Source organism: Carex rostrata, chromosome 15 (assembly GCF_964058835.1).
Source record: "Carex rostrata chromosome 15, lpCarRost1.2, whole genome shotgun sequence".
Classification (NCBI taxonomy): domain Eukaryota; kingdom Viridiplantae; phylum Streptophyta; class Magnoliopsida; order Poales; family Cyperaceae; genus Carex; species Carex rostrata.
This window is the reverse complement of record NC_135932.1, coordinates 7,914,443-8,182,137: the sequence shown is the minus strand read 5'-3', so window position 1 is coordinate 8,182,137 and position 267,695 is coordinate 7,914,443. Positions and strand designations below refer to the sequence as shown.

Below are 267,695 nucleotides of genomic sequence, written 5' to 3'. Positions count from 1 at the left end.
AAAAAACATTTACAATTCAGGAAACTAAATTTACTCAAATTGGGTCCCATTTTTCTAGTAATTAAAACTGAAAAAGGGGATAGTGCTAGAATAAATAAAAATTTGAGGTTTACTCGAAATATTTGCTTCCTAGGTTTGTTCATGTATTAATTGCTAGGGAGTAGGGACTAGCGAGCATAGAATTTAGCGAGTAGTGACACACCGGATAAAACTTACTTTGTTACAGGTCATGAACGATTGATTTAATTTATCGTTTTCTAATGATCACAAAGGCAATGGACAATATCTAAGTCATGAATTTTATGTTGGCCCATGATTTAATTTGATTACAGGTCATGCATATCGCATTATCGCTCCAACAATTTTATCTTAGCACTATGATTTAATTTTGGAATTTTTCAAAAAATGATTTAATTTTGGAAGCCAATAACAGTACCCGCGCTATAGTACCCGCACTGTACCTGCAGTGAGAACCATTAAAAATTAAATGTGTAAAAACAACTTTTTGTGGGATTGTAAAAACTCTACAATTCGATTTTTTTTCCTAAAATATTAATACCTATGTACGGAAGTATTTATACCTAAGTATGGAAGTATTTATAACTATGAGGTGAACAATTATTTATTGTGCGAGTACTGTAGTGCGAAAATAATAATACCCGCAGTACTATACCCGCACTGTATCCGCGGGGGACCACCGAAAATTAAATGCATAAAGATAACTTCCTGTAGGGACTGCAAAATCTCCACAATTTTAATTTTTTTTCTAAATTTTTAATACCTACGCAATTTTTTTTTTCAAATGAGATCGATGATGACGTACCTTCAAACTCGTCGTCATGCAAATATTAAATATTTATACCTCGCCGTAGAAGTATTTATACATATACTTGCAATTATTTTTTACATATGATACTGAAAGTATTAATATCTAAGTATTGAAAGTATTTATACGTATGAGATCAACTATTTTTGTTAGAGGAAGGTTAATGAAGGAATGATTGACTAACTCGAAAAGGGATAATCATAACAAGTTACGCATCAAAGTATTAATATCTTATTTTCTAAATATTTATAACTACGAAGGTATAAATATCTAAGTATTTTTTATATATAACACTGAAAATATTAATATCTAAGCATTGAAAGTATTTATATCTAAGCATTGTAAAAGGGAAACTATATAATTAGTGGGGACCATAAAGAAATGGTGCTGCTATGATTTTAGAATAATAATTAGTTGAGACTATATAATATCTTTTTAAAATAATAATTAGTGGACACAATATAAATAGTGGGGACCATAATAAATTATTCCTCTCTGTGCGGGTGCTATAGCACGGGTACTCAAGTAATTATTTTTTAATTTTTCCGTCAATTTTTGGATTGGAATTGGAAAACGATAGCACACAGAGAGAAAGAACAAACCTGATCGAAGATCGAGTGGAGTCAGAGACTGAAGAAAGTCTCTCTTCAAGCGGAGATTCTGATTTTGGAGAAGAAAAGGGAAAGACGGAAAAATTTAAAATATCGTGCGTGCTCATCTGATTTCCGCGGAGCGGACGATGACCATAAATTAGGGAATCATAATGCCCTGAAATTATCTATTACCGTATCTATTCCCATGTTAATTTTGCCAAACATAGTAATCACATTCTAGGGAATTGTGATGACAGGAAATCACCTTCTAAAAGCATGAACCAAACGCCCCCTAAATGGAAGAGGAAGTTGGATATAATCCTTCCAAAAATGTTACACAACAATAACGGTGTAACACATTAAATTTCTTCATCAATAATAGGAGAAGTATAACTTCTCTCGGGAGCAATAAAAAATAAAGTTTGACACAGACCACAAAGTTTCATATATGTGAGATGTTAACCGACCTCAATCTTATATGAGGAGGAGGAGGGATCGGATGACACCGTACATTTTCAAAGTTTAAGTAGTCGATCCAAACCGTTCAACTTGATGGATATGTTAAAATGTGCTTGCAGATCAAATTTTATATTTTTCTGAATTTTTTTACTATTTTATTAAGATGTGTACAAAAATTCAACGGTCTGAATATAGCGATTTTGTTAAATACTTAATAAATAGTAAAAAAAATTCAAAAAAATATAAAATTTGATCTGCAAGCACATTTTAACATATCCATCAAGTTGAACGGTTTGAATCGACTGTTTGGACTTTGAAAACTTTGGAAATGCACAATGTTATTCGATGTCACCAAAAAAGGGTGTCATCCGATCCATCCTCATCTTATATTTACATATTAATTGAAGAGAAATTTGAAATGATAACTCCGAACTATTGAACTTGAACTATATTGTCACAATCTCAATCAAGTGATGCATGGATAAACAATATTGTTTAAGATCAAGAGGATGAAAAAATCAATACATCAATTTTCTTTTAAATGATCCTATGGCAGCTCCTGCCAGGGTTTCAAAAAAAAAAAAAAATCCTTTATTATGTTGATCTTGTACAAAATTAACTAGAAATATACAATTTTCAACAAGCATGCATCACTTGTTAAGTTAAACAATTGTCAATGCTTTAAATTATATGTTTCTACTTCACAGACTTGAACTATCAAGCAAAAATAAACTGACAACAAATTGAGAACAAATTTGCTGTACATACTTTTATTGCATTTGTACATATACTGAGTATCAAACAGTAAACTATAAATTTACAACAAATTGATATCGGGGAAGCATAGGGAAGAAAATGAAAGCATAGGTTAAATGCAGCACCGCAATGTATGGAATGAATAATTAACTTTATACCAGATTCATCCCTGTACAACAAACACAATTCAGTGCACAAAGGATGCGTCAGCTCTCTACCTTGCACTGCCAACTACCATCCTCCCTATACAACACCACATCATTCCAAGTCAAGCAGCAAACGTAGCAACTTAAATTTATAAGAAAACAAAACTTATATATACCTCTTGTTACCGATGCATATTTGGAGGTGGTGGTGGGTACCCAATCGGCATAGAATAAGGAGGAACATGCCCGGGAGGTGGTGGAAACATGACAGGTGTGCCAACAGCCGGAGCCGGCGTAATCAGCTGTCCTGGCACAGGATGGCCCAATTGGCCCACATGGCCTGGAGGTGGTTGCATTTGACCATAGACAGCAACTCCAGGCACAGGCACTGGAGCTGGTAGTTTCATTTGCGGGGCATTGTTGTTGCCTTTAGGGGAAGGCACGTCGCCTCCACCCCCACCAGCACCTACGCTGGTGATGTCATGGATGCTCGACCGGCGCCGGTCCCGGTTCATGGAATTCAAGCGTATGAAGTACTTCTGTGCATGGCTAGCAACCTGAGTAGGCGTTCGGGAAATGACGAAATTGCGGGAGATGCTGCGCCAGTCACCTTTTCCAAATTTCTCAAGCCCGAGAAGGAATAACCTGAATAATAAATACTTAAAATGAAATAACCAAGATGGGTATTGAGGTAACAGTCTTATGTAATATTTTGTATAAGATTCTAGAGGTAGAGAAGATTGTTTCAGGCTTCAACACATGACTAAACTTGTTGCTAGAGCCCATTTAAGCATTGTACAGTTGAAGTTATGTGCATAGTTTATTTGGTATGTCACTTCATCTGAAAATTAATGCTATATTGTGCCAATTAATCTGAAAACATACAACAATTTGAAAAAAATATTGGTGAACTAAAGAAGCCGAATCGTCAATGAAATCGAAATCCAGAAACTCTGGTCTCATATTTCAAATTGGAAGAGAAAATTGAAATGGAAGTAGACAATTTGAATTTAGAAAACACCGACCTGTGTTCTTCTTCAGTCCAAGGAATACCTTTCCTCCTCTCTTGCTCAGACCTCGACAAAGCCTTTGCACTGGCACGATCGAACCCTAAACCTAATCCACCACTTCTCTCCCTCTCCTCCTCCTCCCCCACCCCATACCGTGGCAGTTCCACTTTCCCCTCCTCAATGGATTTCACATCCTCTACCAGTAGCTCGTAATGTCTCTTAATCTCCTCCACCGTCCTCGCGGGAACCCTAGCGGCGATCCCCTCCCAACGCCGCAGCCCCTCCACCAACTCAACCGTCGCAAGCGCCGTCTCGAAAGCCTTGTCTTCTTCCCTTGTCCAAGGCTTCTCAATCGCCGGCGAAGTGGGCCCCACGTCGCCGCCCATCGGCCAAGCAGTCGAGACCAGACGCGGATAAATAATCTTATCTCGACATGTGTCTGTTAATTAAGCGCGAGTTTTGGGTAAAATTTCAGATGCACCCCTCCTTTTCCTAGTTTTACTTTTTAAACCAGATGGCAGATGGGTAAAGATTTTAACAGCGATGTTTTATCTTCATGCAGTGGAAAAATGCCAAAAACCATATGTTGTTCATTTTTGGTTCTATGGTATGTGCGCTGCATGAAGTCAAAACTACTCTGTTAAAATCTTTATCCCTCCTTTTAAATACTTCTTATGAAAATATAAAGAAGACAAAACTTATGTGTTATTTAAAAAAAAAAAATCAAGACAATAATTATGCTCTGTAGTATAAAATAAGAAACATCAGGAACATGCCTATTATATGCATTAATGTACCATATCTATCTTCATAGAGAAGTAAGCTATTGGTTTTGGAGCTATGTAATAGCTTTAAGGTAACATAACCTTGCTTAGAAGAAAACAACTGCTTTTTCTTTTGAGCATTTAATAGTCTTGAAGAAAACTTAACTGAGAAAGACGAAATTTACATTGTCGTCTTTCTCGTAATACGTGTAGATATCGCCGGCTTTCTCGTAACACGGCTACACGTGTTACAAATTCCAGAGGAGGAATGTGCTAAGAAAAGTAAAAAAAAAAAAAAGTAATAAAGATATCTGAATATTCTTGTTGTGTGCTATCAACTAAAATCTTCTTTTTGTTATAAAATAAATGAACAAAATAGAGAGGAAAATCAACTAAAATCTTCTTTTTGTTATAAACAAGCATAAGATGAATAAACAAAATAGAGAGGAAAAGATGACAATCTCTTTATTCATATATTTCTCATATGTGTGTACAATATAAGATTACAAAGCCTCTATTTATAGGCTACAAATTGTAAATGAAAGCCATACAAATAATAAATAGATAAATGAATTCCAATAGTAATGGGCATCAATATGCATGGAGTAGTGGGAAAATAAATTGAGGATTAATATGGGAGTTACAAAATGAATGACATCCACACATTTAATATATATTCATAACACTCCCCCTTGGATGTCAATTATATAAGAATATGCCTCATTAAAACCTTACTAGGAAAAATCCTATGGGATAAAAACCTAGTGAAGGAAAAATAGTACAATATTCTTCTAAATACGCAACTACAGCCTTACCAGGAAAAACCCAGTGGGAAAAATCATGGTTAAGGAAAATATAGTGCATATTAACTCCCCCTCATGACAGCATCAATCAAGATCTTTAAGTCGGCGAACTCCAATATTACGAACTAACTTTTTGAATATTGCAGTAGGGAGTGCCTTAGTGAATAAATCTGCTGGATTTTTCACTTGAACGGATTTGGTAAACATTAATAACATTATTCTTTTGGATATATGTCTGACAAATGTGTTAAATCATAGATCTTAATCAAACACATACTTGACTTGCTTTTGTGTATTGCTAAATTTTCTCATAGGTAGCGAAATATATGTTTAATTATATGTTAATATCTTTGCGTGAGAGAAGAACTATATCTTGTTAATAAATTTACTATAAATGATATATCATGTATTGAATGCTCATCAAGATAAGTGCTCATATTGCACTAAGATATGGTACTTCAGGACCAAATAGTTTTTCATCATTTTCTCGAGATCTAAATGATCTTTATTCACATCTAATGATCTTACAACCATCGGATTGCTTAATGAATGTTATTTATCCGTATAAAATTATTTCAGCACTCTTGCAATATAATTTTCTTGATGCATAAAAATATCATTTTTAAATGTTCAATTTGCAATCCAATGCAGAACTTTGTTCTTCCAAGATCTTTCATCTCAAATTCTTCATTTAAATAATTTATTCTTTTGGAAGCTCTTCAGGAGTTCCAATGATAGTATAAACTGCAGTTATAATAAAATCATTTCTATATCTTTTCATGAAAATACATGGACAGGTCGTATCATTCTTATATCCATGTTTCAATAAATATTCACTTAAACGATTATAGCATATGCGTCCATATTGCTTTAATCGATATACAAATTTATTCAATTTAACTTAATAATGTTCTCGAGAACCTAAATTACATGCTTCGGGCATCTTAAATCTTTCAGAGATTTTCATATAAATATCATTATCAAGCGAGCCATTTAAATAGGCTGTAACAATATCCATTAGGTGCAAATTAAGTCCTTCATGGACTGCCAGACTAATTATATATCAAAAGTTGTTGCATCCACCACATACGAGTATATCTCAAAATTTCACCTTTCTCATTTTATTTTCTCATAAATATTCATTTATATCCTACTGGTTTTATACCTTGAGGTACAAGGACTACAGGTCCAAAAACTTCTCATTTTTCAAGAGAGTTTACCTCTACCTCAATTGCACATTTCTATTTTGGCCAATGATTTCTTTTGTCGACATTCTTTAATAGACTTCTAGTCATGATCCTCAATATTTATTATGTTTAGTGCTATATTATATACAAAAATATTATTGATATCAATTTCATCTCGGTTCCATCTTATTTCATTCATGATATAATTTATCGAGATCTCTTTATTTTCATGAATTTCAGATACCTGAGTTTCTGCTGGAACTCCAATATTACTTATAATTTTATTCTCTTCTGGAGTTTTATCTGAAATTATCATATCCTCGACTTGACCATTTTCATTCTTTGCTCCTTTTCTTTTTCGAGGATTTTTATATTTTTAATCTTTGGAACCGATTGCTTTTCCATGCTTCATGCGTGTTATAATTAGTCTGTCCAACATGGACACCGACTTTAATCGGAGCATTAGCAGCTGGTACATGTGATTTGGTCACGTTCTTTGAATTTGTGAATGTGTCTGGCAATTGATTCACTAACATTTGTAAATGAATTATCTTTTGAACATTTAGTTCACATTCTTTAGTACGAGGATCAAAATAAGACAATAATAATTCATACTAATATAATTTTTTTCCAGCTGATAGTTTTCTCCCCCTAAGGTTGAGAATTTTTATTCATCAAATTCACAACTGGCAAAATTATCCATGAATAAATCTCCCATCAATGGTTCTAGATACTCTATTATATATGGAGATTCAAAATCAATATAAATTCCCAACTTTATTTGATATCCCATTTTAGTGCGTTGTGGTGGAGCAATTAGAACATATACAGCACATTAAAAAAATTATTATATGGGAAATATTAGGTATGTGACCAAAAACTAATTATAAGGGGAAGCTTGATAATAGCTAGTTGGCATGATGCGAATTAGTTTTGTTGCATGTAAAATATTATATCGTCTTTTTTATATACGAACATCTACAAGATGTTCAACATTAATTCCGACATTGTATACACGTACTTTCATATTAGATAATCATAAAATTATGATCTTTAATCAAATCAATTGAGCAAGTAATTTCGCAAACGTCAGGTTGCGATTTGATAATAAACATACATGTGATCATCTTGTTGATGCATCAATTAAAACCATAACATATTCAAATGGTTCACATGTTGAAAATAATGTTCCATAAATATCATATTGTATACGTTCTAAAAATAAAATCAACACAAAAAAAATTCATCAGATTAAAGAATCTTCTAGTTCTTTGATGAATGTTCACATTAATTTGCTATTATTTTTCGCATCACTATTGATCCGGAATGGCCCAACCGATCATGCCAAACTATAAATATATTATTATATGTAAACTACTGGTTTACAACATGTGCTTCAATTGTACTAATATATGTGTTGTACAAATCGGAGGATATGCAATTTTTTTTTCTCTTCAACATTTTTTTTTTCATTAGTTTGTCTCAATATGATATCCATTTCGGCGGATATTCTTAAAGCTTAACAAATTGTTTTGAGACTTAGAAAAATATAATGCATCGTTAATATAAATTTATATCCTCCGCATAACAACAATATTGACAATATTGCTCTTCCGGAGCCTTCAATCAAATTATTATTATTATTTTATTAACAACAGTTGTAATTAACAAAAATAAGAAATACCACCATAACAATGATAACAAGAAATGCAAATAAATAAAAATGACCATAAATATAATTTCATAATAACAAAAACATATTTTTTTTATTAATTTATTTACTATTATTATCATTAATAAAAAAAATTCGTAAAAGAATTTTGATCTAATGATTTAATGACCCTTTTAAATATTATCGTGTCTCCAAGCTTGTTTTTATTATATTCTACAACTTTCATATCATGAATTAATTTATACTTGATATAGGAACAAATTAACTTGTTAAAAGTAAATATTCACATGAGACCGAGAAAGTTTGGTCAAGGCAATAACTAATACTTAACTTTTATCTTGGCACGTACTTGGCTTATACCGAATAATCTTAACATGATAGTTCTAAGTTTCATTTAATGACCTCTTAGGTTAGATTGTTAAATTCTAATGCTTTACTATCATATATGTTTCTTGCTAAAGAATGAACTTAATTCAGTGAGTAATATTATTTTGAGTATATAAGATCGAGATCATGACATTAGCAAATAAAAAAATTCTCGATTTATATATATATATATATATATAGTTATGCTTATAAAGCAATATGATGTTTCAGCGTACTACATGTACGTTGACGTACAACTGGTACGTGACCAATGATAATATGATTTTTTTTTTAATATTATTCTTTCCATTTTTCTTTTTCTCATTATTTTCTTCATTATCTTTCCACTTCCGGTGGAAATGTGTATTATAAGAATAATCATTATGATATTTAACTTATATCTGGTCCATGTTCACGAGTTTGTCCAAAATTATTATTATTATTATATATTGCTACATTCACTTCGAGGAATGAAACACAATTAAGAGAATATTTTGTTTAACAACTCGTTATTTTGTTCAACCATCAAGTGATAATGAATCAATTCGGAATGTTTCTTGAATATTCTTCAGGAAGATTACATCATTAAAAAAAAATACACATCATATAAATCTTATTGAAATCTTCTTCAAGAAGATATATTGAAATCATCTCATATTAATTTTTGTGACTCACATAAATCTTTTTCAAGAAGACCTTAATATATTTTAAAATCTTCTTCAAGAAGATTAAATAAAAATATGAACATCATTCAAATTTGTGCTTTATATAAATTTCCTTGGAATTTTCTTCAGAAAAATTTCTTAAAATCTTCTTGAACAAATTATATTTCTTGAAATCTTCTTCAGGAAGATTATTATTCAAAAATAAAATTAACATGAACAAAATTTTGATATCATATAAAATTTCTTGAAATCTTCTTCAAGAAGAAATTCTTAATATCTTTTGAAATCTTCTTCGAGAAGATTAAATTATTGAAAATAAAATATCGCACAAAAAATATGAATCAGATCTAAATTTCACAATATTTATGATCAACGAATGGCTTCCGGCCTTTTGATAAATTGAAAACTTATGATTAACATATTGATTTTTAATATGATGAGATAAATTCTCAACTTTTACATCAAATTTAACATATTGGTCTTCGGGCCATTTGAAATTTATATGTAACACAATAGAATCATAAACTAATATAAAACAACAAATTGGTCTTCGGGCCATTTGATAAAGAAGTCAAAACAAAATTTTGATTTCTCAAGTAAATATGTATAGATCATCCTATTTCATTTACTAATTACTAATAAGATGTATCATTTAAATAAATGATATAAAAATAAATAAATAAATATTAAAGTTACCTTGAACCTTCAATTAGTAGAGCTCTCGTACTGATAACGTGTTATAAAATAAATATAAACAAGCATAAGATGAATAAACAAAATAGAAAGGAAAAGATGACAATCTCTTTATTAATATATTTCTCATATGTGTGTATAATACAAGACTACAAAGCCTCTATTTATAGGCTACAAATTGTAAATGAAAGCCATACAAATAATAAATAGAGAAATGAATTCCAATAGTAATGGGCATCAATATGCATGGAGTAGTGGGAAAATAAATTGAGGATTAATATGAGAGTTACAAAATGAATGACATCCACACATTTAATATATATTCATAACACTTTTAACTATTTATTTCTATTTTTTTAAGAATTATCCCCTGAAGACATGGCAAGAATTTTCACTTTTCATAATAATAGCAATATTCATTTGCCTATAAAAAATAAATGCAAATAACTCTAAGGGGATTCATGCATAGTGACATCCGCCTTTTGCTTTGTTTAGTGCTATTGTGTGAAACTTTTCCAACTTGGAAATACATTTTAGGTCCTGTTCGGATGCATCTAAATTATAGGAATTTGGTGGGTATCGGATTGAGTTCCTCAATTTTTTTCCTACTCTGTTCGGATGATCCAATAACTTCCCAATTGAACTCATATTTTTACCCAATTAGTTTTCATTTCAGTGCATTTTTTCTGTTTGGATGATCCAATAACTTCCCAATTGAACTCATATTTTTACCCAATTGGTTTTCATTTCAGTGCATTTTTTGAGGTTCAAAAACCCGATCCCCAATTGAATTTGCATTGTCCCAACCTTCTCTCTCCAGCTGGAGCATATTGGAGATTGTGCAAATTTATTCTCTCTCCTGCATGTGGCAGTGGCACTCTACTCTATTTATTTTTCAACTCTAAGGCACATTCTTCATCTATATATAAAGGATCCAACCAACATCATATTTTCTAATTTTCTAATGTGGGACTAATCAAAAGTTTAGATCTGGACCTTCTTTTTTATTTTTATTTTTTTTATAAATTGGGCATGTGTACTAGTTGACCTTGGCTATATAGAAATAATTAAATGCAATCAAGAAGTGAGTTATATAAATAAAGAGTTGTAATTTATTTAAACAACACATGTGGGACTAATTTATTAGACTGATCCGAACAACAATCTTTTTATTTATTTTTTATTTTTTACAAATCACAGCAACTTTTTAATATATAAGATTTATTAACAATTATGGATGAAATATTGGAGTAACCATATTGTGGTTTGTAGACATTTGGAATTGAACAAACTCAAGTTCTATAATTATGGATGAATCATTGATAGGCGAAAATATATTAATGTTTGGCTAAGGTTTTAGTGTGAAACAATATCAAATTCCAAGTATTTATCTTTGTTTACTGCTATTTTAATTCATTTTCACTTAATAACGTTTTAAGGATCATGTTACTGGAAAAAAAAAACATGTTTTTATGCAGAAATATTAAGAAAACAAGCCAAATTGTATGCTGGCAGTCCTCGGGACCTTTATGGCGGGACGCCAGCCATCAAGAACTTAGCCGCATAATGAATCATATATGTCAGGCTGTTGCAAAAATATGCAGCAGGACTATTGTTTTTGTATTTATATTTATTCTTTTATAATAAATTTGGTCATAGCATTTTAAAATGATCAAATAACTTTCTAAAAGTATAAATATGTGAAAAAAATAAGAATCATGCTGGAAATGCAGATACAATTGATTTTATTGGTGATATGAAATATAAAATACAAGCATTTAACTGAAAAGATACAAGTGGTTTTTTTTATTGGTCCTACCACCTGACAAATGTGATTTGAATATATAATTTACTTTTAACTTGCTCCAATTATAATTTTTATTGGTATAAAACGTGTCATTCCTTAATTTAAAAAATATTATTTCAAGAAGAAAAAAAACTGCTGATCAAATGTTCTTAACAAATTACGAAGGAGATAGAAACAACTCCATATTGCAAATCAAAATATCTAAAATACATATAGTATGATCATAAAATAATTATTTCGAATTTCAAATTTCAAACTTTAAATTATTTATCAATATTTATACATGAGTAGAACTAGAGTGTTCTTAAGTTTATTAACACTCCTTTTAAACTCAACTCTAAAACATATTAGATTGTCTACAAACAACGAATCTAAATTATTAAAAACTCATCTACCTTATGAGTGATACGTCTACATGTAAAATTTTAAAATTTTAAATTAATTTAGTATAAAGTCAAGCTGTCAAAATTAGAAGATTTATAAATTAATCTTACAACTTGACTCTATATAAAATGTGTTCGAAATTAAATTTACAAATTTACATATAGATGCATCACTCGTAAGATGGATTTTAACCGTTCAAATTTGTTATTTGAAGTCAATTTGATAGATTCAGTATTGAGTTCACAAAAAATTTTGATGAGCTAGAGAACACAAGTTCTACTCTTTATACATAATAAGAACATCTATCTAATTTTATGCCAATTATAAGTGTGGACGTTTATCATCTAATGTACCGCAACAAAAAATCTAGATCAAAGCAATTTATCTTAAATACTTATGCATATTTAGTTTAGTCATGTCTTTGCTGAATATTTCAGCATTGTTCATCTTGTAAATGATTAAAATATTTCTAAAAAAATATTAATAAAGCCAAAAATATGTAGTAAGATTTTTATTGCTATATTTCCACTATTTTTTTTATAATAAATATGATTATAACATTTTTAATGGTCAGATAGATTAATTTTGATCCACTAAACACATGGAGACATAATATGTCTCTTGTTTCTGCTCTATAATCATTATAAACTTAATATGGTGAGCTCTGAAAAAAGAAAATATGAGAAACAAATTATGTCATTAATTGAGTCCTCAAGTTTAAAAAATTCATCATCCAAGCCATTGAATCAAAATTGCCAAAAAAAAAAAAAAAACCCCTCAAAATTTCAGTTGAAATTTCTTATCCTAGGATTTTTTTTTATTTCAAACAAAAACGACCCGTTATTCTAATTTAATAAACAATAATTATCAATATAATAAAACTGAGTACCAATATTAAAAAAATTTCGAAGTCAATAGAAAATATTAAAATATACATATATATTCAAATAGTATTAGAATGATTAGCCATACTAAAAAATAACATAAATTAAAAATATATTTTTTTCCCATAAAAGTATTTTATATGATTTATTTCAATATATTAAACCTTAAAAAAGTGGTGTACTGAAATACAGTCTCGGTAATCCAAGAGTTGACCGAATTCATAGCTTGATGCATCTATTTTTTTGCGTGTGGCTTTTGGTGTAACCATGTAGTAGGGGCATAATGATTAATGACAAATGAATTGTTCGGATTTGATTCGGTGAAGTCAAAACTTTGTGATTCAGGAATAATTTGAATATAATTCGGAAATGATTCAAAATTATCTAGATCAGAGATCTCAATTCTGCAAAAGAGCAAAAAAAATACCAAAAAAAAAAATATTATGCGAAAAATTCGCAAATAATTTGTAAAATTCGGAGAAAATCAGTAAAATTCGTGAATTATTCGGATTTAATTTAGTCAAAGTTCGGTCAACCAAATAATTCAACGTTTGGCTCAATATCACCAAAAAAAAAAAAAAATTCAGTTTAATTCGCGAATCTATGATAAGGGGTGTACCGAACTCACGAGTCGTCGTATCCCTGCATGATTAGCAAAGTTCTGTGAAATAAATGCTCGTGTTTTCCGATTATTTGTTTTTGTTGTGCTTACCGCTCGTTCTAAGCTTGGAGATCTAATCGATCAAAAGATTTATCTAGTTCTCTTAATATATTATGAATGCAGGTCCACTGTCAGTGAAGAAATATTTTTAGTATGTTATTAATCATGTTTAACTTAGACCTTTATAAATTAAACCCATACTAATAAAAAATAACTTGGGCAGATATAACTTGAAATAACCAGTTTAAATTTCTTTAATTTTAAATCCAAGCATGATAGATGGATGCAGAAAAATACGGAAATTCATATGCAATTTGATTATTTATAACATTCTTGACCGAAATTGTTTTAGCTACTACCTTCAACTTTTAAAATTCTGATTTTATCATGGCTTTTAAAAAAAATAAAACTTGATGCATGTGCAGATATAGTCTGCGCATCATTTTTTTATATATTTTTTTCTCATTTTGTTCTCTTTTTGCACATAATAACAGAATTTTGGTGCGCAAACACACTCCAAAAATAATGCACTCAATATGCACACGTGTCAAGATATGAATTTCCAAACAAGCGGTGATATGATCAGAATTTTGAAAGTTTAGAGTGGTAATTGAAAAAATTTCGTCAATTGTCACATTTTTGACAACTGAGTGTTATAAAGAGTGATTTTTAAGTGAAATCTCAATATTTCTTTTCCTTTTTGCAATTCATCAATGAGACAAAACTCTTAACATAAACAATGCGAATGAAGTGAGAATTAACCTTTGATTTTAGTGACAGAGATACATGATCTTTATGTGAGAGGTCGTGAGTCTGAAATTCAAATGGATAAAATATTTTATTGTAATAACAAGAGTATTAAATAGTTTGGTGGTTTGACCTCCAACGTTTACTCTAAAAAATATTTGTGAATGAATTATCATTTGTTTATGATAAATCCTACGCATATATGTGAGATTTTTTTTTTTTTTTTATGCGTATTATGTCAAATTTATTTTATAGCACTCTCAATTGTCAACATTTTAAGCTTGTAGACATGCTGATCATAATCACTTGTTAATTTGTTGATTATTTGATTCAGAAGAGGTAATTTATCTTAGACTAAAATTTTGAACTGATTCATGAATTGTCCTTGCATAATCATTATACTTTTTCAGCAACCTTGCTCAAGACTCTTTTACTCTATAATTATTCCGAACAATTTCTCCTTGCCAATTTTCTCAAGACAGTAATTTCATTTTTCTCAAAATCAACTACAAATATTTTAAAGAAACGTTAGATTCTATTGAGTCAACGTAAAAGTTGATGAATATTTTATTGGAAGTTAAAACGTAAAAGTTTTGTTTTGTGACCTTTTGTCTTAATTCTTAAATGGAGAATCCGTGAAGAAATGGGTGGATATACTTTGTGACGCAAGCAAGGCATGGGGGTATAATTAAGCGACTCTAAAGCATATTGAATAGCGCGCCAATCGAAGTATTTGACCGATCATTATCCGTATTCTATCCTCTCAGGTACTGTAGAGGATTAACCTCATTTTACGGTTTAAGATTAAAACTCAACTGGTTTGAGATTCGGGCTACCGCAGGGATAGTATTATTATGCTTTAAGATTCGTGCCAAGTTAAAAAGAACGGTCTAGATCTAGTAGTTGTAAAAGATTCCGTTATCAAGTAATGGAGAGGATGTGAATTCTCATATCCTTCGCCGTCGCTGTTCGGTAGCTTGAGAAAAACGACTTCTCTTCGTGCAAATTATATCTGTATAAATAAATCTACGATAGTTTACTAAAAGCTCTCCGGCAGGTTTCGATTGGCGCAGAATGTCACTTGTACTGATCCAGCAAGATAGCGGTAAGGAATTGTAAAAATGAAGGTAGATATGACTGTATTATGAGACTGTTTTAAAATCGGGTCCAATAAGTAACTGCCACGTATACATCAGATTAGCACTCCGCGTCATTCTTTTTATCCCGTAAAAGCAACAAATACCGGTCCCGCGAAACAGACTCTCCTGCTTCCAATATTTCCTCTCTCTCTCTCTCTCTCTCTCTCGAGCAAGCATTTGATCAAACGGATGGACGACAGTCGACGAAACCCTAGCTCCGACGATGAGGTGGCTCTCCGCCGGATACAACGACTTTCTCTCCACCTCTATAGTCCCTCCGCGCCACTCTCCGGCGAACTTTCCCTCCTTCCTTGTCGTGCTAAGCGCAATCTCTTGGCATCCGTGGAGTCTCTGTCAGAATACATGCGCGGGCCCCACAGGGAGATACAGTCGCGCATTTTCGAGTTCTTCCAGTCCAGGCCTGACCTACAGACTCCAGTTGAGATATCCATGGCAGAGCATCGCCAACTTTGCATGAGGCAAATGACGGCTCTTGTGCGCGATGCTGGTATCCGACCATTTAGGTACGTTATTCCCAACTGGTTTTATACACAATTGATTAATTTTTTGAAAATATGGCAAATATTAATGACTTTCGTGCAAAAATAGATACTTGGTTGAGAATCCATCAGCCTATTTTGCTGTTGCTGAGGCAGTCGGTGGGGTTGATATCTCACTTGGGATCAAAATGGGTGTGCAATTCAGGTAACTTCTCTTCCGGATAGAATGGTCGGTTCGGTTTCAACAGAGCAGAAAGTAGAACCGGTACTAAAGAAAACCAAAACAATGAACTGAAATTTTGCTTTAACTTAATTAGTATGATAAACTATGTTATAAAGAATAATTTGGCAATTTAAGCTGCCATTGTTAATTCATGCTGAACTTCCTTTCCTAGTCAAACAAGAAATTACTAACCTTATGGTTTTTCTGTTTATTCGGATTCAATTATCGAAACCAAACTAAAAGCTGTAATGAAAATAACCAATATTTTCAATAGAACAAAAGCAGACAAACAAAAATCTAACCCGTATAAAAATGAAATTGATTCAGTTAAAACCAAAACCATCAATCCAACTGAAACTGCTGCTTCTAGAATGCCTTCTTTGTGTTTCGTTTAACCACATTCTATTTAGAAATCCTCTGGACTTTTTTATCTGGTCGGAAAAATTGCCTTAAATATGATTTTAATAATGTGCAATTAGCTTTAGCTCTTATAACAAAAGATTTTGGGAATTTTTTTATTAATTATGATAGATCCAATGTGGTCTAGGTATGACGTCTCAAAATGAAATGTGTCTATTCTGTTTTAAGAGTTCTAGAATGGGCCCTGTGTATGGCAAGGCATATAAATTATTGGAAAATTTATTAGCAGATTGATTGAATTGTTTGATATCCATGTTGGAAATTGTTTTTCTAAATAAAGGCACCACGAAGTTGGTATTCTTTATATATAGTTATTAATAATCTGATCATTTGGGCTCTTTCCTTTTAAATTATTCATCTTGTTGACCATAGTTTACCTACCTCACATAAGTATCTTCTGTCACAATCTCCAAACATTAAGGCAGTATGAGTTTACAAGATAAACAAAAAGGAAATTCACAATACATCTAAGCAACAAAATATAAATCAACTAAGCATAGGTTTAGAAAAACTTTGATACTTTCTGAAGCCACTAGTATTTTTTTAGTCATGTAAATATTACCACATATAATCATATAAATAATGATATTTTCACAATGTTTTCTTAATAGTCTTTGGGGAGGCTCAGTTATCAACCTCGGAACTAAAAAGCACAGAGACAAGTATTTTGATGGGATTGATAATTTAGATTATCCTGGCTGTTTTGCTATGACTGAACTGCATCATGGTGAGCTTCTATCCTAAAAAATGCTTTACCAAAGATATAACAAAATCAAACCAAATAGTGCAGTACCTTGCAGTGGTAAGTCCATATTTTAGTCAGTCTAGAACTGGGCTAAAAACCAATGCCTATTTATGTAGTGAATATATTTGGTGAGGTAATCAATGGAAAAGGTCTGGTTGGCTCGAGTCATGTGATCAAATACCCTAAAAGGCTAGAACCCTAGATGCTCTCTCTCTCTCTCTTTTGAGATTTTGGTTGTTATGTACCATAGAAAGGCTTTTTCCCTTTTCTTTTTTGGTTCTAGGCAGTCACATGGTTGTGTTTTGCTTACTAGAGCCGTAGTCAGGGTTTACTCCACTAACATCGACTTGCATCTACATATGTGCTTATAATCATTATTCATTCAAACAGGATCTAACGTTCAAGCCCTACAAACCACTGCAACCTTTGACCCAATCACAGACGAGTTCGTAATAAATACCCCGAATGACGGCGCCATTAAATGGTGGATTGGCAATGCTGCTGTTCATGGTAAATTTGCGAGTGTGTTTGCTCGACTGATCCTTCCTCTCCAAGGAAAGGGAGGCAAATCAGCAGACATGGGCATCCATGCATTCATCGTGCCGATACGAGATCTTGAGACTCATGCACTTCTACCTGGAGTTGAGATCCATGATTGTGGCCACAAAGTTGGTCTTAATGGGGTTGACAATGGTGCATTACGGTTTTCTCAGGTGAGGGTGCCACGTGACAACCTTCTTAATAGATTTGGTGATGTGTCAAGAGATGGCAAGTACACAAGTAGTCTACCTACAGTAAACAAAAGATTTGCCGCAACACTGGGTGAACTGGTGGGTGGGCGAGTTGGGCTTGCATATTCCTCTGTTGGTGTGTTGAAAATTGCAGTTACCATAACCGTCAGGTACTGCACTCAACGTTTATTCTGGCCTCAACTTTGTATTTATTTGTTTTCATTTATGAATGCAAGCCAACATGGTTAGATCAACTGATTTATTAATTAAGAGCTTGGGGATATGGGTGGGAGGAACCAGGGAATGTGGGGGGGGGGGGGGGGGGGGGGGAGGCATTCCACTAGTGACTTCTTGCTGCTATACAATGTTAATGACAGTTTGCAATTAGATCTTGTGCTCATAGATAAGTTGACTATTTAATACTTGGCATCTTTTTGCACATGCCTTGCACATAAATGTTAGTTAAGGATAGAAAATCAACAAATTAAGTTGGATTTCAACCCTGGAACAATCGTGGCACCCACATGTTTGAGAGAAATAACTGTGTTTTCTACTATATCTAGATACTCTCTGCTTCGTCAGCAATTCGGGCCTCCAAGAAAACCTGAAGTTAGTGTGCTGGACTACCAATCCCAACAGCACCGTCTCATGCCCATGCTTGCATCCACCTATGCTTTCCACTTTGCTACGCAATATCTTGTTGACAAGTACTGTGAGATGAAGAAAACGAACGATGATCAGGTGGTTGGTGACGTGCATGCACTCTCTGCCGGGCTGAAGTCGTATGTGACCTCATATACTGCAAGGTCAATCAGCACGTGCCGTGAGTCATGTGGTGGCCATGGCTATGCTGCAGTTAATCGGTTTGGAATTTTGAGAAATGACCATGATATCTTCCAGACCTTTGAAGGAGACAACACGGTTCTTTTGCAACAGGTAAAGTATGATTAATTTTACTGGATTTTCATGCAATGTCCAAATCAGAATTCTGGCCCTTCACGTAACTAGTACAGTCTAGACAAACTTGGTAGAGTAGCAATATCTTCAGAAATGTGTGGACCGCTTACCACGGAATTTTCACGCAACTGGTACAGTCTGGACAAACTGGATTTTCATCTTAACATGCAATATCTTTTTCATTCCAGTAATCTGAAGGGTGTCATCTGGACATATACCCAGAAATGCTGTTAGAGTAACAAATGTGATAAAGTTCCGGGTGTTCATTTATTACAGTATACCCTTTGGCAAAATAGAGGTTTAATTTATTTTTTGATTTTCTTCACCCATTTGTATTTGTAGGTTGCGGGAGACCTGTTGAAGCGGTACCAGGAGAAGTTCAAGGGAGGCACGCTGACAGTGACATGGAACTATTTAAGAGAATCCATGTCTTCTTATTTGTCACAACCAAATCCAGTAACGGCTCGGTGGGAAGGGGAAGATCACTTGAGAGATCCAAAGTTCCAGCTTGATGCCTTCAGAGTAAGCCAGCCTTATCTCTCCGATTACTATTGCGGACAAGTCCCTACCTAACACCAGTCTTAGTCTCAAAATACCCCATATACCCTTTTCCTAGATGAAATACCCTTTGTTTTCCCTTAACAGAGAACAACCTACTTCGCCCCTGGAATACTAAAAAGATGCCCAATTTACCTTCTTCTTTTTTTTAATCTTTCTCACCCCATTAAATGGTGACTTAGGAATGATAAGGATATTCAATTTTTTTTACTTCCTATTCTGCAGGGTTATATGGAATATTTTTAAATTCACACAATACTTGGGATAATTCTTCCATCAAAATTGTGTTATGCTTTAATTTTGTTTTACATGTGGCTGAATTTTAGAGAGCTTACAAAAATTGACTCCTTTTTCCAGCATCGAACATCTCGGCTGCTTCAAAGTGTGGCTGCCAGGCTTCAAAAGCACACCAAGACGCTGGGAAGCTTTGGTGCCTGGAATAGATGCTTGAATCATCTGCTTACACTAGCTGAGTCGCATATTGAATCTGTTGTTCTTGCCAAATTCATTGATGCAGTTCAAAAGTATGTTTTTCATTTATTTTTGTACTTAATTGTTAGCTTCTCTAGTCTGTTTCCTTTTATTGGCTGTAGCATAATGGTTTTCAGTGTTACAGCAAGATTTTTATGGTACCAATTCAGTGACTTTTGGTGTTTTTTTTTGGACTTTTTTGGTTTGTGTTTATTCAAGAACAATGTGAGTTGGATCTGATGTCTTTAATGGGTGGTTAAATGATCTTGTCACACACTCTTTAAGTGATTTCACATAAATAAAAAAGGTTGGCTTGAATAACTTAAAATCTTTGTTTTGAGCTAACATTTTTATCATGGTCATTTGCAGTTGTCCTGATGCCAACACTCGTGAGGTGCTGAAGTTAGTGTGCGATCTTTATGCTCTTGATCGGATATGGAAGGATATTGGAACATACCGAAACGTAGACTATGTTGCACCAAACAAAGCCAAGGCAAGCTTTAGTGATCATTCTTTTATTATTCAGTATAATTCATACCATTTAGCTTGTAGAGGAAGTTATTTATTCTTTCGGGGAATTGAAGCATTAGATAGAATAGAATTTGATGTAGGATCTCTTAAACATAACAAGCGCCAAAATCATTTTATGAGTTAGGCTGGGGTGCTATGGATAGCATAGTGGCCTCCCGTGCTACGGCTCAATATTCAAGTTTTCAAAATCCAAACGGTCGATCCGAACCGTTCATCTTATTCTCCATATTAATATCTGCTTGGAGACCAAATTTTATAATTTTCTCAATTTTTTTACTATTTATTAAGCCACTTTGAAAATCGCTAATCCAACGGTTTTACTGTTTTGTGCAGCCACCGTTGGATCAACAATTTTGTAAAATACTTAATAAATAGTAAAAAATTTTAGAAAAATGTAAAATTTGGTCTCCAAGCAGATATTAATATGGAGAATAAGATGAACGGTTCGGATCGACCGTTTGAATTTTGAAAACTCGAATATTGAGCCGTAGCATAGAGGCCTCTATGCTATCCATAGCACCCCAGCCTAACTCTCATTTTATTGTAGCAAGCATTGACCGAATTTGCTAATCAACATTTTCAGGCTATTCATAAGCTGACAGATTATCTCAGTTTCCAAGTAAGAGGAGTTGCTAGAGAGTTGGTCGATGCGTTTGACCTTCCTGATTTGGTAATTCGAGCTCCAATTGGCATGGCATCCGAGGCATACGAACAGTACACCCAAAATGTTGGTTTCTAACGAGTGTTTGTACAATACAATAAGCACAACTGCTTGAGAAATAAGTGTAAAATAACAAATTTTTATGCTTTACAGAGTTCCATGAGAAAATATGGAAAGGAATAATTATTAAACAGCTGATCGATTTGTTACACACGACCTGTGCATTGATATCAAAAGTTGTAAAATCCATAAATCATTGTGTACAACTGGTGAAAAATCATTATAATGAAAAAGATGGTATGTTGACATTCCATCTTTTCATCTTGTACAAATTTACATATTTTTCGATATGAACTCGTTGCTAAAAAAATGAACAAGATCTATTGTTTCGAACGAGTGTGCACTGAAATACCAGACATTTCATCAACTATTGTATAGAACCAAGAACTACATCTTGTCTGAAAATAGATTCTAGACTTCAAATTTAAATGTTTTTCTTAGATATAAAAATAAAGGACTTGAAAAACAATTAAAAGGCCAATCAATAGACATACTAAATTGCTTGTATATCACTGGACTGGGAGACGATGTATACAAAGTTGAAAATGAAAGAAGGAATCAAATTCTGTTTGGAGATCGAGAACAAAAAAAAAAAAAAAAAAAAAAAAAAACAGTTAAGATATTTTTCTATCTATCTCTAAAGGTGTGTGATGAGGAGAAGACATTTCCAATTTGATATTGGTTGTGTAATGTGCAATAATGGGATACTTGAAACATCAAAACACCTATACTGTCCGCTAAGTTAGGTGTTAAACTGATGGTCCAAGGTATCAATAATCAAGAAATCTGGTTCAAATCGAGGCAAATAGTACGAGAAAGAAGGGGTTTAAAGGAGAGGCCACATGGAAGTCCTGGGTCATATGCATTGGCACTTGGCAGACTCAAATGGGGTCAGGTGTTGACAAGTGTTTATACCTGAATTTGATGTTTTTGTTTTTAACTCGTAGATACTACTTCTGAATGGATATGATGTTTACTTATAGGAAAAAAATTGCGTGGAAATAAAACTTAGTTGAGATTGATTCGCGTAAAAAAAATAAAGAAAGAAAAGAGAGATGTTGATTCGTCTCCAGGTGTTACAATAATAGAATACATTTATTCTCAACTAAATAGAACAAAACTCAACTTAAATTTACAAAGACACCCTTGAACCAACTACAAAAACTTTTCTTTTGATGGCATTACATAAACAAAAAAATTCTTTCAATATAAGAAATTAAGAATGCATTTTTTTTTTCGTATACATACGAATATATGATCGAATATAAAAGTCTAGTAACATAGAATATTAATTTTCTAAATTTGCATGTCTCTTCTAGTCTTATTAGTTCTCAAAATTTGCAAATTAATGTTCCCATCTTCTAAATATTAGAGAATAAAAAAAATGAGAACTGTCCGAGAACTCAGTATCAATTTTTCTGCTTGTCGTTTTCTCACGTAATCATTACAGAGGAAGTTTGCGTTTCTTATTATTTAAGTAATAACCTTTTTTTTCTCAAAAAAGAAAAAAAGGTAAAGGTATGAGTGAGTCTATGGTAATATGCATATCACGATTTGGCACTGTGCTACGGCTCTATATTCGAGTTTTCAAATTCTAACGGTCGATCCGAACCGTTCATCTTGTTCTCCATATTAATATGTATTTGGAGACCAAATTTTATATTTTTTGAAATTTTTTTACTATTTTTTTAGATTTATTGAAAATCACTGTTTTTGGATGGTCCAGAATTTTCAGATCAAGTGATTTTCTAAATATCTAAAAAAATAGTAAAAAAATTTCAAAAAATGTAAAATTTAGTCTCCAAACACATATTAATATGGAGTACAAGATGAACGGTTCGGATCGACCGTTAGGATTTAAAAACTTGAATATAGAGCCGTAGCACGGTAACAACCCGTGATATGCATATTACCATAGACTCACTCTAAAGGTATTAACTTTTCGACATTTCAGAATTCAGATCCATACCTCCGTGTCAAAATCTCAAGTTACACGTGTCCTGAAAAAAAAAAAGTTACACGCGTCCTGAACGGGAGGTGAGCAGAACGGATCTCAAGTTACACGTGTCCTGAAAAACTAAAAGTTACACGCGTCCTGAATTGGAGGAGAGCGAAACGGTCGAACGGAGCGAGTTAAAAGGGCTGATTGTTTGATTCTGTCGCACTCTTCTTTCTCCCGTCTCTGTTGTACGCTCTTTTTTTTCTCTGAGAGAAAGATTGATTCGATCATCTCTTTTTTTTTTTTTTTTTTTTTTTTTTTTCTTTTAGCATTTCTTTGATGCTATTAAGTAACTTTTTTACTTTTGTTGCATGTTGTGTACTGTTTTTCATTGCTTTTTCATTTTTGAGTATTTATTTAGTTTTAATGATAAAACTAAAATCGTGAGAGTTTATCACAATTGAAGCTTGACTAGTACCGAAACTTGTCTCAAAAACTGATTACAAACTATGGCATTCTTTCTGCAAAAGAGGAGTTATTCGTGGGGTAGAAAAATAAAAATATAAACTTTTAAATATAAAAAAATGACGGTTTTCATTGTAGACCTATATTTTTTTTTTCATTTTTTTAAACAATCAGCACATGAAATTGGTAGCTCTAAGTTGCTATTTAATGCTTGTATTTCCTCCTATTTATAGTCTTTTATTGTACTTTGCAAGAGTTTTGTTGCCCCTCTTATTTACTCTTGCTTGTCAATGTCTATCTTTCAGGTGTTAAAGAGCTCAAATCAAAATATCAAGAAACAAGCTGGAATAAGGACATGGTACTGATTAAAAAAATGTATGTCTTCTTTTAAATTAGTTTACTAGATTTTGATACACCATAATATATAATTTTTGCTTGCTACTATTTAATCTAAGGAAGTGCATCGAGTCTAATTTAAGCTTAAGCCGTTACTGTAGGATGAGAAAAAAACACTTCCAAGCAAACTAATGGATAATAAGAAACAATTGATATATTTGATACGGTACACTAGTTACATTGCATGCAGTGATGCAGATGTTGAGTACTGGAGTTGCCAATTTATTCGAGATATCCAATTTCACAAACACGAGTTTTAGAGAAAAAAAGAGAAAAGAAAGAAATATTCTATGAGTGCTAGTTCACTACATGCAAGTACTTAGAATTCCAAAGGGCGTCTTAAAGCGTTTTTTCTTTCCGCTTTTTTCTTCACTATGTACAGGTACTCCCGAGGGTTAAGAAAAAAAAACTTTAAGATGCCCTTTGAAATTCGGAGTACCTGCATGTAATGAAGTGACACTCATAGAATATTTCTTTCTTTCAGCTTTTTTCTCTGAAACTTGGGTTTGTGAAAATGGATATCCAGAATAAATTGGCAACTCCATTACCGAACATCTGCATTACTTCATGCAATGTAACTAGTGTAACATATCAAATATATCAATTGTTTCTTATTATTTATTGGTTTGCTTGCAAGTGTCTTTTTCTCATCCTACAAATTAAAACTACTTGGGCTTAAATTATGTTTGATGTACTTTTTCAAATCAAATAGTATCAAGCAAAAATTATATATTACAGTGTATCAAAATATAGTAAACTAATTTAAAAGAAGACATGCATTTTTTTTATCAGTACCATGTCCTTATTCCAGCTTGTTCCTTGATATTTTGATTTGAGCTCTTTAACACCTGAAATATAGACATTGACTAGTAAGAGTAAATAAGAGGGGCAACAAAACCCTTGCACAGTGCAATAAAAAATTATAAATAGGAGGAAATACAAGCATTAAATAACAACTTAGAGTTGCCAATTTCGTATGTTGATTGTTTGAAAAATTGAAAAAAAAAATAGGTCTACAATGAAAACCGCTATTTTCCGCTATTTACAAGTTTATATTTTTAGTTTTGTCCCACGGATAACTCCTCTTTTGCAGAAATAATGCCATAGTTTGCAATCAATTTTTGAGACAAGCTTCGGTGCTAGTCAAGTTTCAATTGTAATAAACTCTCACAGTTTTAGTTTTCTCATTGAAACCAAATAAATACTCAAAAATAAAAAACCAATGAAAAACAGTAGTGAGGAACAGTAGCACCCCCACTCCCTTACCTCAGCCCTTAATTTGTGGCTTAGTGCCAGCCCCTTCAGGCGGCTTAATTAGAATTATGTTGCTGCTTTATGTGGAGTTTTATTTTGTGGTTATGCGTTTATCGATATTTTAGTTTATCTTTTGCTGCTGTTATTAGGTGCTGAACAATTTATGGATGTAAGTTAACTTTTTTTTTGAATGAAAAGGGCTTCGACCTCTTAATTATAAATCATACAAGGATAATGGGGTGTTACTGTAGTGAGGAACAGGAGCACCCCCACTCCCTACCCTTTGATTCTTATCCTATGGTTTATATTGATTTCTTTGATGTCATCTTACGTCACAGCAGATATTTCCCAATCTCCTTGTATCTCAACTTCCATCCAGCCTTCGATTTACTACCTTCGCTCTCTTCCTCATTTCTTCGCCGCGTGTCTCTCAGCTCAACGCCACGTGCCCCTTCCATTTGAGTACTACCTCCCTCCGTCACCGCCATGTCCACCTCTTTCATTTGCGTCATCCAACACATCGGACTCCCTTCTCCCACCCACCTCCATCTGGTCCCCTTTTCTCTATTCGGTTCTTCTCCCGACTTCCTTCTCCGTCGGCGATCTCGTACCTGACAACTCTGCCCGCGGTCGTTCTCTCTGCCTCATCGGTCTTCCTCTTCGTCAATCAGTAAGTTCTTCTCCACTATACCACTGTACAGGCCCCAATGGTTTCGGTAATTGGAGACATTCTTGGTAATGATTTCAATTTTCAACCCTTCCAGCTCCACGCTTCACAAATTTCAGCAACGTCTCCTTGTATTAGGTACATGTGGACATAATTTCCTAATTTTTCCCCAAAGGAAGTGATTTTCTCCCCACAGTAACCTTCATACCTAGAGATTGCGAAAAATAGTCATTTTGTTATTCTAATTTTTACTTGATCAGCCAAATAATCACACCACTTAAATAACAGAAGAAATAAATAGGTGCACAGTCAAATATTTTAGTACTGGTACGATGGAATGATCAGTCCTTCTTTTGATGACAAAATTGAAATGTGCAAAATTCTACTCAGACGGAGATAATTTCACCTCCACTTTTAGGGTCCCGTTTCCTATTGAGATTGAACCTCAGTGTTGGGTTTAAAAATCAAAATCCTAACAAATCACTTGGTAATGATTCCATAAGATATTGTACCAGTACCCTACTACTGGTACAATAATATAACTTCCTTGAGCAAGTATTTGCTGAACTGAGTTCATATTCACACTTAATTACTTTCTTAAGATGATAGTTTGTATAATTATTTGTTTATATTTTGGAACAGAAATTTAATCTACACTGCAAGTGCTTCTTGACTGATAAATGGCTTAGAACCACTCATGAATTTAATACAGTCGTAAAGGTTTTATTTTGTTTGTGGATGAATTTCATTTATTTAAAGTAAATTATGATTTCATTCCATAGAAGCCCCTTTGTGGTCCACTCATGGAATCGTACACAAAACCAGAAGGAAGCCTATTTTTTGGTGTCAGTAAAAGTTATCACCAAGGCATTAGCATCCATAAAGGTACACTACATAAGAGAAGTCATCAGTAATTTTATCTTTTCATGAGAAAAGATAAATTGGTTCGAATTAGATATATGTAACCAAAATTTGGCGCTGCTTACCATTGTTAGTAAATGTCATTTCCTTTAAAAAAATAATCAATTTAAGCATGCATATGTCGTTGAATATTTTAGTGGATTTTAGGGAAGTTCAGTTCAGTAGAAATAATTTTTGTTTGATGTGGCAGGGAGGGAAATATTTGAAAACCTTTCCAATTTCTGTATTATATTTTCTAGGAAATTAATTGGTGATTTTGAGAGTTGGAGGAAGGTAATGGATTTGGATTGCAAGAGCATTAATGCTGCTATAAGAAACATTCATAGAGTTTGAGGAATTGTGTGCATATTTTGTTTGTAGGATTTATTTTCTCAGGAGCTGGAAGTATGTTCTGGAGAGTCCGGTAACAGGTGCAACGTCTCTACAGAGTCCGGGAACAAGCACTTCCTTTCACCCAGTTTCACCTCTTGTCTCTACTCCTCACCCAGCTTCATCTCTTTGCTTCGCTTAACCCCCATTTCGCAAATCCAATTACAGGATTTGATCTCTCCTCCACTGCTCCACCGCTGCCTCCAAGCTTGCCTTCACTCACCTTCTCCACATCTGGTACTCTCTCTCTATTTTTTCGAGCCAATTTTTAACTTCCAACTTATAGTTTGTATGAAAATTTAGATTATAGTATTATTATCTCTTACTCTTGATAGGTATGAATCAGATGAGGAGCTCTTGGATCGGCAAAGAACCCAGACCCAAACCGAAGTCTGACCTGAACCCGATATTACCCCTAACTTTCCATCTTTAATATACAATTGTTGGCTGATTAAATACTGTCACAATAATTCCAGGCATTCACCCATATACTACAAGAGAAGAATAACCGAGGATTCTGTTCTTCTCCCCGGGATTGCTTTTTCTCAGGTACATATATTGAGATTCTTTATATTGTATTTTGGAAAAAATCATTTTCAGATTAGGGATGAAGTTTCTGTATCACTGATAAGTTGTCATGTCTGATTATTCATTTTACAGATAGAAAATGATGAAGATGTATACTGGAAACCTAATTCAAGAATCAGATGAGCAGGTTGCAGCTAGAGGAATCTCATTCTTGAAATGGTATTGGTTTCATTTTTCACAATTTCATTTCTTTTACTTTGAACCTGTCATAAGTGAACTAACTTATGTTCTCTTCTATATTTCCATTGAATTTTACCTGTTTATCATTTTTTTTTATCATATATTTTATTTTTACTTTTACTTTTCATTTTAATTTTTTGTTAAATTTTCAAATAATGTTAAAAGCGTTTATGCTCAATGCTTTAGTTCTATTTGTTACAACAATGTTTGATGTATCTATGTACAATTAATTTGCATGAATATGCAAATCATGAAAGTATTCCTAATTCAGAAGCACAAGAAGCTTTTTACTGCAATCCCTATTGTGCACCTGGAGTCTCATATATAAGAAATGCTAATTTTTGCAGGTAGAGGCTATGGAGCATGAAGGAACAAAAGAGAGCAATAGTAACCCTTAGTGGATTCCAGTTACGAACATCACCCCTGTTTGGCAACAACACTCACCTCTCCATCAGAACTCATGAAGTATCTCCGCCGTAAGTGCACTACTCAAACAAATCATATGTCATTATGCATAAAAATATAGTAATGATTGTATGTGTACTGCTACATGGGCGTTTTACCCGGCATGGCCTACAATTAATAATAATATTGTTACTCATGGCATTAGATCATGCCCTCATGATATCTACAAAGTCCAATAGCTCCTCATCTTCACTTTTCTTGAACAGGCCTTCTATAAGAATACTGTGCAACACAATGTTATACTCATATTCCTTCCAAATTACATCACACTCAAAATATATATTAAAGTTCTTAGGCATTTTATAGTTCTTAAATATATATTGAAGTTCTAAAATGTATATCAGATCATGTAGAATGGTTTCTGGTACAAATTTCCATTTATTTGAATCAAAATTGCATTTATTTGATTTTCAGAAATTATTTTCAGCTTTTTCCCGAAACTGTGCTGAGTGTCATTTTGTAAATTCAATATCTTTCTGTAGGTTTATTGGATGAGGTTGAAACCAATTGGGAAAGATGCTCTACTAATATTTCTCTGAGCCACAAAAAATTCAAATTCTAACTCTCAACTGACATTTCTATGAAGACCTATTTTCCTCCTTACAGGATTTGTGAGATTTTTGGGTCCGTATTACATGCTGTTAATTACAAAAAGGAGACAAGTCGGTAAAATATGTTGCCATACTGTGTATGCAGTTCGAAGAGTGAAATAATTACACTGCCAAACCCGATAGTGCGATCCAATATGGCTTATTCTAAGAATGAGGACAAGTCTTTTTTCATTTTTCCATGTTTCAAAAGAAATGTCAGTGTACATTTTTTTTGTGCTTGTAGCAATAGTCTCATATATCAATTGCAAAGTCAATCATTTATTGGCTTTTTGTATAGAGAGGACTTATAGTAAAACTTAACTATCTCATAAACAATCCGAATGTTGATTATGTCGTCATTAGAGTCATTAAAATTAAAAAATTAATTGACCTTACATGTGAATTGAAATAAAATTTGTAAAGCTAAGTCCTATGTAACTCTATATTATTGACATTAGAAAAATAGATCATAAATTCAATAATACACCGCTGGGGACCTTCCCAAAAAAAGAACGTAACATATTTAATAACTCAAAACAACAGTTGCGGCAAAGCCGCAACCAGAGGTTACTAGTTTTATCTTAAAAAAAAAAACCCGAAAGGTTAATACCTTTTCTTTTTTCTTTTTTGAGAAAAAAAGGTTACTGTAATGATTACGCGAGAAAACGACAAGCAGAAAAATTAATACTGAGCTCATGGACAATTCTTATTTTCTTATTCTCTAATATTTAGAAGATTTAAACACGAATTTGGAAATTTTGAGAACTAAGAAGACTAGAAGAGACATGCAAATTTAGAAAAATAATATTCTATGTTACTAGACTTTTATATTCGATCATATATTCGTATGTATACAAAAAAAAATGCATTCTTAAATTCTTATAGTGAAAGAATGTTTTTGTTTATGTAATGCTGGTAATATGCTATCAAAAGAAATGTTTTTGTTTCTTATAGTGCAAGAACTTTTAGATATGATATTTAGCACTTATTATTTAATAAATTTTAAACCATCTGCATTACTGTAAGTATAGTTGTGTTTATTAAATTTGAATGTATATATTACCTGTACATGTAAAAAGCTAAAGAAATAAGACAAATTAATATGCTCAAACTATAATATTAACATGCATGAGCAAACGATTTTGGTGTGCTAATTAACTACAAGATAATATATAAGATCAAGCTCGATCGGACCTAACGGAAAAATTTGTTGCAACTTGCATGGCAAAATGTGCACCATTAATTTTTATCCTCTAATTAATTAAGCTTCACAAAGAGAGGAAAAAAAAGGAGAAACAAGGAGACACACTACATACTAGTGTTTTAAAAATCAGTGTATTCGACCGAATATTCGTATTCGGTTGGAATCCAAATAGAAAATGAGTATTCAGTCCAATATATGGTTTTGAATATTTGGCCGCATATTCGAATATTCGGTCACATATTCGGCCGAATTGAGATCAATATATAAATATTTCAGTGGACTTGGCTACGGTGCTATGGGTAGCTAAGAGACCTCCCATGCTACGGCTCAATATTCGACTTTTCAAAATTCTAACGGTCGATCCGAACCATTCATCTTGTTCTCCATATTAATATGTGTTTGGAGACCAAATTTTACATTTTTTGGAAATTTTTTACTATTTTTTTAGATTTATTGAAAATCGCTGTTTTTCAGACAAATCTGGACCATAAAAAACAGCGATATTCAATAAATATAAAAAAATAGTAAAAAATTTCCAAAAAATGTAAAATTTGGTCTCCAAACACATATTAATATGGAGAATAAGATAAACGGTTCGGATCGACCATTAGGATTTTGAAAAGTCGAATATTGAGCCGTAGCACGGGAGGCCTCTTAGCTACCCATAGCATATTAGCCAAATCCTATTTCAGTATTTCATTTAGTATGAGATGAGGATCGATATTTTAACATTTTATTACTAGTTTAACATGTACAGCCAATCATAAATACTCTCTTTGTATACAAATTAATATGAATTTTCATTTTAAAATCCGCATATATAAATCCGTATATGTGGTATGCGGTGGCTTTTCGAATACCGTATAAAAACCGATTATTAAAATGCTGCTACAGACCCAGTAACGAATTAAGGGATTTACTTAACCTCCAACAATCACAAAATTAGAATGCATGAACAATATAGAACTATAACATAAAATAAGTAACTTTACCTGATTACAAAAATATGTCACTATCTGCGAGTAAGTGAGTATTGAGAAAAATACACTAACATAAATTGTTATTTTCAAACGTATGAGTGTTACTGACAGAAGTACCTGCGAAGATACAGTTGACAAAAAATATTTTTATTCTCGTAGATAATTACATATTTTTGTAGTAAATTTATTTATTCTTGTCTATTGGACATTACTTTTCTGTTGGTAAAATAAGTACGTTGGTCTATATATATATGGTGGGTAAACAAATCATATAAAGCTAGCCCGACATTTTTATTAATATCCAACATAAAATGAAAAATATCAAATGTACTCAAACTTTCTGGGTAGTTTTAAAAATGCCCAAATCGGAATAAATTTAACAATTTGCAGCCATTGTTTCGGATTGATCACAGGTTTCCTCTCAGCATTTAAATAATGTTTATGTGGTGTATATATCAAACAATACAGAAATCTTACTTTTAGCATGTCACCATTTCTCATCGTTGACCCTGATTAATGTTTAAAAAATTCACATTTGCACTAAAAATTTTAGTGTATGCCAAATTAGTTAGCATTCAATTATCATCGTAAAAATATAAAAAATAAAAATAGTACGTTAATCCAGCGGCGTTACAAAAAAAACGCCGGTAAATAGCGTACGTAGGTGCGTAGATTGGCGAAGGAAACGCCGGCTTTGCTCTCTACGTCATGATTTTTGTATTTATTAAAAAAAAAAAAAATTTCAAAAAATATAAAATTTGGTCTCCATATTAAAATAATATTGAATTATTCAGATCAACTATTTGAACTTTAAACATAGATAAGATAAGGATGTGAGAGACGATGCATTTTAATACTACTCATATTAAGAACATCAACTATTGTATACATAATTTTTAACAACACTTTGCTAATTTCAATCTTTTATTTTATTACTCTAAAATATTTATTATCTTTATATTTATAATGCTTGTTAGTAGGACTGGCAAAAAAGCTCGTGGCTCGTGACCCGCTTGGTATTCACCCGTGACTCGATCGGTAACAGCTCGTTCGTTAGTTGATCGAGTTAAAATTAGCTCGCTCGCTACATACTCGAGCAAGAATTAATGAGTTTGAGTTTGGCCCTCGGTAGTTAACAAGCTATTTAATATAAATAGTTTAATAGTTTTATCGGATCCGTTCACTTCAGATTGGGGATATTATGGTCTATGAATGTTATAGCCAGTGTTATGGTAATTGCACTTTGGACTGTGTTTAAGTTGATTGGTAATTTTGTATGGAATATGTGTGAATTAATTATAAGCAATTAAGTTAATTTGTATGAATTTGTTTGATTTAGTATGCATGAATTTATTATGTGAACATATTTGTATGAATTTAGAATTTTGATATATTTGTATGTATGAATTTACCTGTAAACTTAATTTATAGTAGTTGATTTGCTTAATTACAATTGAATTAAGAGTATTTCTCAGTAATTAGTCATACAAATATTATTTTATTTTAGCCATAATTGATAAGATGTGTTATGAAAATTTAAGATATAGCAGGAAAATAAATATACAAATTTATAAATCTGCCAAGCTAGTAACGAGCTAGGTCGGCTCGCTCAGACAAGTCACGAGTCGGTCTTGAGCAATAGTTTTAGCTCAAGACCTAAAATCCATACTCGCTCGCTCAACTTGATACACCAACAAACCGAGTACGAGTGTGGCCTAGCTCGCTCTTTAACAGCTCGTTGCCACCCCTACTTGTTAGTAATATCCTTGAATTATAAGTTTTATTTTTATTACTACTACCAGTGAAAATATAAAATAAGGGTCATAATAATATCAATAAACATTTATTTTTTGCTTGTTATAATAAAATAAATAATTACTTTTTAATTTTTATGATCTTTAGGGGAAGCTTGGTTTGCGTTTTCGGAAGGTGATTTCCTGTCATCCTAGTTATATTTTTTTTATTCCCACGTTTGGTTAAAGTAGGAAGGGAATAGAAATGATAATCCTTTTATTCCTTCTATTTCCTGAAATTGGAGCAAACCAAACAACCCCTTAGTAATCCTTATTATATCCGAAAATACGGATAAGGATAAGATTTTTCTTTTATTAGTTTATCGGATATGGATAAAAATAATAATTTTTTTCTTTATCTTATCTGTTATTGTATAATATAATTTATAAAAATAAAATTATATATATAGATATATATTTTATATAAAGATGATACATGATACAATAAAGTTTTGTATTTTATTAAATTTTCATAATACAAATTAGTTGTATTCATTATTATTATTTTTTGTTTTGAAAAATATTTTATCGAAAACACAAATCAAGATGTCTTTTTTTGAAAACCTTCACAGAAGCTGGGAAGTCGTGAGGGAAATCAAACTCTTGACCTTTAGTTACAACAACTCTAGAATTTTTTCCTAGCCAATTGTGCTACCTCCTCTTTCATTGAACACAAATCAAGATGTCAATGACACTTTTTTATCTATCTACCTGATCCGTACTGTATTCGAAAATACGAATAAGAGTAAAGATTTTTTTTCCATTATCATTACAAGTACGGCTATGAAAATGTCTCCACCCGATCCGTACTGTAACCCCGTTGACACCGAGTCCGGATCCCCTAAAGTAACTCAATCTTTGGATTTTGGATCGAGACTGTCCGATTCAAATCTATCGTTCAAGATTGCTTCACGATTCGAATTCATCTCTTGAGATGTGCATGCTCCACTTGGAATAGATTATCACAGATTCGAATCGGACGGTCCTAATCCAAAACCCAAAGATTGGGTTACTTCACTGGATCAGCGGAGCGCTCAATGTGGCACTAGTATTGATGAAAGTGTGAAACTGGCTGCATTCTAAAACCAATGATGGTAAATTTAAGCTCCGTATTCTTACAATAATAGAATACATTTATTCTCAACTAAATAGAACAAAACTCAACTTAAATTTACAAAGACACCCTTGAACCAACTACAGAAACATCACTCGGCCCAACCATCCTATATGCTACCCGCGCCACCTCGTGCGAGTTCTTCACTTCTTCGAATGCCTTCAACGAAACCTCGGCAAACTTACTCAACCTATCAAAAAAGCCCCTCAAAACACTCTGAAATCTCTCCATTCTTTTAACCCTGCCATCATCACCATTCCCTAAAGAATCTTCATTTCTTTGTTCAAATGCATCTCTTAGCACAGAGCCGACACCTATAACAGATTCTAGCAACTCGTCCAAAGGAAGAGACTTGAGCCCAGCTAGCCAGTCCTTGCATAGAACAAAGATGGGAGGAGAGAGAGCCTGGGGAGGCGGGAAGATTGCCTTCCTCCTCCCTCGGCGCCTCTCTGGTGGTTGCAAGACGCACTTCTGGAGCCATGAATCGAGGGATTGTATGTATGATTTTTGAGAGGTTATCCAGTTTGAAAAGGTGGAGGCAAAAGAGTCGAGTTCATCTAGTAGGTGTGTGAGAACATGGTTTAGGGTCTCGGCTTGTGACTGTGTTGTAGAGCGCCTTACATGGTAAGCTAGAGAGATTGTGATGAATTGTGCGTGGTGGCATTCGAGCATTGCTTTCCACATCCTTATCATCCTGTAAGAAAATCAATCAAATTGAGCAAAAAGGTCGTTAAAAAAAAAAAGTGTATTATGAAAGATCACAACAAGCCTGTCAGACTTGAGAGAGCAAGATAATAATCTCACAATGAAGCCTCTAGGAAATTGATATGCAACCAACAAAAATGGCTACCCATAAATGTCATTGAGCTTTACTTGTTTCATGCGGTGCGTGCGGTACTTATTTCATTACCTATTTATTTGTAGATGCACGATGCTGTCTTTATTTATTTATTTATTTAACAACCTTTCTATTTGTACGTAGATGCACTTCAGTCCCAGCTCTCTATGATTTTTCCCAATGATAGGTTTCAACATTCAATGTTCTGATTACTATCCCAATGTCTTGCCATCTAGACCCTCGCCATTTGGTGCATTTTTTCTGAAATAACCCTATTTATTTTAAAAGTAGAACTGGGAAGCACTCCGTAGTGTAACTTGAATAGATAATTTACCCATGAATGAGCTCAACTAGCTGTGGCTGGAGCTCCTCATCCCTCATCTTCTCAATTCTCTTTGAAATAGAATCAACAGCTTGGATTGCAACAGATAGCCGTGAGTGCAGATCCTTGATAGCTGCTCTGGTTTTGTCGATCGCCTGTGCTTTCATGTCCCGCGCGAACTGGTGCCTCAGAATGACACATTTCTGATCATATGCCCTCCTTATACATTCACTTGCCTATATATATGTTCATGAATTTTTAATACGAAGTAAGATGTCAAATCATGAATACCAGTCTGTGCTATTCTTAAACAGATGCTGGAGGCTAACCCTTAACCTTTTTATTACTCCTTAAGTTGATACATTTACCATTAGGCATGCCAATACAATATGTAATTCATGGTGGTACCATTGAGTGGTTTGATATGAATAAACTCCGTACCTTGATCTCATCATATAATTTTCTCTCCCACGCATAGAGTCGATCTAGAGTTGATGAATGGCTGCCAGAAATCATAGAATACTGGTCAACAAAATCACGGCCAATCTCGCCACTGTCATCTTTTGGCACACAAGCCAGATGTTCTTTGGATGAAGAAGAAATGGAAGAGACTGAACGATTCCATGTGATAACTTTGGATGCATGCTTGGTAAAATCTATTTATCAAAAGATAAAATGGAAGCTTTATGAATTCTCTGGGGTAAATTAATTCCATTTAGCAAACATACTAAGAGATTCCTCCATATATTTCGAAGCCCTTCAGATTTTGCCTTAGCATCCAGTATGTAACTACTGAAAATCTTTAGTAGTTTCAACAAAATTAAGATAACCCAAAAACATTTTTCCTCAAAATTAGTGTTTCGGGGATAAAAAAAAAAAAAAAGACAGACAAAAATATTACAGAAATTAACCTGAACTCTCTTACCCTGGTTCAAGAGGGCCTCTCTCTTGCAACAAAATTGATTAAAAGTCATTATGAGCCTAGAAGTAGATGGTGTCCCTGTTGCAAACAATGAAACAAAGTAAATAAATCAAACTCGATATCAAGGCATTTATAGTCGGTGTGGCACCAACATCTAGTCTTGACATGACATATATAGTGTTAAATTCTGAGAGCTACCTGAAAACACCACAGAGGACACACTGAGCCTGACCTTGTCAGTCTCAAGCATTCTTGCCACCTCGTCACCTGCCTCAGCTGCTCTGATGAATCGTTGCTCTATTTCTTTAATGCTTGGCACAAATTCCTTTGCCCGATGTGTGATAAATTCACTCTCATCCTCTCTCTCCACCTCCTCTCCTAAATCCCCCTTTACCTCCTCAGTAAGTGGTAAAACCTCCTTGTCCTTTACTGGCTTCGAGCCTTTTACCCGGTTCATATTAGAGTCAAAATAGTCCCATGAAGGATCTGAATCCGCCAGATCAGCTATTGATTTACTCAGTGTAACCGGTTCTGCAGTACCCGTAAGCACCGAATCAGCACTTTCAGTAGCTGTCATGTGAGATACACTGGATTGAACTAGAGGTGATAAGGGGCTCTCGCCATGAACAGGAGAGGCAATGGAAGAGTGAGATGGCGACTTGTCAGGTTCTGAGACAGAGAAAGCCAGGTCTGATAAGAGCTCTGACTCAGTAAATTGTCTAATGGCAGGTGCAATACTGTGCAGGGATTGCAAGTAGGAAAGGTGAGCAGCTGAAAGAGTGAACATTGCATCAATTGCCTCTCTGATGTATTGGGTTCTCTCCTTGCACAGAAGCAATGCTTCATCGTTCCTTGGTTTTGATCCAGAAGAACCCATCAATGGTTTTTGGGTTACAGACTCTAGTTGTCTTGCTACTGCTACAATTTGTTTCCCAATAAACAACTATTTCTTTCCCAAACAAGCGCCAACAATGGCAGGAAAAGTTTGGTCAAAGGAAATGGGAAGAAGACTGAAAGAAGCCTCTTTACTCTTCAATTTACTCGAGAACTCGCCACTTTAGGGAACAAACTATGAGTCAGAAATTTTTAAGAATACCTTTCTCGATTGAAGATGAAAAGCAAGTCCGGCTTGCAATTAGCGCAGATGCAAGATCAGAGAAGTCTCAAAAGGAGAGGTTAGTGTTTCCATCACTACAATCACCTTTTTCTCGCCACTTTAGAGAAAGGCTACCATCTGTTTGTGGAAATGCCTCAGTAAAATGTTCCCCCTTGTCTTTTTTTCTTTTCTTTTCCTATATCTCTTTTCTGGTTGTTTCACTGTGACAAGAGGTGTTAACACTTTACCTTGTCTCTACAATCTTAGCCGATAACAAAAAGTTTCGAAAAAATAAAAAGGAACAATCAAGGAGGAAAGAAGAACGGGAGATAAAAGGGGAAGAGAGAGGGAGGATGATGCAGAGAGCAATCAGCTGACACGAGCAGGGAGAGAGAGAAAGGAATTCAGATCCAGTGAAGTAACTCAATCTTGGGTTTTAAATCGGGACCGTCCGATTCGAATCTGTAATAATCTATCCGAAGTGAAGGCACACATCTCGAGAGATGAATTCGAATCGCGAAGTAATCATGAACGACAGATTTGAATCGGACGGTCCTAATTCAAAATCCAAAGGTTGTGTTACTGTAGGGAATCCCGGCCCGAGCGAAAGTGTGAGAGACGCCTCGAAATGTGTGCATGTACAAAAGCGAATATGGCGAAAACTAAAAAAGAATAATAAAACATGGAGGTTGCCAGATTGGAGAGAGACGGAGAGATTTGAAATTTTTTTTGTTTATAGAAATTATAAGATTGAGATGTACGAAAAGTCGAAAATAGAACCAGTGTCCCGTTTTCAATAAATTTTGAAAGATTTGATTTATTAATTGAGTATGAATGTATGATTCAAAATATATAGATCTAATTTAATGGTCCAGATACAATTATTATGTTTTTTGAGATTATATGTGAATCAGAATTTGATTCTCCTTTAATTGCACGGTCCAAATTCAAACTAAAATAAAAGAAATCTAAATTAGTAAATCTGATTTATAATATTTGAATCAGATTCAATAAATCAGTCATTTCTATATTTGTTGAAAACGAGTCACTCTTCTTATTTCCGTACGTTTAATTTTAATAATTTTTACGGATAAAAAAGTTCCAAGAGATTTACACCACAGTGCTCCTGTTGTAATTTGTGTGCCTACAGTGCTTCACGCTAGATGCATCCAGAGCCGTCCGATTTATACGGATAGAAGAGATCAATGAGAGAGCACTGACCTGAAGACACGCAAAACCGTCCGATCCACGGCTCCCACTTAATGCGGTGCGGCTGATTTTAGATCATGTTTTCTGAGTCGTAGGACATTGCTAAATTTTGAAAAAAATATCCTTCCAGATACCATAAATATTATTCTCACTTTACGATTTAAAATTAACTTTCAGCCGCTTTGAGATTCGAACTAGCGCAGTGACAGTATTATTGGACTTTGAGATCCACTAATTCTAAAAGATTCCCTATTACGGCACGGGAGAGGATCTGATTTATTATTGGCCTGGCCGCATGGGTCCAGATAGTGGATTAACAATACCCGGGTCGGGTATACCCGACCATACCCGCCCGTTTTCGCCGCCCGGGTATGGGTCGGGTACTCGAGTACGCGAGTACGGGCATAAACCGGACCGGACCCGTTTTTTTGGACCAATACCCGACCATACCCTACCCGAGTTTACCCATATCCGACTATACCCGTACCCGATACCCGAGTACTGTTCATCCGAATTCAAAATTCGAAAATTCTGTTTTTCCCTCCCAGAAAAAAAACAGAAAAAACCAACAAAAAACCAGAAAAAAAAAAACAGCAAAAAAAAAAACAGAAAAAAAAACCAACAAAAAAACAGAAACAAAAAAACCAGAAAAAAAAACAACAAAAAAAAAAAAAAAAAAACCCGTACCCGTACCCGCCCTACCCGTCAAGGATACACGGGTACGGGTATAGGACGGGTAGGGTATGATTTTTGAAAAATATACCCGACCATACCCGTACCCGTCCTACCCGTACCCGAGACGTACCCGTATCCGTCCCGGGTATACCCGGGGTACCCGTACCCGCCCGCCCATTAAACCTCTAGGTCCAGACGTCTAGTTACTGAAGCTTGGCATAGACATCATTTGGTTTCTTGGTTGTTTATAATTTTATATTAACTAAAGCAATCCCCAAAATTATTTACCACTCTAAATAACTACAATTAGCCCAATAATTATGTCAATTATTTCGTCATGATATCTCGATCGACTGACTACTATCATGCGCCCATCTTCCTATGTCCCTTTTTTTTGTTTTTAATCTCAAAGAGATAATTCTATATATTTTTTTAACAAGCTTGGCCATTATGACATCAGTATTATATGACACTAACTTTAAAATTAATTGAATAGACTTCAAACCAGTAATTTAAACTGTTCAAACCGATTTACTTTATAAGTTATGCGTTTACATGCAAAAAATTTAGATTTTTGAGTTATTTTAGTATCAAATCAAGTGAGAAAAAATATTGAAAAAATGAACGTATTAAAATTAAAATTAAAAAAATTCACATATTTGACTGCTTGACTTGATCTGAATAAATTCAAAAAATTATAAATTTGGCATGTAAACGCACAACTAGTGAAGTAAATCGGTTTAAACGGTTTGGATTCACTGTTTGAAGTCGATTCCATTGATTTTGAAGTTGGTGTTATATAGGATGAAATGACACTGATGTTCTACTAGCCAAACTCTTTTTTTAACTTCATTTCAACAATACTTAATTTTTTAGTTTTTATATTTAGTGGTAGTAATAACAATAATTATGTATATAATGTATATAAATATTTTTTCTATAGATTGTACATAAGTTCGGATTATATAGAAATACAGGTTTTATTGAATAAAATATATTACAAAATATTTATCTCTATTATTCAAAAGATAATTGTTTTTTAAAGAAGGTAAAGTATTTTGAGGTATATATAAGAAGTGGAGATATAGGAGTGTAGTTTTACATTTTTATGTTTTAAACATTTAGAAAAAAAAAAAAAAAACTATGCTTGAAAATGTAATGTCAAAGATTTTAGACGGTCAAATCTAAATGGGAAAAGAAATATAATGCTTGAAATAGGGGTGCAAACGTGTCGGATATTATCCGATCGTATTTGAATCTGTATTAAAAAATTAGATACGGATATCTATCCGAATATCCGTGCGGATACGAATACATATATGATTTTTAATTTTAATTATCTATATTTTAATAATAGATATATACTATATAATTTAATATATATTATAAACAAAAAAGTGATGCTATTCAATATTATAAAAAGTAGATATTTGTATCCATATCCACTTAATATTCAATTCGTATCCGTCTAATATCCGATCCGTATCTTAAAAATAAAAATAAATATGGATACAATTTTACCACTGTCCGATCCGTTTGCACTTTGCACCCTTAGCTTGAAATCCGCCCACTTTGATAGTGGTTTTTGGTGAATTTAATTGGGGTCCACTTTTTGATGAATAACCTTGAACATTTTTTCCTTTGTGTAATCATTTTGAAATTGCAATGATTTGCTTTCAAGGGAGATCTGGAGAATAAATGCATTGTCTGTAAATTTTCAAACAAAAAACAAAAAAATGTGCTATCTGTATATAGAATATGTGACATACCATGAAGTGACGTGACAAACACGCTGTGATTTACTTACGTGACGTAACGTGATTAACTCTTCTTTTTTCACGTGACGTGATCAAAATAGTGACGAACAGTCACGTCATGCGAATGGTCACATCACGTGTAAGTCATGCCGTGGCCATACGTGACGTGACGTAAATTAGTTACATCAAACTTTTTTTTTATATTTTAATTTAAATTGTTGAAAACATAGAAAAAAATATAAAAATATAAAAAATATGAAAAATTCTAAAATAAGTAAATAATGTTGCAATTTTTTTTAGAAAAGATCGTTGAACATTTGACATTGCTTTAAAAATTCAAATTATAAATATTAATTATACTACACTAGAGAAAATAAAAATCAGTACTACATGAGTACCCGTATTGCTGAACTTACACTAAAAGAGATACATGGATATTCTATGCGTACCAAAAAAGTTAGATACTCTATGTTTTATACTGTGACATGACGTGACATGTAATTTTTCGCTCAAATACAGACACGTCACGCAACACGCGAGTTATGTCATGTAATCGACACACGTAACATGACGTAACGTAACGTGACATGACTGATCATGCCATGACTAATTTCCTTCTCTACGTGTGTGTAATACTGACATGTGAAAAAGTTTTAACATCACAAAAGAGGTGCTTTGAGATTAGGAAATAAAAATTACAGCTCTTTGTATACTGAATTTTTTTCTATCAATTGATAGGATGAGTATTTATATTAACAGGGAGAGCGAGGAATTCGGCGTTCTGTAAATTTTCGATTTTAGGATTATTAATTGACATTCATTTTGTCCTTTAAGAAATATTTTTTTCGATTTTAAATCAACCAAGTGCTGATGCAACACACAAATTGAGGATCCAAATTTTACAACACAAACAACAGCAGAAGGAAAAATATATAAATACATGCTGCATATGATAGGTACATGCAGGGGCGGATCCATGATTTTAGTCCGGGGGACAAAAAAAAATCAAATCAGATTTAAACCCATTAAGTAATTAAGTACTCGATTAAAAAAAATGATTTAACTTATACTTTCCAATATCCTTAACTTGTAATTTCTGATTCTTTAACTTATAATTCTAAATAACAATCACAATTTAAGAAATTTATTTTTATTTTAACCCTAAATTTAATCCGAACTACAAATTAAACATCCAGAGAGAGACAAGAAAAAAAATTCAGAAAGGAACAGTGTTGTTCGGAATGCTCTGATTACTACTAAAACTCAAAATCCACAAAGACAACTATGCCCCCAGAACTACATAGGTCCGGCCCTGCGTACATGAATTATGACAAAACAAACAGAAAGAAAATTTAAAAATCAACCGAAGCATTGTTCTCTCATACATGATACATCTACCGACAAACAATTGCTGTTAATGCAATTAAAAGAAATTAAATCCTGGCTAATTGAGCAGAAATCCTAACACTTGTAATTCTGATTGATTTCTACATTTGACTTTAAATTAGTTGACAAAAAGTATGTTATTGAAAATATGGAGGGAACAAAACAATCTTTGTATAATCAAATGACAACTTCATCTGCACTCACTAATTTCAATATAGTTTTAATCATTTTATTAAATTACTATTTCTTGATATCTGTTGAATATGTCTTGCATCTTGGCACTTAATTATTATTTTGTTAACGAGATGAGAAGTTGAAAGAAAGCAAAATTTCTCTGTTAAAAGAATTTTCATTGATAATTAAAAAGGTCCCAATCCAATCCTGTCTCCAGCTTAAACCCAAGCGAACCAATTTTCAAATGGAAGGTTGCCTTAATTGGGCCTAAATATCAATAGATTTTGAAACCAATCAATGGGCCTAAGAGGGCCCAACTCGGGTAATCCTAGGGAAAGCTCCCCTCCGGAACTACATCGGCAAGGAAGGACGCGCCACTTTAGTCCCACAATCTCTTTACAATCTGTTGTCGCCCCCACCCGTCTCCTACAAATAAGCAGCTACTCCGTCTGTTACAAGGCATGCAGCTGCGTGGTGAGCACAGAGCGAACTATTCTTTCGCCTTTTACTAAAGAATACCGTGTGCACGCCACATTCAAGCAGCATACATTAATTTTTAGAGGGTGCCTCTCTTTGAGTTGGTGGCCCCAACAAGTCTAAATTTAAACTTTAAGTTTCTGTTTGCCCTCTTATTATGTTTTGGTCTTTGGATTCTCGAATCTTAATTTTAATCTATATTTTCAATTTTTTGAAATCGTAATTGTTTTATATTATAAATCAATCACTTCTAATCTTTATTAACTAGCATTTGAAATTTTTTGTTATCTTTTCAGTAAACCTGTTTTGAAAAATGGTTGACCTCCACACTTTGGAATGGTTTGAAAATCGTGTAATATTTGAGATTTTATGAAAATGAAGTGCTTATGGGTTTTTACTACGAATGCAGCATTTTCTTTGTTCCAGCAGAAATTAAGAGTTTATCGCTAGTTTAAACAGGAACTTTCTAAGAAACAAGTTGATTCTCATATTTATCTCAGTGAAGCCCGTAAACCTCTTTTCTCAAATTTGCACAGTGTCAGCAAAACCCTATGAGGTGTACTATTTTCTCAAATTAGCTCCTAGCCAAGCGACTGGAATTCAATGCATGTATTGCACTGTATCTGAATTCCTATTTCCTTAGCACTAGGTATAGCTCAGTAAAATCAGCTCCCAGTCTAGCGATTAAAATTCAATGCCTAGTTAGATATGAGGGGTCTATTTTGAAATTCATGCCAGATTAAAACTACATTTAAACTAGTTGACAAAAAGTATGTTATTGAAAATGTGGAGGCTAATTTCAATATAGTTTTAGTCATTTTATTAAATTATTAGTTTTCTATATCCGTTCAATATATCTTTGCATCTTTTCACTTAATTTATCTTGTTAACGAGATGAAAAGTTGAAAGAAAGCAAAATTTATGCGTTTGAAGAATTTTCATTGATAATTAAAAAGGGTAAAATCCAATACTGTCACCAACTTAAACCCAAGCTAAACAATTTTCAAATGGAAGGTTGCCTCAATTAGGCCTAAACATCAATAGAATTTCAAACCAATCAATGGGCCTAAGGAGGCCCAACTCGTGCTCCGGAACTTGACTTTCCATCAGCAAGGGAGGACGCGCTTCTTTAGTCCCACAATCTCTTTACAATCTATTGTCGCCCCCTCCCGGCTCCTACAAATAAGCTGCTACTCCTGCTGTCATAAGGCATGCAGCTGCGTGGTGAGCACAGAGCGAACTATTCTTTCGCCTTTTACTAAAGAATACCGTGTGCACGCCACATTTAAGCAGCATACATTAATTTTTAGAGGGTGCCTAGCTGGCCCCAACAAGTCTAATTTGAACTTTTATTAATTTCTGTTTATCCTCTTATATATTGTCCATTATTTTAAAGTCCATTATTTTAAAGAATAATTATATGAAATCTCTCGCTTCCATTCACCCATCAATTTCCCTCTCTTAAATTCTCCATACACATTATACACGTTTTAGTTTTAGAGGTGTGTGTTTTTTTTTTTTTTAATGTCGTTCACATTTCTCACTATTTATGAGAAATTTTGTAAATCTAAAACTATGAACGTATTCTATACAATTTTATCTTTTAAATGAGATCCATGATGTATGCTTTCGGACTCATCGTCACACAAGTATTTATACCTCATCGTGCAAGTATTTATACCTATACTTGTAAGTATTTATCTTCCCCAATCGTATTTAACTTCCATAAACTAAGTTAACTAATTAGTTTAATTAAATTTATTCAAAACACTGTGGTCTTCCAAATTTAATTAAATTCATAGGTATAAATATTTGAAACATAATAAATTAATACTTGCATGTCTAACTTGATATGATTATATGGAGAGACCACTCAAACTATATGGGAAGAAGAATTATACACGTTTTTAGAGGTGTTTTTTTTCAATGTCGTCCACATTTTTCACGATATATGAGGAATGTTGTGAATCTAAAATCACGAACGTATTCTACGCAATTTTATCTTTCAAATGAGACACATGATGACATACTTTCAGGCTCATCGTCACACAAGTATTTATACCTCATTTTGTAAGTATTTATACTTATACTTATAAGTATTTATCTTCCCCAATCGTGGACCCCGCATCTCCGCATCAACTTTTCCCAATCATCTCTGTGTCAACATTTCTCTAAAAAAATAGTTAACCACATAGATATAAATATTTCAGTGCATATGTATAAATACTTGTAATACTTGATATTAATACTTTTAAATGTCAACAGTGTTATATATGTAAAATACTAGGTATAAATACTTATATGACGAGATATAAATACTTATGTGACGACGAGTTCGAAAGTATATCATCATAGATTTCATTTGAAAGATAAAATTGCGTAGAAGACGTTCGTGGTTTTAGATTCGCAAAATTTCTTATAGATCGTGAAAAATATGGACGAGATTGAACAAATAAAATTAGAAAGATAATGAGGGATGAGAGTGGGGGAACAATTATCAGGCCCTATTTTAAAAGCGTAATTTTTCTATCAATCACTTCTAATTTTATTAACTAGCATCTGAAAAAAATTTATCAATTACGTCTAAAAAATGGATCCGACTCTCTCCTAAACCCTAAACCCTGCTATTTAATCTAAACCCTGTTATTCAAAATCTAGCCATTGACTTTTTCATGCACGAATCTCAATACAAATGAATGATTAGGTTTAAATAGCAGGGTCCTGCTCTCCTCTTCTATTTGAAGTCCAACGGAGTTCAGCGCCTAAAAAATGATTGACTTTCAAATGGTTTGAAAATCGTGTAATTTTATGAAAAAAATGTTGTGCTTCGGATTTTCTACGAATGCAGCATTCTTTTGTTCAGGCAGAAATTAAAGTTTATCGTTAGTTTAAATAGAACTTTATAAGATACAATCAAAGTTGATTCTCAGATTTGTCTCAGTGAAGCCTGTAAAACTCTTTTCTCAAATTTTTTTTTTTTGAGGAAAACACTTTCATCAAATTTATACTGTCGGCAAAACCCTATCAGGTATACTATTTTCTGTATCTGTATCCTTTCAGGTGCGCGCACACAGTAAAATTAGTTCCCAGCCAAGCGATTAGAATTCAATGCAGGTATTACACTCGATCTGAATTCCTATTTCCTCAGCACTAGTAACTCAGTAAAATTAGCTCCCAGCAGAGTGACTGCGCCTATTTAGATATGAGGGGTCTGTTTTGAAATTCATCCAGATTAAAACTGACAACTCAATTCTCATTATACTCAGTAATAGAGATTATGCAAATAGAAAAACAAGGAAAAGTCACTACTTAAACATAATCAATTTGTAAATTGAGCTTTCAAACCCCAAGTCCCAACCTACTAGGAACCTACAACCCTCCTCAACCTTGTTACATTTAAATCCTTCAGCTTCACATTCTGCAATGTCTCATGATTTGTTGTGCAAAAATGAACATCAATAAATAAAGGCCACTCCTAGCAAAAACAAAAAATAACCATATGTTTAGCTTAGGTTGCTAATGGTATCGGTAAAACTAACATTTCTATAAAAAACATGTGTGGCCAGTCTTACGAACGGGTACAGATTGGTTTCAACTAAAGTATCACTCCAGGAGATTAAACTCTCCAAGGGAATGATAGACCAATTGTGTTAATCAGAAATTAGGTGTTATTAAAGACATCAGTATGTAACTGAGAATTGAGTGTGCACTTGGACCTATGGGATTTTATAGCTCACCTGTTTCCTAAAGGGGAAGGCTTTAATACAAAACTATGAAACATTTCTAGTTACATTTTTGAGGTGATTTTACACATTTTGCTTTGTTATCAGGACCTGTTAAATTTAATAACGTCCACCAGCTCATTCCACATAACAATAATTGCTGGAGGTTTTGGCAAGTTAACGAAAACTAAAAAAATTACAAAGGAAAAATGCTACCCAGTAATGGGCACTAGAAACCTTCCACGACATTACAGAAAAAAAAAAGGGGAAGAAACAAACATTAAGTAAAGCACTGATAAGAAAATAATACAACGGTATAATACATATTTGGCTTAATCAGAGTCAGAATCTTGAGCAGCTGAGGTTCGAATTCTCCTGTTTTTGAAGTCATCAGCATCCTCCTCTCCATCGCTACCATCTCCCTTCTTCTTTTCATCAATTATCCCTAAAAATTACAAAAAGAAAAAACTTTATTCATAAAATTTGGGAACATTAAACAACTTTCACAAATTCAAACAGCTTATCTAAAGGACCCAATATATTAAATAGAAAAATTAACCTTTCTTTTTAAGAATATTCTCTAGGGCTCTGGTGGAGAAATCATCCTTGCTACCAAGATCCTGAAACCCAACAAGTCTATCGCAAGCAATTCCCTTTCTGTAGAAAATAATTTGAAAAATTAATTGAAGAAAAACCTTTAGAAAAGAAGATCGACAACAGAAACTATGGAAAAAGGTATTGGAAAAACAAGTTACACTCACTTAAAGAGGATGACACAAGGCAATGTTTTAACAGCCAGCTTTGTGACAAAGAAAGATGCATTCTACGTGACAAAAAATAAAATTTAGCAAAACATATTTCAGGGGAAAAGAAAAAGGAAATAAAGTTATAAAGATTTAAACTGACTTCAGCATCAAGCTTGATGAACTTAGTCCCAAGGTACAAAGGAGCAAGTGCCTTCAAGTGCTTATCCATTATTCTGACATCAAATCAAATAGAAAATATCAAAGAATTTTGCTAAAGAGGCATCAATAAATTGCAGGAAACCCCTCCTTAAAGAAAATGTGTAAAAGTATAATCTCTGGAAAAATAATCTAAACTCATTTACCAGTATTATAAGTCACTGTATGGTATTGATGTATAGCAACCTAACTCCAATAAACAATGGAACAATAGAACTCTACTCTGATAGATGGGTCATGCCGGAGTACTTACTTGCATCGGTAGAATTCGCGGTGGTAAAAATGGCAAATGACTTTTTCACTTCCAGTAACCTCCCCAAGGAAATCACCTTCAGTGACTTCCCTGTATTCACCATGACCTTGCCTCTTGAGAACCTCTCTTTTCTCCACCTCTTTCTGGAGATTAACCAAAATAAATATTAATGAAATACACCATATTTCACTTTGATATATACCAACAAATGGTATTAATACTATTAAGCCTTGTTTATATTCCATTGCTTAATTAGTACTACCAACAAATGGTATTAGTACTGAGTGCAAAAAAACATTACAATTCAAGCCTCAACTAATGATATTAGTACTATTAAAATATTTCACTTTGATATATACCAACAAATGATATTAGTACTATTAACCCTCGTTTAAATTCCATTGCTTAATTAGTACTACCAACAAATGGTATTAGTACTGAGTGCAAAAAAAACCATTACAATTCAAGCCTGAACTAAGCCTCATTTAAATTCCATTGCTTAATTAAGCTTCAAGTTTTTGAGACTTGTCTTGTTTTGTAATCAAGCTGTAATTTTGTGGGGTAGGATCAGGGTTCATTTTGGAGCTCTTTTTGGCTACACTATAAGACCTTGCTTTTTATTTTGTTTCCTTTCTTTAATTTTTAAATTTTCAGTTCTTAGGATGTAAAACTCTTGTTTCCAAAAATATATGGAAACAGGTGATGAAATCACATCATGTTAGACTCAATCCAAAAGAACACCAAACAATGTCATTAGGGTTTCAATTATGAAACTAAGTACAATGTTTTTGAGAAAGGCTACACCTTAGTAAACTACCTTGAGAGCTGCAACTCTCTCCGCATGCAATTTCTCTAGCTCTGGATCCTGCATGATAATGAAATTGAACTCATAAACTATGTTTTTAAAGTAGGGAGAAAAAGGTTAAAAAAAAACATTTAATTTACATCCAACAATTCGTCGAGATCGACATCCTCGTTTGTAGTTGCCTGAGCCTTCCCATTAGCTAGCACTTCCTATAAAGAACTCCATTGTTAATATTTTTATGTAAGAAATTACGCAAGAGAAGATCCTAGAAAGAAAGAAGGGGAATACTTTCTTACTCCATCTACGACCAAATCGATCAAGGTGATACGAACTTTCTTAGAATCGTATCACTGATAAGTACACTCATAATTAGAAAGAAAACAATTTAAATCGAACAAAAAAAAGGCACCTTTTGGTAGTCTCTGGCAGCCGCCGCCATGGCATTTCCTAGCGCTAGGCCAGAGAAGGTCTGTTTAAATGCGTCCGGATCCATCTCTCGTCTCTCTCTCTCTCTGCCTCTCTCTGTGGTTTTTTGAGTCAGAAGTGGGAGGAAGAGGAACTGAGATCTCGCCGGGAGGAGGGCAGTCCCAAATTGGAGAAGAGCCTTTGTATTTTGGAGTTCGAATCCTCTGAGATATCTCATATTTTGCGTGACTGACGTGTCCGGTGTCTATTCGGCGATAGCGCGGGGGCCAGTATTATTTGTGCTTTGAGATTCGTGCAGAACATTTTTAACAGTTAAGATTTTCCTAAAAGCACGCAAAATATGAGATATCTCAGAGGATGAGAATTCTGTATGTTGTGTCTGGACTCTGGAGGAATTCAGATCCTTCCCGGTACCGTAATAGAGAATCTTTTACAATTACTGGATCTGGACCGTTATTTTTAACTTGGCACGAATCTCAAAGCCCAATAATATTGTGCTAGCCCGAATTCCAAAGCGGCTGGGAGTTAATCTCAAACCGTTAAGTAAAGAGAATCTTGTCCGTATTTGGAGTTGTTCCCGGTTTCGATCCGGTTCCAGATCAGAAGACCCGAACCCGTTAAAGTTAGATTGGATTTAGTTTTGAGAAACATAACCTTATATTCGATCCGAATTTTACCTGGATCCAACAATATAGTAAATAAGATATGATTTCAATTTACCTATCCAATTCACATTTAAACCTAATTAGTATTCTTACAAATAATGGATGCAATTCTAATATTATTTCTTATGAATTAATTAATGTTAATCATAAAAGAGGAGGGATCGGATGACACCATTTTTTGGTAACATCGGATGATATCGTGTATTTTTAAAGTTTTCAAAGTCCAAACAGTCGATCCAAATCATTCAACATAATGAATATGTTAAAATGTGATTGTAGATCAAATTTTACATTTTTTGGGATTTTTTTTACTATTTATTAAGTATTTAACAAAATCGCTATATTCAGACCGTTGAATTTTTGTATCCATCTTAATAAATAGTAAAAAAATTCAGAAAAATGTAAAATTTGATCTGCAAGCACATTTTAACATATCCATCAAGTTGAACGTCTTGGATCGACTGTTTGGACTTTGAAAATGCACAGTGTCATCCGATATCACCAAAAAACGGTGTCATCCGATCTCTCCTCATCATAAAATATGAAAATAATAAATGTATGAAAGAATAATACAATATCGAAATATGGATCACAAGTAACGGAATTTTATAATTTTTAATTTAGAATAATGCTTAATTTATATTATAACAAAACATTTTGTGCGGAATATTTGAGAAAGAATATAAGAATTAAAAAAAATTAAAATAAGAAATTATAATATTCATTATACATATACGTACTTTTAATCCGGTTTTGTATATCAAATCCTAATTTTAACACTCTATAATTACTTTTGTGTGAAATAAATAAATTTTAAAGTAAAAAAAAAAAAACGCAATCAGAAAAAACTCTTATATATATTAATCGGGTAGCTTGACCTCCAATTCTAATTAGATTGTTGCGTTAGTTTTTTATACTTTCTAATATTACTCCTTGTCACATAATTAAAAGTGATTATGGAGTGCTGAAATTAAGAGGATCAAAAGTAAATGTATCAAGAATAGTGTAATTTTAGAATAACATATCTACATGGATACTGAAAATAGTTTATTCTAATTGCATGTTTGCATCTTTCTTTGTACTTTCAAAAACTTCTTTTAGGCCCTGTTCGGCGGTAAGAGAGGAAAGGGAAAGGAAAAAGGGTATGGATAACTTTTGAACTAAATTTTACTGTTCATGTGGGAAAAAAAAAATTCAGTCTGAGTGAATTTTTTTTTTCCCACGTGAACAGTAACTTCGCTGCAGCAGCCGAACAGGGCCTTAATGTAAGTTATGGATTTTTTTTTTTCTTCTGTAGTCAGGATTTTTTTGCTCGACTTGTGTACCAGTAATTCAATTTGTAACTTATTAGTTAACCATTTTTTTTTTTCTAATTTGGTTATTGTCGGCATGACACCATGTTATGATTTAAATTATATAAATTAATTTATTTAACTATTTTATGTTACACATTGATCTGCTCCTGATTGAAAGTAGCGAGGACTACAAATTGGGCATGACACCATGTTATGATTTAAATTACATAAATTAATTTAGTTATGATTCAAACATGTTTCATTCTGGTACTTTATGGTAATCCATATATAGTTTAATGGCCTGTATGGAAATTTAAGATCCTGATTTTGACAGTTAAACCTCCAGTTCACATCTGTTACTTTATGGTAATCTGTGTATAGTTTAAAAAGTAGGAGTTTGATTGCAAAAATTTAAATCTAATTCCACTTTTTCCAATTGCATAATTCCACTTAATTTTTTTCTTGTTCGGTGAAAATAGAACCTCTCTTCCGCTCTATTTTTCCCTTTCATATCGTGTGGAGTATTATTTATTTATTTTCTTGATCCTTGAGGTTTTAAAAAAGACAACAACATGTTTAATGCAATCCTACTTTTGATGTACATATTTTTATTGCATTGTCATTCTAACATAATGCTTGATTGGTGGAGTTTGCATCGTCTGCATTAACTCAAAAGAGCATTTTTGAGTTAACACATCTCAGCCGTCTGATTTTAAACGGAGTCAATCTGACCACAACATATAATTCAGGAGGCCTTTTAATATTAGTGTGGATCTAGTCTGCACGGATCTTAAAGCAAATTGGACGGTCTATTAACTCAAAAGATTCTTTTTTGAGTTAATGCAGAGGATACAAATTATGATTGATGCTCCACATGGACTTACAGTGGTCCTTGAATAATTTCACCACGCCAACAAACTTTTTAACATTTTCAACAAAATCCCCACACAAATACAACAAAAATAGAAATGAAATTTTCATTTTGGGAGGTGGGACAATGCTTTTGAAAAATCTACTTGGCATGAGCTTAGAATTTTTTTTTTTTTAATAAAGGAAAGGGTAAAGTGTGAATCCTAGGCAGATATTACATCAAAAGAAAAAGGAAGAACCAGATAAAACACAAGCACACTCAACTTGGCCCTTTTTTTCTAAAAAAAATAAAAATTGCTACATCAAGCTTCGTCAGAGAAACAAGTAATTGTTATTTTATTTGGATGCACCTTCCCTCTGTGAGCTTTCTTCTCTTCTCTTCTATTAGTATTCCTCTGAGTTTGATCTCCTTTCTTGATTCTCTCCTTGCACTGTTCTTGTTGGAGATGCACTTGGGCATAGCTGAATCCCATGGACATCATTTTAAATCTCTAATTTATGTTCTGTAGCTATGCGAGGGTCGCTTGGTTATATAATAATAGAACATCTTTTGCATCTATACCCATACAAAAACTATATTTTAAAAGTTATTGGAAATGTGTTATATATCCAAGTAGCAAAAGATTAGGATGACTAGCTTTCTTATTTAGTGGAAGAAAAAGGCAGCACGTCCCTGTTAGTAGGATAATGGGAAATATTTTAACTACATAGTTAGAAAAAAAGAACCGAATCACCTGTTTTCTTGTGAGTAGGAAATTTTTGTCTCTAAAGTCACTGACATGTGGGTCTAGAGTAAGTTTTGATATTTAAATATTGAATATAGTTTTGCCTCAAAATCCATTCCGGACTCACGTATCAATGACTTTAAGATAGAAATTTCCTGCCCACAGAGAAGTAGAAGATTCAATTCCTAGAAAAAAGGAGGAAAATTAGGGACAAAATCTCATTAAGACAGTTGTGAATTTGATTCATGAGTTCTCGTTACTTGATCAAACAATCCCCAATTCAGTTATCTCAACTACACCAAATAATCTTTCAAATTGGTCAAGACTTTTCAGTTTATGGCCTTTTTTTTATATGGCAGTAGTTGTTTCATTTGAATTTGCTTAATTAATAGATTCATAATTTTATTTTGATCATTATGGATTGGTACCAAGATCAAGTCCTAGGCAAGTAGGCCTAATTTTAACAACATTTTTGTTTTAGTAAAGTTTGAAGATCAATTCACCTAAGTATTTAATATCCACAAGAGATTTCCATTCATATTTTGAACCAATGAAGCAACGACCTCCACACGAAGAGCTTTCTTTTTGTCACTAAACTAAAGACCGATTAAATATGACCAAAGACGGGTGGTTCTCTAATTTTAACCGTTGATGCTATGATAATGAATGGCTCTTCTAAAAAATAAAAAATTCGATCTTCAAATACATATTCATATAAAAATTATTTTAAACGGTTTGAATCGACTGTTAGAATTTTGAAATAAAAAATAAAAAATTGTGATATGCATAATACTATAGACTCACTCCAAAGAAAATGTAAAACTAAATTTTCCAAGAGAGCAAAACTTGCAAAGACTTAATACACTATGACATGCTAAAATCTCTACACACATTGTGGCTATGAATCCTTAAAACTATATGTGATCGTGATATGCATAATACTATGAATCTTTAGGCAAACAAAGGATATGATTGAGAACTTATTTCATATAACAACTATATGTGATCTTATCTAATCTCTGGTAGGACCCTCAAAAAGCCACCATTAAAGGCGCACTTTACCCCCAATTCCATGTATCTTTTGGCAACAGAGGATAGGTTCCACAAGAGTGTGAAATTCCCTTTCTAGACTACTATTCATTCACCTTTTGACATTTCAAAAAGAACACTTTAAGTTGTTTGGTAAGACGTAACTCTCATGTATCAAGTACAACCACAACACCAGCATACTGTTGTACTCAATTATTCACAACAATCATTGGTCTTAATTCTTAAATAATACGCATCAATAAACCTCCTTTGTTTAAAATTTAAACTTCTATTCAAGATAACAGCTACTTGACCATTATTGAAGCAATTAGCCTTATTTAAGCAAAATTTGACATCGGACTGGTATATGCATGCATGACAACTACCACCTACACCTAGGAAAACAATTAGTGCTAAACCAAATTATAAATCAAATGAGCTATCAAATTGAGACAAATAAGTAAAGAAATCAATAATAAATTTTCTTTTGTCTTGAAAGTGAGGTTGAATGATTCCGGTGAAATATACAACATATCTTGTAGGAATGAAACTCTATCACCTACAAGTCCAACATGACTGGATGATGTCTACCAGTGAAACTCCAAGGCATGGTTAAACAGTAGGATTTGTTCCTTTCTTATCTCTGGGTTAAAGAAGACCAAGTGACTTCAATTGCTGGACATGCTCGGGTGGAAGAAACGGGGGACACCAATCTCTGCCATCACCATCTACATCCTCAACTACGTACTCCTATAACACATGTCAAAATGTCATTGGTCAGGATTTACTTGAAAAGTTTGAGCTTCAGTAGCCGCACCGAAGCTCAATTGAGACTAAATTACAAAATTTTGGGTTCAAGTTACTTAATGGTATGAAATGTGAAATGCTCCCCTTGCCTTCTACCGTGATAGGCAGGGGTTATTTATATTATTATTCCTTATGTCAAATATAGCACAATATAATTTACAAACAGAGAAATAGCAAAATAAATATTACAGGGATAAATAGCTCTCCAAATATGACCACACAAATCTAGCTAATATTAATATTCACAGCTGTGCAATCGTGAAATATTTTGTGACAGAATGTTGGCTTATTTTGCTGGAATGTTATCATGTCCCCTCAAGCGTAGCAGCACTGGACGGACGCAAAGCTTGTCTTGTAGGAACTGAAGTCGCGAAGCAGATAAGCCTTTTGTAAAAACATCAGCAACCTGATCTGTTGTGGAGATAAATCGAACATCAAGCTCCTTATTAATAAGCCAAGATTCTGGGTAGTTGAAGAGGACTATAAAATACAAATTCATCGGGTTACAGAGAAAAAAAAGAAAAAAAGATTTCACTTAAAATCAAATGGGTTAATTCTGAGCAAAACAGCATAAGTCTGGTAACAGGCAGCATCTCAGGTACATTTTACAATTCAATCTTGACACAATTGCTTATACCATAGGATTTGGACAAATATGAAAAGCCAGTTACAAATTCACTACAAGCCTCATCACAAGAACATGAATAGCCACACATGCATTTTTCAAGGACTTACTTTAGTTAGCATTCTTTTGGCAAGAATATGATAGTGGCGCTGCCATATCCTCTGACCAACCATAGTAGCAACTAGCACGCTATAGAAAATGCCAATTACAGTGAACAGCCCCAGGACGATCAATCCCATGATAAATAGCAAAGGCAAGCCAGCCTCACCGGCCCCACCCAAGCAACCGCCACATTCCCCAGCAGTTGTTGCACAGGCCTCACAGCATGTGGTGCAATCGGTCCACATGCACAACGTGCCCGGTAGATGGCAGTCTGTACACATGCTGGGAGTGAATGTACAATCACGTGGCAAAAGAATTACACAAGGGTTAACTCATGGTCTACAAGACACGTGCACAGTGGTCCTCAACCAAAACAGTTTGGGTGAGACCTTCACAATAACTAATGCTTATGGACCTAGTGAGGATGCTTTAAAATCTGAATTTTTGATTGAGCTAGGAAAGGTGGCCGAACTTGTTAACACCAAATGGATTTTACTGGGGGACTTCAACTTAGTCCGATGGATGGTTGATAGGTCTGGGGGAACTCGAGCAAATAACCTCATGGACCTTTTCAATGAGTTAATAAGTGGCCTTCAGCTGATAGATGTACCTCTCAAGAACTGCTCTTATACTTGGTGTACCAAGAGACCCAAACCTATCAACCATCCATAATGCTATCTGTACATAATGCTATTTCTTCCCACTTCCTGATCTAGTATAGATGTGCGAGTGTCTGCGGCCATTGGGCTTCTGGTTTGTTTTCAATTTGCCAGATCCACTTGACCAGCAGCGTCTTATTCTATTGGTTCAGATCTAAGATTCCCATGCCCCCATTTACTTTCAGGGCACAAGTCCTTTCCAAGTTGAGTAGACAATTTATCCCTCTGCATTCCTACGCCCCCTTCCACAGGAAGCTTCTTCGCATCGTTATCAATCTCTTTTATTATTCCTTTCGGCATTCGCAGTGCTTGCATGTAATGCAAGGGGATCACTGATAATACTGCCTTCACTAAGGTGATCCTTCCTCCAAGGGTGAGAAGCCTAGTCGTCCACCCCTCAATTCGATTTTTGATTGTCTGGAGCATCGGCTCAAACATGATTTTTGTCGGTTTCTTTATTGTCAAAGGCAGGCCTAGGTATTTCATCGGTAATTTTGACGATGTTGCTCCCAGAATGGTTGATATCGTTGTTGTTAGATTTTCAGGAACCGCAATCGGAATGAAGGAACTCTTTGCCCTATTGATCCGTAATCCCGTGAGTTCTTCATAAATTGTTAATATTCTTGCGATTACCTTGAGCGTTATTGGGTGTGCTCTGCAATGATTATCGTGTCATCTATGAACTAAATGGCCTTTGTTTGCCAAAAAATCGATGTAGCCATCTCCTGAACTGAATTTCCTAGGAATCTGCCTAGAGAGTCTGCCAACAGAATAAATAGCATTGGAGAGAGCGGATCGCCCTGCCTCAGTCCTCTCTTGTGAACAAAGAAGGGTGTTTGATGACCATTTACCTTTATTGACAAGGTAGAGGATTGTAGAGACCCATCTCGGTGGGAACCCCCTTTCAATCAAGAGGTTGATGACAAAGCACCAGTCCACCTTATTGAAAGCTTTTTCAAAATCCACCTTGTACAGTACCGACGGGAGTCTTTTTTTCGAGAAAAAAGTTTGAACTTTTCTTGTAACCAAGAAGGATTTCATCATTGATCGTCCCTTGACAAGAGCTGTCTAATTGTTAGCAACCAAGCTGGAGATGTGGGGTTGCAATCTGTTAGCCAAAATCTTTGTTAAGATTTTGACCACCGTATTTATTACACTTATCGATCTATAGTCGGTCAGTTGTGTCGGTGCTTCTTTTTTTGGGATTAGTGTGATCATTGCTTTGTTCAAGCAATTAATACTCCCTTCTCCTTGGAAGTATTTGATCACCAGTGGTATGAGGTCCTGTTTGATGATTGACCAGAAAGTTTTATAAAACTCAATGGGCAGACCATCCGGTCCGCTCGCTTTGTCAACCGGCATATCATTTATGGCCTGTAGGATTTCCTGCTCTGATATGATCACGTTCATTTGAGCCAGTTGTTCTTGTAAGGCTGGTCCAACCTTGCCTCTTAGGTCAAATGGTCTAATCGGTTGCCCCTTGCTACCAAGCATTTTATTCAAGATTTGTCCTGAGAAGTACTTTGAGTGACACTTTTCTTCTTTTTAAACCTCTTATTTGCTCTACAATTTTCAGAAATAACAAACTAATAATTTCACAGAACAATTATTTTTCTTGGGTAACTGAAAAGTTTAATTTTCTGGAACTGTTTCCAAAGAGCTTACCTCGTTAACAACATTTTTTTTATGATTCAAGAACAAAATAAAACATCAAATAACAAGTATTATATATATGATATATGAATGATTTACTATGCATAAAAATAAAAATAAAGTTTCAAGTGATAATAACTAGCGCATTGTACATAACAATGATCAATTTAATTACAGATGGTCCCATATTTATGTAATATATATATATATATATATCTAATCATAGTAGGAATTATCGGTATCGGTATCGGGATCGGTCCCGGCCGATACCGATATGAGATCGGTGTATCGGCCGGTATCGGCCAATATGGATCGGAGTATCAGACTTTTTTGCCAGTAGCTTGTTTTACACTGAAAAAATAGAAAAAAATTGATAAAAAATAATTTGTCAATAATTTATGTGTAGATAAATGATTACAATCAAATAATCCACTAATACAATATAATACAAGCATTAATACTATAAACACACTCTTTCACTGCCAGAAACTATGTCGTGCTGGCTGGATCACTTCATCATTGTCTATATTATGATAAAAATGGGGATATTGTTGTCTGGAACAAAAAAAAGAAGACATTGTAGACCCAAATGAAGGATTGTTAACATCTTTAATCACGGGTTCATATTTCTCTATTTCAACATAGTTGATACTTGATACTCTATTTAATCAATGAATGTGACGAGTTTTCAGCATGTGCATAGTTTATACTCTATTTAATCAATCACAGGTTCAAGTTTTTAGACGAATAATGTCCAGAATCGGATCAAAATAACAGAAATTGGACGAAAAACAGAAAATCCATCAGTATCGGATTGGTGTCGGCCGATACCGATACGTATCGGTATCGGCCGATAATTCCTACTATGGTCTCAATAGGGGTCTTGGTAAATTGTATCCAATTTTGACATGGACGTCTAGATCCAAAGTCAACTTTTGAGTTACTTTAGAGAAAATTGTTACTCATAAAATTTTGAATGGACGTCTAGATTCTTTCACTCATTTGCTTCGGCTAGAGCAAAAAGAAACATTGTCACGGTTCTAATTGTAGAGTAAAAAGAAATGAGTTGGACTGAAATGAACCGAGCTGGACTAAGCTAGACAATATAAAATGTACACAAATTCATACAAATTCACAAATTGATATATAGCCAAACTAGCTCGCGAGCAAGCTAGACTTCCACTTGAACTTGCTAATTCTGGACCGAGCTAGTGACGAGCTGGCTCGTTAACAGCTCGATCTAGTAACAAGTGAGCTATTAGTAAACTTGTCAAGTGCAAGTCACGATTGAGCCACGAGCTCCAAGTTTTTTTTTGCCACCCCTAGCAATATATGCAATGCAATATTGTTATATTTCTCTCCTGAATTATTGTACAGCTACAAGTACGTATTAGCTAATTATATCAAGTACAATTTCAGCATATTAAGTACCCGACTGAAGAGTAAGTAGTCCATGGCGAATTGGCAACAAAACAATTCTAATATGCATGCAAACTTGAACATGTTCTTGAAATTCATTATTAAACATAAGTAATTTTTACACTTCGCGTACGAATCTAGCATATTAGATTGCATTCAGACACTGGTTTATATATATATATATCACCGTGATACATCTATACAATGCAACCAACAGAAAAGAACAGGAGAAAACGCTTCTTTAAAATTGTCATGGCTAGATATTTAGGATCCCGTATTATGAACTTTGGGTTGACGTTGAATTATTCTCAAAATGCTCCATGTCAAAGAAATTGAATGAATTTGCCAAATACAGAAGCGAACCCAGCATGTAACAGAAGAGATTTGCTAAGATGGAGGAGCAGTTAACAGTATTGTAAGAAGGTAATTATTTTCTTTGATTGTATTGAGGAAAAAAAAAATCTTGATTCGAGGGAATTCCGGTTTAGACAAAAGGTCAGACAATGGGCCTATGACCTTGCGATCGACTCGGAAACTAAGTGGAAGCAAAGGGCAAAATGGAATTGGCTTAAAAATGGAGACAACAACACTAGATTCTTTCACTCATTTGCTTCGGCTAGAGCAACAAGAAACACTGTCACGGTTCTAACTGTGGAGGGGGTTGAGATAACAAATGAACTTGAAATCAGGAGGGATTTCTTATTAGTTCATATTCAATGTTAAATGGATCGTTGCTTTTCTGAGGAAAAAAGCAACAACATTCACTTCCAATTTTTTCAATTTTCCAAATGTAAACAGAATCCTGATAACATTCTGTTCATGAAATTGATAACTGGGTTGAGCGTATATGATCACAAACTTGTTTGTAAATTAATTACATTTTCTGTAATCTACGATTCTAAGTTACAAACGGAATGCTTGATGCCACAACAGAAGCACAGACAGAACAAATATACACATCAAACAAAAAATCAGTGAGCATAATTAATGTCAGTACCAATAGATGACAGGTAACTGGAAATTCATGACAAATTAGTTCAGGTAAATGATTCCATACTTTTATCTCAAGTCATATTATTATCTGATAGGTTCTTTTCAAGAACAATAATTATCCTAAAAACAGTATGCATGGTATTGATTTGAAATTAACCACTGCATTGTACCAGATCAGAACCAGCTAATGTCATCGAATTACTGTTTAAGTTGACAATTACTTCATCTAAGAGTCGTTCATTATAAATTAATGTGTCCGTAAACAGTGCATGGTCTATGTGATCTTCGCTGAGTGTAACAGACAGTGTTGCTTGTATTATGGCAGATTAATTATATTACTGATGGATTGTGACTATATTTATACTAGCAGTGCCAAATTGAAAAAAAAATGGAGAAACAATTTCCATTTGAAGTCTATGGATTCCAGTGTTTTAAAAATCGATCTATTTGGCCGAATATTCATATTCGGTTGGAATCTGAATAGAAAATGAGTATTCGGTCCAATATACGATTTTGAATATTCGACCGCATATTCGAATATTCAGTCGCATATTTGAATATTATGACGCATATTCAGCCAGATTGAGATCAATATATGAATATTTCAGTATTTCATTTAGTATGAGATAAGGATTAATATTTTAACATTTCATTACCAGTTTAATATATAAATTAATATGAATTTTCATTTTAAAATCCGAATAAAAATCCATATATGCAACCGCATACTGTATATGCGGTATGCAGTGGCTTTCTGAATACCACATAAGAACTGATTTTTAAAACACTGATGGATTCTAAGATTTTGTGGCAGTGCTATTGACATATACTCCTAGAGCCGTGAGACGATAACTGTTGGAGCGTCCGTGGAAACCAGTAAAACCTCTCGGATCCTTGTAGATGAAGGGAGAACCAGTTTTTGTGCCGAAAGAACACATCTTGCCATTGTTTGTGCTGAGTTCCAGACATGTAATGCCATTTTTGTCGAAGTATCCATCTATTCGAGTAATCAGAGTTTCGGGTGAAAAATGAACCTGCAAAAAAAAAAAAAGTGTATATAATTTTTTTTATTGGAATCTACTGGCACCACACAAAATGTTGCTATAGACATGTCAGACCTTTAAATTCGGTGCAAATTAATACGTCAAATTTATAGTTATGATAAGATTGAAGGATTTCCTCAACAAAAAAGATAAGTATTATTTTCTTTATTTTTTTCCTCAGAGTTAATAGAGCAATTTGCCTCAAGGGCTGCAAATTGCAAAATCTAATAGGAAGTTGTGAGACATAGTGTCAGATATTTTATGTACAATATCCCCCCCCCCCCCCCCAAAAAAAATAGACCCCCCCCCCAACAATAAAAAAAAAAAAAAACGAACTTAAGTAGATAAGAATAAAAGTTAAACGAACATTAGATATTTGACAAAAATATATAAAATTAATAGTTACCGCTTCAAAAATGTAGGAGTTATACGGTCCATGTTGCGGTGCTCTAAAAATGTTGTTACTGAAATCTTTATAAACAATTTGGATTGAATGGATATAATCGCTCGAGTAACTAACAAAGATACTCTCTATTCTTTGATGACAATAATCGTCCCAGCATGTACCGTCAGTACTTCCACAAGGACCGAGCGGTATGTGTATTTCTCTTCCCTATATTTTCATGCAAAATGTTTCTTATTAATAGTTAATTCTTGATAATAAAAAAAGGTGTACTTGCTAAATTGTAAGTGGGTGTGCAATACTATGTTAAGGACTTAAGGTTAGTGATTAGTCATACAATCGGGATATATCCTTTTCCTAAATTACATATTGCCAATTAAAGTTATTCATACAATTGTAGAACAAAACTAATGAATTCCAAAAAGATGATCAATACGTACCAGTGTTACATTCATTCACACGTTATCTGTTAAGCTTGAGATTGTTCAGGTAAGCACACTTGTATATATATTTATCAGCTTTAAGCAACTGATTAATTAAGGGTGGTGATTAATTAGGTGACTCTTTGATTCTGCCGGAACTCTTAATTACACAATTAATGGCATATATATTTGCGTTGATCTCCTAGCAAAAATGGAAAAGATCAAGCTGGGGAATGTAATGCAATCAAACCTTCCAAGTTACTCCCAAATGGTGTCCCTTTTTTGTAAAACGAGCAACAAAATCTGCGATAACTTACCTTTAGATACCAAGAAAAAGCTTCAGAAGCTGTGACCATTGGTGCACGATCTACGGATTTCACCGGGTACAGATGTTAGACTCTAACACAAATCGGTGGAGTGCTTTTCTTCCTTTCCGTGAGTGGAAGAATGAATGATACGGGAGAGATATAAAGAGGAGAAGAGATCGAATGAGAATAAATGATAGAGTGAGAGAGAAGAGAAAAGCTTTTCTTCCTTGGAGAGAAAATGAGAATAATGATTCCTTTTTGAGTTAATGCAGAGGATACGAATTCAAGCTCTCCAAGGAAGAAAAACTTTTCTCTTCTCTCTCTCTATCATTTATTCTCATTCGATCTCTGGTTGGCGACAACAAAGACACAATTCCCTGCATGGCTGAGCCAAATCATTCCGCACTCTTCGATCATAACAGGTTATGAAGCATCCACACATACCAAGCAGTGCAAAAAACAACAAGGCCCCTACAACATAATAAGATTCTTTTTAGACACTATAAACAACATTAAAATCATCAAGAAACATTCTTTATTGATATAACCAAAGTACAGCCCCATAACGAATTGCATATTGCCAAGTTAGCAATCCAAGGTTAAGTCCATCTGGACCCTTAAATGCTAGGCATCAGAAAGTGACCAAATTAAACGTCATGTGTAATAGATCTGTAGATAGGAAAAGCTGCTTGAGACCAAACATCACGTGTAGTAGTAGAAAGTGAGAAATGCAACAAAAAGAATCCCATATTTTGTAAGATAATATTATATATAGATTATATTTTTCTTATAGTGCGTGAAATGTTGTTTTACTAACTACTGTTAGCAGCTAATAAATTAATGGGAAATTTATCTGGGATTAACATTCTTTTTAGCTCCTTATTTATGTATTTTATTTAATTTGTTGTTTTGGATATAAATTGTTTCCTTAATATATGTACGTGTGTTAAGAGAGAGGGTGGCAAAACTGGACAATTAATATATTACATAAACACTAGAGGTATTTTTTCGACATTGCTCCCATAAAAATAAATATCGCTCCCAGAGGTGTATATCTAGTAATCCATAAATATCGTACGATAACTTTTATTTTGATATATACAAATAATTTAGTACTTGTAATCCGTGAATCAAACCAAAGTTTGTCATTCATATAGTTTAACAAAATATGATTGACTGAAACAAAACAAAAAAATTATAATTTTCCTGCCCAATCTACCCTTGTAAATGGAAAGTTATATTTTTCATTTTCTGATATACTTTCACTTGCTTTTAGTAACTTCCAGGCTGACAACACCATGTTACCAATAAAAAAAAGAATCTTGGCTTACTCACGCGATAAAGTGTGGCAATAAACCTGTGCCTGCAAGGTGTTTGATGTGTGGATGCCAAGGCCTTGTTTCTAATTCAACAAGGTGTTGTCAAAAGTCTATTTCCACGAATAAGTAGAGCAACTGTTGAGATTTATGATCCAAATTTTCAACCCGTCACTGGTGAGACTGCATGTGAAAGCCATCCTCTCATTGCTCTTCAAGTTCAAGTAATCAACCTCTGCTTAATTTTACAAAAATGAACTTAACATCCATCGTTCATTTGTACAACCTATGCTAATTCGATATTTATATATTTACAGAAAACAAGACATGTAGCCACCCGCTTAAATAAGTAACTCCTTTTTCCTTTCTCCTTGAAACCGAAAAGTCACTTTCCTCTAAATTAAGTAACTTAAAGTTTGAATTTGGATCTGGACCGTCTCAATAGGGGACTTGGTAAATTTTATCCAATTTTGACATGGACGTCTAGATCCAAAGTCAACTTTTGAGTTACTTTAGAGAAAATTGTTACTTTTTTTCTCTTTTGAAATGTCCACCAGTGTAAGAGGATATTAGTACAGTGGAATGAACTAGTCACAGAGTTCTTTAATAAAATAAGAGCATTATATATAACATGACATTAATCTATTGCGAGTATAATACAACCTATTGTTATGATACACGTACCAAGGATGCATGTACCGCATCGAACATGCACGTACAGCATTTTTTTGTTTTTGTTTTGATAAACTTGATAGGAGCTATGAAGGGTATTACATCCAGCAATCAAAATCAAACAGCTGTCAAAAACTACAAATTTTGTAGCTATCTCATGTAAAGTACATCAATGTCGCGACAGCAGATCAGGAAGTTCACTACAATGGCTTTTACTCACAGGGCCGGTCCTGAAGATTTTGGGGCCTGGGACGGGATAAAAATTTGAGTCGTTTATATAGGGGTGTAAATAAATCAGATATTATCCGATTTCGTTCGAATCTGAATCCGAAAAATTACTTAAATTATTTGATCTGTATTCGTATCCGAGACTATCGGTATTTGTATCCATATTCGAAAAGTTATAATGGATAATGATATTGTTTAATAATTAACTATCTGTATCCACATCCGTATTTGTATCCGAAAAGTTACAACGGATAAGGATACAGTTTAATAATTAACTATCTGTAACTATATGTATTTGACAGTTTACACCTCTACTCCACAAGAAATGATTTGTTAAATACCAATGATTTATTACTTATATTTTAGTTGCATGGTATTGATATGTGTTCGTTAATGTAGCTGGTTCAAGACTCTCTTTGTTTTTTTTTTGTCCTATATGCTTAGAAAAATACATTATTGATCTTGAATTGATATATTATGATTAACAATATAACATTATGAAATGAATAGTGACTAATATTTTGGTAATATGATATATGTTTTGTATCCAACAAATTTATTATGAAAAATATTAGATCTAATTAATCAATGAAAAAAAAACTGTATTTAGATATTATACTTTACTAGAATATATATTAGTAATTTTTTTTAATTATCCGAATTATATTCATATCTATCCGATATCTGATCCGTATTCGTATACATTTAATATCCGATCCGTATTCGATGGTTCAGAAAATTTTACTGTTTTTTTACGGTTCACAGAAAAACAGAAATTTTGAAAAATGCTTAATAAATAGTAAAAAATTCCAAAAAATGTAAAATTTGGTCTCCAAGCACATTTCAATATGGAGATCGCATCTAACGGTTCGGATCGGTCGTTTGGATTTTCAAAATAAAAATACGGCGTGGAGTACAAACGTGTTTTACTCCATGGAGTAGCGTAGCCCATCCCATATATATAATTTTATTAATGTGCCAATATATCATTCTTATTTATAGAAATGTTTAAAACTTTTATATATACAAAGTTTGATTTTTAATATATACAAATATTTTTTTTTGTAATATATACATACTAAACTTTTTTTTTGGGCCCTTTGAATCGTGGGACCCGGGGCCATCGCCCTGGGTGCCCTGCCCCAGGACCGGACATGTTTACTCATCATCGCATGAAAATGTCACATCTGTCACAGTGCCCTCCCTCAGTGGTGAAGCTAGGAATTTTGTTAGGGTAGGCAAGCATAACAAAAATAGTTGCAAAAAAAAAAAAAAAAAACATAATATAAGAAAATAGGGTACTGACAATAATGAAATACCAAATTTATCAAAATTACCGTATAAATATGAATATTAAAGGAAATAATGTGGGAAAAAATAAAAGGGAAGGAGAAGTACTGTTCGCAATCAGTGGCGAAGCTAGGAATTTTGTTAGGGGTAGGCAAGCATAACATAAATAGTTGAAAAAAAAATAATTAACATAATATAAGAAAATAGGGTACCGACAATAATGAAATACCAAATTCATCAAAATTACCCTATAAATACGAATATTAAAGGAAATAATGTGGGAAGAAATAAAAGGGAAGGAGAAGTACTGTTTGCAATGGCTGATTCAAGCTAACTCTCGCCTTCAAAGGAATTATCCAGAGAGAGCAACACACACGATAGAGAAGAGAGGATTTCCTGAAATGTACAAAAGGTTCTATAAGAGTTCTTTTATATATATACACATAATATCGCCTGTGAGCAATGCATTGATGTATAACATTGTAAAATTTAGATCTTTATTTACCAGATAAGTAGGTGAAGAATTCAACACACCTAGATTAGTCGGTTCTGTATAAATTAACCTGCGATAACCCAATACAAAGTTGAGATCAAAACAAAAGGAGAAAAAATCATGTGAAAATCTTTCACACATATATATAGAATTGTAACCCTTTAATTAGTCTGTTACTGGTACATCAAAATCTAATAGTTATAATTTATGGGAAAATTTAATACTGTACTCTTGCAATTATTCAAAAAATTCCTACGTGCCAGCAAAATCTGAAAACATGATCAATCAAAGATACTAAACATGATCAAATGACAGAAATATAGTTGTAACCTTGTCAAAGATAAGATACTAAACATGATCAACCAAATCTGAAAACTTCCCAAAATAGTACATGCTTTCCAAAAAAAATTAAAAACAGTGCGTGAAGCAGCATCATTAGAGCTTGATTGATTCATTAACAACAGAGGGCAATTCCAATAAGCATACCAGTAGAGGCGGAATTAGAGGCGGCTAGGGTTACTGGTGGCAGAGATGGGATGCGGGGCTGGCAGGCGGCGTTGCACGACTATTCTCTCTTCGTGCAAGCGCAGGCGGAGCCACGGAGGGTTGAGTGTTTTCTTTTCCTTCGCGCAGGGGCTCTCAGCAGCGCAGCGGAGCGGAGGTCTGAGCCTTGCTTTTTTATCTGAACTCTGAGAGTCTGAGTCTGGGTTATTGGATTTGGGTTTTGGGCTCAAGCCCATTTAATAAGCCCGGTTAAAAAAAAAAAAAAAAAATTTCAGGGGCAAGTGCCTACCCCTGTAGAGAGTCAGCTTCGCCCCTGCCACAGACACCGAGTCCCTTCCTGCACTATTTTCTCTGCTAGCTATAGAGAAGTCTGGAAAAGAAAAAATTAAATGAGTCAGAATTTATATATGGAATCGTTTATATTTAGTTACTAACTTTGATTAATGACTAATGCAAAAAAAGACCCTGAGAAGAGCTAGAAAGGTCGTTGTTGTCTTCTATGCCTAACAGTTCACTTAACTTTCAATAATTTTTGTTACTGATTATTAATTGCGGTATTTTGTTCTTTATTATTATTTTTATATTTTTGGCATTATTACAGAAAAGGTAAGCTCCAAGCACAGGTAAAAGCAGCTGAGGAAGCAAGGAAGGGTGTCCTGAAATATAAGGTGCTATTAATTGCACTTAACAACACTATTTACCTGTGGAATGCTGCAAATGGGTCTCTGAATTGGTGACAAATGATGACAACACTGGCCCTGTTACCAGTGTCGTTACCAGTATCAGCTGGGCTCCAGATGGGCAACACATAGCTGTTGGTCTCAACTAATCTGATGTAGAGCTGTGGGATTCTACCTCCAATAAGATGGTTAGTATGATTAATTTTATTACACCTAAACCATTATTTTATGTCAATAATACCAAAACAATTTCTAGCATCTTTTGCTCCTCTCAATGTGTTTCATACTAATTATTTGAACACATTCTCATCTACAGCTTAGGACTTTAAGAGGGATCCATTAGTCTTGGGTCGGGTCCCTTACACAGAACAACAACATTCTCACAACTGGTGGCATGGATGGAGCAATTGTGAACAATGACGCCAGCACTCGGGCTTATTTAGCACATTTCCTTTTGTTTTTCTACCTTTTTTTTTAATATTTGTATACTTTGTTCTGAGTGATTTTTGGCCATAAAAAAGGTACGGTTAAATATGGTGTGGCTACTTTCATTGGCATGGTGGGTTTGATTGTTGCTGTTACGATTCTTTTTGTCCTTTGGATAAGGTATATATGTTTAGTTTATAACATTATATGGTCCTGATAGCAAATCTTTATTTTCTATCCTTAATCATAAATCTTCTCAGGTATTTTACGGGAATATAATTAAATAATTCTGATGGCACAACTCAATTTGTGAAGGGGCAAACAAGCGTTAAACAGTCATTCATTGGGGCCAATAAAATACCGAACCCATCGTTTTGTTATTTTGAAAATTATTTTTACAGGTAAGAAGACTGTCAGCATGTGAAACGATGGGTTCGGTGAATACCTTCTGTAGTGACAAGACTGGCACACTCACTTTAAATCAGTTACTAATGATTATAATTTTTACCTAGTAAATGAGCCCAAGGGCAAACCTGTATTTGTATGAACTCAATTGATTCCTTAATATTAGATGACAGTTATGGAGGCCTATGTTGGGGAACCAGGTTGGATGATGTCAGCAATTGTATCAAGCCTTCTCATGGAGGGCATCTCACAAAACACTACTGGTAATGTGTTCGATATACTTGGATGTTCGGTGCTATGCACCATTTTGTATGAACTATTTTGTTTCGTAATGAAAGAGGTGGAAATTCACTTTTTCAAAAAAAATAAAATAAAATAACAACAATTGTAAAATATGGTTGGGAAGGCATATATTACTTGGGGGAATTTCACGTATACGCCTCAAAAACTTCAAAATTACGTATTTTCCTCTCTAAACTCCAAAAACTCACATATTTATCAATTTCATTGTCTTTTATATTACAACTCATTCTAAATTTATAAAATACATATTTTACCCTTCATTAAAAAGTATAAAACGCCCCATCTGACTCAAATTTGAATCTGAAGGGTTCCTCTGCCGTTCGATCCGCACGCATCGCAATAAGATTATTGCGTGCCCGCTTCAAGATTCGTGCTAATCTAGTCCACACGAATCTCAAAGCAATTTTGATCCGTGTGCTTCACATTAAGATCTGTGCACATTGCTTCAATTTCCGTGTTTGTTCGCTTCAATATTCGTGTTGATCTAGCATGCACGGATCTCAAAGTAATTCAGACGGTAAAGGAACATTTTAGATTCAAATTGGAGTCAGATGAGTGTTTTATGCTTTTAATAAAAGGGTAAAACATGCATTTTATAAATTTAGAATGTGTTTAAATAGAAAAAGACAATGAAATGGGTAAATATGTGAGTTTTTGAAGTTTAGATGGGAAAATATGTAATTCCAAAATTTAGAGGGGGGAATACGTAATTTTAAAGTTTTTGAGGGGTATACGTGAAATTCCCCCATTACTTAATTGGTCATAAGTTTTTGCCTCTGACTGTAATGGTCTGAGGTTTTGTTTTGGACAAAAGTTTGAGAAATTGTGCAAATTATAAAATAAAATGTATAATTTAGTAATATAAGCAAGAAACGATAAGATTGTATAGAAATTGTGTTTTTCAGAGTTTATACATCATATCCTTCTCTCTCCTAATCATAGACATTTATAAATAAGAAGCTCTGTCTGTGAGCTTATAATTTGCCAAAAGAAAATGAAGGAAAAAAATTCTCTCACGACTTCACAGCTTCTGCGAAGGTTTTCAAAAAGAAAATGAATGACAAAAATCGAATTGGCTGAAAGAGCCTGAAAATGACAAAAATGACCACCGTTCTCTAATGATAAGAGAATTCAGTTCCTCTGGTACCGTAAAAGAGAATATTTTAGAATTAGTATATTCGGACCATTGTTTTAACTTTGCACGAATCTCAGAGCACAAATAATACTGGTCCTCACTCCCCCGGCTATCCCGAATAAGCACCATTCTTGAGTTAATATGCTGTAAAGTAGTGGGCCAATCTTACCAATACCCGAAGGATATGCATTCATGATAAGAAAGAAAATTTCATACGAGATTTTTTACAAAAATTAGAGTGTAACGGATGGAAAAAAATTTTGTTACAAAATTTTTTAGAAAAAATGACACAAATGCCTAACCCCATATCATATATATATAATTCTCATACAAGATTTTTTTCCTCAAATCTACAATAGTCATCGAATTTCTTATTAACCTCCTAAATTTTAATCAACCAATCAAGAAATTAGACGGAAAAGAAAGTTAAATTTATTTTCTCACATTAATTATCCAAACACAAAGAGGTTATATATGTTAATCTTCCTTTCTATTCCATTGCATTCCCTTCTATTTGTTAATGTGGTCCAGTATATGCTCTTGGGATCTGGCCTAGGAAGCCCATTAACAAAGATTGAATGCTATAATTGTATTGCTATGTTGTGTGTACACCTCATTTATTTGGGCTACAACTGGGCCCACTACTATTCCAACCTTTCACAAAATCATCAATCTCTTGGATAGATGTGCATCTTTCAATTTCAAAATTTGTATTATGCTATCTGCAGAGAAACATTTTCTTATAAAAAAAAAAATCCTTCCAAATTAGGGCTTCAAGTGTAGTTCCGTTCCTAATTAAGATTGGGAATAGATAGGCAGATGGTTCGTTGCGGCCTGTTTGCGGTACTAAATTTCTGGAACTGTTTCCAAAGATTCCATTATTAACTACTTTTTTGTGATTCCAAGAACAAAATAAATATATTATACATGCAGGATTCTGTATGCAAACACAAACAGAAGAGTTCAAGTGATAAATGATAATAGCTAGGGCTTTGCATAGAACAATGAAGAATTTAATTATTACACAGATGGTCCCATTTATATGCAATACATCTAATCAGTAATCAGAAATTCAGAATACAGAAAACTAGGAGATCAATACAGTTACACAGATATGCCATTAATTGTATAATTAAGAGTTTGGTAGAATCAAGGACTCACCTAATAACCAAATTAAGAGACGGTGGAGGAGGAGAACCAGTACCTCCGTGAGAACCCCATAATAGCGCAAGAACCTGAGGAGAATGACCAGTCAGAAGGGGGAGAAAGGGTATGTACCGACTCATTTTCTAGTGATGAGTACGAGACAGACGGATTAAGTATCTCAAATTGGTCAGTTCTCGGTTTTTTTTTTTTTTTTTTTTCTGAAGCAGAAGGTGTATTTGGTTTATCTATGAAACAAACAAAATTTCTATCTTGGAACACAAGAGAGTTAAGGGTTTACAGAAGTGCAATGGAGTTCGGAATGTGGTTAGGCATTCCCGTTGTGATGTAGTGTGCTTGCAAGAATCCAAATTAAATGAATTCAATTTGGCTTATTTTTCGAGTTTTTTACCAACTTTTTTTGAGAAGAATTGTGTTGTTATTGATGCTATTGATCATTCGGGTGGGTGTATAATCACATGGCGAAAGGATTACACAAGGGTTAACTCGTGGTCTACAAGACACACGTGCACAGTGGTCCTCAAGCAAAACAGTTTGGGTGAGACCTTCACTGTAACTAATGCTTATGGACCTAGCTAGTGAGGATGCTTTAAAATATGAATTTTTGATTGACCTTGGAACGGTGGCCAAACTTGTTAACACCAAATGAACTTTACCGGGGGACTTCAACTTAGTCCGATGGATGGTTGATAGGTCTGGGGGAACTCAAGCAAATAACCTCATGGACCTTTTCAATGAGTTAATAAGTGGCCTTCAGCTGATAGATGTACCTCTCAAGAACCGCTCTTATACTTGGTGTAGCAAGAGACCCAAACCGGTCATAATTTTCAAGGCTTGATAGATGTTTCATTTCGCCTGAGTGGAATGCGATCTTTCCAATTATCACACTGCATGCTCAATGGATGATGATATCGGACCACGTTCCACTGGTGCTATCTTGCAAACATCGATTGCACACCAAGAGACAGCCAAAGATGGAACTTTTTTGGCTTAGACACTCCGAGATGCATCAGTTGGTGAACAAATTATGGAGGCAGCAACCTACTTTAGCCGACACTCATGCTTCCTTCAACCACAAAACAGCTAGTCTTCTGGTAGTTATGGGAAGGTGGCACAGGGATAGATTTGCTAAGATCGAGGAGCAGTTAAACAGTATTGTAAGAAGGTAATTCTCTTCTTTGATTGTATTGAGGAAAAAAAGAAATCTTGATTTGAGGGAATTCCGGTTTAGACAAAAGGCCTATGACCTTGCGATCGACTCAGAAACTAAGTGGAAGCAAAGGGCAAAATAGAATTGGCTTAAAAATGGAGACAACAACACTAGATTCTTTCACTCATTTGCTTCGGCTAGAGCAACAAGAAACACTGTCACGGTTGAGTTAAAGAATGAACTTGAAATCAGGAGGGCTTTCTTAGTTTATATGCAATGTTAAATGGATCGTTGCTTTTCTGAGGAAAAAAAAACAACATTCCCTTCCAATTTGTTCAATTTTCTAAATGTAAACAGAATCCTCATGACATTCTGTTCATGAAATTGATAACTGGGTTGAGCGTATATGATCACAAATTTGTTTGTAAATTAATTACATTTTCCATAATCTACGATTCTAAGTTACAAATGAAATGCTTGATGCCACAACTGAAGCACAGACAGAACAAATATACACATCAAACAAAAAAAATCAGTGAACATAATTAATGTCAGTACCAATAGATGACAGGTAACTGGAAATTCATGACAAATTAGTTCAGGTAAATTGTTCCAGACTTTTATCTCAAGTCATATTATTATTTGACAGGTTCTTTCGAAGAACAATAATTATCCTCAAAAACAGTATGCATGGTATTGATTTGAAATTAACCACTGCATTGTACCAGATCAGAACCAGCTAATGTCATCGAATTACTGTTTAAGTTGACAATTACCTCATCTAAGAGTCGGTCATTATAAATTAATGTGTTCGTAAACAGTGCATGGTCTATGTGATCTTCGCTGAGTGTAACAGACAGTGTTGTTTGTATTATGGCAGATTATATTACTGATGGATTATGACTATATTTATACTAGCAGTGCCAAATTGAAAGGAAAATGGAGACACAATTTCCATTTGAAGTCTATGGATTCTAAGATACTATGGCAGAGGTATTGACATATACTCCTAGAGCCGTGAGAACATGACCGTTGTGGCGTCCGTGGAAACCGGTAAACCCTCTCGGATCCTTGTAGATGAAGGGAGAACCAGTTTTTGTGCCGAAAGAACACAACTTGCCATTGTTTGTGCTGAGTTCCAGACAACTAATGCCATATGATTTGTAGTATGCATCTAGTCGAGTAATCGGAGTTTCGGGTGGAGGATGAACCTGAAAAGAAAAAATCAATTATACATTAAAGAGACTACTGGCATGGTTCTTGCACCAGAGAAAATAACATCGATTGATTTTAAATAATAATTTAGGTTAGTTGAATCGATAGATCATATGTTAATTTAAATGATTGGGATTGTATACTTGGAATTGACCATAAAAATATATAAAAAAAAAAGTGTATATAATTTTTTTTTATTGGAATCTACTGGCACCACACAAAATGTTGCTATATACATGTTAGACCTTTAAATTCAGTGCAAATTAATACGTCAAATTTATATTTATGATAAGATTGAAGGATTTCCTCAACAAAAAAGATAAGTATTATTTTCTCTATTTTTTTCCTCACAGCTAATAGAGCAATTTGCCTCAAGGGCTGCAAATTGCAAAATCTAACAGGAAGTTGTGATGCATAGTGTCAGATATTTTAGTTGTCTGGAAAAAAAGAGACCCCCCCCCCCCCCCCCCCCCCCCCCCCCCCAAACAATAAAAGAAAAAACAAACTTAAGTAGATAAGAATAAAAGTTAAACGAACATTAGATATTAGACAAAAAATATATAAAATTAATAGTTACCGCTTCAAAAGTGTAGGAGTACGCATACTGTCCATGTTGCGGTGCTCTAAAAATATCGTTATTGAAATCTTTGTAAACAATTTGGATTGAATGGATATAATCGCCCGAGTAACTAACAAAGATACTCTCTATTCTTTGATGACAACCATCGTCCCAGCTTGAACCGCTACTATTTCCAGAAGGACCGAGCTGCATGTGTAATTCTTTTTTCTATATTTTAATGCAAAATGTTTCTAATTATTAGTTAATTCTTGATAATATAAAAAGGTGTACTTGCTAAATTGTAAGTGGGTGTGCAATACTATGTTAAGGACTTGAGGTTAGTGATTAGTCATAAAATCGGGATATATCCTTTTCCTAAATTAATATTGCCAATTAAAGTTATTCATACAATTGTAGAACAAAACTAATGAATTCCAAAAAGATGATCAATACGTACCAGTGTTACATTCATTCACACGTTATCTGTTAAGCTAGAGATTGTTCAGGTAAGCACACTTGTATATATATTTATCAACTTTAAGCAACTGATTAATTAAGGGTGGTGATTAGATGACTCTTCGATTCTGCCGGAACTCTTAATTACACAATTAATTGCATATATATTTGCGTTGATTTCCTAGCAAAAATGGAAAAGATCAAGCTGGGAATGTAATGAAATCAAACCTTCCAAGTTGCTCCCAAATGGTGTCCCTTTTTTGTAAAACGAGCAACAAAATCTGCGATAACTTACCCTTACATAACAAGAAAAAGCTTCAGAAGCTGTGACCATTGGGTTTTTTTCCTCTTTCTCTCTCATACCAAGACTCTAACACAAATTGGTGGAGTGCTTTTCTTCCTTTCCGTGAGTGGAAGAATGAATGATACGGGAGAGATATAAACAGGAGAAGAGATCGAATGAGAATAAATGATAGAGCCACTTGTCAGCTGCTGACAAGCTTTCAAAAAAAAAGAAAAAAAAGAGAATAAATGATAGAGAGAGAGAAGATAAAAGTCTCTTCCTTGGAGAGCTTGAAGTCGTATCCTCTGCATTAACTCAAAAATGAATCTTTTGAGTTAATACATTAGGACCGTCCGATCAGCTTTAACATTCGTGCAAATTAGATCCGCACAAATATTAAAGACCCCCTATGTTACAGGTATAGACCGGATGGGCTCTGTTTACAATTAGACGGCCCATATTTATTAATTGAAAAGATTCCCTTTTGAGTTAATGCAGACGATGCGGGTTCGGAGTGCTTCTCTCTCTCTCTTTCTCTCTCATTTATTCTCATTCGATCTCTTCTCTATCATTTATTCTCATTCCATGGAGTGTCTCTCTCTCTCTCTATCAGTTGTTCTCATTCGATCTCTTCTCCTCTTTATATCTCTCCCGTGTCATTTATTCTTCCACTCACGGAAAGGAAGAAAAGCACTCCACCGAACATAAATAACAACCAGATTTTGATTTGGAAGTTAAAATAATGTTCACTATATGAGAGGTCGTATGTTCATATGCTAATTGAATTGTAAATATTTATAGTTGAAAAACTTGATTTAATGTTTTACTGAAAAATAATAGACACATTAATTCTGTTTCATTTTGCTTCTTTTAATGTGGTCCAATATATGCTATAATATTTTCCAGCAGATCCGTTGCAAAGACTGAAAACTATAATTGGATTGCTATGGTGTGGGTATACCTCTATTATTTGAGCTAGAACTGGGCCCACTATTATTCCAACCTTTCAACAAATCATTAATCCCTCGGTACATTATGTGAATCTTCTCATTTCTAAATTTGTATTATGCTATCTGCGGAGAAACTTTTTTTTTTTTTCTTTCAAAAATTTCAACTTAAATTTAAATTAATTAACATAACAGCTTGACCTTCTTTTCCCTCAAAAATAAAAACTATAGTTGCTTAAATATATAATCGTCAAAGTCAAATCGTAAGATTGAAATACACATCTGTTACCTTGGCAGCATCAGGCAAGGTCCTTGAAAAAAAATGTGAATTTGCCTTTATTTAAGCTCTTGCAATTGGCAATTGAATAAACTTAACTATGTTTAAGATTTTTTTTTTTTTAGGTTGTCAGCAATTACCGAGAAACAAATATATTTATAAAAAAAAAGTAGTTATTTACAAAGTCTCTAATTATGTTCGTAATTTATATTCGGTGGAGTGCTTTTCTTCCTTTCCGTGAGTGGAAGAATAAATGGCACGGGAGAGATATAAAGAGGAGAAGAGATTGAATGAGAATAAATGATAGAGAGAGAGAAGCACTCCACGGAATGATAATAAATGATAGAGATGAGATCGAATGAGATTAAATGAGAGAGAGAGAAAAGCACTCTGAACCCGCATCATCTGCATTAACTCAAAAGAGAATATTTTCAATTAATGAATATGGGTCGTCTGATTGTAAACAAAGCTCATCCGGTCTATACCTATAACATAGGGGTCTTTAATATTTGTGGATCTAATTCGCACGAATCTTAAAGCTGATCGAACGGTCCTGATGTATCAACTCAAAAGATTTCTTTTTGAGTTAATGCAGAGGATACGAATTCAAGCTCTCCAAGGAAGCTTTTCTCTTCTCTCTCTCTCTATCATTTATTCTCATTCGATCTCTTCTCCTCTTTATATCTCTTGCATATCATTTATTCTTCCACTCACGGAAAGGAAGAAAAGCACTCCACTAAAACCAAGCAGTGCAAAAAACAATAAGGCCCCTACAACAGAATAAGATTCTTTTTAGACACTATAAACAACATAAAAATCTACAAGAAACATTTTTTAGTACTGATATAACCAAAGTACTGCCCCATAACCAATTGCATATTGCCAAGTTAGCAATCAAAGGTTAAGTCCATCTGGACCCTTAGATTAGGGGTGTAAATGGATCGGATAATATCCGATTTCATCCGAATCCGAATCCGAATCCGAAAAAGTACTTAAATTATCCGATCCGTATCCGTATCCGTATCCGTATCCGTATCCGTATCCGTATCCGTATCCAAAAAATTATAACGGATACGGATACGGTAAGACATTTTACTATCCGTATCCGACCGTTTATACTTTAAACCACAACAAATGTGATATATGTTTTTAAATTGATTTATTAAATTGCATATTGTACGAATAATTTATTAAATTGCATATAGATATATATTATGATGAACAATATAATGCTATGACATAATTAGTGACTAATATTTTAATAATATAATAGATGTTTTGTAACTAACAAGTTAATTATAAAAAATATCCGTATCCGTCCGATATCTGATCTGTAACATTTAATATCCGATCCGTATCCGTATCTGAGACTATCTGTATCCGTATCCGAAAAATTATAATGGATACGGATACGGTAAGACCACTATCCGATCCGTATCCGACCGTTTACACCCCTACCTTAGATGCTAGGCATCAGAAAGTGACCAAATTAAACGTCATGTGTAGTAGATCTGTAGATAGGAAAAACTGCTTGAGACCAAACATCATGTGTAGTAGTAGACAGTGAGAAATGCAACAAAAAAATCCCATATTTTGTAAGATAATATTATATATAGATTATATTTTTCTTATAGTGCGTGCAATGTTGTTTTACTAACTTCTGTTATCAACTAATAAATTAATGGGAAATATATCTGGGATTAGTATTCCTTTGAGCTCCTTATGTATTTTATTTAATTTCTTGTTTTGGATATAAATTGTTACCTTAATATATTACATAAACACTGGAGGTATTTTTCCGACATCGCTCCCGGAGGTGTATATCTAGTAATCCACGAATATCATACAATAAGTTTTATTTTGATATATACAAAGCAATAATTTAGTTTACTTGTAATCCGTGCATGAATCAAACCAAAGTTTGTCATTCATATAGTTTAACAAAATATGATTGACTGAAAAAAAAAATTATAATTTTCCCGCCCAATCTACCCTTGTAAATGGAAAATTATAATTTTCATTTTCTGATATACTTTCACTTGCTTTTAGTAACTTCTAGGCTGACAACACCATCAGGGGCGGAACCAAGGCTTGAGCCAGCCTGGGCCCTGGCCCTCCCTTGGCCCAGAAAAATATACAGTGCTAGCTTTTAGTTTCTCACCTCTAACAAACACTAGCTTTTAGTTTCTACCCCCTTGACCCCCCTTGCCGTCAGTGGCGGAACCATGAATGATCGGTAGGGGGGGTCTAACTAGAAAACCCATGGTGCGGAGAGAGATAGAGTTGGAGACGCCTGTCACTTTGGCGTGGGATAGAGATGAACAGTCAGTAGCGTAGCTAGGATTTTCATTAGGGGTAGGCAAAAAAAAGTTACAACTAGAGATTCGCCAGCTCGTCTCTGCACAGTTACAAGCGCAACTCATGATTTTTCTTTCTTAGCAGTTTTTTTTTCTTAGATGGTGAGAAATTTAATACAGAAAAAAGAGGTTCCGATAGAACACAATATGGTGACTAGTGAGAAAAAAGTTTGCAAATTAGGGTTTATATTAGAGAGCTAGGGTTAAGCATGAGTTGAGGTGCCGATGTAAAAAATCTAGATCATGGTTTTGAAAATCAGAATTAAAATTTGTCACGCCCCAAATCAGGAATTCTGGATTAAAGTGTGATCAATCTCGCCTCGTGCTTAATTAATCATTAAGCACGCAAGGCTAATGATAATAAAATAATAAATCAAACAGCAGCGGAAGCATAATAATATAAAGTATCAAGCATCAGTCACATAGCAAATAAATACACATACATATTATACAATACGATCCGTCTCGAATCCAAAATAACATCATTTAATGAAAGGGAATACATGATCTATCGAGCCCGTATATATAACAAAAGAAATACGAGACTCGTAAACCTAATCAGAAGGCCAAACTCTAGCTAATCAAGTAGCGTGGTCATCGGGGACAGCTTCTGACAACTCCTGCTGCGGATCGCCAGATGTTGTACCTAAAACTCACGAAATGAAAGTGCTTTGACCACAGAGAATAAATAAAAGTGATTTAATTCGTTACCTACCCCTCAGGGATCCTCTGTGGACTATGAAGTATTAAAATAAAGTGATTTAATTTCATCGGGGACAGCTCCGTCGGTCAGTGGCAGAAGAGAGGAAATGAAAGGGGGTGCGGACCGACCCAGCTATACAATTGAGTTAAATCCAATTCCCCTCATATTAATTTGCTTCAAGGTGCGTGCTAGCTTAGAGATCAAACGGTAGGATTTAATTCAAATTAATATATAAAGTTCCAAAGGATTGATAAAAGTCATCTAGCTTAACGAGATCGAACCTAAAATTTTATTACGAATTCTCTCGACATATTATCATTTTAATTTTGGAATCAGATTAAATTGTTTCAATTTAAATTTTGATTATTGCTCATTAATTTATAATTTCATTTAATCTTTTATGGATATGTTGTTTTCTTTGAGTTATAAATTCCTAATTTCAAATCGAAGGCTCGTAAAATTTTCATAATGTTGTACGAATATTTTCAAGTGTTTATAATTCAATTTTAGAATCCGAATAAATCAATATCAAATAGTATATATGTGTATATATATGAATATCAAATCAAATCTTTATAATTCTTAAATAAACGAAATTTGTAATTTTTATATAATTTATCTCGTAAGAAAATTTTGTATAATCATTCTCTTAATTAGAACTCCATTTATTTATTTCTAAATGGTTAGGTTTTAGTATACATAATTTCATAATTCATTTATATTTCAAAATTTTAGATTTGTTTAATCAGTCATATAATATCTGATCGATCGTTAATTTAATAATAATATATATATATATATATATATATATATATATATATTTAAGCGTAAAAATCGGTTTAGCAAATTAATTATTGTTTTAAAATTCGGGAATATAACAAAATTAGTAGGAATTGGACAAATTGAATCAAAAATTTATATTTGTTTCCGAAGAAAGCTTGTTTTATTTTATACTTAAAAGAAAAAGGAAAAGAATTGTAAAACAAATATTTTGTCGAAAAATTAGATTAACTCAAAAAATCACCAATATAATATAATACATTTATTTTGGTAAATAAACATTTTCTCATTTATTTATTTATTTTTTTCTTTGATAAAATTCAGGTTCATAAAAGTGGTTTGCAGCAAACCACTATACATTCTTTTAAAGTTTTAATAACCTTTGTTTAATATATACTTCTCTTTATTTTGAGATTGAGACTGGTTAAGTGCTGCAAACTACTATAGCTATGCATTTGAATTTTTCTTTAATGAATTAGGTGCTGCAAATCACTGTACTTCATACTTATTTTAATACTTTATTCTCCAGGCCCATAAAATTCGGCCCATTCACTTGAATCATGTAAAAATGACCCCACTTGTCAGAATCACCTTCTATTATCATTCTTTTTCATTCCTTCCTCCCTGAAACGACGGATCGACACAATTGCAAAATATGAGCTGCGAGCTGAGAGATTTTTACAGGGTAGGTAACGAATAAAGTGTGGCAATAACCTGTGCCTGCAAGGTGTTTGAAGTGTGGATGCCAAGGCCTTGTTTCTAATTCAACAGGGTGTTGTCAAAAGTCTATTTCCACGAATAAGTGGAGCAACTGTTGAGATTTATGATCAGGAAATATGATCCAAATTTTCAACCCGTCACCGGTGAGACTGCATGTGAAGCCATCGCCCTGGGTGCCCTGCCCCAGGACCGGGCATGTTTACTCATCATTGCATGAAAATATCACATCTATCACAGTGCCCTCCCTCAGTGGTGAAGCTAGGAATTTTGTTAGGGGTAGACAAGCATAACATAAATAGTTGCAAAAAAAAAAATTAACATAATATAAGAAAATATGGTACTGACAATAATGAAATACCAAATTTATCAAAATTACCATATAAATACGAATATTAAGGGCCTGTTCGGCCGAATCACTATTCATGTGGGAAAAAAAAAATTCAACAGTGTTTTTCAGTTCAAATCCCGTGCCTGCGTCCATTCCCATTTGTCGGCCGAACAGGCCCTAAAGGAAATAATGTGGGAAGAAATAAAAGGGAAGGAGAAGTACTGTTCGCAATCAGTGGTGAAGCTAGGACTTTTGTTAGGGGTAGGCAAGCATAACATAAATAGTTGCAAAAAAAAATAATTAACATAATATAAGAAAATAGGGTATTGACAATAATGAAATACCAAATTTATCAAAATTACCCTATAATTAATACGAATATTAAAGGAAATAATGTGGGAAGAAATAAAAGGGAAGGAGAAGTACTGTTCGCAATGGCTTATTCAAGCTAACTCTCGTCTTCAACGGAATTATCCAGAGAGAGCAACACACACGATAGAGAAGAGAGGATTTCCTGAAATGTACAAAAGGTTCTATAAGAGTTCTTATATATATATATATACACATAATATCGCCTGCGAGCAATGCATTGATGTATAAAATTGTAAAATTTAGATCTTTATTTACCAAATAATTAGTAGGTGAAGAATTCAACACACCTAGATTAGTCGGTTCTGTATAAATTAACCTGCGATAACCCAATACAAAGTCGAGATCAAAACAAAAGGAGAAAAAATCATGTGAAAATCTTTCACACACATATATAGAATTGTAACCCTTTAATTAGTCTGTTATTGGTACATCAAAATCTAATAGTTATAATTTATGTGAAAATTTAATACTGTACTCTTGCAATTATTCAAAAAATTCCTACGTGCCAGCAAAATCTGAAAACATGATCAATCAAAGATACTAAACATGATCAAATGACAGAAATATAATTGTAACCTTGTCAAAGATAAGATACTAAACATGATCAACCAAATCTGAAAACTTCCCAAAATAGTACATGCTTTCCAAAAAAAATTAAAAACAGTGCATGAAGCAGCATCGTTAGAGCTTGATTGATTCATTAACAACAAAGGGCAATTCCAATAAGCATACCAGTAGAGGCGGAATTAGAGGCGGCTAGGGTTACTGGTGGCAGAGATGGGATGCGGGGCTGGCAGGCGGCGTTGCACAACTATTTTCTCTTCGTGCAAGCGCAGGCGGAGCCGCGGAGGGTTGAGTGTTTTCTTTTCCTTCGCGCAGGGGCTCTCAGCAGCGCAGCGGAGCGGAGGTCTGAGCCTTGCTTTTTTATCTGAACAGAGTCTGAGTCTGGGTTATTGGATTTGGGTTTTGGGTCAAGCCCATTTAATAAGCCAGGTTCAAAAAAAAAAAAAAAAAAATTTCAGGGCAAGTGCCTACCCCTGTAGAGAGTCAGCTTCGCCCCTGACCACAGACACCGAGTCCCTTCCTGCACTATTTTCTCTGCTAGCTATAGAGAAGTCTGGAAAAGAAAAAATTAAATGAGTCAGAATTTATATATATATGGAATTGTTTATATTTAGTTACTAACTTTGATTAATGACTAATGCAAAAAAAGACCCTGAGAAGAGCTAGAAAGGTCGTTGTTGTCATCTATGCCTAACAGTTCACTTAACTTTCAATAATTTTTGTTACTGATTATTAATCGCGGTATTTTGTTCTTTATTATTATTTTTATATTTTTGGCATTATTACAGAAAAGGTAAGCTCCAAGCACAGGTAAAAGCAGCTGAGGAAGCAAGGAAGGGTGTCCTGAAATATAAGGTGCTATTAATTGCACTTAACAACACTATTTACCTGTGGAATGCTGCAAATGGGTCTCTGAATTGGTGACAAATGATGACAACACTGGCCCTGTTACCAGTGTCGTTACCAGTATCAGCTGGGCTCCAGATGGGCAACACATAACTGTTGGTCTCAACTAATCTGATGTAGAGCTGTGGGATTCTACCTCCAATAAGATGGTTAGTATGATTAATTTTATTACATTTAAACCATTATTTTATGTCAATAATACCAAAACAATTTCTAGCATCTTTTGCTCCTCTCAATGTGTTTCATACTAATTATTTGAACACATTCTCATCTACAGCTTAGGACTTTAAGAGGGATCCATTAGTCTTGGGTCGGGTCCCTTGCACAGAACAACAACATTCTCACAACTGGTGGCATGGATCGTGCAATTGTGAACAATGACGCCAGCACTCGGGCTTATTTGGCACATTTCCTTCTGTTTTTTCTACCTTTTTTTTTAATATTTGTATACTTTGTTCTGAGTGATTTTTGGCCATAAAAAAGGTACGGTTAAATGGTGTGGCTACTTTCATTGGCATGGTGGGTTTGACTGTTGCTGTTACGATTCTTTTTGTCCTTTGGATAAGGTATATATGCTTAGTTTATAACATTATATGGTCCTGATAGGAAATCTTTATTTTCTATCCTTAATCATAAATCTTCTCAGGTATTTTACGGGAATATAATTAAATAATTCTGATGGCACAACTCAATTTGTGAAGGGGCAAACAAGCGTTAAACAGTCATTCATTGGGGCCAATAAAATACCGAACCCATCGTTTTGTTATTTTGAAAATTATTTTTATAGGTAAGAAGACTGTCAGCATGTGAAACGATGGGTTCGGTGAATACCTTCTGTAGTGACAAGACTGGCACACTCACTTTAAATCAGTTACTAATGATTATAATTTTCACCTAGTAAATGAGCCCAAGGGCAAACCTGTATTTGTATGAACTCAATTGATTCCTTAATATTAGATGACAGTTATGGAGGCCTATGTTGGGGGAACCAGGTTGGATGATGGCAGCAATGCGAAGATGATGTCAGCAATTGTATCAAGCCTTCTCATGGAGGGCATCTCACAAAACACTACTGGTAATGTGTTCGATATACTTGGATATTCGGTGCTATGCACCATTTTGTATGAACTATTTTGTTTCGTAATGAAACAGGTGGAAATTCACTTTTTCAAAAAAAAAAAAAAAAAAAAAAAATAACAACAATTGTAAAATATGGTTGGGAAGGCATATATTACTTAGGGGAATTTCACGTATACGCTTCAAAAACTTCAAAATTACGTATTTTCCCCTTTAAATTTGGAAATTACGTATTTCCCCTTCTAAACTCCAAAAACTCACATATTTATCCATTTCATTGTCTTTTATATTAAAACTCATTCTAAATTTATAAAATACATATTTTACCCTTCATTAAAAAGCATAAAACGCCCCATCTAACTCAAATTTGAATCTGAAGGATTCCTCTGCCATTCGATCCGCGCGCATCACAATAAGATTATTGCGTGCCAGCTTCAAGATTCGTGCTAATCTAGTCCACACGAATCTCAAAGCAATTTTGATCCGTGTGCTTCACATTAAGATCTGTGCACATTGCTTCAATTTCTGTGTTGTTCGCTTCAAGATTCGTGTTGATCTAGAATGCATAGATCTTAAAGCAATTCAGACGGTAAAGGAACATTTTAGATTCAAATTGGAGTAAGATGGGTGTTTTATGCTTTTAATAAAGGGTAAAACATGTATTTTATAAATTTAGAATGTGTTTAAATAGAAAAGACAATGAAATGGGTAAATAAGTGAGTTTTTGAAGTTTAGATGGAAAAATATGTAATTCCAAAATTTAGAGGGGGAATACGTAATTTTAAAGTTTTTGAAGGGTATATGTGAAATTCCCCCATTACTTAATTGGTCATAAGTTTTTGCCTCTGACTATAATGGTCTGAGGTTTTGTTTTGGACAAAAGTTTGAGAAATTGTGCAAATTATAAAATAGAATGTATAATTTGGTAATATAAGCAAGAAACGATAAGATTGTATAGAAATTGTGTTTTTCAGAGTTTATACATCATATCCTTCTCTCTCCTAATCATAGGCATTTATAAATAAGAAGCTCTGTCTGTGAGCTTATAATTTGCCAAAAGAAAATGAAGGACAAAAATCCCCTCACGACTTTGCAGCTTCTGAAGGTTTTCAAAAAGAAAATGAATGACAAAAATCGAATTGGCTAAAAGAGCCTGAAAATGACAAAAATGACCACTGTTCTCTAATGATAAGAGAATTCGGTTCTTTCGGTACCATAAAAGAGAATATTTTAGAATTAGTATATTTGGACCATTGTTTTAACTTTGCACGAATCTCAGAGCGGATGATATCGTAGTCCTTCAACGTGGCATCTTCATATGTCAAATTTGACCATTTCAATAGCAATTGAGATACCCCCACATTTCCTACTTTAATCAAGCGTCTGTCAATAATCTCTATTAGTTGATTAAAGATACGAAGGCAAAATATAATGACTTTGGCAAAAAAAGAGTTTGTGAAAACAAAAAACGAAAAGAAAAAGCTAGGAAAAATAAGGAGCTTCGAGCATCACAAAGACCATCCTAAAACATGTGAGAAAACCAACAGGTTCTTAGTAGAAGACTAGAAGGGTAAGAATGGATCATCAATAATTATTTCCAAGAACAATAATTATCCTCAAAAACAGTATGCATGGTATTGATTTGAAATTAACCACTACATTGTACCAGATCAAAACCAGCTAATGTCATCTAAATATTGTTTAAGTTGACAATTACCGCATCTAAGAGTCGGTCATTATAAATTAAAGTGTTCGTAAACAGTGCATGGTCTATGTGATCTTCACTGAGTGTAACAGACAGTGTTGTTTGTATTATGGCAGATTATATTACTGATGGATTATGACTATATTTATACTAGCAGTGCCAAATTGTAAAGAAAAATGGAGAAACAATTTCCATTTGAAGTCTATGGATTCTAAGATCTATCTTGTGGCAAAGCTATTGACATGTACTCCTAGAGCTGCTAGACGAGCACCGTCTTCGCGTCCGTGGAAACCGGTAAACCCTCTCGGATTCTTGTAGATGAAGGGTCTAGAACAAGTTTTAGTGCCGAAAGAACACATCTTGCCATTGTTTGTGCTGAGTTCCAGACATGTAATGCCTGCACTGTTAAAGTATCCATCTATTCGAGTAATAGGAGTTTCGGGTGGCAGATGAACCTGCAAAAAAAAAAGAAAAAGAAAATCAATTATACATTAAAGAGACACTACTGGCATGGTTCTTGCACCGGAGAAAATAACATCGATTGATTTTAAAAAATATTTTAGGTTAGTTGAATCGATAGATCATATATTCATATGTTAATTTAAATGATTGGGGTTGTATACTGGTAATTGACCATAAATATATATAAAAAAAAAAGTGTATATAATTTTTTTTATTGGAATCTACTGGCACCACACAAAATGTTGCTATATACATGTCAGACCTTTAAATTTGGTGCAAATTAATACGTCAATTTACATTTATGATAAGATTGAAGGATTTCCTCAACAAAAAAAGATAAGTATTATTTTCTTTATTTTTTCCTCATAGTTAATAGAGCAATTTGCCTCAAGGGCTGCAAATTGCAAAATCTAACAGGAAGTTGTGAGACAGTGTCTGATATTTTATGTACAATATCCCCCCAAAAAAAACAGACCCCCCCCCCCCCCCCCCAACAATAAAATAAAAAAATAAAAAAAAACGAACTAAAGTAGATAAGAATAATAGTTAAACGAACATTATATATTAGACAAAAATATATAAAATTAATAGTTACCGCTTCAAAAATGTAGGAATTAGAAGACGGTCCACGTTGCGGTGCTCTATAAATGTTGTCACTGAAATCTTTATAAACAACTTGGATTGAACGGATATAATCGCTATCGTAACTAACAAAGATACTCTCTATTCTTTGATGACAACCATCGTCCCAGGTTGAACCGGAACTTCCACAAGGACCGAGCTGTATGTGTAATTCTCTTCCCTATATTTAATTTTCATGCAAAATGTTTCTAATTGTTAGTTAATTCTTGATAATAAAAAAAGGTGTACTTGCTAAATTGTAAGTGGGTGTGCAATACTATGTTAAGGACTTGAGTTTAGTGATTAGTCATAAAATCGGGATATATCCTTTTCCTAAATTACATATTGCCAATTAAAGTTATTCATACAATTGTAGAACAAAACTAATGAATTCCAAAAAGTTGATCAATACGTACCAGTGTTACATTCATTCACACGTTATCTGTTAAGCTAGAGATTGTTCAGGTAAGCACACTTGTATATATATTTATCAGCTTTAAGCAACTGATTAATTAAGGGTGGTGATTAGGTGACTCTTTGATTCTGCCGGAACTCTTAATTACACAATTAATGGTATATATATTTGCGTTGATCTCCTAGCAAAAATGGAAAAGATCAAGCTGGGAATGTAATGACATCAAACCTTCCAAGTTGCTCCCAAATGGTGTCCCTTTTTTTGTAAAATGAGCAACAAAATCTTTGTTAACTTACCCTTAGATACCAAGAAGAAGCTTCAGAAGCTGGGTTTTTTTCCTCTTTCTCTCTCATACCAAGACTCTAACACAAATCGGTGGAGTGCTTTTCTTCCTTTATGTGAGTGGAAGAATTAATGATACGGGAGAGATATAAAGAGGAGAAGAGATCGAATGAGAATAAATGATAGAGAGAGAGAAGCACTCCATGGAATATAGAGAAGAGATCGAATGATAATAAATGAGAGAGAGAGAGAGAGAAAAGCACTCCGAACCTGCATCGTCTGCATTAACTCAAAAGAGAATATTTTCAGTTGATGAATATGGGCCGTTTGATTGTATACAGAGCCCATCCGGTCTATAGGTATAACATAGGGGGTCTTTAATATTTGTGCGGATCTAATTCACACGAATCTTAAAGCTGATCGGACGGTCTTGATGTATTAACTAAAAAAATTCCTTTTTGAGTTAATGCAGAGGATAGGAATTCAAGCTCTCCAAGGAAGAAAAGCTTTTCTCTTCTCTCTCTATCATTTATTCTCATTCGATCTCTTCTCTTCTTTATATCTCTCCCATATTATTTATTCTTCCACTCACGAAAAGGAAGAAAAGCAATCCACCAAACATAAATCACGAACATAAATAACAACCAGATTTTGGTTTAGAAGTTAAAATAATGTTCACTATATGAGAGGTCGTATGTTCATATGCTAATTGGATTGTAAATATTTATAGTTGAAAAAACTTGATTTAATGTTTAACTGAAAAATAATAGACACATTAATTCTATTGTTTCATCTTGCTTCTTTTAATGTGGTCCAATATATGCTAGAATATTTTCCAGCAGGCCCGTTAACAAAGACTGAAAGCTATAATTGGATTGCTATGTTGTGGGTACACCTCTATTATTTAGGCTAGAACTGGGCCCACTATTATTCTTCTAATTTCTAAATTTGTATTATGCTATCTTGGGAGAAGCTATTTTTTTTTTTTTTTCAAAAATTTCAACTTAAATTTAAATTAATTAACATAACAGCTAGACCTTCTTTTCCCTCAAAAATAAAAATTATAGTTGCTTAAATATATATAATCATCAAAGTCAAATCGTAAGATTGTAATACATATCTGTTACCTTGGCAGCATCAGACAAGGTCCTTGAAAAAGTGTCGATTTGCCTTCATTTATGCTCTTGCAATTGGCAATATGAATTCAAGCTCTCCAAGGAAGAAAAGCTTTTCTCCTCTCTCTCTCTATCATTTATTCTCATTTGATATCTTCTCCTCTTTGTATTTCTCCTGTATCATTTATTCTTCCACTCATAGAAAGGAAGAAAAACACTCCACCAAACATAAATTACGAACATAAATCTTCCACTCACGGAAAGGAAGATTTGTCCTGAGAGGTCTCCGTAGTTTGAGTGACACTTTTCTTCTTTTTAAACCTCTTATTTGCTCTTCAATTTTCAGAAATAACAAATTAACAATTTCACATAACAATTATTTTTCTTGGGTAACTGAAAGTTTAATTTTCTAGAACTGTTTCCAAAGAGCTTACCTCGTTAACAACATTTTTTTTTTTTATGATTCAAGAACAAAATAAAATATCAAATAACAAGTATTATGTATATGATATATGATGTATGAATGATTTACTATGCATAAAAATAAAAATAAAAGTTTCAAGTGATAATAACTAGCGCTTTGTACATAACAATGATCAATTTAATTACAGATGGTCCCAATACATAATACTAGGAGATCGATATGCTGTAATATATATATGAGGAGGGTTCAAATCCACCCAAATTTTTGTGCACCCAAATGCATCCTATCTTTCAAATTCTTTTTCTCCGTTTTCAAAGTCCGAATAGTCAATCCGAACCGTTAGATGCGATCTATATATTAAGATGTGCTTGGAGACCAAATTTTACATTTTTTGGAATTTTTTACTATTTATTAAGTCACTTTGAAAATCGCTGATCCAATGGTCCAGAAATGTAAAATCAGCGATTTTCAAAGTGGCTTAATTAATAGTAAAAAATTCCAAAAAATGTAAAATTTGGTCTCCAAGCACATCTTAATATATAGATCGCATCTAACGGTTCGGATTGACTGTTTTGACTTTGAAAACAGAGATAAAGGATATGAAAGATAGGGTGTATTTGGGTGCACAAAAATTTGGGTGCATTTGAACCCTCCTCTCTCTCTCTCTATATATATATATCTAATCAGCAATCACAATACATAATACTAGGAGATCAACGTAGATCGATATGCTGTAAATTGTGTAATTAAGAGCTTGGCAGAATCAAAGAGTCACCTTACCCTTAATTAATCTGTTGCTTAACCTGATCAATATATATATATATATATACAAGTGCGCATCCGTACATGAAACAATCTCAATTAGCTTAGCTGATAACGTGTGAATGGATGTAAAAATGGTACGTATTCATCGATTTGGAATTCATTAATTTTGTTCTACAATTTTATGAGTAACCTTAATTAGCAATGTAATTTAGGAAAAGGATATCCATATCAAGTTGGGACCAAAAGGTAATACTGGTAAAGGTGTGAACTGGGATGATGGTGTTCATCAGAAAATTATAGAGAAGGAGGTTTTAATAGGTTATTCTGATGATTGCATAAATTTTGAAGGTTGTCGGCAATTACCGAGCAACAAATATATTTATAAAAAAAGAGTAGTTATTTACAGAGTCTCTAATTACTGATACATCTACCTATTTATGAAATAAGGTCTCAAGCAGAGTACAATATTCCCTCATGATATCCATTATTCCTATTCTACCCCTTACTCTAAGCAAAGTGTTGCTTGTGAATGTCGATGGTTGCTTCATGTAAAAGTATACTCGTTGGTTTAGACTTCTGGGAGAAGGTTCTCCTGTTCCTCTCCTTCCAAAGGGCCCAGACTCCTATGGCCCATATCGAATCCCAAGGCTTCTTGTGTAATTTCGTTATTCCCTTTCTTCTATTCCACCATAAATTGACAATGGTGTCAGTATTATACCAAGTAAGGTTATAGTGGACAAATAACCCTCTCCAAAACCCCTTTACGTACGCACAGTCCCACATGAAATGATTAATTGTTTCTATGCATCCATTCGTACAGAAGGTGCAGCCCTGTGTTACAATGCACCCTTGTGAGATTAGGACTTTCTTGTGTGAGTACTTTGTTGTCCATCAGCAGCCATACAAAAAGTCTGACTTTCATTGGGGCCTTAAGCTTCCACATTACCTTACTGTATTCAGAGCATATCCCTGTGTGATGCATGGCCCTGTAAGCCAAACCACAGGAGAACTGACCCGAATTCTTAGTTCATATGCAATGTTGTTAAATGGATCGTTGCTTTTCTGAGGAAAAAAAAAAACAACAACATTCACTTCCAATTTGTTCAAATTTCCAAATGAAACAGAATCCTGATGACATTTTGTTCATGAAATTGATAACGAGTTGAGCGTATATGATCACAAACTTGTTTGTAAATTAATTACATTTTCCGTAATCTACGATTCTAAGTTACAAACAGAATGCTTGATGCCACAACAGAAGCACAGACAGAACAAATATACACATCAAACAAAAAATCAGTGAACATAATTAATGTCAGTACCAATAGATGACAGGTAACTAGAAATTCATGACAAATTAGTTCAGGTAAATGGTTCCATACTTTTATCTCAAGTCATATTATTGTTTGATAGGTTCTTTTCAAGAACAATAATTATCCTCAAAAACAGTATGCATGGTATTGATTTGAAATTAACCACTACATTGTACCAGATCAGAACCAGCTAATGTCATCTAATTACTGTTTAAGTTGACAATTACCTCATCTAAGAATCGGTCATTATAAATTAATGTGTCTGTAAACAGTGCATGGTCTATGTGATCTTCGCTGAGTGTAACAGACAGTGTTGTTTGTATTATGGCAGATTATATTACTGATGGATTATGACTATATTTATACAAGCAGTGCCAAATTGAAAAGAAAAATGGAGAAACAATTCCATTCTATGGATTCTAAGATTTTGTGGCAGAGATATTGACATGTACTCCTAGAGCCTTGAGACGATACTCGTTGGAGCGTCCGTGAAAACCGGTAAACCCTCTCGGATCCTTGTAGATGAAGCTAAGAGAACCAGTTTTTTGTGTGCCGAAAGAACACACCTTACCATAGTTTGTGCTGAGTTCCAGATATGTAATGCCACCGTTGTCGTAGTATCCATCTATTCGAGTAATCGGATTTTCGGGTGGAAGATGAACCTGCAAAAAAAAAATCAATTATACATTAAAGAGACACTACTGGCATGGTTCTTGCACCAGAGAAAATAACATTGATTGATTTTAAATAATACTTTAGGTTAGTTGAATCGATAGATCATATGTTAATTTAAATGATTGGGGTTGAATACTTGTAATTGACCATAAATATATATATATAAAAAGTGTATATAAATTTTTTTATTGGAATCTACTGGCACCACACAAAATGTAGCTATATACATGTCAGACTTTTAAATTCGGTGCAAATTAATACGTCAAATTTACATTTATGATAAGATTGAAAGATTTCCTCAACAAAAAAGATAAGTATTATTTTCTTTATTTTTTTCCTCAGAGTTAATAGAGCAATTTGCCTCAAGGGCTCCCAATTGCAAAATCTAACAGGAAGTTGTGAGACATAGTGTCATATATTTTATGTACAATATCCCCCCCCAAAAAAAAAACAGACAAATATATAAAATTAATAGTTACCGCTTCAAAATGGTAGGAGTATGTCTGTTCATACACAGACGGACCATGATGCGGTGCTATAAAAATGTTGTTACTGAAATCTTTATAAACAGTTTGGATTGAACAAATATAATAGCTATCGTAACTAACAAAGATACTCTCTATTCTTTGATGACAACCATCGTCCCAGTATGTACCATCATTAACTCCACAAGGACCGAGCCGTATGTGCATTTCTCTTCCCTATATTTTCATGCAAAATGTTTCTAATTATTAGTTAATTCTTGATAATAAAAAAAGGTGTACTTGCTAAATTGTAAGTGGGTGTGCAATACTATGTTAAGGACTTAAGGTTAGTGATTAGTCATAAAATCGGGATATATCATTTTCCTAAATTACACATTGCCCATTAATTAAAGTTATTCATACAATTGTAGAAGAAAACTAATGAATTCCAAAAAGATGGTCAATACGTACCAGTGTTACATTCATTCACACGTTATCTGTTAAGCTTGAGATTGTTCAGGTAAGCACACTTGTATATATATTTATCAGCTTTAAGCAACTGATTAATTAAGGGTGGTGATTAATTAGGTGACTCTTTGATTCTGCCGAAACTCTTAATTACACAATTAATGGCTTATATATTTGCGTTGATCTCTTAGCAAAAATGGAAAAGATCAAGCTGGGAATGTAATGAAATCAAACCTTCCAAGTTGCTCCCAAATGGTGTCCCTTTTTTGTAAAACGAGCAACAAAATCTGCGATAACTTACCTTTAATTAGATACAAAGAAAACGCTTCAGAAGCTGTGACGTACCATTGGGTTTTTTTCCTCTCCCTCTCTCGTACCAAGTGCACGATCGATCTACGGATTTCACCTGGAGCAGATGCAAGACTCTAACACAAATCGGTGGAGTGCTTTTCTTCCTTTTCGTGAATGAAAGAATAAATGATACGGGAGAGATATAAAGAGGAGAAGAGATCGAATGAGAATAAATGATAGAGTGAGAGAGAAGAGAAATGCTTTTCTTCCTTGGAGAGAAAATGAGAATAATGATTCATTTTTGAGTTAATGCAGAGGATACGAATTCAAGCTCTCCAAGGAAGAAAAGCTTTTTTTTCGTTGGAGAGAAAATGAGAATAATGATTTCTTTTTGAGTTAATGCAGAGGATACGAATTCAAGTTCTTCAAGGAAGAAAAGCTTTTCTCTTCTCTCTCTATCATTTATTCTCATTCGATATCTTCTCCACTATATATCTCTTTCATATCATTTATTCTTCCACTCATGGAAAGGAAGAAAAGCACTCCACCGAACATAAATTACGAAAAGATTTTGGTTTAGAAGTAAAAATAATGTTCTCTATACGAGAGGTCGTATGTTCATATGCTAATTGGATTGTAAATATTTATAGTTGAAAAACTTGATTTAATGTTTAACTGAAAAATAATAGACACATTAATTCTATTGTTTCATTTTGCTTCTTTTAATGTGGTCCAATATATGCTAGAATATTTTCCAGCAGGCCCGTTAACAAAGACTGAATGCTATAATTGGATTGCTATGTTCTGGGTACACCTCTATTATTTGGGCTAGAATTGGGCCAACTATTATTCCAACCTTTTAATAAATCATTATGTGAATCTTCTAATTTCTAAATTTGTATTATGCTATCTGTCGAGAAACTATTTTTTTTTTTTTCAAAAATTTCAACTTAAATTTAAATTAATTAACATAACAGCTTGACCTTCTTTTCCCTCAAAAATAAAATTATAGTTGCTTAAATATATAATCGTCAAAGTCAAATGGTAAGATTGAAATACATATCTGTTACCTTGGCAGCATCAGGCAAGGTCCTTGAAAAAGTTTGGATTTGCCTTTATTTAAGCTCTTGCAATTGGCAATTGAATAAACAGATCGTTGCTTTTCTGAGGAAAAAAAAACAGCATTCACTTCCAATTTGTTCAATTTTCCAAATGTAAACAGAATCCTGATGACATTCTGTTCATGAAATTGATAACTGGGTTGAGCTTATATGATCACAAACTTGTTTGTAAATTAATTACATTTTCCCTAATCTACGATTCTAAGTTACAAACGGAATGCTTGATGCCACAACAGAAGCATAAACAAAACAAATACACACATCAAACAAAAAAATCAGTGAACATAATTAATGTCAGTACCAATAGATGACAGGTAACTGGAAATTCATGACAAATTAGTTCAGGTAAATGGTTCCATACTTTTATCTCAAGTCATATTATTATTTGATAGGTTCTTTTCAAGAACAATAAATTAATGTTATTTGACAATTACCTCATCTAAGAATTGGTCATTATAAATTAATGTGTCCGTAAACAGTGCATGGTCTATGTGATCTTCGCTGAGTGTAACAGACAGTGTTGTTTGTATTTTGGCAGATTATATTAATGATGGATTATGACTATATTTATACAAGCAGTGCCAAATTGAAAAGAAAAATGGAGAAACAATTTTCATTTGAAGTCTATGGATTCTAAGATTTTGTGGCAGAGATATTGACATGTACTCCTAGAGCCTTGAGACGATACTCGTTGGAGCTTCCGTGAAAACCGGTAAACCCTCTCGGATCCTTGTAGATGAAGCTAACAGAACCAGATTTTTTTGTGCCAAAAGAACACACCTTACCATAGTTTGTGCTGAGTTCCAGATATATAATGCCATTGTTGTCGTAGTATCCATCTATTCGAGTAATCGGATTTTCAGGTGGAAGATGAACCTGCAAAAAAAAAAAAAAAACTTTAGGTTAGTTGAATCGATAGATCATATGTTAATTTAAGTGATTAGGGTTGAATACTTGTAATTGACCATAAATATATATATAAAAAAAGTGTATATATATTTTTTTATTGGAATCTACTGGCACCACAGAAAATGTTGCTATATACATGTCAGACCTATAAATTCGGTGCAAATTAATATGTCAAATTTACATTTATGATAAGATTGAAGGATTTCCTCAACAAAAAAGATAAGTATTATTTTCTTTATTTTTTTCCTCAGAGTTAATAGAGCAATTTGCCTCAAGGGCTGCAAATTGCAAAATCTAACAGGAAGTTGTGAGACAGTGTCAGATATTTTATGTACAATGTCCCCAAAAAAAAAAACAGACAAATATATAAAATTAATAGTTACCGCTTCAAATTCGTAGTTGTACTTATGTTCAAACCCATGCGGACCATGATGCGGTGCTATAAAAATGTTGTTACTGTAATCTTTATAAACAGTTTGGATTGAACAGATAGATAAGTTATCGTAACTAACAAAGATACTCTCTATTCTTTGATGACAACCATCGTCCCAGTATGTACCATCATTAACTCCACAAGGACCGAGCCGTATGTGCATTTCTCTTCCCTATATTTTCATGCAAAATGTTTCTAGTTATTAGTTAATTCTTGATAATAAAAAAAGGTGTACTTGCTAAATTGTAAGTGGGTGTGCAATACTATGTACGTTAAGGACTTAAGGTTAGTGATTAGTCATAAAATCGGGATATATCCTTTTCCTAAATTACACATTGCCAATTAAAGTTATTCATACAATTGTAGAAGAAAACTAATGAATTCCAAAAAGATGATCAATACGTACCAGTGTTACATTCATTCACACGTTATCTGTTAAGCTTGAGATTGTTCAGGTAAGCACACTTGTATATATATTTATCTGCTTTAAGTAACTGATTAATTAAGGGTGGTGATTAATTAGGTGACTCTTTGATTCTGCCGGAACTCTTAATTACACAATTAATGGCATATATATTTGCGTTGATCTCTTAGCAAAAATGGAAAAGATCAAGCTGGGAATGTAATGAAATAAAACCTTCCAAGTTGCTCCCAAATGGCTGGTGTCCCTTTTTTTGTAAAACGAGCAACAAAATCTGCGATAACTTATCTTTAGATACCAAGAAAAAGCTTCAGAAGCTGTGATGTACCATTGGGTTTTTTTCCTCTCCCTCTCTCGTACCAAGTGCACGATCTATGGATTTCACCTGGCACAGATGCAAGACTCTAACACAAATTGGTGGTGGAGTGCTTTTCTTCCTTTTCGTGAATGAAAGAATAAATGATACGGGAGAGATATAAAGAGGAGAAGAGATCGAATAAGAATAAATGATAGAGAGATAGAGAGAAAAGCACTCCAACGAAGAATAAATGATACAGGAGAGAGATAAAGTGGAGAAGAGATCGAATAAGAATAAGTCAAATTCTTCTGTTAAAATGTTCTATTTTGGACCGTTCATTTGTGATTAAACGGTTCAGATAGTTTTTTACCATTAGATAGTTTCTCTTCAATTTGTTGTCGGAAGGATAAAAGAGTAATATCACCTCCGACCCCGTCTCTCTCACGAGATCTCCTTCTCTCCATTTCAGAAAAAAAATCGCCAGCACTAAACCCCTCTCTCACGCGATCTCCCATAGTATCCTCTCACTCGATCTCCCATGGCAACCTCTCTCACGTGAATCTCCCTTCTCTGCGAAATTGAGAACTAAGAGCTGAAATTACGGGGAGCAGTTGGGAGTCTGACGGGTTTGTTAAAAGAGAACACCATGATCTCTCTTTCAGGAGACTTGAGGAATTTCAAGCTCGGCTACAGTACTTACAAAAGGAGAACAATTTTTTTCCTTTCTTTTACAAAATAATATCTTTGTTGTTTTTTTTTTTGGACAGAAATAATATGCACAATGTATGTCAAGTAGCGTCATTCTTCTGGCAGTTACAAGTAACCGGTTCTTTTAACCACAAACAGTCAGTTAATACAAAATAATTTGGTGAAAGAACATGGAAGAACTTTACATTCAGTCACTACCTGAATGGTACTGCACTATACCCGAACCATGCATTCGCTTATCAGTGTCCAGTCGGTTGATACCTAATTAAACTTAATGTTCATATTCTTATAACCATTTATTCTCTTCCATTAATGATCTTGATCTACAATTGTTCCTAATTTGATCCTCATATTTATTTGCAGTCGGCCAGGCTGAAAAAAGTTCATCATCATGTCGAATATTATGGATGCAGCCCAGCCTGGTTTATATGGACAGAATCCTGAGAAATCGACAAATATTAGTGACAAGATCCTAGATAGCCTCTCTTTAGCAGTACAAACTTTGATAGCAGAGAAGAAGATCACGCTCCAGAAGGTAATTTAATTACCATAATAATGTTAGAATTGTTATGTTGGGTCAGTGTTACTGGCACTTTATACCAGTGGTCTACGTGTGTACTGCAATGAATATTCACTAAAATAGGAAATTCTCCTAGCAAACAAAATAAAGGCTAGAAATCTGGAAAGTATGTCATAAAGAAACTATGGTCCGTGCTGTACCAATTTGGAACCATTTGTGGCCATAGGAGTCTGTTACAGAATTCTATACTTGTATTTAACTATTTATTATGACGGGATATTATAAGTTGGAGATTTCACATTAGATGTTTAAGCATAGTCTGACATTTAGATCACATTGGAAGGCTTGGATTCCCGTTTCAAATCCCAAATTTTGAGTTTTGGAGCTAAAGCACTAGAGGCTTGGTGCTTTGCCAAGTACCATATCCCATCTTGGTTTATAGATGTCAGAGAAATTTGATTTTTTTTATTAATTAGTTTGATGCACGAATTTTGTTTTTAAGTTAAGGATAACTGTGGAAAACCTAGTCAAGCTGTGGGACCTGATGGAGGCATCAGAAAAAGAGAAGACCCAATTTACAAAAGTGGCAAGTGTTTTTAGTTCACTTGAGAAAGATATTGTTTCTCGCTTGTTCTCTCTTGAAACTCTTAAAAATGTATATTTGTTGTTTCTTTTATTTCCCATAGTTGTCACATGTCAAAATTCCAGCACCAGGTTTGTTCTGGTTCGAATTGGAACAATACCTTAAAAGGTATATAGATGGAATTTGTTTTTTCATAATTGTTGTTGTGTAACTTGGTTGGTTGATACTGCTAGGAGCAAGTTGTGGCTAAGAGAGACGGTACACCGCCTATTTGAAGAATGCCCCTACACGCAAGAGTTGTACACAAAGTTACTAAGACAACGGCCGCAACAGAATTGACCGGCAAAACCAACAATAGAAGACACGAAAGCTTACTGAGGTACAAAGAACCATGCTACTGTTAATGAATTTTGTTTTATGGAAGGAATGATGTGCCCGCTGTTTCACGGATGCATGTAGGAATATGGATGATTTAATAGTGGATATACTAAGGCAACTGAAGTATTATGACATCATCATTACATGGAGAACAACAGCAAAGAGGTATGCCAAGTGTTCGTACAACAAACCACGCCACTGGTACAAGTACCGGTACTGTTTAGGGAATTCGGCACAGCCACATACTAGTACCAGGATCAGTACTGTTTCTGGTATCAGTACCTGTACAGCTACACGTACTGGTACGGATGCAAGGTACATGGAGGAGGGAGATACCGCATGAGAAGGTCTACTGGTAGAAGGATGCTGATGAGAAAGGCTCGGATGAGACTGGAGCTTGTCAATCAAAAGGAAGTCATATTTTTAGGCACATTAAATCATTAAATCAGTTTTCATATGTTTCTTTGTTTTAAACTTTTTGTTTAATGCTCAGCTGTTTGAGAGCTTTTATTTTGCAAACGTATTATAAACTGTACAAGGCACATCAGGAAAAGGTGGTAAAGGGTTCAGTTTTGGAAAGGCTGGCAGAAAAGGGGGCGTCTCTTAATCTTCTGAATACTTCTTTGTAAAGGGTTCAGTTTTAGAGTTGCATACTTTCAATACTTCTTTGTAGACAGATTTTACCAGAGTGTCTAGGTTGTATGAGGTACACAGAATGTGCAGTTGTGAGATAGATACTCTCCTTTTCTCTTTTTTATATCAAGACTTCATGTACAGTTCACTGATTTTATAATCTATTTGCCTTCAAATGGTAGAATGTGAATAATGTAAAAATCCTTGACATTCTTCTTTTCTTTTTCTTTGTATTAGGATGCTATCCTTGTAACAATAGAGATTGGAAATAATGATATTTTTCTCTTTTTGTCTATTTTTTTTTTTGTCCTATGAGATCTCTGTATGTACTTCAGGAAATCCTTCAAAATAAATATTAAATATCCAAATAGAAAAAAATGCCTTGTTAATACAGTGAGATCATTAACATTTTTTTCGAGCACAACTTTACAGATAAATCTATCAATGTATGAAATCCAAAATCTAACTGTTCCTTTCATGTTTACTTATTCAATTTTTTTCTTAACAAGTGCATCAGGCAAGTATGTTAAGATAATAATTGTCAATATTTGTAGAGATGCATAATTGTCAAATTTTTTCTTAACAATTGATCTATATTTAATTAGTAATTAACAAGCTAAAAGTTTATATTATAATTTTTTTTATTTTTTTATTATAACAAGCTAAAAGTTTATATTATAATATGTATCCATTGCAACGCACAGACATGGTACTAGTAAGATAAATATATACTCGAACGCATTGATTTTGCCTCAGCTGTTTCTTAAAAAAAATTCTAGAAGACCGATAATTCAACAACTACAAAGATTAAATAGTTTATTCTGTTACTAAAAAAATTTAGAAGAAAAAATAGCAATTAAATGGAATAGAAATTAAAATTTAAAGGTCAGACTAATTACATATGGCCAAAACTGGCCGAAACAATATGGTTTCATCCAGAAACTGATGACGTGAAATACATGGTATTATGAATAAGCCGAAATAGATAACGAAACAGTTTGTTTAGATTGAATTTTATCTAAGAAATATATTTATTTAGATTGAATTTTATCTAGATATTAAATTTGTTGAATTTTATCATCGAAACATATATCCAAAAAATGTATTTATTTAGATTGAATTTTATCTAAGAAATTTTAATGATTTACACATGTACAATAATTTTATTATATTTGAAAAATATTATGAAAGTGATACAAAATAAAATTAGGCAGCAAATAATTTGGAAAAAAAAAATTTTCAAACTTTTTTGTATTTTTTATGACAAAAGCACACTTATAATTAATAATTTTATATAATTTCATCATTATTAGCTCAATCAATATGTGTATATATTTGTGGACCGTTTATTTTCACACGAGCGATAAACGGTCAATCTGCAATAAAATGATTTTAAATTTATTTTTAAATGATCAAGAGAAAATATTATAGCTAACCAACATAATAGTAATGAAGTTTGGTTGTGTCTGAGATTCGATCCAACGAGAAGTGTTCGTTACTCTTCGATTTTATAATTAATATTCTGTCAACTTGATGGAACAGGTAAATGAAAATAAAATTTCATCAAAATTTGTTGCGGAGAAATATATGCAGTGCTCTTTGATTTCTACGGGCACCAACTTCTCGAGCGACAACTCTAGATCGCGTAAATCCTAGATTGCTCGACCACTACCCTACGCTCGCCCCTTTTCCCGTCTCTCTCAGGTAATTACTGTGTTTTTGGTCTGAATTGTTCAGTTGTAAAGTCCTTTCTAGTAATTGCGTGTTCTAATTAGTGTGAAATATGCACATGGATCCTCATTTCTAGTTTTTGATCTGTACTTGGATTTCTGTGGTCTTCGATTATTGAGACAAACATTCAAAAATTGTCACTGTAGTCTATTTCCGTATCTATGCTTTTCATGTTTCATTTTCCGGCTTCTCAATTTTCATTGAGAATTGACGGGTTGTAACTTTTGAACTTTAATTTCACAATAAATTATAATCAAGGGGCTTGACCCTAATTATTTTTAAAAAGAAACAAAAAAAGCATGAAGCTAATGCCCTCTTACAATTTGTAATTTCTGACCAGAAGAGCAATTTGCATCCAATGTTGTCAATTATGGAGAAATATAGTAAATTTACTTAACAGAATTTATAAAAGCTATATTATTCATACAACCGTTAAAAAAGAGTAGGGACAACTGACCCCAAACTCTTCTTAGTAGCTCTGCAATGTTTCTAACCTGAGACCCATTCAAGTTGCAGCGTTTTATTTTAATTCATTTTGACATTTACACTGTTTCTTTTCTTGCCCCAGCAACCTGAAAACTTGAGTAGCTTGGCTATGATGAAAATTGAACTGTGGATCATTCTATCCTTCTTCTGATCCCATCTGGCAGCAATATATTACTGTTGATTAAGACTCTTTTTACATATTGATTACTGGCAGCAATCATTCTATCCTTCTTCTGATCCCATCTGGCAGCAGTAGAACTGTGGATCAATCTATCTTTCTCCTTTTTTTTGCATAAAATTTATACTTTTCTTGTGGACCATTGAAATTTTGTAATATATTTATTGAATTATTATTAATAGTTACCTTCACTTGAGCACAACAATGAAGTAAAGGGAGAGAGTTTGGATTTGATCAAGTACATTGACGCTCACTTTGAGGGCCCCGCATTGCTTCCTGATGTAAAAAATAACCTTAGTTTAATTATACTATATTAATGGTTAAATTATCCTATATTACGTGCAGTTGCTTTCTTTGTTTTTTTTTTTTTTATCTTCAGTAATCAGTACTACAACCCTTGCCTTCTAGCCTAGATATAGACATTCATACCTACTGAGTGATTGTTTTGTGGGGAAAATAATTCTGGTGGCCAATTGACTTGAAAAATTACTCAGAATCATGACATGATTATGACTTGAAAAAATTACTCAGAAGCATGGACCCCCAACCCCCTTATCTTTGATAACTCATACTTCAAGTATGTATCACCAAATTTGTCCTGTGAATTTGTTTATTCATATTCTGAAAAAAAAAAAATAACAGTGAGATGTGAATAAGATTTTAATGAAGTTTGTTGATTGATGCAGGGAACTCCTGAGTGGAGAGGAAGGTCTCCTCCAGTTGCCTTCTGACAAAGCCCTTCTTGAAGACCCTGTTTTCCACCCTCTTATTGAGAAATATGTTGTTGTATGTTTTTTTTGTATATACACTTATAATTTCTCAATCCTTGTAGCAATTTGTGTGATTTTGTTACATAATTTGTTGAATTTTTTTTCAGGATGAGGATGCTTTCTTTGCTGATTATGCTGAGGCTCACCTGAAACACTCTGAACTTGGGGCACATATATATGCATTTCTTTCTGGTCAAATCACTCAATTAATTAGTGCAGTACCAGTTGGTCCGAAACCTAGTCGAATCACTCAATTTATGTAGTCACTTATTCATCCTCAGCGCATAATTTTAATGATCTCAGTAACCTTAGCACAATATTACAAACTAATTTTGATTTGGGAATTGTCACTTGAGAAAATTAGAAATATCTTGAGAAATTTGTGTTAATTGGATCCAGCTATTCCTTCATTCCAGTAAGCAGTAGCATCAAGCAGTAAGCTGTATGGTGGATATCTGCGAGTATTCATTGGTCCATTATTTCTTAATTTACCTTTTCTCAGATTATTCCTCAATCTACATGTACCTGCTATGGGCTCAAATTCGGAACAAAAATGGCACCATTTGTGCGTGTTCTTGTCATTATCATATTTCCAATAGGCAATAAGCTTATCCTATCATTAAGGTACAATTTTGTGGCTTATTGTAATAGTTCAATATTGACTTTTAAAATCCTATTTTTTTGTCTGTTCCTTTTTGTATTCTGCTTAATTATTGATGCGCTCATCTACTTTCCCTCTTCATTAATGCAGGGTGGTGACTCATACTGTAAATATCAGAAGTTCATAGAATAGCTAAAGTCTTCATTATTGTTTGTTCCTTTTTTTTCCTTTAAGTCACTCCGCTCATGTTAACCTTTCAGATATATAGGAGGAGTTTCTGCAAGCATTGAAGGTAATCATTGAAGACAAGGGGTTAAGAGTGTTACCCCCTTAGCAAAGTCTTCATCGAAAAAGCCCTTAAGGAAGATGAGGGGCCCCTGGTAAATATATAAGTTCCTTTATATTTACCGTTTTGCAAATTTCTTATTCAATAATATTAAGGAGTTAGTTGACATACTTAGCTTGACTCTATATATTTTCCTGTCCCATGATCTCTAGTATGATGGCATGAAGACATGCATCTGTATTCCAATAAGTTGATGCTGCATTACTGGTACTGTCTTCTTTTTCAACAGTACTAATCCAATGCAAATGCAATGTACTGATCATGACTTGGCAGCTTGGTATATCTAATTGTGAAACCCAGATAATTTACATTAAGAAACCATTTAATCTAATAGAGGTAATAAAGTTTCAAAGGTGATATAACTGAAGTGTTATCACGCGGTTATAGTGAATAGAAGGATTTGTTAATTTCTCTTTTTTCGGTCATATTGCATTCTGATGTTCAGAGAAGATGTAATCATCTGCTTCGCAGTTTAATTAGTTGGGGGTATGAATAGAAAGGACCTGAAAAAGAAAGATGGCAATAGGAATTAAATTGCATATTATGCTGGTTTTCACTAAATTTTCTTTTGCATATTCCTTTTTTGATTCAATGAGAGTAGTGGCAGTATGGTTCTTGATTCAATGGGACCTGAAGAAGAAAGACAGATGGCAGTAGGAATTAATGACAGTTAGGAATCATTTGCTTTTTTTTTGGCATATTACTCAACAGGGAATGGGTATCTTATTGGGAAGCTCTTGCTATACACTATACACTACACTGTATTTTTCTTTTTCTGTTCATTAAAGTGTCATTTTTGCAGATTTGAATCCCATGAATCCCATGAATCCCATGAATCCCATGAATCCCAGGTAAACAGCAGATTTGAATCCCATGAAAGGAGCTTGAATTCAAGTTCCAATATGACTTTATACAAAAAAAAGAAAAAGAAAAAAGAAACAGAATGGGTTATGGTTGTCTCCTGTTAATTGAGATTAAGAAATTATCACATCAATGAGACCTAAAAATACTAGGAAAATTCAGTCACAAATCTTTTATGAAATTACTCAGAGCAGGCCAGCAATACCTCCACTAAATTTGTCTAATAAATTCACTAACAATTGAAAGCATATCTAAGTTAGGATTATGCTAATAAATTTGTCTCCTGCCACAGACAGCTTATAATTAGGATAATGCAAAAGTATAAGAAGTTATATAACCAATTGTTGAAAACCTGAGATGTTAATTGCCAGAAAAAGAGCTTCTATTTTAAAAATGCCAAGAACTGGCAACCAAAGATTTAACATTTCCATTAGGAGAGATTAAAGGTTACATTAAGTCTGCTACTAATACCAGGTTAAGTGCAGAAAACCAGCATCAAATTAGACTGTTACTCAAGCAGCTAAGTGACATAAGACAAAATGCAACACAAAAGGAATGCAATATAGGTGACATACGGGTGAAACAATATACAAAAATGAAATTTATGCTACTCAAGTACAGCGAGGCATATACAGTTTACCTTCCCAGTTTTTAAGCTCAATTACAAAATATGGCAACATCTGTTAGGGTTTGTTTATGGAATAGGTACAAGATTCACAACAATCTAGCAGTATGTGCATGTCAGATAAGCAGAGCGTTGAATTGAATCGGTCAAGCAAGAAAATCAAGAGCCAAGTTCCAAATTATTAATGTAGAGCTGTTTATTATTCTACTAAGGTAATGCATGGAACAGACATGAAGTGAAGAAAAGAAAAGATAAAAAATGCATATATAAGCAAACTGTTCTTACAACTCATATCCACAAAAATATGCCTATGTCTGCACACAAGTATGTCAATTCACGAGGTAATTTCTTTTAATTCTCATAAGGGTAGTATCAAAGATTTTGACTTTTGAGGGGATACATGAAATTCCTTTTCTGAAATTATGAAGAGCTGTATAAATCCCTTTTCTGAAATTATGAACAAAAATATCACAAAACGAATTAAATTTAGCTATGAGCAAAATTGAAGGTGCTGCATTTTTGGTTCTGGTTCCAGTTTGGAAACACAAAAATATTTTAAATGAAAGAAAAGAAAATACCTTGATTTATAAGGATCTGGAGGTAACCTGAGAGGAGCCGCGTCAGGTGGCAGCCGGAGGTCAGCGCCCTGTGCAAACTCGACAGCCCTGTGCGAGAGAGGAGAGAGCGGGGAAAAGGAGCATCAGTGCGATTCCACAGCTAGGGTTCCGTCTGGTCTTGTAGCGAGAGAGAGGACCGCGTGAGAAGACGCACTGAGAGAGAGAGGGTTGCGGTCGGAGGAGAGTTGTTCGCGTTTTCTCTTTCGCCAGAGAGAGGGGGAATGGAGTTGGGGCTGGGGCTGGATCGTAAGAATGAAAGAGCACTCGACGCCTCCAGTGAATAGGTTGTTTTAAGGTCTTTTTTGGCTGAATGGAGAAGACAAATACCATTTTTACCCTTTTAAAATCAACGGCCATAGCCATTCCGTCAAAAAATTTGCTTAAAAGGCCGATTTTTTTCAAAATACCTCAAAATAAAAACAAATTATTAAAAATAACCAGATGTGGAAAAATTTTAAAAATGCCCAAACCGCCAATATTTTTGGCGGGGGCGGTCAGAGATTTTTTTTTTTTTTTCCGAACCGCCAATATTTCTAATGGTTTGAGATTTTTTTTTTTTTTTTGCAATTTTTTTTTAGGGATCTCAACTTTGCACCTCTGATTAACATAGCAAACCACCTTCAAAAATTGTGAAAATTGACCGACACGCAGTCTTGACATGGTAGAATAGGACTGTGAAATTTCATACAAAATTTTCGAACAGGTCGTGATATATCGGCTCTCAAAAATTGCCCGAATTGCTGAATATTTCATTCTGAGTCCAAATTTGCACATATGGTTAACATAGCAAACTACCTCCAAAAATCGTGAAAATTTACTGACATGCAGTCTTGATATGGTAGAACAGGACTGCGAAGTTTCATACAAAATCTTCGAACAGGTCGTGAGATATCGGCTCTCAAAAATTGCTCGAATTGCTGAATATTTTATTCTGAATTCAACTTTGCACATCTGGTTAACATAGCAAAACACCTCCAAAAATCGTGAAAATTTATCGACATGCAGTTATAGCTGTTTAAAGTTACGCGTAAATCCGACTTTCCTAGCCAAAGTTATAGCTGTTTAAAGTTTTTCCAAAAGTTAAATTTTAGAAATTCATAATTAACTGTAAAAAAATTCAAATAAATTGAAATTTATGTTAATTTTGTGTATTTTTTAATGCTCTATATGCTGATATAATCACTTTTGCAATTTGGTCCATGGTTTGTTATGTTAACCAGATGTGCAAAGTTGGGCTCAGAATGAAATATTCAACAGTTCGGGCAATATTTGAGAGCCGATATCTCACGACCTGTTCGGAGATTTTGTATGAAAATTTAGTCATGTTTTACAATATCAAGACTCCTTGTCGGCCAATTTTCACAATTTTTGGAGGTGTTTTGCTATGTTAACCAGATGTGCAAAGTTGAACTCAAAATGAAATATTCAGCAATTCGGACAATTTTTTAGAGCCGATATCTCATGACCTGTTCGAAGATTTTGTATGAAACTTCACAGTCTTGTTCTACCATGTCAATACTGCATGTCGGTAAATTTTCAAGATTTTTGGAGGTGTTTTGCTATGTTAACCAGATGTGCAAATTTGGACTCAGAATGAAATATTCAGCAATTCGGACAATTTTTGAGAGCCGATATCTCACGACCTGTTCGGATATTTTGTATGAAACTTCACAGTCCTGTTCTACCATGTCAAGACTGCATGTCAGTCAATTTTCATGATTTATGAAGGTGGTTTTCTATGTTAATCAGAGGTGCAAAGTTGAGGTGCCTAAAAAAATTTGCAAAAAAAAATTGCAAAAAAAAAAAAAAAAATCTTGGACCGCCAGAAATATTGGCAGTTCGAAAAAAAAAAAAATCTCGGACCGCTAGAAATATTGGCGGTTCGGGGGAAAAAAAAAAAACCTCGGACCGCCAGGAAATTTGGCGGTTCGGAATAAAAATTCCGGATCGCCAAAAATATTGGTGGTTTGGGCATTTTTAAAATTTTCCACCAATCTGGTTAGTTTAATAATTTGTTTTTATTTTGGGGCATTTTTAAAAAAATCGACTTAAAAAGTGGTTTCCACAGAAGCATCACTCAAGAATAAATGATAGAGAGAGAGAGAGAGAAAACTCCATCGAAAGAGGAGAAGAGATCGAATAAGAATAAATGAGAGAAAGAGAAGCACTCTACTGAACATAAATTATGAACATAAATAACAACCAGATTTCGGTTTAGAAGTTAAAATAATGTTCACTATATGAGAGGTTGTATGTTCATATGCTAATTGGATGTAAATATTTATATTTGAAAAACTTGATTTAATGTTTAACTGAAAAATAATAGGCACATTAATTCTTGGGAAAATTAGTTATTTGCCACTCCAAAACTTGAAAATTAGTTATTTGCCACCCCAAAACTTGAAATTAGTTATTTGCCACTCCAAAATTATTAAATTTAGCAAATTGCCACTCTTATACACTAAACTCAGATTTTTAATTTAAATTATTATGAAAATTCAATAAATTATAATATTGACCAAAATATCCCTGCTGAAGATTATGCTGCTTTAAAATATGTGGTAGGGCTGATCTGATATTAAATGTGTTGTTTGATGTGAAATTATATGTTTTGTTTGGGTTGTTTAACTGTTAGTACACATTTCAGCAATTTCTTTAGGAATTTCAAATCCAGTGAAGTAACCAATGTTTAGGTTTTAATGTTTAGGAATTTCAGCAGTTCAAATTTCGGACCGCCAAAAATAATAGACGGTTTGGGCATTTTTAAAATTTTTCCACCAACCTAGTTATTTTTAATAATTTGTTTTTATTTTGGGATATTTAAAAAAAAATCGGCTTAAAAGGTGGTTTCCACAGAAGCATCACTCAAGAATAAATGATAGAGAGAGAGAGAGAACTCCACCGAAAGAGGAGAAGAGATCGAATAAGAATAAATGAGAGAAAGAGAAGCACTCTACCGAATATAAATTACGAACATAAATAACAACTAGATTTCGGTTTAGAAGTTAAAATAATGTTCACTATATGAGAGGTTGTATGTTCATATGCTAATTGGATTGTAAATATTTATATTTGAAAAACTTGATTTAATGTTTAACTGAAAAATAATAGACATTAATTCTATTGTTTCATTTTGCTTCTTTTAATGTGGTCCAATATATGCTAGAATATTTTCCAGCAGGTCCGTTCACAAAGACTGATATTTCGAAAGTCTGTTATGCTGCTTTAAAATTTGTGGTAGGGCTGATCTGATATTAAATGTGTTGTTTGATGTGAAATTATATGTTTTGTTTGGGTTGTTTAACTGTTAGTACACATTTCAGCAGTACCCAGTTTTATATTTTCAATTTTATTTTCAGTCATTGACCAAGTTTGACGTTTTCATTTTATTTTCAGATTCAATTTGAATTTCATATTCCTGTGAATCATTTAACACTATTTTCTTTTTGAATGCTCTCCCTTTGACACTAATATCACCCTCAATTTGTGAATAAACATGCATGGCACACAGCAATAATTAATCAAAGAATTCAAATTATTAAGTATTTTCTGTATAAATGATAAGCCAAAATTGTATCTATTTAAACCTAGGGTTAGGTATGTAAATTAAGCCAAGTTTTGGTTAAATTAGTTTAAATTAGGTTTAATTAGGTTAGAAATGTCCAAAAGTTCAAGTTACTGCCCTAGTTATGTTTGTTTTACAGGTAATCAAGTGTTTGGACCTTAACGAAGCAAAACGGGTGAGTTAGCACGAAGAAATGAGCTTCTGCCAACATTTATTGCGGCCCGCAACGCACTGTAGCAGTCAGCCAAAAATAGAGTCTGAACTTAAAACGGCCATAACTTTTGACTCGTAACTCCAATTTAGGCTTGTGACCACTTTTTGGAAAGCTAACGAGAAGATCTACAACCTTAGAATATAAAAGGAATGTATTGCGACCCGCAAGGACTTTTATTGCAGCCCGCAAGGACCTCTTCAGAATTTTTCTGCGCAGTCTGTTAACTGCTACAGTACATTACGGCCCGCAATTAGGTCGGTTCAGAGTCCGAATTTACTATTTTTGGTTGGTTATTTCTAGGTTTTAGATGGGGCTATAAATAGGAACCTGTAGAACAGATTGGGGGGACGTTTTTTAAGCAGAATTTCTAGGGTTTTAACAAGGAAAAGCAAGGAATAGCAAGAAGAGAGAAGAAGGGAGGAGAGATCATTGATCAACCGGTTTTATTATTTTCTTTTCTTCCTTTGGAACTCTTTTATTCTTTTGATTTGATTTGTATCTTAGCCATGACAGGCTAAGGCCTCTTTTAGGGTAGATTAGGGTTGTACTTGAAACTTTTGTTATGATTTAGTTGGTTTTATTTTATATATTCTTGTTCTTCTTTATGATTTATTCTTTATTTTAATTGATTGTGAGGACTTAATCGAAATCACATGAAACCCTAGGATTTGGTATTTGCAATTGAGAAATTGAATATTAGGTCCAGACCATAAGGAATAGGGTATTTGATAGGCTAAGTACCGAGAGGTGACGCTTGTCTTATACGGGCTTTACCTAATAGTTTAGAGAATTGTGCCAAGTACCGAGAGGTGAAAGATAGTTTTCTAGATTTATTGGAACAGTAAGAACTTAATGACTTTAGATTAGGGTAGCCAAGTACCGAGAGGTGACGTTTATTCTAATTTAAAGATGGTATTAATATAGAGATATCCCTTTGTACCTACAACACCCAACTGTGCCTTCATAACTAAAAGAACAAATTTAATAAACCAATTAGTCATAACACTAGTGGATAAGAACCCTAAGAAACCCTACTTTCTCATACTTGTTATAAACCGAATTTAGCTTTAAGACTTTAGTTTAATTCAATTTAATCACAACCAAACCATCCTAAAAACAAACAAATTCCTTTTGTTTTCTTTTACTAAATTAAATTGATTAGGTTAGACTTGAAATTCTGACTTGTCCCTGTGGAGACGATCCCTAAGTACTCTTCGATAAGGTTGTACACTTGCAACCAAATTGAGTGCAATTTAGGATTTATTACTTGTATTGCATAATTCACATCAAGTTTTTGGCGCCGTTGCCGGGGACAACGGAGAATTTTATTTCAGACCTAAGTAATTTAGTTAGTAATTGTTTTTAGTTTTCTTTTGCTTTCTTTTTCTCTCATCTTTTTAGGTTGAAATCTGGCAGAGGAACCTTCAACCCCGAAAGTCACAGATTTGGTTGAGTGGTTTTCTAGGCGAGGGTCAACTCATCTTTTCTACGAGAGAAGAAACAAGCATCTAACAAGGGGACCTTTCTTACCCTTGAATCCACGCCGGTTAGACATGTCGACCGGAAATGATGATGCTAGGTTTCAAAACCTTCAAAGAGAAAGGGATCGGATGGCCAATGAACTTCAACGCTTGCGAGCTGCCGCTGTTGAAAGAGAAAACAATGAAGCCGCCGATGCCAACCGCCCTTTGAGAGACTTTACGGCACCTAGGGCTGAGGAAATCCACCTTGGCCATACGGCACCCACTATCAATGCTGAAGAGTACCAAATTCCGCCTGCATGGGTTAGCATGGTGCAGCGTAACTTGTTCCACGGTCTGCCTCACGAAGATGCCACGCAACACTTAGCCAATTTTGAAGAAATCTGCAGCACAATCAAGGTACAAACTGTTTCTCCTGATGATCTTAAAGTGATGGCTTTCACTTTTTCTCTTGCAGATAAGGCCAAAGGTTGGATAAGGGGACAACGGCCCGAGAACATGAACACTTGGCCTAAGGTGGCGAATGCTTTCCTCAACAAGTTCTTTCCACCATCCAAAACAAACTCCTTGCGCCATCAAATCCACAATTTCTGACAGAAAGGAGATGAAACCATGAGCGAGGCGTGGGAGAGGTTTCAAGAACTGCAGAGGTGTTGTCCACATCATGGAATAGAAGGGTGGAATTTACTGCAAATCTTCTACAACAGCCTCATGCCACACGACAAAGGTATGTTGGATGCAGCCGCTGGAGGTAGTCTCATGAACAAAGGGGCTGTGGACGGATACAAGTTGGTGGATGACATGACTCTCAATCAAAGCCAATGGCACAATCCTAGGGAGACACCGGTGATCTTGCAGCGGGGAATGAATGAGGTGAATTCAAACCTAAACTTGGCTGCAGAAATTGCCGCTTTGAATCGCAAAATTGATCAACTAAGCATAAATGCGGTAAACAATCATTCTCCTCTTCCTTGTTCAATTTGTGGTAGTACCAACCATCTAGCAATTAATTGTGGTGTAAGTAATGAGGTTAGTTATGAGGAAGTCAACGCAATTAACCAAGGCAATTTCCAACCAAATAACAATCCTTACTCCAATACTTACAACCCCGGTTGGAGAAATCATCCAAACTTTTCGTGGAGACAAAATGATCAAAATACCCAAGGTAACTCAAACTTTAATAGACCAAATCAAGGTTATGGTAACCAAGGGTATGGTTCTAATGCACAACAAAAATCCAATCTTGAATTGATGATGAAAGATTTCATGACAAGTCAAAACCAAAAGTTTGATGAATTGACCAAAAAGGTAGATATGTTGGCAACCAAAAGTAAAATGCTTGAAAACCAAGTTGCACAACAAGCATCTTCATCCTTCCGACAACAAGGCACACTACCGGGCAAGCCGGACATCAACCCTAGGGAGCACGCGAATGCAATAACCCTGAGGAGCGGCACGGAATATCAAGGACCGAATATGCTAGAGACACAATCGCCTTCGGCTCGCCTCAATGCAAGCACACCGGCATCGGATCTATCTCAAGAACCGGGTAACTCCAACCCGGCCAAGGTAAAATCTATTGAAACTCCTAAGTATATTATTCCTCCACTCAGGTTTGTACCCTTTCCTCAAAGGTTAGTGAATAATAAACTTGACCAACGGTTTATAGAATTCGTAGATAAGAAAAAGCAAACAATGGAGGAAAGTAAAGATGTGCTATTAGATGAAAAATGTAGCGCAATCTTTTCTACCGATTTACCTCCTAAAATGAAAGATCCGGGTAGTTTCTCGATACCTTGCTCTATAGACACAACTAGGATTGAAAATGCAATGTGTGATTTAGGGGCAAGTGTCAGTCTCATGCCTAAATCGGTTTATGACAAACTTGAGTCGGGTAATTTAGAACCAACCAATATGACACTAACTCTTGCTGACGGGACGACACGATCTCCACTTGGTATATTGAAAAATGTGGTTGTCAAAATTGGTAAGATTAAGATTCCTGCTGATTTTGTTGTCATTGAAACGGATGATCATTCGGCCGTTCTCTTAGGTCGAGCTTTCTTAGCAACGGCAGGTGCAAACATCAAAGTCAAAGAGGGGGAGCTTTCTTTCTCCGTTGGAAAGAAGAAAGAAACATTTTATTTTCATAAGCCATTGATACCTCATAACAAAAATTCAGTTTGCATGATAGAAATTTCACAGGTTAATAGAGAATTTGTGCAAAAGAAGTCGGTGGAAACATCTGAAACCGACAAATCTCGAGGAAATCGACACGAAATGGAGCAATGGGGAGGCCGTCCTCCCGATCCTCCATCCAAGCATTAAGGCGCACCACCACCACCTTCCGCCAATAGATTAGTCCAAGTTTCTCCCTATTTACTTTTGTTTATTTTTACGCATTGGGGACAATGTTTAATTTAAGCTTGGGGGATGGGAAGAAATTGTATCTTTGCATGCATGTTTTTCAAAAATTTTAAAATTTTTAGGATTTATAACCTTGATTTTTACTTGACCATGAATAGGATTTGTGATTTTAAACTTAAATGCTTGAAATTGCGAATTTGTCAAGATGTTTTACGAGGTTATGAAAAATAGAGTCTTGCATAATTGGACTTAATTGTTTGAAAATGCATAAAGTATAAAATCATGTTTAATTTTTTTGTTTTCAAAAATTGACAAAAATAAAACCCTTGAAATTTTAACGAGTTTTTAGTAATACCCTTGGAATAATTTGAAATAACCACATACTTTGACGAAAAACTTTGTGGAAATAAAGGTTTAAGAAATTGGAAATTTAGGGATTTAAATTTTTTTTTTTGAAAATGCAACTTGTTTGTGAAAAACGAATTCAGAAAGATCGGGATATCCATAGGTATGATTTAATGCCTAAGGATGTGTGTATTCATGATATTTTGCAAAAATATTGAAAAATAGTCAAGTTGAAAATTTTTAGAAAAGAAAGACTTCGTTTGCTTATGTTACGGCGACATGACGTACTTATAGCAATGAGTCATAGACACTTTGCTCCGCTAGTTTAACCGATAAAGTGACCGAGTTTGCACTAACCATGTGAGTTCGTGTAATGGAAGGGTTGAACCAAGAGCATGCGAATGCACTTTTGAATTAAAACGGTTGGGTATGGATTAGCTACCTATAACTAGCCGGTTTTGTTCTAAGGATAAAGATTTATAGTGTCAACAAAAGAAAAATAAAATTTTGCATATATCAACACACGAAGTCTGTGATTTTCTAACCTAAGTTTGATTCAAGCTTGGAGGATTTTTAAAAAGAATTTTTGCAAATAGGAATGCATTTTTTGTAACAAATTTAGATATCCGAAGTTTACAAATTCTAAATCTTTAGGGAAATAAAAGTTAGAGTAATTGAATTGTGGGGTGAAGCATGATTAGCCAAGGGTTGCACTTTAAATTTGTACAAAATTTACGTTGAGATTTTTAAATTTTGGCAAGATCATACAAATTTTTCGATTGACAAACATACTTGATATAGGGTTAAATTAGAGTTCCAAGTTTAGATGTTGCTTGAGGGCAAGCAATGTTCAAGCTTGGGGGAATTTGATAAGCCAAAATTGTATCTATTTAAACCTAGGGTTAGGTATGTAAATTAAGCCAAGTTTTGGTTAAATTAGTTTAAATTAGGTTTAATTAGGTTAGAAATGTAGAAAAGTTCAAGTTACTGCCCTAGTTATGTTTGTTTTACAGGTAATCAAGTGTTTGGACCTTAACGAAGCAAAACGGGTGAGTTAGCACAAAGAAATGAGCTTCTGCCAACATTTATTGCGGCCCGCAACGCACTGTAGCAGTCAGCCAAAAATAGAGTCTGAACTTAAAACGGCCATAACTTTTGACTCGTAACTCCGATTTAGGCTTGTGACCACTTTTTGGAAAGCTAACGAGAAGATCTACAACCTGAGAATATAAAAGGAATGTATTGCGACCCGCAAAGACTTTTATTGCGGCCCGCAAGGACCTCTTCATAATTTTTCTACGCAGTCTGTTAACTGCTACAGTACATTACAGCCCGCAATGAATGTATTGCGGCCCGCAATTAGGTCGGTTCAGAGTCCGAATTTGCTATTTTTGGTTGGTTATTTCTAGGTTTTAAAGGGGGCTATAAATAGGAACCTGTAGAACAGATTGGGGGGACGTTTTTTAGGCAGAATTTCTAGGGTTTTAACAAGGAAAAGCAAGGAATAGCAAGAAGAGAGAAGAAGGGAGGAGAGATCATTGATCAACCGGTTTTATTATTTTCTTTTCTTCCTTTGGAACTCTTTTATTCTTTTGATTTGATTTGTATCTTAGCCATGACAGGCTAAGGACTCTTTTAGGGTAGATTAGGGTTGTACTTGAAACTTTTGTTATGATTTAGTTGGTTTTATTTTATATATTCTTGTTCTTCTTTATGATTTATTCTTTATTTTAATTGATTGTGAGGACTTAATCGAAATCACATGAAACCCTAGGATTTGGTATTTGCAATTGAGAAATTGAATATTAGGTCCAGACCATAAGGAATAGGGTATTTGATAGGCTAAGTACCGAGAGGTGACGCTTGTCTTATACGGGCTTTACCTAATAGTTTAGAGAATTGTGCCAAGTACCGAGAGGTAAAAGATAGTTTTCTAGATTTATTGGGACAGTAAGAACTTAATGACTTTAGATTAGGGTAGCCAAGTACCGAGAGGTGACGTTTATTCTAATTTAAAGATGATATTAATATAGAGATATCTCTTTGTACCTACAACACCCAACTGTGCCTTCATAACTAAAAGAACAAATTTAATAAACCAATTAGTCATAACACTAGTGGATAGGAACCCTAAGAAACCCTACTTTCTCATAGTTGTTATAAACCGAATTTAGCTTTAAGACTTTAGTTTAATTCAATTTAATCACAACCAAACCATCCTAAAAACAAACAAATTTCTTTTATTTTCTTTTACTAAATTAAATTGATTAATAAATAAATTCATTGTGTTTTTTTATTATTCAGTTTTTATTCTATATTCATATACTTCGATTTATTAATTTCAAAAGAGATGAACTGTTAAATGCATTGTTTTAACAACTTTTATTATAGAGAAATTTAGATATATACCCATCACAACTTCTTCAATTAGATATTTCCACATCCAAATTTGAAATTTAGTTATTTCCCCATCTAAACTCACTTATTTTATAAATATACCCATTTCAGAATTTTTTCACTAAACAATGCATATTAATAGTGATTGAAAATTAAAATGACAATTTTAACCCCTTTTAAAATTGGGTACTCTCTCTCTCTCTCTCTCCTCACCGTATCTTATCTTCTGTGTCATCTCCTCTCCCCTCCCCTCAAAAAATTTATTTAGCTAAATCCTCCATCTCTCTCCCATCTCCTCTTCTCTCATCTGCTATTAGTTTCATTTTCTTTTAAAAGATAAGAGAATAGCCCAATAAATTACTTCACTACTTGAATTTTCCTCTATAGTGAGCAATTATTACTGCAACTCTCAATTTTAGAATGACCACCAATTAGGCGAATTGGGAGATTGTTCCTCAACAATTGTACCATTCCATAATTTTGTGAATCCACAATTTGTGCAATGTTAAACAAAGAATCTTAGCTGACCAACACACCCTAATCATCAGCTTTAACTTTTTATAACTCCTTGAGTCAAACTTTTTATTCTAACCTTGGATCGATCAGATTATTGGTTTTACAAAGTCGCTACCACATGCTTCAAGACGTTTCCCTTTCTACTTCCAGCTCGTCTTAAATAATTATTGTTTCATATTTTTCGTAGAGGCCATTGCCAGATCAAACCATTTAAACTCAGTACCAGCTAGTCTTAAGCAATCAAGTCAAAAGCAAGGTCTTAACAAGCCATCCAGTAGACCCACGCCATTGCCAGAAATAGCAATATGCGACACGTGCACTAAGTGAAATGCTATATCAGATACTATTAAAGATAAAAATTAATTAACATAACAGCTTGACCTTCTTTTCCCTCAAAAATAAAAATTATAGTTGCTTAAATATATATAATCGTCAAAGTCAAATGGTAAGATTGAAATACATATCTGTTACCTTGGCAGCATCAGGCAAGGTCCTTGAAAAAGTGTGGATTTGCCTTTATTTAAGCTCTTGCAATTGGCAATTGAATAAACTCAACTATGTTTAAGATTTTTTTTTATTCAAGATTATTTATTTTTTGAAGGTTGTCGGCAATTACCAAGCAACGTATATATTTATAAAAAAGAGTAGTTATTTACAGAGTCTTTAATTATGTTCGTAACTTATGTTCGGTGGAGTGCTTTTCTTCCTTTCTGTGAGTGGAAGAATAAATAATACGGGAGAAATATAAAGAGGAGAAGAGATCGAATGAGAATAAATGAGTGAGAGAGAGAGAGAGAGAGAGAGAGAGAAAAGCACTCCGAATCTGCATCCTCTGCATTAACTCAAAAGAGAATCTTTTCAGTTAATGAATATGTGCCTCTGATTGTAAACAGAGCCCATCCAGTCTATACCTATAACATAGGAGGTCTTTAATATTTGTGCGGATCTAATTCGCAAGAATCTTAAAGCTGATCGGACGGTCCTGATGTATTAACTCAAAAGATTCCTTTTTGAGTTAATGCAGAGGATACGAATTCAAGCTCTATCGGTGCAATTGACTTGCAATTGCAACTATATGTCAGAGATAAAATGTAATTTTACTTCAACCTTAATTGCACAACCGCCGCATCAGTGAAATGAGTTTTAATTTCATTTATGGCCACGTCAGTGTTATTTTTGTTCATTTTCTTCTTCTCAGTGAAATTCACCAGTTTATCTCTTTTTCTCTCTTCCTCTTTTGTCCACACATGGCAGAGAGTATTTGCATCTCTTGTCACTTAAGCCATGGCTATACTCTTCTTTCTCTCTTCTTTTTTGTTCTCTCAACAGTGGATGTCCATGTCTTCTCCCTTCCATTTCTTTTTTCTTTTTTTCTTTTTCAGTTCAAATAATTACATCATGGTGTCCATTCTATATCAAAGCTTTGTTGAATACCACAGTCCCTATATAGTGCCTATGCACATGCACCTGTATGAACTACTAGCATCAACAGAATACAAAATAACTACAGATAATAAGCCATGACTGCAACCACGTACTTTCAAAATATCTACTGACTTCTCCATTCCATCTCTCTCTCTCTCTCTCTCTGTGAATTGGGGTTTCAACTTTTGAACCAAGGAAGAACAGAGGCTTTTATAGAATCCATATAATTAACGAACCAGCAGCACATACCCATCTAGATAGATCTTGTTTGGAAGGGAGAATTGCTTCTCATATTCTTGTAATCTTCATTTTGCGAGAGTCCATCTAAATCGTCAGAAATCGAAGTCGAAGAAAACGAAGGAGAACCTTCTCTCTTTCTCTTGTAATTTTTCTGGAGCGTGCACAGTAAAGTGAAGAGAAAGTAATTTCTCTAGAAATGTGTACTGAACAAAAAATAATTTTTAATTTTAGAAAAAGAGAGTACAGGACGGTGGGACAGTGAATAGAAATAAAAGACTTTGCCAGATCAACATTTTGAAAGCGTTTTGCAAGCTTTCATACTATGAAAGCTTTCAAATTTGAAAAGGTCTCTCCATCGGTGAAAAAAAATATGCAATTGACACGTCGGAGAGAGAAAATGACAGATCAGCATTTGCAATTGCATTTAAAAGGCGTTGGAGATACTCTAATGGACATATTTCTAAAGTCGGACTATTGGATGATGTAATTGTCAACATAAAACAAAATAACAATTAGCTGATTGTGATCTGGTACAATGCAGTGGTTAATTTTGAATCAATATCATTCATACTGTTTTTGCGGTTAATTATTGTTCGTGAAAAGATCCTATCAAATAATAAAATATGACTTGAGATGGAAGTATGGAACCATTTACCTGAACTTTTTTTTATAGTTTTTTTACAGTTATCTTTCATCTGTATTCGTGAAAAACACTATGTTCACTGCTTTCTTCTTAGTTGTTGGTGTGTATAATTGTGTTGTCTGTGGTTCTGTTGCGGTGCTTGAGCTAAAGGGAAGTTCGTAAATTTGGATAAGAGCGATCATAGTTCCTTGAGCAAATCTCCATTTTTTAGGGGTTTATATGCAAAACCCCCCTCTTTGTATTTTTTTCTCTTTTTATTTAATTATTCAATGTTTTTTCAAAATTATTTACACCTCGGATATTAATTATTCTATATCTTAAGTTTGTAGTTAATTGTATAGCTTAGTTAACATGTGTAATTATGAATTTGTGATTGTTTAATTATTTTAGATATCTTTGTATTGAGTTTGCATGTCGATATATAACAATGGCTGCCAAGAAAGTAATTGTATTTCTATGTTGTGCCATGGCACAGGGACAGATTTGCTAAGATGGAGGAGCAGTTAACAGTATTGTAAGAAGGTAATTATCTTCTTTGATTGTATTGAGGAAAAAAAAATCTAGATTCGAGAGAATTCCGGTTCAGACAATGGGCCTATGACCTTGCGATCGACTCGGAAACTAAGTGGAAGCAAAGGGAAAAATAGAATTGGCTTAAAAATGGGGACAACAACACTAGATTCTTTCACTCATTTGCTTCGGCTAGAGCAACAAGAAACACTGTCACGGTTCTAATTGTGGAGGTTGAGACAACAAATGAACTTGAAATCAGGAGGGATTTCTTAGTACATATGCAATGTTAAACGGATCGTTGCTTTGCTGAGGAAAAAAAAAACATTCACTTCCAATTTGTTCAATTTTCCAAATGTAGACAGAATCCTGATGATATTCTCACTACTACAGAATAAGTGATTGTACACGGACATAAATAGGAGAGCTACACGGATTTCCTACCGTGTGGAATGTGAGGGTTTAGAAATCCCTGAATATTTACACACGGATATTTACCCGTGTGCGATTATCGAGAGCTACACGGATTATTACATAAACAACCGTGTACAAACGCTTGCCAGCGTCGCTCTCAAAATAACCGAGCTACACGGATATTTACATAAACAACCGTGTATGATTACTCTTTCTATGCGGACATTTAGCTAAATGTCCGTGTACAATTACTCTTTCTACACGGATATTTAGCTAAATGTCCGTGTAGCTCTCTTATTTTTTTTTATATGTTTAAATACCTTTCTACACGGACATTTAGCTAAATGTCCGTGTACAATTACTCTTTCTACACGGATATTTAGCTAAATGTCCGTGTAGCTCTCTTATTTTTTTTTATATGTTTAAATACCTTTCTACACGGACATTTAGCTAAATGTCCGTGTACAATTACTCTTTCTACACGGATATTTAGCTAAATGTCCGTGTAGCTCTCTTATTTTTTTTTTATATGTTTAAATACCTTTCTACACGGACTTTAGTTAAATGTCCATGTAGAATTGTTTTTTTTTTCAATTTTTTTTTAATGTTTAAATACATTTCTACACAGACTTTAGTTAAATGTCCATGTAGAATTGTTCTTTTTTTTCCCATTTTTTTTTTGTGGCTAGCTTCCAATTTTGTTAGTCATTTAAAATTAGAATTCCAAAACAGAGAAACATTAAACAGAGGTCTTTTAAACTCATAATTCGAAAACTATACAACTGTATAAATAATTTATGTACACTAAATTATACAAAATTATACAAATCCATATTGAGCATTACAAAATTTAAATTGAAACTGCCTTGTCCACATACATCTGACATCGTCAATTTGCTCCTTGATGTAACACTTTTGCTTTGGTCCATACTACAATTATAATTTGGTATTAGTTAGTAACAAGAAAAGGTAGAAGATTACAATTCATGCAACATATATATATACAAAGCCTTTTGTACATGCAATCTCATGTGATAAAACATAACATATACTCCTCAGGATCCAATACAATGTTTGTACAAAAGTTATATCCTTACCACTTAGTAATCACATGATCAAGCTTTGGCCCAAAATTCAGTAAGTTGGGCTCAAATTGCCAAAACTCTTGGTTATGATCTAGTTTGGACCGAAATTTCATACAAACTAAGGCGTATTAGATCCAACATACCAAAAAAGGAGCTCCCATGTGATCCATGACATGATGCCTCTTGGTTAAAGGTCTCCAACATATTGCATCTCCAATAAGAATCCATTGATCAACATATATGTGCATACATAATAGGGAATAAAAATTCTCCTTTAAAATTTTCATCCAAAATTATAAGAAAATGTTTATATATAAAATTAGTCGAATCTGTCTAGCTTTTATACGAACCATTGAAAATCAATTTCGTAAAAAAAAATTATTGCATCTTATATGAATTTACGATGGCTCTGATACCAAATGATAGTCTTAATAATTCATGACGTGTTTTGCAATTAAAAAAACACAAGCAATCCAGAATCTGTAAATTCAAAATAAAATAGCAAAGTAATTTAAATCTTACAGTTCTGAAGTGCAGACATCTTTAGGCTAAAGCGTTAGTACTGATCTTCAACGGTTTTTCTCAGATCTGATGATGGAGACCTTAGGCGTTTTCTTTACTTCTCACTTTCAAAAAATGGTCCACATTACACTAATTATTTACATTATCTTAACAAATCAAGCATGCATGCATTAATTAATAATTGACCTAAATAAGCAATAATAAGCTAGTAACAGAAAAGAGAAATATATATATATATATATATATACATGACTAAGCTTAGCAAGATAGAGAGGAGAAATACAAATTAACTTCAAAGATCTCAGATCCTAGCTCTTTGTGCACAGAAATCAGAATGACACTTCTGGAAGGAGAGAGAGAGAGAGAGTATTAATTGATCAAAACGGCGCTGCTAGAAGGAGGTCTTTTATATAACCAAAACCCTAGAATAACCTTTCTACACGGATTTTTTACTTAAAAATCCGTGTAGCTCTCTCAAGGCTTTCTATACTGTTATTTAAACAAAAAACCGTGTACAATTTTCACCTTTCTACACGGCTCTTTATTAAACGTCCGTGTTGCTCTCTCAAGTTTTCTACACTGCTATTTAAACAAACATCCGTGTACAATTCTTACCTTTCTACACGGTTCTTTAATAAATATCCGTGTAGCTCTCTTAAAGCTTTCTACACTGTTATTTAAATAATAATCCGTGTACAGTTCCTAATAAACGTCCGTGTAGCTCTCTCAAGGCTTTCTACACTGATTCTTTAATAAACAACCGTGTAGAGATCCCACAGATATTTCGGGCTTCCAAAAAATTACAATTTCTCCACGGTTTTTAGGTAAAATTATCAAATCCGTGTACAATGTGCAGTGTACAATGACCATTTTTGTAGTAGTGTCTGTTCATGAAATTGATAACTGGGTTGAGCGTATATGATCACAAACTTGTTTGTAAATAAATTACATTTTCCGTAATCTATGATTCTAAGTTACAAACAGAATGCTTGATGCCACAACAGAAGCACAGACAGAACAAATATACACATCAAACAAAAAATCAGTGAACATAATTAATGTTAGTACCAATAGATGACAGGTAACTGGAAATTCATGACAAATTAGTTCAGGTAAATGGTTCCATACTTTTATCTCAAGTCATATTATTATCTGATAGGTTCTTTTCAAGAACAATAATTATCCTCAAAAACAGTATGCATGGTATTGATTTGAAATTAACCACTACATTGTACCAGATCAGAACCAGCAAATGTCATCTAATTATTGTTTAAGTTGACAACATAGTTCAAAAAATCAGCCGATTCCGAGTCAAATCGGCCGATTCAACTCGGAATCGGACGGGACCGGGCCGATTTTTGCCCGATTCTCGAGTTTGTACGATTTTTTCCAAAAAAATCTGATGAATAGTGACGGAATCGGCCGATTTTCCGATTTTCCGTCCGATTTACACCGATGCAAGCCGATTTAAAGCAAATTGAGCCGATTTAAAGAAAAAATATTTTCAATTTCACTAACCTGTGCCGATTTTGACTCGGCGGTCAAAAATCCGATTCCGATTCCGATTCCGATTCCGATTTTTTGAAAGAGTCGGTCATTATAAATTAATGTGTCCGTAAACAGTGCATGGTCTATGTGATCTTCGCTGAGTGCACTAGACAGTGTTGTTTGTATTATGGCAGATTATATTACTGATGGATTATGACTATATTTATACTAGCAGTGCCAAATTGTAAAGAAAAAAGGAGAATCAATTTCCATTTGAAGTCTATGGATTCTAAGATCTATCTTGTGGCAGAGCTATTGACATGTACTCCTAGAGCCGTGAGACAAACACTGTCGGCGCGTCCATGGAAACCGGTAAACCCTCTCGGATCCTTGTAGAAGAAGGGAGTCCCTTGTTTTATGCCGAAAGAACACATCTTGCCATTGTTTGTGCTGAGTTCCAGATATGTAATGCCACCTCTGCTGTAGTATCCATCTATTCGAGTAATCGGAGTTTCAGGTGGAACATGAACCTGCAAAAAAAAAAAAAAAATAAATTATACATTAAAGAGACACTACTGGCATGGTTCTTGCACCAGAGAAAATAACATCGATTGATTTTAAATAATAATTTAGTTAGTTGAATCGATAGATCATATGTTAATTTAAATGATTGGGGTTGTATACTTGTAATTGACCATAAATATATATATAAAAAAAAGTGTATATAATTTTTTTTTATTGGAATATGCTGGCACCACACATATTGTTGCTATATACATGTCAGACCTTTAAATTCGGTGCAAATTAATACGTCAAATTGACATTTATGATAAGATTGAAGGATTTCCTCAATGAAAAAAGATAAGTATTATTTTATTTATTTTTTTCCTAAGAATTAATAGAGCAATTTGCCACAAGGGTTGCAAATTGCAAAATCTAATAGGAAGTTCTGAGACATAGTGTCATATATTTTATGTACAATATCTCCCCGAAAAAAAAGGCCCCTGCGGCCCCCTGCCCACAACAACAATAAAAAAAACGAACTTAAGTAGATAAGAATAAATGTTAAACGAACATTAGATATTAGACAAAAACATATAAAATTAATAGTTACCACTTCAAAAGCGTTGGAGTACACAGACGATCCATGTTGTGGTGCTCTAAAAAGGTCGTTACTGAAATCTTTATAAACAGTTTGGATTGAACCGATATAAGAGCTCGAGTAACTAACAAAGATACTCTCTATTCTTTCATGAAAACCATCGTCCCAGCTTGTACCGTCAGTACTTCCACAAGGACCGAGCGGTATGTGTAATTCTCTGACCTATATTTTCATGCAAAATGTTTCTAATTATTAGTTGATTCTTGATAATAAAAAAAAGGTGTACTTGCTAAATTGTAAGTGGGTGTGCAGTACTATGTTAAGGACTTAAGGTTAGTGATTAGTCATAAAATCGGGATATATCCTTTTCCTAAATTACATATTGCCAATTAAAGTTATTCATAAAATTGTAGAACAAAACTAATGAATTCCGAAAAGATGATCAATAAGTACCAGTGTTACAATATTCATTCACACGTTATCTTAAGCTTGAGATTGTTCAGGTAAGCACACTTGTATATATATATTTATCAGCTTTAAGCAACTGATTAATTAAGGGTGGTGATTAGGTGACTCTTTGATTCTGCCGGAACTCTTAATTACACAATTAATGGCATATATATTTGCGTTGATCTCCTATCAAAAATGGAAAAGATCAAGCTGGGAATGTAATGAAATCAAACCTTCCAAGTTGCTCCCAAATGGTGTCCCTTTTTTGTAAAACGAGCAACAAAATCTGCAATAACGTACCTTTAGATACCAAGAAAAAGTTTCAGAAGCTGTGACCATTTGTTTTTTTCCTCTTTCTCTCTCATACCAAATACACGATCTACGGATTTCACCACGCGCAAATGCAACTCTAACAGAAATCGGTGGAGTGCTTTTCTTCCTTTCCGTGAGTGGAAGAATAAATAATACGGGAGAGATATAAAGAGGAGAAGAGATCGAATGAGAATAAATGATAGAGCCATTTGTCAGCTGCTGACAAGCTTTAAAAAAAAATGAGAGAATAAATAATAGAGAGAGAGAGAAGAGAAAAGCTTTTCTTCCTTGGAGAGCTTGAATTCGTATCCTCTGCATTAACTCAAGAAGGAATCTTTTGAGTTAATACATTAGGACCGTCCGATCAGCTTTAAGATTCGTGCAAATTAGATCCACACAAATATTAAAGACCCCCTATGTTATAGGTATAGACCGGATGGGCTCTGTTTACAATTAGACATACCATATTCATTAACTGAAAAGATTCGCTTTCGAGTTAATGCAGACGATGCGAGTTCGGAATGCTTCTCTCTCTCTTTCTTTCTCATTTATTCTTATTCGATCTCTTCTCTATCATTTATTCTCATTCCGTGGAGTGCTTCTCTCTCTCTTTCTTTCTCATTTATTCTTATTCGATCTCTTCTCTATCATTTATTCTCATTCCGTGGAGTGCTTCTCTCTCTCTCTCTACCATTTATTCTCATTCGATCTCTTCTCGTCTTTATATCTCTCCCGTATCATTTATTCTTCCACTCAGGGAAAGGAAGAAAAGCACTCCACCAAACATAAATTACGGACATAAATAACAACCAAATTTTGGTTTAGAAGTTAAAATAATGTTCACTATATGAGTGGTCGTATGTTCCTATGCTAATTGGATTGTAAATATTTATAGTTGAAAAACTTGATTTAATGTTTAAAAAATAATAGACACATTAATTCTATTGTTTCATTTTTGCTTCTTTAATGTGGTCCAATATATGCTAGAATATTTTCCAGCAGGCCCCTTAACAAAGACTGACACTACTAGAATTTTCATTTTTTTCAAGGGTAGCATCTGTATTTTCAAGGGTAAGAAGGGCCCTTGGAAATAAAATCGAGTTTGTTGACACATTTAACTATTTTCAAGGGTAGGCCCTTGGAAATAGGAGCGCATGGAAATCCCTAATGCCAACCCTTGAAAATGCTTGTTATCCACTCTTGGAAATACTTTTGCATGACCCATGACCCGCTAAACAGAACGAATACTATATTTTATTGATAGCCCATATTATTTCCAAGGGACTACTCTTGAAAATATTTTGGTAAGTTTGTTTATATTATTTTATAGTGGGGCTCATGGAAATGCTGGAGCAAAATACTCTTGGAAATATTTTGTTGATTCAGTTTATATTATTTTATGCTAAGGCCCATGAAAATGCTGGAGCACACTCTTGGAAATATTTTATTGATTCAGTTTATATTATTTTATAATTAGATATAATATTTTCATGAGGCTACCGTTGGAAAAGTTTAGCTCTTAGAGACAGAAACATTTTTGATTATTTGAGATGCCCCTTTGAATGATGAAAATAATAAATCACAACAATAAAACTAGTACAATAAACACCCACAATTCCAATTAATAATACTAAATTATATAAAAAGATTACTAAATAACACAATAATAATATCATATTATGCAAGTATCATATTTACAAAATCAAAGTATCTCATTATTCAACACAGTTTCATATATCTATGATCAGAAAAAATCCACCTACAATTTTTCTCAAAACAAGAAAAGTGTCAAAACCATTAAAAAAAACTCAACGCAAACTAATATATCCCCACTAGTTCTAACTAATATAGTGTACAGGGGGGATTTCATTATGAATATGTCTAATAATCATGAATATCAATTACATTTTCTTTTGCTATATTAATTTTTTTCAAGATGGGATTTCATTGTAGGAGTAAGGCTAGTGACTGGTACCAAGCCGGTACCAGCACATCAGTTTTACAACTGACCATATGTCAGCATTACACAACATATATACCAGTAGCATTCTTTTACTAATATAAACTCTTTCTAATAGCTAACCATGCAAAATAAAACCTGAGTTACAACCCAAACAAAACAAGTCTGGCAACAACTATTACACTTTTGCAAATAAGTCCACATAACTAAGAAAATATCAAAAACTTGAAATCAGCAGCTAACAAATAAGCAAACTGTCAATTTCCAAATGGTTCAAACAGCCGATTCAAACCGTTAGACGTGGTCTGTATATCAACAACATGTGCATGGTCATGCTCAAATGTAACCTGCTCTGCTGGCTTGAACTGCTCAGCCTGCACAAATTATCAAAAACACCAATTTAAAGCAAAAAAATAACATAAAAAGAAAAGACATTTATTTTCTGGAGTGATTCAATGTCATAGTTATTAGGCAGACTAAACTCGATAATCAAAACTATAGGTTAGGCAAACAAAGCAAAGGAAACCACTTAAATTTTCCTAACATCAACCTTTTTAACAAAAAAAATTGATTTCACTTTCAAACCCTTTCCTAATAGGTAACTATGCAAAATAATTTATGAGTTATAAGTTATAATCAAGTGTGCTCCAGAAAGGGTTAGCGGAGGGGAAAGGGTTTATATCGTAATTGATAATTTGGTTTACTTCCACCTTTGACATTTCACAAGTCATGTACCCCTTTGACATTTCACATAAGGACTGTACCAGTACACTAAGATAGAAGTAAATCCAATCTCCACTTGATGATTGTACTTTTCAGCATTTAGAATTTGTTACCTGTCTTTCCTGCTTTTTGAGAAAAAAAAACAACAATTATAAATACAAAATTATTAAGGAAAGCATGTACCAGAACAAGCATAATCAAGTAAATAGAAAGCAAATAGTAAATCAAAATACAACTTAAAGCATACAAGTCAAAAAGCTAACTGCAGAAGTGTATATTTGGATTTCATCATAAATTTTATTTACATATGACTATTTTACCCTTATTTTCATATGACTATAATACAAAAACATGAGACGCACCATCATAGGAACGAAGAAAGTTGTCTTGCAGAAAAAAAATAGCCAAGTCTAATGCTTGTTACTTGTACCTAAAATCAAGTGAGTCAGATACCAAAAAGGATGTTGCGCCATTATAAATTATAATGACATATCATCCGTCGAGCATACTTATTAAAAATAAAATCAAAAGTTTATACTTCTTGATCCATGGAAATGTTTCTTAATCTGTCTATTTGATTTTGCCTAACCTATAGTTTTGATTATCGAGTTTCATTTGTCTAATGACTGTGACATTGAATCACTTAATCGAACGGTTCAGATTTATTAGTTCTCATTAACAAATTAACAAATTTGATAGGAAGGTATTGCTGTGTTGCAAGGTGTTGAATTTTTTTTTGGAAATACTGTGTTGCAAGGTGTTGAATTTTTTTTTTTGGAAATACTGTCTTTAATATTTCCAAGGGATAATATTTTTGGGTGTATAGCAATGTGCAAGTACACAGTGTTGTGTTGTAATAGGTTTTCGACATTTTTTGATACAATGTGTGTTGATTATGCTATGTTAATGCTTTATTCTTATTAAAAGGTTTATGCTTATTAAATGCTTTATGATGTTTTTCTCAATGTGTTTTCTATCGATTTGTAAGATGTGTTCTCAGTTTGAATGGGAATTGGGGATTGTAAAGGAATACTGGGTTGGTACCGGGAGGATTGTCCAATGAAAGCATTCTGGTACCAAAAATAGGAGGCTAGTAATTCCAGAGGTATATTCATGGAAAAAATGCACGGGCCCATTCAAATAATAGTGCCAATTTCTTACCAAGTGGGGCCCACTTTCGCTGGTCATGGATATGCTGGGGTGGGTCCCCCGTAAACTACCCTTGAAAATACTCAAGTGGGTCCCAGGGGTGTCACCCTTGGAAATGTTCAAGTGGGACCCATGTTCCCTCCCCTTGAAAATAATTTGGTGGGCTCCACGATGCTCCCCTTGAAAATAATCTGGTGGGCTCCACGATGCTCCCCTTGAAAATAATGTAGACAGTGGCCAAATTTGAAAGCATTTCCAACGGCCCTTTTTCCAAGGGTAGTCTCTTGAAAAAAGCTAGAAAAGAGTATTTTCAACGGTCCCCTTGAAAATACTGACTATTTCCAAGGAGGGTATTATCAACGGTAGCATTTTTAAGGGTAGCGCTTGAAAATGACGATTTTTGGGCTTTTTTCAAGGGTAATCCCTTGGAAAAAGCCATTTTTGGTAGCATTAAAAAAGAGTGAATTCTAGTAGTGTGAAAGCTATAATTGGATTGCTATATGTTGTGGGTACACCTCTATTATTTGGGCTAGAATTGGGCCCACTATTATTCCAACCTTTCAACAAATCATTAATCCCTCGGTACATTATGTGAATCATCTAATTTCTAAATTTGTATTATGCTATCTGCGGAGAAACTTTTTTTTTTCAAAAATTTCAACTTAAATTTAAATTAATTAACATAACAGCTTGACCTTCTTTCCCCTCAAAAATAAATATTATAGTTGCTTAAATATATAATCGTCAAAGTCAAATCGTAAGATTGATATGGCATCAGGCAAGGTCCTTGAAAAAGTGTGGAATTGCCTTTATTTAAGCTCTTGCAATTGGCAATTGAATAAACTTAACTACGTTCAAGATTTTTTTTTTATTCAAGATTATTTCTTTTAGGTTGTCGGCAATTACCGAGCAACAGATATATTTATAAAAAAATAGTAGTTATTTACAAAGTCTCTAATTATGTTCGTAATTTATGTTCAGTGAAGTGTTTTTTTTTCCTTTCAGTGATTGGAAGAATAAATGACACGAGAGAGATATAAAAAGGAGAACAAATCGAATGAGAATAAATGAGAGAGAGAGAACCACTCCATAGAATGAGAATAAATGATAGAGAAGAGATCAAATGAGAATAAATGAGAGAGAGAGAGAGAGAGAGAGAGAGAGACACTCCGAATCTGCATCGTCTGCATAACTCAAAAGAGAATCTTTTCAGTTAATGAATATGGGCCGTTTAATTGCAAAGCCCATCCAATACATACCTATAACATAGAGGGTCTTTAATATTTGTGCGGATCTAATTCGCACAAATCTTAAAGCTGATCAGACGGTCCTGATGTATTAACTAAAAAGATTCTTTTTTGAGTTAATGTAGAGGATACAAATTCAAGCTCTCTAAGGAAGAAAAGCTTTTCTCTTCTCTCTCTCTATCATTTATTCTCATTCGATCTTTTCTTCTTTTTATACCTCTTCCGTATCATTTATTCTTCCACTCATGGAAAGGAAGAAAAACACTCCACCAAAACCAAGAAGTGCAAAAAACAATAAGGCCCCTACAACCGAATAAGATTCTTTTTAGACACTATAAACAATATAAAAATCTACAAGAAATATTCTTTACTGATATAACCAAAGTACAACCCCATAACCAATTGCATATTGCCAAGTTAGCAATCCAAGGCTAAGTCCATCTGGACCCTTAGATGCTAGGCATCAGAAAGTGACCAAATTAAACTGTAGTAGATCTGTAGATAGAAAAAGCTGCTTGAGACCAAACATCATGTGTAGTAGTAGAAAGTGAGATCACAAAACAAGCTATGGTTTGCTACACTGAAGACCACATGGAAAGGACCCAGCAAATCCCGTGCCTCTACCTCCGCGTCCTCCCAAATCAAGGCTCATTCAGGAAGGTTCTTCGGCTGCCAATTCGAGAGATATCCCTCAAAGGCAAGATGGGGCGCTCCAATCAAGTTGTCGGCTACAGTGCCATGCAACCCTAAGTGAAGAAGAGCATTCACGGGCCAGAATTAATTTGAAGAGGAAATCGGCCCAGTTACAAGTGAGGCTGATAAGCGGACGGATCCAAGCCCAAGTAAAGGAATTAACTTGGACCTCACACCGGATGGCTTTTACCAGGTCCGTGTAGATTACGAGTGGTGTACCAATTTGGCACACAGCTGTGGCATGAACGACTCGGAAGTCGACGAGACGGTGGAGGAGGAGAACCAGTACCTCCATGAGAACCCCATAATAGCGCAAGAACCTGAGGAGATGACCAGTCAGAAGGGGGAGAAAGGGTATGTACTGACTCATTTTCTAGTGATGAGTACGAGACAGACGGATTAAGTTTCTCAAATTGGTCATTTCTTTTTTCTTTTTTTCTTTTCTTTTTTCTGAAGCAGAAGGTGTATTTGGTTTATCTACGAAACAAACAAAATTTCTATCTTGGAACACAAGAGGGTTAGGGGGTTTACAGAAGTGCAATGGAGTTCGGAATGTGATTAGGCATTCCTGTTGTGATGTAGTGTGCTTGCAAGAATCCAAATTAAATGAATTTAATTTGGCTTATTTTTCGAGTTTTTTACCAACTTTTTTTGAGAAGAACTGTGTTTTTATTGATGCTATTGATCATTCTGGTGGGTGTATAATCACGTGGCGAAAGAATTACACAAGGGTTAACTCGTGGTCTACAAGACACACGTGCACAGTGGTCCTCAACCAAAACAGTTTGGGTGAGACCTTCACAGTAACTAATGCTTATGGACCTAGTGAGGATGCTTTAAAATCTGAATTTTTGATTGAGCTGGGAAAGGTGGCGGAACTTGTTAACACCAAATGGATTTTACTTGGGGACTTCAACTTAGTCCGATGGATGGTTGATAGGTCTGGGGGAACTAGAGCAAATAACCTCATGGACCTTTTCAATGAGTTAATAAGTGGCCTTCAGCTGATAGATGTACCTCTCAAGAACTGCTCTTATACTTGGTGTAGCAAGAGACCCAAACCGGTCTTTTTCAAGGCTTGATAGATGTTTCATTTAGCCTGAGGGGAATGCAATCTTTCCGATTATCACACTCCATCTCAAGAGATAATGATAGAGGACCACGTTCCACTGGTGCTATCTTGCAAACATTGATTGCACACCAAGAGATAGCCAAAGATGGAACTTTTTTGGCTTACACACTCCGAGATGCATCAGGTGGTGAACAAACTATGGGGGCACCAACCAACTTTAGCCGACACTCATGCTTCCTTCAACCACAAAACAGCTAGTCTTCAGGTAGTTATGGGAAGGTGGCACAGGGACAGATTTGCTAAGATGGAGGAGCAGTTAACAGTATTGTAAGGAGGTAATTCTCTTCTGTGATTGTATTGAGGAAAAAAGAAATCTTGATTCAAGGGAATTCTAGTTGAGACAAAAGGTCAAACAATGGGCCTATGAGCTTGCGATCGACTCGGAAACTAAGAGGAAGCAAAGGGCAAAATGAAATTGGCTTAAAAATGGAGACAACAACACTAGATTCTTTCACTCATTTGCTTCGGCTAGTGCAACCAGAAACACTGTCACGGTTCTAACTGTGGAGGGGGTTGAGATAACGAATGAACTTGAAATCAGGAGGGCTTTCTCAGTTCATATGCAATGTTAAACGGATAGTTTCTTTTTTGAGGAAAAAAAGAACAACATTCACTTCCAATTTGTTCAATTTTCCAAATGTAGACAGAATCCTGATGACATTCTGTTCATGAAATTGGTAACTGGGTTGAGCGTATATGATCACAAACTTGTTTGTAAATTAATTACATTTTCTGTAATCTACGATTCTAAGTTACAAACGGAATGCTTGATGCCACAACAGAAGCACAGACAGAACAAATATACACATCAAACAAAACATCAGTCAACATAATTAATGTCAGTACAAATAGATGACAGGTAACTAGAAATTCATGACAAATTAGTTCAGGTAAATGGTTCCATACTTTTATCTCAAGTCATATTATTATTTGATAGGTTCTTTTCGAGAACATTAATTATCCTCAAAAACAGTATGCATGGTATTGATTTGAAATTAACCATTGCATTGTACCAGATCAGAACCAGCTAATGTCATCTAATTACTATTTAAGTTGACAATTACTTCATCTAAGAGTCGGTCAATATAAATTAATGTGTCTGTGAACAGTGCATGGTCTATGTGATCTTCGCTGAGTCTAATTAATGTGTCTGTGAACAGTGCATGGTCTATGTGATCTTCGCTGTTTGTATTATGGCAGATTATATTACTGATGGATTATGACTATATTTATACTTGCAGTGCCAAATTGAAAAGAAAAATGGAGAAACAATTTCCATTTGAAGTCTTTGGATTCTAAGATCTTGTGGCAGAGCTATTGACATATACTCCAAGAGCCGTGAGACGATAAGCGCTGGAGCGTCCGTGGAAACCGGTAAACCCTCTCGGATCCTTGTAGATGAAGGGAGAACCAGTTTTTGTGCCGAAAGAACACATCTTGCCATTGTTTGTGCTGAATTCCAGACATGTAATGCCATATTTGTGGAAGTATCCATCTATTCGAGTAATCGGAGTTTCGGGTGGAGGATGAACCTGCCAAAAACAAAAAAATCAATTATGTATTAAAGAGACACTACTCAGTAGTGACTACTGGCATGGTTCTTGCACCAGAGAAAATAACATCAGTTGATTTTAAATAATATTTTAGATCATATGTTAATTTAAATGATTGGGGTTGTATACTTGTAATTGACCATAAATATATATATATATATATATATATATATATATATATATATATATATATATATATATATATATATATATATATATATAAAAGTGTATATAAATTTTTTTATTGGAATATACTGGCACCACACAAAATGTTGCTATATACATGTCAGACCTTTAAATTCGGTGCAAATTAATATGTCAAATTTACATTATGATAAGATTGAAGGATTTCCTCAAGAAAAAAAGATAAGTATTATTTTCTTTATTTTTTTCCTCAGAGTTAATAGAGCAATTTGCCTCAGGGGCTGCAAATTACAAAATCTAACAAGAATTTGTGAGACATAGTGTCAGATATTTTACGTGCAATATCCCTCCAAAAAAAAAACGAACTTAAGTAGATAAGAATAAAAGTTAAACGAACATTAGATATTAGACAAAAATATATAAAATTAATAGTTACTGCTTCAAAAGTGTAGGAGTACACGTCAGATGGTCCACGTTGCGGTGCTATAAAAATGTCATTACTGAAATCTTTATAAACAGTTTGGATTGAACCGATTTCACTGCTCGAGTAAGTAACAAAGATACTCTCTATTCTTTGATGACAACCATCATCCCAGCTTGTACCTTCAGTACTTCCCCAAGGACCGAGCCGTATGTGTATTTCTCTTTTCTATATTTTCATGCAAAATGTTTCTAATTACACTACTACAAAAAGTTTAATTACTAACAGGTTATTAGCCACGGTTCCGATATTTTTTTAATGAGCTGTGGGTAAATAAGAAAGTGAGATGGTCAGATGACATGTATACACGGTTGAACCGTGGTTGTTATGGTTCAAACAATTTGACCGTGGGTAAAGGATTGATATTATCAACGGCTGGGTTAGGGTGCTATTTACCCACGGCTGGGATTGGAGGAGCCGTGCCTAAAGAGGTGTGGGTAAAAAGACTAAAGGGTGTAAAGAATCGTAAATCTCCTCAGTTACTGTTTTATTTTCGCTCCCTCTCTCACTTGGGCGATAGTTTCATTTTCCTCCTGCTCTCTCTCTCCGAGGGTTTCCAATATCGATCTCTCCGTCACTCAACCCAAATCTACCCCTCTCTATCCGCCGCTCAGCCCAAATCCGGCTTCCCTCTGCCTGCCGCTCAGCAACTTCGCCCCCCCTCCCCTCTACTCCCTCCTCCGCTCCCTCCGTCGCTCAGCACAATGTCGCCCCCCCTCTCTCTAGGTCAGTACCGTTTCTCTTCGTTGGGTTTCTTTTAGTTCATCTTCATCTTTAAAACAGTTTCAATCACCACGATTGTTTTTCCCATTGTAGCTTATTCTTGATTTCTTGTTATCAGGACAGGTAATAGTCTTGAATCCAACTACTTATCAGTGCCTTTTGTAAGCATATGCATATGAAGTAGCAAATTTTGTGTATTGCAATCATTACTTGGCTTTTTAATTTCATACCTGAACAAGATCAGTACTTAACATTCTAGATAAAATTTATATTAGTCTAGATCAGTACTTTGGTACCAGTCAGATCTACACATTTTTTAATGCATGAACATTAGTATCGTTGGGGTATGAACAATTATGTGTGCTTGCTACTATGAACAACTAGTATCATGTATGAAACTTGACTAGAGTTTATATGCATTTTTTTTACTATGCTTGCTGACATATCTTGCTGACATATAATATTGTTTATCATGTGTTAATTAATCTTGTTTTAAGCTATTAAATTTGTCTTGTTAAATTTCAGATTTGTTAAACCCCATATCAAATCAATCAGATGAATTAATGTCAAATGGGTTTTCAGGTGTTGAAGTTCATAGTGTACAACCAACAAATTGGAAAAAGAAAGGCCCTTCCCTGTGCAAAAATCATGAAGTAGTACAATTAGTAAGCAATCAATTAAAGTATCTTTTATTTCCATTCTTGTAAATAGTTATTCTTCTAATCTATAATTAATACTAATTACTATCCTTTATTTTTCTTAAGGGCTTTTCTGAAATACATTAGTAAAGGAGGGTCACATACTAGCTAGAGAGCACAAATTGAAAATGATTTGGTCCTGGATCATGGTAAACACACTAACTTAAAATTAAGTTAGTTATGAATACAAAAAACAGTTTATGATGAGGGGATGAGAGTTGTAAAGTAGCATGCAAAGAGAAAGCTCGGGCAAGAGTCTGCTAAGAATTTAAGAGAGAATTGATGATGAGTACTGGATCAATATGTAAGTTTAAATATTATTTTAATTTTTTATTGTCAATTTTATTGCTATGATCTATTTTTGCATTAATTTTAGAGAGTGTGGCTTAACCATATTATTACCAGTATCAAGCAATGTTGTGCTCAACAACCTCTTTTTGGTTACATCAGTGGCCATTATTTTGGTGTTTGTCAATTAGGGTTACTTGAGATTTGAGTTAAATTTATTTTTACTGAATCTTTTTTTGCACTAGTCAATAGTCACGGTGAAATAGAACATTTGCCAGTTTCTGTTCCTCAACAAAGAAGGGATGGGAGCCAAACTCCCAGCTATGAACACGCTACAGAGTCAGTTACAAGGTAACTTGCATGTTATGATTTATTTCTTGTTTGGGCCCTTCAGAATTCTTTTAAAAATTTGGGTATAAGTATAACCTGCAAATTAAGAAACATCTTCTGTGCCCTCAAAAGTATGAACTTGTCTAAAGTACTTCGGCAGTACTAATGTCTGAGATTTATAAGTACGTTTCTTGTATGTTTCCAGGGTGAGGATGATCAGTATTTCATAAACAATCTTGAGCTTCAGAGTGATGTACCATAAATAAGTGTTCTCTTCTATTGCAAAAACTTGACTGATAAAAAATTAGATATTGAGTTTGTTGAGATTTGAAGGCCTGTGGGATGTAATGGAGGTGTATTTGCATCGTGAGTAAGACTGGAGGCTACACACCCTTCTAAGGAAGGTGACACAACTAAAACTGCACTACCTTCTATGGTCATTAGGTTGTAGAGAAAGCAAAGGATATATTGTGTGGTGAACAAGGGTCAGGGTCCCTTAACACTCTTCTAAGGCATACTCTGTTGAGACAAAGTTGCAAAGATGGATGTGAGGAACAATAGGAGGAAGAAATAATTGAAGTACTAGTCTAGGAGAAAGTTGCTCTAACTTGACCCGTATTCAATTTTCTTTTCTTTATGACAGATTCAAATTTGATGGTGGTTTGTACACACCTAATTTATAATTCATTTTTACAGATTTTTATATACTTGATACAAGCAAACCCTTGTTTGATATGTGGTTTGTGTTTATTATTTAATGTTCTCTGTAAATTAATTTAATTCAATTAATGAAAAACCTAAGTTATTTCAATATTTCTAATTCACATTATGTATGTATCTGCTATTTAACTAATATAGCTAGATCATCTTTACCCACGGCTTCACCTGTGATGAATTTAAAAAAAAAATAATAAAAAAAAATGAATCACCATTATCCACGTTTGCTCTGGAGTCAGCCGTGTGTAAATAAAAATTTAGTCACGGTTAAGGGACCGTGGGTGTACTCTGGAATCAACCGTGGGTAAATGAAAATCTAGTCACGGTTAAGGAACCGTGGGTGTACTCTTCCACTTTTACAAACGCCAGCATTACTCACGGTAGCGAATCCGTGAGTAAATTCAATTTTTGACCGTGGCTAATTTGTTATTCTGTACTAGTGTTATTAGTTAATTCATGATAATAAAAAAAGGTGTAAGTGGGTGTGCAGTACTATATATGTTAAGGACTTAAGGTTAGTGATTAGTCATAAAATCAGGATATATCCTTTTCCTAAATTACATATTGCCAATTAAAGTTATTCATACAATTGTAGAACAAAACTAATGAATTCTAAAAAGATGATCAATACGTACCAGTGTTACATTCATTCACACGTTATCTGTTAAGCTTGAGATTGTTCAGGTAAGCACACTTGTATTTATATTTATCAGCTTTAAACAACTGATTAATTAAGGGTGGTGATTAGGTGACTCTTTGATTCTGCCGGAACTCTTAATTACACAATTAATGGTATATATATTTGCGTTGATCTCCTAGCAAAAATGGAAAAGATCAAGCTGGGAATGTAATGAAATCAAACCTTCCAAGTTGCTCCCAAATGGTTTCCCTTTTTTGTAAAACGAGCAAAAAAATCTGCGATAACTTACCCTTAGATAGCCAGAAAAAGCTTCAGAAGCTGTGACCATTGGGTTTTTTTCCTCTTTCTCTCTCATACCAAGACTCTAACACAAATCGATGGAGTGTTTTTCTTCCTTTCTGTGAGTGGAAGAATAAATTTTACGGGAGAGATATAAAGAGGAGGAGATTGATTGAGAATAAATGATAGAGCCACTCAGCTGCTGACAAGCTTTCAAAAATAAAAAGAGACTTAATGATAGAGAGAGAGAAGAGAAAAGTCTCTTCCTTGGAGAGCTTGAATTCGTTTCCTCTTCATTAACTCAAAAAGGAATCTTTTGAGTTAATACAACAGGACCGTCCGATCAGCTTTAAGACCCCCTATGTTATAGGTATAGACCGGATGGGATCTGTTTACAATCAGACGGCTCATATTCATTAACTAAAAAGATTCCCTTTTGAGTTAATGCAGACGATGTGGATTCAGAGTGCTTCTCTCTCATTTATTCTCATTCCGTGGAGTGCTTCTCTCTCCCGTGTCATTTATTCTTCCACTCACGGAAAGGAAGAAAAGCACTCCATCGAACATAAATAACAACTAGATTTTGGTTTAGAAGTTAAATAATGTTCATTATATGAGAGGTCGTATATGTTCATATGTTAATTGGATTGTAAATATTTATAGTTGAAAAACTTGATTTAATGTATAACTGAAAAATAATAGACACATTAATTATATTGTTTCATTTTGCTTCTTTTAATGTGGTCCAATATATGCTAGAATATTTTCCAGCAGGCCCATTAACAAAGACTGAAAGCTATAATTGGATTGCTATGTTGTGGGTACACCTCTATTATTTCGGCTAGAACTGGGCCCACTATTATTCCAACCTTTCAAGAAATCATTAATCCCTTGGTACATTATGTGAATCTTCTAATTTCTAAATTTGTATGCTATCTGCGGAGAAACTATTTTGTTTATTTTTTTTCAAAAATTTCAACTTAAATTTAAATTAATTAACATAACAGCTTGACCTTCTTTTCCCTCATCATAAATAAAAATTATAGTTTCTTAATTAAATATATATAATTGTCAAACTCAAATCGTAAGATTGTAATACATACCTGTTACCTTGGCAGCATCAGGCAAGGTCCCTGAAAAAGTGTGGATTTGCCTTTATTTAAGCTCTTGCAATTGGCAATATGAATTCAAGCTCTCCAAGGAAGAAAAGCTTTTCTCAGCTCTCTCTCTATCATTTATTCTCATTCGATATCTTCTCCTCTTTATATCTCTCCCGTATCCTTTATTCTTCCACTCACGGAAAGGAAGAAAAGCACTCCACCAAACATAAATTACGAACATAAATCTTCCACTCACGGAAAGGAAGATTTGTCCTGAGAAGTCTCTGTAGTTTCAGTGGCACTTTTCTTCTTTTTAAACCTCTTATTTGCTCTATAATTTTCAGAAATAACAAATTAATAATTTCACAGAACAATTATTTTTCTTGGGTAACTGAAAGTTTAATTTTCTGGAACTGTTTTCAAATCTGGAACAAATTAACAACATTTTTTTTATGATTCAAGAACAAAATAAAACATCAAATAACAAGTATTATATATATGATATATGAATGATTTACTACGCGTAAGAATAAAAATAAAAGTTTGAAGTGATAATAACTAGCGCATTATACATAACAATGATCAATTTAATTACAGATGGTCCCATATTTATGTAAAATATATATATCTAATCAGTAATCACAATACATAATACTAGGAGATAAACGTAGATTGATATGCTGTAAATTGTGTAATTAAGAGCTCGGCAGAATGCAAAGAGTCACCTTACCCTTAATTAATTTGTTGCTTAATTAACCTGATCAATATATATACAATCTCAATTAGCTTAGCTGATAACGTGTGAATGGATGTAAAAATGGTACGTATTCATCAATTTGGAATTCATTAGTTTTGTTCTAAAATTTTAGGAGTAACCTTAATTAGCAATGTAATTTAGGAAAAGGATATCCATATCAAGTTGGGACCAAAAGGTAATACTGGTAAAGGTCTGAACTGGGATGATGGTGTTAATCAGAAAATTATAGAGAAGATTTTAATTGGTTATTCTGATGATCGCATAAATTTTTTCCAAGCTGTTTACAGTGATTCAGATGACATCAAAATTCTAGGTCCACGTACGGCATGGAAGCAACGACGCCAGATCATTCAAATTGGTATGTTGTGTTTATAAAAGCTATATATATTAACGATTGCAGATTTCAATTCGAAATTTACCATATTATTGATTTGACATACAATTTCTTTACAATTGCAGATTAATATAACAAAACCAGTCACTAGGATAGTTGTAACTTATCCATCTAATTTTACCATAAGTACTTATAGCGGAATTAGTTTTCTCGAATTTAGTAACAGTGAAGGTAGCTATGGTTCAGTTGGGAGTAACTCTAATTATCCATTTACATTTGAGTCAAATCTTGAATTTTCTGGGCTTGAACTCAAGCTTTGAGTCCATAGCGCGGGTCAATATGTGCTATGCATAGTACCATAGCTTCACTCGTGGTCATAATGCATAGTAGCATATATAATTAGCTATAATTTAAAGAGCACTGTTTGTTACACTCATTGAAGATCACATAGATTATTATATCCCGAAATTTTTAAATCAATAATTAATTTACAAATTATAAATCACGCTTAATTTAAAATTTTAAATTTATTAAACGGTTTTTCAACTAATATCTGATTATTTAAAACAAATCAAATTTCAGGAAATAATCGGATTATAAAATTCTATAACTAAAAATCAAAATGAAAATTTGAATTGATTAAATTAAAGACTTCTCCAAATTGACTTTGAATAAAACAAATGAAGAACAAATTTATTCGACGCATCGTAAATTAGGAAATTCATTGTAATAAAATACTAACATTAGTGAGTAAATTAATTTAAATAAAACAAACGAATTTATTAAACGCTTTGACATGGACGTCTAGATCCAAAGTCAACTTTTGAGTTACTTTCGAGAAAATTGTTACATTTTTTCTCTTTTGAAATGTCCACCAGTGTAAGAGGATGTTAGTACAGTGGAATGAACTAGTCACAGCTAGAGTTCTTTAATAAAATAAGAACATTATATATAACATGACATTAATCTATTGCGAGTATAATACAATCTATTGTTATGATACACGTACCAAGGATGCATGCACCGCATCGAACATGCACGTACGGCATTTTTTTGTTTTTGTTTTGATAAATTTGATGGGAGCTATGAAGGGTATTACATCCAGCAATGAAAATCAAACAGCTGTCAAAAACTATACATTTTGTAGCTATCTCATGTAAAGTACATCAATGTCGCGACAGCAGATCAGGAAGTTCACTACAATGGCTTTTACTCATCATCGCATGAAAATGTCACATCTGTCACAGTGCCCTCCCTACTCCATCTAATGTAACTGACCTGCTTCATTTTTGCTTAAGAACACCTAGAAACCGTTGCTCTGAACTGATATCTTCATGCAAATCGACACCACAGACACAGAGTCCCTTCCTGCACTATTTTCTCTGCTAGATATAGAGAAGTCTGGAAAAGAAAAAAATTAAGTGAGTCAGAATTTATATATGGAATCGTTTATATATAGTTACTAACTTGATTAATGACTAATGTAAAAGGGACCCTCAGAAGAGCTAGAAAGGTTGTTGTCTTCTATGCCTAACAGTTCACTTAACTTTCAATAATTTTTGTTACTGATTATTACATGCGGCCTTTTGTTCTTTATTATTATTTTTATTTTTTTGGCATTATAATAGAAAAGGTAAGGCTCCCAGCGTTCTTTATTATTATTTTTAATTTAGATGATCTCCGAACATATTCCGTACAGTCACGTACTATGCGGAACACAAGGTCCGAAAAAGGAAAGGCCCGTGCCTCAGTAAAGGCCAAAACCAACGGTAACTGTTCGCGTGATGTATTGAAATAGCCTGACCAGTCCGTATCCGTGGCCGGGTTTGGAACGGGTAGGTGGATAATTGCAATGAAGGCACGTGCCTCGTAACTGTTCACGTGATCTGAGGCAAATTGCAATGAAGCGCCCTGCAAAATGAGTTGATCACAAAACAAGATATGGCTTGCTAAACTGAAGACCACATGGAAAGGGCCCATCAAATCCCGTGCCTCTACCTCCGCGTCCTCCCAAATCAAGGCTCATACAGGAAGTTCTTCGGCTGCCAATTTGAGAGATATCTCCACGGGGGCGTTACCATGGAATGTAATGTTAAGAAATGTCATTTCAGAGCATGTGTCATTATTATGTTTAGTTCATGCATGACTATTGCTTCAACATTCTCTGGAATGAGTCATTCCCATATTTGATTCATGCATAGTGATTACAATGGCTATAGACTTCATTATTTTTTAATTATTAACTAAATAATGTTACGTTACCAAATTTTTTATGTATTGTTTAAAGATAAATTATAAATCAAAAATTAATTTGCATAAATATAACTCATTATAATGTTTGCTTCGCACATTGCTATTATTCACTAGTTTTAAATTATTAATTAAATTTTGGCCAAAAAAAACTTATTTAATTTGCATAAATATAATATTCCCATTATACGGATTCATGTAAGAATTTGAATTGAACATAAAATTAAATTTTTTGTTTGAGAAAAATGACGGTTTTGTCCACATTTGTATTAGATTAAATACGTTTAGTTACACAAGGATAGTAACCACCAAAACAGAAATTGAAAACGCTGCTAAAAACAATTCAGCTGGAAAATAAACAAAATTAAAATTAAATAAATTTAAAAGAAAGTAGTACATATGAAAATGCAAAGGAAATTGGCTCAAAACTGATGTGAAAAAAATTCATCTACTGATGCGTTACTTCAGAGCATTATCCACTGGTACGTTGATGAAAAAAGTTCTTCTACTAGTGCGCTGCTTCAAAGTTCCAATTACTGGTACGCTGGTAATTCAGTCGATGTGAGATGCTCCATAACTTCTTCTACCAGTATCTCAATTCCCTTGTCATAGTTGGCAAATATTCGAGCTCCCCTTTCCCTCCACAATACAAATTGTGAAATAAGCAAAGCGGCCCTTGTTTTTTTTGCTAAATCTTGTATCTGTTATCAGGTGTGTTGGTTACACTAGCGTATTTGCAGTAAGGTCCCTAATGTTTGGCATCTTTAGCATCCATATCTTATGGATTTGTGTTCTTAGGAGTGGCCTCTGTATTATTGCATTGTACGTGCTTTTTACTGTAAATACTCCTTGACTGTCCCACCACAGAGCCATTGTTGATAAATGAGGTGTCTCACAGTACCCACCACAAAGCCATTTTCAATAGATATATGTCTATCTTTCGTACAAATCCTGATTTCATACAAATAAATCACCAATTATTTACAAAGGGGAAAAAATAAAAGATCTAAATAATGATGCATTATGTATTTGATCTGTACCTGAAGGATATGAGGCTTCTTCAGACAGCCCACTCTCACTTGATGTATTTGATCTTAAACAAAACAAAGAGGAAGGTTTATGACAGTTAAAATAATTGCTACTGGCAAAGGAAATTTCTGAAATAATGATCTCATTCAAAATTTGCTGCTACATCTAACATAATTGCACTTGCTTGCTATTTGCTGCTACCAGTACCGGCTTAATCAAAGGACGTAACACATTACAACAACAAAGCATCTCATTGTGCTGTCAGAGAGGATCCATTAGCATTAATTAGGACATAATTAAGTGAATAGTTAACAAAATAGCATAAAACCAATTACACAGAGAAACCTAAAATAGAGATGAAAAGTAGTGATGTGATAAGTTGACCGTGTATGTCCATGACCCTGATACAGATAAAATCAAACTAAAAGGAAAAGATAAGTATCTTGTACTTACACTGTGTCAATACTCAATACTAGGTCAAACAAGTACCGGTAAATTGTTTTTGAGAAAAAGTACCAGTAAATTTGTACTACTAACTCTTTTAAGTTTATTTTATATAGACTTCACTTATACCAGTAATGGGAAGCCTCTCCCTCCTCTCTTACTCATCAACACAGAGATCACAAAGGAATACTAATCCATAAGTTTTCTTACATATTCTACCTGGATTATATTTCAGCTATTTGAATTATGGGGGCTTCATATCAAAAGCTGCTTATTTGGTTTCAAATTGGATGTGCTCATTAGCATTCATTTATCTTGTATTCTCTAAGGTAAATACTATAAATCCTTGGCACAGCTTATTGTATTAGTCCGTCGTTGTTGTTCTAATTTTTAGGTTGGTTCCCCTGGTTTCAGTAATACAGCATCGGTCTCCATAATCAGACCCAACCTAAACCTTTTTCCCAACCATTTTTTGTACACTGTACCCACTCAGATTTTCTAATTTTGAGGAGAGATAGAAAGCCAACCTGTTTGGAGTTCTAATTCGCATCAATTTCTGGACTGTAATTTGGGAAGGGAAGTGCGGAGAGAGAGAGAGAGTAATCAGAGAAGAGAGCAGTCAGAGATGGAGTGGAAGCTAAAGAGCGAAGGCAGAGTCGGAGACGGTTTTCCCTCTCAAGAAAATTATCGGAGAAGGAATTATCGGAGAAAGAAGAGGGAAATGACGATCACCGAAAAGAAAAGAAATCGCGTGTGCTTGCAAGCGATATCTGTCGTGAGGGAATAAAAGAATTCTACCTTTTTTTAGGCTATCGCGATAGCCATGAATCCGGGAATGGAAATAGCCAGGAACCACAGATTACCGCTTCTATTTCCTGCCAAACACGGTAATCACATTCCAGGGAATCACAATGGCCGGGAATCATCTCTTAAAATTATGAACCAAACGCCCAAGGTGGGGCGTTCCAATCAAGTTGTCGGCTACAGTGCCATGCAACACTAAATAAAGAAGAGCCTTCACGGGTCAGAATTAATTTGAAGAGGAAATCGGCCCAGTTACAAGTAAGGCTGATAAATGGACGGATCCAACCCCAAGTAAAGGAATTAACTTGGACCTCACACCGGATGACTTTCACCAGGTCCATGTAGATTACGAGTGATGTACCAATTTGGCACACGACTGTGCCATGAACGACTCGGACGTCAACGAGACGGTGGACGAGGAGAACCAGTACCTCCGTGAGAACCCCATAATAGCACAAGAACCTGAGGAGAATGAACAGTTAGAAGGGGGAGAAAGGGTACGTACCGACTCATTTTCTAGTGATGAGTACGAGACAGACGGATTAAGTATCTCAAATTGGTCAGTTCTCTGTTTTTTTTTTTTCTGAAGCAGAAGGTGTATTTGGTTTATCTATGAAACAAACAAAATTTCTATCTTGGAACACAAGAGGGTTAGGGGGTTTACAGAAGTGCAATGGAGTTCGGAATGTGATTAGGCATTCCCGTTGTGATGTAGTGCGCTTGCAAGAATCCAAATTAAATGAATTCAATTTGGCTTATTTTTCGAGTTTTTTACCAACTTTATTTTAGAAGAATTGTGTTGTTATTGATGCTATTGATCATTCAGGTGGGTGTACAATCACATGGCGAAAGAATTACACAAGGGTTAACTCGTGGTCTACAAGACGCGTGCACAGTGGTCCTCAACCAAAACAGTTTGGGTGAGGCCTTCACAATAACTAATGCTTATGGACCGAGTGAGGATGCTTTAAAATCTGAATATTTGATTGAGCTAGGAAAGGTGGCCGAACTTGTCAACACCAAATAGATTTTACTGGGGGACTTCAACTTAGTCTGATGAATGGTTGATAGGTCTGGGGGAACTCGAGCAAATAACCTCATGGACCTTTTCAATGAGTTAATAAGTGGCCTTCAGCTGATAGATGTACCTCTCAAGAACCGCTCTTATACTTGGTGTAGCAAGAGACCCAAACCGGTCTTTTCAAGGCTTGATAGATGTTTCATTTCGCCCGAGTAGAATGCAATCTTTCCAATTATCACACTGCATGCTCAAGAGATGATGATATCGGACCACGTTCCACTGGTGCTATCTTGCAAACATCGATTGCACACCAAGAGACAGCCAAAGATGGAACTTTTTTGGCTTAGACACTCTGAGATGCATTAGGTGGTGAACAAATTATGGGGGCTACAACATACTTTAGCCGACACTCATGCTTCCTTCAACCACAAAACAGCTAGTCTGCTGGTAGTTATGGGAAGGTGGCACAGGGACAGATTTGCTAAGATGGAGGAGCAGTTAACAGTATTGTAAGAAGTAATTCTCTTCTTTCATTGTATTGAGGAAAAAAGAAATCTTGATTCGAGGGAATTCCGGTTTAGACAAAAGGTCAGACAACGGGCCTATGACCTTGCGATCGACTCGGAAACTAAGTGGAAGCAAAGGGCAAAATGGAATTGGCTTAAAAATAGAGACAACAACACTAGATTCTTTCACTCATTTCCTTCGGCCAGAGCAACAAGAAACACTGTCACGGTTGTAACTGTGGTGGGGGTTGAGATAACAAATGAACTTGAAATCGGGAGGGCTTTCTTAGTTCATATGCAAGGTTAAACGGATTGTTGCTATTCTGAGGAAAAAAAAAACATTTACTTTCAATTTGTTCAATTTTTCAAATGTAAACAGAATCCTGATGACATTCTGTTCATGAAATTGATAACTGGGTTGAGCGTATATGATCACAAACTTGTTTGTAAATTAATTACATTTTTCGTAATCTATGATTCTAAGTTACAAACAGAATGCTTGATGCCACAACAGAAGCACAGACAGAACAAATATACACATCAAACAAAAAACCAGTGAACATAATTAATGTTAGTACCAATAGATGACAGGTAACTGGAAATTCATGACAAATTATTTCAGGTAAATGGTTCCATACTTTTATCTCAAGTCATATTATTATCTGATAGGTTCTTTTCAAGAACAATAATTATCCTCAATAACAGTATGCATGGTATTGATTTGAAATTAACCACTGCATTGTACCAGATCAGAACCAGCTAATGTCATCTAATTACTGTTTAAGTTGACAATTACCTCATCTAAGAGTCGGTCATTATAAATTAATGTGTCTGTAAACAGTGCATGGTCTATGTGATATTCGCTAAGTGTAACAGACAGGGTTGTTTGTATTATGGCAGATTAATTATATTACTGATGGATTATGACTATATTTATACTAGCAGTGCCAAATTGAAAAAAAAAAATGGGGAAACAATTTCCATTTGAAGTCTATGGATTCCAGTGTTTTAAAAATCGGTCTATTCGACTGAATATTCATATTCGGTTGGAATCTGAATAGAAAATGAGTATTCGGTCCCATATACAATTTTGAATATTCGACCGCATATTCGAATATTCAGTCACATATTTGGCTGCATATTCGGCCGAATTGAGATCAATATATATATATTCAGTATTTCATTTAGTATGAGATAAGAATCGATATTTTAAGTTTTTAACATTTCATCACCAGTTTAACATGTACAGTCAATCATAAATACTTTATTTGTATAGAAATTAATATGAATTTTCATTTTCATATCCACATATATAAATATGAATAAAAATCTGTATATAGAACTGCATACCGTATATGCGGTGGCTTTCCGAATACTACATAAGAACCGATTTTTAAAACACTGATGGAATCTAAGATTTTGTGCCAGAGCTATTGACATATACTCCTAGAGCCGTGAGACGATAACTGTTGGAGCGTCCGTGGAAACCGGTAAGATTTTTAATGTGTCCGTAAACAGTGCAAGGTCTATGTGATCTTCGCTGAGTGTAACAGACAGTGTTGTTTGTATTATGGCAGATTATATTACTGATGGATTATGACTATATTTATACAAGCAGTGCCAAATTGAAAAGAAAAATGGAGAAACAATTTCCATTCTATGGATTCTAAGATTTTGTGGCAGAGATATTGACATGTACTCCTAGAGCCTTGAGACGATACTCGTTGGAGCGTCCGTGAAAACCGGTAAACCCTCTCGGATCCTTGTAGATGAAGCTAAGAGAACCAATTTTTTTTGTGCCAAAAGAACACACCTTACCATAGTTTGTGCTGAGTTCCAGATATGTAATGCCACCGTTGTCATAGTATCCATCTATTCGAGTAATCGGATTTTCGGGTGGAAGATGAACCTGCAAAAAAAATAATCAATTATACATTAAAGAGACACTACTGGCATGGTTCTTGCTCCAGAGAAAATAACATCGATTGATTTTAAATAATATTTTAGGTTAGTTGAATCGATAGATCATATGTTAATTTAAATGATTGGGGTTGTATACTTGTAATTGACCATAAATATATATTAAAAAAAAAAGTGTATATAAATTTTTTTATTGGAATCTACTGGCACCACTCAAAATGTTGCTATATACATGTCAGACCTTTAAATTCGGTGCAAATTAATACGTCAAATTTACATTTATGATAAGATTGAAGGATTTCCTCAACAAAAAAGATAAGTATTATTTTCTTTATTTTTTTCCTCAGAGTTAATAGAGCAATTTGCCTCAAGGGCTGCAAATTGCAAAATCTAACAGGAAGTTGTGAGACATAGTGTCAGATATTTTTTGTACAATATTCCCGCCCCCAAAAAAAAAAAAAAAACAGACAAATATATAAAATTAATAGTTACCGCTTCAAAATGGTAGGAGTATGTCTGTTCATACACAGACGGACCATGATGCGGTGCTATAAAAATGTTGTTACTGAAATCTTTATAAACAGTTTGGATTGAACAAATAGAATGGCTATCGTAACTAACAAAGATACTCTCTATTCTTTGATGACAACCATCGTCCCAGTATGTACCATCATTAACTCCACAAGGACCGAGCCGTATGTGCATTTCTCTTCCCTATATTTTCATGCAAAATGTTTCTAATTATTAGTTAATTCTTGATAATAAAAAAAGGTGTACTTGCTAAATTGTAAGTGGGATACTATGTTAAGGACTTAAGGTTAGTGATTAGTCATAAAATCGGGATATATCCTTTTCCTAAATTACATATTGCCAATTAAAGTTATTCATACAATTGTAGAAGAAAACTAATGAATTCCAAAAAGATGATCAATACGTACCAGTGTTACATTCATTCACACGTTATCTGTTAAACTTGAGATTGTTCAGGTAAGCACACTTGTATATATATCTATCAGCTTTAAGCAACTGATTAATTAAGGGTGGTGATTAATTAGATGACTCTTTGATTCTTGCAAACTCTTAATTACACAATTAATGGCTTATATATTTGCGTTGATCTCTTAGCAAAAACGGAAAAGATCAAGCTGGAATGTAATGAAATCAAACCTTCCAAGTTGCTCCCAAATGGTGTCCCCTTTTTGTAAAACGAGCAACAAAATTTGCGATAACTTACCTTTAGATACCAAGACAACGCTTTAGAAGCTGTGACGTACCATTGGGTTTTTTTCCTCTCCCTCTCTCGTACCAAGTGCACGATCTACGGATTTCACCTGGCGCAGATGCAAGACTATAACACAAATCAGTGGAGTGCTTTTCTTCCTTTCTGTGAGTGGAAGAATAAATGATACGGGAGAGATATAAAGAGGAGAAGAGATCGAATGAGAATAAATGATAGAGTGAGAGAGAAGAGAAATGCTTTTCTTCCTTGGAGAGAAAATGAGAATAATGATTCCTTTTTGAGTTAATGCAGAGGATACGAATTCAAGCTCTCCAAGGAAGAAAAGCTTTTTTTTGTTAGAGAGAAAATGAGAATAATGATTCCTTTTTGAGTTAATGCTGAGGATACGAATTCAAGCTCTTCAAGGAAGAAAAGCTTTTCTCTTCTCTCTCTCTATCATTTATTCTCATTCGATCTCTTCTCCTCTTTATATCTCTCTTGTATCATTTATTCTTTCACTCACGGAAAGGAAGAAAAGCACTCCACCGAACATAAATTATGAAAAGATTTTGGTTTAGAAGTTAAAATAATGTTCTCTATAAGAGAGGTCGTATGTTCATATGCTAATTGGATTGTAAATATTTATAGTTGAAAAACTTGATTTAACGTTTAACTGAAAAAAATAGACACATTAATTCTATTGTTTCATTTTGCTTCTTTTAATGTGGTCCAATATATGCTAGAATATTTTTCACTAGGCCCGTTAACAAAGACTGAATGCCATAATTGGATTGCTATGTTCTGGGTACACCTCTATTATTTGGGCTAGAACTGGGCCCACTATTATTCCAACCTTTCAAGAAATCATTATGTGAATCTTCTAATTTCTAAATTTGTATTATGCTATATATCTGCGGATAAACTATTTTTTTTTTTCAAAAATTTCAACTTAAATTTAAATTAATTAACATAACAGCTAGACCTTCTTTTCCCACAAAAATAAAAATTATAGTTGCTTAAATATATAATTGTCAAAGTCAAATCGTAAGATTGAAATACATATCTGTTACCTTGGCAGCATCAGGCAAGGTCCTTGAAAAAGTGTGGATTTGCCTTTATTTAAGCTCTTGCAATTGGCAATTGAATTAACAGATTGTTGCTTTTCTGAGGAAAAAAAAACAACATTCACTTCCAATTTGTTCAATATTCCAAATGTAAACAGAATCCGGATGACATTCTGTTCATGAAATTGATAACTGGCTTGAGCGTATATGATCACAAACTTGTTTGTAAATTAATTACATTTTCCGTAATCTACGATTCTAAGTTACAAATTAATGGAATGCTTGATGCGACAACAGAAGCACAGACACAACAAATACACACATCAAACAAAAAATCAGTGAACATAATTAATGTCAGTACCAATAGATGACAGGTAACTGGAAATTCATGACAAATTAGTTTAGGTAAATGGTTCCATACTTTTATCTCAAGTCATATTATTATTTGATAGGTTCTTTTCAAGAACAATAATTATCCTCAAAAACAGTATGCTTGGTATTGATTTGAAATTAACCACTGCATTGTACCAGATCAGAACCAGCTAATGTCATCTAATTACTGTTTAAGTTGACAATTACCTCATCTAAGAATCGGTCATTATAAATTAATGTGTCCGTAAACAGTGCATGGTCTATGTGATCTTCACTGAGTGTGACAGACAGTGTTGTTTGTATTATGGAAGATTATATTACTGATGGATTATGACTATATTTATACAAGCAGTGCCAAATTGAAAAGAAAAATGGAGAAATAATTTCCATTTGAAGTCTATGGATTCTAAGATTTTGAGGCAGAGATATTGACATGTACTCCTAGAGTCTTGAGACGATACTCGTTGGAGCGTCCGTGAAAACCGGTAAACTCTCTCGGATCCTTGTAGATGAAGCTAATAGAACCAGTTTTTTTTGTGCCGAAAGAACACACCTTACCATAATTTGTGCTGAGTTCCAGATATATAACGCCATTGCTGTCGTAGTATCCATCTATTCTAGTAATCGGATTTTCGGGTGGAAGATGAACCTGCAAAAAAAATAATCAATTATACATTAAAGAGACACTACTGGCATGGTTCTTGCACCAGAGAAAATAACATCGATTGATTTTAAATAATACTTTAGGTTAGTTGAATCGATAGATCATATGTTAATTTAAATGATTGGGGTTGAATACTTGTAATTGACCATAAATATATATATAAAAAAAAGTGTATATAAATTTTTTTATTGGAATCTACTGGCACCACACAAAATGTTGCTATATACATGTCAGACCTTTAAATTCGGTGCAAATTAATACGTCAAATTTGCATTTATGATAAGATTGAAGGATTTCCTCAACAAAAAAGATAAGTATTATTTTCTTTATTTTTTTCCTCAGAGTTAATAGAGCAATTTGCCTCAAGGGCTGCAAATTGCAAAATCTAACAGGAAGTTGTGAGACATAGTGTCAGATATTTTATGTACAATATCCCCCCCCCCCCCCAAAAAAAAAAAAAAAAAAACAAACAAACAAATATATAGAATTAATAGTTACCGCTTCAAATTGGTAGGAGTACATCTGTTCATATCCATGCGGACCATGATGCGGTGCTATAAAAATGTTGTTACTGAAATCTTTATAAACAGTTTGGATTGAACAGATAGATAAGCTATCGTAACTAACAAAGATACTCTCTATTCTTTGATGACAACCATCGTCCCAGTATGTACCTTCATTAACTCCACAAGGACCGAGCCGTATGTGCATTTCTCTTCCCTATATTTTCATGCAAAATGTTTCTAATTATTAGTTAATTCTTGATAATAAAAAAAGGTGTACTTGCTAAATTGTAAGTGGGTGTGCAACACTATGGTAAGGACTTGAGGTTAGTGATTAGTCATAAAATCGGGATATATCCTTTTCCTAAATTACATATTCCCAATTAAAGTTATTCATACAATTTGTAGAAGAAAACTAATGAATTCTAAAAAGATGATCAATACGTACCAGTGTTTCATTCATTCACACGTTATCTGTTAAGCTTGAGATTGTTCAGGTAAGCACACTTGTATAGTTGTATATATATTTATCAGCTTTAAGCAACTGATTAATTAAGGGTGGTGATTAATTAGGTGACTCTTTGATTCTGCCGGAACTCTTAATTACACAATTAATGGCATATATATTTGCGTTGATCTCTTAGCAAAAATGGAAAAGATCAAGCTGGGAATGTAATGAAATCAAACCTTCCAAGTTGCTCCCAAATGGCTGGTGTCCCTTTTTTTGTAAAACGAGCAACAAAATCTGCGATAACTTATCTTTAGATACCAAGAAAAAGCTTCAGAAGCTGTGATGTACCATTGGGTTTTTTTCCTCTCCCTCTCTCGTACCAAGTGCACGATCTATGGATTTCACCTGGCACAGATGCAAGACTCTAACACAAATTGGTGGTGGAGTGCTTTTCTTCCTTTTCGTGAATGAAAGAATAAATGATACGGGAGAGATATAAAGAGGAGAAGAGATCGAATAAGAATAAATGATAGAGAGATAGAGAGAAAAGAGCATTCCAACGAAGAATAAATGATACAGGAGAGAGATAAAGAGGAGAAGAGATCGAATAAGAATAAGGCAAATGCTTCTGTTAAAATGTTCTATTTTGGACCGTTCATTTGTGATTAAACGGTTCAGATAGTTTTTTACCATTAGATAGTTTCTCTCCAATTTGTTGTCGGAAGGATAAAAGAATAATATCACCTCCGACCCCGTCTCTCTCACGAGATCTCCTTCTCTCCATTTCAGAAAAAACATCGCCAGCCCTAAACCCCTCTCTCACGCGATCTCCCATAGTATCCTCTCACTCGATCTCCCATGGCAACCTCTCTCACGTGAATCTCCCTTCTCTGCGAAATTGAGAACTAAGAGCTGAAATTACGGGGAGCAGTTGGGAGTCTGACGGGTTTGTTAAAAGAGAACACCATGATCTCTCTTTCAGGAGACTTGAGGAATTTCAAGCTCGGCTACAGTACTTACAAAAGGAGAACAATTTTTTTCCTTTCTTTTACAAAATAATATCTTTGTTGTTTTTTTTTTTGGACAGAAATAATATGCACAATGTATGTCAAGTAGCGTCATTCTTCTGGCAGTTACAAGTAACCGGTTCTTTTAACCACAAACAGTCAGTTAATACAAAATAATTTGGTGAAAGAACATGGAAGAACTTTACATTCAGTCACTACCTGAATGGTACTGCACTATACCCGAACCATGCATTCGCTTATCAGTGTCCAGTCGGTTGATACCTAATTAAACTTAATGTTCATATTCTTATAACCATTTATTCTCTTCCATTAATGATCTTGATCTACAATTGTTCCTAATTTGATCCTCATATTTATTTGCAGTCGGCCAGGCTGAAAAAAGTTCATCATCATGTCGAATATTATGGATGCAGCCCAGCCTGGTTTATATGGACAGAATCCTGAGAAATCGACAAATATTAGTGACAAGTTCCTAGATAGCCTCTCTTTAGCAGTACAAACTTTGAGAGCAGAGAAGAAGATCACGCTCCAGAAGGTAATTTAATTACCATAATAATGTTAGAATTGTTATGTTGGGTCAGTGTTACTGGCACTTTATACCAGTGGTCTACATGTGGACTGCAATGAATATTCACTAAAATAGGAAATTCTCCTAGCAAACAAAATAAAGGCTAGAAATCTGGAAAGTATGTCATAAAGAAACTATGGTCCGTGCTGTACCAATTTGGAACCATTTGTGGCCATAGGAGTCTGTTACAGAATTCTATACTTGTATTTTACTATTTATTATGACGGGATATTATAAGTTGGAGATTTCACATTAGATGTTTAAGCATAGTCTGACATTTAGATCACATTGGAAGGCTTGGATTCCCGTTTCAAATCCCAAATTTCGAGTTTTGGAGCTAAAGCACTAGAGGCTTGGTGCTTTGCCAAGTACCATATCCCATCTTGGTTTATAGATGTCAGAGAAATTTGATTTTTTTTATTAATTAGTTTGATGCACGAATTTTGTTTTTAAGTTAAGGATAACTGTGGAAAACCTAGTCAAGCTGTGGGACCTGATGGAGGCATCAGAAAAAGAAGAGAAGACCCAATTTACGAAAGTGGCAAGTGTTTTTAGTTCACTTGAGGAAGATATTGTTTCTCGCTTGTTCTCTCTTGAAACTCTTAAAAATGTATATTTGTTGTTTCTTCTATTTCCCATAGTTGTCACATGTCAAAATTCCAGCACCAGGTTTGTTCTGGTTCGAATTGGAACAATACCTTAAAAGGTATATAGATGGAATTTGTTTTTTCATAATTGTTGTTGTGTAACTTGGTTGGTTGATACTGCTAGGAGCAAGTTGTGGCTAAGAGAGACGGCACGCCGCCTATTTGAAGAATGCCCCTACACGCAAGAGTTGTACACAAAGTTTTACTAAGACAATGGCTGCAACAGAATTGACCGGCAAAACTAACAATAGAAGACACCATGTGGAGAAGACATGAAAGCTTACTGAGGTACAAAGAACCATGCTACTGTTAATGAATTTTGTTTTATGGAAGGAATGATGTGCCCGCTGTTTCACGGATGCATGTAGGAATATGGATGATTTAATAGTGGATATACTAAGGCAACTGAAGTATTATGACATCATCGTTACATGGAGAACAACAGCAAAGAGGTATGCCAAGTGTTCGTACAACAAACCACGCCACTGGTACAAGTACCGGTACTGTTTAGGGAATTCGGCACAGCCACCTACTAGTACCAGGATCAGTACTGTTTCTGGTATCGGTACCTGTACAGGTACCGGTACTGGTACGGATGCAAGGCACATGGAGGAGGGAGATACCGCATGAGAAGGTCTACTGGTAGACGGATGCTGATGAGAAAGGCTTGGATGAGACTGGAGCTAGTCAATCAAAAGGAAGTCATATTTTTAGGCACATTAAATCATTAAATCAGTTTTCATATGTTTCTTTGTTTTAAACTTTTTGTTTAATGCTCAGCTGTTTGAGAGCTTTTATTTTGCAAACGTATTATAAACTGTACAAGGCACATCAGGAAAAGGTGGTAAAGGGTTCAGTTTTGGAAAGGCTGGCAGAAAAGGGGGCGTCTATTAATCTTCTGAATACTTCTTTGTAAAGGGTTCAGTTTTAGAGTTGCATACTTTCAATACTTCTTTGTAGACAGATTTTACCAGAGTGTCTAGGTTGTATTAGGTACACAGAATGTGCAGCTGTGAGATAGATACTCTCCTTTTCTCTTTTTTATATCAAGACTTCATGTACAGTTCACTGATTTTATAATCTATTTGCCTTCAAATGGTAGAATGTGAATAATGTAAAAATCCTTGACATTCTTCTTTTCTTTTTCTTTGTATTAGGATGCTATCCTTGTAACAATAGAGATTGGAAATAATGATATTTTTCTCTTTTTGTCTATTTTTTTTTTTGTCCTATGAGATCTCTGTATGTACTTCAGGAAATCCTTCAAAATAAATATTAAATATCCAAATAGAAAAAAATGCCTTGTTAATACAGTGAGATCATTAACATTTTTTTCGAGCACAACTTTACAGATAAATCTATCAATGTATGAAATCCAAAATCTAACTGTTCCTTTCATGTTTACTTATTCAATTTTTTTCTTAACAAGTGCATCAGGCAAGTATGTTAAGATAATAATTGTCAATATTTGTAGAGATGCATAATTGTCAAATTTTTTCTTAACAATTGATCTATATTTAATTAGTAATTAACAAGCTAAAAGTTTATATTATAATTTTTTTTTATTTTTTTATTATAACAAGCTAAAAGTTTATATTATAATATGTATCCATTGCAACGCACAGACATGGTACTAGTAAGATAAATATATACTCGAACGCATTGATTTTGCCTCAGCTGTTTCTTAAAAAAAATTCTAGAAGACCGATAATTCAACAACTACAAAGATTAAATAGTTTATTCTGTTACTAAAAAAATTTAGAAGAAAAAATAGCAATTAAATGGAATAGAAATTAAAATTTAAAGGTCAGACTAATTACATATGGCCAAAACTGGCCGAAACAATATGGTTTCATCCAGAAACTGATGACGTGAAATACATGGTATTATGAATAAGCCGAAATAGATAACGAAACAGTTTGTTTAGATTGAATTTTATCTAAGAAATATATTTATTTAGATTGAATTTTATCTAGATATTAAATTTGTTGAATTTTATCATCGAAACATATATCCAAAAAATGTATTTATTTAGATTGAATTTTATCTAAGAAATTTTAATGATTTACACATGTACAATAATTTTATTATATTTGAAAAATATTATGAAAGTGATAGAAAATAAAATTAGGCAGCAAATAATTTGGAAAAAAAAAATTTTCAAACTTTTTTGTATTTTTTATGACAAAAGCACACTTATAATTGATAATTTTATATAATTTCATCATTATTAGCTCAATCAATATGTGTATATATTTGTGGACCGTTTATTTTCACACGAGCGATAAACGGTCAATCTGCAATAAAATGATTTTAAATTTATTTTTAAATGATCAAGAGAAAATATTATAGCTAACCAACATAATAGTAATGAAGTTTGGTTGTGTCTGAGATTCGATCCAACGAGAAGTGTTCGTTACTCTTCGATTTTATAATTAATATTCCGTCAACTTGATGGAACAGGTAAATGAAAATAAAATTTCATCAAAATTTGTTGTGGAGAAATATATGCAGTGCTCTTTGATTTCTACGGGCACCAACTTCTCGAGCGACAACTCTAGATCGCATAATCTAGGGGCACCAACTTCTCGAGCGACAACTCTAGATCGCATAAATCCTAGATTGCTCGACCACTACCCTACGCTCGCCCCTTTTCCCGTCTCTCTCAGGTAATTACTGTGTTTTTGGTCTGAATTGTTCAGTTGTAAAGTCCTTTCTAGTAATTGCGTGTTCTAATTAGTGTGAAATATGCACATGGATCCTCATTTCTAGTTTTTGATCTGTACTTGGATTTCTGTGGTCTTCGATTATTGAGACAAACATTCAAAAATTGTCACTGTAGTCTATTTCCGCATCTATGCTTTTCATGTTTCATTTTCCGGCTTCTCAATTTTCATTGAGAATTGACGGGTTGTAACTTTTGAACTTTAATTTCACAATAAATTATAATCAAGGGGCTTGACCCTAATTATTTTTAAAAAGAAACAAAAAAAGCATGAAGCTAATGCCCTCTTACAATCTGTAATTTCTGACCAGAAGAGCAATTTGCATCCAATGTTGTCAATTATGGAGAAATATAGTAAATTTACTTAACAAAATTTATAAAAGCTATATTATTCATACAACCGTTAAAAAAGAGTAGGGACAACTGACCCCAAACTCTTCTTAGTAGCTCTGCAATGTTTCTAACCTGAGACCCATTCAAGTTGCAGCGTTTTATTTTAATTCATTTTGACATTTACACTGTTTCTTTTCTTGCCCCAGCAACCTGAAAACTTGAGTAGCTTGGCTATGATGAAAATTGAACTGTGGATCATTCTATCCTTCTTCTGATCCCATCTGGCAGCAATATATAACTGTTGATTAAGACTCTTTTTACATATTGATTACTGGCAGCAATCATTCTATCCTTCTTCTGATCCCATCTGGCAGCAGTAGAACTGTGGATCAATCTATCTTTCTCCTTTTTTTTGCATAAAATTTATACTTTTCTTGTGGACCATTGAAATTTTGTAATATATTTATTGAATTATTATTAATAGTTACCTTCACTTGAGCACAACAATGAAGTAAAGGGAGAGAGTTTGGATTTGATCAAGTACATTGACGCTCACTTTGAGGGCCCCGCATTGCTTCCTGATGTAAAAAATAACCTTAGTTTAATTATACTATATTAATGGTTAAATTATCCTATATTACGTGCAGTTGCTTTCTTTGTTTTTTTTTTTTTTTTATCTTCAGTAATCAGTACTACAACCCTTGCCTTCTAGCCTAGATATAGACATTCATACCTACTGAGTGATTGTTTTGTGGGGAAAATAATTCTGGTGGCCAATTGACTTGAAAAATTACTCAGAATCATGACATGATTATGACTAGAAAAATTACTCAGAAGCATGGACCCCCAACCCCCTTATCTTTGATAACTCATACTTCAAGTATGTATCACCAAATTTGTCCTGTGAATTTGTTTATTCATATTCTGAAAAAAAAAAATAACAGTGAAATGTGAATAAGATTTTAATGAAGTATGTTGATTGATGCAGGGAACTCCTGAGTGGAGAGAAGGAAGGTCTCCTCCAGTTGCCTTCTGACAAAGCCCTTCTTGAAGACCCTGTTTTCCACCCTCTTATTGAGAAATATGTTGTTGTATGTTTTTTTTGTATATACACTTATAATTTCTCAATCCTTGTAGCAATTTGTGTGATTTTGTTACATAATTTGTTGAATTTTTTTCAGGATGAGGATGCTTTCTTTGCTGATTATGCTGAGGATCACCTGAAACTCTCTGAACTTGGGGCACATATATGCATTTCTTTCTGGTCGAATCACTCAATTAATTAGTGCAGTACCAGTTGGTCCGAAACCTGGTCGAATCACTCAATTTATGTAGTCACTTATTCATCCTCAGCGCATAATTTTAATGATCTCAGTACGTATCCTTAGCACAATATTACAACCTAATTTTTATTTGGGAATTGTCACTTGAGAAAATTAGAAATATCTTGAGAAATTGTGTTAATTGGATCTAGCTATTCCTTCATTCCAGTAAGCAGTAGCATCAAGCAGTAAGCTGTATGGTGGATATCTGCGAGTATTCCTTGGTCCATTATTTCTTAATTTGCCTTTTCTCAGATTATTCCTCAATCTACATGTACCCGCTATGGGCTCAAAGTCGGAACAAAGATGGCACCATTTGTGCGTGTTCTTGTCATTATCATATTTCCAATAGGCAATAAGCTTATCCTATCATTAAAGTACAATTTTGTGGCTTATTGTAATAGTTCAATATTGACTTTAAAATCCTATTTTTCTGTCTGTTCCTTTTTGTATTCTGCTTAATTATTGATGCGCTCATCTACTTTCCCTCTTCATTAATGCAGGGTGGTGACTCATACTGTAAATATCAGAAGTTCACAGAATAGCTAAAGTCTTCATTATTGTTTGTTCCTTTTTTTCCTTTAAGTCACTCCGCTCATGTAAACCTTTCAGATATATAGGAGGAGTTTCTGCAAGCATTGAAGGTAATCATTGAAGAGAATGGGTTAAGAGTGTTACCCCCTTAGCAAAGTCTTCATCGAAAAAGCCCTTAAGGAAGATGAGGGGCCCCTGGTAAATATACAAGTTCCTTTATATTTACCAGTTTTGCAAATTTCTTATTCAATAATATTAAGGAGTTAGTTGACATACTTAGCTTGACTCTATATATTTTCCTGTCCCATGATCTCTAGTATGATGGCATGAAGACATGCATCTGTATTCCAGTAAGTTGATGCTGCACCAATACTGGTACTGTCCTCTTTTTCAACAGTACTAATCCAATGCAAATGCAATGTACTGATCATGACTTGGCAGCTTGGTATATCTAATTGTGAAACCCAGATAATTTACATTAAGAAACCATTTAATCCAATAGAGGTAATAAAGTTTCAAAGGTGATATAACTGAAGTGTTATCCCGCGGTCATAGTGAATAGAAGGATTTGTTAATTTCTCTTTTTTCGGTCATATTGCATTCTGATGTGAAGAGAAGATGTAATCATCTGCTTTGCAGTTTAATTAGTTGGGGGTATGAATAGAAAGGAAAGGACCTGAAAAAAAAAAGATGGCAATAGGAAGTAATTTGCATATTATGCTGGTTTTCACTAAATTTTCTTTTGCATATTCTTTTTTTGATTCAATGAGAGTAGTGGCAGTATGGTTCTTGATTCAATGGGACCTGAAGAAGAAAGACAGATGGCAGTAGGAATTAATGACAGTTAGGAATCATTTGCTCTTTTTTTTTTGGCATATTACCCAACAGGGAATGGGTATCTTATTGGGAAGCTCTCGCTATACACTATACACTACACTTTATTTTTTTTTTCTGTTCATTTAAGTGTCATTTTCGCAGAAAAATGTTTACATGATAATTATGTCTTACTATTGTTGGATAATATTTTGGTTTGGTAGTATTTTGGATTTATCGAGGCTTGATTCAATAGCATGCTTCTCAATACCGTATTTGTGCAAGTTGCTTTTTTTTCCTATTTTTTTCCATTGTGTAACATCGATTCAATAACGCCTATAATATGAATATTTTACAGGTTGTAATGAAAAGTACCATAAGACATAATAAGAATAGCACCACAAATTTATCTTACATTTTTTTTTCCTTGTGTAACGTCTATTCATTTGTTTTCCATCATTTATTTACATATTCTGAAACTTATATTTTTTTTTACAGATTGTAATGAAAAATACCACAAAACCTGCAACCCTGGGAATAGCAAGGATAGTGTTAATCTGAGATTAGTGCTATTCCATTGTTTAGATGGGTTAACAGGAACAACACTAACTCCAGGAATAGCTCTATTATTAGAGCGATCCAAACGTACAATAATGAACCAACTCCATTAGCACTCCATGCTATTCTTGATGATCCAAAAGCACTCCATGCTATTCTTGGATAGCACTAATTCCTCGCATGAAGTTTCAAACTTGCTATATAAAAGCAGATTTAAAAATGCCCCAGATGTTGCAGCAATGAAGAGCCCCAATATAGAGAAGTGCCATGTAAACATACCGGTATCCACACCCATGCTTGAAATTGCACATATGATATAGTAATAAGTCATGAGTGTCACGAGGTAATTGCACCTACCAGAACCAGTATCGCCTGTGTGGACCAAAAAACCTTGAACTTGTGCACAACTTCTCAGCTACTAATACCTTGAGTGTATTTACAATGAAAATACATAGCAACCCAAGATACAAACCAGCCAAAACCAATTGTGCATATGTTAATTACATAGAAACTCAGAAAAAAATAAGTAAAAAAGCAGAAAACATTGACAACCATACAGAGGGGGTAAGAAGAAAACATAAGCCAAAAATATAGTACCCATTGCATTTTGAAGATATGGAAAAAAAATCGCTCTCATGAGTAAACCTGTTAAAATTAAAGATAAATGACATTGCTATTTCACAAGTATTTGCATCCATAGCTTCCACTCCGAAAAAGAAAATTACACAACACAAAGGGGCTTTCTATACAAACTCAACAAAAGGACAATATTAACCCTACTTCTGATACAAATAGTATTTCTTCCGACCATCAATCAATACCCCAGAGTATGGACCAATCCGCGCTATGCATAGTACCATAACCTGCAATTAGTGTGAAATGCAAAGGATGAGGAGCAGATTTGAATCCCATGAAAGGAGCTTGAATTCAAGTTCCAATATGACTTTATACAAAAAAAAAAAGAAAAAGAAAAAAGAAACAGAATGGGTTATGGTTGTCTCCTGTTAATTGAGATTAAGAAATTATCACATCAATGAGACCTAAAAATACTAGGAAAATTCAGTCACAAATCTTTTATGAAATTACTCAGAGCAGGCCAGCAATACCTCCACTAAATTTGTCTAATAAATTCACTAACAATTGAAAGCATATCTAAGTTAGGATTATGCTAATAAATTTGTCTCCTGCCACAGACAGCTTATAATTAGGATAATGCAAAAGTATAAGAAGTTATATAACCAATTGTTGAAAACCTGAGATGTTAATTGCCAGAAAAAGAGCTTCTATTTTAAAAATGCCAAGAACTGGCAACCAAAGATTTAACATTTCCATTAGGAGAGATTAAAGGTTACATTAAGTCCGCTACTAATACCAGGTTAAGTGCAGAAAACCAGCATCAAATTAGACTGTTACTCAAGCAGCTAAGTGACATAAGACAAAATGCAACACAAAAGGAATGCAATACAGGTGACATACGGGTGAAACAATATACAAAAATGAAATTTATGCTGCTCAAGTACAGTGAGGCATATACAGTTTACCTTCCCAGTTTTTAAGCTCAATTACAAAATATGGCAACATCTGTTAGGGTTTGTTTATGGAATAGGTACAAGATTCACAACAATCTAGCAGTGTGTGCATGTCAGATAAGCAGAGCATTGAATTGAATCGGTCAAGCAAGAAAATCAAGAGCCAAGTTCTTGTTAACACCAAATGGATTTTACTGGGGGACTTCAACTTAATTAGTCCGATGCATGGTTCCGAAAATCGGCCGATTCCGAGTTGACTCGGCCGAGTCGACTCGGAATCGGCGGCGTCCGAGCCGAGTTTTACCCGATTCTCGCACCCGTGCGAGTTTTTCGGAAAAACTCGGATGAACAGTGCCGGAATCGGCCGATTTTCCGATTTTCCGGCCGAGTTACACCGATTCAAGCCGAGTTGAGCCGATTTGAGCCGATTTGAGCCGATTTCATTTCAAAAAATTCCGATTTCCAACTAACCTGGATTGTGCTCTGCCGTAGGAGGAGATGAGTCCCTGGAGGAGAAGGCTGAAGACCGGCTGAGGAGAAGTTTCATGGAGATCGCTGAGGAGATCGCTGAGATCGCTGGAGAGAAGTTTCATGGAGTCGCTTCCTGTTTCTTGCGCGAACGGGAGAGAAGGGAAAAAGAGAAGGATAGCGCAGGGGGCCAGTATTATTTGAGCTTTGAGATTTGTGCAGAACTTATTTGAACAGTTTTGATTTTTCATCAAGTCACGCAAAATATGAGATATCTCAGAGGATGAGAATTCGGTGCCGGACCCGAAATTTTTATTCAAATGGGTTTAAATCCCTTCCTTTCATCAATTCAAAAATCAAAGTGTAGGATGAGTTCAAGATTCATGTTGGGATTAAATCCAATGGTCCAAGCAATCCAGAACTTAATATGTATTCATTTAATTTATTAAAAATCTGTTTTCGTCCAAATTTCGAATCGAAGATTCGTAACAATTTATAATGTCGTACGAGTATTATTACGTGTTTATAATTTGATTTTTAGATCCAACTAATTAAATTTAAAGTAGTATATATATATATACACATATAATTACCAAATCAATTTATAATTCCTAATTTAATTACTCTTAGTTAGAATTCAATTATTTATTTATTTACATGATTTGATTTATTTCCTTTCTTAGTTTCACGATTGTAACGAATTTTAGATTTACCGAATATTTACACTTTATTTATGGTGCTATATTTTATCTTATGTTTTTAACCTCCAATTTTTAATGTACGAATTTGATTCGTTTATATTTCTAAATTTTAGATTCATTTTATGTTACTCAGATAAATCTAATTGTTCATTAATCTAATAAAAAAATTAATTAGACGAAATAATCAACTTAATAATTAAACCATGTTTTAAAATTTTGGAATATAACACTTAATTAACATAGTTTTTTTGCAAATTATTTTTATCAATTTTTTCCTATTTTTTGGCTACAAAACAAGGGTTCTGCCAAAAAAACCCGAGTTACCGATCCGATTCTGACTCGGCGGTCAAAAATCCGATTCCGATTCCGATTCCGAGTTTCAGAACCTTGGTCCGATGGATGGTTGATAGGTCTGGGGGAACTCGAGCAAATAACCTCATGGACCTTTTCAATGAGTTAATAAGTGGCCTTCAGCTGATAGATGTACCTCTCAAGAACCGCTCTTATACTTGGTGTAGCAAGAGACCCAAACCGGTCTTTTCAAGGCTTGATAGATGTTTCATTTCACCTGAGTGGAATGCAATCTTTCCGATTATCACACTGCATGCTCAAGAGATGATGATATTGGACCACGTTCCACTGGTGCTATCTTGCAAACATCGATTGCACACCAAGAGACAGCCAAAGATGGAGCTTTTTTGGCTTAGACACTCCGAGATGCATCAGGTGGTGAACAAATTATGGGGGCAGGAACCTACTTTAGCCGACACTCATGCTTCCTTCAACCACAAAACAGCTAGTCTGCAGGTAGTTATGGGAAGGTGGCACAGGGACAGATTTGCTAAGATGGAGGAGCAGTTAATAGTATTGTAAGAATGTAATTCTCTTCTTTGATTGTATTGAGGAAAACAGAAATCTTGATTCGAGGGAAATCCGATTTAGACAAAAGGTCAGACAACGGGCCTATGACCTTGCGATCGACTCGGAAACTAAGTGGAAGCAAAGGGCAAAATGGAATTGGCTTAAAAATGGAGACTACACCACTAGATTCTTTCACTCATTTGCTACGGCTAGAGCAACTAGAAACACTGTCACGGTTCTAACTGTGGAGGGGGTTGAGATAAAGAATGAACTTGAAATTAGGAGGGCTTTCTTAGTTTATATGCAATGTTAAATGGATCGTTGCTTTTCTGAGGAAAAAAAAAACAACATTCACTTCCAATTTGTTCAATTTTCCAAATGTAAACAGAATCCTAACGACATTCTGTTCATGAAATTGATAACTGGGTTGAGCATATATGATCACAAACTTGTTTGTAAATTAATTACATTTTCCATAATCTACGATTCTAAGTTACATGCTTGATGCCACAACAGAAGCACAGACAGAACAAATATACACATCAAACAAAAAAAACAGTTAACATATATAATTAATGTCAGTACCAATAGATGACAGGTAACTGGAAATTCATGACAAATTAGTTAAGGTAAATGGTTCCATACTTTTATCTCAAGTCATATTATTATTTGATAGGTTCTTTTCAAGAACAATAATTATCCTCAAAAACAGTATGCATGCTATTGATTTGAAATTAACCACTGCATTGTATCTGATTAGAACCAGCTAATGTCATCTAATTACTGTTTAAGTTGAGAACTTGCCTTTTTCTTTTCTTTTTTGAGAAAGAACTTGCCTTTGGTCTAGTGGCAAAGGCACATGATCTCTATATGAGATGTCATGGGTTCGAAACCCAGATGGGAGATATCATTTGTTGTATTACAAAGGTATTAACACTACTACAAAATAAATGATTATACACGGACATAAACAAGCGAGCTACACGGATTTCCAGCCGCGTGGGATGCCACGGTGTAGAAATCCTTATATATATACACACGGATATTTACCCGTGTACAATTACTGATAGCTACATGGATTATTACATAAACAGCCGTTTACAAATCCTTGACAGTGGCGCTCTCCATAACCGAGCTACACGGATTTTACATAAAAAGCCGTGTACGATTACTTTTTCTACACGGATATTTAGCTAAATGTCCGTGTAGCTCTCTTATTTTTTTTATGTATTAATTTTTTTTAATATTTTTTTCATGTTGAAAAACCTTTCTACACGGACTTTTAGCTACATTTCCGTGGAGCTCTCTTATTTTTAATATTTTTTTAGTGTTGAAATACCTTTCTACACGGATATGTAGCTAAATGTCCCTGTAGCTCTTTTTTTATGTATTAATTTGTTTTAATATTTTTTTACTGTTGAAAAACCTTTCTACACGGATTTTAGCTACATTTCCGTGTAGCTCTCTTATTTTCTTAATATTTTTTTAATGTTGAAAAACCTTTCTATACGGATATTTAATTAAATATCCGTGTAGCTCTCTTATTTTTTTAATATTTTTTAATGTTGAAAAACCTTTCTACACGGATATTTAATTAAATATCCGTGTAGCTCTCTTATTTTATTTTTTATTTTTTTTTAATGGTGAAATACCTCTCTACAAGGATATTTAGTAAATGTCCGTTTAGCTCTCTTATTATTTTTATTTATTAATATTTTTTAATGCTGAAAACCCTTTCTACACGGATATTTAGCTAAATGTCCGTGTATAATTGAACTATTTTTTTATATATTTTTTTTTTTTGGCTAGCCTCCAATTTTGCTAGCCATTTAAAATCAGATCAATTCCAGAACAGAGAATTTCCAAAATAAGAATATACCAAAACCCCTAAATTTTGGAAATTCCCGTTTTCCAAATTATATCAAAAATTAATACAAAATTCATGTACACTAAAATTTATACAAATCATACAAATCCGTATTCTGGTTTACAAAATTGTTTTATAAACCACTCTGCCCACGTACATCTACACTGATCTAACTGCTCCATGGAGTAACTCTTTGACTCTGATGAATACTACAAAATATTCAAAACATGCAAGTTACAAAAATACAATCTAGCAACTACATCTCTGTTTTGCTTTGTAGAAATAAATTATTGCAATTATAACAATGCAACTAATAAAACAAGTTTAGAGGAAATCAATATTAATTGTATGGACAAGTCAAGGCAAACATATGAAATTACATACCGGATATGCTGGCCATTGGAATTGTATGAGCTCAACAAAGTAAAAGATATAAATCATCGTGTAATAACCGCATTCCCAACCGTCAATCTGTTGCGGGCACTGAAATTTACATTCAGCAGCCTATGTCAGAATAACAATAAATTTTTGAACAAAAAAATATGAAATTATAAAATTATAGTGTGCTCACCTCCAACCACTTCCCATGCATTTTATTTCTTTGCTTGCCCATGCTTTGCACTCCATCCTCTTTAACATATTGCAGAAAAGCCCTTACAAAATTGAGTGACTGTAATTAGCAATTCCACAATTTGTTATATAAAAAAAATCAAACCAAGTGATATTTAGATAACTTACTTAATTAAACCATGCATAAATCAACATGTATATCTTTTCTGAAATCCCCGACAAATCAAATGAGCTCTAATTTCTTCCGAGTCCCCAAATCTTTTAAAATTGCTACAATCTCTACAAGGACACAAGATGTCGTTATCCTTTGTCTTCACTCTATAACTCTTGGCACATTTTATGAACTCATCAACGCGAGCCAAATATTCTGCACTATCACATCGCAATTCGTACATCCAACTTCGATCCATCTGTAAATTAAATTAAAAGAATGATTCCAATTAATCATAGTGGTCGATCAACATATATTGTTACAAATTCTTGGCTTACAAAGGGGCCGGTTTACAATCCTAACCCACTTCTTGAATATTATGCCTCATATGTGAACACATTAACAGGATTTAATTAGTATTTGAGAACAATTCGGCAGCATTTCCCCTTAACTCCCCAAGTATGCGTAAAAACCACATACTCGTAGGAGCAATAAGGAGAAATGCTGTCGAACTTTTCTCAAACACTAATTAAATCCCGCTAATATGTGTTCACATCCTAAATGAGACACAATATTCAAAGAGCAGTCCCAAATGGGGGACTATCCAAAATTAATCCAATAATTAATCCCTATTGGATTAATTTTGAACGGGCATGGACCTAAAAGCATCAATAGATCGGTTATTGGACTACAATACACTAATTATTTACATTATCTAAACAAATCAAGCATGCATGCATTAATAAATAATTGACCTAAATAATTAAGCAATAATAAGTACCAGAAAATTAGAGAAAGAAAAGAGGAAGACTAACCCTAGCAAGATAGAGAGGAGAAATGCAAATTAACTTCAAAGATCTCAACTCCGGTCTCAATCCTTGTGTGCAGAAATCAGACCAACATTCAATACAGAGAGAGAGAGAGAGAGGGAGTATTAATTGATCAAAACGGCGTTGGAAGAAGGCTTTTTGTAACCCTAAACCTTTCTACATGGACATTTAGCTATAAATTCGTGTAGAAAGTCGAGAGAGCTACACGGACTTTTATATAAACAGCCGGGTAGAATTGTTTTTTAACACTTTTAATTAAAAGAAAAAACCTTTATTTTATTCTACTTTTCTACACGGCTCTTTATTAAACGTCCGTGTAGCATTGTATTTGTTTTTTTTTATATTTTTCAGATAGCAAAACAAACAATTTTCAAAACAGAGGAAGACATTTAAAATCCAGAATTCCAAAACATATATAGCAATTTGAACAAAAAATTCATGTACACTAATTTATACAAAAATTATACAAATTCATATTGAGCATTAATTACAAAAGTTAAATTCATATAAACTAAAAATTTCTATTAAGGACTGGAAGAGGTGGATATATGAAGGACCCTTAGAATCGGATGGAGAGTCGGATGAAGTGTCCGACGATCTCGTCCGACTCTTCATCGACTCCCCATCCGGCTTTGGTCCTTCATCCGACTCTTCATCCGGCTCTGAAATTATCCTCCAAAAATAATTTAGTGCACAAATTAGACCAATTAATTGGGGAAATGAAGTAATTCGCATGGGAATTCGAGATGTAGGTTATCAATTATATCGGACCGCTCATCTTCATATATATGATCAGCTCCAAAAACAGTAACTCATCTTTATAGATTTGCGATCCGAAATAATTGATAAACCTAAATCTCTACCCAATTGTTAACTGCGAGAGGGAGAGTATAAATTGATCAATACATGTTTTAATAAAGAAAAAGTTGAATAAAAAGATGGATGAAGGACCATAAAAAAGGGATCGAACAGGTGGATGACGAAGGACATTCAGAGCCGGATGAAGAGTCGAATGAAGAGACAAATGACCTCTTCATCCGGCTCTTCATTCGACTCTGAAGGTCCTTCATCCACCTCTTCATTTTTTTTGAAGGTCCTTCGTCCACCTCTTCATCCGACTCTGAAATTCGACTCTTCATCCGGCTCTGAAATTATCCAGTAGGGTTCTTTCCTTTTGGTGCCAGTAGGGTTTACAGAGGGTAATATGAAGATACATGTTTTAATAAAGAAAGAGTTGAATAAATAGTTAAAAAAAAAGGAAGAGGTGGATATATGAAGGATTCAGAACCGGAGGAAGAGGTGGATGAAGGGTCGGACGATCTCGTTCGACTGTTCATTCAACTCCTCGTCTGGCTCTGACCCTTCATCCACCTCTTCATCCGCCTCTGATGGTCCTTCAACCACCTCTTCATCCGGCTCTCTGAAATGATCAAAACGGCGCGAAGGCCGGCCTTTTTATATAACAAAAACCCTAAAACAACATTTCTACACGGCTCTTTATTAAATGTCCGTGTAGCTCTCTAAAAGCTTTCCACACTATTAATTACACAAAAAACCGTGTATAATTTGCACCTTTCTACACGGCTCTTTTATGAAACGGCCGTGTAGCTCTCACAAACTTTCTACACTGTTATTTAAACAAACATTCGTGTACAATGCCGACATTTCTTCACGGTTCTTTAATTAAATATCCGTGTAGCTCTCTCAAGGCTTTCTACATTGTTATTTAAATAATAACCTGTGTACATTTCCTAATAAACGTCCGTGTAGCTCTCTCACGGCTTTCTACACTGATTCTTTAATAAACATCCGTGTAGAGATCCCACACATATTTCGGGCTTCCAAAAAATTAGAATTTCTCCACGGTTTTTAGGTAAAATTATCAAATCCGTGTAGAATGTGCAGTGTACAATGACCATTTCTGTAGTAGTGTAAAATAGTTGGGTGGCTTGACCTCCAATCTTTACTCAAAAAAAAAAATTACTGTTTAAGTTGACAATTACCTCATCTAAGAGTCGGTCATTATAAATTAAGGTGTCCGTAAACAGTGCATGGTCTATGTTATCTTCGCTGAGTGTAACAGACAGTGTTGTTTGTATTATGGCAGATTATATTACTGATGGATTATGACTATATTTATACTAGCAGTGCCAAATTGAAAAGAAAAATGGAGAAAAAAATTTCCATTTGAAGTCTATGGATTCTAATATCTTGTGGCAGAGGTATTGACATATACTCCTAGAGCATTGAGACGATAACCGTCATGGCGTCCGTGGAAGCCGGTAAACCCTCTCGGATTCCTGTAGATGAAGGGAGAACCTTTTTTTGTGCCGAAAGAACACATCTTGCCATTGTTTGTGCTGAATTCCAGACATGTAATGCCATATATGTCGAAGTATCCATCTATTCGAGTAATCGGAGTTTCGGGTGGAGGATGAACCTGCAAAAAAAAAAAAAAAACAATTATACATTAAAGAGACTACTGGCATGGTTCATGCACCAGAGAAAATAACATCGATTGATTTTAAATAATATTTTAGGTTAGTTGAATCGATAGATCATATGTTAATTTAAATGATTGGGGTTGTATACTTGTAATTGACCTTAAATATATATAAGAAAAAAAGTGTATATAATTTTTTTATTGGAATCTACTGGCACCAAACAAAATGTTGCTATATACATGTCAGACCTTTAAATTCGGTGCAAATTAATACGCCAAATTTACATTTATGATAAGATTGAAGGATTTCCTCAACAAAAAAGATAAGTATTATTTTCTTTATTTTTTTCGTCAGAGTTAATAGAGCAATTTGCCTCAAGGGCTGCAAATTGCAAAACCTAACAGGAAGTAGTGAGACATAGTGTCAGATATTTTATGTACAATATCCCCCCAAAAAAACAGACCCCCCCCCCCCCCCCCCCCCCCCCCCCCCCCCCCCCCCCAACCCCCCAATAACAATAAAAAAAAAAAAAAAAAGGAACTTAAGTAGATAAAAATAAAAGTTAAACGAACATTAGATATTAGACAAAAATATATAAAATTAATAGTTACCGCATCAAAAATGTAGCTGTACGCAAACGGTCCACGTAGCGGTGCTCTAAAAATTTCGTTATTGAAATCTTTATAAATTGTTTGGATTGAATGGATACAATCGCCCGAGTAAGTAACAAAGATACTCTCTATTCTTTGATGACAACCATCGTCCCAGCTTGAACCGTCAGTTTTTCCACAAGGACCGAGCTTTATGTGTAATTCATTTTTCTATATTTTCATGCAAAATGTTTCTAATTATTAGTTAATTCGTGATAATAAAAAAAGGTGTACTTGCTAAATTGTAAGTGGGTGTGCAATACTATGTTAAGGACAAAAGGTTAGTGATTAGTCATAAAATCGGGATATATCCTTTTCCTAAATTACATATTGCCAATTAAAGTTATTCATACAATTGTAGAACAAAACTAATGAATTCCAAAAAGATGATCAATATGTACCAGTGTTACATTCATTCACACGTTATCTGTTAAGCTTGATTGTTCAGGTAAGCACACTTGTATATATACTTATCAGCTTTAAGGAACTGATTAATTAAGGGTGGTGATTAGGTGACTCTTTGATTCTGCCGGAACTCTTAATTACACAATTAATGGCATATATATTTGCGTTGATCTCCTAGCAAAAATGGAAAAGATCAAGCTGGGAATGTAATGAAATCAAACCTTCCAAGTTGCTCCCAAATGGTGTCCCTTTTTTGTAAAACGAGCAACAAAATCTGCGATAACTTACCCTTAGAAAGCCAGAAAAAGCTTCAGAAGCTGTGACCATTGGGGTTTTTTCCTCTTTTTCTCTCATACCAAGACTTTAACACAAATCGGTGGAGTGTTTTTCTTCCTTTCCGTGAGTGGAAGAATAAATGATACGGGAGAGATATAAAGAGGAGAAGAGATTGAATGAGAATAAATAATAGAGCCACTTGTCAGATGCTGACAAGCTTTCAAAATAAAAGAGAATAAATGATAGAGAGAGAGAGAGAGAAGAGAAAAGTCTCTTCCTTGGATAGCTTGAATTCGTACCCTCTGCATTAACTCAAAAAGGAATCTTTTGAGTTAATACATCAGGATCGTCCGATCAACTTTAAGATTTGTGTGAATTAGATCTGCACAAATATTAAAGACCCCCTATGTTATAGGTATAGACCGGATGGGCTCTGTTTACAATCAAATTGCCCATATTCATTAACTGAAAAGATTCCCTTTTGAGTTAATGCAGACGATGCGAGTTCGGAGTGCTTTTCTCTCTCTCTCTCATTTATTATCATTCGATCTCTTCTCTGTTAGTATTTGATATATATATATATTTCGATGGAGGGAAGAGAAAACAAGAACACAATTTCTTTCTATTAACTCTTAAAAAAATGTTCTTCTCTTACTTTGCAACTGAGATACAACTCTATTTATAGCCTTATACATGACTCTTAAAATTCGTGCAATAATTAAAACAAAAACAGAATTCAAAACAACTAAAAAACAGAAAAACGTGCAGTGCAGTAAATTCTGACCCTTTGTTACTAAAACTGACATAACTTATTGTAGGGAACTCCAAATAACTTGAGACTTAAACCATCAGAAACTAGACTCCAAGACACACGAGATAGACTCTTCATTTGCTCAGAATGATCTAGAATTACCCCTTCAATTCCTCATTTAAACTGCCTTAAAATCTGTCCACTGCAGAATTCAACGGGATCCTAACTTTAAAAACATAATTAAGTTTATATTTTCAACATTCCCCCTTAAACTTAATTATTTCTTTCTTGCTCTTCAATTCTCCATTTGGAACACTCTCTCCATTTACTGCATCGATCTCCATTTCAGTTTTCTCTCTATCCTCCCCTTCATCAGATTCGCCTTCTAAGGTCCAATTTTTACCAACAACTGCCGATTCCTCTTTAGTACTCGACTTATCTCTCTCTTGCTGCTCTATACGCTTAAGCTCTTGCCACTCCTGCACACGCCTTTGCCTTTTTTCTTCATCCCGGTCGGCTTCCCATAACCTCTTCTCTCTTTCTCTATCATCTCGTTGTCTCTCTTTCTCTTCTTTCCTCCGAGTCTGCTCCTTATCATTCTCTTTACTTTTCTCTATTCGCATCTTTTGTGAGGTGCTGCTCATTTTCTAATTCTTCATAATCGATTAAATTATGTACTTCACATCTGCAAGTCTTCAGAAAGCATTAGCATCTATCTTTCCCATCACATATGGGATCCATACGGCGCGTTCCTCTAACGCTGCCACCTCTTTCTTCTGGAGCGTTCCACTAACGCTGCCTCCTCCACTTGAAGTCATCTTCATTGATGCTTCATCTTGTTCTTCTTTTTCTTTGACGCTTGCTTTCAACTTCCACGATGCTCGTCATCCCACTCGACAATACTTGCGGTATCTTTTCTCGATCTCGGCTGTTCCTTGATACTTGTCACTTATCATTCTTGTTGTCTTGTCTTCGTATCATCATCAAAACTTCTTAATTGTTCACAACGAATCACAGTGCCATCCTTTGACAGCTTCTTCTCGATTCATTGAGCTAGCATGCGTCTTCGCTCCTTGCTTGCTCGCAAAATCAGTTGTGGTTTCATCTCCTCTGCCATCCAATTGCCTGACTCTTCAGGTCATGTATATGTGAGTTTCACACCCACACCGCGTCTCATGTGGTTTTACACCACATCTTCTCATGGTCTTCGAACACTTCCAGCAATCACCTCATTGTGTCGCTAGTTCTCTTATCCTGGCATTCATTGCTCAGGCTCTCTCGTGAATCATTGCTCACGTCGGCTTCACTCACCGATTCTTCAAACAAAGACCATTGGCAGAAACTTCACCACACTTTAATCACATTCGCCGCTTGATATATATCACCAACCATTGACAAGTCTTTTTTTTTTTCTCCTTCTCGCTTTTTTTAATATCAGCACTCTCTAAACAATCTTTTTTTTTAAACATGCTATATTTTTCTCCTCAAACAATCTTTTTTTTTTAAACAATATTTTTTTTTTAAACATGCTATATTTTTCTCCTCAATTTTTTACTAAACCGACATTTTTTTCAATAGCCATATTTTATTCTCTTTCCGACACTTTTTTTAATAAAACTGACATAACTTATTGTAGGGAACTCCAAACAATTTGAGACTTGAACCATCAGAAACTAGACTCCAAGACACACGAGATAGACTCTTCATTTGCTCAGAATGATCTAGAATTACCCCTTCAATTCCTCATTTAAACTGCCTTAAAATCTGTCCACTGCAGAATTCAACGGGATCCTAACTTTAAAAACATAATTAAGTTTATATTTTCAACATTCTCTATATTCCATGGAGTGCTTCTCTCTCTCTCTCTCTCTCTCTCTCTCTCTCTCTATCATTTATTCTAATTCGATCTCTTCTCCTCTTTATATCTCTCCTGTGTCATTTATTCTTTCATTCACGGAAGGGAAGAGAAGCACTCCACTGAACATAAATTACGAACATAAATAACAACCAGATTTTGGTTTAGAAGTTAAGATAATGTTCACTATATGAGAGGTCGTATGTTCATATGCTAATGGGATTGTAAATATTTATAGTTGAAAAACTTGATTTATTGTTTTACTGAAAAATAATAGACACATTAATTCTATTTTTGAATTTTGCTTCTTTTAATGTGGTCCAATATATGCTAGAATATTTTCCAGCAGGCCCGTTAACAAAGACTGAAAGCTATAATTGGATTGCTATGTTGTGGGTACACCTCTATTATTTGAGCTAGAACTGGGCCCACTATTATTCCAACCTTTCAAGAAATCATTATGTGAATCTTCTAATTTCTAAATTTGTATTATGCTATCTGCGGAGAAACTATTTACTTTTTTTTTTCAAAAAGTTCAACTTAAATTTAAATTAATTAACATAACAGCTTGACCTTCTTTTCCCTCAAAAATAAAAATTATAGTTGCTTAAATATATATAATCGTCAAAGTCAAATCGTAAGATTGTAATACATATCTGTTACCTTGGCAGCATCAGGCAAGGTCCTTGAAAAAGTGTGGATTTGCCTTTATTTAAGCTCTTGCAATTGGCAATATGAATTCAAGCTCTCCAAGGAAGAAAAGCTTTTCTCTTCTGTCTCTCTCTATCATTTATTCTCATTCGATATCTTCTCCTCTTTATATCTCTCCTGTATTATTTATTCTTCCACCCACGGAAAGGAAGAAAAGCACTCCACCAAACATAAATTACGAACATAAATCTTCCACTCACGGAAAGGAAGATTTGTCCTGAGAAGTCTTTGTAGTTGAGTGACACTTTTCTCCTTTTTAAACCTTTTTATTTATGTTGTGTTTATAAAAGCTATATATATAGAGAGAGAGAGGTTGGCTAAGATTAAAGTGGTAGTTCCTGAGATTTTGGTGCTAACAATTTGTTTTTCAATTTTCAAAGTTCAAAACGTCGATCCGGACCGTTCAAGTTGATCTCTATATTAAAATGTGCTTGGAGACCAAATTTTACATTTTTATGAATTTTTTTACTATTTATTAAGCCACTTTGAAAATCGCTGATCCAATGATGGCTTCTGATTTTATTGTTTTGTTAAGCCACCGTTAGATCAACGATTTTCAAAGTGGCTTAATATATAGTAAACAAATTCAGAAAAATGTAAAATTTGGTCTCTAAGCACATTTTAATATAGAGATCTACTTGAACGGTTTGGATCGACGTTTTGAACTTTGAAAATTAAAAAACGAATTGATAACACCAAAGCTCAAGAACTACCACTTTGATCTTAGCCAACCTCTATATATATATGTGTGTGTACATGCTAAAATCTCTACACACAACATTGTGGCTATGAATCCTTAAAGCCTTCTTTAGGCAAACAGAGGAGGCGATTGAGAACTTATTTCAGATAACAACGATATGCGATCTTATCTAATCTCTGGTAGGACCCTCGAAAAGCCACCATTAAAGGCGCACTTTACCCCGCCCCCCATTCCAATTCCATGTATCTTTGGCAACAGGAATTCGTATCCTCTGCATTAACTCAAAAGAGAATCTTTTGAGTTAATGCATTTGGACCGTCCCATTCGCTTCAAAATTCGTGCAAACTAAATCTGCACTAATACTAAAGGACCCCTGAATTATAGACTGTGACTGGATTAGTTCCGTTTAAAATCAAACGGCTCAGATGCATCAACTCAAAAGATGCTCTTTCAAGTTAATGCAGACGATGCGGACTCTGGCAACAGAGGATAGGTTCCACAAGAGTGAAATTCCCTTTGTAGACTACTATTCATTCTCCTTTTGACATTCAAAAAGAACACTTCAACTTGTTTGGTAAGTCGACGTAACTCTCATGTATTAAGTACAACCGTACCACAACACCAGCATACTGTTGTATTCAATTATTCACAACAATCATTGGTCTTAATTCTTAAATAATACGCATCAACAAACCTCCTTTGTTTAAATTTAAACTTCTATTCAAGATCAACAACTACTTGACCATTATTGAAGCAAAATCTGACATTGGACTGGTATATGCATGACAACTACCAACTACACCTAGGAAAGCAATTAGTGCTAAACCAAATTATAAATCAAATGAGCTATCAAATTGAGACAAATGAGTAAAGAAATCAGTAATAAATTTTCTTTGGTCTTGAAAGTGAGGTTGAATGATTCCAGTGAAATATACAACGTATCTTCTAGGAATGAAACTCTATATCACCTACAAGTCTAACATGGCTGGATGAAGTCTCCCAGTGAAACTCCAAGACATGGTAAAAAGTAAACAGTAGGATTTGTTCCTTTCTTATCTCCAGGTTAAAGAAGCCGAGTGACTTCAATTGCTGGACATGCTCGGGTGGAAGAGACGGGGGACACCAATCTCTGCCATCACCATCTACATCCTCAACTACATACTCCTATAACACGTCAAAATGTCATTGGTCAGGATACTTGAAAAGCTTGAACTTCAGTAGCTGCACCGAAGCTCAATTGAGACTAAATTACAAAATTTTGGGTTCAAGTTACTTAATGGGACTTGATTTTCATGAAGCTGCAAATTCTGGGCAGTTGAAGACTATAAAATACAAATTGATAGGGTTACAGAAAAAAAGAGAGTTCACTTAAACTCAAATGGGGTTAATTCTGAGCAAAACAGCACAAGTCTGGTAACAGGCATCTCAGGTACATTTTACAATTCAATCTTGACACAATTGCTTATACCATAGGATTTGGACATATATGAAAAGCCAGTTACAAATTAACTACAAGCCTCATCAGAAGAACATGAATAGGCACACATGCATCCTTTTGTTGTATGATTGCCTAGTTCTAAGTAATTGTGGTGAATTGCTCTTTATATATCCAAGTACAAAATAGCACCATTAAGAGGAACACATGAAGTCGTACCAATACCATTCGAATGAGATTCTGCACCAATACTTACAATGATGCTATTAGCATAGTAGGAATTATCGGCCGGTACGGATCGATCTGCTATTTTGGTCCGATTCTGGGCATTATTCGTCTAAAAATTTGAACCCGTGATTAATTAAATAGAGTATAAACTATTTACATGCTGAAAACTTGTCACATTCATTGATTAAATAGAGTACCAAGTATCAACTATGTTGAAATAGAGAAATATGAACTCGTGATTAAAGGGCTTTTCAACTCTCCATTCTTTTCCGATGTCAGAACGGAAAGGAAGAAAAACACTCCACCGAACATAAATTATGCACATAAATAACAATCAGATTTTGGTTTAGAAGTTAAAATAATGTTCACCATATGAGTGGTCGTATGTTCCTATGCTAATTGGATTGTAAATATTTATAGTTGAAAAACTTGATTTAATGTTTAAAAAATAATAGACACATTTATTCTATTGTTTCATTTTTGCTTCTTTAATGTGGTCCAATATATGCTAGAATATTTTCCAGCAGGCCCCCTTAACAAAACTGAAAGCTATAATTGGATTGCTATATGTTGTGGGTACACCTCTATTATTTGGGCTAGAACTGGGCCCACTATTATTCCAACCTTTCAACAAATCATTAATCCCTCGGTACATTATGTGAATCTTCGAATTTCTAAATTTGTATTATGTTATCAGCGGAGAAACTATTTTTTTTTTTCAAAAATTTCAACTTAAATTTAAATTAATTAACATAACAGCTTGACCTTCTTTTCCCTCAAAAATAAAATTATAGTTGCTTAAATATATAATCGTCAAAGACAAATCGTAAGATATATTGATATGGCATCAGACAAGGTCCTTGAAAAAGTGTGGAATTGCCTTTATTTAAGCTCTTGCAATTGGCAATTGAATAAACTTAACTACGTTTAAGATTTTTTTTTTATTCAAGATTTTTTTTTTTAGGTTGTCGACAATTATCGAGCAACAGATATATTTATAAAAAAAAAGAGTAGTTATTTACAAAGTCTCTAATTATGTTTGTAATTTATGTTTAGTGAAGTGCTTTTTTTTTCCTTTCAGTGAGTGGAAGAATAAATGACACGAGAGAGATATAAAGAGGAGAAGAGATCGAATGAGAATAAATGAGAGAGAGAGAAGCACTCCACAGAATGAGAATAAATGATAGAGAAGAGATCAAATGAGAATAAATGAGAGAGAGAGAGAGAGAGAGAGAGAGAGAGGCACTCCGAGTCTGGATCGTCTGCATAACTCAAAAGATAATATTTTTAGTTAATGAATATGGGTAGTCTAATTGCAAAACAGAGCTCATCCAGTCTATACCTATAACATAGGGGGTCTTTAATATTTGTGCAGATCTAATTTGCACGAATCTTAAAGCTGATTGGACGGTCCTGATGTATTAACTCAAAAGATTCTTTTTTGAGTTAATGCAGAGGATAAGAATTCAAGCTCTCTAAGGAAGAAAAACTTTTCTCTTCTCTCTCTCTCGCTCTATCATTTATTCTCATTCGATCTTTTCTTCTTTTTATACCTCTTCCGTATCATTTATTCTTCCACTCACGGAAAGGAAGAAAAGCACTCCACCGAAACCAAGAAGTGCAAAAAACAATAAGGCCCCTACAACCGAATAAGATTCTTTTTAGACACTATAAACAATATAAAAGTCTACAAGAAATATTCTTTACTGATATAACCAAAGTACAGCCCCATAACCAATTGCATATTGCCAAGTAGCAATCCAAGGTTAAGTCCATCTGGACCCTTAGATGCTAGGCATCAGAAAGTGACCAAATTAAACGTGATGTGTAGTAGATCTGTAGATAGGAAAAGCTACTTGAGACCAAACATCATGTGTAGTAGTAGAAAGTGAGGTCACAAAACAAGCTATGGTTTGCTACACTGAAGACCACATGGAAAGGTCCCAGCAAATCCCGTGCTCTACCTCCGCGTCCTCCCAAATCAAGGCTCATTCAGGAAGGTTCTTCGGCTGCCAATTCGAGAGATATCCCTCAAAGGCAAGATGGGGCGCTCCAATCAAGTTGTCGGCTACAGTGCCATGCAACCCTAAATGAAGAAGAGCCTTCACGGGCCAGAATTAATTTGAAGAGGAAATCGGCCCAGTTACAAGTGAGGCTGATAAACGGACGGATCCAAGCCCAAGTAAAGGAATTAACTTGGACCTCACACCGGTTGGCTTTTACCAGGTCCGTGTAGATTACGAGTGGTGTACCAATTTGGCACACAACTGTGCCATGAACGACTTGGACGTCGACGAGACGGTGGAGGAGGAGAACCAGTACCTCCGTGAGAACCCCATAATAGCGCAAGAACCTGAGGAGAATGACCAGTCAGAAGGGGGAGAAAGGTTATGTACCGACTCATTTTCTAGTGATGAGTACGAGACACAGACGGATTAAGTATCTCAAATTGGTCAGTTCTCTGTTTTTTTTTTTTTTTTTTTGAAGCAGAAGGTGTATTTGGTTTATCTATGCAACAAACAAAATTTCTATCTTTGAACACTAGAGGATTAGGGGGTTTACAGAAGTGCAATGGAGTTCGGAATGTGATTAGGCATTCCCGTTGTGATGTAGTGTGCTTGCAAGAATCCAAATTAAATGAATTTAATTTGGCTTATTTTTGGAGTTTTTTACCAACTTTTTTTCAGAAGAATTGTGTTGTTCTTGATGCTATTGATCATTCGGGTGGGTGTATAATCACGTGGCAAAAGAATTACACAAGGGTTAACTCATGGTTTACAAGACACGTTCAGAGTGGTCCTCAACCAAAACAGTTTGGGTGAGACCTTCACAGTAACTAATGCTTATGGACCTAGTGAGGATGCTTTAAAATCTGAATTTTTGATTGAGCTAGGAAAGGTGGCCGAACTTGTCAACACCAAATAGATTTTACTGGGGGACTTCAACTTAGTCCGATGGATGGTTGATAGGTCTGGGGGGAACACGAGCAAATAACCTCATGGACCTTTTCAATCAGTTAATAAGTGGCCTTCAGCTGATAAGTGTACCTCTGAAGGACCGCTCTTATAGTTGGTGTAGCAAAAGACCCAAACCGGTCTTTTCAAGGCTTGATAGATGTTTCATTTCGCCCGAGTGGAATGCAATCTATCTGATTATCACACTGCATGCTCAAGAGATGATGACATCGGACCACGTTCCACTGGTGCTATCTTGCAAACATCGATTGCACACCAAGAGACAGCCAAAGATGGAACTTTTTTGGCTTAGACACTCTGAGATGCATCAGGTGGTGAACAAATTATGGGGGCAGCAACCTACTTTAGCCGACACTCAAGCTTCCTTCAACCACAAAACAGCTAGTCTGCTGATAGTTATGGGAAGGTGGCACAGGGACAGATTTGCTAAGATGGAGGAGCAGTTAACAGTATTGTAAGAAGTAATTCTCTTCTTTTATTGTATTGAGGAAAAAAGAAATCTTGATTCGAGGGAATTCCGGTTTAGACAAAAGGTCAGACAACGGGCGTATGACCTTGCGATCGACTCGGAAACTAAGTGGAAGCAAAGGGCAAAATGGAATTGGCTTAAAAATGGAGACAACAACACTAGATTCTTTCACTCATTTGCTTCGGCTAGAGCAACAAGAAACACTGTCACGGTTGTAACTGTGGAGGGGGTTGAGATAACAAATGAACTTGAAATCGGGAGGGCTTTCTTAGTTCATATGCAATGTTAAACGCATCATTGCTTTTCTGAGGAAAATTCCAATTTGTTCAATTTTCCTAGTGTAAACAGAATCATGATAACATTTTGTTCATGCAATTGATAACTGGGTGGAGCGTATATGATCACAAACTTGTTTTGCAAATTAATTAAATTTTTCGTAATCTACGATTCTAAGTTATAAATGGACTGCTTGATGTCACAACAGAAGCACAGACAGAACAAAAAATCAGTGAACATAATTAATGTCAGTACCAATAGATGACAGGTAACTGGAAATTCATGACAAAGTAGTTCAGGTAAATGGTTCCATACTTTTATCTCAAGTCATATTATTATTTGATAGGTTCTTTTCAAGACCAATAATTATCCTCAAAAACAGTATGCATGGTATTGATTTGAAATTAACCACTGCATTGTACCAGATCAGAACCAGCTAATGTCATCTAATTACTGTTTAAGTTGACAATTACCTCATCTAAGAGTCGGTCATTATAAATTAATGTGTCCGTAAACAGAGCATGGACTTTGTGATCTTCGCTGAGTGTAACATCCAGTGTTGTTTGTATTATGGCAGATTATATTACTGATGGATTATGACTATATTTATACTAGCAGTGCCAAATTGAAAAAAAAATGGAGAAACAATTTCCATTTGAAGTCTATGGATTCTAAGATCTTATTGAGGCAGAGCTATTGATATATACTCCTAGAGCCGTGAGACGATTACCGTCAGCGCGTCCGTGGAAACCGGTAAACCCTCTTGGATCCTTGTAGATGAAGGGAGAACCAGTTTTTGTGCCAAAAGAACACATCTTGCCATTGTTTGTGCTGAGTTGCAGACATGTAATGCCCCATTTGTTGAAGTATCCATCTATTCGAGTAATCGGAGTTTCGGGTGGAGGATGAACCTGCAACAAAAAAAAAAAATCAATTATACATTAAAGAGACACTACTGGCATGGTTCTTGCATCAGAGAAAATAACTTCGATTGATTTTAAATAATATTTTAGGTTAGTAGAATCGATAGATCATATGTTAATTCAAATGATTGGGGTTGTATACTTGTAATTCACCATAACTATATATATAGAAAAAAAGGTGTATATAAATTTTTTTATTGGAATCTATTGGCACCACACAAAATGTTTCTATATACATGTCAGACCTTTAAATTCAGTGCAAATTAATGCGTCAAATTTACATTTATGACAAGATTGAAGGATTTCCTCAACAAAAAAGATAAGTATTATTTTCTTTATTTTTTTCTCAGAGTTAATAGAGCAATTTGCCTCAAGGGCTGCAAATTGCAAAATCTGACTGGAAGTTGTGAGACAGTAGAAACAACCCCCCCCCCCCCCCCCCCCCCCCCCCCCCCACACACACACACAGAATAAAAAAACGAACTTAAGTAGATAAGAATAAAAGTTAAATGAACATTAGATATTAGACAAAAATATGTAAAATTGTAGGAGTTTTGATACGGTCCACGTTGCGGTGCTATCAAAATATTGTTACTGAAATCTTTATAAACAGTTTGGATTGAACGGATATAAACGGGCGAGCAACTAACAAAGATACTCTCTATTCTTTGATGACAACCATCGTCCCAGTTTGTACCTTCAGAAATTCCACAAGGACCGAGCCGTATGTGTACTTCTCTTCCCTATATTTTCATGCAAAATGTTTCTAATTATTAGTTAATTCTTGATAATAAAAAAAGGTGTACTTGCTAAATAGTAAGTGGGTGTGCAATACTAAAGGACTTCAGGTTAGTGATTAGTCATAAAATCGGGATATATCCTTTTCCTAAATTACATATTGCCAATTAAGTTATTCATACAATTGTAGAACAAAACTAATGAATTCTGAAAAGATGATCAGTACGTACCAGTGTTACATTCATTCACACGTTATCTGTTAAGCTAGAGATTGTTCAGGTAAGCACACTTGTATATATGTTTATCAGCTTTAAGCAACTGATTAATTAAGGGTGGTGATTAGGTGACTCTTTGATTCTGCCGGAACTCTTAATTACACAATTAATGGCATATATATTTGCGTTGATCTAGATCACCTCTAAGGTAATATTTCTTTAAATTATTATTTATCATAATAATTGTTCTCCATTCGTACGATTTGCAGATTTGAATTATTATTTATCGATTGTGTTCATATATGTTCCCAGTTAGGCTACTGTTTGGTATAGCTAGGAAGCCCTAAAATTTATGAAACTTTACCAGCACATAGAACAACATGCCAAAAGACATGACGTATGTTTAAATACAAACCCTAAAATCAGAAAATACATAAAAAAAAAACATAAAAGACCCTAAAAACTCACAAATTATAAAGAAAGGTCCAAAAGTCCATGAAGGAAGACTCGGATCGCGAATCTGAGCCCGCAAATGGCGAAACGAATCATAGATTGGTTTTGCATCCGGTTTTGGGCTGTGGAGTTCCTGTCAAAATTTCAGCCCGATCCGACGGACGGATCAAAAGTTACGCCCCTTTTCGTGAAGCATGCGCATGACCATATTGCATATATATGTCTTGTATTGTATGTTTTATATATGTCTTGTATTGTATGTTTTATATATGTCTTGTATTGCGCAGGATCAAAAGTTACGCCCCTTTGATGAGGTTATTCACATGAAACTTTTATGATTAATGCAAAGTATTTTGAATTTTCTATATGTCTTGTATATATCAATATCAATATTTATGTTTAAATTTATTTGTATGTTTTATATTGTATGTTGGTACCTGTCGTACCTGGTGCAAATTTAAATAATAAAAGAAATTTCAAAAACCTGACAGAATACTTTCTGCGACCGGTTTTGACTATCTGCGACCGGTTTTTCCGGTCGCAGAACTATTTTTCTGACGTCAGCAAAAATCAACAGCGACCCAAAAAAATTGGTCGCAGAAAAAGTATCTGCGACCGGGTGACGTCTTTCTGCGACCGGTGACGTCATCAGGAGAGTATTTGCGACAATGCTTTCTGCGACCGGTCTTTCAGCGACCGGATTTTACTTTCAGAGACCGGAAATAGTATCTGCGACCGGCGCCTGGACTTTCTGTGACCGGTTTTCCGGTCGCAGAAAGTCTGTTTTGCTGTAGATCTCCTAGCAAAAATGGAAAAGATCAAGCTGGGAATGTAATGAAATCAAACCTTCCAAGTTGCTCCCAAATGGTGTCCCTTTTTTGTAAAACGAGCAACAAAATCTGCGGTAACTTACCCTTAGATACCAAGAAAAATCTTCAGAAGCTGTGACCATTGGATTTTTTTCCTCTTTCTCTCTCATACCAAGACTCTAACACAAATCGGTGGAGTGCTTTTCTCCTTTCCATAAGTGGAAGAATAAATGATACAGGAGAGATATAAAGAGGACAAGAGATCGAATGAGAATAAATGATAGAGCCACTTGTCACCTGGTGACAAGCTTTCAAAAAAAAAGAGAATAAATCATAGAGAGAGAGAGAAGAGAAAAGTCTCTTCCTTAGAGATCTTGAATTCGTATCCTCTGCATTAACTCAAAAAGAAATCTTTTGAGTTAATATATCAGGACCGTCCAATCAGCTTTAAGATTCATGCGAATTAGATCCGCATAAAAATTAAAGAGCCCCTATGTTATAGGTATAGACCTGATGGGCTCTGTTTACAATCAGACGGCCCATATTCATTAACTGAAAAGATTCTCTTTTGAGTTAATGCAGACGATGCTCGGAGTGCCTCTCTCTCTCTCTCTCTCTCATTTATTCTCATTCGATCTCTTCTCTATCATTTATTCTCATTTCGTGTAGTGCTTCTCTCTCTCTCTCTCTCTATCATTTATTCTCATTCGATCTCTTCTCCTCTTTATATCTCTCCCGTGTCATTTATTCTTCCACTCACGGAAAGAAAGCACTCCACTGAACATAAATTACGAACATAAATAACAACCAGATTTAATGTTTAACTGAAAAATAATAGACACATTAATTCTATTGTTTCATTTTGCTTCTTTTAATGTGGTCCAATATATGCTAGAATATTTTCCAGCAGGCCCGTTAACAAAGACTAAAAGCTATAATTGGATAGCTATATTGTGGGTAGAGGTGCTATCGGGTCAGGTCGGATTCGGGTACTATTATATTTGGACCCGTACCCTAAAAGTGTTTGGGTCCGAACTTCGATCCATATACTTATTTGTTTCAAATCGGGTCGGGTCCGGATCTGGATACCTATCTACCAGTAGATATTTCGAGTCCAGTCTTTCGGTTCTGAGTAGATAGATATCCATAACTTGTTTGTGAATTATCGGGTCCAGTTCGGATACGGGGCGGTTCCGGATCCAGAGCGGGTATAGGTCACAACTCCAAAGCATTTGAGAAATTATTTACATTTAAATATAATTATAATTTCTTAAACATCTCATATAATAAATCATTACAATATAAATTAAAAACTGCTACAAAATAAAAATTACACTATTAATCTTGTTCATAAATAATAAAATATATCATGTTACATAGCAAAATAAAAATAATAACTCTAAATTATTAGCTATCTATCTAAATTAAAAAATACTATCATATTGATTCAACATTTGCAAGTACATTATCTTAATTACTATTTTGCCAATTGTTGTAACAAATGAGAGCTTCAATTGTTGATGCCTCCAAACTTGCTCGTTTGTTATCAATTAGTCTGTTACCTGTGCTAAAAGCTGATTCTGAAGCTCATGTGTATATAAACATAGCAAATTGAATTGGAAGTATCATATATTAGATTAGTCATATGAGCAGAATTTTTTTTTTTATATCAGTAAAATATAGCACAGAAGAACCGAGCTTGTTAAGGCCGTAATTAAAAAGCTAGTGTAAAACAACATCATAAATCTAGTTAAGTTTTACCAAGCTGTAGCACAGCTGAAATATATTATCTAACACAAAAACTTGATGCAAAGTTATTAATATATATTTTATCGGGTATTTATATGGGTATCGGGTCGGGTTCGGTTATGTGTCGGATAATTAAATGATACCCATGGGTAGTATCGGTTCCGGTTCGGATACGGATCGGATATTAAATTATTAATTTTGTAATTGTACCCATATTTTAACCGGTTATATTTTTTAAACCATATCATATCCAAATTAATCGGATCCGGGTAATCGGGTAAAAGTAGAGGAGATTTATGTTCAACTGACAAATTAATCGGATCCCGATTACCCGGATACAGAAAATTTTTATCAAAGGGTGGTCGAGTTCAACTGATAAATTCGGTTTTTTGTAGTGTTCCTACATACATAATGACCTGTTTTGAGCTACCGAAGTGGGTTGTGAGAAGAATAGAGGCGCTATGCAGAAATTTCCTTTGGGGAAAGTCGCAAACAAAAAACAGGGGCTTACCATTGATCAGCTAGGAGGTGGTGTGCTTGCCGAAATGCTATGGTGGTTTGGGGATAGCTAATCTAGAACACAGGAATAAATCACTTCTTCTTACGTGGTGGTGGAAGGCAACAAATTCAGAAGAAGGATTGTGGTATTCAATAGTACAATTGCTAAGAAAAAACAAACCAACTCAGCAATTCCCTAAAATATGGCTAGTGGAAGGATCATTTTTTTGGAATCAGTTAATTAAATTGCACTCACTGTTTCAATGGTCCACTACATGGGTCATAGGAAATGGTCAAAAAATATCATACTGGTACGATATTTGGGGAGAAATGCCGATTAGAAGAATGAAAGATGGACTACCAAGACCTACACTGCTACACATCACTCTCCATGAGGCACTAACAGAGGGGACTGATTTTACTTCTTTCTATACTGGTACCGTACCGGTACTGTTTGACCATGAAGATGAATTGCTATGGCAATGGACTACAAGTGGCCAATACACAGCTGGGTCAGTGTAAAAGCTGCTGATTTCGGCAGAAAAGACTCGGTGGGGCTTCAAAGAAGTTTGGGCAGCAGCTGTACCTTCGAAAGTCAGCATATTTGTGGCACTGCTATTGGAACATAGAATTTTAACACGTGAAAGGTTGAAAATTATAAACATAAGCTGTGATGAGCATTGTGTTATGTGTGATTTGGGTACTTTAGAAACATCGTATCACCTTTTCTTCGAATGTAACAATGCTAGAGAGGTCTGGGCATGTGTGGGAAATTTGGTGCAGAGTAGGGGGTCGGTACAGGAAACTTGGGAGGCATCAAAGTTTCATTCCTACAACAATCAAGGGTATCCAAAGCGGGTCTGGGTTGTACTTTTCATGGCTGTTCTTTGGTCCATTTGGAGGCAGCACAATGAAGTGATTTTCCGAGGCATGAAGTTACCATCTCAAATAGTGGCAAATAGGGCAGAAGAGGATGCGCGACTATGGTTGATGTTTGCAAAAAAGGGAAACAGATTGGCTCAAGAACTGTTGGGAATTTGGGAGTAGATCAAAATAGGTTCGGAGTGATGTAATAAAAACTTAACAATAAGTTAGGACATGTGTTGTAATCAAATTAATTAATATATCTTTGATAGTCACTACCAAATTTTCAAAAAAAAAAAAAAAAACACATTTGAGTCAAATCTTGGATTTTCTGGGCTCTACGGTCATGCAGATAGCATCTCTCACAACCCTTGGAATATATATTAATACCTCTGCTCAGAAGTATCTAAGCCCCAGCTCCAACTAATTCATTCTCATAAACCTTTTTTCTCAGTACAATATGAATGTATTATATAATATATATGGTTATATTTGGTGTTTGCTTTTGCATATGTGGGATTATTGATATATTTACTAGCCTACAGATTTTCATAAATACGACTTATTTCTCCATTCTCCATTTTTCATTTTGTTTTAGATGGATACAAAATTATTGTTTTTGGATGGTCCAGATTTTTCAGATCAAGTGATTTTATAACCATCTAAAAGAAATTATAAAAAATGTAAAATTTAATTTACAAGTACATATTCATATGAAGACCATCTTAAACGGTTCGGATCGACACTTAGGACTTAAACTCAAGTTTTGAGACCATAGCACGGGTCAATATGTGCTATGCATAGTACCATTAGCTTCACTCGTGGTCATAATGCATAGTAGCATATATAATTAGCTATAATTTAAAGAACACTGTTTGTTACACTCATCGAAGATCACATAGATTGTTATATCCCGAAATTTTTAAATCAATAATTAATTTACAAATTATAAATCATGCTTAATTTAAATTTAAAATTTATTGAACGGTTTTTCAACTAATATCTGATTATTTAAAAGGAATCAAATTTCAGGAAATAATCGGATTATAAAATTCTATAACTAAAAATCAAAATGAAAATTTGAATTGATTAAATTAAAGACTTCTCCAAATTAACTTTGAATAAAACAAACGAAGTACGAATTTATTCGACGTATCGTAAATTAAGAAATTCATTGTAATAAAATACTAACAGAAGTGAGTAAATTAATTTAAATATTGATTGAGTTTAATTAAGTCATTAGTGATGATAATTGACGAATAAAACGAATTTTTGATCTTGAGACATCACAACCATTCAAATTAAATCCAGCAAGAATCTTAAAGAAGATTTATTTAAAACCCTACCCTCTCCTCTCTCTCTCTCCCTGCCGCTGGGGCAACCTCTCTTTTCTTTTTTGTTTTCGGATGGGAGAAAGCCCTCCCACTTTCTCTCTTTCGCCTTTGCGCGGCTGGCTCTTGTGACTGACCGGCCCCCATCCTATCCCTTTGCGAGTTGCGACTTTGTGTGCTTGAGAGACAACAACACTAGATTCTTTCACTCATTTGCTTCGGCTAGAGCAACAAGAAACACTGTCACGGTTCTAACTGTGGAGGGGGTTGAGATAACGAATGAACTTGAAATCAGGAGGGCTTTCTTAGTACATATGCAATGTTAAATGGATCGTTGCTTTTCTGAGGAAAAAAAAACAACGTTCACAGTTGTTCAATTTTCCAAATGTCAACATAATCCTGATGACATTCTGTTCATGAAATTGATAACTGGGTTGAGCGTATATGATCACAAACTTGTTTGTAAATTAATTACATTTTCCGTAATCTGCGATTCTAAGTTACAAATAACAGAATGCTTGATGCCACAACAAAAGCACAGACAGAACAAATATACACATCAAACAAAAAATCAGTGAACATAATTAATGTCAGTACCAATAGATGACAGGTAACTGGAAATTCATGACAAATTAGTTCAGGTAAATGGTTCTGTACTTTTATCTCAAGTCATATTATTATTTGATAGGTTCTTTTCAAGAACAATAATTATCCTCAAAAACAGTATGCATGGTATTGATTTGAAATTAACCATTGCATTGTACCAGATCAGAACCAGCTAATGTCATCTAATTACTATTTAAGTTGACAATTACCTCATCTAAGAGTCGGTCATTATAAATTAATGTGTCCGTAAACAGTGCAGTGTTTGTATTATGGCAGATTATATTACTGATGGTTTATGACTATATTTATACTAGCAGTGCCAAATTGAAAAGAAAAATAGAGAAACAATTTCCATTTGAAGTCTATGGATTCTAAGATTTTGTGGCAGAGCTATTGACATGTACTCCTAGAGCCGTGAGACAATCATTGTTGGCACGTCCGTGGAAACCGGCAAACCCTCTCGGATCCTTGTAGAAGAAGGGAGTGCCACATTTCATGCCGAAAGAACACATCTTGCCATTGTTTGTGCTAAGTTCCAGACATGTAATGCCACCTTTGTCGTAGTATCCATCTATTTGAGTAATCGGAGTTTTGGGGGGAAAATGAACCTGCAAAAAAAAAAAATCAATTATACATTAAAGAGACACTACTGGCATGGTTCTTGCACCAGATAAAATAACATTGATTGATTTTAAATAATAATTTAGGTTAGTTGAATCGATAGATCATATGTTAATTTAAATGATTGGGGTTGTATACTTGAACCATAAATATATATAAAAAAAAAAAGTGTATATAATTTTTTTTATTGGAATCTGCTGGTACCACACAAAATATTGCTATATACATGTCAGACCTTTAAATTCGGTGCAAATTAATACGTCAAATTTACATTTATGATAAGATTGAAGGATTTCCTCAACAAAAAAGATAAGTATTATTTTCTTTATTTTTTTTCCTCAGAGTTAATAGAGAATTTGCCTCAAGGGCTGCAAATTGCAAAATCTAACAGGAAGTTGTGAGACATAGTGTCAGATATTTTATGTACAATATCCCCCCAAAAAAAACAGACCCCCCCCCCACAATTAAAAAAAACGAACTTAAGTAGATATGAATAAAAATTAACCACATTAGATATTCGACAGAAATATATAAAATTAATAGTTACCGCTTCAAAAGCGTTGAAGTACGATCCATGTTGCGGTGCTAAAAAAATGTTGTCACTGAAATCTTTATAAACAGTTTGGATTGAATGGATATGATTGCTCGAGTAACTAACAAAGATACTCTCTATTCTTTGATGACAACCATCGTCCCAGTTTATACCATCAGTATTTCCACAAGGACCGAGCCGTATGTGTATTTCTCTTCCCTATATTTTCATGCAAAATGTTTATACTTATTAGTTAATTCTTGATAGTAAAAAAAGGTGTACTTGCTAAATTGTAAGTGGGTGTGCAATACTATGTTAAGGACTTAAGGTTAGTGATTAGTCATAAAATCGGGATATATCCTTTTCCTAAATTACATATTGCCAATTAAAGTTATTCATACAATTGTAGAACAAAACTAATGAATTCCAAAAAGATATCAATAAGTACCAGTGTTACAATATTCATTCACACGTTATCTGTTAAGCTTGAGATTGTTCAGGTAAGCACAATTGTATATATATTTATCAGCTTTAAGCGACTGATAAATTAAGGGTGGTGATTAGGTGACTCTTTGACTCTGCCGGAACTCTTAATTACACAATTAATGGCATATATATTTGCGTTGATCTCCTAGCTAAAATGGAAAAGATCATGCTCGGAATGTAATGAAATCAAACCTTCCAAGTTGCTCCCTAATGGTGTCCCTTTTTTGTAAAATGAGTAACAAAAAATCTGCGTAACTTACCCTTAGATAACTGACCATTGGGTTTTTTTTTCCTCTTTCTCTCTCCTACCAAGACTCTAACACAAATCGGATGAGTGCTTTTCTTCCATTCCATGAGTGGAAGAATAAATGATATGGGAGAGATATAAAGAGGAGAAGAGATCGAATTAGAATAACTGATAGAGAGAGAGAAGCACTCCACGGAATGAGAATAAATGATATGGGAGAGATATAAAGAGGAGAAGAGATCGAATGAGAATAAATGATAGAGAGAGAGAGAGAGAGAGAAGCACTCCACGGAATGAGAATAAATGATAGAGAAGATATCGAACAAGAATAAATGAGAGAGAGATATATAGAAGCACTCCGAACCCGCATCGTCTACATTAACTCAAAAGAGAATCCTTTCAGTTAATGAATATGGGCCGTCTAATTGTAAACAGAGCTCATCTGGTCTATACCTATAACATAGGGGGTCTTTAAAATTTGTGTGGATCTAATTCGCACGAATTTTAAAGATGATGAGACGGTCCTAATGTATTAACTCAAAAGATTCCTTTTTGAGTTAATGCAGAGGATATGATCATACAAATTCGATCTCTTCTCTCTCTCTCTCTATCATTTATTCTCATTCGATCTCTTCTCCTCTTTATATCTCTCCCGTATCATTTATTCTTTCACTCACAGAAAGGAAGAAAAGCACTCCACCGAACATAAATTACGAACATAGATAACAACCAGATATTGGTTTAGAAGTTAAAATAATGTTCACTATATGAGAGGTTGTATGTTCATATGCTAATTGGATTGTAAATATTTATAGTTGAAAAACTTGATTTAATGTTTAACTGAAAAATAATAGACACGTTAATTCTATTGTTTCATTTTGCTTCTTTTTATGTGGTCCAATATATGCTAGAATATTTTCCAGCAGGCCCGTTAACAAAGACTGAATGCTACAATTGGATTGCTATGTTGTGGGTACACCTCTATTATTTGAGCTAGAACTGAGCCCACTATTATTCGAACCTTTCAACAAATCATTAATCCCTCCGTACATTATGTGAATCTTCTCATTTCTAAATTTGTATTATGCTATATATCCGCGGAGAAACTATTTTGTTTTTTTTTTTACAAAAATTTCAACTTAAATTTAAATTAATTAACATAACAGCTTGACCTTCTTTTCCCTCAAAAATAAAAATTATAGTTGCTTAAATATATATAATCGTCAAAGTCAAATTGTAAGATTGTAATACATATCTGTTACCTTGGCAGCATAAGGCAAGGTCCTTGAAAAAGTGTGGATTTTCCTTTATTTAAGCTCTTGTGTGGATTTGCCTTTATTTAAGCTCTTGCAATTGGCAATATGAATTCAAGCTCTCCAAGGAAGAAAAGCTTTTCTCTTCTCTCTCTCTATCATTTATTCTCATTCGATATCTTCTCCTCTTTATATCTCTCCCGTATCATTTATTGTTCCACTCACGAAAAAGAAGAAAAGCACTCCAAACATAAATTATGAACACAAATCTTCCACTCACAGAAAGGAAGATTTGTCTTGAGAAGTCTCCGTAGTTTGAGTGACACTTTTCTTCTTTTTAAACCTCTTATTTGCTCTACAATTTTCAGAAATAACAAATTAATAATAATTTAACAGAACAATTATTTTTCTTGGGTAACTGAAAGTTTAATTTTCTGGAACTGTTTCCAAAGAGCTTAACTCGTTAACAACATTTTTTTTATGATTGATCAAGAACAAAATAAAACATGAAATAACAAGTATTATAAATATGATATATGAATGATTTACTATGCATAAAAATAAAAAAAAGTTTCAAGTGATAAGAACTAGCGCATTAATTGTACATAACAATGATCAATTTAATTATAGATGGTCCCATATTTATGTAATATATATATCTAATAAGTAATCACAATACATAATACTAGTGATCTTTTCTTTTTGTCATTTGGACCTCGCATGTTCTATAGCACTTGTTGTTCGTACAATAATCTTTTACGTCTATTTGACTAATTTGCAAAAACATACAATTATTGAATTTTACGATTTCTTCTATTTTGAGAACATATAGGTCCAAGAAGAGTAAGAACTGCGATATAATAAGCTTGGACTGAAGAAATCACGAAGACTTTTATCAAGAATACAAATTGTAAAATCAAAAGCTTGGTAAAGTATGTATGAGGTTGATTAAATTGAGATAAAACGTTATGGACGTTTTCAAAACGTTGGTAACGTTTTATAATGATCAGAAGCTCCAAAAGAATCAAGTTATAACGTTATAACGTTATACAACCGTTGTAACGTTTTACAAACGTTATAACGGTTTACAAACGTTGTAACGTTTAACAGATACAGAACAACTGAAGAATTGCTGTTCAGTACAAACTATAAACGTTGTAACGTTTATAAATCGTTATAACGTTTTTGAAACGTTGTAACGGTTATAAAACGTTATGTAACGTTTTACTAAGCTGTCAGAGAATTAAAATCCTAAATCGCATTTGAATAAAACGTTGTAACGTTTAATAAAACGTTGGTAACGTTTTATATCAAACAGCTCATTTTTGAGCTGCCACTATAAATAGACTGAAGTGATCACTTTTAAAATCACCTAAGCCGACCCTAATTAATTCAAAAGTGATTTTCTGAGAGCTTAGCCTACTCCATTGTTGTGAGAGCTTAAAACTTCAAAATCCCTCAAGCAACCTCAAACCTACTTCACTAATCTTGTTATAGATTAGGTTAGAGTGATCTATTGAGTGTTTCTCTTGTGTTCCTAGACAATCGAGACCTTGTTCTCATCTCTTTGAGTTGGCCGTTTGACCTCCCGCTTGGTGTGTAAGGGCTCAACGGTTCACAAGTTGTAATCCTTTCGTATTGGGTAATAGGAAGGCGCACCTCACAAGGTTGCGAAGCCCCGGAGACGTAGGCCTTTGTTTTGCCGAACTCCGTTATCACCCCGCGTGTAAAATTTCTCTAAACTCATCTCTTTACTTTCAATTGCAATTTAATTTCAGTTTTTGAGCAATTAGAGGTGCCCCTAAGTGCAACAAAGTGGTATCAGAGCAAGTTACTCGAATTAAGACACACTTAATTGGAGATTAGATCAACTTGACAAATGGCACCCTATAGATCCGTGAAAGAACCCCTAATTTTTGGTACCACCACCAAAAATTTCATGCATTGGAAGAAAACCATGATTAATTACTTGAATATCCTTGAGGTGTGGTATGTTGTTGAAAAAGGGTATACACCAACATACACAAGTGTAGCTACCGAGGGTTCAACCGATGCCAAAACTGAGACCGTTGATTCCAAACAAGCCAAGAAAGACAATGACCTAGCAACCAATGCCATATTCAATTTGGTTAGTGAATCGGTAGCCTCACTCTTTGGTAGTGCATCAAGTGCGAAAGAAATGTGGGATGCTCTTGTAAACCGGTATGAAGGTAATACCCAAATCAAACGAACCAAAATAACCGGTTTAGAAGCAAAATTTGAAACCTTTAAGGTTGAAGATGGTGAAAGCATTGAGGATATGTATAATAGACTTATGCATATCCAAAATGAGTTTACCGAATTGGGAGAACCACTTTCTAACAATAAAATTGTAGGAAAGCTATTGAGGGTAATGCTCATGAGAGATAGATGGTCCGGATTGGTGAGTGCCCTAGAAGCAATTCAAGGCACGCACGACACATTCACACCGGATGACCTCTATGCACATTTTAGGAGTTTTGAAGAAAAACTTCGACAATCCGGTGAGTTGAAGCAAAGCTCAAAATCCAAAACCGTAGCTTTTCCGGCACAAAACCGCAACTTTCCAAGCTCCTCAAACACCCGTCTCTCAAATGATCAATTTATCAACAAAATTGATCATGAAACATCCAAGGATGCTCTTCTCTTATCCAGGATGTTTCAAGGAATGCTTGACTTTGAAAGGAAATACAACAAGGAACGAGAAGAGAAGAACAAAAGGTTAATGTGTTTCGCTTGCCATAGAGAGGGGCATTCCATTCAAACATGCTTCAAGCTATTTCCACAATTGAAGAACACGGATGGCGAAGCACAACAAGATCGAAAACCAAGACAAAAGTATGATGGGTACAAAAAGAAGAAAGCCAAGGCCATGCAAGCCTTGTTCTCGGATAGTGAGGCCGAACAATCCGATACGGAATCGGAGAATGAAGAGGAGATCAACCTTGCATTGATGGCAAGTGTAGATGAAGATACCTCGAAAATTGACATAGACTCAATTATAGTTAGCAAGAACATCACCGATGAAACAACCATCAACTTTCTTATGGAGCTTGTTAAATCAAGGAATGCCAAGGAGAGAGATGATGGTGTCAACACCTCAACAAACATCGCTAGTGAGGTACATTCAACACTTAGTCTTGATGGTTATGAGACCGAACTTGAATATATAAATGAAGGTGGTGAAGAATATAGCGGTGAAATTGATATTGAAAATTGCATAATCACAAATGAGACCAACAATGACTTGTGTACCAATAGGTTAGACACCAATGATGCAAGCACTTTCAAAGATGAAATTCTAATGCACAATGATAATGAATCTAGGTTGAAATCACTCCTTGATGAGTCCAATAAAACCTTGGTTGAGAAGGAAGGTATTATTCAAAAATTAATTGCTAAAAATGACATGTTAGAACTTGAAAATATAAAGTTAAAAGCATCACACTTAGGTGAAATAGGCATTTTAAAAGTGAAAGTTCAAACCTTAGAAACCGAAATTCGGGCATTGAGATCTCCTAGTGAATTATCAAAAGTCACTAGTCTAGATCCCTATTATGTGAGCAAGTTGATACATGATCAATCCTATTATAAAAATGATAGAGTTGGTCTTGAATTTGAGAAGGGTAAATCCTCACTTAAATCTAATCACATGCAAGGCCTTAAAGAAAAAGGGGAACATTCTCAAACCTCAAGTATTCCTAATGCCAAACTAAAGTTTAATTGTGAACAATATTCAACTTATTAATTTTTTACTAAAAAGGGTTTAACTCCTTTGAACAAAGAGTCATCAAAATTGAAGTCTTCTCATGCCTTAAATGCTAAACAAGATCGAAAGTCTCCAAATTATGCATTTAGGTACAAGTACAATAAAAGAAATTCTAAGAACAAAAATATTTTTAACAATAGTGATAGGAACACTTTTAATCCAAAAGAGTCAAACAAGACCTATTTTAAAGGACCCGATGGATGGTTTTATGAATTCAAAAATAAAATTGCTTTACAAAACCAAACTCAAAGAAATGGTTTAGTTAGAGATGTTCCCCAACATCATAATAGATTTGATTCTAACAAAACCAAGAGCATTGCATCTAAAGTTGCAAATAGGTCACATGGTAGTCACAAGAGTAACATGCATGAAGTGAAGTACCAATCCATTCTCAAACAAGGTTCTACTACTCAAAAGCAATCAACTACAATGTGCAACTATTGTTGTAAATTTGGCCACACTTCCTTAGAATGTAGATTTAGGAATGTAAACAACAAATATAATGTTGTTTGGGTTCCTAAAGCTATACTAGCTTAGGTTCACACTTAATCTCCCCTAAAAGTATTATAATTGCCAAACATAAAGGGGGAGATTAAAGACAAGGTATATGTTAGTTACTAACTCAATAATAACTAATATATACTTTGTAGGTGTGTTTGATTTCATCTCAAAAGGAAAGTGCTTGGATCATTGATAGTGGATGCTCACACCATATGACCGGTGACAAATCTAATTTTAAATTCTTAGAACCATATGATGGAGGTACGGTTACCTTTGGAAATAATCAAAGAAAGAGCTCTATTATTGGTATAGGCTCAATTGGTAACCAGCACTTGACCATATCTAATGTATATCTTGTTGATGGATTAGATTATAACTTACTTAGTGTGAGTAAGCTATGTGATTCGAGATATTATACCAAATTTGATACTAATGCTTGTCACATAGTTAGGTCTTCGGATGATGCTCTAATTTATTCGGGTAAACGAAAGAAAAATGTTTATTACTTGTATTTTACTCACTTTGATTCCGGTGAAACATGCCTAAGTGCCATATCTAATGGATCATGGTTATGGCATCGTAGGTTAGGTCATGTTTCAATTGATACCATTAGGAAATTAGTGAAATTAGATCTTGTGCGTGGTTTACCAACACATAAACTAGAACTTGACGGATTATGTGAGGCATGTGTTCAAGGTAAACAAACCAAAAGTAGCTTTAAATCCAAGGATATGGTTTCAACCGATCAACCTTTGCAATTATTACATATGGACTTATTTGGACCAATAAGTGTACCAAGTTTAGCAAAGAAGAAATATGCATATGTAATTGTAGATGACTATAGTCGCTTTACTTGGGTTTTGTTCCTACAACACAAGGATGAAGCAATTAGCAACTTCATTGAATTTTGCAAACGTGTTGAAAATGAAAAGGGATCAAAAATCATTAGGATTAGAAGCGACCATGGGGGGGAATTTGAAAATGCAAAATTTGACCAACTATGCTCTAAAAGAGGATATAAACATGAGTATTCGGCTCCTCGAACACCTCAACAAAATGGGGTAGTTGAGAGAAAGAATCGAACCTTAGTTGAGCTTGCCCGAACCATGCTAAATGAATACTCCTTACCCAAACACTTGTGGGCCGAGGCGGTAAATACGGCATGCTACGTGGTAAATCGCGTAAGCATAAGGACCATATTGAATAAAACACCATATGAGCTATGGAAAGGGTACAAGCCTAAGATATCTCATTTTAAAGTATTTGGTTCAAAATGCTTTGTTCTTGATGAATCTCCCAAAGTAACCAAATTTGATTCTAAATCAATTGAGGGAATGTTTGTAGGATACTCAAACTCAAGTAAAGCCTATAGAATTTACATTCCATCTCAAAGAATCGTAATTGAATCCGTACATGTTAAATTTGATGAAAATGCTAATCAAAAGATCGAGAAAGGTATTGAAATTGTAGGTGTTGAAGTGCCAATTCTCGATCAAGATGAAATTGAGACAAGAACCGACAAAATTGAGAATCAACCCGAGCAAACTCAACCCGAAATGGATACAACCAAAAATATTGAGACGGATCAACAAATTGAAGATGAAACCAATAAGGAGATGGATCCAATAGTTGAAGGAATGCAAACCGAAGAGATACAACCTACAAGAATTGAGTACCAAATCCCTCAAGACCTAAGGGAAGTACCATCTCATCCTCTTTCTAATGTTATTGGTGATCCTAGGGAAAGAGTTAAAACAAGATCCAAATTAACTCAAATGATAGGTCATTGTGCGTTTGTATCTCATATCGAACCTAAAAATTTCAAAGATGCAAATGTAGACCCTAATTGGATTTGTGCCATGCAAGAAGAACTTGCTCAATTTGAAAGGAACAAAGTTTGGGAACTTGTACCTAAGCCAAATGATAGAATGATTATTGGAACCAAATGGGTCTTTAGAAATAAAAAAGATGAAGATGGAAATGTAATTCGCAACAAAGCTAGGTTGGTAGCTCAAGGGTACAAACAACAAGAAGGTATTGACTTTGAAGAAACCTTTGCACCCGTAGCTCGTCTTGAATCCATTAGAATGCTTTTAGCATATGCCTCAAACAAAAATTTCAAATTATTTCAAATGGATGTTAAAAATGCATTTTTGAATGGATTCATAGATGAGGAGGTGTATGTTAATCAACCTCAAGGCTTTGTTGATCCAACATTTCCTAATCATGTGTATAGACTCATTAAAGCACTCTATGGACTCAAACAAGCCCCTAGGGCATGGTATGGTAGATTAAGTTCCTTTCTAATTGACAATGAATTCATTAGAGGCAATAATGATACAACTCTTTTCACCAAGAAGAGAGATGGATCACTTTTGGTGGTGCAAATTTATGTAGATGATATAATTTTTGGTTCACCTAATGCGGCACTTGCCGAGGAATTTTCTTCTCTTATGAGTAGTGAATTCGAGATGAGCATGATGGGTGAATTGAATTTCTTCTTGGGACTCCAAATCAAGCAACTCATGGATGGCACCTTCGTTAGTCAAACCAAGTATGCGAAGGAGTTGATCAAGAAATTTGGAATAACCGAAAGCAATACAAGCAAGACTCCAATGGCTACGAATGCAAATCTTGACTCGGATCCAAATGGCACATCGGTGGACATCACTCAATACCGAGCTATGATAGGTAGCCTACTCTATTTAACTGCTAGTAGACCCGATATAATGTTTGCGGTGTGTCTATGTGCTAGGTATCAAGCAAATCCCAAAGAATTGCACTTGAAAGCCGTTAAAAGAATTCTTAAATATGTCAAGGGTAGTTTAAATTTGGGATTATGGTATGGCAAACAATCGGATTTAGACTTGATAGGATATGCCGATGCCGATTTTGCCGGAGACCGTATGGATAGAAAAAACACAAGTGGTACATGCCAATTTCTTGGTGGTTCACTTGTATCTTGGTCAAGTCGCAAACAAACCTCGGTTGCCCTTTCCACAACGGAAGCTGAGTATGTAGCGGCCGGTAGTTGTTGCACACAAATTCTTTGGATGATTCAATCCCTAAATGATTATGAAATTCGTTTCCGCAACGTACCAATTATGTGTGACAATACTAGTGCCATTATGATATCTAAAAATCCGGTCCTTCATTCTAGAACCAAGCACATAGAGATAAGGCATCATTTTATTAGGGATCATATAGAAAAAGGTGAAATTGAACTCATACATATCGACACCAAAGAACAAATTGCCGATATATTCACAAAACCCCTAAATACTCATCAACACAATGAATTGAGATTTAAATTAGGCATGCTTGAACTTAGAGAATAAACATATTCATAACTTATTTCAATATAATCATTTGCAATCAAAATAGTTCATTTAAAGAGTGTTTTACAGAAATAAAACGTTATAACGTTTTTGAAAACATTGGTAACGTGTTATGAAACTTCAAAAGTCCGAAAGGTGAAACAAAACGTTGGACAAACGTTACACAAACGTTCCAACGTTTAAGAGACGTCACAACGTTTTTAGAAACGTTGCAACGTTTGTCTGACAAGGGCTTACATTGTAAAAGTTTCATTCAAAACGTTGGTAACGTTTGTAAAGCGTTATAACGGTTACCTGACAAGGGACCAAAGTTGCAAAAATTACCTATGAAAACGTTGTAACGCTTTCCAAACGTTGATAACGCTTTGTGAGAATTCAAAAGTCCGAAAGGTAAAACAAAACGTTGGACAAACGTTACACAAACGTTATAACGTTTTAAGTAAAAACAATGCATTTTTAACAAACGTTGGTAACAGTTTATAAACGTTGGTAACGGTTTATAGCGAAAAGGTATTATATTGGCTCCAAACCCGTCCCTTCCTCTTACCTTCTTCATTCTTTCTTCATTTCTTCTTCTTCTTCTTCTACTCCGCCTCTCTCTCTCTCTCTACCCATTCTAGTCATTTTCTTCACCAAATCAAGAGATTCTTCTTGATTTCTCTTCTCCTCTCTTCTCTCTACTCTATTCTCCTCTCCAAATCTCATTTCTCTCTCTCTATCTCTCTCTCTCCAAAACCCTAGCCAAAACCCTAGGCGCAAATCCGGCGATCCGACCGTTGGATTGACGATCCGTCTTCACCACTGCACTTCTACGGTCCTCCTCTTCTCGGTTTAGCGCTTCACTTCTTAATCGGTAAACTTTCTCTCTAAACCTAATCTAATGGCTCCAAAGAAAGATGCGGTGGCTAAGGGTAGTAAGAAAAGACGTATGGAATCGGAAAGTGGTCAAGGAAGTGGGGGGAATCTAGAACCAAATTGGACCATTCACCGGTCAAATAGATACCTATTCCGGGATATTGTGGCCTATGAGAACTATGTGGGTTCTTTCATGAATAGGAAGATAACCGAATGCTACCGGTTTGACAAATCCGTAGTCACCTTCTCCCAACCCGAGGATGACAAGTTAATTGAATATGTGAATCATTGGGGTTGGGAACCAATTGTGACTTGTTTTGAACCCTACACTCAACTTCTTACCCGCACGTTCTATGCAAACATCAAAACTAGTGATGAACCCTTCAGGATCACCTCTTGGGTTGGCGGGAAAGAAATCGTGCTTTCTCTTAATAATGTGGCTCAATGGCTTGGGGTTGAGAATGACGGGGAGGAAACCTACCCCTTGAGGAGTTGGCCTCTTTATGCCGATGGATCCTCAAATGATTACAAGAAATGGTTTGACCGAAACTACATATCCGGGTCTTCAATCTATGTTTCTCACCTTCTGTCTCTACATCGGTTGCTCTTTCTCTTCATCAACAACATCCTCATGCCCAAAGCCACAATCAAAACCAACCTTGAATGGGGACCCATGTACTTTCTTCGTCACCTCATTCAATTGGATGAGAAAAAGATCAACATACCCTACTTCTTTCTTTGTCACATCAATGGTGCATTTTCAACCACCAACCATTCTCTGCCTTATGCCCATCTCATTCATAAAATCATCCGCCTCAACCATATCCAATTACCTGAAGATGCAGAAGTGGCCTTCCCGACCAGTTTGGTTGACCACTTGACAAGAATCGGGTGGGTCCATGGTCATTCAGAATCCGGTCTGAGGCGCTATGAACCCGATGCAAGAGCCATCAACCAATGGATAAACCATCCGGAAGCCTTACCCAATCAATATTGGGATCCGGAAGAAGATGTGGCCCCGGCTCAACCTCAACCTCAACAACCACAATACATGCCACAAGCGGGTGCATTTGTTCCTCCACAGGGCCAAGAAGCACAAATGTTGTGGTTGTGCCAACAAATGAATGCTCAACGCCTTGAGATTCAACAAAATCATCAAGCAATGCTAAAGAGGTTCGATAACCTGGACAAGGGACAGTTGAAGATAAGGAGACAACTGAGAGCACATGCTCGAGCTCTCAACACGCTTGATGAAGCACAATCCAGTCTCTCGAATCGCTTTATCAGGCAATATGGTCCCTCGGGAAGCCCGGCACGAGCACGTGAGAATCTAGTTGAGGAAGAGGACCTAGATGATTTGGAAGAGGAGCTTGGAGGTGATGGAGAAGAAGAAGCGGCCGATGCACCAAATGACCCCATGAATGACGAGTAGACCGCAAATTTCAAAACTAAAAACTTGATAAATTAATTGTGTGTTTGATTGCATGAATTGTTTGTTTGATTGCATGAATTGTTTGTTGTTTGCATGTTTAATTTGGATTGCATGAATTGTTTGTTGATTGCATGGTTAATTTGAATTGTTGAATTGATGAAATGTTGGTTTAATTTGGTTAATTTAGTTGAATTACTTGAATGGTGTTATTTGGAATTTGGTGTGGATATGTATGAGATGTACATGTTTTAAATGTGGTGTATGAATTGCTAACTTGTTAGGGGCTATATTGCACAATTGCAAAATTTGGATATCTTGGAGCCTTGACAAGTCTTACTAAATTACTTGGATGGCATGAATCGAAATGTTTTATATGCATGGTTTATGCATATTGATATATATAAGTTGATATGGTGAATTGAAATTGAATTGTCTTGCATGTTAAAGTTATGCCCTCAACTTTATTCTTGGTTGTAAATTATTATTGCTATATTACTAAATTAAGGGGGAGTGCATAATTTGAGGGGGAGCACTTTAAATTAGTGCTAATTTTTCACCCTTTCGTCGATTTCCAAAACGGGGAGAAATTGGTACAAATGGATTGAAATGCAAAATCAAAATTGAATTAACTAATTTTTGCAAATTTTTGATTTATGCACTTACTCACATTGTATGTTTTTGCAAATCGCCAAAAGGGGGAGATTGTTGTTCGTACAATAATCTTTTACGTCTATTTGACTAATTTGCAAAAACATACAATTATTGAATTTTACGATTTCTTCTATTTTGAGAACATATAGGTCCAAGAAGAGTAAGAACTGCGATATAATAAGCTTGGACTGAAGAAATCACGAAGACTTTTATCAAGAATACAAATTGTAAAATCAAAAACTTGGTAAAGTATGTATGAGGTTGATTAAATTGAGATAAAACGTTATGGACGTTTTCAAAACGTTGGTAACGTTTTATAATGATCAGAAGCTCCAAAAGAATCAAGTTATAACGTTATAACGTTATACAACCGTTGTAACGTTTTACAAACGTTATAACGGTTTACAAACGTTGTAACGTTTAACAGATACAGAACAACTGAAGAATTGTTGTTCAGTACAAACTATAAACGTTGTAACGTTTATAAATCGTTATAACGTTTTTGAAACGTTGTAACGGTTATAAAACGTTATGTAACGTTTTACTAAGCTGTCAGAGAATTAAAATCCTAAATCGCATTTGAATAAAACGTTGTAACGTTTAATAAAACGTTGGTAACGTTTTATATCAAACAGCTCATTTTTGAGCTGCCACTATAAATAGACTGAAGTGATCACTTTTAAAATCACCTAAGCCGACCCTAATTAATTCAAAAGTGATTTTCTGAGAGCTTAGCCTACTCCATTGTTGTGAGAGCTTAAAACTTCAAAATCCCTCAAGCAACCTCAAACCTACTTCACTAATCTTGTTATAGATTAGGTTAGAGTGATCTATTGAGTGTTTCTCTTGTGTTCCTAGACAATCGAGACCTTGTTCTCATCTCTTTGAGTTGGCCGTTTGACCTCCCGCTTGGTGTGTAAGGGCTCAACGGTTCACAAGTTGTAATCCTTTCGTATTGGGTAATAGGAAGGCGCACCTCACAAGGTTGCGAAGCCCCGGAGACGTAGGCCTTTGTTTTGCCGAACTCCGTTATCACCCCGCGTGTCAAATTTCTCTAAACTCATCTCTTTACTTTCAATTGCAATTTAATTTCAGTTTTTGAGCAATTAGAGGTGCCCCTAAGTGCAACAGCACTAACTTAAAAGTTTTAACTTCCTCACTTATCATAGAAATAGTAATACATCATTTTGAACACTGAGTGCCTCCTAACATATATTATCCTAACCAAACTACTTGCTCCCTTCACACTTCGTGAAGCCAAAAGAAAAGCAAAAATAATTCTAAAGCAACCTTCATATATAATAAGTTGTACAAAAATCCTTCCTTCTCTTTCCTTACTACGTTTCTCCTTCTTCCTCTTCACTACTTTTCAAGGAGGCATGTCTTAGATTTTTTTTATGTATCAGGGATGAATACCTGCTGGCCCTCCTCAAGAACCACAGCTGTTACTTTATGGTAATCCATGTATAGTTTAAAAGGTAGGAGTTTGATTACAAAAATCTAAACCTAATTCCATTTTTTTTAATTTCATAATTTCACTTAATTTTTTTCTTATTCGGGGAAAATAGATCCTCTCTTCCGCTCTATTTTTCCCTTTCATATCATATGGAGTATTAGTTATTTATTTTCTTGATCCTTGAGGTTTTAAAAAAGACAACAACATATTTAATGCAATCCTTTTGATTTACATATATTTATTACATTGTCAGTCTAACGTCATAATGCTTGATTGGTGGAGTCCGCATCGTCTGCATTAACTCAAAAGAGCATCTTTTGAGTTAACACATCTCAACCATTTGATTTTAAATAGAGTTAATCTGACCACAACTTATAATTCAGGAGGCCTTTTAATACTTGTGTAGATCTACTCCGCACGGATCATAAAGCAGATCAGATGGTCCAGATACATTAACTCTTATTTTAGTTAATGCAGAGGATACGAATTCTGATTGCTGCTACTCCACATGCACTGGACTTGCAGTGGTCCTTGAATAATTTCACCACGCCAACAAACTTCTTAACATTTTGAACAACATCCCCATACAAACACATCAAAAATACGAATGAAATTTTCATTGACGCCAACTGCGAATCTGTATCGTTTGGGAGATGGGACAATGCTTTTCAAAAATCAACTTCGCATGAGCTTGGAATTTTTTTTTTTTAATAAAGGAAAGGGTAAAGTGTGAATCCTAGGCAGATATTACATCAAAAGAAAAAGAGAGAACCAGACAAAACACAAGCATACTCAACTTGGCCTTTTTTTTCTAAAAAAAAAAAATTGCTACAACAAGCTTCTTAAAGTTGTTGGAAATGTGTTGATATCCAAGTAGCAAAAGATTAGGATGACTAGCTTTCTTATTTAGTGGAAGAAAAAGGAATCACGTGCCTGTTAGCTACTTGGACGATGCCAAAATTCTTTTAGTAGGATAATGGAAAATGTTTTAACTACATAGTTAGAAAAAAGAAACCGGATCATCTTGTCTTTCTCTCAGTAGGAAATTCTTGTCTTTAGAGTCACTGATATATGTGTTTGGAGTAGATTTTGACATTTAAATATTAGATATAGGTTTGCCTCAAAATTCATTTCGGACTCACATATCAGTAACTTTAGAGGTAGAAATTTCCTACCCACACATAGGCAAGAAATTTGGTTCCTAGAAAAAAGGAGGAAAATTAGGGACAAAATCCCATTAAGATAGTTGTAAATTTGATTCATGAGTTTTCGTTACTTCATCAAACAACCCCCAATTCAGTTATTAATTTCAACTACAACAAATAATATTTCAAATTGAACAAGACTTTTCAGTTTATGGCCTTTTTATATGGTACTAGTTTTTCATTAACACTGTGATCGGAACATATTAGTTTATAAAAAAGAAATGATTTCAATTCAATGGTATTCAATAGAAATGATTTTCAATTGAATTTTATTAATCGGAATGAAAATAAAAAAGAATTGAATTCATTTCTAGTTTTTGATTGAAAAGTCTATATAATAGAAAGAAATGATTTCACTTTAAATAAAAATGACAATTTTATCCTTGTTCTTTCATAAGTATTTCTTTGTTGAAATACTATGCTTAATTAAAATCTTTGTACTTGTCTTTTCTGATTTCATTGATTTGTGTACCGGTCAAGAGACTCAAGATCATCAATTGCACAACTCTCTAACACAAGATGTGCCTTTTTTTCAAAAAAAATTTACACAAAAGAAATGAAAAAAGAAAGAAAGCAAATATAAAATACATAAAGAAAAGAACTAGAAAAGAGACTATATAAAAACTCAAAACCTAAAAGAGAAAAAGATCAATATATATCATGAATAAATGGAAGAGGGTCATTTTAGTGACTGCTGGCCCCTACTGATATTCCTTGTGTAGTGGTATTTTTACCAGTATGCTTGATTCCATAAAAGTATGTATCAGTACGAATAATCAAGGGCAGTACCAATATGAATTTGGTACCAGTCTAGCTTATGTAGGGCAATACCAGTTGTAAGACTTCCCAAGTTCAGATACAGGGAAGTACTAGTTTTTATGCTTCTCGAGTTCATATTCATCCAAAGAAAAAAAAAATGCATCAAAATCTTAAAATCCAATAATGATAAACAACCAATATAAAGTACATAAAGCAATGAAACAGAAAAGAAACTAAAAAAAAATTCAAAACCTATAAGGGAAAAAGACTAATGTATGTCCTGATATTTTACCTAGTGACCCCTACTGGTATTCTTGATATATTTACCAGTAAGCTTGATTTACATTGCCATAAAGTATAAATTTTGAAAGAAAGAAACTACAAGCAAACTATTTAGAATTAAAGTCACTCAATTTTTAAAAAGTGAAGATTTCTACCAGTAACTAGCATCCATTCTTTGACTTCTATCATAATATTCAAATATGCGACATATGCTGTGAAAGCCGCTATAAGAATAGTTATATCTTCAATATCATTCATCTTTTTTTTCCTAAAATCACAACATATCATACATGGTAACATTGATTAAGTGGTGTTTTTCTAATCCAGATACATTATTTATTTGCAAGAAATATAACAAATATAAAAAAAGTTAACAACAAATTAATATGAACTAGATAGGAAAAGGAAAAGAAAAAAAAATGCAGAAACGGATGATAGTAACACTGTGATCGGGAGCCTAGTAGAGTAATTTGCAAATGCAATTACTGGAGGTGAATATGAGCCTAGTAGAGTAATAATTCACGAGATAGTAAGTATAATCTTTAATAAAATCTCACCCCAAATCGCTGAAATTTTCTTCAATAAATGCTTTGACTGCTGGGTATCGCTAATCGCCAAACTCTCTTCTTCGCTGGAACTTGCCTCGTCGCTAATCGCCTAATTGGATTGGGAGCATAATATAAAGAGGAAGAGGGTATCACTGGAAATTTAATACCGCCAAAACTTTGGCAAATGAATTCCCACCGAATCTCTTGGTTTTTCACGCGAAAATTTTGGGCGGAAAATTTCCCTCCAAATCGCCTCAAAAGAAATCATTTCCCGTCGATGTGAGCGTTCCGATCTGAAAATTTCGAAATACGTTAATTCTATTTCTCATTTAATGGAAAAGTGTTGGTTCCGATCACAGGGTAAATTTGCTTAATTAATAGATTCATGATTTGATTTTGACCATTGTGGATTGATACCAAGATCAAGTCCTAGGCAAGTAGGCCTAATTTTAACAACATTTTTATTTTAGTAAAGTTTGAAGGTTAAGTCATCTAAGTATTTAATATTCACAAGAGATTTTTATTCAAATTTTGAACCAACAAAGCAATGACCTCCGCACAGAGAGCATTGTCTTTGTTACTAAACTAAAAATTGATTAAAACCACAAGACCAAAGATGGATAGTTCTCTAATTTTAACCGTTGTCGCTATGATAATGAAAATGGCTCTTTCTTTAGTTTGATTATTTGAACAAATGCATGAACCAAAGTATGTTATTGCTACGAATGTTGATATCACACTACAACAAATTAGGCAATTAACGGCGCTAAGACGGTCGGCGCGATAGAAAACGCCGGTATATGTATTAGATCGGCCGGCGCTAGTACTTCGGCGCGATAGAGAGCGCCTGCTTAGGTTTTCGCGGCGCGAATGAAATCGCCGTCTAAATCGATCGCTGTAATTTGTCCGTCAATAAAAATTACCGGCGCCATAGGTACATGTCTCTAGCGTCGATCTAATTTGGGCGATCTCTTAATTAATATTTCTCTTCATCTAATTTGGGCGATCTGCAGTATATATCCATCTAATTTGAGCAATCTATTATCTCTCCATCTAATTTGGGCGATCTAATTCCAGCGCGATAGGTTCTCCGCAATATATATCCGCTTGTTTCATATATATTGGTTTTATTGCCAATCAAAGTACAATACTTATTCAACGAGATAAAAGGTAAAAGGTACTTTTGCTAGTAATTAAGTCAATTTCATTTCTAAACTATGCCTCTCTGCCAGCTTATTCAACGAGAAATTAGGATTTATGCTCAATTTTTTCTTGGAGCCAAGTATTTCTCAATTTTACCCCAATCTCTTCTCTCTGTTCATCCTAATTTGGGCAATTAATCGAGAAAACCTTGGAAGGTAGATGAGAGGTCTTTCTACACCTTCAAATTAATTTACTATTATACTCTAATTGAAAGTCAAGCTTCACTTAATCAACTCGGCTTAGCTGATTTTTTTTATTGAAATTGCTAGTTCATTTGATCCTATGTTTGAATGATTTCTATTGCGTGGCCGAATTTGTTAGGTGTGTGGTGAAGTTAAACAAATCAACGCTGGTAGCAGAACAACTTCTGAGCACAGGTATGTATTTCTTAATTCTCAATTTTGCAATTTGTTAGGCATTCCGATGCCCATCAGACCAAGTCTGGTCCGATGGGCATATAGACCGTTTGGGTACTCGCCAAGATTCGTCAAGATTCATTTCAGAAAATAATAGAGAAATGTTCTTTTCAATATAAATAAAGTTTGCAACTATGTCCATATGACCTTGTTAGTTTCATGTAAGCCTCAAGTTAAACTAGTGCCTGCCATAATTATTGTACTTTGATTGGCAATAAAACCAAAAGGTGCTCATTAGGAGGTAACTAATTAGAATGAGGCTGATTTTCTGGTATGCAATATTTTCTCAATTAAATCATTCTTTGTCTTCGTTAGCTAGGAAATTGCTCTTTCGATTGCAACCTTATTCACAGTTTCTCAAATCGTATTGTGCCAATAAAATCCTGAAATTGTTTGCCATTTTTCATGAAAGAATTAACAATATTTTGGTACCAATCATTTCGATCAAGTAAATAATGAAGAAAATTAAAGCATATTAAGTAAAGGGGTCGCTGTATTTTTCTTTGAATCAAGCATGAAGGTCCAGTACCAGTGTATACTTATAATTGGTACATTAGTACCATACCAAAGTTCTTACTGACTACTACAAGGAATACTGTTCTGTGAAACTGAAACTGAATACTGGCAATGCATGCCTCAATTTTCCAAGTTATAATTAGTTTTAAAGTCATTGCAAATTTCAATATAGAACTTGTATGTAGAAATAATTTTGGCCTCATTTTGCCTCTGTATTCTTTGTTTACCTCATTTGATACTGTTACTTTTTGGTTTTGTTACCAGCTTGCCATGCAACACGATACCAATACTGATGTCTAATTAAATAGATTTTGAATCGAGAATGATTTACGTGCATAACAAATTATTATTACCTATTTATGACCCAATTTAATTAAAGTATTATATAAAATTGTGACAGGCAGCTAACACAAAATTTTGTCAATTAAGGTTTTATTTTCATGTTTCTGTTGAATAATTTTCTAACATATGCAACAGAAATTAGGAAGACATGTTTAGTATTTTCTACATCAAAGTTTATACAAAGTAAATAACTGGGGTTGCTAAGTCTGTTCAAGGGTACGCAGGTAAGGGGTAATACTAGAAGTCCAAGTGATCAAATATAAAGCTTTTTTTTTTTTTTTTAAGTGTCTCTACTCTCTTGGTAAACTTAGTAAAGAATAGAATAACATTAAATAGAAGGGTCAATTTTCTATTTACCCTCATATACTTTTACATTCAGTATGAGAATAATGAATAATTGCTTCACTGTTACCATATTGTCTTGTACCATATTGCTTCAATGTGTAGGTTCAAGTGGTGTAATTTTGAGCAGCTTGAACAGGCAGCCCCCAAATCGTTCTACACTTGTTTGGAAGTAAGTAAATACACACAAACACAAACACAAACACTTCTAATGGACAAGACTTGGATAAAACTGCCAAGGTATGAAACATATATATAGTTCCTTTGTATTTGTTAATCACTTCGATAATTACTTGTGGTTCACTAATTAGGTAATTCTTTAATACAATAAATCCAAACATGCAGGGTTACATCTGAGTACCAATCCGGGTGTGAACAATTTATTGAGTTTGCATTTAGAAACAAATCTAGAGATAATATGATACTTTGTCCTTGCAATTTTTGTGTGAATACTTGTTGGTTGGATAGAACTGCAATTCGTGATCACATTATATGCAACGGATTTACGAAAGAGTACACCAATTGGGTTTTTCACGGTGAAAACATTTCAATTCCACAAAATATGTCCAGTAGTAATGTTCAAAATGAGCCGTCAGAAGGTGATCATATCGATAGTATGTTGCATGATGCATTTGGGATGCACCCTATAGGCACTGAATCAGAATTCGGAGTCAATGACTATGATGAGATTCCTGATGAGGAAGTGAGGAAATTTTATCGACTTTGTGAAGATGGTGATAAAGAACTATACCCAGGATGCAAGAAATTCACGAAGTTGTCATTTTTATTAAGACTTATGCAGCTGAAATGTATGGGGGGCATAAGCAACAAAGTTTTTGAACAATTGCTTGAATTAATTAAGACTGCATTACCTGACCTGGATACCCTTCCGAACAGTTTTTATGAAGCTGATAAAATTGTTAAAGATCTAGGCCTAGGATACAAAGAGATTCATGCATGCCCTAATGATTGCATGTTATATCGAAAAGAATTTGCTAATGATACCACATGTCATGTGTGCGGTGCATCTAGGTACAAGGTGATCAAAAGGAAAAAATCAGTTGGAAGATGCAAGCTCAAGTTGGGAAAAAAGATACCCGCTAAGGTATTGAGGTATTTTCCTTTGAAATCACGACTACAAAGGTTGTTCATGTCTTCAAAAACAGCAGCTAACATGAGATGGCACAAGGATGGTCGCACTAAAGATGGGTTGTTGAGACATCCTGCGGACTCCCTAGCATGGAAGGATTTTGATTTGAATCATCCCCAATTTTCATCAGATTCACGCAATGTAAAACTTGGTTTGGCAAGTGACGGATTTAACCCTTATGGTATGATGGTACCATATTCCATATGGCCTGTTGTTTTAATTCCATATAACCTCCCTCCTTGGTTGTGCATGAAGTCATCCAACTTCATTTTGTCCATGATCATTCCTGGTAAGACTTCGCCTGGAAATAACATCGATGTCTATCTCCAGCCTCTGATTGACGAGTTGAATGAATTGTGGACCGATGGAGTAAGAACCTATGATGCATCCAAAGGTGAGATGTTTCAACTGCATGCTGCCCTTTTGTGGACCATAAGTGATTTTCCTGGTTATGCATCACTATCTGGCTACATGACAAAAGGAAAACATGGGTGTCCTGATTGTGCTGGCAACACTCATTCAGAATATTTGAAATACAACCATAAGACAGTTTATAGAGGACATCGTAGATTTCTTGAAAGGACCCATAGATTCAGACAAGATGCCAGAACATTTGATGGTACGCAAGAGTTTCGAGAAGCACCCAAACTGCTCACCGGATCAGATGTTTTGGAGCAAGTAAGACATTTGAATGTTACATTTGGGAAGTTGCAACCAGACTTGTGCGAAAGAGGGAAAAAAAGGGATTTGTTGTCTAACTGGACAAAGAAGAGCATCTTTTTTGAGTTGCCATACTGGGAGACCAATTTGTTACGCCACAACCTGGACCCAATGCATATCGAGGGACATTTTGCTGAGAGCTTGGTGTATACATTTTTGGGTATGGCTAAGTCAAAAGACAATACAAAATCCCGTTTGGATCTTGTAGCAATGGGTGTTGGAAAGGAACTTCAGGCAGTGGATAAAGAAGGTAAAACATATCTTCCACCAGCTTGCTTCACTTTGAGTCCGGAGGAAAAGGTTTTATTATGTGAATTCCTTGGGAGTGTGAAATTTCCTGATGGATATGCTTCTAATATATCTAGTCGTGTTCGTGTTAAAGAAAAGAAGATTTTGAGTCTTAAAACTCATGATTGGCACATTCTGCTACAGTACTTGTTGCCGCTCGTAATAAGAAAGATTACACCAACAATTGTCAGTAGACCGATTATTGAAATCAGTAATTTCTTTAGAGAATTGTGTTCTAAGGTACTTCGTGTATCAGACTTGAAAGATTTGGAGAAAAGAGTGGCATTGACTTTGTGTCAACTTGAGCGAATATTTCCGCCATCATTCTTTGATATTATGATCCATTTGCCAATTCATCTCGCCACAGAGGCTAAAATTGCTGGGCCAGTCCATTTTCGATGGATGTATCCCCCTGAAAGGTATGACATCCTTCATATATTTTTTTGACTTATTATCTTCTATCTGCCATTACTTATAATTAACAAAATATATGAATTTATCCTTTGATAGGTTCCAAATGATTCTCAAGTCGTATGTGCGAAATATGACTCGACCAGAAGGTTCAATTGCTAAAGGCTACTTAATTGAAGAGACCTTGACGTTTTGCTCGCGGTATTTGACAGGAGTTGATACAAAGTTAAATCGTTTGAGACGAAATGATGATGGCAATGAACTCCAGCAGCATGAATGCATCTTTCCACAAGCCGGACGTCCTTTGGGTGGTGTAACATCAGTCAATTTAGATTACACGAGCTACGCGCAAGCACACAGACATGTATTGTTTAATTGTGGTTCTCTTGACTATTATATTGAGTAAGCATCTTTTACAATAATTGACATTCTTTTACTTTAATTGTAATTCTTTTGACTCTTGTATCTCTGGATTGTGAGTAATTGACATTCTTTTACAGTAAGCATCTTAGAGAACTCCGTAGCAAAAATCGTCGGGATCGACCGAAAGATATTGAGCGAACTCACAATGAGACATTCCATCATTGGTTGAAAGACTATGTATGAAGTACTTCATCCCTTTTGAATGTTCAATCCTCATATTTGCAATTTAGTTAAAAGGCTATTGTTGATTTTTTCCTTGTGCATATGCTAGGTTTTGATGTTGGTTGAGAAAGGAGAAACTATTTCTGAAGATATCAAGTTATTGGCAAGTGGACCGACATGGGATTGCAAGAGTTTTAAGGGCTATCTGATCAATGGTTGTAGATTTCACATAAAAGATGTAGAGGAAGGCAGAACTACACAAAGTAGCGGCGTCATGGTAATTGCAAGTACTTCTAGTTTCTCCAGTTCGAAGGATAACAACCCCATGAGAGGTGATGTCGTATACTATGGAGTGTTGAAAGAAATACTCGAGTTGAATTATGGTGGAAGAGAGAAATTTGTGTTGTTTAAATGTGATTGGGCTGATGTGAAGCGTATTGGTAGAGGAACAAAAAAGGATCAATTTGGCTCCACATTGGTAAATTTTAGTGAGCTAATGTACAATGGCAATTTATCAGATGAACCGTTTGTTTTTGCATCACAAGTCCGTCAAGTTTTCTATGTGCAAGACCCTATAGATACAAGCTGGCATTTTGTAGTTCCCACAACACCAAGGGATTTTTTTGATATGTCTGCACAAAATTGTGAAGATGAGACAGAAGAACATATTGCAGATGGATTGGAAGAAGTCCCAACAATGACAGAATTTAGTGTGAATGAAGATGAAGATCTGAATTTGACAAGGAGCGATATACAAGGAAGAACTATTGATACTCCTTTGAAGAAGTTGCTCAAAGAAAAGGAAGATGTGGAAGATGTGATGAATGTCGAACCACCTTAATTGTAATTATTACTCTATTTTATTTTTACAAATTATTTATCAAGATTATCAAAATAACCATTGTCCAAGTCAGTTTGTACTTTTCTTTGTGAACAAATCAGTTTGGTTACTGGTACGAGTGTTTCATTATGATTGATTGTTAATTTTATAGTGTTTCTTTTGCAGGTGTCAGATTAATTTTCCATTTGAAGAATTGAAGTGACCCGAGCTGATTTCAATTTCCTTCCAAATCGTTTGCATGTCAGGATAATTCTCATGTACAATATGTGTGCAATTGTGAATACTTACATGGTTCTATTTGTATAATTCTAGTTTAGTTGTGCTGATTTCTATTTTGTATGGAAAATGATGTGTGCAACTGTGAATATTTACAAGGTTCTAACCTTAAAATTATAGTTTCAGCTGATTTCTATTTTGTTATCGAAAATGATGTCGAGAACATGCCACTTTTTGTACAGTACATTTGTATAATTCTTTTAGACTGAGTTTAAATCTGTAATTAGAGAGAAACCCAACTCAGTGACTGACTTGACATATATTGGATCTCTGAGTTTGGATAAAGAAATTAGAATATAAAGTCTTTAATTCAAGAATAGTTGATTCAAAGTCTCTGGAAATAAAAAATAGGTTCAAGCATTTTTTTCAACCTTTAGACTCATTCTGTATATCAGGAAGGCATTTTTGAATAAATATAAAAATAGAGTCTAAAGTGAAAAATAAAATGAACACTCAACACTAGCCCTAATGGATGATGAGGATGCTACGGATCAAGATTATGGGTTAAAAACCTTAATTTTAGTGCATTCTGTGAATTTCTGAAAGGTCAAGGTCATATGTGCAAATTTCTCATAAGGACACTGTCAGAGTTCTAAAAATAATATAACAATATGGCTAATTAAGTCCTTCATATTCATAATATTTAATTCCCTAAATTCCAATATTCAAATATTTCTAACTGTTTAAAATTTTCCATACTAGTGTTATAATAATTTGTATTAAATTTCTACTAGTAGCTTAGTTAAAATTTCTCAATTATGTGTTTATGAAAATCCTAGTGTAACAGATACCACCAAAAAAAAAAAACATTATTGAGGGCAAATTAAGGTTTCAACAGGATGAAAATGAAAAATGAGCCACATAAAGGGTAAAAATGCATAAAAATCCATATAGCTCATACAGGATATATTAAAGAATGCATTTTTTTTTTTTTTGACAAGTATTAAAGAATGCATACATGCATGCATTTGGATAGTCTCTGGAAAGTAATCAATGATGATCGAGTTCATCTTTTGAAATATTGATGGAAAGTCAACTATGGTCAACTGACCAAATTTATAATAAAATAAGAATTGCAAAAATCTTAGTAATGCATGGATGAGTGCTAACACATATTTGAACTTATAAGCATCATAGACCCAAAAGAAACAATCAAATAAAATGAATAACAAATAAATCAGAGAAAAAGAAAATAAAAAAGTCAAAATAGTAAAAGAACAATATAATCTGCAATATCATTGTACAGCTGGTTCAGAAACTACTCAGGTTTTCGTGTTTTATCAAAATCTAGTTAAAATGCAAATTTTTTTTGCATATTTAGCCTGAATTACCGTAAAAAAATTACGATTTAAAACTTTGAATTCCAAAATTAACCTCAATTTTTTTTGCCTTTTATTGTTTTTAATATTATTTTTTATTAAACATAAATATTTAAAATTAACCTCAATTTTTTTTTGAAACATTAAAAATATTTTTATATTTCTTTGAAAATAGATGGAATACAATTTGAATTATTAGAAACACTGCGAAAAATAATTCATATCAACATTTTTCATGTCAGATTTTTTGCGGTTTGTGAAAAAATTAACCACTTTATGAAAATATAATAAAGTTGCATAATAATTAATTAATATTAATAATATAACAATATGAGTTTTGAGATATAGACGACTAGACCTGAACTAGAAACATAAAATCAAAATATATTAATTGTATATACCTTAGCCAGAGTATGAGTTAACATATATATCCAATCGCGCGTTAATTTAGAAGAGGTTTTAGATTTTTTTTCCGTGAATATAAAAGTATTAAAAATATCATACACCTGTTTCATAGTTTTGTTCCGTAATATATATATGTTTCTGCAATAGAGGCCCATCTGTCAGAATCTCACAGTTTATAATTAAAACTCTACTCCTAGTTTAGACGTCGCCGCACCACTTCATTTTTTTTCGCAAAAGATCCTGTCTCCCGCGCGAAAATCTCTAGAAAATCTATTTCTCCCGCGTGGCTGCACGAAAATCTATTTTACTCCTGTCAAAATTTCACCTCAAAACAACAAAAACAATTAAATTGGAGAAGTCGGTCGATTGATCGGAAACTGCCGCTCACCAGCCACTGCGACTCACCGGCCACTGCGACTCATCGGCCACTCCCCTGCAACTCACCGGCCACTGCCGCGACTCTGCGATTCCCCCCTTGCCGGCTGCCGCTCTTCTCCGCGACTTCGTCCACCCACTGTCAGTAATTAAATTGTCCTTTTCTTTATTATTAGTATTTTATTGAGTTTCGTTTAGTCGTAAGGAAGGGTTTCTATTGTCCGTAAGCTTTATTTTATGAGAATCCTGTGGACATTGAATTAACGGGAAATTAATTACAGAATCCATTTACATTTGAGAAACAAAAGGATTACCTACCAAATAAAAAGAAACCAAATTAATATTAAAAATATAGAAATTTTGAACATATCTTTGTAGAAAACCAAATTAATCTGATTTTTTTTTTAAGAATTTGATATTGGGCTAAAATTGTTGCAGTTAATGCAAATTGTAGTTATTTTGGTTACTTGCAAGTGGAATTGCTTGGAGTATATATATATTGGAATTTCTTATTAGCAATCTACGTGTTTAGAAAAATTTGATCTGAATTTCTTGTTGTTATGGCATAGTGGCTAATTATCCATTGTTATGGCAAGTGTTATAAGACCCATTGGATTTTAGTAATGTTGGTACACATGCAACTTAGGAAATTAAAATGTAGCAAAGATAAATAGAAAATATGTCTGCAAGACAGAGGGGTTTAGTTATCGGGGACTTTGCTAAGTTCATCATTATTTTAAAAAATCAATCACTGCGAACAATTGAACCATACAGAAATTTTTCTATAAAATGTACATGTCACTGAAGTTTTTTGGGATACATCCAACTTTGTTCAAAATCAAGGTCATATTTGTTATCCAGTCATGATTTTTATGTATTATGTTAAAATAACTTGTGTAGGTTAAACAAAATGCACACTCCAAGCGGACGACCAGTACGGCAACAAACCCACTCAAATGAAGATAGTCACGATGAGTCAGCAGGTATTACAATTAGTTTGGTTCTTTCAATTCATCTAGTAAATTTTTTTTTTTTACATATGTATCATCTTTGCATCTGACCTTACTGTACAAGTTGAAAGAAGATAGGTATGCATGTACTATATACCTTGAAATTACTTGGCTTTTTGTCTAATGTATGGACTGTGATGCTTATGCAATTTACAAATTATCAGAAGAGCCAGCAAAAAGAGGCTATACGAAAATGAGGAAAATTGCCAAAATGGCGGATGGAAAGCAACTAGATGTCAATGTTAACAGTTACAACCAGTTTAACTGTCAAGATGCGACAACATTTGCAAACTATTTGGGAACTTTAGTACGGAATGGTGCGGAGGTTCCATTAAATTACATGAACTGGAAAGATGTGCCAAAAGATAAAAAGAATCGACTATGGGATCTAGTGAAGGTACTCCAAATCACAAACTACATCATGTTCGTTCTATATTTTATTGTTCAAACCCTTATTCCATATAAGTTAACATCACAATATTATTTTGTTTTAGATTAAGTGGAATGTCCAAGAGCAACAGAAGGACCAAGTAATGAAAAGCTTTGGTAAAAAGTTGAGGGAATTTAGATACAGCTTGAAGAAAAAGCACTATGATATCCATGACAGCTATGATGCACGTATTGCAGATCGGGACGAAAGAGTCTTACCTGATCATTGGAAGTTCTTAATCGATATGTGGGATAGTGAAGACTGGCAGGTACATTTGGTTTTACCTGAGTTATTTAATTTCTTTTTCAATGTCTTTCTCTATGTATACAACAATATCTCATGTATATGCATAATTGCAATAGTAATACCAAATGTACAGAATAAAAGTAAGATAGGTAAAGCTAGCAGGGCGAAACAAACCACAACTCACTGTGCGGGCTCAAAAAGCTTTGCCAGGATTGCTCAGGAAGAGGTAATTACTTTTATATTCCTGATTTGATTGTTACAATGAAATTGACTATGTGCTTCTTTCTTCTACACATAAAAGTTTGTTTTTTCTTAAATTGAATCCAGCGTGTGCGCCTGAAACGAAGTCCCACTAGAGCTGAGATATATATCACCACTCATTGTGATAAGAGCAATCGGCCGATGAACGGGAACGCTGCCTCTCTAATGGTTAGAGCTAATTATCAAAATTTTATAATCATACAAAGTAATTGAACTTGCATGCAATGGTGATAGCATTATGCTTTTTATTAATGTTTTGACAGAGGAAGATGACTGACGTGTGCGAGGATCAACCAGAACTTGAATTGAGAAACATAAAAGATGGTGATCTGTATAGTGAGATATTTGGAAAAGAAAAAAATGGGCGTGTACGTGGCCTTGGGTTAGGTCCTGCTCCAACAGATGTTTGGGGTGATCGTGCCAACACCCATAAACTGGTTAAGGAGGCAAGGGAAGCCCAACAAAAAGCAGAGGAGGATAAACGAAAAATGGAAGAAGAGCGAGAAGAAGAGCGGGAAGAAATACGTGCAATGAGGGCACAAATGGCCGATATGAAGGCACAAATAGAAAAACTTGCTAATGAGAAGCATGGTCATCCTCATGTTCCCGTGACGGACAAAGGAGAGGTACAATCATACTCTAGTAATTCATATTTTCATTATGTCATATAATTCAGATTACTGGTTTTCAATGCAGGACAACTACAATCAGAACAATATAGGAGTCGATGATGATGCATCCTCTGCAGCATCACACCATACTTACAACATGGTAGTTTGTTATTATAATTTGACAGATTAATACTTATTCATTACATTTATGTGTTTGTCCTTTTACATTTGTAGGATTCAATTAGGATCAGAAGAGAGAAACTCCTCAGCATGGTAGTTTTCATTATTAATTATTCATGCATCGTACTACATAAATATGTGAATATAATATTTGGATCTTTTTCAATACTTTCTAATTTATTTTTTTGTAAACAGGCTCGTAAAAGGGAGAGTCCTGTTTTGAAGCAGGTTGAGCACACTTTGGTTTTACTTTTCATTTTTATCTATTAAAGAGTTGGTCATTATTCTACTTTGTTTTATTATCGATATGTGGATCGACAGGAGAATCATGGTGATGGTTATCAAAAAAATCGTCCTCCTATTCCTAGGACTGACAAAGGAGAGGTACAATCAACTCTAAGAAAAAAAGGAGAGGTACAATCATACTCCAATAATTCATGTTTGCATTTTTCTTTTTCAATACCTACAAAAAAAAACAGAAATCTCGAAGCAGAAAAAGTCTACATTCTTTTCTAGTTTTCTAGTTTTTTTCATATAAATTTGTGAATACTATATTTTCTTTTTCAATACCTTCTAATATTTTTTTTTCTTTTGAAACAGGCTCGTAAAAGGGAGGCACATGTGGGGAAGCAGGATGCTGATAAAAGGGTGAAACATGTTGTAAATCAGGTTAGGCACACATTGGTCTAAATTGCAAATAAAATAAAACAACACTAAGGTCTAAATTGCACTTTCGAACTTGACTTTCTGTCAGCGAATTGAACCCTCATTTTTTCTATTGAACATGAGTTTTGATAGGGAATTGAACCTAGCTATTGGTCACGTAATTATTTGATATTGTATACACAGTTAGAACATGATCTGACAAGTGCTCTTGTACCAAATTTACCATTTTTAGGATTTTAACTATATATAAGTCAATTGTTGAATCTTAGCTGATAGAAAAAAAAAATAATGTGTGAAATAGCAAATTGGTATAGGTTCTGTCTCTCACAAATCAGAGAATCCAACATAGCTCCTGACTTTTATAATTTTTTAAACTTTTTGAGCATATACTACATGAGCTGACCATGATTTCGATGTAAAGAACCAAAATTTTGGTTAAGCCAATTGCCCACAATAATTTTTTGAAAGTCAGCTGTTTAGAGTGGGCAAAACTGTCAAAAGAGCTAGCTTATACAAAATTCTGACTTAATGAGATACCAATATATGCTTTCATAGGCTTTATAGCTTGTTACATTTCAAAATTGTGTAGTAGCAATATACTTCAATTGGTCTTTGAATTGATAGGATTTGGCAAGGTACCGCCTGTATTCGATTACGAGGAAGAGTGTTGTCGCTGAAGGGTGGATTATTATGGATGATCCAGACTTTACAATTGGTGGACAAAAACTTGGGACACAATACGTTGAAGTTCTTATTGATAAAGTGATAGTTCCAGACGAACCGTTGATACGCCCCTATGGAACGTACGAAGTTATGGATCAGGTTGATGGGACATATATTGCATGGCCAAAATCCTTGGTAAGCTCAAAATTATGTAATAAGTTATCCTTTTAGAAGCACACCCTTTAAGTCTGCAAGCCACGAGCTTCACTTTCTTCCAACTAGCTAGAGAAAAAAATGTACTGCCTAAACAACCTAAATTAGCTTGGGTTACCATGCATTTCTGCAATTCAATCTCAATTAGGCTTCTGTGTACCATAGTTGACCATAGTTGACTTTCCATCAATATTTCAAAAGATGAACTCGATCATCATTGATTACTTTAATTCTAGAGACTATCCAAATGCATGCATGTATGCATTCTTTAATATATCCTGTATGAGCTATATGAATTTTTATGCATTTTTCATTTTCATCCTTTTGAAACCTTAATTTGCCCTCAATAATGTTTTTTTTTTTTTTTGGTGGTATCTGTACTAGGATTTTCATAAACACATAATTGAGAAATTTTAACTAAGCTACTAGTAGAAATTTAATACAAATTATTATAACACTAGTATGGAAAATTTTAAACAGTTAGAAACTTTTGAATATTGGAATTTAGGGAATTAAATATTATGAATATGAAGGACTTAATTAGGTATATCTCAAAATATCAATTCTGACATGTGTGGTCAATTGTAAACCTTCATTTTTACTTAAACTTTCATATTTTATTATATATGTATTTTCACATCCACCGCTTCCAAATTATCCTGAACCATTTCTCTCTCTCTTCACTTCTATTTTTACTAGAGATTTCGGAGTGTGACAGTACCACTGGTACAGTGAGCATTTACCAGCCATGAATCAGTGATCTATGTTACAAAATGCAGTAAATTTAATATATACCTTATCCTATCATGCCATATTGTTATATCATTTTTAGAACTCTGACAGTGCCCTTATGAGAAATTTACACATATGACCCTGACCTTTTAGAAATTCACAGAATGCACTAAAATTAAGGTTTTTAACCCATAATCTTGATCCATAGCATCCTCAGTTCCATCCATGCATTAGGGCCAGTGTTGACAGTGACTTGAATTTTTCACCTTAGGCTATTTTTATATTTGTTTAAACATGCCTACCTGATATATAGAAACATGAGTATGTGTACATGAAAATCCTTATAGTTACATGTATTTACATTTTTTTTTTTGCTTGCAGTTAAAAAAGATGAGTTAGATGCTATCAGTTGAGACAAGCGAATGAAGATCATGAGGTTTTGATGTTGAACTAAGGAATCATTTAATTTATAATTAAATTGTGTGCTACTTGAGTTGCTATAGACATATGTTAAGTTTTGCATGCTTTAAGATTTTTTAATACTTTGTATGTGCCACAAACAAATATATGTAAACTTCAGAATTCTTAGAGTACTTAAATTGTGTTTTTGTAATTATAGCTATTTTTATATTGTATTATATATATATAGATATGTCTTACATAATTAGCTCGCTCACTGTATATATGCATGTTATATATTGTCTGAAAAAACGTCTCCCAAAGAAAAATGTCGCTAATTATTAAACTGAAAGAAAAATGGTATATATTTTAGTGGCGCTCTCAAACGCCGGCAAAGGGCATGTAAAAAACTGTCAAAGGTATTGGCGGCACTCCAAAGCGCCGGTAAAGGCATTTGTAAGCGCCGGGAAAGGCTATAGGTGACGCTCTCAAACGCCGGTAAAGCTTACTCTAAACGACGGTAAAATGCCCAAACGCCAGGAAAGGATCATTTAGGGCGGCGTTTACCAAGCGCCGGTAAAGGCATCTGGCGACACTCCCAAACGCCGGTAACGCTTAAACTAAACGCCGGTAAAACAACCAAACGCCGGTAAAACAACCAAACGCCGGGAAAGGATCATTTCGGGTGGCGTTTGCCAAGCGCCGGTAAAGGCTGCCTGAACGCCGGCAAAAGAATTGCAGGCGCCTTCAAACGCCGGGAATGGTGATTTCGGGTGGCGTTTGGCAAACGCCGGTAAAGGCATCTGGAAGCGCCGGGATAGACTTTTGCCGACAGTAGTATTGGTGGCACTTGCCCAAGCGCCGGCAAAGATCTTTAGTGGCGTTTTTGATTGCTTTTAGCGGCGTTTGTAAGCGCCGGGAAAAGGTTGTTTTCTTGTAGTGTCAATACATTGATTAATGCCTATGGGCCATTTGCCAAAAAAAAAAAAATACATTGATTGCATATTATTAGTATGGGCGCTCATAATAGAATGGTATCAAATATGAAGTTCTTTTGAAAAAAAAAAAGTCTCGTTTAATATAAGCCAGATATGAAATTGCTCAAATAAAGGAACGCGGAACATGATTAGTTGTTGGTGGTGACTGAACTGTTATGAATTTTTCCGATTAATCAGTCAATTATGTTCGATTATGACCGATTATTTCTGATTAATCGCTTGGCAGTATTATGTCTGTCTGAGGACCTCATAACATTATTTACAACACTGATGGTAAGGAATGAAAGTTGTAACGGGTCTAGTGGCTTTGAAGTGATTAGTAGTTCGAATAATAAGTTATTCGGATGATTTTTAAGAGAATATGATTCAGACTTTCACAATGCTAAATATAAATATATACTAGTAGTAGCGTTTAGTATAAACCTGCTTCATTTAATAAAGAAAACCGAAGAGTGAAACATGCATGTTTTCTAAAAAAAATAGGCCTTTTCTAATACTTCACCATTGACAAAGAATAGAGTGAGTCTATGTACTATGCATATCACGGATTGGTTCGTATTACGGATCAATATTTTCGTTTTCAAAATTCCAATGGTTAATCCGAATCGTTCAACATGATCTTCATATGAATATGTTTTTATATTTTCTATTTAGTATTTTTTAAGATAGATAGAAAATCACTGTTTTTGGATGGTCAACAATTTTCAGATCAAGTGATTTTCTACCTATCTTAAAAAATAGTAAAAAAATTCAGTCTTCAAGTAAATATTCATATAAAAATTATTTTGAACGGTTTTGATCGACTGTTAGGATTTTGAAAATGAAAATATTGATCCATATTATCACTAGTGGAAAAACTAGAATCAGGATCGGCCTATTTGGATCTGCTATATGAAACAACTGATCCTAATAACTATCTGGATCGGTTTTCTTAAAAAAACGACCCTAAAAACTATTCAGATCTGTTCTTATAAACAACCGATCCTAATAAATAACTATTAGGATCGGTTGTTTATAAATAACCGATCCAGATAGTATCTGGATCGGTTCTAACAAACAACTAATCCTAATAATTAATATTAGGATTGGTTGTTTATAAATAACTGATCCTGATAGTATCTGTATCAGTTCTGACAAACAACTGATCCTAATAGTTCATTTATTAGATCGGTTGTTTATAAACAACTGATCCTGATAGTATCTGGATCGGTTCTGACAAACAACTGATCATAATAGTTCATTTATTAGGATCGGTTGTTTATAAACAACTGATCATGATAGTATCTGGATCGATTCTGACAAAAAACTGATCCTAATATTTTAGTTATTAGGATTGCCCTACATTAATTCAGCTATCTCAACTCTCTTTTCTCAGGTACATTATTTGATCATCTCATTTCTCAAGTTTGCTATCAATGGAGCACCATTTATAGGCTCTATTCGGCTTAAAACCCTAAACCCTAAATCGATCCTATACAAGAAGTGAGCTTCCCCGCTCAAAATCTAAAAATAGGCCTTGATTCAGCTCTTTTTATTGGTTCCACATGCTTTTAAGTTTGAATACCTCTTCCCATTTGAAGTTTTTCTTTATATGTGGAGATTTGTATATAATGCATATATATGCTATATATGCTATATATGCTACATATGAGCTATATGAGCTATTTTTTATATGTGGAGATTTTCTTTATAAGTTTGAATACCTCCCTTCTTATTTCAAGATTTGCATGCACACGCTTTTGAGTTTGCTAAATATATATGCTATAGATGAGCTATTATTTATTTATTTTTATTTCAAGTTCTACGGTAACATGTTATATATATACATCTCTTAATTAGGTTCCAATCAATGGTTTAATTTTGTAGATTGGATATTATTGAGAGATTTGGTGCAGCGATCTTCATCTCACTCGATCCGGCATCCAAAAAAAAAGTTGTAAGTACAACCTAAAACTCATGTTTAATTAGTTTTGTGCATTAATGTGTTTTTTTATAAGAGTGTATAGCTACAGTACGTAGATGTATTTATATTAGGTTTGTAGCTAGAGTACTGTCTTATAAGCCACAACCGCATGATTAATATATGCCTTTAGGTCATGATACCCGTTCAAAATTAATCCATTAGGGATTATTTGAATAGTCCCCGTTTTGGGACTACACTTTGAATACTTTGTCTCATTTAGGATGTGGCCACATGTTAGTCGTGTTTTAGCATTTAAGAAAATTTCGGCAGCATTTTCCCTTATTAGTTCCCCGAATACTCGAGGAACTAAGGGGAAATGCTGCCGAAATTTTCTTAAATGCTAAAACACGACTAACATGTGGTCACTACTGAGACAAAGTATTCAAAGAGTGGGATAGGATGGTAACCCAACCCCATGTAAGCCCTATTGTGAACAGAATTGAGTACCCCAACCTTGCTCTTAATTAATTATGTTTTATTATAATTAAAGATGGACCGCAGTTGGATGTACGGAGCATCACGTCTATCTGATGAATATATGACAGATGTTGAGGAATTTATCAGAGTTGCTATGGAAGATATAACAAATAAGGGGAGTGCACTGGTGTCGTGTCCTTGTCGTGATTGTAACAATGGTAAAAAATTTTCCAACCCGAACCAACTGAGGAACCATTTAATCCGTCGTGGATTCAAGCAAGGATATAAGTGTTGGTTATGGCATGGTGAGAGTTTGCCAACCGACATAGGTACTGGTACTGAGCATCAGGAATACCATACTAGTGGAGATGACGGAAATGATCTACGGGGATTGAAAACCGACATAGGAACTCGTAGTGAGCATCAAGAATACCATACCGAAGAAAATAATGATATAGTGGTAGATAGATGTGATAATTTCGATCAAATGTTACGTGATTTAGAAGAGGATTTTGATAATGATAAGCAGTATTGTTTATTTGAGAATTTGTACGAAGATTCTAATAAGGAATTGTACCCTGATTGTTCTAAATTTTCAAAATTAAAAGGTGTATTAAAATTGTATAACCTTAAAGCATCTAACGATTGGAGTGATAGAAGTTTTACTGAGTTATTACAAACTTTAAAAGAAATGCTTCCGGATGGAAACGAGATACCATCTAATGTTTATGAAGCAAAGAAAATATTGTGCCCAGTGGATTTAGAAGTTCAAATAATACATGTGTGTTCAAATGATTGTATCTTATATCGAAATGAGTACAAAGATCTTCACGAGTGTCCAAAATGTGGTCCATCATGTTACAAACCAAAGCAGGTAACCGGCGATAAAAGTGATTACAACCTGAATAAAGGACCTCCGGCAAAAGCATTGTGGTACCTCCCCGTGAAACCGAGATTCAAACGTTTGTTCTCAAATGCTAAAGATCCAAAATTAGTGCGTTGGCATGCTGATAACCGAAAAAAGGACAGAAAATTACGACACCTCACTAATTCTCCTCAGTGGAGAAATATTGATAGAGAGTTCCCCGAATTCAAACGTGACCCTAGAAATCTTAAGCTTGGGCTGACTACAGATGGAATAAATCCGTAAAGTAGCATGAGCAGCAAGTATAGCACTTGGCCGGTTCTATTGTGCATTTATAATCTTCCGCCTTGGTTATGTATGAAATGCAAATACATCATGTTGACCTTGCTCATATCAGGACCCAAACAGTCTGGGAACGACACAGATGTGTATCTAGAGTCATTGATCGAGGATTTAAAATAATTATGGCAAGCCGGAATGCAGATATTTGATGCATACAGCAAGGAGAAATTCACTTTACGGGCCATGATTTTCTGCACCATTAATGATTTTTCGGCTTATGGAAATTTATCGGGTTACAGTGTCAAAGGAGAGAAAGCGTGCCCCGTTTGCCTGGACGATACAGTCGATGTGTGACTACCTAATTCCTCTAAAAACATGTATATATGGGTCATCGTAGATTTCTTCCTACCAACCACGCACACTGAAAGAGAAAGAGAGAATTCAATGGAAAGACCGAGAATACCAGAGTAAATTATCTGTTGACCGGTAAAGCTGTTTATTTGCGAGTGAAGGATATCAAAGTTCAATTTGGGAAATTTTTAAAAAAAAAAAGGTGGTGAGAAAGAAAGGGGCACCAAAAATTTGTTGGAAGAAGAGGTCAATATTCTGGGATTTACCATACTGGCAGTACTTAGATGTTCGACACTGTCTTGATGTGATGCATGTGGTTAAAAATGTGTGTGATAGCCTGGTTGGAACCTTATTGAATATTCCGGGTAAGACTAAGGATGGTATCAATGCTCGGAAACACATGCAATTCTTGAACATACGGCCGGATCTACAGTCAGCAGAGAAGGAAAGAGAAAATGGGAAATTTTGTACATATCTAAAGCCCGCAATGCATACGCTGACGAAAGAAGAGAAAAAAAAAGTTTATTGGAATGCCTTCACGGTGTAAAAGTTCCATCTGGATATTCTTTGAATATTAAAAACCTAGTTTCACTGGAAGATTTAAATTTAACAGGAATGAAGTCTCACGACTGTCGTGTTTTAATGACACAGCTTCTTCCTGTTGCAATTCGGGGCATATTGCCAAAGTGTGTGAGGCAGACCATCACGAAGCTTTATTTTTTCTTTAACGCCATCTGTTGCAAAGTAAATGATCCTGATACGCTAGATGCTCTGCAGAAGGAGGTTGTTGTAACTCTTTGTCATCTTGAAATGTATTTTCTGCCGTCTTTTTTTTTATATTATGGTTCATTTAATTATTCACCTAATTAGAGAAATTAAGATGTGTGTACCTGTTTTCTTGCGGTACATGTATCTGTTCGAGAGATACATGGGATTGTTAAAGGCATATGTCAAGAATCGATATCGTCCTGAGGGCAGCATTGTAAGAGCTTATTCTACTGTTGTACCTTAATTTTGTTAATTAAATAAATTGACGATATTGGCAATGTTTAAATGCTTGAAAAATGTCAGAGTATATAAAGGATCTCCAAGATAAATTGATAATGGCATGTTAAAATTCATGGTAATATTCTACATATGAAACCGTGAATTTTGATATATCATACATCTCTTAACTCAAAATGGTTGGAGAGTTATTGAATTTTGAAAATTAAATGAAATGGGAAATGGAGGTGTCCATTATTGTTTGAAATGGATGAACCCATTTAAATCATCAAATTGAGTCACGGCCTTAAATTGATATATAGGCCGAATTTGATTGTGGAACTCCAAGTTGAGTCACGGTTTTAAAGCAAGGAAATAAAATCTCACTACATGGATCTGTTGGTTTGATACATAGGCGCTGATCCAATTAAATAGACGTGTTTTGATTTGCTATGCTACATGGGCCGTTGCAATTGGGCCTTTGCCTCTCTTCTATGGTGCAGCCTCCGCAACAATCAAATTATAATGCTGTTTCTTATTGAAGCCGACAGCTGGGTCCCGTACCATTCGGCCAATCAGCCAAGCTCACTGAATGCAAATTGAATAATGCACTCACGCGCCTCACGCTACTCCCAGCTGTACACATGGTTTATGAAGGACCATCCCTTTGGTAGCCTCACGGCTCATGCTGCACCATGCCTACACGGGTGAAATGGGATTTTCACATTCCCCTCCAACGGCTGCTCCTTCCTGCGCCTTTGAATGGAAACAAAATAAAGGACGCACCTGGCCTGCCAAAAGATACCTCCTGCTGCCTCTTCTGCGCCTCAAACCATGGCCATCCGATTAGATGAGAAATGGACGATGCGGATGATGCCAGCACATGAATCTCCACCTATTGCTGCCACTAGTGGAAAATATGGAATCAGGATCGGTTATATACACATATCAGTAACGGAATCCAACCGATCCTGATGAAGGCGATACTGATACTATCAGGATCGGTTTTATATTTTTTAAAGAACCGTTCCAAATAGAAACTAATAGGATCGGTTTTTTCATAAAACCGATCTTAATAGTAGTTATCTAGATCCGTTTTAGAATACCAACCGCTCCAGATAGGAACTATTAAGATCAGTTTTAATATAAAAACCGTTCTTGATAATATTTTCGAATATTTTTTTTTATTAAAAATTTCATATCTAGATCAGTTTTTGAATAAAAACCGATCCAGATAGGAACTATTAAGATCAGTTTTTATATAAAAACCGTTCTTGATAATATTTTCGAATATTTTTTTTTATTAAAAATTTCATATCTAGATCAGTTTTTGAATAAAAACCGATCCAGATAGGAACTATTAAGATCAGTTTTTATATAAAAACCGTTCTTGATAATATTTTCGAATATTTTTTTTTATTAAAAATTTCATATCTATATCAGTTTTTGAATAAAAACCGATCCAGAAAGGAACTATTAAGATCAGTTTTTATATAAAAACCGTTCTTGATAATATTTTCGAATATTTTCTTTTATTAAAAATTTCATATCTAGATCAGTTTTTGAATAAAAACCGATCCAGATAGGAACTATTAAGATCAGTTTTTATATAAAAACCGTTCTTGATAATATTTTCGAATATTTTTTTTTATTAAAAATTTCATATCTAGATCAGTTTTTGAATAAAAACCGATCCAGATAGGAACTATTAAGATCAGTTTTTATATAAAAACCGTTCTTGATAATATTTTCGAATATTTTTTTTTATTAAAAATTTCATATCTATATCAGTTTTTGAATAAAAACCGATCCAGAAAGGAACTATTAAGATCAGTTTTTATATAAAAACCGTTCTTGATAATATTTTCGAATATTTTCTTTTATTAAAAATTTCATATCTAGATCAGTTTTTGAATAAAAACCGATCCAGATAGGAACTATTAAGATCAGTTTTTATATAAAAACCGTTCTTGATAATATTTTCGAATATTTTTTTTTATTAAAAATTTCATATCTAGATCAGTTTTTAAATAAAAACCGATCCAGATACGAACTATCAAGATCAGTTTTTATATAAAACCGATCCTGATACTTTTTTTTTGTTGGAATGAGGATCTGAAATCTGGATCGGTTTTAAAAAAAATAACCGATCATAATAGTAGTAATCTGAATCGGTTGTTTAAAATAACCGATCCTGATGTTTTATTGAAGCTAAAAAAAATATTTTTATTTATTTGACCAGCTTCCATATATATTTTGCTGGCCAGCATCCTAAATATATTTTTTTTTGCACAGTAAGAAACAATAATCAAATATCATATACACATCATAAATTAAATATCATACACATCTTAAATTATTACAAAAAATTCATGTTCATACAAAGTTTTGTGAAGCATTACATATTATAACAAGAAATTTAAATCCAAAAAAAATTAATTAACAAACATACAAGTGACTAATTGAGCTATTTCTTCAATTAACACACATTTATGCAATTAATGTAAAGCACAACAATAAAAAAATCAATAATTACCTCTTTTGCAATCACATCACTTGAGATTAAAAAAGATCCTAAAAATAAAAACAAATGTAACAATTAGATGGAAAAACATTTTACAATAAAAAATACAAAAAAATGTGTTTTTAAAGCATAATAATGAGAAAATTATATAAAGTTAATACCGTAATATTTGATCGGCCGAGCCGGAGGTGCGAGAGGCTCGGCTTTGAGAGGAAGAGACGGAGAGAAAGAGAGAGAGAGACACAGAGGAGAGGGAGAGACGGAGACAGAGAGAGAGACACAAAGAGTACAGAGGGAGAGACGGAGACAGTGAGAGAGACGCTAAGTTGAAAATGAGAGGCGCGGAATGAAAATAAGAAGAACCCTAAGCAGGTTATATAGAGAGTTATCATTAGGATCTGTTGTTTATAAAAAACCGATCCTAATAGTATCAGGATCGGTTTTTTATAAAAAACCGATCCTAATACTAATTTTTTTTGGCGGGACTAACTTTGAAAAAAATAGTATCAGGATCGGTTTTTTATATAAAAACCGATCTTGATAAATTTTTTTTTCAAAATGGGTCCTGCAAAAAAAAAAAAAAAAAATCAGGATCGATTTTTTATAAAAAACCGATCCAGATACTATCAGGAACGGTTTTATTGCTAAAAACCGTTCTTGATAATTTTTTTTTTTTTTTTTTTTTTTTTTTTTTTTTTTTTTTGCTGCAGAACCAACTTTGAAGAAAAATAGTATCAAGATCGGTTTTTTATAAAAAACCGATCCTGATACTATATATAAGAAAGATCACTGCGGTAAACCCCACTCATATTGATGGTCTATCAACCATCAAACGGCTACCATTTATTTTCTTTTCTGTTGATAATGCATGTACACAGATAAATATTAAGAAAAATGTGAAAAATATCAAATTTATTTATTTGTGTTTGTATGGCCAAATCAACTCTACTATGATCAATTTTGTACAATTTTATTATTATTAATGGCATCAAATTGTTAAATGGAATGCAGACCGTTCATTTCTGCATGATCATCCAACGGTGGGTCTGTAATTAAATGACATGTAATAATTTTTAAAATGATCAAGATATAACATGGAACATTAATAACGTAAAAGTGCCGAAGGCCCGACAACTGTAAGTTTTGATCCAACGTAAATTATTTACGGCCGTGCGATGTTGCTATATTGTTTTGCTTTGATGAACTAGTACACGAATCCCGAATTGTATCAAATTTTATAATGGTGAAATTAATATGACATTCTTTCATTTTAACGGTTCCGATCGACCAAATGCTAATATTCGTATTCGTTCCTTCACAACCCCACACAACAAGGGTTCAAGTCCTATGCATATTATTATATGGCACAAGTCATTGATGCATCATGCATGATTGTATAAAAAAATTCAATAGTCAAAATGACTTCAAAATGAAATATCAATGTCAAATAACTAATTATATTATCACATAAATTTTAATAATGTAAATTACATTAATTTTCATCAAAAAATATTTATAATTGAACCATATGCCATATACAACAACCATATATATATTCTATTAATCACCACACTAATTACATATACAACAACCATATAATTGAACCATATGCCATATACAAAAAAATAGTATTAGAATTGGTTATTTGAAATAACTGATTCTAATACTATTTTATTTTCAAAGTTGTTCTTAAAAAAAAAAAAAAAAAAAAAAATTATCAAGAACGGTTTTTAGCAATAAAACCGTTCCTGATAGTATCTGGATCGGTTTTATTGCTAAAAACCGATCCTGATGCTATTTTCTGATATATATTTCATTTGTTAGATGTATTTAAGTTATCTGAGAAATATATATATAACCAGAGATTATTTAAAAAAAATAAACAACTTGTTTGTGTTTGTATAATTGTTTGTTTAATTATTTATTTGTTATTTATAAATTAATACCATAAAATTAATTGCTTAATTGATGTCATGAACAAATGGAAACGAATTCATATTACCTGAGATAACAAAATATATATGGTTAGACCAAGACCATATTGATTCGAATTTGATCAGACGGTTCATATATAGGATGTACATAGGGAATGAAATATCTTTAATTTGACCTCTTTAAAGAAATTAATTCAATTATAAACCTCTTTTAAAAAAAAAAAACATACTTGAAAGCTGGCCAGGTTTTACAATGCTACCTTTAAAAAAAAAAAAAAAAAAAAAAAAAAAAAAAAAAAAAAAATTATCAAGAACGGTTTTTAGCAATAAAACCGTTCCTGATAGTATCTGGATCGGTTTTATTGCTAAAAACCGATCCAGATGCTATTTTCTGATATATATTTCATTTGTTATATGTATTTAAGTTATCTGAGAAATATATATATAACCATAGATTATTTAAAAAAAATAAACAACTTGTTTGTGTTTGTATAATTGTTTGTTTAATTATTTATTTGTTATTTATAAATTAATACCATAAAATTAATTGCTTAATTGATGTCATGAACAAATGGAAACGAATTCATATTACCTGAGATAACAAAATATATATGGTTAGACCAAGACCATATTGATTCGAATTTGATCAGACGGTTCATATATAGGATGTACATAGGGAATGAAATATCTTTAATTTGACCTCTTTAAAGAAATTAATTTAATTATAAACCTCTTTAAAAAAAAAAAAAACGTACTTGAAAGCTGGCCAGGTTTTACCATGCTACCTTAAAAAAAAAAAAAAAAAAAAAAAAAAAAAAATTATCAAGAACGGTTTTTAGCAATAAAACCGTTCCTGATAGTATCTGGATCGGTTTTATTGCTAAAAACCGATCCAGATGCTATTTTCTGATATATTTTAATTTGTTAGATGTATTTAAGTTATCTGGATCGGTTATTATGTATAGACCCGATCCAGATGCTATTTTATGATATATTTCAATTAATAAGATTTATTTGAGATATTTTAATTATCAGGATCGGTTTTTGTTGGAAACGGATCCTGATACTATCAGGATCGGTTTTTACTAAAAACTGATCCAAATGATTGAACTATTAGGATCGGTTCTAAAATAAAACCGATCCTGATAGTATCAGGATCCGTTTCCACAAAAAACCGATCCTAATAGTAATAAACTAGGATCGGTTGTTACTAAAAACCGATCTGAATAGTTTTTAGGATCGATTTTTTTAAATAAACCGATCCAGATACTTATTAGGATCGGGTGTCCATATAACCGATCCAGATAGGCCGATCCTGATTTCTGTTTTTCCACTAGTGTGCCCTAATGCACGGCTATATAAAGCCCTTGCAGCTGAAAGGAAAAGACGCTCCAAATATACACAGCCACCTTGATACCTATACTATACACAAATCTCAACAAGCCCCCATAGTCAAAAGACCCCATATACTAATACTCTGATAGTTAAAAAGCTTAAGAGCTTTCTTCTTCCTCTCCTCTGTCAAAATAAAAAGGCATGGGTAGACTTCCATTTTTAAGTAATGTAGATGCTATATGTGGTTTAGTTTTCATGTATATACTATATGAATGAATGAAATACAAGTTTACTTGGAGCTTGTTTTAGTTGAAATGTTTGTTCTTCTTTTCTTTTCTTTTTTTCTTTTTCTTCTTTTGATCTGATCTGTGCCTTTGCTCTTTCTTTCGTTTTTTTCGTTTTCTTCCTTTTCTTTGCTATTATCAACACCTTGGTTCAGATTCATGAGCTCAAGGCATTGAGTTGTTCAAATAAAAGCTTCTTATAGCAATCCATGCTATATTGAGGTATAAAATAAAAAGATGAGGTAATAACAGCTATATAGCTGATTTTAAAAGCCAATGAATCTGAAATATAAACATTTGTATTTTCTTTTTTCTTTCTTCTTTTCTTTTCTGATTTTCTGATTTCTTTTCTATCTTTTTTATTTTCTTTTAAGGCAAGTCCTCTAATTCTTAGTTAAATAATGAAAATTATGATAATGTGAGGGTTAAGCCAGCTGGCTTCTCTTACATTGGATTAATAGAAGTCATTTAATCAAAGGAATTAAAGGACAAAAAAAATAAAAATAAAAAATAAAACAAAATAATAAGGTTAAGCCAGCTGGCTTCCTTACTTTTCCCTTGATCAAGATGGACCTATAATGTGTATTAGTGAGCTTGAACTCTGATGCAAGGCTAAGGACAAACCATATGGACCATGTTGCATGAAGCAAAAGAGTAGAAAGTAAATTAATACACATATAGTGAAGGATGGAGTTCAAAGAGATGAGTAGACATCAGCATATACTGAATTAAGTCACTTATATTCTTAGTACCATGATATCCTAATGATAATGTCTAAATTTTGATGGGAGATGTCAAAATCTTGGTGGAAAGAACATGTAAATGTAATTTTCTAAAAGACAAGGACCTATTTGCAAAACTATAGGCTCTGGCAGCCTATAAACAATGTTTCTTATAGCTTGGAGTTTTGATTTTGATTCCCCCTTTTGACTGGTACCAGCACAGTGGCATTAAGCCCTTGAAAACCTGTTATGGACCTTGAAAGCCTACTAGAACCCATGGCATACCTTGTACCAATCCCTGGTATCACATCCAACCTGTACTTAGCAACTAATCACCTGAATGGCCCAACTGGTATAGCATAATGTGCTAAAAACAGTGATACATGCTGTCTCGACAAATCTGACAATTCTGACAAGCATAGGGACTAAAATGAAAAAATGGACTTCATAACCAGCTAGAAGACTCAAAAACACATGAAATGGGCATAAACTTTACATTTTTATGATTTTTCTACAGTTTTCTACGAATTTCTAAATTCAGACTTTTAAAAGATGAAAATGCAGAAATAAAACTGCTAAATTGACTTTCATACCCCTGACATGAATAAATTCCTAGAAATGTGAATAAATTCCTTAAAATAATAAAAATTGGTACACAAGCTCCTGATATGATCCTTTTTTATTATGTAAAATAAAATTTGCACTTCATGTACAAAATTCATGAGAAAATGGTTTAAAAGGAACTGAAAATGCATGTCTTTCATGCCATACTTGGTCAGCTGCCAATCCAAATCAAATTGAACTCTCAAACATGTGCAAATAGCTCCTAGATGCTCAAATCAACACCCTTTAGCCTTTGATCAAGACTCAAAGTCATTGTACCACATATCGGTACCAATTCGGCATCAAACCGAGACCCATGAAATCAAATCATGTTCCAAATGCAATTAAATTCGAAATTGACGCTTCCCTGAGCTTTCATGCTCCGAAATGATGCTAAACAACCAATTAATTGAAGGAAATTGCATCAAAATAAAAGGAAATCAAATTCAAACCTCAATCGGTACCGATAGGTACTGTTCATGCCAATATCACTGTATCCGATGGTCCTCAGCGGCCAACAAAGGCACCAATCAACTTCTGACATCAAGGCGATCAAGAATTCAAGATGAAGTGCTCAGTCGGAGCCGCCGTGACCAGAATCAGCCGGAACCTTCCTTCCTCGGTCCTGTCAAAGATGAACCCTAGGGTTCATCGGGTTGCACAGATATTAAAGCGCCCATTTGATCCGACGATCCGAATTCAAATTAAATTGATCGTTTACTGACCCATGGAACTCCCTATCAGTCGGATAAAATGATTAAATGAATTAATCCGAATCTCAAAGCCCAAATGAGTAGCATCTATGCTCTGCACATTAATTGATGACTCAGCACATTCATTAAGGCCCAACAGCCCAATCTCAAAGCCCCTTTGATCAAACCATATCCAGTGTTAATCTCAAAGTTCAAATATTAAATATCCAAGCTCCTACACATATTCTAAAGGCCTAGCACACTTCTTGATGCTCTAAGCCTAAATCTTAAAGATCATTCAAATCAAATCATGTCTGCACTGATCTCAAAGCTCAATGAATTAAATCCAAAGGCCCAGTACACATCTCAAAGGCCCAAGGCCCAAATCTTGATATTTGCACACATCTCAAAGCCCAATGATTTTAATCCAATGGCTTATACATATCTCAAAGGCCTAAAAGCTCAAATCCTAAAGCTCAGCACTAATCTCTAAGTCCACATATGACCGAACAAAATCCTTTTGCACATAAACCCCTCTGTTTATTAAAAATATGCAGAGAAGCTCCTGTAAATTTACACAAAGGCCCCTGTCAGTATAAAACATTTTCAAACAAGCCCTTAAAGGCCCAATATTCATTCCAGACCCTGTTAAAAGCCCAAATCACAGCCTCAGATCCCTGGAAAAGTACAAACAAGTCCCTGGAAATATAAAATCTTTATAAATAAGCCCTGTCAAGCCCCTTTTTGCCATAACTTTCTCATACTAAGTCCAAGTCAATTAAAATCAGTCCCAAATGAACCCAAATTCAATTCTCTACAATTCTAAATAATAATTGAACATATCCAGGACCCAGCCATAATCTAAAATGACCAAAATGTCCCTCTCTTGACATATTTTTATAAATAAAAAAATAAAAATGATATTTAAATGTTTATTTATAAAACTTATTAAATTTATAAAAATTAGTTATTAGGATCGATTCTATATGAGAACCGATCCAGATAACTATCAGGATCGGTTCTTAGTATACAACCGATCCTAAGATCTACTATCAAGATCGGTTGTACACTAAGAACCGATCCTGATATCTTAATTTCTTATGAATTTAATAAATTGTATATAAATTATATTAAAAAAAATTTTAATATTATTTCATCAATCATGGTATAAATTATAAATTATCTTATCAATAATTTTAATTAGTTTATTTCTATATTTCTATATTTTCAAACTAACAAAAATTTGTTGTGATAAAAAGGTAATTCTCTTCTTTGATTGTATTGAGGAAAAAAGAAATCTTGATTCGAGGGAATTCCGATTTAGACAAAAGGTCAGACAACAGGCATATGACCTTGCGATCAACTCGGAAACTAAGTGGAAGCAAAGGGCAAAATAGAATTGGCTTAAAAATGGAGACAACAACACTAGATTCTTTCACTCATTTGCTTCGTCTAGAGCAACAAGAAACACTGTCACGGTTCTAACTGTGGAGGGGGTGGAGATAACGAATGAACTTGAAATCAGGAGGGCTTTCATAGTTCATATGCAATGTTAAACGGATAGTTGCTTTTCTGAGGAAAAAAAAAAACACATTCACTTCCAATTTGTTCAATTTTCCAAATGTAAACAGAATCCTGATGACATTCTGTTCATGAAATTGATAACTGGGTTGAGCTTATATGATTACAAACTTGTTTGTAAATTAATTACATTTTCCATAATCTACGATTCTAAGTTACAAATGAAATACTTGATGGCACAACAGAAGCACAGACAGAACAAATATACACATAAAACAAAAAAACAGTGAACATAATTAATGTCAGTACCAATAGATGACAGGTAACTGGAAATTCATGACAAATTAGTTCAGGTAAATGGTTCCATACTTTTTTCTCAAGTCATATTATAATTTGATAGGTTCTTTTCAAGAACAATAATTATCCTCAAAAACAGTATGCATGGTATTGATTTGAAATTACCACTGCATTGTACCAGATCAGAACCAGCTAATGTCATCTAATTACTGTTTTAAGTTGACAATTACCTCATCTAAGAGTTGGTCATTATAAATTAATGTGTCCGTAAACAGTGCATGGTCTATGTGATCTTCGCTGATTGTAACAGACAGTGTTGTTTCTATTATGGCAGATTATATGGATTATGACTATATTTATACTAGCAGTGCCAAATTGAAAAGAAAAATGGAGAAACAATTTCCATTTGAAGTCTATGGGATTCTAAGATTTTGTGGCAGAGCTATTGACATATACTCCTAGAGCCTTGAGACAGTAACCGTTGTGGCGTCCGTGGAAACCGGTAAACCCTCTTGGAGCCTTGTAGATTAAGGGAGAGCCAGTTTTTGGGCCGAAAGAACACATCTTGCCGTTGTTTGTGCTGAGTTCCAGACATGTAATGCCAAGAAAGTCAAAGTATCCATCTATACGAGTAATCGGAGTTTCGGACGGAACATTAAACTGCAAAAAAAAAAAAATCAAATATACATTAAAGAAACACTACTGGCATGTTTCATGCACCAGATAAAATAACCTCGATTGATTTTAAATAATAATTTAGGTTAGTTTAATCGATAGATCATATGTTAATTTAAATGATTGGGGTTCTATATTTGTAATTGACCATAAATATATATATAAAAAAAAAAGTGTATATAAATTTTTTTGTTGGAATCTACTGGCACCACACAAAATATTGCTATATACATGTCAGACCTTTAAATTCGGTGCAAATTAATACGTCAAATTTTCATTTATGATAAGATTGAAGGATTTCCTCAACAAAAAAGATAAGTATTCTTTTCTTTATTTTTTTCCTCAGAGTTAATAGAGCTATTTGCCTCAAGGGCTGCAAATTGCAAAATCCAACATGAACTTAGTAGATAAGAATAAAAGTTAAATGAACATTAGATATTAGACAAAAATATATAAAATTAATAGTTACCGCTTCAAAAGTGTAGGAGTACTCATAATTTCCATGTGGCGGTGCTATAAAAATGTTGTTACTGAAATCTTTATAAACAGTTTGGATTGAATGGATACGAGTGCTCGAGTAACTAACAAAGATACTCTCTATTCTTTGATGACAACCATCGTCCCAGTTTGTACCTTCAGTAACTCCACAAGGACCGAGCTTTATGTGTATTTCTCTTCCCTATATTTTCGTACAAAATATTTCTAATTATTAGTTAATTCATGATAATAAAAAAAAGGTGTACTTGCTAAATTGTAAGTGGGTGTGCAATACTATATTAAGGACTTGAGGTTAGTGATTAGTCATAAAATCGGGATATATCATTTTCCTAAATTACATATTGCCAATTAAAGTTATTCATACAATTATAGAACAAAACTAATGAATTCCAAAAAGATGATCAATACGTACCAGTGTTACATTCATTCACACGTTAACTGTTAAGCTAGAGATTGTTCAGGTAAGCATACTTGTATATATATATTGAGGAGGGATCAAGTTACAACAATTTTTGAGTTACAACAAGTTACAACAAGCATTTTTTATACTTTCAAACTCCAAATCGTCGATCCAAACCGTTAGATGTGATCTCTAAAATAAAATGTGCTTGGAGACTAAATTTTACATTTTTTGGGATTTTTTTACTATTTATTAAGATGGGTACAAAAACTAGTCAAATTCAGACCATTGAATTTTGTACCCATCTTAATAAATAGTAAAAAAATTCAAAAAAATGTAAAATTTGGTCTCCAAGCACATTTTATTGTAGAGATCACATCTAACGGTTTGGATCGACGATTTGAAGTTTGAAAATGTAGAAAATGCTTGTTGTAACTTGTTGTAACTCAAAAATTGTTGTAACTTGATCCCTCCTCGTATATATTTATCAGATTTAAGCAACTGATTAATTAAGGGTGGTGATTAGGTGACTCTTTGATTCTGCCGAAACTCTTAATTACACAATTAATGGCATATATATTTGCGTTAATCTCCTAGCAAAAATGGAAAAGATCAAGCTGGGAATGTAATGAAATCAAACCTTCCAAGTTGCTCCCAAATGGTGTCTCTTTTTTGTAAAACGAGCAACAAATTAAATCTGCGATAACTTACCCTTAGATGCCAAGAAAAAGCTTCAGAAGCTGTGACCATTGGGTTATTTCCTCTTTCTCTCTCATACCAAGACCATAACACAAATTGGTGGAGTGCTTTTCTTCCTTTCTGTGAGTGGAAGAATAAATGATACGGGAGAGATATAGAGAGGAGAAGAGATCGAATTAGAATAAATGATAGAGAGAGAGAGAGAGAGAGAGAGAGAGGCACTCCAGGGAGTGAGAATAACAGGAAGCTGAAAAGCTTTTCTCTGATGAGAATAAATGATAAAGAAGAGATTGAATGAGAATAAATGATAGTCTCCTCTTTATCTTTCTCCCATATCATTTATTCTTCCACTCACGGAAAGGAAGAAAAGCACTCCACTGAACATATATTACGAACAGATTTTGGTTGAGAAGTTAAAATAATGTTCTCTATATGAGAGGTCGTATGTTCATATGCTAATTGGATTGTAAATATTTATAGTTGAAAAACTTGATTTATTGTTTAACTGAAAAATAATAGACACATTAATTCTATTGTTTCATTTTTCTTCTTTTAATGTGGTCCAATATATGCTAGAATATTTTCCAGCAGGTCCGTTAACAAACACTGAAAGCTATAATTGGATTGCTATGTTGTGGGTACACCTCTATTATTTCAGCTAGAACTGGGCCCACTATTATTGCAACCTTTCAACAAATCATTAATCCCTCGGTACAATATTATGTGAATCTTCTAATTTCTAAATTTGTATTATGCTATCTGCGGAGAAACTATTTTGTTTTTTCTTTTCAAAAATTTTTAAATTAAATTTAAATTAATTAACATAACAGCTTGACCTTCTTTTCCCTCAAAAATAAAAATTATAGTTGCTTAAATATATAATCGTCAAAGTCAAATCGTAAGATTGAAATACATATCTGTTACCTTGGCAGCATCAGGCAAGGTCCTTGAAAATGTGTGGATTTGCCTTTATTTAAGCTCTTGCAATTGGCAATTGAATAAACTCAACTACGTTTAAGATATTTTTATTCAAATTTTTTTTATTTTTGAAGGTTGTCGGCAATTACCGAGCAACATATAAATTTATAAAAAAAGAGTAGTTATTTACAGAGTCTCTAATTATATTCGTAATTTATGTTCAGTGGAGTGCTTTTCTTCCTTTCCGTGAGTGGAAGAATAAATGATACAGAAGAGACATAAAGAGGAGAAGAGATCATATGAGAACAAATGATAGAGAGAGAGAGAGAGAAGCACTCCTCGGAATGAGAATAAATGATAAAGAAGAGATCGAATGAGAATAAATAAGAGAGAGAGAGAAGCACTTCGAACCAGCATCGTCAGCATTAACTCAAAAGAGAATCTTTTCAGTTAATGAATATGGGCCGTCTAATTGTAAACAGAGCTCGTCCGGTCTATACTTATAACATAGGGGTCTTTAATATTTGTGCGGATCTAATTTGCACGAATTTTAAGGCTGATCGGATGGTCCTGATGTATTAACTCAAAAGATTCCTTTTTGAGTTATCGCAGAGGATACAAATTCAAGCTCTCCAAGGAAGAAAAGTTTTTCTATTCTCTCTCTATCATTTATTCTCATTTGATCTCCTCCTCTTTATATCTCTCCCGTATTATTTATTCTTCCACTCACGGAAAGGAAGAAAAGCACTCCAATCACTACTAGAATAATCATTTATTGCATGACAACGAAAATGGCTTGTTGCAATGCCTTTGGCATGCAAGTGCAACCATGCAAATACCCTCCATACAAATAGTCAGTATTTACAAGGGCAGTCATGCAATAAGTCTGTTACATGAGCCTTGGCATGCAATAACTAGCCATGCAAATATTTCGAGAGTTGACCTAGTTTGGAGTATTTGCAAGAGAAGATAGTGTGGGTCCCATTGTACTATTTGCAAGGTAAGCAGACGTGGGTCCCACCATAGTATTTGCAAGGCAAGGGAACGCGAGACCCACTAGACTATTTTCAAGACTAGTTAACGTGGGCCCCATATGTTTATTTGCATGGGAATATGATTTCGTTATTACATGAGAGTAATATGTAGTTATTACATGGTTGACTATTTGTAATGACATGATTTGCACTTTTTGCATGCACATAAATTACCACTATTTGCGTGGAAAATCCAACGTCTAAAATGAGCCACCTTGAGGCAATAAAGCATAATCCAATTTTACAATCCTCCCTCCCTGTACCAATCTGGTACCAACCCAGTACTGTTTACCAATTCCCAGACTATCATTCAACAAGATTTACATAAAACACAAAAAATAGTACATACATAGAAAACAACTAACAAGATAAGAAGAGTAATGAACTTTGATATATAACTAAAAGACTATAATCATCATACATTTTTTCTACATTATAGAGGCAGTAAAATAACACCTTTCAAACAACTACCAAGATAAGAAGAGTAACTTCTATATATAACCAAAATATACCCACCTTTCAAGCATTAACAAAATAAAACAAACTCCCACTGAATTTGCAAGAATATACCAAAAATATTACCAAAATGCTTTACCCTTAATATTGCCAACCAAAATATACCCACCATTCAAGCATTAAAAAAATAAACTCGCCCCCAATGACCACCTTTATAAGCTCGTGATAGATATGAAGCACAGACCTTTCAGAGTCCAGCCAATTTTCATTGACCATATTGCTGCCCAGAAAATAAAAATCAGAAATCATACACTCATTTTAACAAAATGTAAAATTTGATTCGGAGATCATGTTGAATGGTTTAGATCGATTGTGGCTGACATATAACCTCTAGTGTTATATATATATATCACCAAGTCAAAACTAGGAAAACCAATACCAAATGAGGGGGTTAATTTATTTCAACAGAACAGAACCTGGAGAGCTTTTTTGCTGCTAGATTGAAACTGATATTGTAGTTGTCTTGCAACATATCATTCTAGCTTGGACCCAATAGATTTATCCAACAGATTCGTCACCTACTCCTTTCTGGAATAAAAGAGAAAAACTGCATTAGCTAGGTATTTATTTAGGACAAAAGAGATAACTACTCACAAGAATCACTACAATTTAATTCCATCACCATACCACAAGGAGAACCAAATTTTTAGGCATTGGACTACAATATTGAACCAAACTTTTAAACACTTACTTTCAGGTAACTACTCACAAGAATCGCTACAATTACTAATTAAATTAAGTGTTGAACAAATTTTATTTAGAAAAGAAGAACAACTAAAGTAGAACAACTAAAGTCCAAAAACAATGCTTGATTCTTAAAGATCATTTCTTACTACCAACAGAATGACAGAGAGCTATGACAGACCTGAATTGACTCAGCAACTGTAGAAGAAATGGTCTTCTCAACAACTGGTGCAGTAACTATTGAGCCTCCACCCTCTTGCCTTCCTTCGCTATTGGGGCAGTAACTATTGAGCTTATTTGCTTTTGCAAGTCCTTTTGCACCGTCATGAGATAAACGGCGCAATAAATCAAGATGCACCTGAAGAGTTTGTTGTATTAGTCTATATTTGTATTATTTTGCAGTGAAGTATGTGTATGAATGATAATGAAATACTGAAAAACTTGTATAATTTGATTTTTCTTCTACTTCTTTAATCTAAAATACATTTTAAAAGTAGCTCATAAAATAAAAATAAGTAGCATTAGGTTATAAATAACCTGAGAAATATATTTATTGTTGGAATGGAGATATTGTAACCCACCAATGACAGCGCTTTCCTCTTCATTTGTAGTACCTGACGCAACAGTAAGGTGTCATCTAAATTATTAAAAAAATTCAAGTGCGATATACCTAAATGCACCAAAATTAAAACTCAGTTAGGTAATGCGCTGTTGCAAATTACCTCCAACCTCTTACCAAATCTACAACTACCTAAAATATATCAATTTTGCAATTAACATGCACCATTTTTCTTAGGTAGTTTAAGAAGCAACTCAACTAGTACAAGGCTAATCCAATCAAACAACTATTTTTAATTTGTCCATACTAACTAATCAAAAACTACTATGTTAAGTTCATGTATATTGGGAATCAATGACCAAAATCCACTTTACTTGATTTAGTTCAACTAGCTAGTGTTTTGGGTGCAAAAGAAGCTTTCTAAAGTTGGTATTCATACTGCCATACAGGTACTGAATGGTTCTGTACAATTAAATGTCGACCAAGCCTCGGCTTTCTATTACTGCCTAGTTGTGTCATTAATCCTGATTTCACCGATCTTAATATCACAACATTGAATAACCATAGAAATTACAAAGACACAAATTTCGTGGATCATTAGTCAGATCCATGAACACTATAGAAATCAAAAGTACCCATGTCTCTAGTCATGACTTTCGCACTTTAGATTATGGCAAGGCAAAGCTAAAAGATCTGTCATACACCTTGTCTTCAGCACCTTCTCTGGAACTATATTAGCCTATAAATCTTTGAACCAAATAGAGACTAGAATATACTACCCATGTTGGAAGGCTACCTCTTGCCAGTATACAAGGTTGAGTGGCGGCAGCTGTACCCCGTCCCGCCTGAGCCACCGGCCCGCCCGCCTTCCGTGGTTCCGCCTGAATGCGCACTGCCTGAGCCAACTTGCCGTCGCTGCTCTTCTCATTTACCTTTCGCACTTTAGATCTAGGGTTTCGAAAACTAGGACTAGAAAGGGGCGTGTAGGCTTGGCGAGGGAGAGAGAGACAGATAGGGAGGGAGGGAGAAAGGGGATTGGGGTGAAAAAGAAAATTGAAAGAACAAGGCGGCTGGAAGGGAGGGTAATTTGTCGAGGGGATAAGACCTAGATTTGTTTTGTCTGGGTCCAATTTCTCTATAGTAACTTGAATTATGAGTTTAGATTTGGACTGTCCGATGAGAATCCGGTCTGAGGTGAATGCACATATCTCTTTAACATTCGTGCTAGAAAAGATCGCATGGTCCGGATCTAATCTCACAATTTGAGTTACTTTATAGGATCCAAATTGCTAAGGGTCAAATGTTACACTTAGGGGCACCTCTAATTGCTCAAAAACTGAAATTAAATTGCAATTGAAAGTAAAGAGATGAGTTTAGAGAAATTTGACACGCGGGGTGATAACGGAGTTCGGCAAAACAAAGGCCTACGTCTCTGGGGCTTCGCAACCTTGTGAGGTGCGCCTTCCTATTACCCAATACGAAAGGATTACAACTTGTGAACCGTTGAGCCCTTACACACCAAGCGGGAAGTCAAACGGCCAACTCAAAGAGGTGAGAACAAGGTCTCGATTATCTAGGAACACAAGAGAAACACTCAATAGCTTACTCTAACCTAATCTATAGCTAGATTGGTGAAGTAGGTTGAGGTTGCTTGAGGGATTTTGAAGTTATAGGCTCTCACAACAATGGTGGATCTAAGCTCTCAGAAAATCACTTTTGAAATAATTAGGGTCGGCTGAGGTGGTTTTGAAAGTGATCCCCTCAATCTATTTATAGTGGCAGCTCAAAAATGAGCTGTTTGATGCAAAACGTTACCAACGTTTTATAAAACGTTACCAACGTTTTATTCAAATGCGATTTAGGGTTTTAATTCTCTGACAGCTTAGTAAAACGTTGCTCAACGTTTTATAAAACGTTACAACGTTTTATAAACGTTACAACGTTTTCTAAACGTTCCAACGTTTCTAGTTTATACTGAACACCTGTTCTTCAGTTGTTCTGAGCCTGTTAAACGTTACAACGTTTCATAACCGTTATAACGTTTGTAAAACGTTACAACGTTTTATAAAACGTTATAACGTTATAACTTGGTTTTCTTTTGATATTTTTGAAGCTTCTGATCATTATAAAACGTTACCAACGTTTTGTAAACGTTCATAACGTTTTATCCCACTTTGATCAACCTCACACATACTTTATCAATCTTTTGAATTTACATTTTATATTCTTGATAAAAGTCTTCGTGATTTCTTCAGTCCAAGCATATTTCATCGCAGTTCTTACTCTTCTTGGACCTATATGTTCTTAAAATAGAAGAAATCGTAAAATTCAATAATTGTATGTTTTTGCAAATTAGTCAAATAGACGTAAAAGATTATTGTACGAACAACAATCTCCCCCTTTTGGCGATTTGCAAAAACATACAATGTGAGTAAGTGCATAAATCGAAAATTTTCAGAAATTAGTTAATCCAGTTTTGATTTTGCATTTCAATCCATTTGTACCAATTTCTCCCCCTTTTGGAAATCGACGAAAGGGTGAAAAATTAGCACTAATTTAAAGTGCTCCCCCTCAAATTATGCACTCCCCCTCAATTTAGTAATATAGCAACAATAATTTACAAACAAAAATAAAGTTGAGGGCATAACTTTTACATGCAAAACAATTCAATTTCAATTCACCATATCAAGTTGTATATATCCATGTGCATAGCTCATGCATATACAACATTTCAACTCATGCAATCCAAGTAATTCAATAAAACTTGTCAAGGCGCCAAGATATCCAATTTTTGCAATTTTGCAAAGTAGCCCCTTACAAGTTAGCAATTCATACACCATTTTTAAGATATCAATATCTCATACATATCTACACCAAATTTCAAATACCACAATTCAATCAAATCATGCAATTCAATCAATTTAAACTAGTTGAAATTCACCAATTTAACAATTCAAAGCATTTCAAAACAACAATTCAACACATTTCAAAACAACAATTGAACTAACATAACAAAACAACAATTCAACTAACATAACCTAAATCAAAGCAATTCAAACAATTCAAATTAAACATGCAATCAACAAACAATTCATGCAAATAACACACAATTTAAGTTATCAAGTTTTTAGTTTTAAAAAAATACGATCTATTCGTCATTCATGGGTTCGTTTGGTTCTTCGGCCATTTCTTCTTGACTTTCAACTGGGATGTCTTCTTCTTCATCATCCAGGTCTTCTTCCTCAACCAGACGCTCACGTGCTCGTGCCGGGCTTCCAGAGGGACCATATTGCTTGATAAAGCGATTGGAGAGGCTTGATTGTGCTTCATCAAGCGTATTGAGAGCTCGAGCATGTGCTCGCAGTTGTTGCCTTATCTTCATTTGCCCCTTTTCAAGCTTGTCGAACCTCCTATTCATGGCTTGATGATTCTGTTGAATCTCAAGACGTTGGTTGTGCATTTGTTGACAAAGCCACATCATTTGTGCTTCTTGACCTTCAGGAGGGACAAACGCACCAGCTTGTGGCACAAATTGTGGTTGAGGTGGAGGTTGAGCCGGTGCAACTTCTTCTTCCGGATCCCAGTATTGATTGGGTAGTGCCTCTTGATGGTTTATCCATTGGTTGATGGCTCTTGCATCGGGTTCATAGCGCCTCAGACCCGATTCTGAATGACCATAGACCCACCCGATTCTTGTCAGGTGGTCAACCAAATTGGTCGGGAAGGATACTTCTGCATCTTCAGGTAGTTGGATACCGTTGAGACGGATGATTTTGTGAATGAGGTGGGCATAAGGCAGAGAGTGGACCGAGGTTGTAAATGCACCATTAATGTGACGAAGAAAGAAGTAGGGTATATTAATCCTCTTTTCATCCATTTGAATGAGATGACGAAGAAAGTACATGGGTCCCCACTCAAGATTGGTTTTGATTGTGGCTTTGGGCATAAGGATGTTGTTGATGAAGAGAAAGAGCAATCGATGTAGAGATGGAAGGTGAGAAGCATAGATTTTAGCCCCGGATATGTAGTTGCGGTCAAACCATTTCTTATAGTCAAGTGAAGTTCCATCGGCATAAAGAGGCCAACTTCTCAAGGGGTAGGTTTCCTCCCCGTCATTCTCAACCCCAAGCCATTGTGCCACATTATCCAGAGATAGGACAATTTCTTTCCCGCCTACCCAAGAGATGATCCTGAAGGGTTCATCACTAGTTTGGATGTTTGCATAGAACGTGCGGGTAAGAAGGTCATTGTAGGGTTCATAACAAGTGACAATAGGTTCCCATCCCCAATGTTTCACATAAGCAATTATCTTGTCATCCTCGGGTTGGGAGAAGGTAACCACGGCTTTGTTAAACCAGTAGCAATCGGTTATTTTCCTATTCATAAAAGAACCCACATAATTCTCATAGGCCACAATATCCCAGAATAGGTATCTATTTGACCGGTGAATGTTCCAATTTGGTTCCAGATTCCCCCCACTTCCTTGACCAACCTCCGAGTCCACACGTCTTTTCTTACTACCCTTAGGCACTGCATCTTTCTTTGGAGCCATTAGATTAGGGTTAAAGAGAAAGTTTACCGATTGAGAGGTGAAGTGCTAAACCGAGAAGAGGAGAGCCCTAGAAGTGCAGTGGTGAAGCCGGATCGTCAATCCAACGGTCGGATCGCCGGATTTGCTCCTAGGGTTTTGGCTAGGGTTTTGGAGAGAGAGAGATTGAGAGAGGGAAAGGAGATTTGGAGAAGAGAATTGAGTAGAGAGAAGAGAGGAGAAGAGAAATCAAGAAGAATTTCTTGATTTGGTGAAGTAGATGGCTAGAATGGGTAGAGAGAGAGAGAGAGAGTCGGAGTAGAGGAAGAAGGAGAGGTTTGAAGGAAGAAAGAAGGAATAGAGAGGAAGGGACGGGTTTGGAGGCTTTAAAACCATTTTTCGCTATAAAACGTTACCAACGTTTATAAAACGTTACCAACGTTTGTTTAAAATACATTGTTTTTACCTAAAACGTTGGAACGTTTGTGTAACGTTTGTCCAACGTTTTTGTGAAGCTTTCGGACTTTTTGAAGTCTAATAAAATGTTACCAACGTTTTCAAAACGTTTACAACGTTTTCACTTGTAATTTGTCAATATTTTGGCTAAGTATTGGAAGTGAAAACGTTTATAACGTTTATAAAACGTTATGTAACGTTTTTATAATGCTTTCGGACTTTTTGAAGTTTCACAAAACGTTAGGAACGTTTTCAGAAACGTTATAACGTTTTGTTTCTTTAAAACACTCCTTAAATGACCTATTTTGATTGCAAATAATAATTTTAAAATAAGTTATGAATATGATTATTCTCTAAGTTCAAGCATGCCTAATTTAAATCTCAATTCATTGTGTTGTTGTGTATTTAGGGGTTTTGTGAATATATCGGCAATTTGTTCTTTGGTGTCGATATGTATGAGTTCAATTTCACCTTTTTCTATATGATCCCTAATAAAATGATGCCTTATCTCTATGTGCTTGGTTCTAGAATGAAGGACCGGATTTTTGGATATCATAATGGCACTAGTATTGTCACACATAATTGGTACGTTGCGGAAGCGAATTTCATAATCATTTAGGGATTGAATCATCCAAAGAATTTGTGTGCAACAACTACCGGCCGCTACATACTCGGCTTCCGTTGTGGAAAGGGCAACCGAGGTTTGTTTGCGACTTGACCAAGATACAAGTGAACCACCAAGAAATTGGCATGTACCACTTGTGCTTTTTCTATCCATACGGTCTCCAACAAAATCGGCATCGGCATATCCTATCAAGTCTAAATCCGATTGTTTGCCATACCATAATCCCAAATTTAAACTACCCTTGACATATTTAAGAATTCTTTTAACGGCTTTCAAGTGCAATTCTTTGGGATTTGCTTGATACCTAGCACATAGACATACCGCAAACATTATATCGGGTCTACTAGCAGTTAAATAGAGTAGGCTACCTATCATAGCTCGGTATTGAGTGATGTCCACCGATGTGCCATTTGGATCCGAGTCAAGATTTGCATTCGTAGCCATTGGAGTTTTGCTTGTATTGCTTTCGGTCATCCCAAATTTCTTGATCAATTCCTTCGCATACTTGGTTTGGCTCACAAATGTGCCATCCATGAGTTGCTTGATTTGAAGCCCCAAGAAGAAGTTCAATTCACCCATCATGCTCATCTCAAATTCACTACTCATAAGAGAAGAAAATTCCTCGGCAAGTGCCGCATTAGGTGAACCAAAAATTATGTCATCTACATATATTTGCACCACCAAAAGTGATCCATCTCTTTTCTTAGTGAAAAGAGTTGTATCATTATTGCCTCTAATGAATTTATTGTCAATTAGAAAGGAACTTAATCTACCATACCATGCCCTAGGGGCTTGTTTGAGTCCATAGAGTGCTTTGGTGAGTCTATACACATGATTAGGAAATGTTGGATCAACAAAGCCTTGAGGTTGATTAACATACACCTCATCTATGAATCCATTCAAAAATGCACTTTTAACATCCATTTGAAATAGTTTGAAATTTTTGTTTGAGGCATATGCTAAAAGCATTCTAATGGATTCAAGACGAGCTACGGGTGCAAAGGTTTCTTCAAAGTCAATACCCTCTTGTTGTTTGTACCCTTGAGCTACCAACCTAGCTTTGTTGCGAATTACATTTCCATCTTCATCCTTTTTATTTCTAAAGACCCATTTGGTTCCAATAATCATTCTATCATTTGGCTTAGGTACAAGTTCCCAAACTTTGTTCCTTTCAAATTGAGCAAGTTCATCTTGCATGGCACAAATCCAATTTGGGTCTATATTTGCATCTTTAAAATTTTTAGGTTCTATATGAGATACAAATGCACAATGACCAATCATTTGATTTAATTCGGATCTTGTTTTAACTCTTTCCCTAGGATCACCAATTACATTAGAAAGAGGATGAGAAGATACTTCCCTTAGGTCTTGAGGAATTTGATACTCAATTCGTGAAGGTTGCATCTCTTCGGTTTGCATTCCTTCAACTATTGGATCCATCTCATTATTGGTTGCTTCTTCATTTATTTGATCCGTTTCGATAATGTTGGTTGCATCCATTTCGGGTTGAGTTTGCTCGGGTTGATCCTCAATTGTATCGGTTCTTGTCTCAATTTCATCTTGATCAAGAATTGGCACTTCAACACCTACAATCTCAATACCTTTCTCGACCTTTTGATTAGCATTTTCATCAAATTTAACATGCACGGATTCAATTACAATACTTTGAGATGGAATGTAAATTCTATAGGCTTTACTTGAATTTGAATATCCTACAAACATTCCCTCAATAGATTTATAATCAAATTTAGTTACTTTGGGAGATTCATCAAGAACAAAGCATTTTGAACCAAATACTCTAAAATGAGATATCTTAGGCTTGTACCCTTTCCATAGCTCATAAGGTGTTTTATTCAATATGGTCCTTATGCTTACGCGATTTACCACGTAGCATGCCGTATTTACCGCCTCGGCCCACAAGTGTTTGGGTAAGGAGTATTCATTTAGCATGGTTCGGGCAAGCTCAACTAAGATTCGGTTCTTCCTCTCAACTACCCCATTTTGTTGAGGTGTGCGAGGAGCCGAATACTCATGTTTGTATCCCCTTTTAGAGCAAAGTTGATCAAATTTTGCATTTTCAAATTCCCCCCCATGGTCGCTTCTAATCCTAATGATTTTTGACCCCTTTTCATTTTCAACACGTTTGCAAAATTCAATGAAGTTGCTAATTGCATCATCCTTGTGTTGTAGGAATAAAACCCAAGTAAAGCGACTATAGTCATCTACAATTACATATGCATATTTCTTTTTGGCCAAACTTGGTACACTAATTGGTCCGAATAAATCCATATGTAACAATTGCAAAGGTTGATCGGTTGAAACCATGTCTTTGGATTTAAAACTACTCTTGGTTTGTTTACCTTGAACACATGCATCACATAATCCTTCAAGTTCTAATTTATGTGTTGGTAAACCACGCACAAGGTCTAGTTTGATCAATTTCTTAATGGTATTTATTGAAACATGATCTAACCTACGATGCCATAACCATGATCCACTAGATACGGCACTTAGACAAGTTTCACCGGAATCAAAATGAGTAAAATACAAGTAATACACATTTTTCTTTCGTTTACCCGAATAGATTAGAGCATCATCCGAAGATCTAACTAAGTGACAAGCATTAGCATCAAATTTGGCATAGTATCCCGAATCACATAACTTACTTACACTAAGTAAGTTATAGTCTAATCCATCAACTAGATATACATTGGATATGGTCAAGTGTTGGTTACCAATTGAGCCTATACCAATAATAGAGCTCTTCCTTTGATTGTTTCCAAAGGTAACCGTACCTCCATCATATGGTTCTAAGAATTTAAAGTTTGATTTGTCACCGGTCATATGGTGTGAGCATCCACTATCAATGATCCAAGCACTTTCCTTTTGAGATGAAATCAAACACACCTACAAAGTATATATTAGTTATTATTGAGTTAGTAACTAACATATACCTTGCTTTTAATCTCCCCCTTTGTATTTGGCAATTTTAAAACTTTTAGGGGAGATTAAGTGTGAACCTAAGATAGAATAGATTTAGGAACCCAAACAACATTATGTTTGTTGTTTACATTCCTAAATCCACATTCTAAGGAAGTGTGGCCAAATTTACAACAATAGTTGCATATTGTAGTCGATTGCTTAAGTGTAGTAGAACCTTGTTTGAGAATGGATTGGTACTTCACTTCACATACACTACTCTTATTACTATCATGTGACCTATTTGCAACTTTGAATGCAACACTTTTGATTTTGTTAGAATTAAATCTATTGTGATGTTGGGGAACATCTCTAGCTACACCATTTCTTTGAGTTTGGTTTTGTAAAGCATTTTTATTTTTAAGTTCATAAAACCATCCATCGGGTCCTTTGAAATAAGTTTTGTTTGACCCCTTTGGATTAAACATGTTCTTATCACTATTTTGAAAAGTATTTTTGTTCTTGAAATTTCTTTTATTATACTTATATCTAAATGCATAATTAGGTGACTTTTTATCTTGATTAGCATTTGAGGCATGAGAGGACTTCAATTTGGATGACTCCTTGTTCAAGGGAGTCAAACCATTTTTGGTAAAGAATTGATAATTTGAATATTGTTCACAATTAAACTTTAGTTTTTCATTTGGAATACTTGAAGTTTGAGAATGTTCCCCTTTTTCTTTAGGGCTTAGCATGTGATTAGATTTAAGTGAGGATTTACCCTTCTCAAATCCAAGACCAACTCTATCATTTTTATAATAGGATTGATCATTTATCAACTTGCTCACATAGTAGGGATCTAGACTAGTGACTTTTGATAATTCACTAGGAGATCTCAATGCCCGAATTTCGGTTTCCAAAGTTTGAACTTTAACTTTTAAAATGCCTATTTCACCTAAGTGAGATACTTTTAATTTTTTATTTTCAAGTTCTAGATTGTCAATTTTTGCAATTAATTTTTGGATAATACCTTCCTTCTCAACCAAGGTTCTATTGGACTCATCAAGGAGTGATTTCAACCTAAATTCATTATCATAGTGCATTAGAATTTCACTATTGAAAGTGCTTGCATCATTGGTATCTAACCGATTCATATTCAAGTCATTATTGGTCTCATTTGTGATGATACAATTTTCAATATCAATTTCACCACTATATTCTTCACCACCTTCATTTACAAATTCAAGTTCGGTCTCATAACCATCAAGACTAAGAGTTGAATGTACCTCACTAGCAAAGTTTGTTGAGGTGTTGACTCCTTCATCTCCCTTCTTGGCATTCCTTGATTTAACAAGCTCCATGAGAAAGTTGATGGTTGTTTCATCGGTGATGTTCTTGCTAGCTATAATTGAGTCTATGTCAATCTTTGAGGAATCTTCATCTACACTTGCCATCAATGCAAGGTTGATCTCCTCTTCATTATCCGATTCCGTGTCGGATTGTTCCGTCTCACTATCCGAGAACAAGGCTTGCAAAGCTTTGGCCTTCTTCTTCTTATACCCGTCATACTTTTGTCTTGGTTTTCTATCTTGTTGTGTTTCGCCATCAGTGTTTTTCAATTGTGGAAATAGCTTGAAACATGTTTGAATGGAATGCCCTTCTCTATGGCATGCGAAACACATTACCCTTTTGTTCTTCTCTTCTCGTTCCTTGTTGTATTTTCTTTCAAAATCAAGCATTCCTTGAAACATCTTGGATAAGAGAAGAGCATCCTTGGATGTTTCATGATCAATTTTGTTGATAAATTGATCATTTGAGAGACGGGTGTTTGAGGAGCTTGGAAAGTTTCGGTTTTGTGCCGGAAAAGCTACGGTTTTGGACTTTGAGCTTTGCTTCAAATCACCGGATTGTCGAATTTTTTCTTCAAAACTCCTAAAATGAGCATAGAGGTCATCCGGTGTGAATGTGTCGTGCGTGCCTTGGATTGCCTCTAGAGCACTCACCAACCCGGACCATTTATCCCTCATGAGCATCACCCTCAATAGCTTTCCTACAAGTTTATTGTTATAAAGTGGTTCTCCCAATTCGGTAAACTCATTTTGGATATGCATAAGTCTATTATACATATCCTCAATGCTTTCACCATCTTCAACCTTAAAGGTTTCAAATTTTGCTTCTAAACCGGTTATTTTGGTTCGTTTGATTTGGGTATTCCCTTCATACCGGTTTACAAGAGCATCCCACATTTCTTTCGCACTTGATGCACTACCAAAGAGTGAGGCTACCGATTCACTAACCAAATTGAATATGGCATTGGTTGCTAGATCATTGTCTTTCTTGGTTTGTTTGGAAACGATGGTCTCAATTTTGGCATCGGTTGAACCCTCGGTAGCTACACTTGTGTATGTTGGTGTATACCCTTGTTCAACCACATACCATACCTCAAGGATATTCAAGTAATTGATCATGGTTTTCTTCCAATGCATGAAATTTTTGGTAGTAGTACCAAAAATTAGGGGTTCTTTCACGGATCTATAAGGTGCCATTTGTCAAGTTGATCTAATCTCCAATTAAGTGTGTCTTAATTCGAGTAACTTGCTCTGATACCACTTTGTTACACTTAGGGGCACCTCTAATTGCTCAAAAACTGAAATTAAATTGCAATTGAAAGTAAAGAGATGAGTTTAGAGAAATTTGACACGCGGGGTGATAACGGAGTTCGGCAAAACAAAGGCCTACGTCTCCGGGGCTTCGCAACCTTGTGAGGTGCGCCTTCCTATTCCCAATACGAAAGGATTACAACTTGTGAACCGTTGAGCCCTTACTCACCAAGCGGGAAGTCAAACGGCCAACTCAAAGAGGTGAGAACAAGGTCTCGATTATCTAGGAACACAAGAGAAACACTCAATAGCTTACTCTAACCTAATCTATAGCTAGATTGGTGAAGTAGGTTGAGGTTGCTTGAGGGATTTTGAAGTTATAGGCTCTCACAACAATGGTGGATTCTAAGCTCTCAGAAAATCACTTTTGAAATAATTAGGGTCGGCTGAGGTGGTTTTGAAAGTGATCCCCTCAATCTATTTATAGTGGCAGCTCAAAAATGAGCTGTTTGATGCAAAACGTTACCAACGTTTTATTCAAATGCGATTTAGGGTTTTAATTCTCTGACAGCTTAGTAAAACGTTGCTCAACGTTTTATAAAACGTTACAACGTTTTATAAACGTTATAACGTTTTCTAAATGTTCCAACGTTTCTAGTTTATACTGAACACCTGTTCTTCAGTTGTTCTGAGCCTGTTAAACGTTACAACGTTTCATAACCGTTATAACGTTTGTAAAACGTTACAACGTTTTATAAAACGTTCTAACGTTATAACTTGGTTTTCTTTTGATATTTTTGAAGCTTCTGATCATTATAAAACGTTACCAACGTTTTGTAAACGTTCATAACGTTTTATCCCACTTTGATCAACCTCACACATACTTTATCAATCTTTTGAATTTACATTTTATATTCTTGATAAAAGTCTTCGTGATTTCTTCAGTCCAAGCATATTTCATCGCAGTTCTTACTCTTCTTGGACCTATATGTTCTTAAAATAGAAGAAATCGTAAAATTCAATAATTGTATGTTTTTGCAAATTAGTCAAATAGACGTAAAAGATTATTGTACGAACAACATCAAAGTGGGAGGGAGATGAAAATTTTGTCGAGGAGGGAAACCAAATTTCTCTGAGTGCATAGTGGGGGGAAACCAAATTTTGGAGGGAATTCAATTAAGGTAAAATAAAGAGATAAAAGTTGTCAAATTTTAGAAAGAAAATTAATTAAGTAATTTGTGTATATTGTGTATGAATCTCACGTGAAAAATTAGGAGGAAGGTCCAAATTAAAATATGTATTCAAAGTTTTATCTTTAATTATAAAATTTATTGTACTACAAATTTCATCTTAAATATAATTTCTAATATTATTTTAAATTTTGGTTCCAAATTAATGAAATATGAAGGTGAACCATTTACAGTTGCAACTTATACTTTGAAGGATGAAATGCATATAATTTATGTTGAAATTTTATCTTAAATTTTTTTAACCGAGTGATTAAACTAATTTATTATTGTAAGAGTGAATTTATTAATTGATGAAATTTCTCTTTAATATAAATTTGCTGAAAAATAGCCAATTTTTTTATATAGTATTGTTGATAATTTTCAGATGTAGTTGGTGATGATAAAATTGAAAATAAGAAAAAACATATTTTTTTAATGTGTTTAATGTTTAATCATTAGATTGTGGTGGGATAAAAACATAATACAACATGAAAAGTTAAAATCATGCTGTCATTGTGAAAAAAATATATAGTTATTGTTGTGTCAGATTAGATTGCAAAATATATATGATTATAAGTACTAATGACACACAACTAGTGAAATTAAAGCAATTAATAAGCTAAAACAACATTATTTAGGAAACAAAAAAAATTAGTTGCAAATGATATTAATTAAATTTATACGATAATTAATGGAAGAATATGTTTATGAATTACTAAATGATTTAGACCAAAAAATTATATAGCATAACATTCTTGTTGCATCAATAGCTCATATCTATCATTGTTGAACATAGCATATGAACTCTCGTTGCATGAGTTAATGAAAACTCACAAGTATGCGTCGTCCGATGGTCAATCGGAACCGTTAAAATTAAAGATTATCACATTAAAATCATTGTAGCAAAGTTTGATGAAATTTTATTTTCATTTACCTATCCATCGAGTTGACAGAATATTGTGTCATCGAATGGCTATAAATACCTCACGTTAGATCGAAACTTAGATATAACCAAACTAGAGAAATTTTGTGTTGTTTATGTTTAGAGTTTTCTCCTGATCATTTTAAAACACATTTAGATTCATTTCATTGCAAATCAACCGTTGATTGATAACATTACAATGAACGGTTCAAAATTATTAGCTTAATTTTAAGAGGCAAACAACAATGAAATTATATAAATTGACATTCATAAGTATTATTTGGCCGAAATTTTTATTAATAGGAAAAATAATAATTAAATATCGAGATTGAACAAAGCTTTTGAATTTTTTTCAGAAATAGGGAAAACGGAATGGGGCATCACGGGTACTGGCCGTTCTGGGGCATCACAGGCATAGTTAGTGCCTAATTAACCTCCCCTAAACTCAATAACTGATATAACTGATATAACTGATGAACCGGGAAAAAACCAAAAAAAAAACCGATCCATTATGGGGTAAACTGGACATTGTCCGTGATGGCGCAGAATGGCCAGGCGTTAAAACAGCGAAAAAATAAAAAACAAAAGCTGTCCGTTACTACGCATCACGGACGGAGGAAAAAAAAAAAAAAAAAAAGATGCCCGTGATGGGCCATCACGGACAAGGGAAAAAAATAAACCAGCCCTTCCTCTCTCGCTCTCTCGCTATTTCTTTCCCTCTCTGTCCCTCTCTGTCTCTGTCTCCGCCGACCACGCCCAGAAGAAGAAAAAAAAAATCGATGGTCCTAACCAAGTCAAGCACGTGCACAGGACGTTATAGGAAGTAACGGCCAAGTCTTCTCTGCATTTATTCTCTCAAGTGAGTTTTTTTTTTCTTTTACTGAAGTTAATAATTTCTCCATAATTGATTAATTTGATTTGTTGTGAAGACCATTATTAGGTTTAATTCGGTGAAATTGCAACCAATTAGTAATTTTTGAAAATTATTGTTAGATTGAATTAGGTTTAGGTTTAATTCGGTGAAACTGCAACCAATTAGTAATTTTTGAAAATTATTGTTAGATTGAATTAGGTTTAGGTTTAATTCGGTGAAATTGCAACCAATTAGTAATTTTTGAAAATTATTGTTAGATTGAATTAGGTTTAGGTTTAATTCGGTGAAATTGCAACCAATTAGTAATTTTTGAAAATTATTGTTAGATTGAATTAGGTTTAGGTTTAATTCGGTGAAATTGCAACCAATTAGTAATTTTTGAAAATTATTGTTAGATTTAATTAGGTTTAGGTTTAATTCGGTGAAATTGCAACCAATTAGTAATTTTTGAAAATTATTGTTAGATTTAATTAGGTTTAGGTTTAATTAAAATTTAACAAATATTATGTACAAAATTCATCATATTATGTATCTAAAAAATGTACAATTGAATCCAAATTATTTAAAATATTATTCTTGCAGGATGGCAGAAAACTTTAGCAATCTGTTATGGATGCCGCATGCACAACATAAAATATCGTTATTCTCTGATCCTGTAAGTTACTCAATGAATCTTGTAAAATTCAAATTTCACATAAATGTTTGAATTACGATATTGATTTTAACCAAATTGTATACCAATGACACACTTATCACGGATTGGATGTTCGACACCCCCGGGCTGTGATTCCATACCACGAGCGCTGCGAGCCGTACTTGCTGAGGCTAGGTTTGTTGCAAGTTGCTAGAATGAAAGAAATAAATATTGACAAATGGCTCCTCGCTGGCCTCATTGAACGGTGGAGACCAGAGACGCATACGTTCCATCTTCCAGTGGGAGAGATGACAGTCACACTGCAAGATGTTTCATGTTTATGGGGATTGCCAATAAAAGGGGCTCCTGTGACTGGTTTTGCAGACGTAAAAGCGTCTGAATTAGTGGAGCGGCTTCTTGGAGTTGGGCTTGCAGCTCCGCTGCTTAAAAAGAAGAAGAGAATGGGGCCAAATGAACAAGTTGTTCGCACGACTTCTGGATATTCCATAGAACTGAAGGAACTGCGCAATCGATTTCTTGTCATGCCAAATGAACAACCGGGTGAGCCTACAGAGGAGCAGGTACAACAATACACTCGGGCTTACATACTTGACTTATTCGGGAGTATGCTTTATGCTGATTCTTCGGGAGATTCTGTTCCGGCAATGTATATGCAATTTCTTGAAAATCTTAACTCACCGACTCAATACAACTGGGGTGGTGCTGTTCTAGCAATACTATATAGAAACCTATGTAATGCCGTTGAGCGTAAGACAAGAACAGTGTGGGGACCAACTCTTCTTCTCCAACATTGGTGTTGGACTAGATTACCGAATGGACGTCCTCGTCTCCTAGGTGGATGGACTCCAAAATGGGGTGAGCCAGATTTAGAAAAGTAAGTATAAAAAACTTTACAATAGTTTAATTTGTCATTTATTATGTTTATTAAGATTATGTATTTTTTTATTGTAGGTGTCCTGCAATCGGGGAACAGTGGTGTTATAATCGTGACTACAGGGAAGCTCATGGTCGTGCTGGAGTTGGCTACTTCCGCTCGACACTGCAAGATCTTGAAGACTACATGGTAAAATGGGAGCCTTACAAAGATAAGTTACTAGAGAATCCGTCCAAGCTGCCGTTACAAATTTACGATGAGAGTGATGTATGGCTTGCCTGTGTGCCACTAATACACTTTTGGATAGTGGAGTATCATTATCCTAATCGAGTGATGAGACAGTTTGGGTATGCACAGGCCATCCCACCTCCTGAACCGTTGTTGAACGAGATGGAGGTACGCAGGTTACATAACATTAGTCACAATGTCGGTGTGGTCAGAAAAAATTGGGCCGATGAGCACCAATTCTACATTGAATTGGCCATTAATCCTGCCGACAACTTGGCTGAAATAACGGGGATATGGACGGATGACCAGCTTTTTGATTATCGAACTTGGTTTCAGAGGAATTGTATGTTTAACGTCTTCTTGAATAGAACGTTCATACAGGGTGTTGATAATCTCATGCCCGAATATAGAGATGAGCACGGCGAAGTAGGGTACATTCCCAGTGCCCCGAAATCCACACGTGTTGTAAGTTAAAATTTAATTATAAACACAATTATTTTATGGAATTATTTTATCAGATAAGTTACAATCTTTTTAATGTTATAGGGACTACGAGGGATAAAGTTAAATGCCATTAGTATAGCTCTGAGCAAATCAACCTCAAACACTTACAAGGCTATCGGGAAGTTTTTGCTAAAAATAAGTTGTGGCCTTCTACGAGATAATGGTATGGAAACTAAATATCGTAACATGATGAGAGCGGCCAATCTTCCGGAGAATCCCGATGACATTGAAGTTGGTGATATTCCACCTGATCAAGAACCCATCCCACTTTTGCCACAAGATGATAATCCTAACTATCAAGAGAATTGGATCAACTCTGAGAACGGGTTGATGGACTATCTCGCACAAGTCGCGAACATGCAACCTCAGTACGATCCGGTAAGTATAGAAAACTTTATAGTAGCTTTAACAAAGTCTTGATTATGATGCCGATTATGTTTATTGAAATATTAATGTAATTTTTATGATAGGGAGCACATGATCATGTTGCACAGGGAGACACAGGTCCTAGCCAGGTCTATCAGGTAATAATTGCCAACCTTTTCATGTCAGTGTTGATTATGTTTATCAAATACTCAACTATTTTTATAGATTATGATGCCGATTATGTTTATTGAAATATTAATGTAATTTTTATGATAGGGAGCACATGATCATGTTGCACAGGGAGACGCAGGTCCTAGCCAGGTCTATCAGGTAATAATTGCCAACCTTTTCATGTCAATGTTGATTATGTTCATCAAATACTCAACTATTTTTATAGGGATTAGAACAACTCGTTTGGAACCCGGACTACTCAGAGTTTTTTGAGGATACGAGTTACCAGCAAGGTACTGCTCGTGAGGGGCAGCACACAAGTCATGCGGGACCCAGTCACGTCTATCAGGTATTAATTTTGTAATTGTATATTTCTGAGATAATTGTCTAATAAATTATAGTAAAATAAGAAAATTATTGGAATAGGAACCGGAGAATCCCATGTACAGCTTCTCGCCATGCGTTACAGAAACGCAAGCCGGCGTAACAACTAGTCCGGTCTATCAGGTGATAATATCGTAATTGTAAGTTTTTCAGATAATTGTCTGTTGTTGTTCACTAAAATAATTAAATAATTGGAATAGGGACCGGAGAATCCCATGACGTGGATCCCGCCAGTTCTTACAGGTGCGCAAGGCGGTGTAGGACCCAGTCACTTCTATCAGGTAAATTTTTTGTTATTGTAAGTTTTTCAGATAATTGTCTGTTGTTCATTATTAACATACGGAAATAATTACTGCAGGGATCACATGATTATGAGACTGTTGTTACGCCACGTACTCAAATGATGGAGCAATTTTTTAGCACCCCGACGTACCCTCAAGCATCCGTTCAAGAGGCACAAGAGATACCAACACCTAGTCAGGTCCCTGTCCAAGATGTTACTGGTGTACAAGACAACATAGAACCTAGTCAGGTCATTACGCCACATTATGTCCCATCATACAATAATTTTTATGTCAGGCGTAAGCGAGTTGACAAACAAAAAGATGTTGTACCAGAACGAAGATATCCAGAACGAAACCGCCGAGCACCAGACCAGTTCACCTTTGATTAGGTATTTAAGTGGACTATTAGTTAAATAGACTGTTAGTTAAATGGATTGTTCGTTAAATGGACTGTTACTTATTTTAGCTTGTGTTACTTGAGAATATTTTTTATTTTGTTATGGCCGAACTTGAAACTTTCCTGTGATTCCATGAGAAATTAGCTTACCAAATAAAGCTAAGAATTAGATAAGAATTAGCTTACCAAATACTTGATACACCCGATAACTTGCAAAGTTCTTGAAACACTTGCAAGATATAGCAAATATATATATACATCTCAATGAAAGGATATTACGAAGGGTTTCATGGGAACTAACAAACTCGGATTAGTTATGCTAAATGAGAAAAATAAATAGTTTTCATCTTGAAATATTTATTTTTAAGAAAAACAAATGAAGACCGCAGTTTTAGTTGAAAAGCTTGTAGTGATTTAATTGTTAAGCTTAATTACGAAATATGATGTTTAATATGAACCCCTATATATTAAATAAACACCGAACTAATTTTGATCTGACTGTATCGTATATGATCAGATACCCAAGAGGATACTCACTCAAATTCAGCCACGTTCATTTAATATAATTTGTAAATTATATTGTAATTATTCATTGAAGATCTCATTTATTAATTATTACAATATAACTTATAATATCTTTTTATGCTTCTGTGAACAATATTGTTAACAAATAATATATTTTAATTTAATTTTGCAACTCAAATGATCGATAAAAATAATCAGAAAAAATGAGTCTTGAACGTATGGCTTCATCTTCGACTGTAACCAGAAGATGTTCCTGACAACAAAAGAAAAAAAATATTAACTAGAATACACAATTTTTAGATAAGGAAACAAATTTAATAAATATTAAAATTTTAAAAACCTGCTGCATATATGTCGGACGTAGAACGCCTAGCTTGCTGTCCCATTGTCCTACTAGAAGAAGCCTCTAAACCAAGAACATAACAACGTGACCATTAATATATTAGGTACATTTATGGGAATGAAACCGAAGTTTCCTTTTGAAAATAAAATTAACCCACCTGCCGCACGTCTGTCGGACGTAGAACGTCTAGCTTGGTGTCCTTTTCTCCTTCCTTGTAATTCATCCATCGTCATGACTATACGGTCGTGCTTTCTCCTACCCTTCTTGATTCTGTCTTTATCCGGAATAATGGTTGGACCGACATGACGTGGCCACTCGCATTGGTTGGCAAATCCGTGGAACTGGCCACTCCAAGTTTCAGCAAGTGTGCTAGCGGAATACAAAGGATGCACGAATATATTGTGGTTGTATCTCCGTTCCCGACACATGGCAAGTACATGAGCGCATGGTATAACAGTAAGTTGTGGTTTAAGACATGCACATGTTACTCTGTTTCCATCATTTATGATGACCTTATACTTGAAGGTTTCTTTTTTGTAAAAAAAATTACCGTCTCGTTCTTTGTATACGACTCTCTCATCTCTGACCTTGACCTCGTGTTCACCGATAGGCATTGAATGCATTTCTTTTCATTTCTTTATTCTTTTTGTCAGTATTTCTTGAACTTGCTCTGACCAGGGTTGCTGCTGGTTTAAACGAGCCACTGCTTTCTCCCGTCTTTCCCTAAACCAATTGAGACACTTGTAAAATGTGTCTTCCACGAGTGCAACGACTGGCAATCTTCGACTATCTTTGAATACCGCATTCAACGATTCTGATCCATTGGTAGTCATGACTCCCCAACGGGCGCCACCGTCCATGCATTGATACACCTTCCATGGTTTAGGGATCTCATTATGGTTGGAATCTCGGTATTTACCGACATTTTCTAAGTATGCAACTGCAGCCGGGCTTTTCATCCGTAAAAATTCAAAATATTCCTCACACCTTCGTGGCTTCTTTTTGTTTACTAGTATTTTAAATATGTCACATATTTTTTATCGTGTATTTTTTTCATCAAATTCTCAGTGACGTGTTGAGAACACAATCTATGAACGCACTCGCCACCATCCTCGTACCAACCACCATATCTATCAGTGAATACTTTCTTGATCCCCATGTGTCGGTCGGAAATAACACACATGAACTTAGGACCGATTACCTCAAAATGCAACCACCTCATGAACCATCCCCACGTCTCAAATCTCTCTTCCTCGACTAATGCAAAAGCCAGGGGAAGCAACTGGTTCTCCGCATCATAACCGCATGCCATCAATAATCTCCATTGATACTGACCAGACAAGAAACATGCATCAATACTAATAACTGGCCTGAGATGAGGAACTGCAGCAATGCACGGACCGTAAGCCCACACAACTGCCTTAAACAACCTTTCTGTTGGATCTGGCAGGGGTGCATGCGCAACTCCAAATTTTGTGCCAGGAACGACTCTTTTAATTGCTTCCAACATGGGGGTGAGAAGGTTATACGAGCCTGACCAACTACCGAACAATTGTGCGATTGCCAGCTCTCGGCCACGCCACAACCTGTTATATTTGGGAATGATTCCCGGGTATTCTTTACGGACTAGCCCTTTAACACTTTTAATGGTCAAGGTAACATTTTCCCTAATATCTTCTCGTATAACATCGGCGATCATTTCTGTAGTTAATTGTGCATGATCAGTACGAGAAGCATCGGCATTGTACGTATGTGGTCTTGAAATTGTTCTAATTTCCCACTTAGACGAAAAAAATCCAGACACGGCATACAAACGCCACTGACACCTGGGGTCCCTGCATTCGACTATAATGCTGGTTCTATTACTACCAGTAGTTTTTATTTCAATATTGTTTTTTATGTGATACTGGTATATTTTATGTTTTAGAGCCTCTTTCGAAGAGAATTCTTGACCTACGGCAAGTGCATCACAGAGGGGTTTGGTCCTACCAAAGTAACTAACGTCTGCTTCTCGGAATGCTGAGGTGTCATTGAAACTTGCCACAGGGTGACTCATACCGCGATCAGATATGGGAAAATGTTGAGCTTGAACACGGGGTTGATGCGATTGTCTCGGGGTATCAGCAGGGACATCTCCTTCGGAATCCGCTTCATTTTCCCAATCGGTATCATCCTCACACGAGTCAGCGTCATCTTCATCACCACTCAGAGGCACGTCGTCATCAGGACAAGAATTACCAACCCTTGGTGGTTCAACCCATGGACTGTTGTCATTATTGTATTCTGCCTGACCCATATCTGCCTGAACAGGCAGTGACAACTCGTTTACATTGGGATAAGGGTCACGATAAAGGTCTTCCCTCTGTGTTAGTTGTGTTTGATAGGGTTGGAATAGACTGGGACCCGTTTGTGGAACACTGTATTGGGTATATACAGCTTGTGGTTGTGTCTCTGGTACCGTACTATCAATAAATAATTGCGGTTGCATTGAACCCACAATTGGAATCAACTCAACGTATAAATCAACATAAGTAAACTGGGTACTCGTGTTCACACTTTGGGTATAAATACCTCTCCAAGTCTGGTCGCAAACGATTTCTAGTATCTCATAATAACGTCGAGATGTTGTACCAACATTGACCCGTGCAAGTATTTTTAGATTGTACTCACTCTCAGAATATCCAAGCTGACGATAAATTTCACCTTTCACATCATACCAGCCAAATTCATCAGTTGCCGTCAATGAGAATCGAGGACCAATGCTATATGCCGCTCCTTTACGACCGTGTCGTACTTCACCACCGAAATGAATCCTTAGCAGGAGCATGATTAGTTGTTTTGATAGATTAACCTACACAATAATAAATAAATTAGATATAATTTATTATTATGTTAATTAAAAATAAATTGCATATTATAAACTACTTTATTTATTTACATATTGCATCTCTGAAATCTAGAAAAAAAAATTTCAAATATCAAATATTTGGAGTATCCATGTTCTTCCGAATCTCTCTTCTTTTTTCTTTTTTTTTTCTTTTTTTTTGCGTTGATTACTGATCAGCATGCTATTTTGTTTTTGCTGTAGAATGTGAGGTGTAATCTTTTGGGGATTACTTTACTGGCTTCTTTATTTTATTTTATTTTTTCGAGGAGAATTAACTTTAGCACGTAGAGTAGATAAACATGAGATGCATGTTTGGTAGCTCTGGTTTTGCACCTAAGTTTTAAAGCATAAATTTCATATTTGGGCGCATATAAAAATAAAAAGAATAATAGGTTAATTCGAATGCTATATTTAATTTCCTGGCGAAGAAGGTCGTTACAATGACTTCTTCTTTTTTCCCCAGAATTATTTTGTTTGTGATTCCATTTATTAGTTGAAGATGAACTCTATTAAAAGTTAAAACAAATATCATAAACCGTACAAAATAATAAAAAATTGTACGTTAGTCATATAAAGCCTAGTTCGCTAACACATACTTAATAAACTTCCCAGCATTATATTAACGAAAAAAATTTTATGAACAATCAACAATTTAAATTTTTCTAATAAAACTGCATTATATTAACGAAAAAAATGTACAGTCCTCTAATAATAAAACTACTATGAAATGAAAGATTTTTTTTGTACGGTCCTTTGTTGAGGATCAGAATTAATTGCAAATATAAAAAAATGTACAGTCCTCGAAAAAAATGTACAGTCCCCGAAAAAAATGTACAGTCCTTTGTTGAGGATCAGAATTAATTGCAAATATAAAAAATTTAGTTCATTTTTATTGAGAATCAGAATTAAAACTTCATAACTAAGATAATAAAAAAAATAATATGTTCATATATAACTCACATTGATTGAAGCTATGATTTACAAATGGGAACCTGAGAAAGTGATGGGGAGCTTTGCAACGTGAAACAGATAAATGTTCCCCCCGTCCCACCGTCAAAAAATCTAGTTTTCATCTATGACAATAATGACATAGAAAAATTCGAAACTAAACTGTTGATGGTGGAACGGAGGGAACGAATATCTAATGTGTATTTCACGATGCAAAACTCCACAACACTTTCTACAATAAATTAATTACTATCTCATAATTGAAAAATTACCTAAGAGAGGATTTCTTTTTTTTTTTTCAGAGGAGATAGCGTAATCTTTGGAAATTAAGAGTAGATTAGTTGGTGTGTATATCTGGACGTTTTGGATTTAATTTATAGTATGGCTGGACGTAACGGGAAATGGCGGAACGGACAAGGCCGTTATAGGGAATCACGGGCACCTGTCCGTTATGGGGCATCACGGGCATCTGTCCGTTATGGGCCATCACGGACACAGGTTTTGTTTTTTATTTTTTCGCTGGTTTAACCCATGGCCGTATTGCCCCATCACGGACAATGTCCGGTTTAAGCCATAACGGACTGGTTTTTTTTTTGTTTTTTCCCGGTTCATCAGTTATATCAGTTATATCAGTTATTGAGTTTAGGGGAGGTTAATTAGGCACTAACTATGCCCGTGATGCCCCAGAACGGCCAGTACCCGTGATGCCCCATCCCGTTTTCCCTATTTCTGAAAAAAATTCAAAAGCTTTGTTCAATCTCGATATTTAATTATTATTTTTCCTATTAATAAAAATTTCGGTATTATTTGGCCATATAAGATGTAAAAAAATATAAAATATTTATCTTGAATTATTTTTTATATTAATTGCTGTACAATTATTATCTAAATTGTAAAATTATAAATTATAGTCATCCGATGGGGGATGAATGGTATTGATTTCAAAGGAGGTGTCCATTTCAGAGATTTTGGTAGGGAGTCTATTTTCTCTGAGGTAACTTAATATTTATGTTTAATTCTGCGTAGGTGAAAAGGCAATGGACCCTTCAATATTCGTGCCAAAACTGATCAGACGTCCTCTGTGTAAAGTAGAGAAATTTTGTTACCTCAGGTGATATGAATTCGTTAGTCGGTGTCTCTGGCTCAACATGATACAGAGAGTTTTATCTGTTCTCTGGTCTACTTGGTGTTTTTTCTAAACTCAAACCCACGCTACTCTAATCTGTGCTCATGTCTTCACTTCCCTCCCAATATTTTCACTTCCCTCCATTATGCTTTCCGTGGAAAATTTACTAACTTTTCATTTCCCACTAAAACTCCAAAAAAGCAAAAACCTCCTGCGCTCCTTCTCCAATGCCAATCCCGATCGCTTTTCTCCGGCGCTCTCTGTCCCGATCCCACCCCACGCAATCAAATCCCGCCGGAAGTGTGCATGCGTGTTGTTCTTCCTTGCTTGGAATTGCAAAATTAAATGTTAAGTTTGCTTATATTTTGATCTCTCTTTTTGTTTGCCTTTTTCTTTTAAATCAAAGATTGACCGGTAAAAGCTGTGAAAAAAAAATGGCCGAAATCAAAGGTTGATCTACTATCTGGTGTTCTAGTTTCATGGGAATGGTGTTTTAAGACTCAATTATGTTTACACATGTAATATTATGATCAAAATGGTGAACTAATAGTGAATTAATAATATTAATCTTAGGCAAGATTTTATGGTATACTCAGTTATTTAATCTTTTTCTACTAAAAAAAATTATTTAATCTTTTGTATACTCAGTTATATAATGGTACCAGCAACTAGTTGGTACCCCTTTTCTGTTGCTTCTGATATGAGTTATTTGTGGTTTGAATTGTGTATGGTTCAAGATTTCTAATTATATGCAACATAAACTCCTGAATTTACATTGACCGGTACCGTTAGACTGGTACAGGTTGGTGGCTTATGGTTATATGTGATAATCTAGTTTGGTTTTATATACCATACTTCAGTTTGACGGCTTATGGTTATATAATATGCGTGGGTCATAGTTATTTTGGAAATTTTGACACTTCATAGCTTTGCCTGTTTTGAATATATTAACATAATCCACGTGCATAGCTTGCTAAATACTACGTTGTGTCTTCATTAAAACCCAATTTCCAGATTCAATTATTCCAATTCAATTTTGATTCAACTAAGCAATAAATGTAATGTCTAGAAGCCAATTTAATGAAATTCGTAAAATACACCGATCTCACTTAATACAACTTATTTAATATAAAAATAAATATTTGTATTTTATGAAATAATAATCAATAAATAATGTTATGTTATTTGTATTATCATTTTCCTTTTCTGAAAAAAAATTTATTGAACTTCATGTTGTTGTGAATTTTAATTACAAGCTTCATTGAAAATGAGATATCAAATAAACAAAAATGAATCTGTCTCTAGGAAATAAATTATTGCATGGCAAATCCCATGCAATTGTTTAGAACTTTCAGTCTAGACTATTTGCATGCAAATGGTAGTGGACTATTTACATGGACCTTTAATAAAATATAATATAAACATTGAGTTAAGTAGTTGCATGGCCATGGGGTTAAGTAGTTGCATGGACCTTTAATTAAATATAATAT

General features: G+C 34.4%; 14 protein-coding genes, 7 long non-coding RNA genes and 2 other non-coding genes across 49 annotated transcripts; 10 read left to right on the top strand and 13 right to left on the bottom strand.

Moving 5' to 3' along the window:
- Nucleotides 1-2,557: 2,557 nt before the first annotated feature.
- LOC144566175 (transcription factor MYBS1-like) lies at nucleotides 2,558-4,313 on the bottom strand. Its single transcript, XM_078316093.1, has 3 exons — nucleotides 3,806-4,313; nucleotides 2,957-3,425; nucleotides 2,558-2,877 (listed from the first exon to the last, which is right to left on the bottom strand). Exons 1-2 carry the CDS (start codon nucleotides 4,174-4,176, stop codon nucleotides 2,963-2,965), a joined length of 834 nt encoding a protein of 277 aa, XP_078172219.1. The 5' UTR covers nucleotides 4,177-4,313; the 3' UTR covers nucleotides 2,558-2,877; nucleotides 2,957-2,962.
- An 11,314-nt stretch (nucleotides 4,314-15,627) lies between these two features.
- Nucleotides 15,628-21,478, top strand: ACX2 (acyl-CoA oxidase 2). The gene is made up of 9 exons (XM_078315882.1): nucleotides 15,628-16,086; nucleotides 16,172-16,267; nucleotides 17,317-17,432; nucleotides 17,841-18,351; nucleotides 18,745-19,117; nucleotides 19,481-19,660; nucleotides 20,054-20,220; nucleotides 20,537-20,660; nucleotides 21,282-21,478. Exons 1-9 carry the CDS (start codon nucleotides 15,752-15,754, stop codon nucleotides 21,435-21,437), a joined length of 2,058 nt encoding a protein of 685 aa, XP_078172008.1. The 5' UTR covers nucleotides 15,628-15,751; the 3' UTR covers nucleotides 21,438-21,478.
- Nucleotides 21,479-25,875: 4,397 nt separating this feature from the next.
- LOC144565970 (uncharacterized) lies at nucleotides 25,876-29,580 on the top strand. Of its 3 annotated transcripts, none has more exons than XR_013515085.1 (6): nucleotides 25,876-26,860; nucleotides 27,422-27,667; nucleotides 27,766-27,979; nucleotides 28,091-28,177; nucleotides 28,546-28,674; nucleotides 29,146-29,580. XR_013515085.1 is itself a non-coding variant. In XM_078315825.1 (6 exons), the coding sequence occupies exons 1-4, from the start codon at nucleotides 26,906-26,908 to the stop codon at nucleotides 28,099-28,101; spliced, it is 450 nt and encodes a 149-aa protein (XP_078171951.1). In that variant the 5' UTR covers nucleotides 25,876-26,905; the 3' UTR covers nucleotides 28,102-28,177; nucleotides 28,546-28,674; nucleotides 29,146-29,580. The 3 variants fall into 3 exon arrangements, 1 of the variants encoding a protein (XP_078171951.1); XM_078315825.1 differs by having other exon boundaries at nucleotides 25,876-27,025; nucleotides 27,907-27,979; XR_013515084.1 differs by having other exon boundaries at nucleotides 25,876-27,667.
- Nucleotides 29,581-34,285: 4,705 nt separating this feature from the next.
- On the bottom strand, nucleotides 34,286-37,855 carry LOC144566267 (protein ALTERED PHOSPHATE STARVATION RESPONSE 1-like). Its single transcript, XM_078316248.1, has 5 exons — nucleotides 36,625-37,855; nucleotides 36,430-36,504; nucleotides 35,946-36,160; nucleotides 35,517-35,740; nucleotides 34,286-35,038 (listed from the first exon to the last, which is right to left on the bottom strand). Exons 1-5 carry the CDS (start codon nucleotides 37,301-37,303, stop codon nucleotides 34,402-34,404), a joined length of 1,830 nt encoding a protein of 609 aa, XP_078172374.1. The 5' UTR covers nucleotides 37,304-37,855; the 3' UTR covers nucleotides 34,286-34,401.
- Nucleotides 37,856-43,188: 5,333 nt separating this feature from the next.
- LOC144566939 (U5 spliceosomal RNA) lies at nucleotides 43,189-43,304 on the top strand. Its single transcript, XR_013515313.1, has one exon. It is a non-coding gene; the product is annotated as a U5 spliceosomal RNA (small nuclear RNA).
- Nucleotides 43,305-44,415: 1,111 nt separating this feature from the next.
- LOC144566938 (U5 spliceosomal RNA) lies at nucleotides 44,416-44,530 on the top strand. Its single transcript, XR_013515312.1, has one exon. It is a non-coding gene; the product is annotated as a U5 spliceosomal RNA (small nuclear RNA).
- A 2,483-nt stretch (nucleotides 44,531-47,013) lies between these two features.
- Nucleotides 47,014-49,555, bottom strand: LOC144566431 (thioredoxin domain-containing protein PLP3B-like). Its single transcript, XM_078316446.1, has 8 exons — nucleotides 49,352-49,555; nucleotides 49,083-49,151; nucleotides 48,955-49,002; nucleotides 48,138-48,280; nucleotides 47,829-47,901; nucleotides 47,684-47,745; nucleotides 47,482-47,579; nucleotides 47,014-47,367 (listed from the first exon to the last, which is right to left on the bottom strand). Exons 1-8 carry the CDS (start codon nucleotides 49,433-49,435, stop codon nucleotides 47,255-47,257), a joined length of 690 nt encoding a protein of 229 aa, XP_078172572.1. The 5' UTR covers nucleotides 49,436-49,555; the 3' UTR covers nucleotides 47,014-47,254.
- Nucleotides 49,556-54,413: 4,858 nt separating this feature from the next.
- Nucleotides 54,414-62,918, bottom strand: LOC144566670 (uncharacterized). Its single transcript, XM_078316701.1, has 4 exons — nucleotides 62,888-62,918; nucleotides 62,735-62,857; nucleotides 55,495-55,769; nucleotides 54,414-54,702 (listed from the first exon to the last, which is right to left on the bottom strand). Exons 1-4 carry the CDS (start codon nucleotides 62,916-62,918, stop codon nucleotides 54,601-54,603), a joined length of 531 nt encoding a protein of 176 aa, XP_078172827.1. The 3' UTR covers nucleotides 54,414-54,600.
- Nucleotides 60,432-62,631, bottom strand: LOC144566108 (jacalin-related lectin 33-like). The gene is made up of 4 exons (XM_078315996.1): nucleotides 62,396-62,631; nucleotides 61,660-61,866; nucleotides 60,999-61,244; nucleotides 60,432-60,624 (listed from the first exon to the last, which is right to left on the bottom strand). Exons 1-3 carry the CDS (start codon nucleotides 62,432-62,434, stop codon nucleotides 61,008-61,010), a joined length of 483 nt encoding a protein of 160 aa, XP_078172122.1. The 5' UTR covers nucleotides 62,435-62,631; the 3' UTR covers nucleotides 60,432-60,624; nucleotides 60,999-61,007.
- Nucleotides 62,919-65,879: 2,961 nt separating the features above from the next.
- On the bottom strand, nucleotides 65,880-67,041 carry LOC144566113 (uncharacterized). 2 transcript variants are annotated; one of them, XR_013515140.1, is made up of 4 exons: nucleotides 66,872-67,041; nucleotides 66,398-66,455; nucleotides 66,201-66,288; nucleotides 65,880-65,903 (listed from the first exon to the last, which is right to left on the bottom strand). It is a non-coding gene; the product is annotated as an uncharacterized LOC144566113 (long non-coding RNA). The 2 variants fall into 2 exon arrangements; XR_013515139.1 differs by lacking the exon at nucleotides 65,880-65,903 and having other exon boundaries at nucleotides 66,017-66,288.
- A 5,704-nt stretch (nucleotides 67,042-72,745) lies between these two features.
- On the bottom strand, nucleotides 72,746-74,825 carry LOC144566106 (jacalin-related lectin 33-like). Its single transcript, XM_078315992.1, has 3 exons — nucleotides 74,678-74,825; nucleotides 73,945-74,154; nucleotides 72,746-73,363 (listed from the first exon to the last, which is right to left on the bottom strand). Exons 1-3 carry the CDS (start codon nucleotides 74,741-74,743, stop codon nucleotides 73,127-73,129), a joined length of 513 nt encoding a protein of 170 aa, XP_078172118.1. The 5' UTR covers nucleotides 74,744-74,825; the 3' UTR covers nucleotides 72,746-73,126.
- A 10,674-nt stretch (nucleotides 74,826-85,499) lies between these two features.
- LOC144566105 (PYK10-binding protein 1-like) lies at nucleotides 85,500-170,679 on the bottom strand. Of its 10 annotated transcripts, XM_078315990.1 has the most exons (7): nucleotides 151,423-151,716; nucleotides 150,907-150,952; nucleotides 150,731-150,786; nucleotides 150,127-150,217; nucleotides 149,203-149,296; nucleotides 147,406-147,627; nucleotides 146,355-146,902 (listed from the first exon to the last, which is right to left on the bottom strand). In XM_078315990.1, the coding sequence occupies exons 2-6, from the start codon at nucleotides 150,941-150,943 to the stop codon at nucleotides 147,546-147,548; spliced, it is 360 nt and encodes a 119-aa protein (XP_078172116.1). In that variant the 5' UTR covers nucleotides 150,944-150,952; nucleotides 151,423-151,716; the 3' UTR covers nucleotides 146,355-146,902; nucleotides 147,406-147,545. The 10 variants fall into 10 exon arrangements, 6 of the variants coding, with proteins under 6 accessions (XP_078172114.1, XP_078172113.1, XP_078172117.1 ...); XM_078315991.1 differs by lacking the exon at nucleotides 150,731-150,786 and having other exon boundaries at nucleotides 146,354-146,902; XM_078315989.1 differs by having other exon boundaries at nucleotides 146,363-146,902; nucleotides 150,731-150,952; nucleotides 151,423-151,715.
- On the top strand, nucleotides 96,338-99,078 carry LOC144566497 (uncharacterized). 2 transcript variants are annotated; one of them, XR_013515207.1, is made up of 2 exons: nucleotides 96,338-97,121; nucleotides 97,923-99,078. It is a non-coding gene; the product is annotated as an uncharacterized LOC144566497 (long non-coding RNA). The 2 variants fall into 2 exon arrangements; XR_013515206.1 differs by having other exon boundaries at nucleotides 97,609-99,078.
- Nucleotides 104,480-105,150, bottom strand: LOC144566426 (uncharacterized). Its single transcript, XR_013515194.1, has 2 exons — nucleotides 104,877-105,150; nucleotides 104,480-104,745 (listed from the first exon to the last, which is right to left on the bottom strand). It is a non-coding gene; the product is annotated as an uncharacterized LOC144566426 (long non-coding RNA).
- On the bottom strand, nucleotides 122,323-124,183 carry LOC144566103 (PYK10-binding protein 1-like). The gene is made up of 3 exons (XM_078315984.1): nucleotides 123,980-124,183; nucleotides 123,242-123,451; nucleotides 122,323-122,657 (listed from the first exon to the last, which is right to left on the bottom strand). Exons 1-3 carry the CDS (start codon nucleotides 124,016-124,018, stop codon nucleotides 122,424-122,426), a joined length of 483 nt encoding a protein of 160 aa, XP_078172110.1. The 5' UTR covers nucleotides 124,019-124,183; the 3' UTR covers nucleotides 122,323-122,423.
- Nucleotides 133,274-135,815, top strand: LOC144566112 (uncharacterized). Of its 2 annotated transcripts, XR_013515138.1 has the most exons (4): nucleotides 133,274-133,799; nucleotides 134,379-134,798; nucleotides 135,028-135,133; nucleotides 135,318-135,815. It is a non-coding gene; the product is annotated as an uncharacterized LOC144566112 (long non-coding RNA). The 2 variants fall into 2 exon arrangements; XR_013515137.1 differs by having other exon boundaries at nucleotides 133,288-134,798.
- On the top strand, nucleotides 151,965-154,727 carry LOC144566488 (65-kDa microtubule-associated protein 7-like). Its single transcript, XM_078316518.1, has 3 exons — nucleotides 151,965-152,749; nucleotides 153,237-153,392; nucleotides 153,554-154,727. Exons 1-3 carry the CDS (start codon nucleotides 152,606-152,608, stop codon nucleotides 153,593-153,595), a joined length of 342 nt encoding a protein of 113 aa, XP_078172644.1. The 5' UTR covers nucleotides 151,965-152,605; the 3' UTR covers nucleotides 153,596-154,727.
- On the bottom strand, nucleotides 165,288-166,931 carry LOC144565977 (uncharacterized). The gene is made up of 5 exons (XR_013515092.1): nucleotides 166,677-166,931; nucleotides 165,879-166,120; nucleotides 165,712-165,793; nucleotides 165,525-165,623; nucleotides 165,288-165,349 (listed from the first exon to the last, which is right to left on the bottom strand). It is a non-coding gene; the product is annotated as an uncharacterized LOC144565977 (long non-coding RNA).
- Nucleotides 168,297-238,901, bottom strand: LOC144566107 (jacalin-related lectin 33-like). Of its 10 annotated transcripts, none has more exons than XR_013515132.1 (3): nucleotides 238,662-238,845; nucleotides 237,522-237,731; nucleotides 168,297-169,131 (listed from the first exon to the last, which is right to left on the bottom strand). XR_013515132.1 is itself a non-coding variant. In XM_078315994.1 (3 exons), exons 1-3 carry the CDS (start codon nucleotides 238,698-238,700, stop codon nucleotides 180,538-180,540), a joined length of 483 nt encoding a protein of 160 aa, XP_078172120.1. In that variant the 5' UTR covers nucleotides 238,701-238,901; the 3' UTR covers nucleotides 180,212-180,537. The 10 variants fall into 10 exon arrangements, 3 of the variants coding, with proteins under 3 accessions (XP_078172120.1, XP_078172119.1, XP_078172121.1); XR_013515127.1 differs by lacking the exons at nucleotides 237,522-237,731; nucleotides 238,662-238,845 and adding exons at nucleotides 169,747-169,956; nucleotides 189,884-189,946; XR_013515126.1 differs by lacking the exons at nucleotides 237,522-237,731; nucleotides 238,662-238,845 and adding exons at nucleotides 169,747-169,956; nucleotides 170,412-170,517.
- Nucleotides 193,925-220,794, top strand: LOC144566480 (uncharacterized). 4 transcript variants are annotated; one of them, XM_078316510.1, is made up of 6 exons: nucleotides 216,384-216,601; nucleotides 216,699-216,902; nucleotides 217,014-217,106; nucleotides 217,208-217,309; nucleotides 217,405-217,767; nucleotides 217,838-218,041. In XM_078316510.1, the coding sequence occupies exons 1-6, from the start codon at nucleotides 216,398-216,400 to the stop codon at nucleotides 217,940-217,942; spliced, it is 1,071 nt and encodes a 356-aa protein (XP_078172636.1). In that variant the 5' UTR covers nucleotides 216,384-216,397; the 3' UTR covers nucleotides 217,943-218,041. The 4 variants fall into 4 exon arrangements, 3 of the variants coding, with proteins under 3 accessions (XP_078172637.1, XP_078172636.1, XP_078172634.1); XM_078316511.1 differs by lacking the exon at nucleotides 216,384-216,601 and adding an exon at nucleotides 193,925-193,930 and having other exon boundaries at nucleotides 216,729-217,106; XM_078316508.1 differs by having other exon boundaries at nucleotides 216,699-217,106.
- Nucleotides 208,725-211,802, top strand: LOC144566875 (uncharacterized). Its single transcript, XM_078316916.1, has 3 exons — nucleotides 208,725-209,064; nucleotides 209,170-211,401; nucleotides 211,493-211,802. The coding sequence occupies exons 1-3, from the start codon at nucleotides 208,922-208,924 to the stop codon at nucleotides 211,797-211,799; spliced, it is 2,682 nt and encodes an 893-aa protein (XP_078173042.1). The 5' UTR covers nucleotides 208,725-208,921; the 3' UTR covers nucleotides 211,800-211,802.
- LOC144566888 (uncharacterized) lies at nucleotides 223,467-224,529 on the top strand. The gene is made up of 2 exons (XR_013515300.1): nucleotides 223,467-223,536; nucleotides 224,057-224,529. It is a non-coding gene; the product is annotated as an uncharacterized LOC144566888 (long non-coding RNA).
- Nucleotides 238,902-241,079: 2,178 nt separating the features above from the next.
- LOC144565918 (uncharacterized) lies at nucleotides 241,080-242,125 on the bottom strand. Its single transcript, XR_013515065.1, has 4 exons — nucleotides 241,983-242,125; nucleotides 241,534-241,645; nucleotides 241,227-241,337; nucleotides 241,080-241,117 (listed from the first exon to the last, which is right to left on the bottom strand). It is a non-coding gene; the product is annotated as an uncharacterized LOC144565918 (long non-coding RNA).
- Nucleotides 242,126-267,695: the final 25,570 nt, after the last annotated feature.

What these genes read in the sequence shown, in the direction of transcription:
- LOC144566175 (XM_078316093.1), bottom strand. Translation starts at nt 4,176, where the DNA reads ATGGGCGGCGACGTGGGGCCCACTTCGCCGGCGATTGAGAAGCCTTGG. An exon ending in TGGACTGAAGAAGAACACAG is followed by an intron (nt 3,426 to 3,805) that starts GTCGGTGTTTTC and finishes TTTATTATTCAG; the next exon opens with GTTATTCCTTCTCGGGCTTG.
- ACX2 (XM_078315882.1), top strand. Translation starts at nt 15,752, where the DNA reads ATGGACGACAGTCGACGAAACCCTAGCTCCGACGATGAGGTGGCTCTC. An exon ending in TATGACTGAACTGCATCATG is followed by an intron (nt 17,433 to 17,840) that starts GTGAGCTTCTAT and finishes TCATTCAAACAG; the next exon opens with GATCTAACGTTCAAGCCCTA. An exon ending in GCAGTTACCATAACCGTCAG is followed by an intron (nt 18,352 to 18,744) that starts GTACTGCACTCA and finishes TACTATATCTAG; the next exon opens with ATACTCTCTGCTTCGTCAGC.
- LOC144565970 (XM_078315825.1), top strand. Translation starts at nt 26,906, where the DNA reads ATGATTTCATTCCATAGAAGCCCCTTTGTGGTCCACTCATGGAATCGT. An exon ending in AGGCATTAGCATCCATAAAG is followed by an intron (nt 27,026 to 27,421) that starts GTACACTACATA and finishes TTTTGTTTGTAG; the next exon opens with GATTTATTTTCTCAGGAGCT. An exon ending in ACTCACCTTCTCCACATCTG is followed by an intron (nt 27,668 to 27,906) that starts GTACTCTCTCTC and finishes CAATAATTCCAG; the next exon opens with GCATTCACCCATATACTACA.
- LOC144566267 (XM_078316248.1), bottom strand. Translation starts at nt 37,303, where the DNA reads ATGGGTTCTTCTGGATCAAAACCAAGGAACGATGAAGCATTGCTTCTG. An exon ending in AATTATATGATGAGATCAAG is followed by an intron (nt 35,741 to 35,945) that starts GTACGGAGTTTA and finishes ACATATATATAG; the next exon opens with GCAAGTGAATGTATAAGGAG. An exon ending in CTAGTTGAGCTCATTCATGG is followed by an intron (nt 35,039 to 35,516) that starts GTAAATTATCTA and finishes ATTTTCTTACAG; the next exon opens with GATGATAAGGATGTGGAAAG.
- LOC144566431 (XM_078316446.1), bottom strand. Translation starts at nt 49,435, where the DNA reads ATGGATCCGGACGCATTTAAACAGACCTTCTCTGGCCTAGCGCTAGGA. An exon ending in CTGCCAGAGACTACCAAAAG is followed by an intron (nt 49,152 to 49,351) that starts GTGCCTTTTTTT and finishes AGTTCTTTATAG; the next exon opens with GAAGTGCTAGCTAATGGGAA. An exon ending in CCTTGTGTCATCCTCTTTAA is followed by an intron (nt 47,580 to 47,683) that starts GTGAGTGTAACT and finishes TATTTTCTACAG; the next exon opens with AAAGGGAATTGCTTGCGATA.
- LOC144566108 (XM_078315996.1), bottom strand. Translation starts at nt 62,434, where the DNA reads ATGGTCACAGCTTCTGAAGCTTTTTCTTGGTATCTAAAG. An exon ending in CTTTTTCTTGGTATCTAAAG is followed by an intron (nt 61,867 to 62,395) that starts GTAAGTTATCGC and finishes ATGAAAATATAG; the next exon opens with GGAAGAGAAATACACATACC. An exon ending in ACTCCTACATTTTTGAAGCG is followed by an intron (nt 61,245 to 61,659) that starts GTAACTATTAAT and finishes TTTTTTTTGCAG; the next exon opens with GTTCATTTTTCACCCGAAAC.
- LOC144566670 (XM_078316701.1), bottom strand. Translation starts at nt 62,918, where the DNA reads ATGTTTCTTGATGATTTTAATGTTGTTTATA. An exon ending in TCTTTGTTGTCGCCAACCAG is followed by an intron (nt 55,770 to 62,734) that starts AGATCGAATGAG and finishes CATTCACTCCCA; the next exon opens with GCATGTGTACAGACTGCCAT. An exon ending in CCAAAAGAATGCTAACTAAA is followed by an intron (nt 54,703 to 55,494) that starts GTAAGTCCTTGA and finishes CATGTGTTATAG; the next exon opens with GAGTACGTAGTTGAGGATGT.
- LOC144566106 (XM_078315992.1), bottom strand. Translation starts at nt 74,743, where the DNA reads ATGAGAGAGAAAGAGGAAAAAAACCCAATGGTCACAGCTTCTGAAGCT. An exon ending in CTTTTTCTTGTTATGTAAGG is followed by an intron (nt 74,155 to 74,677) that starts GTAAGTTATCGC and finishes ATTAAAATATAG; the next exon opens with AAAAAAGAATTACACATGCA. An exon ending in ACTCCTACACTTTTGAAGCG is followed by an intron (nt 73,364 to 73,944) that starts GTAACTATTAAT and finishes TTTTCTTTTCAG; the next exon opens with GTTCATCCTCCACCCGAAAC.
- LOC144566103 (XM_078315984.1), bottom strand. Translation starts at nt 124,018, where the DNA reads ATGGTCACAGCTTCTGAAACTTTTTCTTGGTATCTAAAG. An exon ending in CTTTTTCTTGGTATCTAAAG is followed by an intron (nt 123,452 to 123,979) that starts GTACGTTATTGC and finishes ATGAAAATATAG; the next exon opens with GTCAGAGAATTACACATACC. An exon ending in ACTCCAACGCTTTTGAAGTG is followed by an intron (nt 122,658 to 123,241) that starts GTAACTATTAAT and finishes TTTTTTTTGCAG; the next exon opens with GTTCATGTTCCACCTGAAAC.
- LOC144566488 (XM_078316518.1), top strand. Translation starts at nt 152,606, where the DNA reads ATGTCGAATATTATGGATGCAGCCCAGCCTGGTTTATATGGACAGAAT. An exon ending in AGAAGATCACGCTCCAGAAG is followed by an intron (nt 152,750 to 153,236) that starts GTAATTTAATTA and finishes TTTGTTTTTAAG; the next exon opens with TTAAGGATAACTGTGGAAAA. An exon ending in CTCTTGAAACTCTTAAAAAT is followed by an intron (nt 153,393 to 153,553) that starts GTATATTTGTTG and finishes TGATACTGCTAG; the next exon opens with GAGCAAGTTGTGGCTAAGAG.
- LOC144566105 (XM_078315986.1), bottom strand. Translation starts at nt 170,544, where the DNA reads ATGAGAGAAAAAGAGGAAAAAACCCCAATGGTCACAGCTTCTGAAGCT. An exon ending in CTTTTTCTGGCTTTCTAAGG is followed by an intron (nt 150,953 to 170,478) that starts GTAAGTTATCGC and finishes ATGAAAATATAG; the next exon opens with GGAAGAGAAATGCACATACG. An exon ending in CCTTGCCTGATGCTGCCAAG is followed by an intron (nt 147,628 to 149,202) that starts GTAACAGATATG and finishes ATGAAAATATAG; the next exon opens with GGAAGAGAAATGCACATACG.
- LOC144566875 (XM_078316916.1), top strand. Translation starts at nt 208,922, where the DNA reads ATGTGTAGGTTCAAGTGGTGTAATTTTGAGCAGCTTGAACAGGCAGCC. An exon ending in ACTTGGATAAAACTGCCAAG is followed by an intron (nt 209,065 to 209,169) that starts GTATGAAACATA and finishes CCAAACATGCAG; the next exon opens with GGTTACATCTGAGTACCAAT. An exon ending in TGGATGTATCCCCCTGAAAG is followed by an intron (nt 211,402 to 211,492) that starts GTATGACATCCT and finishes ATCCTTTGATAG; the next exon opens with GTTCCAAATGATTCTCAAGT.
- LOC144566480 (XM_078316508.1), top strand. Translation starts at nt 216,398, where the DNA reads ATGAGGAAAATTGCCAAAATGGCGGATGGAAAGCAACTAGATGTCAAT. An exon ending in GGAACGCTGCCTCTCTAATG is followed by an intron (nt 217,310 to 217,404) that starts GTTAGAGCTAAT and finishes ATGTTTTGACAG; the next exon opens with AGGAAGATGACTGACGTGTG. An exon ending in CCGTGACGGACAAAGGAGAG is followed by an intron (nt 217,768 to 217,837) that starts GTACAATCATAC and finishes TTTTCAATGCAG; the next exon opens with GACAACTACAATCAGAACAA.
- LOC144566107 (XM_078315993.1), bottom strand. Translation starts at nt 238,700, where the DNA reads ATGGTCACAGCTTCTGAAGCTTTTTCTTGGCATCTAAGG. An exon ending in CTTTTTCTTGGCATCTAAGG is followed by an intron (nt 237,732 to 238,661) that starts GTAAGTTATCGC and finishes ACGAAAATATAG; the next exon opens with GGAAGAGAAATACACATAAA. An exon ending in ACTCCTACACTTTTGAAGCG is followed by an intron (nt 180,778 to 237,521) that starts GTAACTATTAAT and finishes TTTTTGTTGCAG; the next exon opens with GTTCATCCTCCACCCGAAAC.